Source organism: Peromyscus maniculatus, chromosome 14 (genome assembly GCF_049852395.1).
Source record: "Peromyscus maniculatus bairdii isolate BWxNUB_F1_BW_parent chromosome 14, HU_Pman_BW_mat_3.1, whole genome shotgun sequence".
Lineage (NCBI taxonomy): Eukaryota > Metazoa > Chordata > Mammalia > Rodentia > Cricetidae > Peromyscus > Peromyscus maniculatus.
In genome coordinates, this window is record NC_134865.1 from 47,599,532 (window position 1) to 47,839,067 (window position 239,536).

A 239,536-nucleotide genomic window follows, 5' to 3' on the forward strand; every position below is an offset into this window, starting at 1 on the left:
GTGAAATGGTCTGTGAAGATTTATATTTCCATATGAACCCAGTATGATACACATGCCTGAAATCCCAGTACTCGGGAAGTGGAGATGGGAGGATCAGGAGTTCAAGATTATCGTTCACTACACAGGGAGGCCATCCTGGGCTACTTGAGAGTCTATCTCAAGGAGAGAGATAAGGGAAGGGAAAGGAGGGGATTTACATTCCCCAATCAACACTGCTCTGTAGAAAAGAACTCTCCTACTCCTTACCTTTCGCTAACTACAAAATAAATGTATTTCTGAATAAGGAATTGCTGAGCAACCATTTATTGGGAGCTTATCTGGGAGGCCCCGGACCACCATGCCCAGCATCCAATTTCAAATCACCTAGGAAACCACTGCAAAGCCATAACCCTCACCGCTTGTTTCTTTTAATCTTCTGCTGTAGCATGGTTTCTTTCTCCCTCAGACACTCTCTTGTAAGATATGTTCTGTACTACAGAAACCATCCCTTTCCTGAGGTGACACCGGAAACCAGGTGAACATCCCAATCTCCACAGGGTGACCCAGCCTCCAGGAACGACAGAAAATGCTAATGAGCAGTCCAGCATCCATCAGCTCAGACTGTGCCAAACAGGAATGACTCAGAAGAAACTTTCCCAAAAAGTAGCATGCCTCAGTAGAACATGGTTGATCTGAGTCAGAGAAGCCAAGTGTCTTAGTTAGGATTTCTATTGCTATGAAGCGATACCATGACCATGGCAGTTCTTACAAAGGAAAACATTTCATTGGGGCATGCTTACAGTTTCAGAGGTTTAGTCCATTATCATCATGGCGAGTAGTATGGCAGCATGCAGGCTGACGTGGTGCTGGAGAAGGAGTTAAGGGTTCTACCTTTTGATCCCCAGGCAGCAGAAGGAAACTGTGTGTCACACTGAGCAAAGCTTGAGCGGAGGAGACCTCAAAGCCCACCCCCACAGTAACAAACTTCCTCCAACAAGACCACACCTTATCCAATAAGGCCATGCCTCCTAATAGTGCCGCTCCCTATGGTCAAACGTTCAAACACATGAAACTATGGAGACCATAACTATTCAAACCGCCACACCAGGCACGTGTGGCTTATTAGCCAGGGCAAGTGACTGGGTATGTCAGCTTTTGGCTTCCTCATCCATAAGCCAGCAATGGTAAAATGATACTAATAATACTTAGTAGTGTGGTTGACACAGACTAAAGATGTAAGACCAGGGAGATGGTTCAGTCAGTAAGGTGCTTGCCGTGCCAGCATGAAGACCTGGACCTCCAGAACCCACAAACAACAGCGCACAAACTGAGCTTGGTAGCACATGTTTGTAACCCCAGCCCTGAAGAGATATGGACAAGAGAATCCCTGGATCTCACTGGCCAGCCAGCCTAGCCTAATGAGCAAGCTGCAGGTTCAGAGAGAGACCTCTCACAAACCAAGGTAGATAGCTCCTGAGAAATGATGTCAGGGGCTGACCTCTGACCTCCATGTGCATATAGGGGTGTGTGTGTGTGTGTGCACGTGCAGGCGTGTATACACAGACCTGAGAATTCATAAATGTGAGAGTTCTATAAATGGTAACAACATTTACATCTTTATTTCCAAAACAGTGCTTTGTACAAAATTAGAGTTAATAAATATTTATGGGAAAGAAGGCCGTGCAATGGACGGAGGGGAAAGAGGAAAAGTTAAAAAGAGAAAAAAGATTAGGTTTCTAACTGTAATAAATCCTGACAGATGTTTTCCTCTTCTTCCTCAGTAAATTTCCTGATCATCATATATAGTTATTGCAATTTTTTAATTCCATGGACTAGCATCTCCACTGTCTGTTAGGCAGTACCACACACCCTGCAGGTCATAGGCCCTCTGGTCACTATTATAGCTCTGTTGTCTGCCACGGTGGTAATGTCCTCCCTGCCTCTTGAGCTCTGCGGACACCTAGAAGCCCAGGTCCATGGCCGCATCCCCTGGCCTACAGAGGACGGTCAAGATGGAACTTTTCTGTGGTAGGTGTGCCCTTCACTGAGGCAGCCCTTGTTTCTTGGCTAAAGAGAGTGTCTTCTGAACCTCTCAGGTGAACACAGACAGCTGGTGGGTCCTCAGGTCCTGTGAAATACCCCCACCCCATGCTTGTCTTTGGCTCCTTGGTACTATGCCAGCATAGTTAAAGTCTCTCCTCTTCACTGATAGAAGCCCCAATTTCCCCCAAGCTGGCAGGAGCCATCCCAACAGCACACTGGGACAAACTCCTAACGTTCTTACGCTTATACATCCTGAATCTCCTCCGTATGGCTGTATGCTCATCAGTCTCTTCCCATCCCACGCCCATTGCCAAGTACCTTCGACCCATCCCTCTGGTTTGTATTATCCACTAGCTCCTTCAACAGAGACCTTCATTCCCCCTAATTATCATCTGGAATAGACCGGTTTGTAGGGACTGGGCTTGTAGATCATTGGACAATGTACTTGCCTAGTTGGCACAAGGCCCTGAGTTCAATATCCAGCACCATAAAAAAAAGGGTGTGATGGCACACACCTAAAACTCCAGTACTTAGGAGGCAGAAGCAGGAGTATTAAACCATAGGAATCGTGGACACTAGTTAGAAGACAGTTAGAATAAAACCACGCCCACCTTAGGTCCTCCATGTGGCTTTCCAGCTAGGGGAGTCTGTCTCCTCTGGCAAGGAGGAGCTAGTGCATCTGCCTGCTTGTTCCCATTCCAGGCCTCTGTGTCTCTTTCCTTCCTATCAGGACCAGGAGGAAGAAGAGAAGAACCATGGTGGCAGAGTCAGCCTTTTAAATGATTGGACTGCTCTCTCGGTTAGATCACAGGTCTGGTTTTCACCTCTGCCTCTTCAAATGCAGCTTCCACATCATGCCCAAAGGCCTTCGATTATACTTAATACTCAACTAATGTCAGAGCCCTTGTAACTACCCTTATCCTGCCTTCATATCTCTCACACATTATATATACGATATTAGTGGACACAAACCTGTATGTATGCCACAGCAGTTCCCATCAGAGAAATGTGAGCCATCGGGATACTACAGCCTACATATTGTCCTGACAACCACTACAATTACCACCTGCTACACTTTTTGGATGAAACGCCCCAAACAGAGTTGTGGTATTTTGAATGTAATTGATGCCCATAAGCTCACAGGGAGCAGCATTACTAGGAGGTGTGGCCTTGTTGGAGTGGGTACGGCCTTGTTGGAGGAAGCGTGTCACTGTGGGAGTGGGCTCTGAGGTTTCCTATGCTCAGGATACCGCTGAGTGTCTCAGTTGACTTCCTGTTGCCTGCAAGCCAAGATGTATCCAGCACCACATCTGCCTGCACACTACCATGATCCGCTGTCATGATGACAATAGATTGAACCTCTAAAATATAAGCCAGCCACCACAATTAAATGTTTTCTTTATAAGAGTTGCCATGGTCATGGTGTCTCTTCACAGCAATAAAAACCTTAACTAAGACAGAAGTCATGTGGCCTATCCCATTACCCTTAAATTCATTTCAACCTGCTTCCTAGAAGACCAGACTTGATGGAGGACCACATCAATGGGCCCCCTCAGTCTCTGTCTTCCAGTATGATTCCCATTTGATTCAAGGGTATGGAAAGCGAGTAGGTTGGGACATCCCCCACCTCTTCCCATGCCTCAGTTTGGCAAACAGCTGCAGCATCCGACTAAGGACCACAGCTCCTGCCAGGCACTGGCTCCTCTCCTGTGTTTGCCTTGGTATTTGATAATCACATCCCTTCCCAGCACAGCACCCTAAGGTTGCCCACTACCTCCAAATCACAAGTGTGTCGGCCCTCCACGCTGGTTTCTTTAACTCTGGTCAAATGTCATTTATTTCCTGCCAGACTTGTTACTAAGGCTGTGCCCATCTTTCCTGAATCTCCAGCAAGAGGACTGCCCCAGAAAACCCAGAGGAAGGCTCCTAAAAATGGAAGGAGGAAGAATGGAAGGAAGCCCTGAGCTGTCTATAAGTGGTACCCATTCCCCCACAGGGACCACAGCTGCTCAACAGGCTTTCTGTGTGATGATGACTCCTCCTACCAACACATCTGCAGCTACAGGTTGGGGTGGCTTTCGCTCAAGTCCTTTGTCTCCAGACAGTCACCCCAGCATCCCAGGCCTTGCCCACCAGTCTCAACCTTTGCTCTGTAGATTTTCATGGACTCAGTAATTCCTCCTTCAAGGAGCACTCGAGGATCCCAGCTTGGACCCAATGGGGGCTGCAGATACAGGACCCCTGGGACACAGGCTACCACACAAATCATCTGTGTCCCTTGGCAAACATGAAACCCCAAATGAATGCTTCAGTCAAAAGAACTTCAAAGTTCCAAGTGCCTTTATTGTTACACCAAGTAAAATAAAAACTAGAAAGACTTTTCTAAAAGTTGGCGTGAATTCAGGTGTCAGGGAGCATACTTTGTTGACATCTGTATTGACACTCCTGGCGTATTCTAAAAAAGAACAAAGTTAAACTCAACCCCCTCCAATGCCAAAGCTAAAAACATTTGCATAAAATTAGAGTTTAAAAAGAAGGTTGCAGAATCAGCTGCTGTAAGATTTTAGAAAAAGCATGAGCCCATGACCGCAGCCATGGCTCTCTCTGAGCCAGCATGGCAGCCTCACCTCCACAAACACTCAGGATTCTGTGTCTAAGAAATTGCCATTTAGGTTTAAAATATACTAAATAGGCAGGGACATTTGTGACTGGTCACTTCCCTGTGGCCGTGGGAGAACATTCAAGCCATGAATTTAGTCTCTGGTGTTTTTAAAACTAAACTTCTAGTTTTAAAATAGCTTCTAATTACATTTTGTGAGTTTTATTTTGTTTGTTTGTTTGTTTGTTTAATTGGCAAGTGGACACTTCTATAAGGATCTTAAGGGAGTGGAGGGACTTTTGCTTGGGAGAGAAATACCCACATCTAAACACCTTTTTTGTAGCAGTCAGGACTGTCTTTGTCTCTTATCTAGGTAGCTGCTCAGTTGAAAGGGAAATGGAGCATTCTCTCGGAGAACACTCAAAGTTGGGTTTCCTTTTGAGCAAGGAAGAAAGTGCATTGGTGTTGATCATACTTTGCCTTTTAATCATAAATCCAGTTGGAGTTCAATGGCAGAATGTAGGGATTTAAAGGCTTTCTGGAGCTTAATGATATCCAATTCCTTTAAATAAATGCTACAATGTCAATCAAAACTGAGGGCGGGTTGTAATAGACAAATCACGTTCCCAGAGTCAAGCAAATAAAATCAAATTGAGGGACATATGAACCGGAGACATTATCCTGGGGAAGGGTCAATAGTGTTTGACATTTTTAGCGTGAGTGTGCTGCACCTGTACCTGGTGCCTAACTGAGCAGAGGAAAGCCTGAGCCAGGCTGGCCCAAATTCAACCGTACTTGACTGCAGGGGATAGAGCAGATACATTCCTGGGGGAAGCGGATCTGTGAGGCTCGGGCCACTAGCTGCGTTCTGCAGACCACGCCGGCTTCAGGTGGTCTCACACTCGGTGGTTTCCGTGGAACAAGCCCCGCAATCACACCGGACAGCCACCGGGTAGGTGTAGAAGGGATCGACTCCTGGAGCACAGTTAGGCAGCTTGACAGTCACCTGCTTGGTCTCGTTGTAGGTACAGACTCGGTGGTGGGCTTCGATGTAGGGAGGCTCCAGGATGGGTTTCTGTGCCCACAGGTAGAAAACAGGAAACAGGAAACCCATTAGAATGCAGCATCCTGAGGATAAGTAAACAACTAGTGCTGTCTGTCACTAGTTATTTACTTATCCTCTGACTCCTCCCACCACGAATAAACTCCTGAGAGCAGGAAGACAGTTTGCTCACTACCATATCCTGAGCTTCCTGCGAAAGTCCAGGAAACACAGGAAGCACTTAGTAAATATTTAGCCAGCAAATAACTGGTCTCCCCTCTCCCACCATTTTTCCCTACAGTCTGTTTACAACAGTGAGTGAGCCTTTTAAAATGTTCAGTCAGCCATGGCCCACCTCTGCTCAAAGCCCCAGAAATTTCCCCATCTCGCTCAGGTTTAAAACGTCAAAGACATTAGGATTCTTCTCAAGTCCTTGCATTTTCTGCCTTTATTTTACTGTTGATGTGGGCTATAGTCCTGACCTTGCCCATCCCCTCTCCAGTCTCCAGTCACAGCCGTCTGAATCCTCCTTCAGATCAGCCAGGAACTGAGGACCTTTGCATCTGCTGTTCCCTCTGCCCAGACTTATGCCAATAAATAAATAAAGTGTTATTAAATCTGAAATTCAAGTTATCCGAGTTCCCTGATTATTTTTTAAATTTGACTTCTCTTCGGATTGTGGGGTTTGAGGTGGAAGGGGGTTGGTGGGGTTTTTGGTTGGTTGGTTGGTTTGCTGGGGGAGCAGTTGGTTTGGCTTTGATTTTTTTTTTTTTGGTTTTTCGAGACAGGGTTTCTCTGTGTAGCTTTGCGCCTTTCCTGGAACTCACTTGGTAGCCCAGGCTGGCCTCGAACTCACAGAGATCTGCCTGGCTCTGCCTCCCGAGTGCTGGGATTAAAGGCGTGCGCCACCACCGCCCAGCTTTTGGCTTTGGTTTTTGCTAACCCTGGCATCTTGAAGCCCAGGGTCATGATAAGTCATTATTTCAGCAAGAGGTCAGTGCAGCCCATCATTATAAACACACTCCTCAGTTCAGCCAGCTTTGAGATGTGTATACCCATTTTCAGTGAAGGGCCAGACGTAACTGAGTATAAATAGACTGGATGGATCTATCACTGAACTGAGGGGAAAGGGCTGGGACAGAACCTGGGACTAGACCTACAGCTTCTGGGTTCTTTTGGGTAACTGCCTGACTTCCTCACAGCTGAGAAAATACAGGAAGGAGATGCGGTCACAGGTTTGGACCAATAATTTATTTCCGACTTTGCACTGCCTCCCTTTTGACTCCTTCCTTGTGATCTTTACAGCGGGCAAACAGTAGCACCTACCTCCTAGAGATGACTCCCAAACATGCAGAAGCGTGGAAATTACACTACCAACCTCACTAGCGCTGTGGAGAGGAGCACCGTCATGGTTTTCGGATCATTTGGAAGAACCAACAATAGTGCAGTCGGGTTTTTTATGTCCAGAGGACAGGGCAGACGTGACAGCTCCCCCTCAGTCATGAAACAGTGAACACTTAAACTCAAGAAGCTGGCCCTGAGGCCACTGCCATCCAAGCCTGTTGGACTACTTACCTCCCAGGTCTCGCAGCGGCCCCAGCAGGCATCAGTGGTGATCCGAAGTCCGCTGCAGCCTGGCTTCTTGGCCAGGAAAGTGAACTCCCTCACAGCACAGCCCACGAAAGTGTGCAGGCTCCCCCTGGAGGTGCTGAGGGCAGAGTCACAGCCACCCAGAAGAAGGAGGGTCATGGCACCAAGGACAAGGTATGCCAGCTTCATGCTATTCCCAAGGAGGGAAAGGAAACAAAATTGAACATACCCATCTGCTCGCCATGGTGCAGTCCACAATGTGTTGGTCACTCCCAGAGAGACCTTGCTTTTAGCATTACAGGAAAACAAAATGAGCCAAGGGACTGTCCACTCCAACAGCATCTCTCTAACTAGCTCCAGTAGATAGTCAGCAGCTCTTTCTAGACATCCTACCCTCAAAACACAATCTCAGGCTTTTCCTTGATGAACTCCAACTTCTGGAACTGACTTGCATGTAAAAGAAATTTATCCCAATGAAAAGTAAGAGCAATACCCAAAGAAATGCGAGAGCCTAAAATAATACATGAATATGCTTTCTTTTTTATCCAGGTTTGGGGTATGTATGTGTCATGTCAGAAACTTTGCACACATTTGTATTTTTAGTGCCACGGATGGGGAATAAATGGGGGAGGTAGATAAGTATTAATAATGGCATACCCTGGCTTGTTATTACTAACCAAACCTACCATACAGAAAATATTATAAACTCTGGTGCCTGGCATGGCAGTAACTTATAAAATGTATTCTGCTCATCACAGATCATATCTGTTCCATGCTTCTGCTGTGCAAAGGCCCTAGTGGAACTCAGTTTAAAGGCAAATGATGGAAAGCCAGTCACAGTCTACCATGGAGGCTGTCCTCTCTGGTTCTTGGTCCTTTCTGGTGCTCTAGCAGCACAGAATGGGCCCTTCATGGCTGGCCTACCGAATAGAACCCACCTGGGCGTCACATTTGTGGAATGCTACCAGGTCAGTAACACTCAGGAGCAGTTACATTTCCAAAGCTGCTTTCATGGTTCTTGCTGGTTTGTGGTCATACGTCCTCTGGGGGCTTCCCCTGAGGAGGAAGGAAGAGATGGAGAGGTACTTACCTGAGCTTGCTGGGGTCAACTCTTCCTTCAAAAGTTGCAACGAGTGGGCAAAGTTTGCTCTGGGGAAGTGTCTGCTATCCTTCTGCTATCGGGCTACCTGATTACTCCAATATATAGGGAGGGTCTTGTCAATCAAAGCAAGAGAGAGGCAGATTCTTACAGGAATGGCTAAGCACATCAAAGCCAGGGAATATAAAGCAGTTTCTATTTTCCAAAACTGATTCACTTTAAGGGTGATGTTTTGTTTCTTGACATCACTGAATGAAACAGAAAGTTGCCTTGGTGGGTGACATAATCCTGAGGAGAGAGTCAGAGGTGGTTCACCTGGTTCTCAGAGAACATGCGTACTGGGACAAGATGGATCAAAGTTTCCTTCGTGGTAACAATGGCTCTCTTTGGAGACAGTAAGCTGCTAGCAACTTCTGGCAAGTCCTTTCTTTACACTTACAACGTTGAAAAACAGCAAGACAATAATTCTGACTTGGAAACAACATGGCATCACCTACTGACAGATGGAAAGAAAATTTGAAAGTCTTAAAGATCCTTTAACTAGTAATCTTTAAATGAATCACACAGGTAAAATACAGAGATACTGGAAATGACTGGCTTCATACACGGGGAATTAAAGACGACTTTTGCTTTTTTCTGCATGCTCTCTGGGATTTTATTTATTTTTTAACATGGGCCTGATTTTTGTTTTTAAAAACTCATCTAGTGTTATTATTTTAAAATTAAAATAAAAAGTTATCTATGTGTACTGCATAGAAGGACATTCAATGGTGTTCAGTGAAACGGTCTTAGATTTCTGATCTTACAGCAGCACAGTCCTTCTTATGAGTAGGGAATGTGGTTTATATTCCATTCCACAATAGTAGCATGTAGACAGATGAGGAAGCTACTTGTTCATGGCCCTTTCCTGGGTGTTCTAAAAAGTAAATGAAGCAGACATCTGTGCCCTCAGGAGTTTACATTTCACGACAAATCACGTCATACCCAGAGGCGCTTAAGATGCATATTAAATGGCCGGTGACACAAAATAAGGAAATTAAAGCGTCCCCATTTCCTGCACAGAAAGATTTTTTAAAACAAATACAGCCTTTGTTAAAGGTTTGCTCTTCCGGAGCAAACACGTAACAACAATCAGCGAACCCATCAATGAATCACCAATCCCTGGAATCGGGTTATTTTATAGATGGTGCAAGCTGGCTTGGACAGAGGACCTTCTTCAGCCCTCCAGCCTGCTCACAGAAGAGCCAGAACCAGGACACTGTGGGAACAGACTGCTTACCTGGCCTTGCTCTTCCTAAGCTGCTGGGCCAAGAGCTAGAGAGCAAGTAGGAACGGATGTCCTGAGCAGTGTTTCTGTGCGGGGTTGCTCATGCCCTTTAGAATTGGCATAGGCATACTGGCCTGTGATCTCACAAAAGAAAGGCAACAAAGTGAGGCCAAGAGTCCCCTTCTTCCACAGTCCCTGACTGCCTGGTAATGCAGTGTGCTCTGGCATGTCCCTACAGGGCAGCTGGGACCTGCTGGCAGAAGTGGGTGCCTGAGATGCCGTACTAAGGTAACTACAAGCAGTCCAGGTAGAGGGGGCAGGAAAGAGGGATGGTGGTTGGTTGTCACCTTTTGCCATCCTGACGCTCTACTGTGCCACATGTCTCTGCACAGACAGAGTCAAAGGTCGGGAATGTGATTGCAAAGGCAATATTGAGGGCTGGGTCTTCTGGAATACCTGTGCATCTGCCATCTTCCCTTCCGCCTACCCTGAGGTTCCCACCACCAACGTCCCTCTCATGAGGCTGCACCCAGAGATGGAGGCAATCTTGGAGCACAGGCCCCCAGCATCTGCCCTAACTTGGTTCCGTTTTCATCTTAACGTAGATTCACTGTCGCCTCAGAGAATGACTTACAATGTTCAGGTTCTTTGGAGGCTACCAAATAGGAGACGAGGGGGCTATGATTTGGATATTTTTTAACGTGTGTCCCCCAAGCATTCATATGTTGAAAGTTTATCCTCATGGTGGAAATTTAATCCAACTATGGTGGTCAGACCTGGGGCCTTTGGAAGCATCCAGAACAGTCCTAAACAAAGTGAGAAATATTGAAGATATTACAAAGGTGATTTCAAAATATCCTACAGAGTCGTAGTTTAAAACAAAATCAACCTAGTGGAGGCATAAAAGTAAACACACAGGCCAATGGAATAGAGGACATAGAAATAAACCCACCCATCTTCAGCCAGTTGTCAATCAAGATGCCAAAAACATAAGGTGGCGAAAAGACAGCCCACCAACAAACACTGGTGGGCAAGAGACTAGATCCCTATCTCACCCTGCATAAAAACCAATTCAAAATGGATTAAAGTGTTCATGAAAGGCCAGAAAATTTCAAACTACAAAAACCAGGAGACACACACTGAGACGTTGGCATGGATGATTGTCTAAGAGAACTCACATAGCTCAAGAAAGAAAAGCAAGAACAGTAAAAGGAACTGCAAAAATTCAAAAGCTTTTTTTTTTTTTTTCCACAGCAAAGAAAATGATTGGCAGAATGAATGGACAGCCTACAGAATGGGAAAAAAAGTTTAGTCAGCATCTACCTGACAGAGGACTAGCATCCAGAATATATAAAGAACTCAAAAAATAGCAAGAAAAAAAAAAAACAAAGCCAAATAATCTAATTAATAATTGGGTGAATGATCTGAACAGACACTTCACAGAAGAAGTACAGATGACCAATAAATACATGAAAACAGCCCTCAATATCTTTAGCCACTGGGCAAAAACAAATCAAAACTATGCTGAAATTCTCTTACCACAGTCAGCAGAGCCATCACCAGGAAAACAAAAACAATAAATGTTAATTAATATTTGAAGAAAAAAGTGTTGAAAATATAAATTAGTTCAGCCACTATAGAGATCAGTATGAAGATTCCTTAAAAAGGTAAGGAACAGAACTACCATATGACCCAACCACACCATTCTTGGGTATATACCCTCCAAAGGAATCAAAGTCATTATACAACAGAGATACCTGCATACTCATGCTTATTATGCCACTCTTTACAACAGTCAAGATATAAAAGCAGCCCACTTGCAGGTCAAATGATGAATGCATAAAGAAACTGTATCATATTTCGTAGTATCAGAAGATACAATTCAAACATCAGAGGAAGAAAAATCAGTAATCCTACCCACATGTAGAGCCTATGAACCAAAACAATGAACAGCCCAGCAAGATAACCCTAATGGTTCAAAAAAAAGGCGCTTTTATCTTTGGGGATAACCAAGTCTTATTAGACTTATGGCCTTCTTAGCTAGGGATTCTATTGCTGTGAAGAGACACCATGACCACAGCAATTCTTCTAAAGGAAAACATTTCACTGGGATGGCTTATAGTTTGGAGGTCTAGTCCATTATCATCATAGCAGGTAGCAATGGCAGCACGCAGGCAGACATGGTGCTGGAGAAGGAGCTGAGAGTTCTACGTCTGGCTCTGTGGATGGCAGAAACAACTGTGTGTCACCCCGAGTGTCTCTTGACCTCAACGCCCACCCCCATGGTGACACACTTCCTCCAACAAGGCCACACCTACTCTGAACAAAACCACGCCTCCTAACAGTGCCACTCCCCATGGGGGCCATTTTCTTTCAAACCAGCACAGGGGAGAAATTCATACCTGGGACTGTAAACCTAGCCAACTACCCATGGCTGGGGAGATCATGAACCCCCGAGGGGAACCTGCTAGGACCGTTTCTTAAACCAACATAATTTCTAACTGTATTCTAAATACGTATCCTTATACCCATAGGTAAGTGTAGCTCTCGTCAAAGAAGCTCCTACAGAGATTCACGACTAGTCAAAATGCAAGGAGTAAGTGACTGCAGGGTGCCCGACCCCAGCTGGTACAACTACAATATAACCCCTGAACCTAAGGCTCGGGAAAATTGTGGAGGAGGAGCAGAAAGATTGTAAGAGCCAGAGGACCAGAATGCCTGCTGCAAGATCTCTTCTAAACACGACAGGGAAACCGTATCTATGAAATCTCAACAACGTGGCTGACTAAACAAGATCAAGATCCGCATAATGACAACACCAGGTGACATGCCAGCACAAATGGGGGACATCTCACAAAGGCCCACCCCTAGATGAAGAGCTACCCAAAACCAATGGCTGCTGAGAGAGAGAGAGAGAGAGAGAGAGAGAGAGAGAGAGAGAGAGAGAGAGAGAGAGAGAGAGAAATCAGTTTTCTCCAGGGATAGGTTATCTAGTCCCAGGTGGTTAGCCCTAAACACATGAGCATCATGTGTGTTAAATAGACTCATAGGTTATGTACACATATGTGTGTGAGTGTAACAATAAATAATTAAAGAGGAAGAGACCCTAAGTCTGAGGGAGGGGAACATGGGAGGACTTGGAGGGGCAAAGGGAGGGGTGAAAATGTTGTAAATACAGTACTCAAGTATGAAATGCTCTCAAGTATTTTAATTAATTTTTTAAAAGAAGTGAGGGAGGTCATCCAGTATGCTGGAGTTCTCAGCACGCCTCCACATGTGTCACCCTGTTTTTTGAGCAGTGTTTTGGTGGAATTTTGTAGCATGGTGATCTCACATAGATCTCTAACGTGCCATGGCATCTTGGCTTCCTACAGAGTGCCCGTGGGTCTCCCCAGCTTTTACCGCAATGGTGGCTGCACCCGTGAGGTGCAGATCAATGCCTGGTTCTTCCTATGCAAAACAAAGAGGAAGTCACAGAAAAGAAAAAATGAAGGTTATGGGCAAGCACCTCAGGGAACCCAAACAGCCAGGAGTATAGCCAAGATGCCTCACCTCCTTAGTAATCAGGGAAATGCCAATCAACCGAACACTGGGAACCTCGTGGCTGTCTCCTCACATAGACTTTGACCTCTGGGATGATGGACGCTTTTGCCTTTATCTCTTTGTTGGCTATTTCCAGAACCAGATGATGGTGGCTTCAGATCCATCTCTCTCAAGACCCCAGAACTCCAGGTGCTCCATATGGTTTGGGAGAAAATACTTGAGAGTGGCTGGAGCATTAAGCCAACACCTTCAAAACATAAAGAGAAGGTCAGGGGCAAAGAACCTTCACTAGTGGTCCAACTTGTTCTCGAGGCAACCGTGTACTCAAGACAGGCACCCCGTCTCCGACACAACTGCCTTCTTTGTGTGTATGTTTGCTTATTTATTTTTTATTTACTTATAACATCTATGAAGGCAAGGGCCTCATGGGGGCATTCACTAAATTCATTGTATTGCGTAGTTCATAGAAGGAACCAGGTATTTTGGTGTTGAAAAAGCGCATGAGCAAGTGGGCTGGAGACTTGGCTCAGTAGTTAAGAGCACTTGCTACGCTTGCAGCAGACCTAGATTTGGTTTCCAGCACCCACATGGAGGCTCACCACCACCTGTAACTCCAGTTCCAGATGAGCCAGTGCCCTCTCCTCGACTCCTTGGGCACCAGGTATGAACATGGTACACAAGAATACATACAGGCAAAACATCTTTACACATAAGATAAAAATAAATACAGATTTTTTAAATGCTCCCAACCCCTCATGGGACCTGTGTCATGTCATCTGTGAGATGATGGATTTAGTCTATAATGACTTTGTCTTTATAAATAGTTTGATACTGAGAAAAGAAGAAGAGGAAGAGGAGGAGGGGGGCCTTAGGGAAGTGGTTAGATAAGGTCCCCAGGGTAGAGACCCCAAGCTTGAATCCTTCTGATTTTGTAGGAAGAGGGAAAAACCAGAAGGCATACATACACTGCATGGGCACCACCTGTCTCCAGCCCTGCGATGCTCTGTCATCTCAGGTCTCCTTCCTGAGAATGCCATCTCCTATCCATGGACCCAACACCCTCTTCTTACTTCTTCTGGCACCAGGCAAACACGTGGTGAATACAGACAGACAGACAAACAGCCATACACATAAAAAAATAGAATAAATAAATATTATTTTAAAGATTCAATCAAATCATGTTTCTACATTGCTTTTCACTGTGCTTGCTACTTGGTGTGTAGGCAGTGAACGTCACTTCTCTCTCCTTCCGGGGAAATGCATCATGTACCACCGAGAAATTAAAATGCTGGGCCATGCCAAGAAATAGTAGGCATATCCTGATTTCAAAGACATCAAACGTCACAGGGGTGGGTGCAAAGGAGTCTAAGGCTAGAAGAGGCAAATCTTTGGGGGGCTGTGAGGTCTCAGCGGCATTCAGAAACAGAATCCTGCAGGAGTAAGGGAGCTCAGCTCCCTTCTCCAAGTCAACCTGTGGTGCTTTGATCCAACATCATAATTATTACACTTTTTCAGCCCAACAAGGTAAGATTGAAGGGTCGGATTAACTCTTAAGGTCCAGGTGACCATACCTAAAAAAAACAGTCTATTGTAAGTCTATGTGAATAGTCAAGTTGGCTAGGACAGGCAGCATGTTCTGAGTGTTCATCCTGCTCCACAGGGACTAAGCTGCCTCCTCTGTTCCTTAAAAAGACATCCTAAGAGGTCAAAAGCATCCATGCTCCAATGTGGCTCCCTGCTGTCCTCTCAGAATACACATACTCTGCCCAGGGGTCAAATTAATTACTGCTGTGCCTCCTGTGGGTGATTTAAAAGCCACAAATAAAATTACATGTTTTAAGGAACTAATAGAATCAATCACTTTCTTACAAATAGATATAACCCAGGTCAGCCTTGGCCCTTACAAAGTTGTATATTGCTTTTCTATCTCTTATTTGTGAGGAAGGAAACTTCTGGGCTCACAAATGAAGAGGAATAGTGAAGACTTTTAGAAGAAATTAATTTTATTGGAAAGTCATTTCTTCTTCTGACAACACTAGATATTTGTGGGACAGCTCTTAGTGTTATTGACTCAAAGAGATAACATTTGTCCTAGATGATGATGTCGTTGCTATGGTAACTTCTTTTAACAAGACTAAAAATAATGAAGTCTGTGTCTGATTTTACTAGGACAAGTCAAGCCTTTCTCCAGACCCATCTGAAAGAAGTATCTGTCGACTGCTACAGATTTGTTTTGAATTAAGGGGCACGTCATTTAAGGGCTGAAGTGAATTGTTTTTATTTCCGCCTGACTCCACCACTTCTGGATGTCGTGGCCCTGCAGGGCACGGCAGGCACATGTCTAACCAAGAGGAACAGAGAGGAGTTTAATGAGTCACAAAGAGGCATTCTTTATTGCAAGTGCGTCCTGTATTCTCCTTGGCATGAGTCCACCAGGCTTCTGGGTCCCTGAGCCCTTCCTCTGTAATCCCACAAGAAGTCTCACAGACAATGGCAAGACTGTTGTTAGCTATGCTTTGAAGCAATAGAACTCTGTTTGGTAGATATTGGCTGTATTCAAAAAAGATTCCTGGTCTTGGCCCCATAGTCTTCGAGAGTGTGCCTATCTGTTGAGAAGGGAACAGGAGAGACAGGCACTTTCTCCATTCCTCAACTCACAGATATGAATCAAGAGCCTACTGTGTGCCAGGAAGGGAACAGGAGAGACAGGCACTTTCTCCATTCCTCAACTCACAGATATGAATCAAGAGCCTACTGTGTGCCAGGCACTTTCTCCATTCCTCAACTCACAGATATGAATCAAGAGCCTACTGTGTGCCAGGCACTTTCTCCATTCCTCAACTCACAGATATGAATCAAGAGCCTACTGTGTGCCAGGCACTTTCTCTTTCCTTCCATGTTTTACTGAGCATCTCCCCGAGTGTTACAGTTACAATAAGTACATGTGGTGTAGTTAAGAATAAACCTGGGAACCTGGTGTGTGTAGCTGTTCCTTGGGATTGAAACATCCCCTGCTGGAGGAAGCAGGGAAGCCATCAGGCTCATGAAACTCACCAGAAACATCACAGACTCAGGAAACCCATGAAGCATTCAAGATTCTCAAGGCCCCTTCTCGGGCTAGATAAGCATGGGAAATGCAAGAAATGCACAGTACTAGGTGGAATGGTTGAATTACAGTTATTAAGCAATCTTATAGACAAGAATTTTATTTAAATAAAGTCTTCAAATAAAACACATAGAGCATGAATCATTTACCCTTATAGATTCCCATACTTAAAAAAAAATCCAGGAACTGGAATTGCCATGTGGAATTAGAATGCAACTGGATAGACTGTCAAAGTATTATCTTAGTATTGCACCCATCAACACACTTACCCTCATGTGGAAGAGCATCTGTTACTCCAGATTCATCCCATTTATTTATCATTGGTATTTGAAGATTTTATGAATGAGTTCTAGTATCTTACTAAACTGAAGATCCAATTACATTGCTGTGGAATGTCATTCTGTATGCTGGGAATGTGTGTTGTTCTGATTGGTTGATAAATAAAATGCTGATTGGCCAGTAGCCAGGCAGGAAGTACAGGCAGGATAAGCAGACAAGGAGAATTCTGAAGAGGAAGGCTGAGTCAGGAGACGCCAGCTAGACATAGAGGAAGCAAGATATGAAGGCAGAACTGAGAAAAGGTACCAAGCCATGTGGCTAAACATAGATAAGAATTATGGGTTAATTTAAGTGTAAGAGCTAGTCAGTAATAAGCCTGAGGAGTTATAATTAATAAAAGCCTCTGTGTGCTTACTTGGGGGATGCAAGTGGAAGAGATGTGTCCCAACCACCAGCCAGCTGGGACACAGGAAAACTTCTGACTACATTATATTTCTCTTTTCTTTTTTATTTTTATTTATTTATTTATTTTTGCATGGCTCACAATCCTTTTCTCACTTTTCAGTTGCAGCTTTGACCTTTTTCATATTAATTTCTTAGGAGATTTTTATATTAAGAATCTAGTCATCTAGATGCCAATATATAATCTGACCTTCTCTGGCCTCTGTGGACATCTCTACCTGAGTTATATGTGTGCATACACATAGACACATGCAATACATGAGTTATATGTGTGCATACATACACACAGACATGATACACACAAATAAATAAAAATAAAAAAGACAAAAACAAGACACTGTGGGAGGTAGCAGGGGAGAGGGAGCTATTCACTCCAGGCCAAGGAAACTCCATGTAAATGAGGGTCTCTTTCCTTTCCGCTGGCATTTCCTCAGGGATTGCAACACTGCCTGGGTGACAATTATTTAAAATAATTACTGAAACCATCTGTTGAAGGGATCACTAAAGACACAGCAAAGAACATGGTGAGTTTCAGCTGTCTCCCATCTTAGAACAATGCGTACGAAGGAAGAATCCTGAGGATGAGAGCAACAGGCAGGGTGTGGTCTGGGTGCTCCTGGGGGGCACAGTGACTGAAGGACTGGAGCAAATTGATCATCGGGAGGAGGTGGCTTCACCTCTGGCTTCAGCTGATAGATGCCATCCAGGATACACCCCATTAAGCTGAGACACAGATAGAGACAGATTCAAGTGCATGGGCACAATAAGGTTTCTAGCAGCCACACTGTAGAGGTGAAGTGAAAAGGAGAAATTAATTTCAATAACTGACCCAGGTACTGAAGTGCCAGAAATAAAATTTAATTTACTTAACCCAACATGCATATGTTTCAAAAAAATTTTTTTGGGGGGGATTGGTTTTTGGTTTTTCAAGACAGGATTTCTCTGTGTAGCCTTGGCTGTCCTGGAACTCACTTTGTAGACCAGGCTGGCCTTGAACTCACAAAGATCTACCTGCCTCTGCCTCCTGAGTAAAGGGATTTAAGGTGTGAGCCACCACCACTCAGTTCAATATGTAATTTTGACAAGTATTTGTAGGTTGGTTTTTTTCATGCTATGTGTCTGCCACCCTACAGGTCATAGAACATCACATTCGAGCTCACCATAGCACAAGGGCTCAGGGCTACCTGAGGGGTAACCCTGGTGACAGTGTCTGCAGTGTTTAATTGTCTACACCCTCTTCCTGTGACTTATCTACTCATTTTCCAACAGCCTATGAAGTTTTAAATAGCAAATTTTACAAGAAAACCAAGGCCCAAAAAGCTGTTAAGGGAATTAGCCACAGCCTTCCCGCCACACAGGCAGAGAACTAGGGTTCAAATTCTGCCGATTTTGACCATCATGGGTAGATTTAGGCACTTGTCCAGCGAGAAACCACAGCCTGCAGTGAGGGTGAGACCGGCTCCACCTTAAAGAAATAACCAAAGCACGGGGCCCTGGACAGAGATACTTCTTATAGCTGGCTGAGACCAACGCACATGCTCCTAACTGACCTAAGACCAAGAATACGTGATGGTGGGTTGGTCAAACCTACACAGGACACTTGTGCCACCTCCTCCAAGGTGCAGGGAACATCAGAGAAGGGATGTAAGAGCCAGAGCATCAGGGGGTATGCAAACAAGAGATGTCCTTCGACCATGGCACTTACAAACTCACTGTGGCTGTGGTGACCTGCATCACACTAGACCTGCATCACACTAGACCTGCTGAGATTTCATCACGGATGGAGAGGGCATGAGGGAGTCCCTCTCATGGTTTCTATGGGAGAGGGTACCGTTTTCTTTAGAGCTATAACTGCTGCCAAGTTGTCCATGCTCCAGGAAATTACACCCCACTCATGTTTATGTGAGCGTCCTTAATTCAGCTCAATGGGTAACACACAAAAAGATGGTTTAAAAGCAGGAAGGAAGCCAGGCAGCGGTGGTGCATGCCTTTAATCCCAGCACTCGGGAGGCAGAGCCAGGCGGATCTCTGTGAGTTCGAGGCTAGCCTGGTCTATAGAGCAAGATCCAGGACAGGCACCAAAGCTACACAGAGAAACCCTGTCTTGAAAACCCAAAAAAAAAAAAAAAAAAAAAAAAAAAAAAAAGTAGGAAGGAGGCTTATTGAGAAAAGGGGTGTCAACAGGAGGGGGTAGGGGTAATGGGGGTGAAAACAACTGAAATTCACTGCATGCAGGAAACTGTCAAAGAACTTTATTTAATTAAAAAAAATTTTTAAGACAAATAGCCGAGTCCTTGTAGGTTGAGCCTAGACCACTGCACACACTAGATCTCTAAACATAAGGTAGCAAGGTACCATAAGCATATGGGAAAGATACCTTTTTAAAAAAGAATTTACCAAAAATGCTTATTTACCCAGAACCATGATTTCTGATCTGCTGAGACTAAATGATTTATCTGAGAGGCTCGGGCTCTGGAATGTGCCTTTGCGGCTGACTGAATCGCCGCCGAAGAGGTGCGTCAAACCGAATCAGAGAGAGAAATGCCTCCCAAGTCGAGATAGCCCTGACATTCCGTGAACGATGAAGCCAGAATAATAATCAACTCCAGAGAAGAGAAACTAATAAAAATCAAAAACACTGGGGGAGTCTCATCATGAAGCATCCAAGCGAAAAAACTCAGCACCCCAGGCCAGACAGGCAGAGGCTGATGGGTAGGAAAACACAGTGAAAGGTCATGAAGCCATGACAGCTAGGAGTGATTCACCAGCAGGATTTTTTTTTCTTTTCTTTTATTTTATTTTACAATACCATTCAGTTCTACATATCAGCCACGGGTTCCCCTATTCTCCCCCCTCCCACCCCCTACCCTTACCCCCTGCCCACCCCCCATTCCCACCTCCTCCAGGGCAAATCCTCCCCCGAGGACTGCGGTCAACCTGGTAGGCTCAGTCCAGGCAGTTCCAGTCCCTTCCTCCCAGACTGAGCCAAGTGTCCCTGCATAAGCTCCAGGTTTCAAACAGCCAACTCATGCAATGAGCCCAGGACATGGTCCCACTGCCTAGATGCCTCCCAAACTGATCAAGCCAATCAACTGCCTAACCTATTCAGAGGGCCTGATCCAGCTTGGGGCCCCTCAGCCTTTGGTTCATAGGTCATGTGTTTCCATTCATTTGGCTATTTTTTTCAATAATTAAGTAAAACCGAAATTTATAATAAGCCACAGTCGTCCTGGGGACCTCCATGCTATATATATAGCCTCCATGGTTCTATGGGTTGTGGTCTGATTGTTCTTTATTTAATATCTAGAATCCACTTATGAGTGAGTACATACCATGACTGTCTTTCTGGGTTTGGGTTACCTCACTCAGGATGATTTTTTCTAGTTCTATCCATTTGCCTACAAATTTCATGCTTTCATTGTTTTTCTCTGCTGAGTAGTACTCCATTGTGTATATGTACCATATTTTTTTCATCCATTCTTCCGTTGACGGGCATCTAGGTTGTTTCCAGGTTCTGGCTATTACAAATAGTCCAGCAGGATTTTTAAGACTAAGACCTTCTCTGTCTGTGCCTATGGCTTCCCGACTCTGGAATCGGTGATACCCATGCCCCTCCCACCCCCCACTGATCCAAGTCCCATAACACCGGCCAGAGACTAGAGGTGTGAACTCAAGAATGGAGGAGAGCAACGGTCTTTAATCCAAGATCATGAGGCAGAAGAGAGAAGAGCACACACCGCACACACAGAAACAGCCTGAAGAGTGAACACGTCCAGACAGTGTTGCTTCACTGCCTACTTCTCTGTACATGGGTGTCCAGCACCACTGTCTCCCAAAGAAAATTCATTATCTTTCCTTCCACACTCCATTCCACTTGCTTCATCTTGCATTACCCATCTCTGTAAATAATATCACTGAATATTCATTGTAGACACCTACCTGTGGTAGATCCCTATACACACACACACACATACACACACCCCAGACTAACTAGTTCAGAATCCTTGACCATGCCACACCCCTCAGACTAACTAGTTCAGAACCTTTGACCATGCCACACCCCTCAGACTAACTAGTTCAGAACCCTGTCCATACATACACACCCCAGACTAACTAGTTCAGAACCCATGACCATACATACACACACACCCCAGACTAACTAGTTCAGAACCCTTGTCCATACATACACACACACACCAGACTAACTAGTTCGGAACCCTTGTCCATGCACACACTCACACCCCAGACTAACTAGTTCGAAACCCTTGATGAGCTTCCTCCTGGTGCCTGACTCCTTTTTGGTTCACTGTCGCTAGAAAGATCTTCTCTCCGTCTCACTCTGCCCTGCATGTTCTAGTTTCACTGCTCCTCATAACTTAATATAAAACATACCCCATAACGGGATTCTTACCACAGCCCCCACCTCTCCACTCACCCCTTCCCATCCTCATCTCTCCCCGCTCTGGCCCCTTCCTCTCCTCAGCTACTGCTGCTCCACCCTCTACTCATCCTCTGTGTAGCGGCTTCATTGATGCTTTCTTTCCTCAGCCCTCCCTGACCCTCACATGTGTGAGATGGGTGCCCATGGCACCCATGCTTTTTGTTGTTGTTGTTGGGTTTTTTTTTGTTGTTGTTGTTTTGTTTTTTGTTTTTCGAGACAGGGTTTCTCCGTGTAGTTTTGATACCTGTCCTGGATCTTGCTCTGTTGACCAGGCTGACCTCGAAATCACAAAGATCTGCCTGGCTCTGTGTAGCTCGAGTTTTCCTGCCTTGCCCAGTCAGGACAAATCTTTGTCACCCGCCAGTCCCACAGCCGCTCAGACCCAACCAAGTAAACACAGAGACTTATATTGCTTACAAACTGTATGGCCGTGGCAGGCTTCTTGCTAACTGTTCTTATATCTTAAATTAATCCATTTCCATAAATCTATACCTTGCCACGTGGCTCGTGGCTTACCGGCGTCTTCACATGCTGCTTGTCATGGCAGGCGGCTGTCTCCTTCTGTGTCTCCTTCTGCCTTCCTGTTCTTTTATTTCTCCTCTCTGTTAGTCCTGCCTATACTTCCTGCCTAGCCACGGGCCAATCAGTTTTTTATTTATTGACCAATCAGAGCAACTTGACATACAGACCATCCCCCAGCCCAGCCAAGTGCAGACCATCTCAGACACCTGCACTCAGGCCCATGATCTAATCATCCTCCATGCAGACCTGCTGGGTAAAGCCACGAGGAACCCGAGAACAGGCTCCCACAGGACATACAGAACATCCCACAGCAGCCCTGCCTCCCAAGTGCTGGGATTAAAGGCGTGCGCCACCTCTGCCCGGCCTCCACCCGTGCTTCTTATGCCGAGTACCTCCCTGCAGGGCCTACATCCCACTTGCCTCTAGCTTCTACAGAACCATTAGCTCGAAGTAGCTATGCTAGATTCTTCTGTCCATGCTTTCATCTCCAGTGTCTGGGGAGAGTAAGCCATGCCAGTTAAATACACATAGAAATGTCTAACGCTAATGGAGAAGTTATGCCCATTAGCCCCCAACTTAAAAATGTGTCAGTCCTCATAGAGTTTGACAAAGATTTCCAGGAAAGTGAATGGTCAGGCAACCAAGATTTGGTTCCATATCTAAATGAGAATTTGGTGGGTCAGTAAGATGTCCTCATGAAATGCCAAGAGTTTGGAGTTGACCATATGTGAGTAGACACACCTAGGCGACCAGAACCCTGGAGGCACTGGCCTGGGCAGCAGGGCCAGCCTCATATCCCCTACCTCCCTTCCTATCCCAGGACATTGAACCTCGGATCTGAACAGGATTTTCCCATGTGAGTTGGTGGGACACACATCTGCCTCTTGCCTCTTAGTACCTGCCTCTGATGGGTTGGGTTCTATGACTAATCAGTTACCTAAGGAGGAGAAAATGAAGTATTTTCCTCTTCAGAAAGTATGAAGAGCATGGAAATGAGACTGGACCGACAGCCCACCATGTGTTGCTATCACTTTGCTCTCCTCCAGCTCCGTTGGGGAAAGGGAGTTGGGCTTCTCTGACAGCCTGATGGATGGTGACATAATTGCAATAATCCTCTCCCCTTGGGGGCAAAGGAAAGAAGGAAACTTCATAATGAAATGACTGTGCCTCAAGATCTAATCACTAGCGTCATCCTCTTGGCACTGCTCAGGTCCGGGACCCTGGAAATAAGAGGCATATTTCAAGCATGCCCAGCGCTGTTGTTAATGCTCTATTTTCTAAATTGTCTTGAAAATCGATGAGGCCTGCAGCAGACTGAGCCAAGTGTGAAGGCTTTAGACACACTATCAGAATACACACACACACACACACACACACACACACACACACACCACACCAACAGAGAGTTCAGCTCCATTTATCACACATAATTATGAATCTCATGCCTCCATTTTTTTTGTTTATTTTTGTTTTGTTTTTCGAGACAAGGTTTCTCTGTGTAACATTCCTGGCTGTCCTAGAACTCGCTTTGTAGACCAGGCTGGCTGAGATCCACCTGCCTCTGCCTCCCAAGTGCTGGGATTAAAGGCGTGCACCCCACTGCTCAGCTTCGTGTCTCTATTTTTAAAAATCTTAAGACGTGTGCTTTTAGGCTCCAAACCAATCTTTCCCTTTAATGCTATGGTGGGGTTCAGGGGGCAAAAAGACCTCCATTCACACTTTCCCATAGCCAGAACAAATAAAATGCTTGTGACACCCACCACCCCACTCCCCTTTGTATTCCGCCCCAACTCTCTCTTACTTTCTGGTAGGTTTCTCAGCTAAGGTGGTATCAGCGCTAAGTTCCAAGCACAAGCCGTAAAAGGGGGTAGAAGCCTCTTAATTTTCAGTAACAAGAAGATCCCACACGGGGAACGCCATTAACAGTGTCATCGGGAGCCAGATCCTTTCTTTCTCCATTTTCCGCTCCGCTGTCTCTTCACTCAGGCCACTGTGCTCAAAACAGAACCGAGGAGAGAGAAGAGAGGAAGGCACCTCATTGCAAGCATCTCTCTTCAGTGTTTTTTATTTTTTAAGTTTTATGTGTGTTTGCCTGTGTGTGCATGCAGTACCCACTGAGATCAGACATGGGTGTCAGATCCACTGAAACTAGAGTTACCGACGATTGTGAAACCTGTGGGGACTGGGGATTAAACCCTGGTCCTCTGGAAGAGCAGCCAGGGCTCTTAGTCACTGAGCCAGCTCTCCAGCCCTGCTCTCCCGTTTTAAAGAGGAAGAGATACAGTGGAAGTCTCCCCGACAGACGTCCTCTTTAATCCCATTGGCCAGTACCCGGCATTTGTCTGCTTGCAGAGATGTTGATCAGATCTGCTGGCCAGAGAGAAAGGCAAGAGGGGCTGTGGGGGAGACAGCCACTAGACTGTGGAGCGTAGGGGCTCAATTCGGGGCAAGTGCCATTTGTTGGATTGACTAGCTAGCCGTACAATCCAATTTAGCTTCTCTTAGTAAGAAAGCCAACATGTTATTTCATCCCGTCAGATTCTTGCGTCTTCTTTTCCTATTATTTCCATGCTCAGAGCAAGGGATGGAACATGATTACTTACTGTCCCTGAACATGAGCAACCCTGCCAGAGGGGCACTGCTGACCAGCAGGGAATCAGGCACCATCCATTTGGAGCAGTGTATAGTTTATTTGGAAATCAAGAGGACTGGATGGGAATTTCCTGAAGGTTCCTTCCAGCCCCAATAGCGCATGCTCCTGTGCCTGTGTTCAAATGCCTCCCAGGGGGATTGAAGCACGCACAGCAGCTAAGACAGGTTAGGAGAGGGAAATGGCTGACTCACACTGACTCCCTTTGGCCTTGGAGAATTAAAGGAGCAAATTACGATGATCTTTCAAATCACATCAACTTAATAAAAACAAGAACTGGTGGGTAGGTTCCAGCATGTTCTTCAAGGTAGTCCTGTAATGGGTGACAAGGAAATGACTGGTCCCTTGAAAAGGAGATGTTTAAGGGAAACTAAACAAGGCACTTAAATGGATTTTGCCTCGATCTGTGTATTAAAATTAATATTCTAGTGTCTGCAGAGCATAGTACAACACACATTTGCAGGGCTTAAAACAAATCTTTCCCAACCAAACATCAGCCTATGCTAACCCATGCTCAACAACAACAACAATAATAATAACAGCTCAAAATTTTAAAGTCTTGTTCTGTGTTCAATACAGGCCAATTATTAAGCAGCATTCTCTTTCATTGTTCATAATAATATTGCCATACTATTATTTCTGTTTTATATATGAAGAAACTAAAATTACATAACCTGCCTGTAGCTAGAGTTTTCCTGCCTTGCCCACAGTCAGGACAAATCTTTGTCACCCGCCAGTCCCACAGCCACTCAGACCCAACCAAGTAAGCACAGAGACTTATATTGCTTACAAACTGTATGGCCGTGGCAGGCTTCTTGCTAACTGTTCTTATAGCTAAAATTAATCCATTTCCATAAGTCTATACCTTGCCACGTGGCTGGTGGCTTACCGGCGTCTTCACATGCTGCTGGTCATGGCGGCGACTGCAGTGTCTCTCTGCCTCAGCCTTCTGCTTCCCAGAATTCTCCTCTCTCCTTGTCTCACCTACTTCCTGCCTGGCCACTGGCCAACCAGTGTTTTATTTATTGACCAATCAGAGCAATTTGACATATAGACCGTCCCACAGCACCTGCCCAAGGACTTACTGCCCAAAGTGGTGGGGCCAGAGTCTGAACTTGGTCAGGGTCTAGATCCTATCCCTGACCATTGTGCTCTACTGCTTTGATAATATTTTAATGTTACCTTTTATTGTTTACATTTCTACTTTGCACTATTACACAGATTATACAGTCTTTTCTCTCCATCTGTATATCTGTCAGCTAATATAAAGACAGACAGGCAGACATATGGGATAGAACAGGGGGCTGGAGAAATGACTCAGAGATTAAGAGCCCTGGCTAGTCTTGCTTCAGAGTTGGGTTCTCAGCACCCACATCAGTCAGTCACATCACAACTCTTGGCAACTCCAGTTCCAGGAGCTCTGTCACCCTCTTCTGGCCTCTACAGATAATCACACACATACTTGACATATGTACACAGAGACATATATACATACACACAAAATTAAAGTTAAAGCCAGGTGGTGCTGGCACACACTTTTAATCCCAGCGCTTGGGAGGCAGAGACCAGGCTGGTCTACAGAGCAAGTCCCAGGACAGCCAGGGCTCCACAGAGAAACCCTGTCTCAAAAGATAAAAACAATATTAAAAACAAACAAAATTAAAGTTAAAAATAGAAAGAAGGGGAGGATGAATAGGTGGAAGGGAGGGAGGGAGGGAGGGAGGGAGGGAGGGAGGGAGGGAGGGAGGGAGGAAGGGAGGAAGGGAAGGAGGGAGTTCCTGGCTAAATTTTCCTGTTCCTCAAGCATACCCTACATTTACACACCACTGTGCCCTAGCTTACAGTGCTCTCTCCATCTGGAGCCTCCTCTTCCTCTTCCAGGAACATGTGCAGCCATCATATCCATCTTCACACAGGAAACAAATAGTTTAGAAGGGAACGAGGGTCAGAATGGAACAGAACTTGCCAGCCATGGCCCATGCCTATGATTCAGGAGGCAAAGGCAAGAGGATTATTAGCTTTAGTTTGAGGCCAGCCTGGGCTACAGAGGGATATACTGACTTGAGACTGACTCATCAACCAGGATCAGCTAACAGCAGCCTTGAAATCTCTGTGATACAACACAATGGAATTACTCACAGTCAGCAGAAACTGTAAACAGGGCTTTGCAATTTGAAAGACAAGAAATCCATCCGCATGATGTGGTCTTGACCACCTTGCAAAGGAAAGAGGACATGCAGAGAGCTATGGAAGCCTGGTACATGACTCCCATCCACATCCTACTGGCTTTAGCTTATTCTAAGACTCTGTTTTCACCAGAAACAAGCTATATTGATTACCTTACATTGCTGTGACCAAAATGCCTGTTAGGAAAATCTTAAAGGAAGGCTGATTTTGGCTCACAGTTTTAAAGATTTGTTTTGTTTTGAATCCATGGTAAAGAAAGCTCATCAAAGTAGTTAGTTGCAGTAGGAACATATCAGACCAGAAAACAGATGAGTCAGACCAGAGAACAGTTATTAGACTTCAAAGACCCACTAACTTTGGCCAAATAGAACCCACCACTTAAAGCTTCCCTAGCATCCCAAAACAGTACCATCACCTGGGAAATAAGCAATCAAAACATGAGTCTGTGGGAGACTTTCCTAATTCAAACTATAGTACAAGAGCAAGGAGTGAAATTGGCCTCTATATACCCAAGAAGATGGGATAAATGTAAAGGGTACTTATCATTCCCACCATTCCTCCTCAAAGTAATATGGGCCAATCCTTTCACAATTCTAATGAAGATGGCTTTTATCCCAGTCAAAGCCTCAACTGACCATGAGTATATAATACAGAAATATTCAGACATGCAAGCTCTCAAAAAAGTGCATATTTCCTGTGTTTCTTCTCAGTCCTCTACCAAACTGGAGCCAGGGGGAATGGCATTTGATGGAGAGTGACAAGGAAATGGGGCGGATGGTGGCCTGTCAAACCTCCATGCCCTGGTTTATAATGCTCTCTTGTTTCCCACAACCCAAAGTCAATAAGCAACATCTAAGATGTATAAATCAAAAAGAAGCAGTAAAAATGTATCACTTGGAAATGGAGGAGTCAATTACAAGAAAAATTATTTAAAAGAGTTGAAAATATTTGGCCCAGAGTCACAGAACTTGGAGATGAGTGAAATAGAAAGAATACCATGCTTTAAATGGAAGTTTCTGTCCTGCCAGCAACTCCCAAATACCTGGCAGCTGCTTCCCAAATTACCACACGGAGGCTTATACTCATTATAAATGTCTGGCAATGGCTCGGGCTTATTATTTATTAGCTCTTACATTTAAAGTAACCCATTCCTATTCATCTATTTATTGCCATGTGGTCCATGGCTTACCGTCCTCCAGCATCCTGCTTCTTAAGCGGCTCATGGCATCTTCACCGACTCTGCCCCTCTTCCTCTGAGTTCTTAGTTTGATTCTTCTGCCCAACCTTATCCTACCTTGCCATGAGCCAAAACAGCTTTATTATCAACCAGTGAGAGCACCACACATTCACAGTGTACAGAAGGACCATCCCACAGCATCATACTTTGCTATAACTTATTCTCTTACAGAAGAGAATAATTGAACTCCAGTTGAGAGGTTACCTCAATATGAGCTACTTTAAGAGAGAAAGCATTTCAGAGGTTCAGTCTGGCTTTGCTAACTAGGTTGATGGCTATGGCAGTGGTCAGAAGAGCTGGGAGGATAGAATTGAGGGCAGGTGAGTTTAGCACACCTTGACTTATAAACAATGCAAATTTAGGAACCAGAGAGGTGGTCCAGTGGTTAAGAATACTGACTGTTCTTCCAGAGGACCAGGGTTCAATTCCCAGCACATACATAGCTCCAGTTCCAAGGGATCCAATGCCCTCTTCTGCCCACCAAGAGTACTCACTGTGTGCAGGTGATGAACAATGCCAGTCTTTAGGTAGAGATGTCTGCTCACATGTAGACACACAAGTAGCCTCCAGAGAGCTCAGAATAAGAGAGAAAACAACTGTGCTGTCTACACACAGGTTGACAGATCTTATCTCTGAGGGTGGCTAAGATCTTCCGGAAAGACAGGTGGTTTTAAGGGGGGGGGCAAGAAATTAAATCAAGAGTCCATAGCTTAGTGCTCAGCTGATGTGGGCCCAAGAGCATATCTCCTCAGGACTCCCACATCTCCTTGACCTAACGATCTCCATTTTAAAGTCTGTCTGTCTTTCTCTCCACATTAGATACAATAACCTTGAAGTTATAGACCAAATGGCTTAGCTTTTTGGTTCAAAAACACAACTAAGACTATTTACATGTTCAATAAACTATATTAAAGTGTTTGTAGTTGTGAGCTGCCATATGAGTTCTGAGAATGGAACCTGGGTCCTCTGCCAGAGCAGCAAGTGTTCTTAATTGCTGAGCTCTCTCTCTCTCTCTCCAGTACCCAACTTAAGCACTGTTACCTAAAAACCACATCTCATCTCTCTGCCTTCTCTATTTACTCACATCAGAGCAGAAACCTGGTTCCAGCAGCATAGTGTTTGCCTGAACTTGAGACAGGGTGGGAAAAAGAGAGAGAAGAGTTAATGGGTATAGAGGTGCATTTTGATAGGAGCAATCATTTCTAGTGTTCTATGGCATTGGAGGATGACTTTGGCAGAACACAAGTAAATGTATGTTTCAAAGCAGCTAATAGGAGATTTTTTTTTTTTAAGAACATTCCCAACATAAACAAATGATAAATGAGAAGAAAGAGATGTCAGTTTCCCTGACCTAACTGTCACATACTGTACAAGTACAGGGAAGCGTCATCGCATCATCACGCTCTATTGCACTGATATATAAAAGCTACTATGTAACCATCAAAAAGAAAAACAAATAAATAAAAATCTAGTTTCCGGACTCGGCTCACCAGGAAAAGAGACACATCTCATATCTCACCCTAGTTCGCTCTAAAACCAAACTTGAGTACCGCACAGCCTTGGCGGGTCTCTGCGCTCTTACTCCCCCTTCAAGGGGCCAGGGACAGGGACGGCACAGGTGAGATCTGCCCCCTCCCGGAGGCGCCACCAGTGTGAGCATCCCAGATGGGAAGAGAGAGCGGCTCAGATGAGAGCTCCTCCGGAGATCGTCACTAGCCCTGGAGATGTGTCGCGGCTCCAAAGAACTTCGATTTCACGAGAACAAGAGATCTGCTTGCGAAGACAGTGAGCGGGGTTTTGTGCTTGGGGAGAGGGCCCAGGCGAGAAGCCAAAGCTCAGCGTCAAAGCCAGGGGTTCTCTCCCTCCCTTAAACAGCTCCTTGGAAGATGGGATTTGTGTTCCCAGTCATGAAACGAGAGAGCTGGAGAGGAAGGAAGGGCGGGTGACATTTTATCTTGGAAAAGACAGTGGCAGGGTAGGCTCTTGCCCCAGGTGCCTGTAATCTGGTCCCGGACACTGTGTTTTGCTGGGGTCCTTAAGTAGACACAAATCCCAGTGGCGGTCTGTGATTAACCTGTTTCGGGAATCCAGGCGCCAATAAAGGACAAACACAAGCCTGAGTTCTGTGTTTCAGCTTCCAGAACACAACTCGGGACACCTGAGAAGGGGCCATGACTAAAGCCCACCCTGGAGTCGCAGTGGGACAAGTCAGCACGCTGAGGAAATTCTCTCACCCGGAAGCTAGAGACCAGATGCTCCTGAGTTATTTTCCACCTCACAACAGAAAACTAACCGATGCCATTACCCCCGATGATGTCACACAAATAATGTGCCCAGATGCTACAGGCCTTGAAAATTAGCACAGCTCTTTTAGAAAACAATTTTCCCCTAGGTCCCAACAGTCACAAAAAGCTCTCTACCTGCCCACCCTGCCAGTCTGTCCTGAAGGGTAGGAGAGGAGGAATCTAACATGAGAACCTGAACAAAAAGATTTATTATACACTGTTTTATAAAAATAACAACAGGGGGCTGGAGAGATGGCTCAGAGGTTAAGAGCACTGACTGTTCTTCCAAAGGTCCTGAGTTCAATTCCCAGCAACTACATGATGGCTCACAACCATCTGTGATGTAATATGGTGCCCTCTTCTGGCCTGCAGGGATGCAGGCAGAACACTGTATGCATAATAAATAAATAAATATTTGCCGGGCAGTGGTGACATCCCAGCATATGGGAGGCAGAGACAGGCGGATCTCTGTGAGTTCAAGGCCAGCCTGGGCTACAGAGTGAGTTCCAGGAAAGGCGCAAAGCTACACAGAGAAACCCTGTCTCGAAAAACCAAAAGTAAATAAATAAATAAAATAAAATAACAACAGGAAACATCTTACCCACATGAGAATAGGAAACAATTAAATTACTGTCCATTCACACAATGAAATAGTATTTATCAATTAAAACTACAGGAACTATACATATGAAAAAGAAAAAGCATTTGACATAGGTTGGAGGCAAGCAGAATGCAAAAAATACATGAAAAATTGTTTAACTCCATCTTTATGTTTTTTGTTTTGTTTGAGACAGGGTTTTTCTGGGTAACTTCCCTGGCTGTCCTGGAACTTGCTCTGTAGACCAGGCTGGCTTCGAACTCACAGAGATTCACCTGCCTCTGCCTCCCTAGTGCTGGGATTAAAGGTGTGCATCGCCACCGTCTGGCCATTCCATCTTCTTAACGAGTGTACCAGCCAGTGGACAAGGGCGAGACATTTTATGAAAATTGGAATTGGGGTGTATGTGTGTGTTTGTCTGTGTGTGTCTGTATGTGTGTCTATGTAAATGTGTGTCTATTTGTATGTGTGTGTGTATCTCTGTAAGTTTGAATCTGTGTGTGTCTGTGTCTGTGTCTGTATGCATGTGTGTTCCCACCCACCCACCCACCCCCTGGTCTGGATGTTAGGAGGACAGAGGTCAATGTTAAGTCTTTCTCAATTGTGTTCCAGCTTATTTTCTAAAACACAGTGTCCCACTGGAGCTCATTGCTTAGGCTATGCTACCTGGCCAGCCAGCCCCCAGGATCCTCCTGTCTCAGCCTCCCTGGCGCTGGGATTACAGGCACACAGTGCTGTGACCAGCATTTACACAGGTTCTGGGGATCAAACTCAGGTCTTCATACTTGTGCCTTACCAACTACTGCCCCAGCCCTGGAAATTGATATTTTTTTTAAGGTTAGTAAATTGTGCTAACAATAAAATAGGATTATTTCAAACCCCCAGTGTATGAAAGTTAAGACACTATATAATACCAGAGTGGGGGATAAAGCTTAGCCTGTCAAAGCCCCAGTGGTAGAAAAGGCTCCAAGAAAAGGCATGGCTTTGTCTCTTTCTCTGGGAATCTGCCTGTTCTCTCCTCTTTAGCTTACCAATTTTCCCAAACAGAAGCTGCCATCATGGTCTCCAGATGGCTGTAACAGTGACTGTTACATCACGGCTGTCCATTTCACATCTGTTAAGGGAATGACACTCTGGGCTAGAGAGGTGGCTCAGTGGCTAGGAGCACTTGCTGCCCTTGCAGAGAACCTGGGATTTGATTCCCAACATCCACATGGTGGTTCACAAAAGCCTGGAACTCCAGTTCCAGGGGATCTAGCACCCTCTTCTGGCCTCCACAGGCAATAGGCATGCAGAGAATGTACACACACACACAGTCAAGATGCTAATACACATAAATAAAAATAAAGACACACAAAAGTAAAATAAAATAATGCATCTTTAAAAGTATTTGAATGCTTAAGGGAAGTTTCTTGTCTGTGTATCCTGCATAATGGGTGTCAACAGCTTAGATGCAAGATTGTAAACATCAGTAGCAAACTTCTGCCCTCGGGGTTCTCCCATTGTGCTGTAAGCCTGTATTTAAGACCTCCTCCCTCTTTTAATAAACAGCACTCGGCATTAAAAAAAAAAAGTATCTTAGAGAACTAGGACAGCAAGGGAACCCAGATAAACCCTGTCTGGGGGGGGGGGTGCATCTTAGAGAGAGAAGCAGGGGCAGAATGAGTCATAGTCTCTGTTATCATAGAATAAATCATTCCCTTCCATCTGATCAGACTTCCTTAGTCCATATATCTCCTTTGATCCAATCACTGATAAGCAGTATGTGTGATGGGTTCAAACGAGAATGGTTCCCTCAGCTCACATGTTTGAATAATTCATCTCCAGTTAGTGGAACTGTCTGGAAAGGATCAGGAGGCATAGCCTTGTTGGAGGGGTGTCACTTGGGTGCAGGCTTGGAGATTTCAAAATCTCATCCGTTATCAGTGAGTCTCTCTGCCTTGTGCTTATGGACCAAGTTGTAAGCTCTCAGCTGCTGTTCTCCATGCCTGCCTGTCTACTGCCATGCTCCACACCATGATGGTCATGGGCTCTAACCCTGAAAGCCCCAAATAAATGTTTTCTTTCAGAAGTTGCCTTGGTCATGGTGTCTTACCACAGCAATTGAAAAATAACTAAAACTGGATGAAATTCCATGATTGACTCTCAGGCGTCAGGACCCCTCACCACAGGTTTTCAGGACTGTGTGTGGAAACAGGAGGGAGGAGAGATTGATTATCACAATAATCCCTGAATCTCAAAGAAGTCCTGCAGCCCAGGGAACTCTTTCTTGAGGACAAACTGACCTCTTAGAATCCAGAAACACAATCATTTTCTTAGGTTGCTTCTTGAATCAAATACCACACTAAGACAGGGTGGGGGTTGCTTCAACATTCTCCTCCTGTGGGATCCTGAGCACCAAGAGAAAGGATCCACCAGAAGGGAGGAGATGGTGAAAAGAAGAATTCAAGCAGACTGCACATAGATCCGACTTTGCCAGTGGCTTGGAGACACGAAACACCTCCAAAGACCATTGTTCCTGCGTTCATCAGAGATTTCATGGAAGACAGGCACTAAATGAAACGCAACAGTATACGACTTATATATGCCTGGTATTGTGTGGCCAGCCATGGAAGTGAATGAACACACAACCAGCCAATGGCAGAGCTGGGCTGGCTCTAGGTGGAGAGTCCAAGCTGGAGCAGGCAGCTCCTTTTGCTGCAAACCTGTCCCTGTGGATTTCTGAGGGGGGTGGTCAGGTTCCTTTCTGGCATGTGTTGCGGCACACAGTGGACACCTGCTCTTCTGGCTAGGCTTCCTTCATCTAGAGCGCTGGTTCTCAACCTTCCTTATGCTGCAACCCTTTAACACAGTTCCTCGCGTTGTGGTGACCCCCAACCATAAAACTGTGCTGTGGATATCCCTCTATATAAATAAAACACTTATGGCCAGTGACCAGACAGGAAGTATAGGTGGGACAAGGAGAATTGGGGAAACAGGAAGAAGGAGGGGGAGACACTGTAGCCACGGCCAGGACAAGCAGCATGTAAAGACGCCGGTAAGCCACCAGCCACGTGGCAAGGTATAGATTTATAGAAATGGGTTAATTTAAGATATAAGAACAGTTAGCAAGAAGCCTGCCACGGCCATACAGTTTATAGGTAATATAAGCGTCTGAGTGATTATTTTATATGTGGATTGTGGGACTGCGGGGCTTGGTGGAACCTGGAGAGAAGCCCTCCAGCAACAAAACTGTTTTGTTGCTACTTCATAACTGTAATGTTGTTATTGTTAGGAATCATAATATAAATATCTGTTTTCTGATGGTCTTAGATGACACCTGTTAAAGAGTCATTCAACCCCCCAAAGGGATGGAGACCTACAGGTTAAGAATGGCCAATCTAGCCGGGCGGTGGTGGCACACGCCTTTAATCCCAGCACTCGGGAGGCAGAGCCAGGCGGATCTATGTGAGTTCGAGGCCAGCCTGTGCTACCAAGTGAGTCCCAGGAAAGGCGCAAAGCTACACAGAGAAACCCTGTCTCGAAAAACTAAATAAATAAATAAATAAATAAATAAATAAATAAATAAATAAATAAATAAATAAATACAAAAACAAAAAAAACTTAAAAAAAAAAAAGAATGGCCAATCTAAAGCAAAGTTCTGAAGACTTAAATATCCATAAGAAGATGTTAAAATAGGTTGAGGTATAGATAATAGATACAAATAAATGTCATATAATAGCAACTGAGTCACTCAAGAGAATTACAGCTACTCCTGCTTCTGAGCCCTGAGAGACGGCGCTTTCCAGGTTATCTGTCATGAGAGGGGAGTAAGCCCCTAGGCTATGCCTCAGCTGCTTCCTACCGAAGGTCAATGGCATGGTACCAAAGTGTCCAATAAAGAGAAGTTGACTTTACCAATGGAGGGCCAACAAGAAGTTTAAGAGCATGCGTCTTGTGGTTAATGTTTTCCTTCAAGAATGGAAAGCAAGCTCAAGAGAGAACAGGCCTGGTGGGATGAGGGAGGGGGCATAGAGAATGAGTGAGCATCACTGAGCGGAATGGAGGCAGAGGGTTGGAGCCGAGTGAGTTGCTAGCCAGACTACAGTAGGTGAGGCTGAAGCCACTTTTTCAGGACACCACTCCCATCTGCCTGATCCCTGTCCACAGCAATCAGTGACCCAGGCCAGTAGCAGCAGAGAAGGCAGAGAGGTGAGCAGCTAGGATGAGAAAGCCTACAGGCCAAAGGGCTGGGGTTAGAGAACAGTATCAGCAACAGCATTAGAGTGGAAACAAGGTAGCCGTCTGAAGAGATAGGCCAGGGAGAAGAGAAGCGAAAGGGTGGTGGACCATAGTCCTGGCAGCAAGAGACATGCCCAATTTATCTTTGAATGCCCAGCAAGCAGCATAGTAGATGTTCAATATATGCTGATATTATGTATAAATGATACAAATGAATGAATCTGCCCTCGCACAGAGAAGTTAGCACACACAGAGAGAGCTTTATATTCCACACTAGAAGACCAGGGTCATCATTTTACAAAATTCCCCATTATTATTATTCTTTCTTGGTTCTTTGGATTATTCATTGATTCCTTTCTCCATCCTTTAAGATTTGAAACATTTATTCTTGATCTTCATTATAGGGAACTTGAGTGAAGACAGGAAACTACCGGGAAGGCTTCTAGAAAATAATTTCCTTGGTAATGTAGTGACCTACATAAAAGAAATTCTTCTTCTTTCTTGACTCAGCAATCTGAAAGTGTGAGGCCTGGAGCTATGGCAGCCATCTTGCACGCAGGAGGAGACAAGCTTGTAAATGAAAGCCAGTGTGGTAAGGACAGTTGTCCCGAAGCCACTGAAGCATGAAATGATCCAGTTGCCAGCTATCTTATTATAAATGTCTTCATCACACAGGCCACTGCTTCCTGTCTGAGGCAGCCATCTGACATGATAAGACCTGCAGAGCACAATCAGTTGATAGTGGGTTTTGATGACACAAGGCCACTGCTGTGAGTTCTCTAAGACAGAACTATCTACGGATTTGTTTGACAGTTCAGAAATGTTATTATTACCTAGAGTTGCTTCATGAGGCTGTCAAATTCAGAAGAGACTGATGGAAATGAAACCCAAGCTTCTATTCAACCAAGAACTCAATACTTTCCTGCACTCCATAGGGGGAAAAAAATCACATCAAATTGTTTGCAGTTCATGTTTGTAGGTCCTGCTCAGTACCAGGTTCTATGCTGAATGCTTTACACTATGTACTATGAGATGAGGATTATTATCATATCTATTTTATAAATGAAGAAAGTCACACTGAAAGTCACCATCAGATTGTCATCTTGCTGCAGGTAGTTTCCACATCACCGTCTGCATCCTTTGGTTTCAATGCTAGTGAAATATGCAAATTTCAGGAACTAAGAGAAAGAAAACAAAGGGAAGAGCCCCCTAACCCCAATGTTATATATAATGAGCTTAACTCGTATTTAGGCCAATAAAACTTACCCAGAACTTAGAATAACATAATACAAAGACATAACCCTAATAAAAGTTGCTTCCAAGTCCATTCCTAGTATCCTCTCTCACAGGCTGTAGACAGATTTCTAAACAGTCTTATTAAATAAGAAACATAGAATCAAATACAGGGATGCAAGCTGTAGAGATCAGAGCAATAGCCACCAACTAACCTTAGCTCACCGTACCGCCATCGCTTCCCAAGAGAACCGAACCAGCTTCTTCCTGTCTAGCCTGCACCTTTATTGCCTTGTTGTTCTGCCTTCTCATTGGCTCTTAGCCCAGCCACATCACTTCCTTGTCACTGCCTGTCTATATAGACCTCCAGGTCTTTATGGTTGGTACTGGGAATAAAGGCATGTGTCACCACGCTTGGCTGTGTTCTTGAACACACAGAGACTCTGCCTGCCATGTGATCAGATTAAGGGTGCGTGTTACCACCGCCTGACTTGTTTATGGCTGGCTATAACCTCTGATCTCCAGACAAACTTCATTTTATTTAATTTTTTTTAAAAAAAAAAAACTTATTTATTATGTATACAGCTTTCTGCCTGCATGTTGCCTGCAGGCCAGAAGAGGGCACCAGATCTCATAGGTAGTTGTGAACCACCATGTGGTTGCTGGGAATTGAACTCAGGACCTCTGGAAAAGCATCCAGTGCTCTTAACCTCTGAGCCATTTCGCCAGCCCCGGGGCAAACTTTATTTACTAACATACAAATAAAATATCACCACACAGGCTCTTATATAGGTCTCTAGCTCACATCTTCCATGACTGTATATGGGGATGGTTTCCCTAAGGATAGCACACGGCTTTGCTTTCATTTCATGTAGCCCAAGCTCATGACATAACTGGAAATGATCTTCAACTTCTGGTCCTTCTGCCTCTGCCTCCTGAGTGCTGGGATTAACAGCCCTTCCCTGACACAGAAGAGTAATCAGTACTTCGGATCAAAGCCATGGTGTCACCCACGCTGGGCAAATGCTCCATCAACTGAGCTATTATGTCCCCAGGCCCACAAACCCACAAGTTAAGGACACACCCTCCAGCCGCATCTGGAGTTCCCTTTAAACATTACTCTACCAGTTCACGTCCATAAGTTGTCCATTAGATATCATTAAAATACAAAGCCTTTTAAAGCTTGAGAGGTGGCTGGGTGGAGAAAGTGCTTGCCATTAAATGGTGAAGACCCGAGTTCAGAGCCCCAGAACCCACACAAAGATGGCCATGGAAGGACATGTCTCTAACCCCACTGCCGCAATAGAGATGGAAGGGAGATGGGGAAATCCCGGGAAGCTCCAAGGCCAGCTAGCCTTGTGGTCACAGTGGCAAACGCGAGACTGTCTCAACAAGGTAGATGGGAAAGCCCAGCCTGAGACTGTCCTCTGACCTCCCTATGCATACGAGGGTGGGGCAAGGGATTTAAATTTTCTAATACAAAGGTTTTAAAAGGCATCTGTGTGAAGAAATTTCATCAACAAAGAGACAGGTCTGTTTATTCAGTGGAGCATCATACTCTGCTATCTGGCCAACTCACCAACGACTCAGATTTCTATTATTCCTAACAACACACATGGGTTGTTTCTCCGGGCTCCTTTCCCTGGTAGCTAAGGCAAACACAAATGTTGTTAACTGGGTTTCCAGTCCCAACAGTGCACAGACTGTCCCCAAATCCCAGATATCAAAGTCAGGATGTGCTCAGAGGGGTTTTAGGAGGGTCTAAAAAGAATAGAAAAGAGAAGAGGTAGTGATGGGATTTAGGGGTTGATTGTCCAGTAGAGGAGAACTGAGGAGGTTGTGGGCACGGATTCTGAAGGCACTCAAGACTTCCGTAATCTCTGCCTAGAGGCACAGCACTTAATGTCACCGAGGTTCCAGGAAGGCTTTAGAACAGCCAGCGTCACTAAGAACTGTCAGTCTAGCTGCTAGAAATATTCCACAGCAGGCTTCATCATGTGTTCACATCAAAACAATAGTTGTTACTCATGTGTTATGTTACAGACTTAAGGAGCATTAAGAAAAATACCCCAAATGGATGGATCTGGAAAATATTATATTAACTGAGATGAGTCAGACTCAGAAATAGAAAAAAATCACATTTTTCTCTCATATGCAGACCCTAACTTGCTTGTATATATGTATGTACACATGTATGTAAATGAAGGGATATGGGGTGAACACAGGCTATGAAAACAGATAGGGGACCAAAAGGAACAAGGGATGTTAGAAAAAGTGGGGTAGGGAAAAGGTCCCAGGTGACCTGAAAGCAGGAAGAGACGAGGGGAAGGTGGACATGGGAGAAGAAGGGAAAAGAGAATCCCCAAAGACCAACCCAGCTACCACCCAGACCCAGAGCCAGGGGTGAGCCACCCTGGAGTCCTGGTTCTGGGCCTGGCTCCTGAGAACAACACCTGGGCTTGACCCCTGGTTTCTACATGTACACACATGCACTACATACCTGAACATGAACACCTCCCCACTCATACACACAAACGAGAAGAAGGAAATATGGTCCATAGATACAATGGAATTCTACTCAGCCTCAAAGAAAAGGAAACTGGGACATTTTCAGGAAAATGGGTGGAACAGGAAATCATGATTGTAAGCGAAGTAACCCAGACTCAGAAACATAAATACTGAGTGTTTTCTCTCTTATACAGAGCCCACATTTAATTTTTATGTATAAATGTGGATGTGGGCGGGTGGGCAGTGGTCATAAAACTAGAAAGATGACCATGAGGTGGGGGAAGAGGTCTCAAGGGGAAAGAGGGCAGTAGATGGGGGCTGCAATGGGAAGGAGGGAGACTAGCAGGGGGGAGGGGAGGGAGGAGCATCAGCACTATGATGAACCCCCTACTTTGTATGCTGATTTTAAAAATTCATACAGCAGGGCTGGAAAGATGGCTCGGAGGTTTAGAGCACTGGCTCAGAGGTCCTGAGTTCAATTCCCAGCACCCACATGGTAGCTCACAACCATCTGTAATGAGATCTGGCTCCCTCTTCTGGCCTGCAGGGATACATGCAAACAGAACACTGTAAACATAATAAATAAATAAATCTTTAAAAAAAAATTCATACAGCACATAGGTAGGAGCTATCAAAGCTATGAGAGAGGGCTCCACTGAATCAGCACATCCAAGATATCTATACACCAGCAAGAAGATAAAGAACCAAACATTTCAAGAGTTGAGTGAAGTCATGCTGTGTGCGAAGTTTCCCACACACAGTGGGAATTCTAATATTGTTAGAAGCCCAGGAGCTTCACAATATCATCCATTCAACGAAAAGATAAGACACTACCAAGAGTGGAGTCTTAGTTAGGGTTTTCATTGCTGTGAAGAGGTAACATGAACACAGCAACCTTTTTCTTCTCGGTGTTTTGAGGCAGGGTTTCTCTGTGCAGCCCTGGCTGTCCTGAAACAAACTCTGTAGACCAGGCTGGCCTCGAACTCACAGATATCCGCCTGCCTCTACCTCTCCAGTGCTAGGATTAAAGGTGGGCAGTGGGGCCCAGCTCACAGTAACTCTTATAAAGAAAACATTCCATTGTGGTGGCTCACTTATAGTTTCAAAGGTTCAGTCCATTATCGTCCTAACAGGGGGCATGGCAGCGTGCAGGCAGATAGGGTGCTGGAGCTCGGAGTGCTACATCTTGCAGGTAACAGGAAGTCGACTGACACACTGGGCAGTATCCTAGCATGGGAAACTTCAAAGCCTGACCCACAATGACACACTTCCTCTAACAAGGTCACACCTACTCCAACAAAGCCACACCGCCTAATAGTGCCACTCCCTATGAGATTATGGGGGGCCATTACATTCAAACTACTACAAGTGGTATTTGACCCCTCACCCATGCTCCTGTAAGCAAGCCTAATGAAACAACTTGGGTGTCAAAAAAAAAAAAGACACAAAGGCAGAAGGTGACTGGCTGGAAAGAGGAAGGGGATCAGCATAAGTGGAAGGGGACAAGAGAGAATAAGAATGATCGGTTACATACTCACATGAAAATGTCACCATGAAACCCATTCACAATTAATATATGCTAATAAAACCACCATAAAGCATGACATTTAAACTCTGTCTCCATCATTCTCTGTCCTATAAACATAGCATCAAGTGAGTGTGAAATGATCACATGAAGTCACTCAGCACAAGATTAATCACACTCATGAACGTAAGCTTTGTTCTCTGGCTCCTTTATCCTGTTAACAATCATTGAGGACCCCAGGAGACTTCTATCTATCAGTGTTTACTACAGCACAAATTAACATCTGGACGTTGTTTTTTCAACACTAACCTATTAGTGCATTTTCAAATAATAATAAACCTGTTGCATGTGAACTTCAAACTATGTCAAGTTGATCTCCTCCTGTGGCTTCAGTCTCCAGCCTTCTGCTCCCAGGAGTCATCATAACCACAGTGAGTATGTGACCATGCTGCCTTACACCCAAGTCTCCCACCTCTGACCGGGAAGTGTGAGTATATCCCCATTCCATCCCCCAGTCAGCCCCCTTTTCCCCTCTAGCTTCTAATCTTTCATCCTAGAACTCCATGAAATTTTGTTTTCAAGTTTAACTTCTACAGAATGACATAGTTGTACAAACAAGAGAAGCTACTTTGTCATGCTTAAGAAAAACAAGGAGGGGGAGGGAACTGAACTGGCCGCCATTAGCCAAGCAAGACTGACCTAGCCAGGGCGACACCAGTAGAGGCCCCAACAGTCCACTGCACCCGCCCCTGACACTCACACTCCTGGAAAAAGCCCCACTGCTGTGGGATGGTCTGTATGTCAAATTGCTCTGATTGGCCAATAAATAAAACACTGATTGGCCAGTGGCCAGGCAGGAAGTAGGTGGGACAAGGAGAGAGGAGAATTCTGGGAAGCGGAAGGCTGAGGCAGGGAGACACTGCCAGCTGCCGCCATGACCAGCAGCATGCGAAGACGCCGGTAAGCCACCAGCCACGTGGCAAGGTATAGACTTATGGAAATGGATTAATTTTAGCTATAAGAACAGTTAGCAAGAAGCCTGCCACGGCCATACAGTTTGTAACCAATATAAGTCTCTGTGTTTACTTGGTTGGGTCTGAGCGGCTGTGGGACTGGAAGGTGAGAGAGGTTTGTCCTGACTGTGGGCCAGGCAGGAAAACTCTAGCTACACCCCACTGTGGCATGATGAAGTGATTCCTACCTCCCAGAATGGAGGTGATCCCTCTTCCCAAGGGCCAGAAGGTGCTTCAGGTGTGAGGCTTTTGTGACCCTAGTAGGCATGCGCCAGACAAATTAGAAGCACAGACGAAGTTGGAGCCATGAGCCTGGCTTTCTCTGTGTTAATAGTTGCTGTCTCGGCAGAACCAACAGCTGCCAGCTTGGGGCTGGGTAGAACACAGGTCAGCTGGGCCTTCTGGAGGGCCTGGTGATATCTGTAGGAAAACCAGACTCCCTGAGAGTTCCCAGTCTCCATCTAATAGAATTATGGCAACTCCAGGTTAAAAGGGACTCCGCCACAGCATCAGATCAGCATTTCTGGCACTCTAGCCACCTTTCCTGGGCAAGTGTAGTGACCACGCCTTGTCTAAGAAGCCGCTCTTCACAGCAGGTGGAGACAATCATAGAAAGCCACTGGACACAAAGCAGACGTGAATGGATCCTGGGGAGCCCAGCCCCAGGGGACATCTGTGTCACAGCTCCTGCATCTATGGCTCAGGGAACACGGTGGAAGAAGGGGCAGAAAGAGTGTAAGCGCCAGAGGACCAGGAAGTCTGCTGGGAAAGTCTCTCCTAGAAACGGCTTCGTAAGCACGACCAGAACAATGGCAATACCAGTGCACATGCTAACGTGGGAGAGGAAGATTTTCAGAGTCCCAGCCCTAGACAAAGAACTTCAAACAGCTAATGACTTCTGGGAGAGGGAGTATTAACCTCTCCTAAGGACGAGCCTCCTTATTGTTTGTCCTGGGCAGAGTGGTGAGCCCTGAAACCATAAACACACCATCAACAAAAGTAGACTCACTGAGTTTTGTATATGTGCGCGTGCGCGCGCACACACACACACACACACACACACACACACACACACACACACCAGTAATACTCAAAGAAATAGAGGCTATCAACTTGAGACTGGGGAAAGGATCCCGAGGAGGGGATGGAGGAAGAAAGGGAAGGGGGGAGAGAGGTGTCATTCTATTTAAATTCAAAACATATTTAAAAATAAATCAATAAAAATGTTTACAGTGTATATAGATCAGCAGTGCTTCCCCAGTGGCCAAAGCTGCCGTGGCCAGGGCACCTGTTCTGAGAAGCAGGCTTGGCTTAAGAGCAAGTCTTAACCACAGCCATCTTCCGGTGGCGGACCAGGAAGTGGGCAGTCCCATCTGCATGACCCCTACCTCCCATTTCGTGAAACACGAGACTCAAGCTGCCAGCCCTCTTTCTGGCTGGGGAAGTGGGGCTTCTTTACACAGCAGATGCTAATGGCACTTCCAAGTCACAGAGCTCGGATGACTCCACACAGGAGGTAAATGCCCCAGCCCTGGTTGTCTCCCCACTGGCAATGACTGTGGTCACATTCTCTCAAAATCATCTAAGCCCAAATTAATCTTGTCCCAGCAGGTGTCAGCTTTTCATAGAGACAGCTTGGACTGGCCCATCAGGAGGGACATGTGCACTGACATCTTCTTCCGGCCAAATAAACACTCAGCTTCCTGTGGTGTCAAGGACCTTGAAATAGCCATCCTCGACCTATGACACCAGCTCTACTTGGTTTCCTCTAATCCCAGTTTTTCTCTTGAAGGGACCTCCAAGGATACCAAATACTGCAGTGGTAGCCCGCGTCTCTGCCACACGCTTCTTCCTGGGCTTCCTGGAGCTGCTGGACAATTACCAAACTACAAATACAAACTCAGAGTGCCAGCAGGCAAGGTTCCCTCTGAAGCCTGTGTGGGGATCCAATCCAGGCTCTGCTTTCAGTGTCTGATAGTTTCTGGCAAGCCTCATTTGACTTAGGGACTGGATCACTCCCCTCCACACCACCTCCTGCTCTGCATGTTTATCTCTTCTCTTATAGAGACACCTATTGCATTTAAGTCAATCTGAAAATGGGATGATCTCATCTCAAGATGCTTGACACTGTAAGGGTCATATTCACTGAGTCTTTGTGGACCTTTGAAGGGAGAGAATTTGTTCAAATCAACCTCACTCTGAGAAAATGAAGAGGCCAGCTCTCACAGGAGAGGACAGCAGAGACAAAGAAACAGTTTGCTTCTGACAACCAGTCTGTCTTGATCTCTCAACAGTCTACACACCAGGCTTGACGATCAGAGACAAATTGGCATAACATTAACAAAAACCAAATTTACCCCTAAAGAGAAAATAAAGAATTGGCATCTCCTACTTAGCCAGATGCTTCAAGATGGCCTGTTTCTTACCACAGCTGAGAATATGGTTACCCTAAGACATTGTCTCTGAGGCCTGTTTCCTATTAACCCTCAAAAGGAAACAGAGGAGTTGATTAGAAAGTTGGACACACTCTCAGCAATAACTACAATATTGTAGTCACCGACGGAAAGAGCCTTTCTAATAGATGAGAAGAGAGAGAGACTGGGGAGACAGCTCATCAGTGAAGCATCAGCCTTGCCAGGGCAAGGGCCTGAGCTCAATCCTCAGAACCTATATGTTAAAAAGGCCGGCATGGTGACACATACTTGTAACCCCAATGCTGCAGATTCCTGGTCTTCCTGGCCAGTCAGATTAGTGTACTTGGTGAGTTCCAAACCAGCAAGAGACCTCATCTTTAAAAAAAAAAAAAAAATGGTACCACCCAACATTGTGTGGCCTGCCTTCCTATGCATGCGCACACAAATGCATGGGCACCTCCACAATACACATGCACGGACACACAAAGAGAGAATATTCACCTCAGCGCCTGGAACTCAAAAACATATTGATACAAGCTAAACTGAAACTTCTCTGAGGATGAATGGTTTCTGTGGTCATTAGCAATGTTTATCAACTTGACAGGATCGAGGAGACATACCTCTGGATCTGTCCATGGGGGATTATCTTCATTAGTTGAGACCCACTCTTAAAGTGGGTGGCACATCCCATTGGCTGGGGTGCTAGACTGGATAAAAAAGAGAGAGTGAGGTGAGCACAAGCATCTCTCTCCCTCTGCTTCTCAACTGTAGGTGCAATGTGACCAGTTGCCTTTAGACCCTTCCATCATGAGGAACTGCATCCTGGAATGGTGAGCCAAAGTAAGTAAGCTCCTCCCTCCCTCCCTCCCTCCCTCCCTCCCTCCCTCCCTCCCTCCCTCCCTCCCTCCTTCCTTCCTCCCATTGCTCTTCCTGAGTATCCTGTCACACCAATGAGTAATTATTACATCACTGATACAGTGGCAGTGTCCTGTGCAGAGAATGAGTCCATCAGTCAACTGAGATGGAAGGACAGCAAGATATAAGGTCATGCTGCTGGTGTTCACGACGTCATGTTAAATTAAGCTCCCAAGATGTGTATTCGGTTAGATAGGCATGCTCCTTAGGGAGCATAAATGTCTACAGATTTGCCATTTTGATATTTGCTCTGGAGAAACATCCCAGGCTCAGGGAGCAAGGATAAAGGGTGTGCAGCACTGAGCCGGCATCTCCAGGCTCATCCTCGAGATGTGTTCCCGGGAATGGACTAAGGCCATGGTGTTCCAATGACAACTCAGCTTGTTGGAAGCAGGATTACTAGAAGGGCTTTCTAGCCCCAAGGGTCTTTATCATGCGTCTGGATGGTTAGGTGCCCTAGATGCCACTACAGGGGACAGTCATTATGGGACAACTCCTTCTACTAAAGGTCAGACTGCTGCAAGAAGCATGGGGGCAGTGGGCCAAGAGCCCGCTGGGTAGTCAGTTTCCAGATGTGTTAGCATCATGAAGCACAAAACCACCTCCAGATGTCCCAACCCTATCACCCCCCCATAAGCCATTCGTATCCAACTGTATCCTCACATCAGCTAAAAGTCATCCCAGGATCCCTGGGTCCTATTCACCCCGAAAAGGAAACTAGACAATTAAGACAATTAGATGCTAATATTTTCCAGAAGCCCCATAATCTATATCCATGGCTTCCAGAGGACTTATCATTATCCGGCAGACACTGAGCCCCAAAGGCATATAAACATTCAGGGCCATGTATCCACGGCAACAGGATAACAAGGTCAGGACAACAGTATCATCCATCATCCTTCATCCCAAGGACAGCTGCCATGAAACAGCTCTTCATACACCTAACTCCTTTTTGGAGACATTGCTGTGCCTCACAGTGCCTTGTAATCAAGTGAGGGAACCAACAGGGGATTTGGGACTTGGCCACATCAACAGGAGACAAAATTGAGAAGAATTTATTCCTAAGACACCTTAAGGTGTGGCTTTTATTAAATGATATGAAGTCCATGAAAGACTTGTACAGGTTTTGAGAAAGTTATCAAGAAAAGTACTGCCACTGTGGATTGAAGGGCATAGGGACCTTTAGACACTCCAAATCCTGAAAGAAGAGAAAAAAAAAAAAAAACTACTAAGTTGCAGGACTGGGAAGATGACTCAGCCAGTCAAATGCCCTCCAAACAAGCATGAAAACCTGTGTTCAATCCCCAGAAGCCACATAAAAGTGCTTGGCATGATGACATGCACTGGCAATCCTAACACTAGGGAGGCAGAGATAGGTGGATTCTTGGGGCTTGATGGTCACCCAGCCTAACTGGTGAGCCCACGATTAGTAAGAGGCCCTGTGTCTTCACACACACACACACACACACACACACACACACACACACACACACACACAATCCCTCTGCTCTTTTGACTACTTTTCAATTAATTTTAACTTAAGTGCACAGCAATTACTCCCACATCTCCAGTCTGGCTTACATTTATACTTCCTGATGTAGCCTCTCAACAGACATTATCTCCTCAGGATGCAGCTCTCTTGTTCCCCTGATCTAATAGCTCTCACCACTTTTACTAAACAGTGGTCAGAGCTTGTGGCGTGACTGTGTAGGCATCCCCTGCCTGTCTGGGGCTGGACGATGACTGCACTTCCTTCTGACAAAGCTCTCATCAGCTCTCTGTCTCTCTTATCTCGTCTGTCAGCTTCATTGCGTCAACCCCTTTCAAATGTCACACCGGTCTTTTTCTCCAGTTCCTCTCCTTGTTGCTTTCTTGGCTTCCAGAGTTTTCCTCTCTGCTCCAGGCTACACTGGTTCCACTCTAGGCCGACCACCTACTACACTACCTCATTCTCCTCCCGAGGGGACATCATTGTTTCTTGGATCCCGTATTTTCTGTTTCCTTGCTTTACCTTGTTTGGCTGGAGCGTGGCCTCAAGCAGCTCTAAGGCTAAGGAAAATGCGTGAGAAGTGAACTTCAAGTACATAGAATTCTAAGTTGAAAATTCCCTGCCTAAATCTTTAAATTGTTTAAAATTGTGGGTGCGCAGGCACACACATGCCATGGTGTACACATGGAGGCCAGAGGACAACTCTGTGGAGCCGGTTCTCCCCTCCCACCATTGTGTAGGTTCTGGGTATTGAACTTAGGGTGCCAAGCTTGAGCGGCAAGCACCTTTCCCCATGAGCCATCTCAGCAGCCCACTAATTTAAGAGCACGGTCCCACCATCTTTTTACTGTTACTTTTGAGGAAATCAATGTCACTCTGAAGGTTAGTCATCCAACTAGGATGTTTTGAGCCCACAGGAAGCTCAGAATGTCTGCTCTGTACTCTTCCTGCTGTGAACACTACTCAAATGTATTTTGACGAGACTCTTTTTCATCTTGATGAGTGCCGAGCAGATAATCTCCATCTCAAATTTGTTTTATGGTTGGAGATGTAGCTCAGTTCATGGAGTGTTTGCCTAGCATGCCTAAAGTCCCAGGTCCAATCCTCAGCACTATATAAACTATAAGGGTGAAGCGCAGCCCTTAGTAAGTAGAGGCAGGAGGACCGTTAGTTCAAAGTGATCCTTAGCTACAAAGTGAGTTCAAGGCCAGGTGGGATACATGAGACTGTCTCAGAAAGAAAGAAATAACTAACTTGTAAAATATATTGTGCTGTTGAAGCCTGTCTCTTCTAAAACCCCGTCCTGGGTCAGGCTGGTGCCCTGGCTTACAGCTGGAGGTGTTAAAAACACGACATCCTTGCAAATAATTAGAAGGTAAATCATTTCCAACAGACTCCAACCGTCGTGCAATGTTTATCCCATCTTATACCTGCAGAAGGAATCTGAAGCCAGAAGTTCACTCATCGAAAGAAAGCTCAAACAGGAACTCCTCTGGCTCCTCCACTTCCCTAGGACCCCGGTTTAAGGACTTGACTTGTTCTCTCCATCAGGCCACTCCAGCTGTCTCTGCTGGACGCTGTGAGCACCTGCTCTGATGGGGCCTTGCTGTCTGTCTTTTCCTTCTTCTCTGCTTCTTGGGACTTATTCTTTTCCTTTTGCTGGCTATATACTCACTCACTCAACACTGCAAGTACAGCTGCCACAGATCATATGGAATGATCCAGAAACTGGAAACACCCTTCAACTGAAGGTATAGCTGTAAGCTAATCAGGGGAGAACACTTACTTTGAGGGATTTTCTAAACAGACAACAACTAGCCACAAATGTCAGCTGTAAACAGTAAGACTCTCAGAGTGGAAGAAACCTAGGAATCCTAACAAGTGAATAAATAGTACATGAAGTGTGGAGATGCAAGGGGCCTGTATGGAAAGACGGATGAGCTCTGCTCCAAGACTGACTCACACCACAGTCCACCTGCATGCTTCTTGTTGAGTCAGGAAGCCCACTTGTTTGTCTACAGATCACGTGGTCCTGTTCCCATGACACCTGAGACTGGGAAACCTAGAGGCAGGAAAGCAGCCTGGCAGTTGCTATGGCTGGAGCTGGCAGGGGGGTCAGTTCTAAGGAGCAGCCTGCCTACCGCACTGCTTTACAGAAAAATTTCAGTTAATAGATGTATTAGGAATCAGAAAAACACAAAATCATCCTTACAACTCCCAACTAAAAACCTATGAACAAAAATTAAAGGAGAAATGGGTAGTTATGAGCTGGGGATGCAGCCTAGTGGTAGAATGCTGACCCAGCACGCTTGAAGATCTAGGATTCAACCTCTAAGAATAAAGAGAAGGAGGAGATTAACATAATCTGAGAAGTATTTTCCCTCGGATTGGGACTATAGCTCAGTGGCAGAGTGCTTACTTAGCATACATAAGGCCTTAAATTCAATTCTCAGTGTGTGTGTGTGTGTTGTGCACACACACACCATCTGAAGTATTTGGTAACTATAAAAGGAAACATGGTAATTTTAGTGCAAGTCTTGTGGCCAGAACTTTAACTAAATGATGGCTAATATCTCTAGTACCCCATGGTGGCAGGAGTTACTCCCTGATATGATGCAGGTCACCTCTGAAAACATTCTCCAAATATCATACAAATTCAGTCTAGTCAGGGAAAAATATCAAAAACACCCAATGCAAGATACTTGCTAAAAAGCAACTGACTAGAAATGTTCAAAAGTGGAAATCTCCTAGGTTTGAAGAAACTAAGCAAACAAGTGAAGTCCAGGTTGGCTTCCGGAAGAAAAAGGGGCATCAAAGGCAAAGAGTACTGAAACAGGAACAGACTCCACAGTGCTGGGTCTAAGAATAATGTCGGACAGTGGGAGATGACGGTAACATAGAAGAAGGCTGGGTGAAAAGGATCTGGGGAGGCAAATGGGAAGCACTAGAGGGAAGTGAACTCTTAGGGGGGAAGAGTGCTATTGGGTAGAGTTCTAAATTCTGTTTCTAGGCTGAAGCTCTAACTACCCTGTGGAGGGGCACACCAACAGAAAACCTGTGCTTCTGGCAGGAACCCAGAAGCGAGGTCAGGATACTCACAGCCACTGGAAGCCAAGCAGAAATAAGGGGTATAAACCTTGGGCGTTAGCCAGCTAGAAGCTAAGGCTAAGCCATGACGCCTCCATGCATTGAACTCCAGAACAGGTTAAAGATGTGAACTGAGATTGGTGTCACTGCCTCAAGACTAGTGGTCTCAATTCTTCCAAGTTAATTATCTGCTTGGACAATGAATGAATGAATGAATGAATGAATGAATGAATGAAATTTTAAAAATCGCTATTCTTCAGAGGAACATACACAAATCCAGAGTTCTCATCATGTTTATTCAAGATAACAAGGCAAAACCCAAAATTGTATGATATGAAAAACCAGGAATAAGTGACTAATTCTCAAGGAAAAAAAAATTAGAGTCTGAGACCAACCAGATGTTGACATTTTAAAATGAGAATTCTATGACAGTTATAATTATGCAGTGATGTTTAGAAAAACATGCAATGAATGGATAGGCAATCTCAACCAAGAGATACTCCAAAACAAACAGAAATTCTAAAAGTAAAATCAGCTTATAAAAGAAGGAAGTTACCACATGGCCTTAAGAATGAGGAGAGCTGCTAGGAGCCAGTAAACTAAAAAATTGATCAGTTGAAGCTATCTACTTGGAAAAAAACTTTTTAAAAAGGCAAATGTCCCATGAGCAGCCTGCCCATTAAGGTTATAATAAAGATATACAGAAGTAACATGTTTCACAGACGGAGAGAAGGTGGAACCTTGCTATTACCGGTAGGAACAGAAATTACTGAAGCTTTTGTGGAAAAGCTCAACAGTTCCTCAAAAAATTAAACAGCAGGGCTGGCAAGATGGCTCAGAGAATGAAGGCACTTGCTGCCAAGCCAGATGATCTGAGTTCGATCCCAAGGACCTACAGGGAGAGAGAACCTACTTACCTAAATTGTCCTTTGACTTCTACATGTATGCCCCTATTCCCCCAACACAATAAATAATGTTAAACAACAATCTGACCTTACCAATAAGATCCAAAAACAGATACTCAAACAAATGTCCACAGTAGTGTTATTCACCACAGCACCAACGTAGACACAATCTAAATGTTCATAACTGATAAAAAACAAGCATGCTATCACCACATGAAAGATTATTCAATCATGAAACTAATGAATTACTGAATGATCTGCAAAATATTATGCAAGTATCACGAAAGCTGCCCAGTGGTTATGAGCACTAATTGTTCTTCTAGTGGATCTGGGTTCGATTCCCAGTACCTGTATTACACAGTGCCACCTCACACTTTGCAACGCCAGCTCTAGGAGGTTCAACACCTTCTGGCCTCTGCAGACAGCAGGCACCCATGTGGTACATGGACATACTTGCAGGCAAAACACTCATACACATCAGAAAATTTAAATATTATGCCAAGTGAAAAAGCCAGACCCTAAACTACACCTTGCATGATTCTGCTCTGCTTATGTGAACTGCGCGGAGCAGAGCATGGAGATGGTGAGCAGCCCAGCCATCAGGGAGGAGGACACAGAAGTACTGCAGTGTCTTCTATATCCCTGGACTGTATCTTTTTGTGCTGTCACAGGATACCAGACACTAACTGATAAAGAGAATTTCTCGTAGTTCTGGAGCCTGGAAGGTACTAGCATTCAGGGAGGACGTTCTTGCTGCATCAGCTCATGGTAGAAGACCAGAGTCGAAGACAGAACCAGAGAGAAAAAAACCTGGACTTGCCCTTTCATAATCAGTCCATTCCTGCCGTGACAGCTTCATTCCATTCATGCCTATCAGACCCTCAGGCCTGTTCACCTACTGGGCACCCCACCAAATGCTACTGGAGATTACATTTCCAACACATCCTGGGGGACACACATTCAAACTGTAACACAATATAAGACCTGGGAATATCCAAGTAATGATTCTTCCTAAGTTAGGGACTCCATATTCTCTCCATCAAAACCCACCAACATTCACTTGCTTTTAAGAACCTCACAATGTCTGTTTCGTGTGGTAGTACAAAGGGTCTATCATATGGAAACCCTTTAAAATAAATGCAAAATTGAAAGATGTTGGTGAGACCATCATAAAGCTATGGGAGTCATGACTATTTGGCTCCAGGATAAAGACCAATGTCCCAAACACTGGAGTAGAGAGAATCAAGATTTAAAGCCACATTTTCATGGCACCTTCGTGAGGCAGACTCTGTCATAACACTGTTACACTAACTAGAAGCTTGCAACGGAAAACAATGCCTCTGGATTCACATTAACAACCTACATACATACAAGGAAATAATCCAAAGTGAGCTGTGGACCTAAATGGAGGCGCCAAGATTATAAAGCTCTGAAGAGAATATATTTTGGGGGGAAGGGAGCTTGAGGTAGGAAGTGAGAAACAAAGATGATCCTTTAGATTACAAAGACAATTTCTTTTGTCTTGCTATGTTGGTGAGGCACATCTTTGTTCCCAGCATTCAGGAAGCAGAGGCAGACAGATCTCTGAGTTCAGGGCCAGCCTGATCTGCATAACTTTCAGGCTAGGCAGGGCCACGTAGTAAGACCTAATGTAAAAAAACAAAACAAAACCCCTTCCTTTTCAAGGGGTTGTATGTGTATTCTGTAATGTATCATAGTCATAAAATAATAAAAACGTAACTTCCCTTTGCTGCCCTCACTGGAGACCCTCAGGACACACTGCTTATACAAAGCTGTATATTGCTTTGCCTTCATTCTGACAAGTATATACAGGGAGGAGGCAGTCATATACAAAGAACTAGACATTACATGGAAACTGTCTCTTAAACCTCTTTGAACTCCAACATTTTTCAGGTTTTGCTTACTAAGAAATTCATCTTCAGATGCTACAAATGTTGTGCCTCTAAACACGAACCTACTGAAACCATTAGACTTCTGGCTTCTTCAGCTCAGATTAACTAAATAGGAAACACCCTGGTTCCAGATGATTCCAGATGTGGCAGGATCTAATGAGCTATAAGAGTAAATCCCACAGAATGCAGATGCTTTGCAAAGAAAGGACCCCATGGCAGCTTTAAAAGGCATACAAGTTATTTCCCACTCTACTGAGCAGGCTCTGCGACTGCATGGCCAGCAGGGCATGATGAAAGGGATGCTCTGAGTTTCTGGATGGGCAGCTTCCTCTTCCAGCTGCTGTGTGGAGGGCAATGAGGAAGTCCTGTGAGGAGGAAAGGGGACATCAGGTTGAACTCCAGGGCAAGGCCAGCATCAACTTGGCCAGTTCTGCTCAAGTGGGTTTGTTTCCCTCCTTAAGAGATTCCCAAGTGACACTGGAGGATCCAACGGGATATTCCCACCAGTCTTGTCCCACACTGCAGACTGGAGGACAGAGTAAATGAAATACTGTTACAGTGACAGCCACTGGGCCAGCCCCCAGTGTCATACACCCCTAGACATAAACTTCCTCAAGACTGCAGCCTGACAGCACCCCCCACACACCCCACACACACCTCAGGTAAACATGTAACTCCAAAGGCCACAGGGTCAACAAAAAAGAAACCCAGCCAGGCTCCCGCAGCCTTCACTGCATATTTATTAGGGACACCCACAGTACACACTCTCCCACACAACCATCAAGGGCAAGATCACACACTGCTCTGGGGAGTACCTTTGCTGAGTCTGTTACCACTTTGAGAGAGCAAATCATCTGCAAAGATGAATATTTAATTCCAATGCCTCCACTTGAATCCTGCTGTTGGAGAAGGAAGAGGTATGGTTGGTTCAGCAGGGCCTGGAAGTGGTTTTGGAGTGTTTTTAACTTCGAAGAGCATCAGAAGTTTCCATTGTCTGGTTGGACCAGTTTATGATTTTCATATGCAACTTTTCATATTCATGTTTCATTTATTTTTTACATCTATGCACAAATAGATGCCATTTAAAAAAAATAAGAACAACACACTCGCTCACAGCGAAGTTCAAAACCAATCAAGAACCGCAGCTTCCTGGCAGGGAAAATGAACGTGTGCTGCCCTCTCCTGCTACAACAGTGAAACGAGAAATAACCAGGAGAGGCTGAAGTGAAATCTTCAAAGGGGATGGCCACGTCATTCTCATCAGACTCCAATCAAAAACCAGACAACCACCAGAACATGTATTGGTAATATTTATATTTGAAAGTTCCCCATAGATACATGAGGTTTAGATTACAACTTATTTACAGTAAGTGATTTTTAAAAAAAAAGAGAGAGAAAGGAATGGGCTGAGAAAGAAAGAAACTAGTGAGAGGGGAGGATGGGGAAGCAAGGGACGGGGAGAGAGGAGGGGAGAAAAGGAAACCTATGTTCACAGACGTCGTCATGTGGGGTGCTCGTGTCCAGGAGACACTACGGCCACTCTCGTGCACAAGCAGCAGCGCAGATTAACATTCCGCTGAGCTCAAGGTCTGCTCCTCTTCCTCGAGATGCACAATCCTCCTTCCGGGTTCTCAAAATTAAAGGTGGAGGACTAGAAAATGCCTTGCTGACATCCTTAGTAGAAAAGTCCTTTATGGCTCATTCCCTAACTCCACTCAAGAGAAGCAGCTGAGCCAGAATACAAAAATAAAGATATTCATGTGCAAATAAAATGTCACTCATCACATCTGCTGCCACCTTCCTGCGACAGGTGACCGTCACTTTGTGGTACTGTTTGTAATAACATGAAAGGAGAGACGCTCTTCATTTCCTGGGCCAGGGTCAGTGCATCCAGTTAAAAGGGAAAACAAAGTAGGAAAAAGAAAACCTTTGGAATACTTCATAATGCCGATACCAGCCTCCCAGCCTCCCAGCTCCCTACCCCTCACGCCCACAAAGACATAAAACTGCTTTGAAAGCTCTAAGTATCCTTTATTTCCCTTTCCATAATGTGACTGAGCCTAGGGCTGTGTGTTCAGCACAGCAGGTGGGATTCCAAGCACACCCTAGGTCTGTCTCCACCCTGGACTGTCTCGGGCACAGATAGGAGGTACAGAATCACATGACCCTGCCACCTAGGCAAAGAGCCCAAGGAGGAGGAGCTTGCTCTGCTCCTGCACATCCAGTCACATTCAGGGGATTATTTATTTATTTTTTATTTTATTTTAAAAAAAAAACAGTCAAGGTCAGGAAGAACAAAAATATAATCAAACTTGCAAAGGACAGTAAGTAAACAATGAAGGAGGGCCACCGGGGACATGGGCACAATGAGGAGTGTATGTCTGATCCAGAGGAGACGGTCACTTCACCCCCACAGCTGTGGCAGGCCTACAGCCCGCGCATCCTTCTAAATCACAAAATTTAAAATTCCATTCAATTTTTTTTTTCTTCCAAGGACACTCTTCGTCCCATCCCTGAAACCAATATGGTAGGGATAAGGCTGGAGTGGTCACCACTCACTAACTACAATATTTGCTATTGAAAAAATATATTTATATATAGTTCTGGAAACTATGAAGCAAACAAAATAGAACAGAGAGCTGAGTGTGTCACGGTTAACTCACAATGAGCAACAGCAGGATTGCCCGGGGAGGGTCAGACAGACAGGAGGCTGCTGCAAACGCAGCAAGTATGTCCTCAAATATGTCACACTGGGTAACAATCGGGTTACCTGGGCTAGCTTCTTGTCACCACACACAACATGACGGGTGCCACATTGTCGTTTTCAGTGAAGAAGGAAAAGGAGTGTTTTTTCTCAGAAGTTGCCCTGTGAGTTTAGACAGACAGACAGCTCTAATCACATCTTCCAATAGTCTAAAGCTTAGCTTTATTCTTCTCAGTTGGGAATGATCAACAGACGGAAGGGGGGTGCCGTTCGCCCTTGGCTCAGAGGACAAGGACGTGGTGCAGACAGAGAGGTCCTTACCTCTCTCATCTCAAATGAGCATATTTCATCCCAAGGGGCACAGGTCACGGCAAGCAAAGTTTATACTATCAAAGATATGTGTGATGAAAATCGAAAGGTAAAGGCTAAAATAGAGAGAGCTAAAGAGATGTGCTACGGGTTTCTTTCTTAGTATCAATGTGTGAACTTGCACCTCTGCCCAGCACTTTTCCACATGGAATCCTCCCTAATAAAAGCCCTATTCATTCCACTGAACCATCTTGTACTCGGAGGTCACACACCTTAAAAAAAAAAAAAAACAAGCTGGGCGGTGGTGGCGCATGCCTTTAATCCCAGCACTCGGGAGGCAGAGCCAGGCAGATCTCTGTGAGTTCGAGGCCAGTCTGGACTACCAAGTGAGTTCCAGGAAAGGCGCAAAGCTACACAGAGAAACCCTGTCTTGAAAAACCAAAAAACAAACAAACAAACAAACAAAAAAACCCACTATGTTCCTTTTTGGGGATCAACAAAGGCATTTAAAAAACAAAAAACAAAGGTACCTAGATGAAAATACCCATAATTAGCTTACTTTTATATACACACTGTGACTGACAATCTGGAAACACTTCATAAGTGAGTAAGGTCAATGGCTTTTCCTCTCCTTTTTCTTGCAAACAATAAAGCTGTATATTCTACTTTACATTTAAAAGGAAGGAAGAAAATATACAAGCCCATATTTATACAGTATTTCTACTAAGAGCAACAACAGTTCATGTGTTCATATTAGCTATGATCACAACTCAACACATGAACACAGAATGGGCTCTACTCCATGAACACTGCTGGACGCGATGGTCCGGGGTTATCGGCTCACTGCTGCCCTGTCTTTAACAAGCAAAGGCTTCCCAGGAAACAAACCCCACAACATGAATTTGTCAGTACACAGCAATGCAACCACATCAGGCCAATACGTACTGCACACCAGTACATCAGCAATTTGCCTACCCAAGTAAGATTCTTCCTTTAATACAGAGCAGGGAGCCAGTAAGATACATCTACAGTATAGCCCTAGTTTTGTGTTTTGTTTTTTCTTAAACAATTTGGTCACAATGCACCTTTGATATAAAAGCATTTTTTAAACTTTATTATTAATACTCAGGACATTAGGAATTTCCAGATTTTTTTCAGTAGCATTTGTAGAACCACTTTTGGTAACAAATACAGTAGTTAGGAATATGCATCCATATCAGAATGCATAATGTTGATCCTGAATCCTTTCTGGCTAAAAACAGGGCTGGCGCTGTGATGAGCTATGGAACCTGTTTTGTTTCTCCCAGAGGCTGCATCCTCTTTTGCTGAAATACTTTGTAAGTACGTATTAGAAAGTAAGGCAACAACTCCAAACAGTCCGTGCTGTTTGCTCAACTGGTTCCCAACTGGATGCGCAGTCCTGGTGCTCAGCTTCATGGTTCTATCACTTAGTGTTCTGTCTTTCTTACTTCACAGGGTCGGAAAGGATGTTTCTGTGACATTTCTAAATTGTCTCTGGTCTGGATGCACAATGATGTCTGCAGCAAATGCTGCAGGGCTGAAGCCTGCGCGTCCCGCTGCCTGTTTTCAAAGGATTCAAGACACTGATCTGGACTCCCCATATCTGATACGAAGCCCAACATTCCCTTCGCTACTATGCTTATCACCTCTTCTTTTTTATGCTTATCACCTCTTCTTTTTTCACTCCTAACCTGAAAACTAAAGGAGTACCAGGAACACCTGGGCACTGGGCAGATGTTCACCCAGCAGATAAATTTCACCAGGGACCTCTGTAATTCACTGCCCCATTCCACGTGAACATTCGACTCATGAAGATGTGCAAAAGGAAAGGATGTCAAATTACAGTCAAGTTGTCCAGAGGAGGGTGTTGTACAAACTTATAAAGAAATGACAATCTTTTCTTCCTTTACTATAAATACATTTAACAGCTTAGCAGAAAGACAAGCTAAATTTAAGATTGTTCACATTTGAAAATTGTATCATACTCTCTGCTAGTGATAAATAAGGAACTCCTGATAATGGAATTTTAACATAGCAATTTCACCAACAGATCTCTGAAGACCTTTTGTTTTGTTTTGTTTTGTTTTAAAGAGGGTTAGAACAATGATTATGTTTGCAAAGTTCTGAGAAGTCCATCTACTGTCCAAACTTTGGATTGAAGTCCTTATGTTTTCCTTTACTTAGAGACAGGTATATACAGTGCTGTTGTAATAATGAGACAAATGTGAAATCTACTGTAAAGTTGCACAATACAGAAAACTGTTGCTCCATCCTTCTACTACATAAGCGTGTGACCCCATGGGTTAGTGATGTCGTGGTCAGATTGTTGTTAAGTTGGAATTATCCCGTCACGCCTAAGACCTCTCTTTAACTCCAGATCCTCCAATTTTTTCCACAATTCTTCACGCTCCTTTTCTTTCTTTTTCTCACTGGAGGAAGAAACAGAAAACAACGTAAACAATCGAGAGTGGTTGGTGAGACTGCCCAACAGAATCAGCCTTTCCCTCACAGAGGCCAAGCGGCTCTGAAGCAACTGGCAGCAAGCTTCTCGGGGTTTCCTTTGAGGGTCTTCCTCATGTGGGTGCTACTTTGACACGCTCACGGACACACAAGTAGTACTAATGAAAGCAGGACTGTCTTAAGATTTCCATTAACAACACCCCTTTATCTGTAGATACAGTATAAATTATAACACAGTGCAATGACTGAGAAAACTGGAGGTGGCTTCTAGTATCATCTATCTTAACACAAAAGTGCCCGGGAGCTCTGAAATGCTCAGGGCCTTGTTAGAATACAACCTCCTGTTTGTTCCCAATAAACACTCAAAAGAGAGGCTGGAAATGACACGGGAAGAAACAGACAAGATAAGAACACACACTCTCTCCTTGATCTGTATCTGTTTTTCCCATACAGTGTATACTGAAACTAGGTCATTTCTGAAAACACATGATCAACATTTATATCTTATAGTATATATTTATATATTATAACATGAGAATATATCAATGATCTACATGAAACTTTGTGGATACGAGTATTATGATGTATTAAAATTTTAAGTGAGCCTTCAAACTTGGTTAAATACCAATTTACCAGTGATTTCCAGAACTCCAGACTGCATTGTTTGGCAAAGTTTACCACAATTGGATAAGTCAAAATTGGTTCAACAATTTAATTTTGCCAAAGACATTTGGAAATTTCAGTATTGTTTTCAAACAAATGCTTTAATATCAATCAAGTAGGAATTACATAATCAAAGAATATAAAACTATATTACAAATTAAACACATTCACACTTATTAAAAATATTCATCACATGAATTCACATCTACTAATATAATTCATTTCATTACCTCTGGCTTACTGAAATGAACTGGTGAAAAGTAGAGCCAGATAACACTGTGAATTCACAATTTCATAAATTCGAACAGTTCCTAAGCACAGGAGCTCTGCTGCTCCAGACTCAGGAATTTGTCCTTGCATATCCCACTTTAGCAACACTATATTCTTTATTCAGAGAAATTAATAAGGATAATGTAAGCTCTGCACTATTTTAGTAATCACCAATACTTTGCAAAGTTATATTAAATTCTCTAACAATAGGAAATAGGAGCTGGAGAGATGACTCAGTGGTTAAGAGCACTGGCTGTTCTTCCAGAGGACCTGAGTTCAGTTCCCAGCACCCACATGGCAGCTCACAACTGTCTGTAACTCCAGTTCCAGGAGATCAGACATCCTCTTTTGTCCATTCCTTGTAGGTACATGGCACACATACATAAAGGCACACAAACACATAATACATAAACTCATACACATAAAAGAAGAATAAACTTTTAAAAAGAAAATCCCAAACCAATCAAGTTTCATTTTCCTTGAACTAAAGAACAAAACAAAAACCTTAAAACAAACAAACAAACAAAAACAAGTAATTTGACATTTCCATTTCAATCACACAGTCATCTCTATCTGCACTTTATAGTTAAGATTCTGGCAATTCAGACCTTGTTTACTATGACTGCTATCTCTGGTGCAATCTGCACAGTGTGGATCTCAGCAGCATAATGAATGGTCTTCCAACATAAACTCTTCAAACTTACGTAATAATTTTGAACTATAACAACTGCATTTAAGGGCGTAAGGGGCAAGATTAGAAAAGTCTCCATTCATTATGCATTATTTTTTATTTTTAAAAATTAAGTTGGAATTTATTCAGAAAAACATTTGAGGTGCTGGGGAGATGGCTCTACAACTGCGAGCCAAGGGCTGCTCTTCCAGAGGACCAGGCTCAGTTCCCAGCACCCACGTGGTGGCTCGCAAATGTCTGTAACTCCAATTCCAAGGGCTTCAAACTCCCCTTCTGGCCAGGCACCAGACACATGTGTATAGCACATACATATACACAGGCAAAGCATTCACACACATAACAGATAAAAATAAATGCTTCAAAGGAGAGTTTAGCATGTGGTTCCATACTCATACAGTTGAGGCAGGAGGATCACCTGAGTTCAAGGCTAGCCTAAGCTACAGTGAGACCCTATACCTCCTCCAAAAAGGCAAAAAGCTGAACAAATATTTTAATAAAGAATAAAACAGAGGGAGATAGAGGCTGAAGAGGGCCACACCCTAGAGTGGGTATGATTCTAGAAAGAGAGTTGCTGGCTTCCAGACTCCAGACTCTTGGTTGTAAGCAAGCTGCTGGGCAATATCCCTTGTTTGTTTGACAGTACAGTCTGCAGGTAATATCAGTCTAAACAAATATTCTCGGGGAATGCTGATTTAAGTACATGGACGTACGTTCTACAGCTCATATGGAGTTCTAATGCCTCTGACTTCTTTGTTTGAAGAAGCAGAGAGGAGAGAAAAGGTTTGGGAACTTCTATCAACTGAAAATCAGCTCATCGTGTGGCAGTTCACACCGCCCTGAACTGCAGCTGCCATCATGACATCATCATCATCATCCTGCTGAAGCTCCTCACTCGTTCATCCCTCCACAGTATGCAACGTGCTTTGTCCTGTGTGTCCTTTCTTTCTCCAGATGAACGTATACGGAGACGCCACACTGCTTTCATACTGACAGCTTTATTTTTAAAACTTACAGTCTCAGCTTAGGACATCCTCATCATCCCAAAGAAGAAATCATGCTGCCCACTTCTTCCTCCAGCCCCCGGCACCCACTGGTCTGCTGCTTCTATGGATTTTCCTTCACTGGCCTTTCATAGAAGTGCAATTATATACTGAGAAACAATAGACAGTTCTCTTCTTTTGTTACTGCATGTAGCCCAAGCTGTACTCCCGCTCCTCATATTTCCACCTCCCAAGTGCTGGGATTACAGATGTGCACCACCACATCTAGCTCCTAAAAGTCTAAAGTACTCTGATGCATTTAGTGCTACCCTTATTTTTCTAGTTTTTCTCTCTGTCGGTGGGAATTTTAAGACTTCAGCACACTGTAATGCTGGGAATCTTGTCAAATTCTCCTCCCATTTCATTTTACATAGCACTAGTGTTGGCACCCATATGTAATAGTGTTAAAAGCTTACTCCACCCACAATTCTGATTTGTAATGCTTCAAAAATCTGCTGTGAACTGAAACCATCAACTTCCTGTCATCAACAAGGAAAACCTCATATCTGGCTCTTCCATCACAGCCCCAAACATCCATGTCCAATTACTAATTAACAGTTACTATCACTTCTGTGGCAAAGCCAATACTTGGATCTGCTCAGTACGACTTTCTAATTTTGCACATTTGCCAAAGTATCATCCTTGTTTTTTTAAAAAAACAAAGAAATAAATAAAAACAACTTTCATTAAGGAAGTCCATTCACTATTAACCACCTTAACATTCTAACATAACAGTTTAACCTCACAGTTCTGTCTATTTTCCTAGTCCCCTTAGTTAATTCCATCTATTTTCAAGTGATTCATCTATTTAGCTTAGATAATAAAAGATCACAAAACAACTTCATTGAGGAAATTCATTAAAGATGAGTCAATTAATTTGAAATAAGGTCGTGTGTGTGTGTGTGTGTGTGTGTGTGTGTGTGTGTGTGTGTGTGTACAGTGGTCCTGAGAATTGAGCACAGGGCTTTATATATATGCTAGCCAAGCATACTCTGTAACTTAATTATACTGAAGCTTCTTCGATATTCTTAATAAGATTTTACCCAGATTTAATCCCTGTTTAACTAGAATACTAATAAAGATTATAGGGATCTCTGCTGCCCTAACAGGTAAGTGCTGTGTGTACACTGTTTAATGATTCATTATGATATTCTAATGTGCCTTTAGCTCCCCCTCCCCTTTTGAAATGGGTGTTCTTTGCCTGCCCGTATGTCTGTGCACTATGTGCATGCCTGATCCTAAAGGAGGCCTAAAGAGCATGTCAAATCCTTTGAAACTAGAGTTACAACTTTTGGGAGCTGTTGTGGGTGCTGGATTTGAACCTGGGTCCTATGGAAGAGCAGCAAATTCTCTTAACAGCTGATTCATCTTTCCAGTGTCCCTTAGCCCTTTTAAAAAATAACTTTTCAAAGATTTTAACTTAACTGTAGGGCAAGGAGGGTCATTATAAATTGAGTAATTTTTAACAATTGATAATATTGTGAATTAACAGTTATTTAGGTTTCAAATGTAATAGAATTAACATTTATCTCAATGTTGTAACTAAAAACAATGTTGTAGTTAAAACCATATTCTGTGATTAAACTGTTTCCCATAAACCACATCCCTGTAACTTAAGAGCAATCTCTGCCATGGTCCTTGGTCCTCTGTTCCCAAACCTTCCTACTCAATGCCCTTTTCCTCAGTAAAACACAACTAATACATTCTAAATACGGCAAAGCAAAGAAGCCAAAAAAAAAAAAAAAAAAAAAAAAAAAAAAAAAAAAAAAAAAAAACAGAAAGCACCCTTCTGTGAGGTTCAGCAAAGTCCCAGGTATGAACACTCCCAGTCCTACTCGGGCTCCTTAGGGTCCACCCTTTAGGACCTACAGAGCCAACATTTGCATCCTCGTGATCAGTCAGGCCAGAGAACCAACCACTAAGAACCCTGTGCTTTTCTCAATCTCTCCATTACATCTGTGGGGTTTGAACAGCAATGGCCCCCACAGGCTCATAGATTTGAATGCTTGGTCATCAGGGAGCGGCACTATTAAGAGGTGTGGCCTTGTTGGAGGAAGGGTGTCACTGGAGGTGGACTCTGAGGTTTCAAATGTTCACACCAGGCCCTGTGTCTCTCTCTGACTGCTGCCTGGGGACCCAGATGTAGAACTCTCAGCTACCTCTCCAGCACCATGTCTGCCTGTGTGCTGCCATGCTTCCTGCCGTGATGATAATGGGCTAAACCTCTGAAACATAAGCAAGGTGCTTTCCTTTATCGAGTTGCCATGGATGCAACAGAAATCCTAAGTAAGGAAACATTTTTTAGAAAGTTTAAAATACTGGATTAAAAATAAAACTTGAACCGGGCATGGAGGTGCACACCTTTATTCCTAGCACTTGGGAGGCAGAGGTTGGTGGATCTCTGAGTTTGGGGCCACCCTAATCTGTAAAGTGAACTCTGAGATAGCCAGGGCTACCCAGAGAAACCCTGCCTTGAAATAATACTAACTATTATCATTATTATTATTATATAATATAATGAAAATAAAATGGGACTTTTTGCTCCATTCTAATCTTAAGCACTTCAATGTTTTCTAATACTAGACAAATACAGTTTATATTCTTTTCACTACTCTTATAAGTTGTAATGAATTTGTTGGTTTCTAGACTAGAAAGCAAGTTCTGGGTAAATAGTGCCTGGTCTTGGTGCTGGAGTAAAGTATGTCAACCCAATTTTAGTTTGGGTGGCTTGCAGTAGGAGTCAGCCTAGAAGACTACCTAATGATTCCCTGAAGCAGGCCTGAAAGACCAGGGATGTGCCAGGCTCTGCGCCCTGTGGTAGAACAGAAACAAGGGAGGAAAAGCAGCGGGCTTCATCAAAATCAGACCATCAGAGAACCATCTACTTGGTAGCACATTAATGAGAACATAGCTATTGAGCATGCAGAAATAGAATATGTAAATAAATAAACTGCTGTTTATAATCTGATGTGCAACTAGACAACTTTAGCAAAGAGTTCAGAAAGGACTCAATAGCTTTATGCACAGCAGACAAAAGAGCTTTAAGAAGTTACCGCTGACGATCTGACTTGTATGTGGCTGTCAGCTCGTCAAACATAGTGCTGTTCATTTCCATAAAGGCCTTCAACACGTTGTACACCAGTGCCACAATAGCCCTGCGAGGCAGAGAAAGAGAAAGGACCGGTTAGTCTTTCACAATGGGGTGCTGAATCAAAAAGCAAAAGGACATTTCTGGTACGAGTTAGCTCCTCCTCTATTATATATACATAAAAAACTTCCCCTGAATTTTTCTCTTTGACAAGTTCATATTCTTACAAAGTGCATTCTGATCATCATAACCCTCCTACACTCTCTGCCAACCTTATTACCCTCATTGCTCCCTACAAATCCCTTCCCCACATTCACGTAGCACAAGCTAGCCTAAACCTCATTATGTACCTGATGATGACTTTGAACTCCTGATACTCCTGTCTCCACCTACCTCTTGCTGAGACTATGAGCATGTGTCACCACACCTGGTTTCCTATCCCCTTTCAGTTGGACCTACAGTTCATTTGAATTCTTTACTGTTTACAATCTTCCTGAGGGATGACAAAATTAAAACCCAAATCTGCCCTTCCAAATTATTGGTACCCAGAGTAGACATGCTTTTTATGGCCAATGCATAACAAAAGGCAAGTATAAAAATAAAGCTGCTTCAGATGTTGGGGAGATAGCTCAGGCTGGCTGGTGCACACACACACAAGAGTTAACAGAGGTTGATGATATATACCCAAAATCATAGCACTTGGGGGTAAGAGGTAAGAGCATTGAGAGTTCAAGGCCACTGTGGGCTACATACGGAGACTATCTTAAAACAAAGAAACAACAAGACACAGCATTACATCCTATAAACAAGTACAAGTGGTTAAAAAAATTACTTTCAAAGTAATAACATACATAATTTAAAGTCAGAAACTGTTCTAGAAGAAATGAGTATCTGAACCATGTATGTTCAAAGACAGGTGACCAAGCCCCTACAAGATGCTGTCCCAATGTGGTTACATTAGTCTGTCCTTCCTGCTCAGCCCTTCTGTTGACCCAATACTCATGCTGAAAACCGTCAAACTGGTGCTGGATGCCCTTGGCTATGGAACACTACACAGCTAAGAAGCCAAGAGGCGGGACTAACTCTTATCAAGCAGAATACACTCTTTGTACAGTCATTGTGAAGATTGTTCTGTGACAAGCTTGAAAGAGTCAGACTAGGCAAAAAAAATGGTGTCTCCCATTTCAAAACTATACAAGGTTGCTTCCATTTTGCAACAAACTCTCCAATCTTACTAAGGAGGTCACGTGTTAGTGGGAGGTCTGGTGTCCACTGCAGTTTCTGCTCAGTGGGAAGGGAAACTTAGCTAAGGCTCAAGAATGGTCTTTTCCCAGGGTGGCCCTGGAGAAGACTGGAACTGGGCAGTAACTGACATTGCCCACAGCTGCTCTCAAGACCCTCGGGAGAATGTGTACAATAGGGCTTAACCACTCTTTTTCAAAGTTCTATTAATATAGAACAAGTTAAAAATTGAAAGAAAATGTTATTTTATAACTCCATGCAAAAATTTAAAAGACAGATATGATAGACTGAATTGCACTTACTAATTCTTCAATGCTGCATAACTTTATTGCATAGACATGCAAAGGCATCTCATTATAGAATACTTTAGCTTTCCTAGGGCTAAATTCAACTTGTCCTCAACTGTAAAATTCTGTCCCTCTCCAACATCTAACAACCGAGCTACTGTTAGGAAATGGATATTCCTATAAAATGTAGATCTCTTCAGACCATCTCCTTACAGCCACTCAGTATTTCCTGATGGTGCCCTTGGAGAAGGCTCATGCGGGCCTTGCTCCCTTTTCTAGCCTCATCTCTAGTACTGCTCACCCAGAGGCCTCATGACTTTGCCCTCCGGAGCCCACGGGCCTTGGAACTTGATGGACACTTGAAGACCCGGGTGCCTTTTTACACGGCACAGGGATCCCTGTCTGAAAGGGCTTGCCCTATCACCCACATCAACCAAATTCCATTAGCATTCTAGCTGAAGCCAAACACAGTCTTACCCCAGCACTCAGAAGGCTGAGGCAGGAGGATCATGAATTTGAGGTTAGCATGGTCTGTACAGTAAGATACTGCCTTGAAAAAATTAACAATTTAATTTGAGTCCTGTCAGCCAATGCACATCCTTTGGCGCACCAGTACATTCCCCAAATATACCTGACGACCTTCAGACAGGCCAGAAAGAAAGCCTCAAGTAAATAGGTATTTGAACTAAATAGCACTACTTTGTGAAAATATCTGTTTGCTTTTCAGTCCCCAATCAGCAAATTTTCAGGAGGGATTTTTATCTTGTCCTGTGTGCACCTTTAGCAATGGGCACAGCACCTGGTGCATGGTGATCTGTGAGACATTTTCCTAAAGAAGAGAGGAGGAGGAGGAGGAGGAGGAGGAGGAGGAGGAAGGGAGACAAGACCAAAAGGAAGGGAAGGGGTAGAAGAAGAGGAGGGGAGGCTGAAGGAAACTGAACACGTACGGATTCCAGTGCTCTTTGGAAATCCTATAAAGACTGGAGAACATGATGGGAAGGATGACGTTCGAGTTTTCTTCTATCAAACTCATGATGTATTCATTATTCCAATAATAGAGTGCCCTTTCTGCCACCTTCGAGAAAAGAAGAGGACAAGTTATAATCTCCAAATAAAAGTATCTTAGAAGGCTATTTTTAAATCACTCAATCAAAAGTATAATTAAACATTAATAACTCTTTACATTTTGTGAAGATGTATGATCTCTGAGGAAGCTGCCAGGTGGTGCATCAGTTTGGGGAGGAAAAGGTTTTTCCCTACCTGTTGATCTTCCTTCTCTTTTAAGTCTACACCTCTCATCCATTTCCTCGCTCTTCCCTGTATAGTCCCCACACATCCTTACTCTCCACACACCCTCTCTTCCAGCTCAGCTTTCAGGACTCCTGATCTGGCTTAGGTCTTGTTACACTTTGAGTCTTAAATGTCCCCATAGGCTTATGTTTTGTTTTAAATAATTTATTTATTTTTATTTTATGTGCATTAGTGTTTTGCCTATACGTATGTCTGTATGAGGGTGCCAGATCCCCTAAGACTGGAGTTATAGACAGATGTGAGCTGCCATGTAATTGCTGGGAATTGAACCTGGGTCCTGTGGAAGAACAGCCAGTGCTCTTAACCTCTGAGCCACCTCTCCAGCCCCCAGGCTTATGTTTTCATGCTTTGTCTGCAGCTTGTGGTGCTACTTGGAAAGCTGTGGGGCCTTCTGAGGTGGTGTCTGGCTAGAGGAGTATGTTGTCTGTTTATTGTCATGGATTCCTGTTCTCTCTCCACCATGCTGCCATGCTTTTTAATTTGATCTGTGAGCCTGAGTTACTCATCTTGGAGCTGAACTCAAATGGCTTCTTGGATTTATGTAAATTAAGAAATCATGTTTTGGACAGACGGAGAAATTAGAACCTTTCCAGCTACACCACTCAGCAGGTTCAAAACAGTGCTGAGTTACCTGCTACTGGTCGCTGAGCACTGAGAAACAGTCTTTGAGGACCACTACCACACATCGCCACTGTGCTGGGTCCACTCACGACATTGCTCTCGAACCTTGTAACTAATGGAGTCGGTGCCGTTATTCCGATTTTATAAATGAGGACTTTGAGAGTCAGGTGATAGATAAGCTCAAGGTCGCATGGCTAGCAAGTGGCGGACCCAGAGCCAGCTCTTAATTCTCCCCTGCTGTCCCTAAAGAGCTGATAAGCTGCCGGGAAAAGGAGCACCTGTGGTTCTAGTCGATGTAAACTGTGACTGGGGCTGCCGAGCAGAATGGACAATCTGCACACACATGCACAGGGGCTACATCAGATCATGGCAGAGGCCGTGTGCATGCCAGAAACCAAGCAGGACACCAGACTCTTGTCTCCAGGACGGTGAGGAACTCAATCTCTGCTGTTAAACTGCTTGGTCTGGAGCACTGTGTTACAAAACAGTGTTTCCCCACTCCTTCCCTGCTCTTCTTCTTACAAGGACGAGGCAATGCTCGACTATCCATCTAACAAACTACCTTTCTTCCTAAGCTTTGAGTGTCATGGAAGCCTCTCTTGCCATGTTCTTTGTAAAAGAACCTTGGCCTCCACTACGGCAAAGAGCCTAGTGAAAGTAGGAAACTAAACACTCCATGTCTGAGTACTACACATTTCCTATGCTATGCTATGCTATGCTATGCTATGCTATGCTATGCTATGCTATGCTATGCTATGCTATACTATACTGTGCTATACCATACCATACCATACCATACCATACCATACCATACTATACTGTGCTATACTATACTATACTATAATGTACTATACTATACTATACTGTGCTATACTATACTATACTATACTATAATGTACTATACTATACTATACTGTGCTATACTATACTATAATGTACTATACTATACTATACTGTGCTATACTATACTATAATGTACTATACTATACTATACTGTGCTATACTATACTATACTATACTATAATGTACTATACTATACTATACTATACTGTGCTATACTGTGCTATGCTATGCTATACTATACTATACTATGCTGTACTATACTATACTATACTGTGCTATACTATATTATACTATACCGTGCTATACTGTGCTATACTGTGCTGTGCACTGTTCTGAACTTCTCTACTTGCATCCAGACTGGACACTCCACAGAAGGTGTTCCAGCTACTTTTCCCTTTTGTTCTGTGTGGTATAAGCACTAGCTTACTATACTAACATGTCTTTAGTGAAAACAGTAACAGCCAAGGCCTCTCCTGGACAGCTTCCAGGGCCGTCCACCATCAAGTTAGAAGTGTGCTTCTACGCTGTTCAACACTATCTTGAAACGACGGGAAGTACTTGAGTCTGCTAGGTTGTATGGTGGACTTTCGGTGACACACTTTCGGGGACACAGCCACCAGGAAAAATAAAGCACCGTGTTCAACTCTGGCCCCCTCTCTCCTGTGTGCTTTCCACAGCACTGCCCCCGCCCCCGCCGCCGGGACCTCCTTGAAAGCACACATCCAGGCGCACCTTCCCTGTGCTCGCCTCCAACAGCCACAAGGAGGCAGAGTAGGCCATGGGAAGGTCATGAGCAAGGCATGCAGAGCCTTGTTATCAAAACAGTGGGAAAGACCGTCCTAGGATGACATTCAGCTGCTCTTCTCCTCCTAAGGATCACCAAATACTCCTTCTCAGACACTGGAGAAACTAGCAGCTCACTTCCTTTAATTTACTCACGTTACGTCATTTTACTGCCCTCAGCTCTGCGTTCCCATCATTACTTTTTGCAAAGCATTATGGGAACTGAAGTTAAGAGACAGAGCCTGTTGGGGCAGGTGCTCACCGTCCGGTAACTGTGTTAACGGTACTGTTCTCCTGTGAGAAAATCCCACACGAAAACAAAGTAGCTGGAGAGATGGCTGAGACGCTTAGAGAGTGGACTGACTGCCTCTTGCAGAGGACCCAAGTTCAGTTCCCACCCCCACACTAGGCACCTCACAGCCACCTATAACCCCAGCTACAGGGGGATCTGAGACACCTCTGGCCCCTGTGGGCAGTGCACTCATGTATACATACTTATATACACATACTTTAAAAAAAGAGAGAAAAAGGAGCTAGATGGTTTTATTTTTTCAACATAAACCAAGTTTAGCCAAATGGGTTCACATGGTACACACCGCTCTGGCTCATGTTCTGTTTACTACTAACCTGAAAATGGGGGCTAGAAACACACTTGGCAATTTGTTTAAACAAAGGTTCTTGGATTTTAACAAATTGTGACGGTTCAATCACATCCAAGATTTCTTCCAGCTCCCCAAGGAACATGACCTATAAATAGAAGCAAAACACAAAATGAGGTCCATCACTAAAAATTCCACATGATCAATTTTATGAAAAATGTACACATAAAGCAAAAAAAAAAAAAAAAAAGGGTAAGAAAGAAGAACCAGACATTATTCTCTTCATTTTGGCCTGGGAGGATGGCTCAGTGGGTAAGAGTACTTGCTATGAAAGCATGAGAACCTGAGTTCAAATCTCCAGTCCCCACATAAAAAGGCAGGCAGGCCATAAGCATGCCTATAACCCCCCGTGCCATGGGGTGCAGAGACAGGAGGATCTGCAGGGTTTGCTGACTGCCAGCCTAGCTCCAAGATCTACAGCAAGTCCTTCTCTGGCCTCCATGTGCAAAGCCACCCTCCCCCATACACACAAAGAACGTATCATTTGGCACAGGGTATTCTGTTAAAGTAAACTACTGACAGCCAGCACTGAGAATTTAACTACATGGAGGCCCCAGGGCCCCAGGGCCCCAGGGAAACTGGCCTCTCCCTCTTCAGGCCTTTGGGACTCTGCCTGCTGCTAGCAACCCAGATATATAACACCCCACCTGATCCCACTTTTTAAAATAATGGCTGACGTTCCTGAACAAATGTGTATTAGTCCACACCACCACAGAAGGACACACCACCACAGACGGACACACCACCACAGAAGGACACACAGTCACTCAGCAAGCAGCTGTCACTCTGCTGCGCTCTCAAGTCTGGGACAAACAGCAAACTCACTCATGTTAAAGTACCACATTAACCACATCAGCACACACTGACCAGTTTTCTATGTTATATGCCCACACGTGTACACACTCTCCCTCTCCCGCTCCCCTCTCTCTAGAGCACAGTGAATCTCATGGCCTCGGGGCTGTATGCAAAAGAAAGCTTGAAGATCACACAATGGAGCAAGATAAATAGATTTAGACAGTTGTATAAATAGAATGGAAAAACAACAAATAAAAACCAGTTACCTATTTATTCATGAAAAATAACATTGGGAAAAGCTAAGTAGGCAATTAAAATATGAAGAATGATGCTTCTTTCCTATCTCAAGGTGCTGATACAGTGACACAGGGATTCCCTTTACCCATGCTGTCAAGATATGGGGTATCTTCCTGAGACTGTAGAGTGGGTAACCTGAGACTGTAGAGTGGGGTAACCTGAGGCTGTAGAGTGGGGTAACCTGAGGCTGTAGAGTGGGTAACCTGAGACTGTAGAGTGGGGTAACCTGAGACTGTAGAGTGGGGTAACCTGAGGCTGTAGAGTGGGGTAACCTGAGGCTGTAGAGTGGGGTAACCTGAGGCTGTAGAGTGGGGTAACCTCCTGAGGCTGTAGAGTGGGGTAACCTGAGGCTGTAGAGTGGGGTAACCTGAGACTGTAGAGTGGGGTAACCTGAGGCTGTAGAGTGGGGTAACCTGAGGCTGTAGAGTGGGGTAACCTGAGACTGTAGAGTGGGGTAACCTGAGGCTGTAGAGTGGGGTAACCTGAGACTGTAGAGTGGGGTAACCTCCTGAGGCTGTAGAGTGGGGTAACCTGAGACTGTAGAGTGGGGTAACCTCCTGAGGCTGTAGAGTGGGGTAACCTGAGACTGTAGAGTGGGGTAACCTCCTGAGGCTGTAGAGTGCTGTTAGGACCACAGCTGATGTGAGGGAGAGGCTCTTTCCATACGCCTTGTCCTTTACCAAGACATGTCCGTTCTCTTGGGACATAAAGCTAACAGGTGGCCTCTGCTTCCAGGCCAGAAGGAGAGGGCTTCAGATCTGGGGTGGAGACAGTTAGGCTACCTTCAAGCTACTACCTGTGGATTGACTCCTCCCTACACACACGCAGAGCAGGACATCCTGTTGAGGTGACTGCATGGCACCTCACTCCAGGCATGACAATTTAAGGGCTGCTGTGTATTATGAGACTGCACACAGTAAGCCCTGGGGACTGGAACAGGCTTCCATGCTATGCAGAGTCACTATGAAGTGGCATCAATGGAGCCAATAACTGGACACACAGTGGGGCGTGGCCAGGGGTCACAGTGGCAGGAGCCCAGGGCTCAGAGTTCAGGAGGCAGGCTCTAGCCTACTGGCAAGCTCTTACTCGGGGTGCTCAGGTGTGCTACTTAACGGCCAGAAGCCTCGCTGTTACCGCCAGTCAAAAGGAGAACACTGACTGCCGCAGAACTACAAAGCTAGCTTTAGATGAGGCATGTGCCCGTGCATGCTTAGCCACTGAGCACTCGGCAAAGCACTTCCTTCATTACTGGCATTTTCTGATGTTAAGTATTTACCTCTTTTTGACTGCATGTTTTAGGCCAAAATTTCATTAACCCCCTAATAACCTAAAAAGGAAAAGGAGAAAAAAACAAGAGACATTTAATATTTCACATGATTTTAATAAAAAAAAATTTCTTAAGTATTTTCACGTTATGGAAAGAAAGAAATGGCTTACTGGTTCTGTGAGTGAAGGATCTTTCTCCAGAAACTGTACTATACAATACGCCAGCTGAACAAGAAGGAAGGAGGACAGAGTTAAATCCACACTGCAAAGGCTGAAAGCACACAGCACCAACACGCCTCAACAGCATCCAGACGCTGGTCTTAACATTACAATCACTTCATTTAAACCCTCATGAAAAACAAGGCTTTTAAATTTTGTTTCTTTAGAATTGGGATCCAGCTATGTTACCCAGGCTGGTCTTGAACTCCTGAGTCAAAATGATTCTCCTGCCCTAGTTTCCTGCATGGCAGGGACTAGAGCTAGAAGCCGTATCTTCAAGTTAGTGACAGGGTAACAAGGCCCAGGAGGGATTTTTTTCTTAAAAGAGTGCTAAGATTTCTGAGGCTAATGGAAAGCCACTGAAACACCTCATTCCGTGCAGTCTGAGAGGATCTCCTTTACATTCACAGTCCATTTACATCTCAAGGTCTGGGTTTTACTTTCTGTGGGGAAGACAACACTTTCTAAAAATCCCAGGCAACTGCCTACAAGGAAACCTGAAAAAAATGGTTTCCCAAATAGACCAAAGGTTCGACCTGCCAAGGCCAGGATCTGGGGAGTGCTCCCAGTCTCAACAGGAATGCTTTCATATAACCATGAAATGTTATATCCCATGGCAGAGACTAAAAAGAAGGGCTCAGAAAGATTCCTGAACAGGAAACCTACCCTCTTAAAACACCAGCAGTTTGATGATGTGCTAAATCTGGAACATATGGACTAATTTTTTCTTCAAAATACAGAGTTCCACATTTAAGAAGGAACACTACTTAGAAAAATGTGTTACATTTTAGTGCAAACTCCAAAGAGAAGGGAGCCAGAGGCTCACAAAACTAACATTAAAAATATCACTAGATCAATTCTGTCCTCCAGTGGCATGCTTCCATGCAGTGCCGGTGTTCAGGACAGAGTCAGTGAGGACGACACAGGCTCTGAGTATCATCACTGCTCCTTTTATGGACGTATCTGTTTGGTTCTGAGACAACTCACTATTGCCAATGCCAGCCCCAATCTGAAGGCAATCATCCTGACTCAGTCTCATAAGTGTTAAGATCACAAGGTACGAGGCACCACACCCTCAAGATCTGATTCTCAAAGTAATGAAGGATTTATAAAAAGGAAGATGTGAAAACACTGGTAGACGTGCTTATTTGTGAAAGTGTCTACTGTGTGTGTGCAAAATTCAAAGTTGGTAAAGCAGAGGAGGGGCAAAGGGCAACTGACAGCCCAGGGCAGAGTGAGTCAGGACCCAGTGTTCAAGAACAGTCAGTTCCCTGGGGAAGGCCCCGGGTTACCGCATCCTATTACGTTCTCATACTCTTTACATTTACACATATTCTACTCCGGGCAATCTTTGCAGCAGGCAGCCCTGTGTACATAGAAGTCTGCTACGAAATAAGACGGTACACAGAGAAACCCTGTCTTGGAAAAAAAGAAAAGAAAAAGAAAAAAAAGAAATAAGATGGAACAAAGTTCATTCCTACCTTTAAAATAGTTCCGTGATTCTACTGTGTGTAAAAAAAAATGCATACTTTACTATTTTCCTCGGGGAGAATTTTTAATCCTTAACACACTTTTCTTTTTTCTTTTTTAAAGGAAAAACAATATCCTGCGAAACATGAAGTCTACAAACTTCATTTTGTTTCAAAAGCTGTACTCGCCAGGCAGTGGTGGCGCACGCTTTTAATCCCAGCACTCGGGAGGCAGAGGCAGGCGGATTTCTTGAGATTCAGGCCAGCCTGGGCTACAGAGTGAGATCCAGGAAAGGCTCCAAAGCTACAGAGAAACCCGCCTTGACAAACCAAAAACAACAAGCTGTATGTACTGTAAGCCAGGTGTGGTGGCTCACCCTTGGGATCCCAGCACCCAGGAGGAAGAGGCTGGCAGACTGCAGGTTCACAGCCAGCCTTGGCTACAAAGGAAGACTTTGTCTCCGCAAAAGCTTTTATTTCAAGTCCTACCTGGGCATGGAAGAGTGACAGGCTCCTGACGGTGTGCAGAGGGATCAACACTTTGACCAGGAACTGTTTGTGCTCTGCCTTCAGTGGTAAAGCGAAGCCATTGATAATACTAGGAAAAGAGGAGACAGGTTAGCAATGCCGTCCCACACACTGAACCCAGACAAGCTGCTGTTATGAGCTGGCAAACTCTTCGTTTATATTTGTCCATAAAAACATAGTCAACCCTCCCACCACTGACAGTCAAGACTTTTTCGTTACTTCAACAGAGATCATTTCTTAAGTAGGAGTTTTAAACAGAAGAGAATTTGATGGTGAACACCCAGCAGAGGACACTGTGTTTTCACAAACAGGCAGACAGTGGCCCGAACCTCTGCCCCCCCTGCTCCTCCGTCTAGCCGCGCACCCTGCTAACTTGCTCTTCCAACACAGGCCTTCTGCCTCCAGACAGCACCAGCTCCCTGGCCTGCTCTTCAAACACCCCTGCCGTCTCCAGACACCATTCTCTTCATTCTTGAAGCCTCTGCCCAGCCTTGGGAGGTCACTGAGAGGAAGCAGGGAGACCACACTTCCTTTTCTCCTCTAAGGAGGAGACTAAGCCATCACCGTCCAGCTCCGTGAGCTCAGAACCCCTCACAACAGCTGTCTGGCTCCTCCTCTGAGAGCAGCAGCTGCCTAGAACTCCACATCTGGGCACACAATCTTTCCAACTGATTATAAATCTGCTTTCAACAGATACGAGAAAGGACAGGTAACAAATGAGACGCTTTGCTGTCACTGGCCTGACACCCAATTAGACACACAGTCCCTGAGTAAGCTGTGAGCTCTTTCTGGTCATTGTGGGGTAGTTAACAATATGTAATTGTGGACAACGGAACAGAGGTGGGGAAATGGGCTAAGCACAAAGGAGAGAGACCCAAGGTACTTGGAGCAAGAAATCCAAGTCGTCACTGCCCTCTGCCACCTGGACATGACCTGCAGAATGAGCCTCACCGAAATCCACAATTCATTGCAAACGCTTACCTTCCTAATATTTCCAGCAGTTCAGCTACACCATTGAAGTGTTCTGTTTCATAAACAAACCTGAGGAGAGAAGAGGGAGAGGAGGGGAGTGGGGAAAATGTCAGCACGTCTCCTTCAACTCCTGGAGGTTTACTCCACAGTGCAAACCATCACTGTGTGTGTTCTCTTGCTTGCCCACCATCCACTCACCTTAGAAAAATATTGTTAATTTGTTTTCGGATAAATGCTCTAAGCCCGAGAAACTTGCCGTAAATCCTGTGCAAAACTGTTTTTAAATAGTCCCGTTCTCGGGGGTCTTCACTGTCAAATAGCTCCAGAAGCTGTTGTAAATGAAGGTAAAAAGCTGTCAGGACAGTTTAGTAAAGGATTTAGAAATTCTATCGTCCATCATTTATAATCTCGCTGTTCCCTTCCCTCTTCAGAAAGCTACTAAATAACCATTACGCCCAGTTCAACAGCAGTCTTTGGGAAGCCAGCGACACTGAGTCAAAGGCTGTACACCCAGGGAAGAGATGCATGCTACAGGAGCCGTAACAGGAATGGCCAAAGTAGTGCTCACATGATCAACAGACCATTTTCTAAGCAATCTACACAGGTCAATCCTTCTGTGAGGTGGTTTTATCCTCACCTTCCAGAGGAGCAAACTGGGGCACAGAAAGCTTAATCAACTTGCTGGTGATGTCAGAATGAGAAGCGGTAGGACTGGGATTTGAACCCAGAAAGTCAATGCTGTAAGTCTGTGACCTTGAACACTGTATGTCACTAACTCCTGGGCTTATGTTCCAATTAAGCCACTCAGCTCTACCAAAATGCCCAGGAAGACAAAGTAATCCAACTCAAAGCAAACACTGAAATTCCCAATGACCCCAGGCAATGTTCTTGCTAGTCTGAGTGGTTACACAAGTGTGCTCAGGGTGGACATGCTCGAAGTAAACATGTGCTACGCCTGCATGTGTGAGTAGCATGCTTTCGGTTCTGGATCATTTATCATTTCAGCCACAGAGTCCTGATATCCAACCCAACCCTGTAAGGACTACGGGGCCTTGTTTCTGCAGCGCTGCATTAGTTGAAGAGACAGGAATAGAGCTCAATGGGGGAGCATCGTGCACAAAGCCTGTGCTCAAACACCAATGGGGGGAGGTGTTACCGGAACAGCGAGCATGCCTACAATCCCAGCACTTAGGAAGCTGAGGCTAGAGGATCTTGAAGTTGAGTTTAAAGATAGCTACATGAAATCTGGTGTCAAACAGCCAACAACAACAAAAATCAGTTGATTTGAAAATATATATGGAAATACAAGTCACCTCAAAGAGCCAAAGCAATCTTGGTAGTAAGAGGACTCGGAGGACTCACATTTCTCCGTGCAAAAGTTCAACAAAAAAGCTACAGTAATCAAGGGCATGCTGCTGATATGTGATAGATACACGAACAGAATAGAGATAAAAGTCCAAAAGCAAACTTTCAAATTCATGCTCAATTGGTTCCGTGGGATGCCAAGACATCCCAGTATGAAAAGAAATAGTCTTCAACTGAAAGTGCTGGGACAACCAGACAGACACATACGAAACAGTAAGTCAGACTTCTAGCTCAGACTACCAATTCAAATGGACTCAAAACGGGTAATCCACCTAAAGACAAGAGTACATGACAAACAATACATCTTCACAATTCCAAATCAAGTGGTTTTTTTAACCTCTGAAAGAAATGTATAAACAAAAAAAAGAGAAAAAGAAAAAAACTAAATTAAAACATCTGTGCTTTAAAGACAGTAAAAAGATAAGTTACAGAAATAAAAGAAAATATGTGTAGAAAAGGCTAGTAGTATCTACAATACATAATGAACTATTAAATCTCAATAACAGCACAATTCCATTGGGAAGATAATAGTAGGTAAAGGAGGAGAGGCTCACGGGGCCTTCTTGAGGATGGACAGGCAGTTTAGGGTTGCTGGGGGAAGGAAAGATATTTTCTTTAATGGGATAGCTACTGATAAGGTAATCAAATCCTGTAAGCAATCCTAATTAAGCTCACTGAGCTAGCCCCAAAAGAAGAAAGGGAGAAGGGGAGCTAGCTGAGAAGAACAAGACACCCAGAAGTGGAAAAGAGACAGAAGAAGGCGATGGGGGGGGGGACGCGCAGGGGGTGTCAAAATAATAATGTATGAGCCGGGCAGTGGTGGCACACGCCTTTAATTCCAGCACTCAGGAGGCAGAGGCAGGCAGATCTCTGTGAGTTCAGGGACCGCCTGGTCTATAGAGTGAGTTCCAGGACAGCCAGGGCTACATAGAGAAACCCTGTCTAGAAATATATATATAATTATATATGCATATGAACATGTAATAATGAAGCCCACTCTTGTGTTTAAATAATATATGCTAATAAAAACAAAAAAAAATTCTGAGAAAATGAAAACAACTCAACTTAAAAATGACAAAGGATGTTGGAAAAGATATATCCCAAAGACGACATAGACATGGCAAATGAATACATGGGAAAGGGCTCGATTTCATTAACCATGCAAACACAAACCAAAGGAAGACAGAACTCATCTGATGTTGCCTCAAAAGGAGAGAAGGACAAGAAAAATGTTGGTGAAGATACTGGGGAACCTTCATCTACTGTTAACAAGGATGTGAAATGATGCAGTCGGAGGAAGGCAGTCTGGTAGTTCACAGGTCCATCCTTCTAAACAACTTCACTCCCAAGTAAATGATGAATAGTATAGAAAGCATACATGCAGACCAGCGACTGACAGTATGAAAAGCTGCACACACTTGTTCACAGAAGCAATACTGAAAACAGAAAGTTAGAAACACAATGCCCATCAACAGAGGGGAGGAGGAACACTGCCCCTAACGAGAATGGAGTGCTGAGAATCCTCCTATTATCACCATACAGATGAGACGGCCAAGCACTGTGATAAAGAAATCAAACACAAGGGCACAAGATGCACGGCTCTGTTTATATGAAATACTCAGAACAGATCTAAGAATGAGTTTCGATTTCCTCGGGAGATGATACAATATCCTGTAACTATAGCAGGGATGGTTGCACAGTCCTGAAAGTCTGTTTAAAATTGCTGAATTGGAAGGCTGGGGAGATAAGGGACCTGAGGTCAACTTCTAGAAGCCACATAAATAACCAGGTGGCACATGCTTCTAATCCAGCACTGGGAGGAGAGACAGAAGGACACATGGAGCTCGCTGGCCAGCCAGTAGTGAGCTTCAGGCCAGTGACAGGCACTGTCTCAAAGCAAACAGGTGAATGGCACCCAAGAAATGACTGATCCCTGGCCTCCATATGCATGAACATACATGTGTACACACACTTGAATATGCATCCACCCCCATACATACATTTAAACATACAGATGTAGACTACTAAATTGTAAACTTCAAATGGGTAACTTTATGTTACATAAATTATAATTATAATCTGCTATTTTGTAAAAATGATAATGAAACTTGGAAGCGCTCCTGAATGTTATTTATTTCTAATACGTTCATCACCATTGCAATAAACCAACTCAGCATGTAAATAAATCCTCACAAAAGGCTGTATGTGTATGTGTTTATGCATACATGACTATAGATACTTATTCATACATGAGTCCAAGTGATGGAGATGTGAGGCTGAGGGGACAATAATCAAATGGACATGTCTTTTGTTTTACAAAAGACAGTTCTGGGCAAAATTAATTAAAACTAAAGTCCCTTCAAATATGGCAGGAAGCAAAAATTGAAGGACAGTCTTCTAAAATGGACAGTGAGACAGTCCACAAGTTTGGCTTTACAGTGCTTACCATCTATCTATCATCTGTCCTGTTTGTTCTCCTTGGAGGATTTTGAGTAAATATTTATTAGTGTATAGTAAGAGCCAACAAATGGGCAAGGAGGTGCCAGGGATATAGTGATGTGCAAGTCAGACGTAATCTCCTTTCAGAGTCTAGTCTATCGGTGGATAAAAATAAACAAAGAGCATAAGTAGTTCAAGATGTTGTACAAATGCATAATGGATCTATCTACTCTATTTGGAAGAAATACAGTGACAGAGAAGGCTTCTAAGGAAAGTGATATCCACACCCCTGCCAAATACACACACCAAAGAACTGGGACAAGTGTCCGTATCAATCAGCTTTTTGTCACTATAACAAAGCACTTAACACGAACTACTTATGAAAAAGAATGTTCTGTTTTTGGGTGGTTTTTCCATCTCAATTTTGAAGGCTAAATGTTCAAATGGCATACATAGCTTCACAGCCAGGACTGCCCTTGACGACACCGATAAGGGGTCATCAATTACACGATGACAAGGAAGTGATTATATTACAACTCCAACCAGGAACAGAGGGAAAAAGACAGACTTGTATCTTATAATCCCTTCCAAGAGTATGCCCCAAATGACCTAAGGTCCTCCTACAAGTCTCTATATCTTAAAGGCTCCATATCATTTGTCCAAACTGCCAGGATCACTTATAGCACACCCAAACCAGTGTGATTTTCCCAAGGGACTGTGGGGTGTGGAAGGCAGCAGCCTAACCGGCAGATAACACTGTTAGCAATAACTGTCATATCGCTGCCCATTTAGCAATAAAATAAACAAGTATGTGCTGAGACCTTTCCTCACGCCATGGATGTCCTTGCTTCTGGGCACACAGAGTGCTGAACAACTTCCAGCTAACTCTGGGAGGCAACCAGTGAGTTAACAATTGACTTGCACAGGAGAACATTCTACTTCCAAAAGAAAAACATGCGGCCTTAACAGGCCAGAAAGAAGAGAGAAGGTATGCACTCATTATCTATCTCTTTATGTAAGAGATATTCAGAATTACACAAGATATCTAACCATCTATTGCATTCCAGTCCTTGTTTATGGAAATTATTAACCTTTTTAAGTTCTATTTTTTAATCTAGTTTCTACTTTAAGTGGTGCAAAAGGGCTTAATGAGTAATATGCAACCAATATAAGAAGAGGTTTGCGGGGGTGGGATGTTAGCAAAACTTGAATCAACTGAGCTTCTGTAGTGCTAATCTGAAGAGTTTAACACTGTATAATTAAACAAAGATTATTTAACTAAATATTTCATTAGGTTCTCGGAAAAAAAAAATACCTAAGTAAGGACCCTGACTTAAATGTATCGTCCTCTGCAACAAAGAAGGATGAGCCTGGAAGTGCAGCTGCTTCCTGTTAGCCCGAACACGCTCCTACAGCCTTATGATGGGGAGCATGAAGGCCATTACCTTTAAAGGGGGAGGGAGGAAGACGAGTTCTCACTTCCAAAACCCAACACGTATACCAAACATATTCATAGATCATGACACCTCCAATATCACAGGCCACTTGTCAGAGAAAATCAGGAGTTTCCAAATTGCTTAGAAAGCAAAGACAGACAGACATGTCAACATGCTGAGTCCAAGCTTTAAGAAAAGGCTTCCCTGAGACGAACAGAGATAAACTGTGAAGACTTAGCTGAAAGCTCTTCTTCGAACCTTCAAACGAATAAATCCACAGTTAAATCTACAATGAACAAGGAGAGGACAGTGATGGCCTTCCTGTCGGGCATGGAGGGCTCGACCCTCTTCTTACAACCTCACTGCAGTGACAGTCAAAGACTGAGACTATAAATACCCCACCCCCACCCACCCCATCCTCCACCCACAGCAGAGGGGCCTGGAGGACAGATCAGACTTGGCAGGCTTGTGTGGGTCTCCCAGCTTGGGAAAAGGACAAAAAGTACCGAGCCCCATTGAGTTTCCTCCTGCTCACTCACTCAGCATTCTCCATCCCTCCGGCAGGGAGGAACGCTAACAAGGTGCCAGTTCCCAGCAGAGACACTTCAGGGCTTAAGAATGGAAGGCATGCGCTAGATTTGATGACTCGGATATGAGAAGCACCGACCAGAGCAGCTTCAAAGTCTGAAGGAGTCATACCCTCTGCACCTCTGTGCAGAGTACTAAAGACTTCCGGTCTAAGGCCAGAGAACACCAGCAAGTGTCTAGTCTCAGATATCAAATAGCGCTAAACAAAGCATTACTGAAGTAACAGGGTTCAATAAAATCCCGCCTATTTAATGAGTCCTTAGCCAGTGCTGTCTCTAAGCTCCCAATTTGGAATAAAACAGATCTAGGTCTCTTCTGGGGGACACTGGGATCCTGAAGAAAGACCTAGAGGCATAGTAATGCCCAGGGGTTCTCGGTGAGCTGACAAGGCCCTGCTCCATTACCCTTCTGTGAGCACCACCTGCCGAGGATCACAGCTGCAAATCCAACCTGTACATGCGCACACAACCTACAAGTACAGACAGTAAGTGGGTCTGGATAGATGAGCAGGTAATGATGATTATTATGAAGAATCAGCAGACATTCTACCAAAAGGAACAACTCAGAAGAAAAATGCAAGGAATAGGAAAAACTTGCAAAAAAAAGAAGAGTTGAACATTCTCAGAGATACTAGGTTCCTGAAACAAACAAACAATGCTATACCAGATGAAAAAAATCACAAAAAGAGCTTTTGGGAACTCAAAATGTGATGAAAATAGAAATGTTGGCAGAAGGACGATAACACTGAGTAAGTGAGCAGGGTCAAAGGGCGGGCAGAGAGCACTGGACAACAACGGGTCGGGAGCAGAGACGGGGGCAACCAATCCATCCAGAAAGACGGACGACAGAAAGGAGGAATATCCAGAAGAACTCAGTGCAATTGTCCCAAGGGACTGTGGGGCAGGGAAGGCATGGATGTGTTCCTCCAGAAATACATCTCATCAAGTGCTGTGCACAGGGCACATAGAAACTTCTGAAGTTAAAGACAAAGATCGCAAAAGCTTCCGGGTCTCTGAACAGGACAACATAGGCTCATTTTCTCACTACCAGCGCTAGAAGCCAGAAGTCAGGGAAGCAATTCCTTAAACATCTCAGGACAGATTACCAAAACCACACAGGTTTATACCTAGCCAAAATGTGAGTGGTTAAATGTATGCCTGTATATATATATTTTTTTCAGACATATAATCTCCAAAAATTTACAACTCATTCATGCTTTCTTAGGAAACATCAAGAGGGTAAGTTCTAGCAAATGAGAGAAAGTTAAGTGAACAAACACATGTCCCCAATACTGACAAAGGGGGGTCTCGGAATGATCACTGTGGGTACAGTTAGGGAAGCAACAGTACAGAGCAGAAGAGGATGAGCATGACTTCAAGGAAGCAGGCCTCCAAAGAAGAAGAAAGAGAAAACTGTGTGTGAGTGTGTGAGTGTGTGTGTGTGTCACAGAGGTCACTGTGTGACCAACACAGAGGGAAAAACTAGGTGAACCCCTCGACAAGTGCTAAGCTTAGGGTTCAAAAAGCTCCATGCTGGCCGAGGAAGTTAGCTTTCTCTGAAGGTGGTGAGTGACCACGTGTCAGTGGGAGACACACATCCAAGGATGTGTGGGCAGCACCAGTTGGTCTTTATGTTAAAAAGTGGGACAGGGAGCTTTTCCGAGATGGCTTAGTGGTTAGAGCTTGTACTCTTCTAGAGGACGCAGGTTTGGTCAGGGAGCTCAGGGCCTCTACTGGCCTGTGCAGGAGCTCACAAACATATTCACATACAAGGACACATATACATAAAGAAATAGAAAAATAAATCCTTATTATCAAATTGTTTTAATTTCTTTTTTTTTAGATGAACACAAAGTTGGGTGGATGGGGAAGGGATCTGGGAGGAACTGAGGTGTGAATATGATCAAAGCACAAGCAAATTCTCAATAAACTAAAATATTTTAAAAAGAAACATGAGTTGGGAGTGGTGGAACATGCCTTTAGTCTCACCCAGCATTCGGGAGGCAGAGGAAGATGGATCTAGGTGAATGAGGCCAGCCTGGTCTACCAAAAAAAAAAAAAAAAGAGCTAACCTCACCCTAAAACAAGCACAACAAATCAAACTCCACAATAAAAAGAAAAGCAGTTACTGTGCCTAGGGTATAAACATGGCCGCGCACACACACACTCCTGCACACACAGAGTCCATTCAAATACAAACAGTATGCTTTGATTTAGTTATATATGCTACAACTACAATGGACTGGCAGAGGAAAAAATCATGTGCACTCACCCTGACACACACACACACACCACACACACACACACACACACACACACACACACACACACATCTATGCTGAGAATAGGAAGTCATTAAATAGATAACATCTAAAATAAAAAAATCAGGAGATAGTAATGTAAACCTACTAATTAGAAATTTGGGGGTAAATACATGCAAACAGCTAGACGATGAATACAATACCACTATATCTAGGGTATGGGACTATGGATTTGAAGAAGGAAGAAATAGAAGTTTGCTACTTTTCTTTATAAACTATATAAAAATATTTCAATTATTAAAATAGGCAATACTTTGTTACTTAAAACTGTCAATACATTTTATGATCATTAAGACTTCAAGCAAGTTCCAGGACAACCAATGCTACACAGAGAAACCCTGTCTTTAAAAACCATTTTTAGCCGGGCAGTGGTGGCGCACGCCTTTAATCCCAGCACTCGGGAGGCAGAGCCAGGCGGATCTCTGTGAGTTCGAGGCCAGCCTGGACTACCAAGTGAGTCCCAGGAGAGGCGCAAATCTACACAGAGAAACCCTGTCTCGAAAAACAAAAAAAAAAAAAAAAAAACCATTTTAAAAAAAAAAAAAAAAAAAAAGAGGGGCTGGAAAGATGGCTCAGCGGTTAAGAGCACTGACTGCTTCCCCAGAGTTCAATTTCCAGCACCCACATGACAGCTCACAACTGTCTATAACTCTAATTCCAGGGGATCCGACACCCTCACATAGACATACATGCAGGCAAAAACACTAACACACATTATAAGAAGGGAGGGAGGGAGGAGAGGGGGGAGGGGGAGGGAGGGAAGGAGAGGGAGAGAGAGAGAGAGAGAAACTTCAAGTAAAAAGTACAGTTGTAACTACCTATTAGTGCAGTAAAGAAGTGCTTGCCCTGCCCTTCTCCATATAAAGTAGCAGTTTTGAGAACACCAGAAAGAGTCAAGAAATTCATGTGTAATGGTGCAGGCATTCTAATTCCGGCACCTGGGAGGTAAAGGCTCTCAAGAGGATTCACAGACAGGGAAAAGACAGGGCGGGGAGGCGGGAGTTAGGTACTCGCAAGACACTGCCGATTCTGAAGGCCTGAATCTGATCCCCAGAGTCCCTGTGGTAGAAGGAGGGAACTGATTCCTGCAAGCTGTCCTCTGACCACTGTGCACCACACATGCGCACACAAACCAAACAAATGTTTTCTACACGTTACAGAAAGAAGGGAGGGAGGGAGGGAGGGAGGGAGGGAGGGAGGGAGGGAGGGAGGGAGGGAGGCCGGGTGGTGGTGGTGCACGTCTTTAATCCCAGCACTCGGGAGGCAGAGGCAGGCAGATCTCTGTGAGTTTGAGACCAGCATGGTCTACAGAGGGAGATCCAGGAAAGGTGCAAAGCTACACAGAGAAAGCCTGTCTCTGGGGAAAAAAGGGAGGGAGGGAGGGAGGGAGGGAGGGAGGGAGGGAGGGAGGGAGGGAGGGAGGGAGGGAGGGAGGGAGGGAGGGAGGGAGGAAGGAAGGAAGGAAGGAAGGAAGGAAGGAAGGAAGGAAGGAAGGAAGGAAGGAAGGAAGGAAGGAAGGAAGGAAGGAAGGAAGGAAGGAAGGAAATGTTCAAGTAGATAATGACTAAACTGAGTGCCCTTACATCTTTATCCAAACTGACAAGTGCTCCAATGGGAGCTCCACGTTTCTGGCTCAGCTGGCAACAGCTATCCTACACTGAAAGGCTGGATCCCTGTGAAACTTCACCTGGACCTTGTGATGTCCACAGAGAAAACAAGACACCAGCACGAGCCACCAGGGGCCAGGGCAGGGGAGCAGCTCAGGGATACTTGCCCAGCGTGGCTGCAATCCCCTCCCCTCCCCTCCCCTCCCCTCCCCTGTCCTCTCCTCCCCTCCCCTCCCCTCTCCTCATGAACCTAGCTGCTGTGTGACGTGGGGTGACCACCAGCAACCACTAGAAAGCACAATATGGACAAGTGGTCACAAGGATTCATGCCGCAGCATAGAGCGCCTCTGACTTCAAGGCTCAATGGGTTTCAGTCACACGAGTATGAAGTTCCCCAAATTGAACTTCCTACTACTGCCAGTCATTCTATCCACAAAAGAGAAGCCCATTTCCCCCTTGACTGAAGAAAATCTTGTGATGAGATTTTAAGACAACCAATTTGATCAGAATTTGAACACAGAGCCTGCTGTACTGAATAATGAGGCACTAGGAGGAGATACACAGGAATGGCTACATAGCTCACCGGACCTGGGGTCAACCTGGATGGATGGGGAGTGCTCCTTTTTGGGAAAGCATCAAGAATTCCAAAAGAGCCAGGCGGTGGTGTCGCACGCCTTTAATCCCAGCACTCTGGAGGCAGAGGCAGGCGGATCTCTGTGAGTTCGAAGCCAGCCTGGGCTACCAAGTGAGCTCCAGGAAAGGCGCAAAGCTACACAGAGAAACCCTGTCTCGAAAAACAAAAATAAAAACAAACAAACAAAAAAAAAAAGAATTCCAAAAGAAACCAATCTCTGAACTCTCAGAGACAACACATGCAGTCTGCCCAGGAAGCTGTTCTGTATGCAGCAGCTAGAGCAGCAAAGCCTAAAGCCCTTTAAAATATGGGCTAAAAAAATATTGTGCTAGGGCTGGAGGGGTGGCTTAGCAATTAAGAGCCTATACTGCTCGTCCAGAGGACCAGAGTTCAAATCCAGCACCCATAACTGAGCAGCTTACCTGCCTATAATTCCACTTCCCAGAAGGAATCAGAGGGTCGGGCCTACTCAGGCACCTGCACACACATGTACATCCCCACACACAGATACACAATTGAAAATAAAATATACTCAGGCCATCAGGCCTAAGGACAAGCCTCACCGGCCCCTTTTATAGGTTCTGAGCTAAATGTTGGACTGAAGATAAGGAGGAATGGGGGGCGTTTCACTGTCAGCTGGTGATGGACAACACCCCAGGGCAGAAATAAATTTTCTAAAGTTTTATTTGCTGTAGGCTCTGGGAGACATATGTAAACACTGTGACATATTCAGAGAATTGGTTTGGAAAATATCTCTGTATTGGAGTGGAGATTCAAGGCCTCGTGGAACTTCCTTCTGAGGAGAAGTTAAAAGCCGTTCATAGCTTGCTTTGGGCTATGTCCAGTTTTATCTTGAGGTTTTAAATATGCAATATCAAAAGGTCACTTTTGAGGCCAAACAATGATTTGCATAATTTGCATGCTAATTATGTCTAAATATAACTGCAAATGTGAAGTACAAATGACTGAACAGCATCTCCGGCAGTAGGTACGGTAGAGGGATCTTTGACTTGTGTGTCTCTTAGCAACCACTGACTGTTTCGGATTTAGAGAGTAGTTGAAGGCAATCTTTAGAAACATGCTACTAAAGAGCCACAGTGATTCATCCGATGAAACAATCCAAGGTTGGCAATCAGTCTGCTTCTAAAAGGGGGGCAAGGGAAGCAGCAGTTGGAAGAAACCATTTCCCAAGACCCCTTAAGCAGATGAAAATGATCTTTATTGAGAACAAATGTTGTTCCATGAGCTGAGGCAGGCCTGCAGCTTACATAAACCTAAAAGCAGCCCTGCCATACACATGGTACACTACGCAGTAGCCATCTTTGACAAAGATGTAGACGGGTACATTAAAAAAAAAATGATAAAGGTTCTGTAAACCTCATTTCATAAAAATCACAATGCTGCTCAAATAGGGCAGTCAGACTTTTCCTGGATGAATAATAAGGCCCTTCACATGAAAACAGCCAAAACCCTGGAACAAAACGCAACAAGACATGCTGTTCTGTCTGGAAATCCATTCAGAATCCAGACCTCCAGCTTCTCTTAAAAGCCCAAGGAGCCAGGACATGTGCCTAGCTCACTGTCTAGCCTAGATGACACAAGCTAGTGGTTGTGGGCTGCCACAGGGGAGTCAGCACACCCCGCCATCACGTCCACACTGCAGCAGGGGTCAGCACACCCCGCCATCACGTCCACACTGCAGCAGGGGTCAGCACACCCCACCATCACGTCCACACTGCAACAGGGGTCAGCACACTCCGCCATCATGTCCACACTGCAGCAGGGGTCAGCACACCCCGCCATCACGTCCACACTGCAGCAGGGGTCAGCACACCCCACCATCACGTCCACACTGCAACAGGGGTCAGCACACTCCGCCATCATGTCCACACTGCAGCAGGGGTCAGCACACCCCGCCATCATGTCCACACTGCAGCAGGGGTCAGCACACCCCGCCATCACGTCCACACTGCAGCAGGGGTCAGCACACCCCGCCATCACGTCCACACTGCAGCAGGGGTCAGCACACTCCGCCATCATGTCCACATTGCCTCTCTGAGTTGCTTGTCTGTTCTCCGTAAACATCTAAGCATGCTAACCAACTCTTCCATTCCTGGTCCTAACACATATTCAAATACAACACTGGTCAGAAGAAATCAGTTGGCAATGTTGAACTGATAAAGAATGTAAAGAAACAGGAAACCACAGGTGATGTCTAAAAGAAGACAGACTAAGAAGAACCATCTAAGCCATAGGGTACTCAAGAATTTTATAGTAAAAGTGTCAAATAATTATAACATGCCAGGCAAATGTAGGCTACTAATGGATAACTTCACAACCTGAAGCCATTAAAGAAAATACAATGTAAAAGGGCTCTCAAAACCAAAGCTGATCCTAACTGAAAATATCAGTAGCAGATAAGCACAGTGTTTACCACTTTCTTGGGAGCTGTCCTAAGCAATCATACAGCATTCACTCATTACGTCCGGGCAACATTACTGTGGCTATTTGACATCTACTTTCCAGATGAGGAAACGGACGGACAGAGCAGTTGTGTAACTTGTCCAAGGTCATACAATGAAAACTGGTAGAACTAGGCTTGGTGACGTGTGCATGTATTCCCAGGACTCGGGAGGCAGAGGCAGGAGGGTGGTCACACGTTTGAGGCCGCCATGGTCTACATAGCATATTCCAGGTCAGCCAGGGAGACATAGTACGACTCTATTCTAAAACAAATAAACAACAAGTAAGCCTCAACTCAAATCAGCACCCACACTTAACCTCCAATCCACTCTGCATCTTCCTCGGGGGGAATCAAGGCACGGGAAAGGCCCTGGAGACATCACAGAAAGCAAGCTCAGACTTTAAAAGGGCATACCTAGATGCTGAAAGGAAGGAAATACAATGAAGACTGGTCATAAAAGGACAGAATCCAACAAAAATATAGTCTCAGGAAGGCTAATGCACAAATAAGCAGAGTGTTTATGGAAAATGCAAAGTGAGAATGTACTTGTAGCAGAAACCTCTTTATGACGTTTGTTATGGCATACACAATTCTTCTTAATGCAAAACAGTTTAGGTAAATCAGAAAGTAGGAAGACAACCATGCCCTCTCCACACTTACCAACAATTTGGCATATTTCCTTCCAAAACTGGTAATGCATAATGCTATAGTCAATTGTGCTCGCCAAGCTCAAGTTTTGGAAACTTGCTCCCCAACACCACAGAGGTGGAACCATTTGGGAGGTGTTCAAATCACAATAGTACCCATGAATGGAGTCACACAATGATAAAAATATGGCTATGGGAGTGTCCAGCTCTCGCTCACTCTTTACCTTCCACATGAGAACACATAGACAGATCCTCACCAGATGTCAGTACATGGATTTTTAACTGTCTGGTCTCTAGATTTGTGAGAAAGGAGTTTCTGCTCTTTAAAAATTGTCCAGTCTCAGGTAAAGCAATTTCTGCCTCAACCACATATCTGCTCTCAATTTCATACCATGATCCAAAAATAGTAAACAGAAAATTCCATAAATAATGTCTAAGTTTTAAATAGTCATTCTAAGCAGCATAAGAAAGCCTCAGTGTCCTACTGCATCCTGCTGTAAAAGTGAACCATCCTTTACCCATGATGTGTCACTAGGTGGCATCTGGTGGCCATCACTCTATTGCAGTACTTGGACACAGGGGTCAGTGCTGGCCATGGCTTTGAACATTCACTGGGGAGCCGGAAGCACAATTCTCACATAAAGGAGAGAAGGCCTGTAGAGTCGCACCAATGTACTAAGACAAAGACACAGACATGCCTTTCCCCTAAAATAACAGACCCAGACTCAAAACCTAGAGTTCTGTAACATGCATGCACCATTTCAAAACAGATCATGTGTCACTGCTCACAGTCTTTTTACTAACTAATGAATATTCTACTATGTGAATGCCTATAGTCTTTCTAACCAAGTCCTGATGAGGACCCATTAAGTTTTTTCTAATGGTATAATTGTCAACAATGAAGCACTCCGTGTCTCTGTAGACACAGCTGGTTCTGTCTTACAGAACCACTGGGTCGACACTTGCCAGAATACAATGAATACTATTCCCTCTTCAGAACTGGACCATCCTAATGAACAGCTGCCGTGTGTATTTGTCTACCACTCACTGGCACATGTCTTCTGATGGGCTTTGGCTTACTCAGAGGAGTCCCCTCCACCCAAGCCTCTGTTACATCTCCTTCTCCTGTCCCAACACTAAAGTTTAAATTAATGTACCTGAATAGAGTATCCTTTCTTCTTGCAGTTCTGAGAACTATTTAATTATCTAAAATATTCTATTAGTAGACATCTTTCTCAAAAATGTATACCAAGAACTATGAAGTTTTTAAGTTAAAAAAAGGAACTAGAATTTTAATTAGAACTATATACTAGCCAGCAGCCAAGGTGGCGCACGCCTTTAATCCCAGCACTTGGGAGGCAGAGGCGGGCAGATTTCTGAGTTCAAGACCAGCCTGGTCTATAAAATGAGTTCCAGGACAGCCAGGGCAACATGAAGAGACTCTGTCACAAAAAAAGCCAAAAAAAAAAAAAAAAAAAAAAAAAAAAAAAAAAAAAACACCCCACAAACTATCTTAGAGACTATATAAATATCTTTATGATAGCCAATTTACTCCCCTCTAGGAACACACTGCAATCCAAAATTCATTCAAGCCTGCTCTGTAAAACTGGACTGTAAGTTTCACATAGATGCAAATTTTTGTTTCAAATTGGTAATGCTGCTTAGCAGTGCAACACATGCTTAGCCAATGTGAGGCCTTGGATTAACTTCACAGCACTAAAAGAATATTCAGAAGGTGAAGATTTTTAAATTACTATTAGAATCAAACAGATACTGTGAGATGAAAAGGGTCCGAAAGGATGAGCATTTCATAATGATGAGACTTCCCAGACGGAACCAGCGAGTGGTCCATACAAGTCATTCCGCAGCACGCCCATTTGTGACTTAACACAGACCACACTGAGTCTCAGAAGCACCAACAATGTGTCTGAGACTGAAGGTAAGAACTCACTGTAGCCACACTGATAAATGAACAAAGCAGTCAAGCAACAGCATTCGGGTTGTGTCTCGTGGTCCGCCTGCTACTATCCTGCTCGTCCTGCAATCCACACTGTGAATGAGTAGACTAAAGCTCGGGATCAGATAGGAAGGCTTGCTGGCAGTCAGCTGGGAGCGAGCACACAGAGGAGCCAGCCCATTCTCAGCTCGTATACTCTGTTACAGTGCAGCTTCCTTATGGCCCACTACAGCACAGTAAAGTAGCTCTTATTTTGCTTTTTTGTATTCACTTATGGGAAGAGAGCTAGGAAAAGAAAAAGAATTACATTTAGTTCCAACAGAAAGCACATTTAAATCTTGTGGCTAGAGTAAGTTTTAACTTAGTAAATTTCCCGCTGCACTCACCAAAACATTTTGAGATCATAAAGCATCTACAGAAAAGAAATGATTGGCTCCAAGAAAACGTACAAGAAAATGTTATTTTGTTTTATGAAAAGTAAGAGTACAAGGATTTTTCATGTCCTGGGACACAAACACAGAAGGGCTAGGTGTGGTCTGGTGTGGGCGACATAAACAGGGACAGAAGGAGGGACAGAAGGAGGGTGTAGACAACACCCTAATATTAATCATAAGGGGGAAGCAGTGCCAGCTGAGGGTCAGTCGGTCACAACAGGGCAAGAGGGGCGTGGTTGGGGGGGTGCAATTATCAGAAGGAGCTCCTCCAGCCCCAAAGGCTTGTGGACCCCAGCAGGGCCCAAGCTGGGAACAGACTACCCAGCGAGCGAGCAAGCTCAGAAGCAGGCACGGAGAGCGAAGCATCGGGGAGCCAGCTGTGCCGTCAGCAGACTGGAGAAGAAGCAAAGGCCAGGAAAATGAAGCGGCTGAACACACACCAGACACAGACCCGATATTTGTACTTCATCTTCTTGTCCAGGGAATAACCTAGAAGAGCTGACCACACCCAGGGTTGACAGGCACTCAGGCCAGGATCAGGTAAGTCCAACCAGTTTACTAACATGCCCGTGGCTGAGGAACAGTACTTCACTGCCTCAACTCCCCGCTTTTTTTCTTGAGAGTCTCTCTCCTTGTGTAGCTGGTATTAGTTACTTTTCTGTCGCTGTGATAAAACACCATGACCAAAAGCAACTTAGGGAAGAAAAGAGTTGTTCTGGCTCATAGCTCAGGGGCTAAGAGTCCACCATGACAAGAAGAGGTGTGGCCGGAAGTGGCAGGCTTGCAAGCAGAGGCAAGAAGCTGGGAGACCACATCTTAAACTGCAAGCAAGAACAAACTTTGAAACTGGTGAGGTTATAGAATCTCAAAGCCTGCTCCTAGTGACCTACTTCCTCCAGCAGAGCCACACCTCCCAACCCCCCAACCCCCCAACCACCAACCCCTCCACCCACTGGGAGCCAAGTGTTCAAATACCAGAGGCTGTGAGGGAATTTGAGCCTGTGAAGGGCCTCCCAAGAGCTGAGGCTGCAGGGGGGGGGGGGGGGTGCCACGATACCTGGCCTGCCACACCTTCAGATGATAAAGTTACACCACTCCAGGGTGAGGAGAGTGCTGTATGCACAAAGCATCTAAGCAGGTCTCTCTGCTACCGTTATAAACAAAACCAATTTTCAATTACTGACTCACGAATCTGCTAAAACAGGAAAACTTCTAAAAACCCATAACAGGCCTCTACCGGCCTTGTCAAATATCACAATTCTAACAATTCTAAGCAATGACTTAAATGAGGTCAAAAATCAATGCGTTTAGGAAGCTCACAAATGTCATAAAGATACAAGACGGTGAATAAGGTGATAGATAAGAAACATCGAGAAAGATCTCCTAAGACTGGAGATTGATGATACTCCACAGAATACATGGTAGGTTTCACAATTAGATTTTAAAAGCAACACACACACACACACACACACACACACACACACACACACACACAAGAACAAAAGAAAACATGGCTTTACAGCAAGCAACATGCAGAGCCTATTAAAGTCAGTGAAGACCAGAAGTCAACAGAAGTTAATAAAATCATCCAACCTCAAGGAATGTTGTTGCGAGTTCCCCTTTAAGAAATCAGACAAGAGAATGGAGCACCAAGCTGAACTGGCCTGATCAAGCTCCGGACACAGTGTTCAGAAATGTATTTCACACTTGAAGACAAAAGTACTTCTACAGTCTACTGAAGGATTCAAACTCTCACAAGTGAGAAAAGGTTGATAGAATTAAGAACTCAGTCCATGACAGAGAATGCTCATGGATAGTTGATGGACCAGTCCACATGACACACCAATGCAGTACCAGTGGACTCTCTGTGTACAGCAAAACTCAACACCTTGCCTGTATAGCCAGGGAAAGAGGATGCAGGTGCTAAAGAACCCCTCCCCCAAGGCCAACACTCCTTCCCAGCTCTGGGCTGGCAGCCAGGGCAGCTAGGAGCACCACCAAGTCTCTGCTCTCGACAGACTGCCTGCTCCTACAACTCTGTTGGGTTGGAGTCTATGATCCTGCTATACCTTGAGCAAAATAATGTCTGGGGCTCAATGTGGATTGAGTCCTGAATTCTGAATTTAACCTAATTAGGGCAGGGCACAAACTCACTATGAAAGTTAGTGGCTTTTTTCCTGTGAAGGCATAGCAGACCAGATGTCTGCCATAATTATGCTTTCACTTAAGTTCTACATAGATGAGTGTCTCGGTGGGAGACAGGTATTTTCTTTCCTGTCAGAGGAGCGGCAGTCCGTACAGCCCTTTGCTCCAGTATCCACTTTAATAGATGAGTAAATGCTATCGGAGCAAGGAGGGGTTTCTTAAAAACTCAGTTTCAGCACTGTGTCCCAAATCTCAAGCACAAAGGAAGATATACTGACAACTTCAAGATGTAGAATGAAAAACCAGGAAAAACGGGTTCCTTAAGACACCCCAAATGGACAGGGTGGAATTCATCCCTGCAGGCGATTTTCCAGTGTTAAATTGGGTGATTGCCCAGTGACAGCTACATCCTCACAGTTTGATGACCTGTGCTCTGTACCCACTCATTACTCACTGTTAATGGGTATATCCTCAAGTGCTTCAAAAAAAGCTTTCCTAAAGAACAAGTTTTAAAGCAACATAAAGATGCACACACTGGCCCTGGAAGACGACTTAGCAGTAAAGGTACTTGTCGCCAAGCCTGATGAGCTGAGTTCAATCCACAAACCCCACAAGGCAAAGAGAGGAATGACTCGAGGGGCTGTCCTTTGATCTCTACACCAAAGTTGTGACGTGCATAGAACCATATAAACACACAATACACACGAAATACATAAATGCGTTTTTGTTTTTTCAGATAGACAAAGGGTTTCTCTGTCTAACAGTCCCAGCTGTCCTGGAACTCACTCTGTAGACCAGGCTGGCCTCGAACTCACAGAGATCTGCCTGCCTTTGCCTCCTGAGTGCTGGGATTAAAAGCGTGCGCCACCACCACTCGGCATAAATGTAATTTTATAAAGATTTGTACAAGCCAATCATATAAATGAAATTATTCTATAATTAAACTATAAGAAAGCTTAGAAAGATTTAGAAATGGACATTCCTTGTGTTTAGTATGGAATTAAATTCCACCACAAATAATTTTTAAAAGGCATTGTTACTTTTAATGGGCAAAAAGAGAAACTACCTCATATAAACATATTTAATTAAGAGACAACGTAACAGTCACCAACAAGATTGTTGTTATTTCTAACAATATCCAAGAAAAGGAGATAACATGTTAGTAAATTAACTCTATGCACACAACTACAAGAACAAACGCTTACCTGTAATACAAATTTCTGATCTATGTATTTTTTGGCAATGCTGGGTTGGAATTCTTGACTTTCCAAAAATCGTATGAAAAATTCATATACAAGCTGCAACAAAAAGATTGTAGTTAACTTCAAATTAGAATTCATTAAATTTAAAATAAAATCCATGGCAAACACAGACCACTAAAGCTGACGGGGCTTAGGACATTAGGTTTAACTATCAATCCATGAGTCATGCTGCCTTTCTTTCGACTCACAGTGTGATAATTTGTTTGTTTGTTTGCTTTGGTTTTTCGAGACAGGGTTTCTCTGTATAACAGCCCTAGCAGTCCTGGAACTCACTTTGTAGCCCAAGCTGTCCTTGAACTCACAGAGATCCACCTGCCTTTGCCTCCTGAGTGCTGGGATTAAAGACATGAACCATCATGCCTGGCTTAGTGTTATAATTTTTACCTTTTAAAATTAAAGCAAGAAATATGGCCAAAGCAAATAAAACTCCATATTCTCACCATTGATAGAGAAGCCCACTGTTAAAAGTCTATCCTCCCACTCCACCTGCTCTCTATGTAGAGAGCTCAGAGGTAGTTCTCTTCTTCCCCCTGCGGCCCTGGGGCTAAGAATACCTTGACCTTGGCCCACTGTTAACATTTTATGTACACCCCTCCCTCTGAAACATACATCTGTACTATATATAAATCTTTGCATATCTTGATAAGTTACTTTTATCATTTAAACAGTACATTTTGAATAATTTGTGTCAAGAGTATCCAAACCATCATTTTAGTAAATGGGTCATTACTAATAATTTATAGGGCTGGAGGGATAGCTCAGCCGTTAAAGGCTAGGCTCACAACCAAAATATAGTAATTTATAATGAATTTCACTGTTCATAATTAAGCAATCACATATGGTCAGATATTTAAGTAGTTTCTATAGTGTTTCTCTAGTGAAGTACTCTGCAATCGTATCATACAAAACATACACTTCTTCAATTACTTCATGAGTAAATGTTTTTAAAAGGGGACTTGTCAGATCAAAAGACACCCAAACATTCTGGATTGTGCATAATCACTGCCAGATTTTCTTTAAGAAAGTATATGTCATTTTATACTCTTCTAAGCAATGTTTGTGTAACTCAATATCCTCGTTTGGAAACAGTACAGTCACATGGGCAGGGGCAACCTCAAATAACTGTTCGGATAAACAGTGCAGGATCGATGTTTACTCTGTTGGTATAATAGATCTATGCTAAAGGCCACATCAGACTAGACGGCAGCATCACTGAACGAAAACTCTTTTAAGAACCCAGCTGTAACCCTTACTAGTTGGATAAGCCTAAGCATGCTCACTTTCTGAAATTCTGTTTCTTTCATTTGCAATGGAGATGACAGTAAGATTAAACGTAATGTTACAGGTAAAGCCTTCTGTGCAGTGACAAACATAATCACCATCATTTGCCTAAAACAACACTTGTGTTTTTTTCTTCCACACTTAAAATTAAGACAGACCCAAGAACTTTGAGATAAATATGCATATATGTGTGAATATTTAATTTAGATGTATTTATAAGGAAAAGCTGAGAAACTTTAAAATGTTTCACTTCATTTTACAATAAAATATATTACATGTTAACATAAGTGTGTGTGTATATGTTTAAACCAACTGTTACTTTAAAACATTATTATAAAAAAAAGAACTTAGCTAGGGCTGCTGAGACATGCCTGAAATCCCAGCACTCAGATTGGGGCAAGAGTGATCTGAGTTTAAGGCCAGGTTGTCTACTTAGGAAAACCCTGACTTGAGAAAATAAGATTAATAAATAAGGCGTTGCACTGTTTGTGTTTTTGGTAAAACTCTTTAATACCTGGTATATCAGAAGATAGATTCACATCTGTTTGATTATTCAAGCTGTGAATTATTGCTTTAGTTGAAGTATACTTTAAAAAAAAATCAAGGTTGGGGAAAGAGTATTTTAGAGTCTTCTCACAGAATCATATCCATTCTTCTTTAATGCAAGCATCAAAACTCAACAGCCTGTCATTTCTGAAACATGAGTTGTAGTGCAGCTTAGAAGTTAAGAGCACATGCCACCCACAGAAGAACTGGAGTTCAGCTCCCAGGACTCATCAGGTGAATGGGTGTATCGGCCACCTACAGCTCCAGAGGCAAAGACGAGGTATCATCGTAGCAACTGGCTAGTCCAAGTGTACCACTGAGTTCTGGGTGTGCCTGAGAAACACTGCCTCAAAGGGTAAGGTTGAAGAACAATGGAGAGTAATTCCTGACATTAGCCTCTCAACTCCACATGCATGGTACATATGCGCATACACACACCATAAAAAAGTAAAAAGTAGAAAAAATGGTTTGCGATGCAGAATCTGAAATGATTAAATGAACTAGCCAACTATCCCACAATCTGGATGGACTTTGATTGTGTGTGTTCCTAACATGGGTCATTTTCCCATTGGGGATTATTGGCTCACTGACTCATGTAGACTTTTCAAATACTGACAAATCCTATTTTGCAGTATGTTTTTCTAAAAATCACATTTTTTTTTCTCCCAAGAACAGTCTTTAAATTTTGAGAGGCTAGAAAGCTTGGTATATAACAGATATCTATTATAAAGCTATATGCTATATAACAGATCCTGGCTTTCTAAAGTTCAAATTCTAAGTTACACTTCTAGTGTTCAGATTCTATCAGTATAAAGAATTATTATCAATTGGGCTTCCTTGTTTTAAAGGAATACCTGCCAAATGTCTAAATCTTAATAACCATTGTGTTGTTTTGTCAAGTACAACTGGTGTCTCCTGAAAAAACAGTTAGGATAGCCTGTGGTCAAAGTGATCACACAGCATGCTTCCGCAGCTAGGATAGCCTGTGGTCGAATCGATCACACAGCATGCTTCCGCAGGACCACCACTGTACTGCAGCATGCAGTAATATGATCTATGCATACTTCTCATGTCACCATGCAGAATAATTTTAAGTGTATGCTTAAGGGTCACAATTGGATAGAATTAGTCACTTCTGATGCTCTTCAAACACTCTCAAGTGCAATGGGCATCTTTCAATCTCAAGTGCAGACGGGGAATAAAACTCCGTCCTTGACAGCCCGACACTGTCTTTATTTGTGCTAAGTCAACAGCACTTTTAAACATCACTGTTGGCCCAGTATGGTGGCACACACCTTTAATCCTGGCACTCAAGAAGTAGAAGCAGAGAGAGCTCTGAGAATTCTGGGCCAGCCTAGTCTACACAAGCTCAGGATAGCCAGAGCTACACAGTGTGACCCTGACCACCACTGTTTTCATAATTAATAGTTCAAACTGTACGATGACTAATAAACACAGGCACAAGGGCAAATACCACCCAACTGTGATAAAGACGTAATAGAGGCCAGGGAAATGGCTTAGTGAGAACAGGGGCTTGGTGCCAAGCCTAAGGAGCTGAGTTCAATTCCCAGAACCAGATGGTAAAAGGAGAGAAAGAAGCAACTCGCAGAAATTGTCCTGATCCCCCTACATGCATGCATACACACACACACACACACACACACACACACACACACACACACACACACACACACTCACTCACTCACTCACACACTCAGGTATGTACACTCTTACAAACAAATAAATAAATGTAGTTAAAAACTTTTATTAAAAAGTGTTGGCCTTACAGGCCACTGAAAACTAACTGAAGGACTTGTAAGGGTCCAGAGATATCGCTAACTTAAATATTCTTACAGAAGTCTGATGGCTTCCAACACTTAAATGTGGTATTCCTGTTAGCATGTTTTACTGTGTATTTAGTGTGTGTACATGAGTGGAAGGTAACTTCCAGGATTAGCGCCCTCCTTCCACCATACGGGTTCTGGGGATGGAACTAGGGTTGGCGCTGCCCCTGCCTCCCTGCCTCCCTGCCCACTTCCCCATGAGCATCTAATGTTTTCATAGAGCTCTGTGCTGTGGTGCTATGTGCCTGCAATCTCAGCTGTGCGGGAAGATGAGGCAGGTCTAGGGTTTCCAGATGTGGCCTGGGTGACATAGAGATATCTCATGTCAAATGAGGGAGGGGCTGACAACTCACGAAACTGTGTGTGAGTTTGGTCTGGTTTTCTCTTAAAAGCTTTCTAAATTCAGGGGGTGGGGGGTGTCTTTCCCAGTGATGTGGTAGTGTTGTAGTCACAATATGGCTTGAATTTTCCCTCCTCACACAACTGTTCTCTTTTCAACACACTCATTTCTCAACTCCTGACTTTCCATACAGATCTGCAGACTTACTCAACCCACCCTTGTCCCGACTCCACACAAGGAAAGCTCCTTCTCCCAGGCCGCACTTGGCCAGCAGCCTTTCCACCGGGGGCTGACGACTGGCTTTTTCTACTCTGGTCCCTTGAAAGCAGTTGCAGCTTAGAGTAACTTGTGGAAACACTTCAGACACATTTAGAAATAAGCACAAACCGCACCTCAGAATCCAAAGTCTCCCTTGAGTTTCTAAAGGGAGAAACGGGGAGTGGGAGGATCAATGTCTATTTGAGGTCTCGTAAGGAAGGTCCATGAGCAAAAAGTTAACATTCCTGGCGTCAAGTCTCACTCTAAGGCACGGAAAGCCATCCTTAATTATAAACAGGTCCTGCAAAGTTATACTCTACTGGGAAGGCAGATCTAATCTCAGAAAACACACAAACAATAACCATGGGAACTGTGTCATACTAGCTTAAAATACACTAACAGAAGTACTAGGAAAAAATTAAACAGCAAGCATACAAGTAACCCCTGACATACGTGATCAAACACGGTGTGAAATTGATATTCTGTTGTCTATTTCGTAATTCTATGTGGGTCACAAATGAAAAACCGAGTTCTGCAGGAACAGTGAGTTAGCTGGACAGTAAGAACAGCCAACTACAAACTAACCAATCATGTAATTTCCTTACTCTCTATTATTCTCCAACAGTCACTTTGCTCTCTTCTAAAATGTGGTCCAGAAGAGGAAGCATGTTGTGAATTATGGAATTCACAAAAGTGAAAACAACCAGTTGTTGTAACAATTTAAAGGCCATTAGACAGGTATAGTGGTATACAACTCCAGCACTCAGGAGGGAGAGGCAGAAGGATGGCCAGCCAGAGACAGCCTGTGAGAGACAGACAGTGAAAGAATGCCAGTACAAACTTCATGGGGAGACCATATTAAAAAAAAAAAAAAAAAAAAATCAAGGGCAGAGGATGTAGACAGGCAGTGCCAGCCAGCATGGGCCAAAACCCTGGGTTCATCCCTAGCACTTTGAGGACAAGTCAGATAAGACATTGAATTTAGTGATATATGATCGTGGCATCAATAATCAATATGAAAAGAAAGAGATTTCTTTAAATTATTTATTGTGTGTTATGTGTGTGTGTATATATATATGTGTGTGTGTAGGAGTTGTACATAGGAAGTCAAGAGTCATTTCTCTTCTTCCATCGTGAGTTCCAGGGACCAAACTTGGCTTTCCAGACAGGTGTGGCAAGCACCTTCACACTCAGCCATCTTGCCAGGCTGAAGAGATTTCTGAAACACTCCCTGAAAGATCTCACCAGTTAAAGCCACCCACCTGAGAAGTGGAAAGAATGGAAGGGTGACTGATCTGTGCAGGAAGGCTACCCAAAAAAAAAAACCCTAGGGCTCTTGACACAAGTCTGGAGCCTGCGCCAGGATGTCCACAAAGCAGCAGAGTGAAGCCAAGCAGGCGCTCTCGCTCTGGCCTCACCTCTGTATCTTCTGAGACGGGATCTCACAGAGCCTTCCGTGGCCCTGAACATATTCTACAGCTGAGGATGATCGTGAGGCCTTGACGGCCCAGCCTCTGTCTCCTGGGCCACCATGTCTGCTGTTTCAAAGTCAGCTCTTTGCACCTGCTTCAGCCTTAGTCACACTAGTTCCCTGGGAGCTAAGGATACAGGCTTGAACAAGAAGTCAGCACACGTATAGCCAGCCCCTTCTGTACACATTCCTGACCATATCTCAAAGGGCAAAAGTCTCATGACCAGGCCTCACTGTTACTGTAGCGTCATATGAACCAGCAGTTAACATTCCCACAGTCAGTCAGTGAAGCTGGGATGTGGTACACACGTTAATAATGCAATAGCTAAGAAATTAACTTAGCCTTCTACTTTATATCACTAAGTACAATTTTATCTATAAGTTCTTTATAATGACATTTTAATAATTTTTTTTAAGTTCAGGAAGATGAAGTGAAATATTGAGTAAGTCCTTGTTCAATTTTAGGGGAAGCTTATGTCTAAGAAAGTGCTGAAAAAGCTTTGCAAATGGCAAGAACGGCCTGGCTCTTCACTGGGATGTGCACCACAAGATGGAGGACATTCCTCGGAAAATTAACTTTTCTTTTTTAATTATATTTTCTCTCAGACTAAATTTCAATCAAATTGGCAGGTACCAAGCATTAAGAATAAGACAGGACACCTAGTTGCAGTGGCATACACCTTTAATCCTAGTACTCCAGAAGCAGAGGCAGGTGGATCTGAGTTCGAGGCCAGCCTGGTCTACAGAGTAAGTTCCAGGACAGCCAGGGATGTGACACAGAGAAACCCTGTCTCAAAAAAAAAAGAATAAGACACGACATTTCCTCCAGTGGTGTAGCCACCAATAAGCTGCCCTTGCCCCAGTAAATAAGCCCTGACCCATGCTCATGCAGGCAACCCTAACTCAACTCAGTGGGTTTAAAAGAAAAAAAAAAAAAAATCAATCCAGGCATGGGGGCACATGCCTCAATTCCAGCACTCAGGAGGCAGAGCCAGGCAGATCTCTGGGCTACATAGTAAGACCCTGTTTCAAAAACTGAAAAGAAAAAAGAAAGAAAATCAAAGCAAGTTGCAGATCTGCCAAAAAGCAGTTTCAGTGGCAGAGGAGGTGGAGAGGATGAGGAGGGAACTGACCGAAGCTCGCTAAGCTCATGCAAGAAGTCATTAAAGACTTCTTAAAGAATGAAACACACAAGAATGCTACCATTCAAAGGGGTTTTGTTCTGTTCTTTTTCGAATTTTCAAATATCACCTAGGATATACATATGAAAAGCACACAAGGCTTACATTCTTACAGTACAGATAATTCACCAGGCAGTTAAAGAAAAGAAACATCTAAGCTAAGAAATCAAACAGTGTCTAAACTAATGTAATTTGCCCAGCCTTGGCACCTCTACCAGGGCCACACAGTGTCAAGCCTGAGGACATGTTGAAAAAAACGGGCCTGCCCTGGAACCAGGAAAAACATCCCTATAGGTTCCAGAAAGGGCCAGGCCAAGCGGCAAATCTGTATCTAAGCCTCTGAAGTGGGGGAACGCATACACTGTTAGATTCCACTCACCCCTTGGGCTGCAGACGGACAAGGCTACGTTGTTTCTCTCCACCCCTCCATTGTTTCTCTCCACCCCTCTGTCTCTCCACCCCTCCCCTTCCTCCTTGCTATTTATCACTGGCCTCTGAAGACATTCCAACTCAATGGAAAAATGGCTTTAGGGGTCAACAGAGTCAAGCTTCTCTGTTTTCTTCTTTTGAGGGATGTTGGCCTCAAGAAAGGACACAGGAATAAGGAGCTGAAAAGTGTCAGCAAACAAAGTAGGACCTGCCACTAGCCTACGCAAGGCACTGGTGGTCCTGACTACCCGGCATGGGAAGTGATCTCAGCTCAGAAGAAAACAGACCTTCACCCCAGCTTTCTCTGTTATTTCTGTCTCACACCACTAGAAAGGAAACTGCAGTTTGGCTTTGCCCTTTGAGGAATGGGAGGAAACCCACTCACTGTTATCGCAAAGACAAGGCATACAAGGTCCCTGGGCACCTACTGCTAAAAAGGAGGTATGTACTCCACGACCTAATCACATCCAGCGAACACTAACATGAAAACAGTTTTGCTCTTGGTTGAAATTCCACTGGGCGGGACCACAGAAAGGTTCTGATAAAGGAGTAAGACTTGCAACACGGGAACCCAGTGGGTCATGCAGAAGTCCCGCACTGAACCCACTGTTCCCTCCTTCTGCCATGCAAATTATCAAGCACAAGCAACACAAAAGCCCCAGCACTCAGGAGGCAGAGGCAGGGGGATCTCTGAGTTCAAGGCCAGCCTCGTCTACAGAGCGAGTGCCAGGACAGCCAGGGATACAACAAAGAAACCCTGTCTGAAACCACTGAAGAAGAAAAGGCAGACAAAAAGCCCTCTTCAGCTCGCCATCGTGTCTTCTAATTTGGTCACTTCCTTCAAGGAGTGCCCATGCTCGTCAGAAGAGTTAATGGAGTTTTCTTTCATAACAGAAATGAAAAGTCGAAGTACCTGTAAGTGGGGCCACGATGCCTCGAGGGTAGGTTCATCTTCTTCTGGGTCGAATTCATTGCTGTCACTAGGAGGGAGAGTTCTGAATATATTGCAAGATACCTAAAAATAAACAAGCAGCAATCAGCTCCAAGTACCTTTGGCAGGTGCTCTGGGGACACAGTGCTCATGGGAATGCCACAGGACTGAAAATAGGGACCTCTTTCCACGGGCTCCAGGCTGGGACCACCTCGAGGCAAAGCTGGAAAGCCTCAGGGTGACATGTGGCACTCTCACTGGCATCCCCAGCCCCGTGAATGGACATGCCCCATCAGAGCTGGTGCTGGTTTACTTACCAGTCAAGTGTGTTTCTATCGAGTCCATTTACACTAATACACAAATAACTACTAATGGCTGCAAGCACTTCCTTTTCCTGCCTCACTCACGATTTACAATTCAAAATTTATACGTTTATCATTGAACTCATAATGAAATTTCTGGTATTTGCACAGACCCAAAAAAAAAAAAGGAATCAGGAAAGAATTTTAAGAATCTTCCTAAGAGCCTTTAAAATCACTCCTAATCTTGCCCTAATTGGTTTACAAATTAGTATGGAAGTCCAGGATACACTGTATCTATATCTAAACCTCTAGGAACACAGCATTCCTTTGCCATAGGCAATATCCAAATTAAATGCTGTCTGTTCAAACAGCTGTAAGCTGGAAACTGTTGAATAAGGATGAAGAAGGCCCGATGTATCTTCCACTACATCTATTACAGGATTCCCGCCACAGAACGCTCATTCCTGAAATGCTCGTCATGCTATTCTGATGGTTCCTTTTTCATTCCCATGCTGTCTCTCCTCCTCCAGGCTCAGCTAACCTTGTAATCCAACACATCCTCTCACCAGAAGACTAAAAGCAAGGAACGGGAGGAAGGGTGACATGACAGCCCGCCCCAAGCCTTGCAGGACCTTCTACTCGGGGTGGAAACAGCTGTAATAAGGGGCTTTTAGTTTTGTGGTTTTGTTTCACAATACAACCCTGGCTGGCCTTGAACTCAGAGATCCACCTGCCTGCCTCTGCCTCCAGGGTACTGGGATCACAGTACTTACTATGCCTGGCTGATGTGCTGATTTGAAAACGAGGGGAGAAAGGCTTCTAGAAGTCCCATAAGGTGGGTGGGTGTGTTTCTTCATTTGAGCACTCATTAGTACCTATTATGTGTATACACTGTTCTAAGCACTATGAAAACAATAGTGAACAAAGAAAGACCACTCCTCCATGAAAATTCTATTCCAATTAAAGATGTAAGATCCCCAACTGCCCAGCTATGAACACTCAGCACAGTAAGCTATGAAAAAGTGAATGAATTTTATTGGAAGTGCCACAGAAGTCATTAATAGATTGTATACAGGGAAACCACATGACTTGATTTTTTTTATTTTTTTAAATCAGTCCAGTAGCTTCAGAGAGTTTAAGTTGTATGACAAGGACAGAGATAGCCCAGACTAGAGGGTGGCAGAGAAAACAAGATGTGTAGAGTGACAGAAAGGAAAGAATGAAGGATGGGGGTTGAAACGATAGCTCAATGGTTAAGAGAACTGATTGCTCTCCTAGAGGATCCAGGTTCAATTCCTAGCACCCAAGTGAGGGCTCACAACCCTCTCTAGCTCCAGCTCCTAGGGATCTGACATCCTCTTCTGAAATTCACAGGCACCAGGCATGTACACATAAATACATTCAGGCAACACCCCTACACATAAAATGAAATAAATGAATCTTTAAACAAACAAAGGATGAGTTTCCCAAAATGAAGACTGGGGAAAGCAAAGGTGTTTTGTCTCACTTGCTTGTTCTGATAGGAAGACTCGGAGGTCCAGCTAAAGATGCACTAAAGGCAACAAGGCATATGAACCTGGGCTTGTGAACGAGATGATCGGAACTGGAGACGTGAGAACTCGTGTGTATGGATACTTAATGCCGTGGTACTACTGGATCACTGTGGGAAGGGTTGTTGTGCACCCCAACATTTAGAAATGAAGTAGACCAAAAAGTGCAAAGTGAAAGCAGGGGGGAGAAGAGTCAACTAGAGGTGGGGGGAGGGGGTCCTCTGAGCTAAAAGGGGAAACTAATGAGAAAGAAGAGGGCAGTAGGAGCGAATGCTCTTCAGGGGTTGGAAAAGTTGTGCCCAGAGCAGACATGGCAGCCAAGAAGTGTATACTATCCAGCTCCAATAACCCCTGGGGACAGAGGCCCAAGAACTCAGCTCCTAGGTGACAGTCAGGACCCAGCACAGGTACATGTGAAGCTAGGATGCCAAGATCTCCCATGATCTAGAAGGTAGGCTGGCAACATTCTGTACTTTAGCTCAAATGACGGGAGAAATATTAGAATATATATTTTTGCTATAGGTAATTTTCTCTTCTAGCAATTATGTGATAATGTATTTAAAAAGAATCTAGTGACTTAAAAACTGGTGACTTTTAAGATACCCAGCCACCTAGATATCTCTTCAAGAGTCAGCCAACCATATTCCAATTCACAAGGTCCTTAATCCAATTTGAATCACTGCAAGAGTATTGTTTTCAAAATTATATTTTCATCTGAACTAAGTCATTTATACTGAACATGCCTTTTTGGGGAACATTTTATAATTTTACCATTCATCAGTTAGTTCTCATTGGTGTTGACTATCTTTTTCCCTCCCTCAACACATGTAAGTCATGAAAGAGAGGAAATGGCTATTCAACAGAATACTTGAGCAGACACTGGAACTTGTATGTAGCCTGGGAGATGCCAACTCTCTTTAGGGCCTACCACTTGCTACAGCAGCCATCTGTTTTCTGAGCTGTCTCGGCCCAGTCATAAGAACTAAAAAACTTGTAATACACTTGTGTTCCTAATACCTACAAGGGATTCAATAAGTATGGGGGGGGGGGGTAGATGTATTTATAAAGTTATGGATTGGGGTTTTACTTTAACCAAATCTCAGCTGAAGTCTTCCAGGTGACTTAAATAAATGCAGGTTATTCAGGAGAATATTTCTGACTGTCCAGTGTTGAAAGCCTCTGGTTTGGTCAAAGTTTCATTTTCTGCTACTTCATCAGAAGAACACCAAGACGGGGAGTCATTTCTCCAGTGCTTTACTAGTCTACTTCTACACCTTCTCCAGAGGAATCCCAGGGTCTGAGCAAGGAGCTTTCCAGCAAAGAGAAAGAGTGGCAACGAATGGCCAAGGTTTGGGCCCAACCTGGAACACAGTATGCATAAACAAGACGCCATGGCCTCTAAGAAACTAAGCCAAGACTAGGCTGAAAGGACTACATAAAGCTTCCACTTGCAACGTTCCCCAAAACATAAAACTGGAGAGAAACTCTCTGTCCAGTTAGTTAATTAGAACAGACATCAATTCCAGGAGTCATGTGAAGCCATAGATACTGTGGCTATAGGGAAACACTAAAAAAGAAGGGGCGCAGGGGGGGGTCCCCTAGTAAGAATCTAGGTGCGTGACTATAATTACAAAGAACAGTATGGAGTACCTCATGCTGACTGTACAACACTGTAGCTCCAAGAATGGAAATGAGTAACAAGAACATTGTCATCGAGAATCACAAAGCAAAGCCTCAGGTCATGAGTGAATGACTTAAGAACTGGACGAGTTTAAGGGTAATGCTGAGTTCCGCACTACTGAATGTGAAGTCAAGTCATTACTGGATGGGGAGGAGACGTCACCTTTAAATCACTTGATTTATCTGCAACAGTTTATATGCAGGGCCCAATATGGGGCAAGGGTACTTGATAGCCCCACCCCATAAAGGTGACAGTTCCCTACCCAGATTGTAAACTTGCTTCCATGAAAGCATTCATGATCACTGGCAGTGACTTATGGCTTACAGTCCAGCGGACAGTCGCTGCATGTGTACACAGTAGATCACGACCACAAGCAATCACCAGGACCATGCTCAACCACATAACAGTTCTATCATGAGCTTATGTGGCTAGATGAAAATGCACTTAGGTACTTCCAAAGCTTAAAAAAACAAACCCTCTATATTAAAATATATGAGACACTAGAGGCATTAGTAAGCCTATTTTATTAATTCAGGAATGAATTATCAAAAATGAACAACAGAAACTTTCAAAGTAGATTAGGAAGCTAAAAAGATGTTAAGTGGTTCAGAGCACTTGTTGCTCTTTGCAGAGGACCTGGGTTTGATTCCCGGCATCCACATGGTGGCTCACAACCATCTATAACTCTGATTTTGTGGGTTCTGACACCTTCTTCTGGCCTCTTCAAGCATCAGGTATGCAGCATGCCATGCACATGCATAAATGCAGATAAGACACACATAAAATAAGCAAATCAAAGTATACTAGGCTTTCTCAGCTATTTTAATTTTACTGGCATTAGTCTGAAGGAAAAGTATAAAACATAAATCTGAGAAACTCTAACTCCTTTTCATCCCAAAGACATAACCAACACTGAATACTGTTAATCCAACTAAAGGCCTGAAAGCACTGGCCTGACCTCCAAAGAGTGGCCATAAAGACAGAGGAGCAAGGCTAAGGAATGGAAGGAAGCAGTGTAAAACCTGGACAGCCCTCTGCACGGGAGAAAACCCGAGGTTAGGGACTGAACTCAGGGCTTGTAAAGTCAGACCATTAACAGTTCTTATCCAGACTCTTCCCTTTATTTGGGGTAAAGGGAAGGTCTTCAAAGTGGTAGTGTGCGAGCACATCACAATTCTTCGGGTTCCTCCCGATGCCCTCCCTACCCTGCTCCCAAGGCCACCCCTGGAGACCAAGGATGGGCCTGGCTATTCCTTTCCCTTCCCTCTGACCTCCCTGCCTCTACTGCATTCTCCCCTTTGGTTACTGCCTCATGTCCCCATCTCATCTGTCCATCATCTGGCTGCTCCTCGGGTTCTTGGCCGACCAGTGCCACATCAAGCACCCACAGACACTAGCATCCCTCCTAAAGTCCCCATTCCTGGCTCAGATCCTTGGCCTCTCCAAGCCTCTCCACTCTAATGCTGCCTTCCTTACTATTGCTTGCTCTTCTGCTCACAGCTGAGCCCTCAAGGACTCCTCCTTACCACTTTCTCAATGCCTGGCACCCAATAAATGAAATAACTAGGCTTCACAAACAGAAACAGGACATTTAGCTAAATCTAAATCTCATATAAACAAGACATTTTAAAGTCGACTCCATGTAATATTTGGGACAGTCCTGTTTTTAAAAAAAAAAAAGTTATCTGAAGTTCTAATTTAAGCAGATACTCTGTATTTGTAGTTGCTAAATCTGACAAATCTAAAGTTACACTATTGCTAGGAAGAGCCTCTGCAGAAGAGGCGGACTCTGCAGGCGAGGCCTCAGACCTAAGGACTGTGCTGTGAGGGCCTGCCTCTCTGCTGGTTCCTCCAAAACAGGCTACTGCTGAACACTGGGAACAAAGCAAATTTCAAAGTCTTGGCCAAATGTGAAAGAGAAGACTACAACATTCCCATTTATGGCCTGATGAGCAAAAGAATTAGTGTCTTAGCATATTTTTAATCAATTTTTGATTAAATCATTCATTACTTTGGCACCTATAATAGCAAAATACAACTGTTACTGTTAAAGTTATTCAAATTACTGCCCCTGCCCAAATAGCCTCACTGTCCCTACCCTTTTATCACCATAGAAACCTTTAATTTGACAACATGTTTTTGGTTGATATTTTGTTACTGTGTCTTGCACATTAAAATAAATATTGCGGGTGGTGGCGCACGCCTTTAATCCCAGCACTTGGGAGGCAGAGCCAGGCGGATCTCTATGAGTTCGAGGCCAGCCTGGACTACCAAGTGAGTTCCAGGAAAAGCGCAAAGCTACACAGAGAAACCCTGTCTCGAAAAACCAAAAAAAAAAAATAAATAAAAAAATAAATAAATAAATAAATATTGCGGCTGGCAAGAAGTCACTACTCCCTCAGCATTCACCAAGGTGAAGACAGAACAGAACAGTAGGGAAGGACAATGCACAGTAACAGTTAATCTTTTAAAAAGAATGACTACTTTGACTTCTTTTAGTGGCATCTCTTAGCACCATTAGTATTTATGGTTCTGGTACATTAGGAGGTGCTGTGATCTGGAGACCTCCCTGTATCACAGTATAACTAACTGACCTACATCATCACCTCTGTGCTCTATAATGTATTTTCTGGATAGCTGAGTACCACGGTTACAGAATAACAGCAGATGAACCGGCTGATCTCAAGAACATTCTTTCCCCTTTTATCTGCAAGGCTATCATTTCAAACACCTATGCCAAACTCAAGCAGATCAACTGTAAAAGCAAAAATAATGTCATGAGAGGCATAAAGTGAATTCCTGAGATTACATCTAAATAAGTAAAATTTCAAACAGAAAAGCCATGCAAATGGTGCTATCTGGAGAGTATCCACACAATTAAGAGGTGTTATTATTTACCAGGCATTAGTCACAGTAAGACTCCATACAACTAACAATATCAATATCCCCGAGTTTTTCCCTAGCTTACTCACTTACTTGTTCATCCAATAAGCTATCATATGCTGAAAAATCACTAAATGGTTTAATCAAACATCCATAATCCAAGTGAGAACCCAATAAATACAATGTTGAAGCTAAACCTTAACACATTATTTTCATAAGCTTTAGTCAACAATAATGAACCCAAATAAATGAAGTAATCATGTACCTAGAAAGAAAATGAGAAAATTTTATAATAGTTCAACAGCATTTCCCATAGATGTCATTTTAAAAAGCAATTATATCAGAAACAAAAAAATATGGATATAGACATGACTTAAATCTCTAAATCAGATTTATCTGAACCCATACAACTATTTTCAAACGTACTAAAACTTGTGGTAATATTGAACTAAGAACTAAAATTTTAGTAAATCTTCTAACATTAAAATAATAAACATGCATATATAAATATATATGCATGTTAAGAATAAAAAGTGTCAAGTTACTTACAGCAACACCAACTTTAAGAATCATTAATGGCCAAATAATAATGACAAAATCTCTTTTAAATTCTGCCCCTTTAATTGGTTATAGATAAATCTTAGAAATAAAGACAAAAATCCCAAAGCATATTATCATACTATTCAAAGAATTATCAGAAACAGTTAAATATTATAATATTAATGTTAAATAATATTACTAATATACTTTTAATTTTCAAGACAAGAATTTCAAGAAGTTACTATTCCAACCACATTAACCTGCATGGAATAGGACTTCCTAAGTCAAATGATGTCTATCAATGCCTTGTTTCCCAAGCACACGTCTCAGCAGCACAGAAGACAATCAGAAACACTGTGAACGTGAATGTGTTCACATCCCAATTTTTAGCATAAAACTACATTTGTGGACAGAGTCCTATGCCTTTGAGGAAACCTTCACCGGCTAAAAAAATGGCATGGCTTACATGACAAAGAGACTTGCATCCATAAAAACTGCGAGACCTTTTACAACATCTATGTAAGTGGACTAACAAGACTTCTGAAGATCCCAATCTTGTGGCACAGTCAACATCATATCAAATCTGGATTACAGGTTTTCTAGAACACAGCACAACTCTGCTATACCTTCTGAAGAGGCAGAAAGAACATCTTAAAATGATTTTTTTAACTCAATAGACAATTGATGAATAAAATAACAATTTTAAAAACTTTAAAAATTACCTGATCAGAAAATTTTAATATTATAGACATTTCAAAAGATGGTATTATATATGTGTGTGTGTGTGTGTATGTATGTATGTCCTATTGCCCTAGCTCACAAGGAAGAAATCAATTTTTCTTATATTTCTGTTGTCAACTGCTTCGTTTACTAGGTGTGATAGAATACAGCATGGACTATCTTCAAAATAATAATTTTTGAAGTTATTTCTGACTACATTGGGTATATATGTTATATATATTTATACAAAATGTAAGAAGAAACAAAAATGTGTTTTCATTGTTACTGTCCCTCCTGGAAATGTTTAGTTGGTAATTCTTATGATGTATTAGTGCAATTAGATTAAGCATATAATTGATTATTTCTGCAAATAATTTAGTCCCTTTATATTCTGGGTTTCAGAAGAATAAGAGGCCTGTCAACTACAAGGAAAACAGAACCTGCCCTGGGAGATCAAGAACAGGAAGACAGAAACTCAGAATGCATATCCGATTGAAGTACAAAGGTAGTTTCTGGGGAACATGTCACCATTCCATTACAAAAGATCGAAGAGAGAAACTGAGTGAAGGCAACAGCTATTTCTGTTCCACTGGCCTTGACCTGTTACATGCTCATTACTAACAGAAGCCCCCAAGACAGGACTAGAGATGCTAGAAGAGAAAGGAGGAGGCAGGGCAGTAGCGGAGCACGCCTTTAATGCCAGAGGCAGCCGATTCCAAGCCAGCCTCATCTTCAGAGTTCCAGGAGAGAAACCCTGTCTCGGAAAACCAAAACCTAAATAACAAACAAACAAACAAATGGGAAAGGAAGAAATGGTGACAGATAGGCATGACCTAGTCTATGAGCAGTGATTATTGTCACCTAGTGTATCAAAGTTCATAGAGGCAATATTTATATAGCAGAAATGAAAATAACCTAAATGTTCATTCAACAGTGGGAAATCTGATCTCTAGCATGGGGCGGGGAGACATGTACACAAATTTGGACAAGAACATAAACAGTGAAAAAAAAATTTTTAACATATATACTTAAATGAAAAACACTCACGAAACTGAAAAATGTACAGCTATTCTTAGAACTTAGATGCATGCTATTTGTATATTGAAAGAAAGAAGACCCACCAATGTGTATATATGTATATGTGTGTATATGTGTACAAGTGTATGTGTGAGCATATACATATATATAGATATAGAGAAAGGTATAAAAGTATATACGTATGCATGTACTATTTGAGACTGTTTACATAAAGCTGGAACTATGTAAACTACAGCAGTGTTACTGTCAGCTCGTGGCTGTGCTCTAACCCTCTGTATGTACCACTATAACCTTACTTTAAATGGGACCGCTGAGGAGATAGTGGGTTTGTCTGGACTGAGACTGACTGGGCTGATTCCTTTCCACCATTACCCCCAATACCTCTGGGGATTCCCCTGTGGATCTTTTCTCTTGCGTTGACTGATGCTCCAGAGAAGGACAATCTAAGCTGATTTGAGAGCAGGGTGATCTGGAAGCTGGGACAGATGCTTACGGATCTTCTCAGTCAGAGTAGTCCCTACTTCCCGAAAGACACCCACTTCTCTCAGTCCCCCGGTACTAATTCTGTACAGTTTTAGCATCTCTGGAGGGGGAGCCCCGTTTTGGGAGAAAATCAATTCACTGCCTGGTTTAGAGAGAGTGGAGAACCATTAGCTGTGGCGTCTTATATAAATAAACTTTGCTCCAGCGCGCCTGGTTTAGTCCCCAGGCGTCCTTTCTCTGAGATGCTTTTGTGCAGCCTCCTTGTTGGTCAGGGGTGTGACTTGGAGCATTTCCGGGCACCTTTGCCACTGCCTTAGATCACCTTTCTCTGATCAGTCAAGGTAGCGAAAGCAACTTCGCCTGCTATCCTGCCTCCAAACCGCCCATTCTCTATGTTCGCACGTGCCTTATTTTCACCAAGTCAGTGAGATTTTAAGTGGTAAAGCAAGTAACACATGCACATGGTCAATCTATTTTCCAAAGATTCAGCAACCAATTTCCTATTAAAATATTTCTTCCATCCTCCAATAACTTCTGCTAATTCAATAATTTAATTTCTCTATACAAATACACCAATCCCTTTTTACTGGGAAAGAATCCAAATGGCAGCTGCTCTAACTTTAGCCAAGCAAAATCAGAGAGCCGCACAGCCCCTGCCTCCCGGGTGGACTGGTGGTGGGTCTTAGCATGAACCAAAAAAGGAGAACACGTAAGCACATTCAGGGTCTGGACATGAACACAGGACTCGAATGAATGAATGAATGAATGAATGAATGAATGAATGAATGAATGAATGAATGAATGAATGAATGAATGAATGGAGTCACCCTTACATTAAAGTGAAAAAGCACACAAATCTTTCGGGGAAATGCCAGCACCGGAATTCAAGGTAGAGAAGGCTTCCCCTGGTCAACTGTTCTCAGCTTTCTGCCACCATTTCCCCCGCGGCCCGTGGCTATCCTTGGTTACTCCATTTCCAGCCCAGGGCAGCAGCCATCCTCTCACCTGGGCCAGCTCGGAACCAACTGCCTCCCGGCCCCCACTCACACGGGGAGGGTGCTCTCCCACCTTCCCACTCTTTCAGCGGGCTGCGACTCTTTTGGCCCTGTGGAGTTGTCCCTGGCTGTACACGATTCTTAAATTCATCAAACTTCCACTGTCGAAAACGTTAAGTATGTTTAAATTTGAGATTTTAAAGGGGAAAGTGCAGACCAAGATGAAATTGGTTAAAAAAGAATGTGACGAGTACCCAAATTTAAATAATGATTGTCTGTGACGAGCATGAAGAAACAAACACAGGAAGAAGATGTTCATACATATTCTTCTCCCTTCACTCTGCACCCATCGACAAGATCAGGACACAGTACTCAACTAGCCTCCATCATGAGCTAACTGCTTGTCTCGTCCTCCTTACAAGAGCAAAGGCCTTCTTCACAGAGACTGGAAAAGGAAAAACAGACTTCTATTTCCCGTGCTATTCAAGAGCACCTGTGTCCTCCTGCCCACGGCTCCTGCCCACATCTGTCTTCCTAGCTTGCTAAGCTCTTTGAGATACAAACTAGCCCGGACCCCCCTACTGCCATGAGTCCAACCACAAACCCTCTACTACAATGGGCTTCGAGCTCAACATTCAACTTTGTTTTTACCTGATGAAATGGTTACAGGGATGTTGAGTTAATTATCTAGCCTGTCACTGCTACACAAAACCATCACAGGGAAATTCAGCTTCACACAGAGATGACTATATTGCATTCTCTCCAAAACTGGAAATGTAGCAGTGAATCCCAAAGTGAAGACTGTTGATATTAAATCTTAGAATCCAAATTTAGAGTTTACACCACAGCAGTCAGTGCTCATGCTGTATAAACACAGCATAGACCCTTGTACAACTGGCGTCTGCAGACAAGTCTTATCCCCAGTTCCCCCCACTCCAGCCCCCTCCGGCAAGCTAGGAGATAGGCTTGCTCAACCTGGAGAACTGGTGGTTTCTAAGAGCCAAAACCTACAAACTGATAAAACAATACTTTGGCTTTAACATGAGACTTTTTTAAGATCATAAATGCTGAACAACTCCTTTGAACACTGAGATTCAAAATCAGCTAATACTATGCAAAAAATGCAATTTTAAAAGAAAGCACATATAAAGTGCATCCTATTTCTGATGTACATTTCTAGCCAAGGGTACTTGTTCCCTCTTGAAAACACTATGCTGGGATGGAGAGATGGCTCAGTGGTTAAGAACCATTGGCTGCTCTTCCAGAGGACCTGGGTTTAACTCCCAGCACCCACGTGGTAACTCCAGTTCTGGAGGATTTATGGCCTCTGTGGGCACTGCATGCATGTGGTACACAGACATATATGCAGGCAAGACACTCATATACAGAATAAAAACAAATCAATCAAAGGGAGGCGGGGAAAACCACTACCAAACTGTCACCTCCTCTTCCTCTATGCCTGTGCACCTGTTTCTTGTTCTGGACCTTTCATTAGTCAAACAATGCCCTGAACTAGCTTATGGACCATCAATGCACACCCGACTTCCCTCTGACCACACGGACTCCGCCTGTAGATAACAGCCCTCCTTACTGCCCAGAACAGACTGGATAGAGCTGATGCTGGCTTCATCAGTAGGAGGGGGCAGACAGGATGTGGATATTAGCTCTTCTGAAGGAAGCCCAGAGAAGGTTATAGGGCACTAAGAAGCAGCTCGCTGGCTCACATATCATTTCAACATCACTACCTTATGAATTTCCTTATTCCCAACACTGTTATTAAGAGCATCACAAATAAAAAAGCTCCATTTTTCAGCACCCTCTATATTACCAGAACTTTTTAACTTTTTTTTTCTTTTTTGGAGAAAGCATCAAGGCCCTCAAAAGGAAGAACCTGCATTAGTTCTACCTTGCCCACCTAAAGGGCTCAACTTCTGCACAGAGGGCAATGCACAATACTTCAAAACTAGTCTTTGTTGTTTTTCAAGACAGGTTTCTCTGTGTAGCCCTGGCTGTCCTGGAACCAGCTCTGTAGACCAGGCTGGCCTTGAACTCAGAGATCCACGTGCCTCCACCATGTCTGTTCTTTAATAAAATCTTTTGCTACCTATAGTTCCAAGGGCCCAGAAATATCTTCTCCACTACGGCTTGTTCAGCCATTTTATTAAAAAGTCTACTTGCTCTCCAGCTTATCAAATAATCACAGGCAGTCCTATTTTTACTCATAAGCATCTTTCTTGGATGTGTTAACCCTGTGCTCCTAGCTGTTCTCGGTGGCAGGACGCATCCTGCTTTCTCATCCCGTCGCTTCTGGAACTCTGGTGAACACTGAAATCGTACTCTCACTCTCAAAAACCCCGATCTTCTCTCCACACTGCAGGGGAATCTCTCTAGTCACTGGATACACATTTCATCTTGTCATCCTTACAGATCAGGGTTATCTTCTCTCCACACTGCAGGGGAATCTCTCTAGTCACTGGATACACATTTCATCTTGTCATCCTTACAGATCAGGGTTATCTTCTCTCCACACTGCAGGGGAATCTCTCTAGTCACTGGATACACATTTCATCTTGTCATCCTTACAGATCAGGGTTATCTTCTCTCCACACTGCAGGGGAATCTCTCTAGTCACTGGATACACATTTCATCTTGTCATCCTTACAGATCAGGGTTATCTTCTCTCCACACTGCAGGGGAATCTCTCTAGTCACTGGATACACATTTCATCTTGTTTTCCTTACAAATCAGGTTTGGCTTTAAACATTGGTCAGTAGCCAGATACCTCCTGGAAATGACCTGCTCATTGTTTTCCTGCCAAATTCTTGTCTCGAGCATTACGGTCTTGGAGAACTCCATGCTGAGGATACTTGTTTTCTCTGCTTTTCCCTGATAATCACCCACCAGTGTGATGCAAGCAGCTTTCTTCTTGGAGAATCAATCCTTCCCTCCCTTCTTCCATCTCTCTCCTGTCTCTCAGCAAAGAAATAACTACACTGTAAAATGCCAAGAGTCAGGGCTGTTACAGATCTCTTCATTTAAGATCCTCATTACATGCTACCATTTCCCATCTTCCTGGTGGATTCTCAAGAAGCATTTGCTCTACCTGGGAACTCTGTGTCCATTTTCAGGTTAAATTAAAGAGGGGGCACTGACACTGTAAATGCAGTACTCTAATGACTCCACACCCCTCTACTGCTGGTTCTGCAAGAGAGGGCAGGGACACAAGAGAACTCTCAGCACAGCAGGATGATATTATTGGGTATCAGTGATTGGCAGGCCACACCTCTCAAAGAACATTACATATACTGAAAACCCTGAACAACCTTCATTTAAATTAAACAGTTAGGCCAGAAGAACTACAGCTTTTTTTTTTTTAAACTTATTTTAAAGAAAATTAATCACAGTTAAAATCCCTCTCAAACTCCTTAAGAATTTTTGAGGGGCCAAGCAGTGGTGGCACATGCCTTTAATCCCAGCACTCGGGAAGCAGAGGCAGGCAGATCTCTGTGAGTTCGAGGCCAGCTTGGTCTACAGAGTGAGTTCCAGGACAGGCTCCAACGCTACACAGAGAAACCCTATCTCAAAAAACCAAAAAAAAAAAATTTTTTGAGGGGTAATAAATTGTTAAGACAGGAAGGACTTGAATACACACTTGTATCAGGAAAACTTCTTTAGGTGACTTAGGGAGAAGCTGGAAGAGGGAGTGAAAAGTGAATATGATCAAGACATTCTAACTATCCATGAGATTTTCAAAATCTCATGAATCCCTGCAATCGACGTATCAGTTGGCCTTGCCAGAAGCAACCAAAAATATAAGGAAGGGTTTAAGATTCTTTAGACTCAAAGTTAGAGAGACAGCTCAGTTAAGAGCCCTGGCTGCTTGCTCTTCCAGAAGTCCTGAGTTCAACACTAACATGGTGGCTCACAAGGACCCATGATTGTGGTCCCTGGGATCCAATGTCCTCTTTCTGGTGTGCAGACAAAACACCCATATATATAAAATAAAGAATTCTTTAGGAGGGAGGGAGGGAGGGAGGGAGGGAGGGAGGGAGGGAGGGAGGGAGGGAGGGAGGGAGGGAGGGAGGGAAACAAAGAAACAAACAAACAAAGAATCTTTAGATTTAGAAAAATTCAAGGGGACCAAGCATGGCGGCGCACACATTTAATCCCAGTACTCAGGAGGCAGAGGCAGGTGGATCTCTGAGTTCAAGTCCAAGCCTGGTCTACAAAGTGAGTTCCAGGACAGCCAGGGATACAAAGAGAAACCCTGTCTCGAAAAGAAAAAAAGAAAGGAAGGAAGGAAGGAAGGAAAGAGAGGGAGGGAGGGAGGGAGGGAGGGAGGGAGGGAGGGAGGGAGGGAGGGAGGGAGGGAGGGAAAGAAAGAAAAGGTCAAGGGGGAAAGCATAGTATAGAGGCAACGTACACACAAATAAACATAAAAATTAATAAATGACTAAAATTCTAAATTGAGTAACTGTTATTAACAACCTACCCAAACTGACATTAAGATAAAGTCGCTCCCAGAAGCAAAAGGATATGAAATGAAAATCCGAGTGTCAGGGATGGGCTACCACCCTAAAAGCTGTTGCTCAGGCAGGGAGCCTCCGGGAGCCCCCAAATAACCCAGACAATTGCCACTGCTATCGGATGCCCACTCTGCTGGAACACAAACAAGCAAACTAGGTTTGGCCTGGAAGCTTCCTCCCTGCTGCGTAGCCTTCATAAGGTCAGAGGGTGCTGAGCAGGCTCCTAGGGGCGACCAGGCAGCAAGGTCGCGCAGCCGGGAAGCCCGTGTGCGGCGACGCTGTCCAGCCCACTGAGGAGCCGCTGGTGCGACCGTGGGTGTCGGCTATGGCGGTAACCCAGCACTTTCTGACTGGACTTGTGGCCTGCTCTACAGCACAGCATCCACATCTGGTGCCATGAACCCCAGTCAAAGGCCATGGCTTGGGAGGTCACAGCACTAGGGAAGCCACTACTACTGTTGTGAAAAATGGGCGTGATGCACCTGTCCAACTGTCCTCAAAACAACGGTTTACTCCCTGAGAGCAGTGCTTCCAGCAGCTCCGGTCACGGAATCTTCCCTCTGCGGGGGTCGGCAGTGACTACAGAGACAAATAACTGGTCAAGCATTAAGAATGACTAGGGGCTAGAGAAATGACTCAGTGGTTAAGAGTACTTGCTGGGCTCAGTTCCCAGTATCTGTATCGTGGCTCAGAACCACCTATAACTCTAGTGCCAGGGGATCCAATACCCTTTTCTGACCTCTCCAGGCACCAGGCACAAACTTGGTACACAAACACAGATACGCAGTAAAACACTAATACATAAAACATCTAAAAAAGAAAGGGGGGGGGGGGAGAAAAAATAACTAGGGCTAGAAAGATGGCTCAGCAGGTAAGATTTCAAACTACTCTTACCGAAGATCCAAGTTTGATTCTCGGACAACTCACACTCGCCTATAACTTCAGCTCCAGAGGATCCAACGCCCTCTTCCAGCCTCCTCGGGCACATCCACTTATATATACACTAACGTCCGCACAGATGCAGACACAGACAGAGACACGGACACACACCAATCTTTATTCTGTAAGTGTGGGTGCTCTCCTTGCATACACGGCTGTGCACCATGTATGTGCGGTGCCCTCAGAGGTCAGAAGAGGGCATCAGATCCCCCGGGACTGGAGGTACAGAAGGCTGTGCTCTTACACCACGTGTAAGCAGTCAGTGCTTTTAACCATTGAGCCATCTTTCCAGCCCTAGTTATTTCTTTTTTCCCCCTTCTTCTTTTTTAGATGTTTTTAAAGGATAAATGACTATTGAATGAATCCAGCTATAAACAGGACATCTGAATCACCTCCTCTGAGGTTCAAGGAACATCAAAGAAGGGTTAGGGACCAGTAGAGCTAGACAAAGTGGGCAGGAACTAGTGTGGAATGCTAGCTTCGGAACATGGCATGACTGTTGCACTCTTGAAGATCTGCACAAGACTCTGTGTGCTGGCGTGGGAGCAGAGGGGCTCACTGGACCCCAGCCTTCCATGAGGATTTCTATGTAGTTAACAGATGACGGGGAAGAAGACATTTCCTTCAGTGACACAGTCAATGGTGGAGATGCTCAGGAACCTGTAAACAAACCCCTACATCCTGGCCCATTCTCCCATAACAACTACTCAAATTCACCGGATCCCATGTTCCCAAAAAGGAAAAGGCTGTGAAAGTAGAAGCAGGCTAGCTGGGAAGAGGAAGAGGATTAGCAAAAAGGGAAAACAAGGAAGGGTAACAGAAGGAAGGAGTGCATTATGGCTGAGATAGGTAGAAGTGTGAAAATGCTATAATGAAACCCATTATAATTAATACATGATAAAAAATAAAACGGAAAGTCTGAACAGTTATACATACATTTACGATACTGAATACATGAACAAAGACCTTCCTATGGGGGCTGGAGGTGTAGTTTCAGTGGGAAAAGTGCATGTTTAAAATGCACACGGTTCTGAGTTCTGTCCCCCAGCACTGGGGGACAAAAGAAAGACCTCTTCTAGAGCAAACACCAGGCCCAGGCAGTTTCATGCTCTCACCTAGGCATCTAGTGTAGACGGTTAATGCACATATGGCAAAATCAAATGTAAACCATTTGAGAATCTTTCCTCCACATAAAAATGCACAGAACACGCACATAAGTGCAGACAATATCAAGAGAGCTCAGTGACAACACCAGGAAATAAACCTGTGTGTACCTCAAGACACTCAGGACTGCTGAAGAAACATTAACCAGAGTAGCACAGGGCGACAGTTTAAGGAAAAGACAGAACACCTGCCAGTTTCTGTTCCTCCAACGAATGGCAATTTCTAACATCTGCCTCTGGCCTTGCCTAGACAGTTCTACTCTTTCTAAAAATGGCCTGTATTATTATAATCTTAAGCTCTCTCTTATGTACCAAGAATCTGTAAATGTCTATATCTTGAACTTTTCCAGTAACTCCAGTTAGCAAACACCTTTCTCAGACAGCTCCTTTTAGTTACTTCCAAGGCAAACTCCAGCTGGGGTATAACTGTATGCTCTATCTAACGCAAGACATGACAAGCGTTATTTGTTACCATCCCCAACGCCACATTTAATAAGCTAATGCTACATTAATAACAAGAAATCCTCTATCTTTCAGTCAACAGGACATATAGTAAAGTTAACAAAGCATCCTAAATTGTGTGTAGGCAGATTCTGAGACACTTAATTGAGAATTAATAATTCTCCACAAAACCATATTAGTATAGTAAGAGGCTAATCAGAGCCATGATTTCCAGTTAAATCAAAGAAAATATTTAAAAAAAATAAGCACTTAAATAATCGAGTGACATGATATAATTTGAAGGGGGGGGGGATTAGCAGTGGCCGAAAAACAATATGAAGGACTCAAGGAAAGATCTCAATAGAAGAAAAGACTGTTCAATATACTTTATACCAAAGCTACATTAACTCTGAAACTCGAAGAGCCTCAATCTGCAGTATATTGAGATTTAATCACACACTGGGAACATCACAGGCTTGAGGCCAAGACTAGCTAAGTCATAAAGACAAAATATGAAAATGATAACAGCAGTGACCATGTGATAAGGTTGTGTGGGTTTCTGTAGAGAAACAAATGACAAGATTTGACTCAAATGAAGCCAGCAGACCCTAGGTCCCACTGCTGTAGAAGGAATCACTGTCTGTCACCACGGTCTCGACTTTCTTGTTCTGCCCACTCCTCAACCAACTTGCTCCACCTGGACCAAGGCACAAAGAGCGTGGCGTCTCATCCCTGTACCCGCCTCCTGCCCAGCTCCATGCTGACAACGACCACTTCTACAGCCACCTTTTCACATGAGGCTTCCCACAGGAGCTGCACTAGGACTAACAGCAAAAACTCAACTCCTCAGCTTCCAACCCAAATCTGCTCTCCCCACTGCCGGACCGCAACAGAAGCGCCACAGTGACCACAGCCATCTGAACCACCACAGCGGCTTATGCCACGGCCATCTCACCTCCTTCCTCTCCCCAAACGTGCACAGAGACTGTATGTGGCTTCGTGACTTCGCTTGCAGTTCTGGGTGACTCTCAAGAGTTAACCTTTCCTTCCTTCCTTCCTTCCTTCCTTCCTTCCTTCCTTCCTTCCTTCCTTCCTTCCTTCCTTCCTTCCTTCCTTCCTTCCTTCCTTCCTTCCTTCCTTCCTTCCTTCCTTCTCTACCCTATCACGTGCTGTTGGCTTAGGGCTGCACGTCTTCGCTGACGCAGCACTCCCCAGGTAAGTGGTCCTGCCTTACCACACTCTACCTGTTCTACCTCTATTAAAATATAAATGCCACCATACCATCCTCTACTTCGAGCCTTCTGATGGGTCTCCACAAAGTGACACTCATTAACATCTTCAGCTGCCAAACTGACACCTTTCCATTCTCGGTGCTCACTCATGTGTACTGTTAATACTGCAACACAGCACTGTATCCCCCGTATATCAAGTGGTTTGGGGATTCCTTGGTAGTTCAGTCACCTGGAAAATCTTTTAATACCCTACTAAAGCTTTACTCATTCTGCAGAGTCTGCCATGACCACCCTATCTATCTCTAGTCAATCTTCTCCCTTCCCTAATATATAATTCTATTAATATAACATCTTTTAATTTGTTCACGTTACATTTTCTACTGTTGGCATGAAATAATCATCTTTTTTAGTCATCAAAACATAAGAGGATGAGCCAGATATGGTGGCACATGCACGTAATCTCAGCACTTGGGAAGAAGCTCAAGCAGAGGAATCATAAATTGAGACTGACTTAGGTTACACAGTAAGTTCTTGACCAGTTTACACTACACACCAAGGTCCTGTCTCAAACAAACCAAAGCTGGGAATACAGCTCAGTGCCGTAATGTTTGCCTAGGATATATAATGTCCTGGACTTGACACAACACCACTAACTTTTTTTTAAGTAAAGCATGGCTTTAAGTCATTCCAATAAATAAATACCTAGAATTAACAAAGCCAATGCTTTTACAAACACGACTACACCTCACATTTGAAGTCCCCTCAAATGAAGTATTTTTAGAAAAGATATGCAAATACAAAGAATATAAAATATACAGAGTTCAGTGGGGTGGTGGTGGTGGTGGTGGTGATGCACACCTTTAATCCCAGCACTTAAAAGGCAGAAGCAGGCGGATCTCTGTGAGTTCGAAGCCAGCCTGGTCTACAGAGTGAGTTCCAGGACAACTAGGGCTCTTACACAGAGAAACCCTCTCTCAAAAAATAAAAAAATAAATAAGACAGAGAGGGAGAAGAAGAGAGGGAGAGAGAGAGAAGGAGAGAGATCAAATTTAGGTAAACAAAAATGAATAGGTTATTTGAAGGCCAAAAAAATTCTAAGAAATATTTCAAATGGATACGTGTGACAGAACCAAAGACATTATAAGTAGAATGTGGTTTAAAAATTACATGCCATAAAAACAAAAGCTTGACCTTAGAGACAATGTAGAAGAGAATACAGCAAGGCCTAAAGCAACTAAAGGTCCAATATCTTTTTCCATAAGAGACGACACCACAAAATACAAAACAAACCACTTACCTAAGTAAGCAACTGCTTTGGGAAGTGATTAATTAGTAAGCCTTGAGAAAGCCGTTCTAAATGACTTGGACAGTGTTGATCAAAAGTCATCCGTTTCAGAACTGGAAGGATCTGAGGTATCATCAGCTCCCCTCATTATCAATGGGAGAAACCGAAGCTTGGAAGAAAAATGAGTTATGGAAGACTCATCACAAGCTCAGATGAGAAATAAGGACAGTAGCTTCCAGATGCTTTCCCCAGGGCTCTTCCCACCATAGCCACTCTCTTCTGAACTGTATGCTATGTTGTTGACTGTATTTACACATAAAGTGTTTTTCTTTCATTCTAACAGCCTGTGGGTTGTGCCCAGACTTCATTTGGATGGTAAAAGTGGGCTCCCAAATTCATACCTTCCTTTCTACTTCATTTGTCCCTCATAAGAAAACCAGCTCTCCAAGTACAGGTCCCAACAGACTGGATCAGCTTTTGATATTAAGCCTGACACCATACCATGGCATCCTGACTCATTACTCATCCTGGATTTCAAAAGCCAGCTAGCATTCCATTAAAAATACTACCACTTCCTCATCCGGGTGAAGTGGTTTCATTTCACAGTAACAAGACTGAGGAGCAGGCAGGGACAGTGAATACACACCAGGCAGGATTATCTCTGAGCTACAGAATTTGAAAGAAACTGAGGCAATTGAAGAGAATACATCCAGCTGGTAGAGAATGTAAAATCTACAAACAGGGACCATGCAAAGTCAAGTACCTAATAGCAAAACATAACAATGCTATTTACTAGCTGGGCAGTGGAGGTACACGCTTTTAATCTCAGAACTGGGGAGGTAGACACAGGTGGATCTCTGTGAGATCGAGGACAGCCCAGTCTACAGAGCTAGTTCCAGGACAGCCAGGGCTGTTGCACAGAGAAACCTTGTCTCAAAAAACAAAACAAATGCTATTTACTAAACCTTCTGTCATGTGTTAGGAACTAGTCTAAGAGATTTACATACATTATTGCTAATCTTCACAACCTGTCCCATCTCTCCCCCACCCCACCCCCACCCCCGCCCAGAGATGTATGACACAGGGAGATAAGCAGTACCAGAATCTCTGCACACAGGACCTTAGAGGTGGCAAAATGGAGTGGGGAGGTGGGGCCACATCAAAATGACCTTTGGTTCCAAGCCTTCTTACAGAGCAGTAAGCACACTGTTAGCCTGTACACACACACTGAAGTTCTGAGAATGCCAATGTGCACACAGCATACTCGTCTACTCAGGTAAACCTCTCAGCACCATATGAAAACTGAGAACCCCAAAGATAAGTAATTCTCGGTGATAAAGCATGTGAAGATGGCCAAGGATGGCCCTTGAACTTAGGAGGGTTCACTTTCTATTCTATCATAAGACTTTATCTATAAATACCCTAGATTGCAAAGTACCATAGCAAATTAGTTGCTAACAAAGTTTACAAATTATATACAAAAAGACAATATACGTCTGAGAAGCCTATACAAAGTATTCTAGAACAGTATGCATACACATACTCAAAGCTGCCTACTGCAGGGCTCAAGAATGTCTTAAAGAATAAAAATGGCTTAAAGGGGAAGGGAATGAAGGGCACGAAATGATGGACTCTCTTAGGAGACTAAAGCTTGTTTAGGATAAGCTAGTGCACAAAGGTGCAAGAATTGTTGCATTATGCTAAGTACTAGGTTTAATGACTCAATGTAATTGAATCATAGAGTATCTTCATCATAATTTCAGAGCCTGAAATCAGTTAGGCTCAGCTAAGAGGCATTCCAGAACCTACTAAGATATGCAGGACAGTTCTTCTCTAGGATACTTACCTCTTAATTGGAAAAATTAGATGCATGTGTGGAAGAATAAAGGGCAGTGTATTCCATAAGAGTGGACTGTCAAGGAGCAGAGGACCTGAAGGATTGAGAAGGCACTGGACTTATCAAAAACAGTGGCACACTGTAAGCCAGCCCTTCGGGGGAAACAAGAGTTAGAGTTAGGGGCCAGACCCCAAAGTATATGGAGGGGCGATCTGGGAGGGAGGAAAATCAAATGCTGATAAAGCTATGGAGCCCCAGAGCTCTGGTTTCTGGTAAGCAACTAAATAGTACAGCCACTCTGCAAGTTAGTTTAACAGTGACTTACAAAATACTGATCCTAAGACCCAGGAATTCCAGTCTCACTATCTACCACGGGATTTGAAAATGTGTGCCCCACACAAATATGCAGACTTCCAGAGGCACGTCAGTTGTAACTGCCAAAATGTGGATGAAACCAAAATACTTAGTAGGTGAATGAAAAGACTGTGTGGCACTGTCAGGGCTGTTACTGAGCACCGACAAGAATGAACTGGCTGGGTGTGATGGTTCACACCTGTAATCCCAGCACTAGGGAGACTGATGCAGGACCGCTGAGAGTTCAAGACCAGCCCGGGCTACACAGCAATTTCTAGGCCAGTCTGTGCTACATTTAACCCCATCTCAAAAATTCAAAACAAGAATGAAAATACATGAAGGAAACCCAAACACGCTTCCTAGTGAAAGAAGGCAATCGGAAAAGGGCACCTTTCAGGTTCAAAGAGCAGAACTATGAAGACAGTGACAAGGTCACTGGCTCTTAAGAGAGCAATGGCAGCATGAAGCGACTCTGTGTGGGACTGGAATGGTCCATCCATGTCACTAGACTTTTATCCAAACCCAAAGAAGGCACAGGCACCAAGCATGAACCCTAAAGTAAACCACAGATTCTGGTTGACTGGAGTGTGCCAATGTAGTTTCATTTATTGTAACAAATGTGTCATTGGGGATGGTGAGAGCAGAGGCCACAGATGAGGGCAAATGGGACATCTCTGCACCCCCCTCTCAATTTTGCTGTGTACATAAAAGTAAAAGCCCACAATCTTAAAAAATAATAATAATAACTCAGTATACGGATATTCTTATAAAAGAGTAAACTAGACTGGTTTGCAAGGACATCTACAGAATACAATGAAATGCTGGGTAGCTACAACCAATGTGGCTTTATATGTACTGACAAACTTAAGTAAAGAGGGAATGTACAGAAAGTGTGTGCAGCACACCATCAGTGCATTTACAAAAGTATTTGTGCAAATACATCAGTATATGCTTCCATCCTCATGAGCTATCTACAGAAAGTCATAGAACAAAGTTATAAGTGGGTATCTCTGAACACACAGGTGAGCTAACACCAAGAGAGCATGCTCTGCAAAAGATGCTAAGTGTTTGGCTGGGAGATTTAGAAAGGACGTACACTCAAAAGCAGGGTTGCCCAACAGTGTAACTGGTGATATCTGAGACTAGATCAACCTTTCTCATGTGGGCTTTCTTGCCTCCTTTTAAAATGTTTACCATCAAATATGTGGCCTCTACCCAGCAGATGATGGAATTACTCTCTTCTCATACAGTGTGACTACCAAAAATGACTTTGGACATTACCAAATGTCCCCTGTGAGGCATAAGTGCTCTTTGTTGGAAAGCAATACTCAGAAGTAACAATAATAATAGTTAACTTACAAAACACTATTGATAACATATTCCTGTAAATTAATAACAAATCCAGTACATATATATTTAATGTCTCATAGTTAGATAGATAGATAGATAGATAGATAGATAGATAGATAGATAGATAGATAGATAGATAGATATATGTAGATGTAGATGTAGATGTAGATGTAGATATAGATACACTTTCCATTCCCCTCAGATCTACAAGTGGCTGCCACATACCGATCACTTTCCCAAGCTGATCTCTGGAAGCCCCTCCCAATGCCGAGCAGGCAGGCATCCTATGTGCCTGGTCCTCCAGCGGCCTTCTTCCAATGATGCCCAAGCCCTTTTCAACCTCTGCAACTGCCTAGCATGAACTGAGTTACCAGCCTTCTCCATTCCTCCCACCCAGCCCCCCAAAACAACAGCTTCTCCATCCATAATCTTCTAGGATGCTAAGGAAGGCAGCCACACCAGAGAAACCTAACAGTCATATTTTGGCTCAGTTTTTAAAAAGCTAATGTAATTAATGACACAGTAAGAACATAATTGCTTGCATTATACAAATAATGTTTCTTCCTGTAATTCCTAAGGACCACACATAGTGCCATTGTTCTAACATCATGAAAGGCATTACTCCTGACTTCAAGGAAATTACAAAGACAGGGATTCATTATAAAGCCAAGAGAGGCCTTAACTAGATTCTCTAAATCATAATTCTATTAAGTATAATGCCATTTCTAATATGCCACAATGAAGAGGTGGCAGGAGTTAAGATACTCAACAGGCTTGAATGTTTTCAAACAGATCTAACACTGGCTGATTCTCCTGTGTCTCTGCAGATCCATGGCGCCCTGGCCCTCAGCTCCACGCTCTGAGGTCTCCAACGCTGCAGCCGGTGGGACGGTCTGGGTTTGTTCCATCATCATGAAATCATGCTCTTCAAATCCTAGCGCTGTGCTGACTGCTTGCATTTAGCTCTCGGGAGGTTGGCTTTTGTTTGTGGAGGAGACCTCGATGACCTGACTGCAATCAATACACCCATGAGTGGCTATGGAAGATGCTTAAAAGTGTCAGCGGCGACAAAGAAACTCACCATTCTAACTACTTCAGGGTAAGTCTGCTCTGTCAGACAGCCTCTGCTTATTGTAATGTAGTCCACCAGTTCATTAAGAGTGGAGCGCTTGTACTCTTTCATTTTAAGATCAGATAGCGTGTCCATGAAGTCAAAAATGACACAGCACTGCTGAAGTTTCTTTAGGAACAGTTCAGGCTGCTCTGAGGTTGGAACGTCTAAGAAAAAAAGAGGAAATGGTGTAAGTCTGTCATCAATTCCAGGCAACAGGAATTCTCTTCAAAGTTACTTCAAAAGCAAACCCAAAATAACAAGACAACAGTGCTCTTGTTAACACACACACACAGGCAGGAGCCCCCGTAAGTACCACACCAGAGACCCCCGAGTCTGAGAGCCCCACACCAGTCACTGTGTTTACTATCCTGCAACTGACTAAATCCCGAGAGCCACTTGGAGGTTAAAGTTTAGCCCCAAACACCCCAATGCCAATATCCTTAATATCTCAAATCAATGAGAAAGGCCAAACTTGCCCTTATAAAGTGAAGCCACGAGTTTTCTTTCAGTTTAAATTCATTCACCAAAAGACTGCAAAGCAGAAATATCAGTCTATTCATTTCATGCTGACATCCTTGGGGTTTAAAGCAATGGCTACAAGTGGGATTTGTTTTCAGCTTTGTCCTGGTTTTGTTTTGTTTAGGTTTGGGCTCCATGAAGTTGCTTTGTCAAAGAAACTTGGAAAACCAACCAAATGAAGCAATGCCAACAAGTACACCAAGGCAGGGAAGTGGCTCAGTCGGCAAAGCCTGAGGACCCGGGTTCAATGCCCACAGCCACAGGAGAACCAGGCATGCTGCTGCACATCTGTAACCCCAGCTGAGGAGGAAGGAGCACGCGTCTCCCCACGGCTTGCTAGCCCGGCAGCCTGGCCTAGCTGGTGAGCCCCGATCCCTGTGAGAGACTCTGCTCAAAAAACAAAGGGAACAGCTTCTGAGGAACAGACCCAAAGCTGACCCCTGGCCTCCACATCAAACACGCATGCACACACCCAAGCAGATACACACACAAAAAAAGAGCACATCAGAAGTGGTAATATAAGAACAAATTTCACTTGAATCTCTATCTTTTGACCCATGTTCTTCTTGAGCAATGAGAAAAACCTACTAGCATCTTTTATTAAAATGTCCCCAGAGGGTCAGCAAAATGGCTAGTCACGGAAAGGTGTTTTTCCACAACCTGACAATCTTAGTTTAATCATTGGAACCCACATGACGAAATAAGAACGCCCACTCTACAAGTTGTCTTCATACCTCTACACACACACACACACACACACACACACACACACACACACACACAGCTCAGACATTTGGCTCAGTGTTATTTCTAAAACTGAAACAGAAGTTTAGGGTTAAAATTCTCCAGCTAGGAAGGACAGTGATCCACAGCTGGCTAGTCCAGTTCCTCTCCTATTTCCTTCTACTACTTTACCCACCCCTACCCCTCTACTGTAGCTTCCCTTGAACGGCAATGAGAATTATGATCAGTGTGATGGTTTGAAGAGAATGGCCCAGAGATACTCTTATTTGAATGCTTAGTCCCCAGTTGGTGGAACTGTTTGGAAAAAATTAGGAGGTGTGGCCTTGTTGGAGGAGGTGTGTCACTAGGGGTGAGCCTTGAGGTTTCAAAAGCCAAAACTATTCCCACTTGGCTCTCTCCTTCTCTCTGCCTCCTACTTGCAGATAAGGAGGTAAACTCACCACTCCAGTACCCACCCTGCCTACCTGCCTGCTTCCATGCTCCCTGCCACGATGGTTCCTGACTCACCCTGGGAAACTGTGAGCCCCTAGAAATGCCTTCTTCTCTAAGTTGCCTTGGTCATGGTGTTTGTCGCACAACAGATAAGTGACACAATCAGGGTAGGCTCTGCTGCCATCATCCAAGTGCATAATTCATTAATACTGAGAATACATTCAGAGGTAAGCAGGTGGTGTTCTATTTTTAAAAAATAGAGATGATTATTGAGATTTCATGATAAGTTATGGAGTTGGGAACAGTACTTGGATTTAGCCACACATGGCCTTTGTGCTACTAAAAAAGGACTCCACAGATGAGCCAGTTTACCTGACACCTCCGAGGTGAATGGGAACAGAGAAAAAGCTTACTAATGGGACATCAGTTAAAGGTTAGAATCTTCAGGGAATTTTTAAGTACTCCGAATTTTGATAGCACAGGTTTAACAAAGCCCCCAAATTAGACTGTCCACATGGAGAATGCTTTCAAGTACATAGGAAGTCTGAAGCATCAGTAGATGACAGCTTTTTAAAGAGCAAACCATCATTCAAGCAAAAACAATGTCTGTGGTCACTCAACAGATTTACATATTTAACAATTCAAAACATTCAGGCAGTTGGCATTTAGAAGTTTTTTAATGGTAAGCAGTTAGAATCCATTTATTCATGAGAACTGACACATCGCAGACAAATCTGAAGCAGACTATATACTCACTAGATGGGACAATAACAACTTACTTATATTTATTAGATGTGTTAGGTACACTCTTTGTTCAAGTCTAAGCACTTAGACACACTAATTCTCATTTAATCTCTACAACAATATACATGAATGGGTGTTATTTTCAATTTACTACATGAGTAAATCAAGACAGAGAAATTCAGTATCTTGCCCAGAATCACACAGCTAATAAACAGTGGAGACATGATTCAAACCCAGGCTGTGTGGTTCCAGAGCCTGGACTCCTCTATACCATGCAGCATTCAGACACACGGAAAGGCTAAAGACTACAGTCCAGAAACAGGGTGCGCGCAAAGGCAGCGGCCGGCCGAAGCACGAAGAGAGAAGCACAAACGTGCTCCCAGCACGCCCCCAGTCATGAAGTAGCTCACTGGGCTCCTCCTCCAGCTGCCTCCAGAGCTTCCCAGGCAGAGCAAAGGCTTTGCTTTCAGTTCTTTATCCTTTATCACAGATTAAATTCTTCTAAAAGGGCCTCCCTTCATTAAAAAACTTAAGCAGTCAGGACAAACCACAAGATGCGGGGGTGTCCTTAAACAATTTTTGTAGTAACAGCTGAAACATTTTTCCCATCACAACCCAAGAATGAGCTACAAAATCGGTTGAAGAGCCAGGAATGCTTCTAACTACAAGGCTGAGCCAGGCTAACAGGAGCCCAAGCATTCGCAGGAGCCTGGGACTGTGGACAACGTCTGTCTGTCTCCCTTCCTCTTTCCCCGTGTCATCCCTCTCCTCTTGGTGGTGGTGGAGAGTGGAAGGAATGGTCCAAGCGAGGGGTCTTCCTGTATGGACTAGCTCTGGGACTGCACACAGCCCCAATCGATCACCATGTCCTCATCTCCCTAGTCCTGACGGATTGTGAAAGACAGGACTGAACAAGGACCAGAGGAGTGCTGTGTAGTCCACAAGATTTCAACGAAGCAGAAGTTTAATATCTATGGACCACTTCAAAAGCAAATATGCTCTTTCAAGAAACATTTATCTGAAAGGGAGGAGAGGGGCTGGAGGAATGGCTCAGCAGTTAGGAGCACTGGCTGCTCTTCCAGAGGACCCAGGTTCAATTCTCAGCACCCACACGGCAGCTCACAACCATCTGTATCTCCAGTTCCAAGGGATCCAACACCCTCACATAGACATACATGCAGGCAAAACACCAATACACATAAAATAAAAATAAATAAATTTAAGAGGAAGGGAGGAAGGGGGAGGAGGGAAAGAAGGAGGGAGGAAGGAAGGGAGGGAGGGAGAACTAGGTACCCTGCTCCCCTGCACTTGAAAAGAGGAAAATCTTCTAAATCACAAAAGGAAGATAGCATGCACACAGCCGGGACATTCTGACCATGATGTATAAGCAACAGTTGCCACCCACTTCCCAAATCCAAATCACCTGAACATCTAAACACTTCTGAAGTAGCTTAAAATTGGAGGAAAATACAAGACCTTTAGAAATAAATGTAAATTATTAAAATGTAAGGTCATCTTAGAATCCCAAGCAGGCAATCAATAGATCTGTCACTATTTTCCAATGGTATCCTTTGGCCTACAAAAGCTATCCTGCCCCACAGAGAGTTCCGTGGAATCATAACCATAAATAACAAGAAATTGATAAGTAGTTGTATAACAGCATGAAGGTCATTAGCACAATGACTCTCCTGACCAATGCCAGAGCTTAAAGGGGAGAATAAACTGGTCCAGTCACTACAGTGTGGTGAGGTGCCACCAGACCAGGTCCCAGCAATCCAGAAGGCCATTAGCGTTAAGCCCACCTCCTGAAGAGTTCTTGTGAAGAAGACACTGCAGTGAGTAGCAAAGTTACAACACACTGCCTTCCTCTTCCCTTTTGAGCAGTTGATGCTTCTCCATATTTCTATCACCATCTCACAGCATCCATCTCCCCATCAGCTGCCATCCCATCAACAAGCTAGAGAAAATGTCCAGTCTCCTACGGTGTGCACACACAGGTAATTTAGAAACCTACGGGCATGACATGTAATGGAAAAGTGACCACAACGTTCAAGAAGAGAGCAAATTCAGATTAAGAGATAATGTCTCTCTTTACACGCACGCAGAGCGCTCCATAGGATATCCATGGTTATTAACAGCCAGAGCCACTGTCCCTATCCTAGCCTAGAGAAGCAAAGAATGAGGAGTTCAACGTCATCCTCAGTTACATATCCAGTTCAAGGCTAGCCTTGGATACATGAGACTCTGTCTTGGATCAACGGATGGATGGAAGGACAGACAGGTGATAAAATAAAAAGTAAGGTCCAGCACAGAACAGGCTTGACACCACAGTCTGCAGTATCTGACCCCTCCATCCTACTTTGGAACTTTGCTTTAGGATGAGCAATCTCCTGACCAGGTATGTATACTAACAGTTTTCCTGACAACCCTTGACGACTCTCAACAAAATCAGTGAGACTTTTCCTTGTGGAAGGCATATGAGCCTATACTTAGAGAAACCTAGAAATAATGTCTCGGTTCTAAGAAGACGCTTCCTACAAAGCATTAAGGCTATTTAGCCCTAAAAGTCTAATACAAAAAATGCATTAGAGCATGTGGTAAAATGCCTAGCTGATTGCCCTTTGGGTCTGTCCAAATCATTTTCACCAATGTTACCTCTGAACACAGACCCAGGCAGCACCTTCTCTGTATAGCAACTATTTCAGGAAACCTAGAAAGAATTATGAACGCTTTCATTAAGAATTACTTTTGAGCCGGGCGGTGGTGGCGCACGCCTTTAATCCCAGCACTCGGGAGGCAAAGCCAGGTGGATCTCTGTGAGTTCGAGGCCAGCCTGGGCTACCAAGTGAGTTCCAGGAAAGGCGCAAAGCTACACAGAGAAACCCTGTCTCAAAAAACCAAAAAAAAAAAAAAAAAACAAAGAATTACTTTTGATCTAATAAGTCACAAACAGCCAACAATATTTCATCAAAAGAAGACAACTATCCATTTTTATAATGAATTAAATAATAAAATTAGGCTTCAGCCTTAGGAACTAGCGCCAAATATAACATGATCATTCAAGCTACTTCACTGTGCAGGGCGGTGGTGGTGCACGCCTTTAATCCCAGCATGGGGAGGTAGAGGCAGGCAGATCTCTGTGAGTTCCAGACCTGCCTGGGCCACAGAGTGAGTTCCAAGAAAGGCGCCAAAGCTACATAGAGAAACCCTATCTCAAAAAATCAAAAAAACGGAAAAAAAAAAAAAGATACTTCACTGTACAAAATAACAAAGACTGTAATCTAAAGCCAGATTGGTAACTAAAGTACTGCATTCTTCACCTCCAATTTACTGTGCATTCAAACTTGCTGTTGATGGAAATGGTAGTGGGTGCCATATCATTTCTACTGCTAGTCATTTTTATTTCATAAGAAGCATTTCAGATGATTTCACTGTGTGTAGCCGAGGCTGAAAACCACTGTGGTTAAAGCAAGAGCTTTAAAATCCTTTTATCCCCTCCACCTCCAAAATCCCTTCTCTTTCTGTTTGTTTAAAGCCAGCAGTGAAAACTTTGTCTCTTAAGCTAAGGAAGGACCCTGAAAAACATCTACAACAGTGAAAGCATTTCTTCTTGGCCTCGGTCGTAAAAGCTGAATGTAGAGTTGGCTGCTTTCAGAACTCTTGCCAATCTAGTAGGAAGCTTCTCACAACACTTGGTTGATTACTAGTGCCTACTTTCTATATAGCCTCAAAACTTAGTTCATAGAATGGCTTACACAAATATAACACTACCAAAACCCTGAGCACAAGGCTACCAATCAGCCACAGGAAAACTAAAAGGGCCAATACTGAACTGTCCAGACACAAGGGAGAGACCAGCACAGTAATAAAGAACACTTACTGGTACAAAGCAGGCATTAAGCTTCTAACATGCATCACCCCTCTTAACCCCTAGAATGTCCTGTGAGCAGCCACTACCACTATTTCAGCTGAAGAAACTGATGTCCAGAACAGTCAAGTCAGATGCTAATAAGAGCTCAGTTCCTACCTGCCCCCACCCCCACAAACAAACAGTCTTATCCCAGGGCCCACAGCAGTGATGATGGTGGTGGTGGTGGTGGTGGTGGTGGTGGTGGTGGTGGTGGTGGTGGTGGTGGTGGTGGTGGTGGTGGTGGTGGTGGTGGTGGTGGTGGTAGTGGTACCAGCAACAGCAGTGGTGATGGTTATGACTGTGATAAATAATAGGAACTAACAACAGTCATCATCACTGGGACTAAAAAGATTTGTTCACTACCATGATTAGTGAATTCTTTAAGAAGAGTTGTAATCTAAAAGTAAACAATAATATATTGACCTGCCTTCAAATACCAGTATGTTTTAAAACTGAAAAGCATACAACTAGTCATAAACAAATGAATAATACAGATGACTAAACTTAATTTTTCCATAATAACATATTATTTACCCCCTTCCCTGCCCCCAGTTTAGATAATCAGGGTGTGCTTATTATTATTCTTTCCTGGAGCTCTTCAGTTTCCTTCCTAAAGCCAATACATGTGGTCTAACTTAGAAACAAAAAGCAAAAGTCACTGCCGTGACCACACACGAGGGTAGCCTGGGCAGCAAAATCCTGATTTGATCCTTCGTGTTGCTCTGACACTAGGTTTGCAACAGAATCAACAGAAAAGAAGTAGATGCAGACACAAGTCTACGGAGGGAGACACACATACACACACACACACACACACACACACACACACACACACTCACACACACACACACACACACACACACACTACTGATGAATATTTCTGTTTCCAACACTTTATAAGCTTTACCTTTTAATGCCAAGGTAATTACTGAAGCTTGACGGCCCAAGAAATGAAATACTGTTAAGTTCTTCAACCCCTAATTATAAGTATAAATTACTTTCCTGCTACCAACTCACCACAGGACAGAAGCCGCCAAAGCCCCTGACTTACAAGGTTAGTATCTCTATTATTAATTCATTTCCTGAGGGCGGATTTCCAAGGACGGGGACACCAATAGCATTTCGCATAGGTGGAATTCCTGGAGCTGGCTGAGCTGAAGGCAGGGCTCAGCGGAGAAAGCACTTGTGCAAGCATGAAAACTGGAGCTGGGATCCCCAGAACCCACACAAAAGCTTGGCAGGCACAACCCTTGCTGGGAATGCCAGCACACAGGAGGAGGCGGAGACGGGGATCCCTGGGGTGAGTTGGCTAGCCAGGTTTAAGTATACATACTGAATTGTATTTCCCTGTGTAAATCAATTTCAACTTAAAATTTTATCCCTCTAGAAGAAAACTGTACAGACGAACAGAGGAAAAATATAAATAACATATTTAATAGAAAAAAAACTATTTTAATGTGTAGTCCTGAAGCACAAATTTTAAACCTATGTTAATTTTTAATGACATAACATTTATGAATGGAAAAGTAGAGAAGGCCAGCTTACATGGGAAAAAAATGTCTTCGAACTGTCTCTTCCTATTAACCTCCGGTAAGATACTGCCTCGTTTTCTAAAACTGCATTCAAAAGACTAAAACCTAGATGACTTTTAAGACTAAACAGTGGAGGTGGGGTTGGAGAGATGGCTCAGCAGTTATGAGCACTTGCTACTTGCAAGGGACCCAGGTTTGATTCCCAGCATCCACGTGGTGGCTCATTGTACCTCCAGTTCTATGGGACCTGATACCTCCTGGCCTCATCAGGTAGCAAGCATGCATAAGGTACACGTTCATACACAAATGCAAAACATACACCAAAATAAAAAGAATAATTTTTAAAATCAAAAACAGACTCAACAATGGGCTAAGGAAATGGCTTGCAATGCAAGTGTGAAGACTCAAGCTCCATCTCCGAATCCAGGGAGAAGGCCTGGCGGCACAACACCTCCATAAGGGATATGACCTTTGCACCCATTTATTCACCCGCTCATCAAACAGTCACGGACACCTGCTGAGGGATATCGCAGACACAGAATTCCTAACCTGAGCCCTGCATGGGGGCACATGCCTTTAATCCCAGTACCTGGGAGGCAGAACCAGGCAGATCTCAAGATCCGGGCTAGAGATCTTGTAAAAATTCCTAACTAGTACATTCCAGAGGAGTCAGGGAAGTGGGACAACTAAAAATAATAAATACATCTATTATATTATATGGAACATGCTCTGGGGGTAATAGTGCACAAGGCAAGGCAGACTACATATGCTAGAACTGGGAGGTACAGTTTTGAGCACAGCATTCACCTGAAAAGAGAAACTTGAAGCCAGGCTTGGTGGTGCATGCCTTGGGCAGGCGTCTGTGAGTTCGAGGCCAGCATGGTCTACAAAGCAAGTTCCAAGACAGCCAGGAATGTTACACAGAGAAACCCTGTCTTGAAAAAATGAGAGAGAGAGAGAGAGAGAGAGAGAGAGAGAGAGAGAGAGAGAGAGAGAGAGAGAGAGACAGAGAGAGAGAGACAGAGAGAGAGAGACAGAGAGAGAGAGACAGAGAGAGAGAGACAGAGAGAGAGAGACAGAGAGAGAGAGACAGAGAGAGAGAGACAGAGAGAGAGACAGAGATAAAGCATGCCCCTCAAAGGAACAGCAAATGCAGGCAGGGCCCTCTGGAGGAAGGAGCTGACCGAGGAACCAGAGGGAAGCCAAGCACACGACTGCAGTGGGAAGTGGGTGAGAAGGAACAACAAGGAAGGAAGAACAAGGAGTGGATGGCTGCGGATCACCTTGGGCCTCAGAGACAATGTGAGGGTTCTGTCCTAGACCTCAGTTCGGAATTAGAGTCACACCTTGACTGTTTACTAAGTAATACTGGGCTTGGTTTCCTTCTCTGTAAAATAGAGAAAATAAACTTTACAAGGTTGAGTGGGGATGAAATGAAGGCCGTCTATAAAACTAGAAGTGTTTTTGGGGGAAAAAAAAACGTTCCTTTGACAAAAAGTTATCAAGTACCCACGAGACACAAAAGAGAGCAAACTTTCTACTTTATAGCTTTTATGATTATTCCTATAGGAAATTCCTTATATTTTAACATAACTTCAAAATTATTTTTAAAACATTTTAAAAATAAATCTCAAATATTTCTAAAAATATTAAAACTTTGTTAGCATTGTATTCTAGTACTATCAGACACCAAATGTTGTCTCTTTATACACATACACAGTCATAACCTGTCTTCAAGATGACAGATCACAAGCACACAACATTTCTTGGATGTGTGTGACTGAAACCCAATCTTTCACACAAAAGTATAAGCAACAACAACTTCAAAGATTACTTTTACATATGTCACAACTGTAAGGTAAAGAAAAAAAGAAAAGACCAGATATAAAGTCTGCAGGAAGCACTTACTCTATTACACATTATTTTCAGCCATTTCCATTGATTGAGGATCTTTTCTCAGAAGATTACTTCTACAAGGGATAAAAATGGCCTAAGCGCTTCATTGTTTTGAGGATTAACATCATTGTGAATCATTTCAGAACGAGATGAACCTGTGGCTGTTTTTACAATATGAGGTTAGAAATAATGGGGAGGGGGAGGATGTAAAGGCAGACAGACAGACAGACAGACAGACAGACAGACAGAAGGGTGGCCAGATGGATGACTGAGCTGTTAATTTACAACATATAGTCCAAACTACTCAGAGACACCATCAACTTTTAAAATCTGATTTAGAATACCAAAAGAAAACACACAGCATCAATCTAATGTTAAACGCCAGCTCAGAATGCTCATCAGCTGGGAGTTTTAAATATTAGACCTTAAGCTCTTAAAAGTGACACAGCACTAAGAGTGGAATGAATGACCTCTAATCCCAAAAGTACCAAAGCTTACATTTATAATTAAAGTCATAATCTGAGCAATAAAACCTAGTGACCGCATGTAATACAGGCCCTGATTATGGAGCAACCCTGTGCCTCATAGGATGGCTATTACTTAACATGCATTAAATACAAATGTAAAGCCATACATTAGTTGAGCAAGTCCAAAACTCCAATTTGAAATAATCTGCTAAGAGAAATAATATCCACTTAAAATCCCAGTACCTGTAGTACAAAAACACTATTATTCAAACAGAGAAATTAAATATATGTATTTCAATATGTATGTAAACAGTACGTGACTGTACAACTCTAAAATCAAACTGTGAAGAGCAGGAACACAGAGATTCTTAAAAGGGCAGGAAAGTGCCTGGAAAGCACTTTCAGAACAGAAAGACATTTTAATATATTCAACAGTTCAGATGTGATATTAGCTTTGGCTTGGATATATACACCCAAGGAAGTCCCTTCTTTGCTACTGGCTTCCTGAGGACAGACAGAGGCACTGGAGTCTTGAGCTAGGCATGCTGATGATGCATTTCTAAGACCCAGGTTTCCCTAAATTCAGCATTTCTATGTTCAATGTCAGACCCTAGGGCTTAGCTAAACATGTCACTGAGTAGTTCAAACATTTCCTCTTCTGTTACCCTGGAAACAACTTTCCCTTTCGGGTAACACATTACTGTTTATGAGCCAAATGAAGTGCGGGAAATTTGAGCCCGTATGGTTAAACACAGTCAACATAAAGCTAAAATGGGAAACTAAGTTCACTATCTCAAAAGTCTGCCCACTGTAATTCTGAAAAAAAAGTCACAGAAATGTTTAAGATTTCAGATAAATTAGAATGGGCTGGGGAGGGGGGGGGGGCGGGGATAAACTCATTCTGGATTCTTCCAGGTGGTTGTGTGGCTCATGTCCAACCAGTCTGAAATTAGAAAAGCTGGATTCCAATCAGCTTCACATGTACCTGCTGAGCAACTGTAGGTAATACAGTGTGACAATTAAAACTGCCTGGATCCCAAAGCCGGCTCTGCTTAGCTGAGGCTCTGTGCCTCTGTCCCCTCGTGTATGAATGTGGGCATAGGAACTGCACCTATCCTGTAGGTCCTATTTATAAATATGGCAGTGAATAAAAGGACACATGGAAGCTGTTCAGAACACATCTAATGCTCAATAAACTTTAGCTCCTAAATTACTATTGATAAACAAAATGAATCTAAAAGAGAGAAAGTCTCAATGACAGCTCAAGAATTTCACAAAAGACAATACAACACATAAACTATTTCATGCAGTACTCAAATATAGAAAATTTGAAATGTGTTTCTGAGGGTATGGCTTAGCAGCAGCGTGCCCGTACACATAAATCCTCAGCACCACACAAAGAAAATAAAGAAGCAAGAATTTCTAACTTGTTAGTACATATAAGTTTTCCCTCCCTTTTTTGGTGCGTCTAGTTTTTTCAAGCCACATTCAAATAAAATAACGTAGAGCTTAATCAATACGAGTCACTGAGATTACTTCCAAATAAACTTCTCACTTGGATGGAGACCGGGCAGCAGTGCTGAGGAGGTATGTGAAATCACCCAGCTGTCGGGGCATGCAAAGCCACCGTCACCCAGGGCCACTTCTTGCCCCACCATGCAGTTACAGCACTCCAGCATAAAACCCTGCACACAGATGACAATGCCTTTTGACAGTGGTCACAAGTGCAACAAGCTCAGAGGAGACTGCTCTTTTTTTTTGGGGGGGGGGGGGTTCAAACTGGGTTTCTCTGTGTAGCCCTGACTCTCCTGGAACTTATTCTGTAGACCAGGTTGGCCTCAAACTCAGAGATCCGCCTGCCTCTGCCTCCTGAGTGCTGGGATTAAAAGTGTGCGCCGCCACCACCCGGCTAGGGGAGGCTGTTTCAAGTGACCCTCTTCAACATTTTAAAAAGTCCTGTATCTTAAATCTGTACACCAGGCACCAGGCTCACTAGGATACAAAAAGCACACAAAAATGTATGCTTCAAACTTCTGATGAAACCAGATGCCTGATGCATAGAGGACTCGTAGATCCAGAGGGGTCAGACAAACAGGCTGTTTCAGAAACTGGTCCTTATTGGAAACGGCATAGTCTTTTAATCTTGAACATTACAAACAGTGTCAAAGGCATTTGCTACTGAATGAGAAAGCAAAATAAACAAGGGTCACTGAGGACAGGTCAGGTACAAAGGGGAAAAAAAGATTCCTATTCTGAAGAGCTATTTCCTGGTTCAGAACAGCGTCTGAAAATCCTGAATGAGTCATTCTTTCCCAGTCATTTCATGAGTCTATAATAATAGTAAAAACTTACTAAGCATTTACTGTGCTGCAGTCTCCATTCTAAGCAGCTCAGACTATTAACTCTACCTCTGCTCCACACTGTTGTGAGTCATATTATTTTGCATATAGGAAACAGAGTCACAGAAATGTTCTTCCCCTGCCAACACACAGCTGGAAAGGTACCCACACACACTCTTCCACCTCTGTTACGAGTCATGTGAACAACCAACAGTTTTCAGGGTTTTTTAATCTACAATCCACAGCATATACTGGGATGGGGGCACATTCGTAAGAGTTAATGTTTTTAGTAGACTTCAATTCAGAATGAGGCAAGCATGCAGTCACTATTTCCTCTTTGAACCAAACAAAATGACAAAATGCAAGGGTGACCAGAATCTCCAGCTAGCTTGTGACTTCTGGATGTTTAAAGGATCCCACTATGCAGTGTTAAGTCTGTCTTCTCTGCCTTCCAGCATTCCCTTCGCATCTACGCTGGCTTGCTTCAAAGACATCCACATTCTTTTTCAGAAGGGTACTAAGTGTCTCCTTGTTTCATTTTGTCCTGGAACACCTGAGACATTAGTCAGTTCCACCTAAGTTTTAGGGAGGTGAACCTGAGTGTTCAAATCTCTGTCATCACCAGCAGAGCCCAAGGTCAAGAAGACCCACATGAGTAACCCGCCCAGCTGGTAGTGGAGTTAAGGGGGGCATGAATGGGACAGGCACAGAAGACACCTGGTGTGAATGAGGAGGTAAGAGCATGACAAGGAGCACGAGAGAAGACCCAGCAGTCTGAGCATTCTCAAAATGTACTGTGCCCTTCACACTCCTAATAACCATGTAAACTACGCTGGCTGGGTCTGATCTCTCTGCAGTGGAGAAATGTAAAGTTCACCAAGGATGAATGATTTATTCAAAATTGTAACTGGGATTAGTTTAAGACATATTTTATGGGTTACACAAAGATCACCGCCTTCTATGCAAATGCAGTTATTATATTCATTAATAAACGGGTTTCCCTGCTAGAGCTGGTTCAAATGCTAAGACTTCTCAAATCAGATTCAACTATTTAGCCAAGTGATACCTCTAGTCATCACTAGCTGGCTGACAGTTCAGAAGCAGCCTATGACCTACTACACCCGTCTGACTGTGAAGCCAACTTTGCAGCTTATTTCTTATGTTACTACACTGTTTACCTTAATGAAAACTCAGATCATTACGGTGGCTGGCAGTCATGGTACTTAAAGTTTCCTTACAACTTCAAGTGCTTTCCGACCTACTAACAACTGATACCTATCAAGTAACTCATAACACTCTGATAAGTCATGTGGAAGATCATATTAAAAGTAGACATAACTGAATAAGAAGTTACATTATGATATCTGACCAGTGTCCACAAATACTTTGAAATTAAGAACAGGATGAATCATTTATACCAAAAGTACTGGTCTTGTTTTTTTAAATACACACATATCCAATACATCTCCATTTTAAAATGGTTATTTACAAGGACTAAGTCTTCTATCAACTCTCATTTAATCTAACGGGCTCTTCCCAGGAATAGCGTTTTTGAAGGCCACATTAACTACTAAATACGTAGATCACAGACATGAAGTGACCACCATCTGCAGCATTTCATAAGGAAATCATTGCTGGGGGCATGGGCGATAGCTCAGCAGGAGAGCGCTTGCCTCTTATACATGAGGCCTACGTTAAAGCTCTAGTACTACAAAAGTAATTTTTTAAAAAATTTAAAAAACACACACACACACACACACACACACCCCTTATCTATATACTCTAAATGCCAAATAAATGCACAGACTCAATTTAAGGAAGGTTCTTTTGCAAGTGCGTGGCCGTAAGATTATGGGTTTCTTGTCTATATAATATATAATATCTTACTGGAAAAGCTCTTGGTAAGATGCATTGAGCCTGTCAATCTCAGCACTCAGGAAGCAAGAGGCAGAAAGGTATCTGTGAGTTCAAGGTCAGCCTGGTCTACATAAGGAGTTTCAGGTCAACCAGGGCTACACATTGAGACCCTGTTTCTAAATCAATCAATAAATCGGGAATTAGAAAACCCACAAATCCATGTAGGACCAACAGCAGTAAATCCCAGCTGCTCTCAGCATAAACATGAACAAACCACTCCACACTGTTCTCTCACCTTAAATGGAAAAATAATCATCCTGGAAAAAAAAAAAACTATACATTATTTCACTTAGTAGTTGGTCATCTGCTGAAACCACTGATCAGGGACAAACGGGGGAAACCAAATAATAGTTTTAATGATGTATATATACCTGCCCTGTAGATTAGACCCAAGACTATTTTCAATTAAGGTAATATACATCAAACGACAACTTCAGCTCCTTGGCAAATGAGGCCCACAGTGTTAAATTCAGCAACGAATTAACAGTTCAGGAGAAAGCAAGCGCGTATAGCAATCTGAGTCTGAACTGTAGAGTCTGGTTCCCTCCTCTGACTAAAGCAGCAGTTCTCAGCTGGGGGATAGGGACAGGGGTGGGGTGTGAATGTCCCTTTCATAGGGGCCACCTGAGACCATCACAAAACACGGATATTTACATTACCATTCATATCAGCAGCAAAGTTACAGTTACGAAATAACAATGAAAATAATTTTGAGGTTGGGGGTCCCCACAACATGGGAACTAAAGGCAGCTTCACTGTATTCAGCCACGGGGAAAAGAACACCAATTTCAGAGCAAACTGTGGCAAGGAACAAGGAGACGATAGAGCACTTACTGGGAAGCGCGCATGCATTCCGCATGTGGCAGTCATTGATATCAATACTCCTACGCTATCTTTGTAAGTGACTCAGCAGGCAGGCAGTTAACATTAACCCTCCCTTCAGTCACCAGCCTTCACCAGCTTTTGGGCATTTGCCTAGAGCTGAGCAGAGACACTGGCAAAGATTGCAAGCAAAGGAAAAAACAATGAAAGATGGCAACTGTAATCAATGGGAAAACTAATGCTCAACCCAGTTCCCCAAGTTTCTTTTACACAGCACTTTTTGCTCTGTGTACTGTAGCAGCATGTCCTATATCACTTTTAAAATGCAATTTAGTGAGTTGTCACACCATAGTTTTTAAAATGAAGCAGAAATAAGTACAACTGTTTCATTTCAGTTTCATACTGATTACATTTGCACTTCTGTACACATTGTGTGTGTGTGTATATGTGTGTGTACGTGCGCACGCATGTATGTGTGCATACCCACACATGTAGAAGGCAAAAATCAATTCTTTACTAAAAATTTTTAAAAACCAAAAAAGTGCCATCACAAATTTTCTGGGAGAGCTATTTCCATTTTTGTGTGATTTGGCTTTTCACAATAAAGATGAAATACATTAATTAAATGAGTTATACAGAAGTGTATTAAAAACCAAGACAAATGTCTACTAGACTATTTCTTATTGAAAATTATTAGGAAAAATAGAATCATGGTACCCACAAAGGATAGAGCTGGAAACACACATCTAGAAAGTAAACGAAAAATCGCTTGAGACAGGGCCAGGGCAATGTCACAGTGGATACAGGTGTCTGCTGCCGGCCAGATGGCTTTAGTTTTAGCTCTAAGACACGTATGGTAGAAAGAAGAATCAATCCCCATAAGGTGTCCTCTGACTTCCACAGTCACACTTACAGCATGCTTGCACCCATATACATATACACATATGCACATAAAATTATTTTAGAGGTTGGGATCTAGCTCAGTGGTAGAGTGATGACCAGCAAGTGTAAGGCCCTGGATTTGGTTCTCAGCTTTTTTTACAAAAAGGTTTTTGTTTTTTTCTCTTATTACCAGAGGTAATAGAAGAAGAAAGCTTGTCTGTGGCTACTTGGTCCGTGTGCTTCAGGCTGTGGCAGCAGTGTACACAGTGGCAGGGCATGGTGGAAGAGAGCTATTCATCTCAGAGCAGAGCAGAGAGCACACGATCCATCTCCTAGCCTCTCCCAGTGTCCACAGCCAGTGACCTCCCTCCCTTCCAGTAGACCCTTCTTCCTAATGCTCCACCATCTTCCAGCATTGCCACAGGATGGCAACCAAACCTTCAACACACAGACATTAAACAACTAACAAGAAAAACAAAACACACACAGAAAGCCTTTGGGAACTACTCCAGATCCAAACTATAACAGCTACCCATCTATACACTTAAAATCATCATGGTGCTGGCTAGGTATCATGGATCACACCTTTAATCCCAGCACTCAGGAGGCAGAGGCAGGTGGACCTGTTCGAGTTACAGGCCAGCTAGGGCTACACAGTTAAAACTGTCTCCCCAAAATTAAATTGATAAATAAGTAAATAAAGTGGTGCCGGGAAATGAAGCCAGGGCCTTGCACCCATGAGGCGAACACTACCACTGCACTATATCCACAGTTTATATTAGTTTTATAGGAACTGTATTTTCAAAACAAATTAGTAAGAGTAGTTATATCAATTCACACTTTTGTGATTTTAATGCTCATTTAGAAAGCTCAAGTATCTAGCTTAATTTTCTGCTGTATTGAATGGCTTCTGGAAAACCCCACAGTATACTCATGAGAAAATAAAAGACTACATTGTCTGTATTGTTATAAAAAGTGTGATTTCAGGCAGTGGTGGCGCACGCCTTTAATCCCAGGACTCAGGAGGCAGAGCTAGACAGATCTCTTTAAGTTCGAACCCAGCCTCGTCTACAGAACAAGATCCAGGACAGGGACCAAAACTACACAGAGAAACCTTGTCTCGAAAAACAAAACAAAAAGTGTGATTTCACAGACTTCTATATCATCTCAGGCACCTCCAGGAGCCCCCAAGCACAGTGGATGCCTTATGGCATTGGAGAGTGAATCCAGGGCCTTGGGCTTGCTATGCGAGGGCTGTGCCCTGTCCTTCCCGAGCACACTTTGACAATACCTGGTTTGAGATCTGGAATATACACTGAGGACACACAAGATCTGCCTCCACTTCTAACTCACCACTACAGCAGAGTAAAACCCTTCACTTCTCTGTGTGTCCTTACTGTCTCACTGAAGGGAGCAGAACAACACCCGTCTCCTGTCCATCATTCCCTGGCTTCGTAACAGACTTACACTCAGGGCTCTTTAAGTGAAGCTCCTGGGTGTTATAAGGGTGACAGCTCCACCTGTCTACCCCTGAACACACTCATTTGTTCACTCATCACTTTGCGAGACTGAGTACAGCACTGGCTTCCAAGGCTGGTGCAATAAAGCCAAGAAGTGGCTGCCTACTTAACTCAGTTCTAGGCAGCACCCAGCACGGTACCATCAGCACATTTACATTCTTTCTGACAAATCTTGCCTAGAAATGACAGCCCCAGAGAATAGAAAAGCCTGAGCAAGTGTCTCTGAGCCAGCAAATTACATCCACACTAGTGAAAAGAAACTGGCAGAGAATAAAACCAATACATATGGTCCAAGATTAAGTCGAACTGTATGGAATTTCCAACTTAATAGGTCAAAAATGGTCAGATTTTGATACAATGATTGTTATTTAACAAATTTAACAAAATAATTGTTAAGGTACTGGAAGATGAAGATGGCGTTAATACTGTCAAGGACAACAATCAAGGCTCAAAGTGGAAGGCTTGGGTGGAAGCACCTTCCACAGGCCAAGTGTCTTGTGTTACTTTGTTATGGAAATATTTATACTCAAGAGGCAGAGAAGGATCCCACAGCAAGCCCTGACATCCCCACAGCCAGCTCCAACAACTACCAAGCTTTGCCAATACTGTTCCACACTTAACTTGAAGGAGATTCATCTCCAAGGCACTCATTTCCTTCCTAAACTCCGTCTGCCTGAAATGCTGCTTGGCTCAGAGCTGCTGAGTCCTCCTTTTTTCTGATAACCTTTCAAAAATCTTCTTTACTCCACTCCAATGGAGACACACACCAAGGAAGACATATTGCTCACTGATCCCCAACCTCAGCAGAGCTCACATTCTCCCCTGTCTACCAAAGACTGGGCCAGCTGACACCCTGGCATAAATGCGAAGAAAACAAAGAGCTTACAACTAGAAAGCCAATTAGTTCCTAAGTCTCATAGTTTCTCTGCTTTCAACAATACCAAAAAGAATGTCTGGACTGGTTTAATCTGAAGTCTCGGTCTTTGTCTGTCTGTCTGTCTGCTTGCCCACCCCCTCTCTCTCACGCATGCGCACACTTCCCAGCTGGTGACACTACTCCAGAAAGTTCTGGAGCTATGGGAGTGCAGCATGTCCTCGCTGACAAACAAGCCGCTAAGGCCTTCGGCTCAGCCTGACTCCTGCCCCAGCTCTTGGTTCTGTCTGACACCAGGATATGACCAGCTGCTTACTGTAAGCGTCCTCTGCCATGCCTTCCCCAACCTCTAAACCACTGCTTCTCAACCCCTTTTGGATCCAAAGACCTTTTCATGGGGGTCACCTAAGACCATTGGAAAACAAAGATATTTACATTAAAATTCATAACTGTAGCAAAATTTCAGTTCTGAAATAGCAATGAAGTTACTTTATGGTTGGGGGTCCCCACAACATGAGGAACTGTATTCAAGGGTCGCAGCATTAGGAAGGTTGAGAACCACTGGTCTGGACCATGAGACAAAATAAACTTCCTTTCCCTCAGGCTACCTTTGTAGTATTTCTCCCCAGCATCAAGAAATGTTAACAACCACAAGGTCCAGCTGTCATCAAAAACAATTTTGGGCAATAGACTGTTCACCTAAGTTCAGGGCCTACTCGACACTGCAATAACGAACACTTCCCCTTCCTGTCTTTCACCTACATGAGTACGGTCTGCCAGTGCCTATCACAATAAAGAATTAAAGAGCAGACATTGATGCTGAACCCTCATCTGCCGATAATCAAAACCCATTCATATACAAAGAACTCTTTTTTTTTTAAGCCAAAGCCCTACTCATATCTCAATAGAAGCAATTTCCATAAACCTTAATATTTTATCACTCTTCATCAAAGTGTTTAGTTAGTACTGTTAGATCAGTTTGAGCTATGTGATAATGACGATGAATTTTGTTTGTTTCCGGGCGGGGTGAATGCTAGTGCTCTGACGGCTTTGGTGGCTGAAGGGGTGGAGACATGTGGGCCGGGGGTGGAGCCTCAACTTCCCCCATGTCCAGCAGAGCAAGGTCAGTGCATAAGGGGCACTTCTTGCCAAGCTTGAGGTCCTAAGCTTGATCCACAGAACCCACATGATAGGAGAAAACCAACTCCCACTACAACTGCCCTCTCACATACCCACATAGCCACCATGCAGGGAAAACATTCTCACATAAAATAATAAAAATCAGTCTAAAAGGATAAAATAAAAATAATTTAAAGTAAACTATTTGAAAGGATCACTGTATTTTTTATTACATTTATTTAGTGTATGTGTATCTCCATATGTGTCTGTATATATACACGAGTTCGAGGCCAGCTTGGTCTACAGGGCAAGTTCCAGGACAGCCAGAGCTACACAGAGAAACCCTGTCTCAAAAAGAAAAAAAGAAGAAAAAGGAAGAAAGGAAGGAAGGAAGGAAGGAAGGAAGGAAGGAAGGAAGGAAGGAAGGAAGGAAGGAAGGAAGGAAGGAAGGAAGGAAGGAAGGAAGGAAGGAAAAAAAGGGAATTGAGCTGGATGCATAAAAAGTATTTAACTATATTTACTAAATACTTAACAAGGGCACAGAAAGGGCCCTAACCTAGAGAGACTGAGAAAAAAAATTATGGATCACCACTTAAGTTTCCTCAATGTGAACTGAGCCCTGAACTTCCAAGTACATATTGTCATTCCTACACAGTGTTCCTAGCACCAACAATACAGCAATGAACAAAAGAGAGGGAGAGTTTAGACAGCTAAGCATCAAGAACAACACTGAGCAGAACGTCAAAAGGGTATGAGCAGTGGAGATAGAAAAGGTAGAGTAAAGGGGAAAATGGGAGCAGACTCACAACTTGAAACAGAGTTAATTTAACACATAATAATGACATCAGTGCAGTAAAGACTGGGTGAGGAGAAAGCTCAGTGGGAATAAGGAGACACTCAACTCGTTATCAGGGAGGTGATAATCCAAGGCAACTGTGCAAAGAGCCAAAGAAGCTGGTCTGAAGCACAAGAGGAAGGAGGGCTTTCCAAGAGGATCCCAAACCTCCAGTGGGAAGCACCTCACTGGGAAGGGGACCGGTAGGAGACCTGCAGAGAGGAAGTCAATGGCACATTCCACCAGCTTCCGTGACAGGTGACTACAGACAGAGCAGCATGGGGGCAAAGACTTCCTGGGGGCTTCTGCAATAGGAAGAAAAGAACAAAGAAGAGCCAGGATGGGGGTGGGGAGAGCCAGGCATGCAGGGAGGGCTCAGCTAGGGGCCAAACAGATGGCACTTAGGCCACAAAAGAGACGACAGTGCCTTTCCCTAAAATGAAAAGATCCTAGAGAAATTTAGGGCATGCTAAATTTGAAGTGCCTAGCAGTAGCTAGAAACGGAAAACTGGATTGAAGCAAAACTAAACCTGGAGATGCAGACTGAAGACTCTATGAAGGGAAGTCAAGCATACCAGAATGCATGGACAGTTTACCTCCCCCCCTCTCTCTGGATTACACAGATTGTAAAGAGCACAAGAACCTCTAGCCACTTCCTTTTCCATAAAGAACTTGTCGATATTAACACTACTATTTTTGCCCAGCGGTAGTGGCGCATGCCTTTAATCCTAGCGAAAAGCAGGTGGATCTCTGTGAGTTCGAGGCCAGCCTGGTCTACAAACCGAGTTCCAGGACAACGAGGGCTGCATAGAGAAACCCTGTCTCCAAAAAAAAAAAAAAAAAAAAAAAAATTAAGCACATATTGAGTCTATCACCCACAAATACTCAAAAGCATAAGAATGAGGCAGTTACAAGAATGGTGCATTTCCAGACCATTTCCAGAACCACACATGCGCAATAAACAAACAGTTATGAGTCAAAACAAAAGAAGTACTCAGAATTTATTCCAAACATCAGGAACATTAGATCCAGCAGGTAAATCCAGGCCCAGACTGTTACGTCTCAGTATGTCCAAATATCCAGAAATGAAATCAAGCTGGACTACAGGGTTTCTGGTGGCAAGATAAAAGCCAGCGTTCCTCAGGAACTGGATCTGATTCGCCAAAGGGAGTCATTTCCCTTACCTCTGGCAGAAGGGACATGGAGTTCCCCCCTGGCATATACCTGGAGCTGCATATCCAAACCCATGCGGCCTCCAGGCTTCCACAGTCCCTAGTCACAAGTATGTGTTATACATTTCCAAGCCCCCACACAAGTCCCCTGGCCCTTCCCTCCCCACAGCTACGGGCCTTCCTTCCAGCCCGCTCTTCTCCGGATGGCCACACTCGCTCTCGCTAGCCTCTTCCTCTTTCACTGTGTGCTCGTCTCCCTCCTCTCTCAGACAGCCCTGGGCAGGCCAGCCTGCTGCTGCTTCTCTCTGCTCGCTCTCACTCACAATAAAAACCTTAACCACACCATGACGTGGTCACACCGGCGGTTCCTTACTGTGCTCCCTTACACACAGACTATTGGGATTCTTTCACAATTTTCTCCAAATAGTAAAAGAAACGGAGGGAATAACCTTCATTTTTTATAGTCTAATATTTCAAAGAGCCACAATAAACATATATATATACACTAAATATTGATTTTGAATTTAAAAGAAATCCAAGCAGAAGAAAGAAAGAAAGAAAGAAAGAAAGAAAGAAAGAAAGAAAGAAAGAAAGAAAGAAAGAAAGAAAGAAAGAAAGAAAGAAAGAAAGAAAGAAAGAAAGAAAGAGGAAAAAAAGCTCCCCACAAAACACTCGGCAGGTGTGCTTACCTCACTCACCTCACTCGCCTCAGAGGTCACACTTCTGACAATACTTCTGGTTTGATCTGGTTTGAATTTTATGATAGAATCTCACGTAGTGTAGACTGGCCTACAACTCATTATGTCGCCCAAGGATAACCTGATCTTCTGATCCTCCTGCCTCCACTTCCTAAGTGCTGGGATTACACATGTCTGCCACCCATATCTTGCTTACGGTATCCATTTCTTTTGTGCAGGTTTAGCCTAGATGTCACTCGGATTCATAAAGGGCCTGGAGTACTAAGCTGATGCTGGGGTGAAGATGCCTGTTTCACAAGCCTGATGGTCTGAGAGGAAGAACCAACTCTACAAAGACTCCCATACATGTGTGCACTCTCTCTGTCCCCCCACCCCATCTCTCACATTTTAAAAAAGCATACTAGCAACTCTAAGATGTGAATGCCCTCCTCCCCTCCTTCCTTATTTATATACAAACAAAGAATCAGGTATTTCCATTCTGTACTAGGGAAGAAACCATCTGTCACTGCCTGTGGGACTGTGCACACACTGAGCACATCTCCGATTCAGGAACTGTCCTGGTGACATTCAGTTAGAGCACCTCTCCTCCTAAACCCACTCAACTTCCCTCCCCCTCTTCACAGATTCTGAAAGCATGTCTACTAGGAAACGATTTTTACAACTGTGCTCATGAGTAGAAACATTTGTACAAATAGTAGGTTATCTCACGCATCCTAAAACAAACATTCTCTATTCTTAGGTCTCACACACACAAACATGTGCATGCACAAATAAATATCTATTATGTAGATGTACCGCTATTCATATTTTGGGTTGCATGCCTGTAACCCACTCATACACACTGTAAAAGCCTATACAGTGTCTACCAACAGCACTGTTTCAGGGTATTTGAGCACACTGTGACATCCTGAGACTATTAATAAAGTTAACCCTGCTAATAAAGTTTACCTTGAGTCAGGGGGCGGAGCCAGCGACTAGCTGACCGGAATTAGCCATAGAGAAGCCAGCAATTTGGACAAAGAAGATGCACAGGAAGGAAAGGGTGGTGTCTTGGGTTTGGTGCTTCTTTTTGGTTTGGGGAGGAGTTAGGAGATGCGTCTCTTGCTGGGTATCTGGCCAAAAAGCAAGGTCAGACGGTTGCTTGTTCTTTCTTGGTCGTTCCTGCTTTCCTGCCTCCTCCTTCTCTACCACCCCATAGGCGAATGCACTAAGTCTGGCAGGGTAGGAGTGTTAGTATTTAGGCATTTGCACTGACCTACTATCAGGGACCTGACAGGATAGCTCATCAACTACTCCCTGTGAACATGCACTGCATCCCTTTATAAAAGGCAAGGCCCTCCCGCCTCTCCCCACCCTCTCACCCCCCACCCTCTCACCTGGAGGCCAGTCTCTGCACCCCATCCCCTCCCTCCAATAAACATCCCATGTGAGCTCTTATATGGTGTGACTTTCTGGTACCCCTTGGCTCTAACCCGCCAAGGTCGCCTTCCCTCACCTTTAAGCTACAACATTGGTGCCAAGACTCTGGCAGGCTCTCCTGGTGGCTCCTCCTGCCCATGGCAGTTTGAGATACACTGGAACCCTGGATGCAGTCTACCTGCAACAGGCTCACTTTCCAACTAACCAATCGCTGAGCCCTCCACCCAACACCGGCAAGCATTGGTAAATTCCCCTTCTCCAGGTTGGCTTATCCTTTCCTAGATCCATGGGAGTTACCATTGAGCGTCAGGCACCCCTCTGGTGTCCTTGGAAGAGAAGGAACACCCAACCACAGTATTTAAGGATATGGTTGACCCTTTTTGCCACCACGTACCCCTGGCCATTTCCCATGAGTGAGGCTTACTCTCTTGGGCGTGGTTTCTCGCCTTTTGGCCCCGCCCACAAGCCCTGGTACCAGGCAACCACGTATCTCTCGGACTTACTGAACAGCTTGTTCTCATTCAATCTGATCCTCCCTGAGTTCCTGGGACCCTAGGAACTTCAGGCCTTTGGATCTTATTTCTCTATCACACTCATGGGAACTGCACCTTCCACCATACAAACCTCTACACCTAGCACCTGACTTAAAGGTTTAACTTATCTGCCTTTGCCATCAAATCTGGTCCCAATACCCCTTAGATATCAATCCAAATTGCCAGACTGGCACCCTATATCCCAATATTTTACAGGACCTTTGCAACTTCCGCCAGCAATCGGCTAGATGGAAGGGGGTACCCTATGTCCAAGCTTTCTCATATCTTCGCTCCAAGCCCTCCCTCTGCTCTTTCTTCCTGTTCCTCTACTCAGCTCCTGCTAGCTATGAAGCCTGTTACAGTGTATATCCCTTTAAATTAAGTGAACTCTCTCAAATGGGGGGAAAAACTGGGGTCTTATAGATCTTGCTCTGCTTCTTTCATTAAAGAATTCTAACACTGATCTCTGCTGCCAAAGCACTTAGGTCACCTGTTGCCAGGTCCCTTCTCACTATCAGCTATGTGACATGTGCACCCTTTGAAAGTGCCCCAGGCAGAGCTCGCTCTCGCGGCCTTGCTCTCTTGCCCCTTACTCCCCGTCTGTCTCTTCCCTCTTCTTTTCTCCCTTGCTTCTCCTCCTCCTGTCTGCTGCCTCTCTCAAGTCTCCACCCTGCCACGGCCTTTCTCTCTTTCACTCACTCTCCTCCGCTCTTGCCCCAGAAACTGCTTCTGCACCCCCTCCTCTGCCCCCCAATAAATCTCCCAGGTGAGTTCTGCTGTATGGTGTCACTTTCCTTCCTGCTGCCTTTAAACTACAACAAGGAGGATCACTGGAACCCAAAAGTTTGAGGCCAGCCTCCTAGACAACACATGGAGTCTTTGTTTCAAAAAAAAAGAAAAGGAAAAATATCCCATGGAAGAGCTCACTACCCTAGCTCTGAACACATCAGATCTGTTTAGATGCCCATCTCAAATGCCGTTTTTTTTAAATAGAAAGACTCAAGGCTGTTGGAGATTTCCACCTTCCTTTGTGCTGTTTGTGCCCTGCTCACACCTTTCTTACAGCACTTAATTTGACTCAATAGGTTTTGAGTTCACTGGGGGTTAGGGGAGTAATTTCATTTTTTGAGACAAGGCAGGCCAGTTCCCAATTTACCATATAGAAAGAATAAGTCCTAATACTCCTGCCTCTACCTCCAAAGCTCTGGAATTATGGGCATAAAGGTTAAAGGCACTGGCTGATCCTACAGAGGACCCAGGTTCAATTCCCAGCACCCATACGGTAACTCACAACCACCTGTAAGTCTAAGGAATCCAACACTCTTCTGACTTCCACAGATATCATATATGTATGTGGTATATATACATGCATGCAGGCAAAGCACTCATACACATAACTCTTAAAAAGCAAAATATAACACAAAACCAGAACACATTGCCTGTTTCTATAAGGCAACCAATCCAACATAGTACTTGAAAGTGAAGGTAACAGTAGCTCTAGTCCTCGAGACCCTTTCCGAGAGAGACACTCGACTCCACTAGAAGAGCAGGTGGGATGGAAAGGACTGCCTCTGTACTGAGTCTTTCAGGGCCTAGTCTTCCCCTAATGACTGCACCAGCAGAAAGGAGTTCACAGTAAAGAAAGATGTGGCTAAATCACCGTCCTCAGTGCCAACAATATGGGTAATTAAAAACTGATTTAATGGTTTCTGAAAAGCAAATGAGCAACTAATGTTTAAAGCTGGGAGGTATATCTATGTTCTAAGGGGTTTATTGTTGTTTTGAGACACTATTTCACACTAAGGCTCAAGATGGTGTTGCTGAAATTCCTTCCCTAAGGGACATGTAAACAATGTTTTCCCTCTCCCTAAGGTTCCAACAACAAACCAAGTTATGATACCACCAAAGTTCATCCTGGGGTACCAATGGGTTTATTGGGCTTGTTCACTGAGCACAAGTGAAGGATTACTTCCAGGAGGATGGGTAACTCCCAACGGCCACACTGGAAAGTCTTTACCCAGCGATCTTTCCCATAGCCACACAAATGGAGCTCCACCTACCTACCCAAATCACCTCTGACTTATGTTCTAGTCCCTCCCCCCACCCCGGGTCATGTGAAATAAGAGCAGAAATGCATGCAACAGGTCATGTAGGATGCCTGGACACCAGAGTCACGTGACCCTTCCCACCTCTCAGTTTATGAGGCAATGTCAACAGTCAACAAGTCCAGTTTGGGTGATCTTTTTATGTTTATTTGTTTTGGGGGTCTTTTTGTTTGCTTGCTTGTTTTTGTTTTTGTTTTTGTTTTTGTTTTTGTTTTTGTTTTTTTTTGTTTTTTTTTTTTTTTGGTTTTTCGAGACAGGGTTTCTCTGTGTAGCTTTGCGCCTTTCCTGGAGCTCACTCGGTAGCCCAGGCTGGCCTCGAACTCACAGAGATCCGCCTGGCTCTGCCTCCCGAGTGCTGGGATTAAAGGCGTGCGCCACCAACGCCCTTGTTTTTGTTTTTGTAGCCCTGGCTGTCCTGGAACTCAATCTGTAGACCAGGCTGGTCTCAAGCTCAGAGATCCACCTGCTGCTGCCTACCATAAACTGGGTATGCCACCACAGCCAGCTTTGGGGTGGTCTTTTTGCAAGCAGACACAGCTGAACTCACAAAAATGACAGTTGTTTCGTTCAGAGTCCATCCTGAACAACAGATGAACTCACTACATAGCCCAGGCTGGCCTTAAACCAGCTACCATCCTCTTACCTCAGCCTCTCAAGTGCTGAAATTACAGGCATGAGCCACCATGGCCAGCCTATATTTTAGGTTTCAATTTTTAGATTTTTAGTGTTTTTAATTTTTTTTCCTTCATACTTCACAGACTAGTCTTTCAGCTGTCAAACATCTTTAAACACAACACTAAATTCAATCATAATATATACTATTTATTATGTCAAAGACTCTTTCCTATAACCACATACTTTTTATTTTGAGACAGGTCTACCTAAACTGTGAAAGCTATTATTTGATAAAGCTTGAACTCACATTCTCTTGCCTCTGCTTCCCAAGCACCTGAGATTAGGCCTGACTTAAAAATTCTTAAATTATGTATGTATCTTATGTCTGTGGCTTCCATCATATTCTTAAGGAAACAAAGTGCACAAAAGCAAGAGGGAAAACTTCAGTCTAGGCCTCAATTACCTAGAAACATGCTGCTCTGTGGATCACACGCTCAGCCATTCTCTGTTGCTCTATGGTATGACTGACAGTGCTCACTACATCACTATAGGAACTTCAGACATATCTAAATGAACAGTGCACTGAATGGTCACTTTCATGCAGGCTTTACATGATAACCAAAACCTACATTGTTTTGGAAAAAGAATACAATATCTTATTTTCTAGAAAAAAAAAAAAAAACTAATTTCATAAAAAGCTGCCCCAAGCAGCTGCTGCTTCCAATTGAGAATTCAAAACTTGCTGTTTCTTTTACATGGAGACTGAAGATATGTGACTGAATATATATGTGGTCCTTTGGAAGTCGCCACTAAACAAGCAGGATTCCATGTCATTATGGCTCTGAAGCCTCTTATGAAGGTTTTTAAAGAGTCCTAACAGGTTTAAATTAACCCCATGGAAGAATCTGGCATTTTAAAAGGATCTTCAATTCCCCAAGCCTCTTCACTGAGAATGCAACCAGGATAGGCCTGGCAGTTGGGCTTCTCTGAGCTAGCCCAGGCCAGCTGCAAACATAAAGAGTAGGATAGGAAGAGCTATGTACCTCCCTGCATCACTAAGTGCTTCATTTGGTTTGGAGAGTATTTTGTTTATATATGGGGTGGAGACTGGAGCTAAGTGTTTGCTTTACTTCTGCAATTGGGCAGAAAAGTACTTATTGGTTAAGTAATGACAGCCAGTTCTTACAGCTTAGAAACTCCAAAGAGTCTTTCTTACCAAACCCAGAAGTTAAGTCTTTAGAAACGCCAAAGCGCCTTACCAAAACCCAGAAGTTAGTCTTTAGGCTTTTCCTCTATAGCCTCAGAGAAAACACTGAGGTTCATTCTGTCAGACTCACCTAACCTTGCCTGTATGTATGAGAGCAAAAGACCAGGGAAGGTGGCTGCAAATAGCACCAGTCTCCAAGAGTAGCCAACTGCTGTGGATATCGTATCCTGACACAGAAGGTAAGTCTGGTAAATAGCCAAACAGAATGGGGTAGGCTGTGTTCAAGGAAAGGCAACAGAGAGCTCTACTGTGGAACATCACAACTCCTCCTTTCCATCACTATAACCCACATCGGAAACCATTTATAAAGACAAACAAGTAAACTTGCCTCAAAGATCTCCAAGTTTCATTTCATAACTCATTGGCCACATTGCTGTGGGGCACGTGGAGAGGCATCATGCCAAAGTGCACAGGGCAGCAAAAGCACTCACCTCACGGCCAGGAAGCAAAACCAGAAGGAAGGAAGGGGCTAGGCCCCCATAATCTGCTTGGAGGGCACACCCCCAATGACCCAGACTCCCTATTAGGCCCCACCATCTTAAAACTTCCACCCATCTCCCAGTTGTACTATTCTGAGGGCGGGAAAGCCTTTATCACACAGATCTTTGGGGATGTTTAAGATCCAAACTACAGTACCAGGCTTCTGAACTTCACCCCAGTGATAATCTCAACCTCGTCATTCTAAATGGTGGGGGCTGCTCTGGAGTGTCTACTAGATGCCAATACAACCCCTACTCTCCCACCCTCTCTACATGCTTGCCTACATGATAGTCTAGACTTTGACAATTGTCCTTTACAGGTCAAAACATCCCTACCAGTACTGCTGGCAAAATGGCTCGCCATCAAGTCTAATATCCTGAGTTTGATCCCTGGGACCATAACACAGAAATGACACCACAGAACCAAAGGCCCATTAAGAGACAATTATTTCCCTCTGGTCAAGAGAACGAGATCTCTGGTCTGGGTCGAGTCCTAACATTCCAGTTAGGCATAGGACCACCCCTTTAGATACTGGGTTTACCTTAAGCCATGATAAAGTCAGAAGATGTACTTGGATCCCCTGGAGCTGGAGTTACAGACAGTTGTGAGCTGCCATGTCGGTGCTGGGAAGGGAACCAAGAACCTCTGGAAGAGAATTTAGAGCTCTTGACCACTGAGCCATCTCTCCAGCCCCCAATTTTTTTAAATAAAAAAAAAAAATCAAAGGTTTGGAGGTAGGTGAGATGGCTCAGCAGGTCAAGGCATCTGACCCCAAGACTGACCGAATGAGTTCAGTCCCTGGGACCCACATGGAAGGAGAGGATCAACTCTGTAAACTGTCCTCAGACCCCTGCATGTGTCATATCTAAATGTAACTTTAAAAAAAATCCCCCAAGACATGGTGGTCCACATGTGAAAAAGGTAGAGACTGCTGGGGATCTCTATGCGTTCTAAGCCAACCTGATCTACATGACCAGGCTCAGCCAAGCCATATAAGATCATCTCAAAAAACAAAACAAACAAAACCCACTGGCAGAAAAAAAAATCACCTGCTAACAGACTGCTGCATCAGCAGCCCAATCGAGAGCAGCCTGCCCTGACAGGTGACAGACAAGCTGCACTCAAGTAGGTCATCATGTACTCAAGATAAAGATTTTCTCACGAAACGGGGTAATACGTGGCTGGAGAGATGGCTCAGAGGTTAAGAGCACTTGCTGCTCTTCCAGAGGTCCTGAGTTCAATTCCCAGCAACCACATGGTGGCTCACAACCATCAATAATGAAATCTGGTGCCCTCTTCTGGTGTGCAGGCGTACATGCAGACAGAACACTATATGCATAATAAATAAAATAAATCTTTTTAAAAGAAAAATGTGATAATACAGAACATGAGCAAAGCACTCTGGGTTACTTGCCAGACAAGCTCCAAATGGTGCGGGGTTCTTCACATGCAGTAGAAGTGGTGCTACCTGCCTTGGTCTCTCATTAACCAATGATGAGGTCAATTACTCAGAAGACATAAGATAAAGGTTATCTTTTCGAAAATGTGTTTTTGGGTTAGAGATGTATCTCAGTTGGAAAAGTACTTGACTGACATGCATAAAGCCCGGCGTTCCAGCCCCAGTATAAACACTGTATAAACCAGGTGTTAGCATATGCCTGCAATCCCAGCACTTAGGAGATAGTCATCCTCACTTACCTGCACAGCAAGTTCCAGGCTAGCCTACATTACAAAAGACTTTATCTCAAAAAAAGAAAGAAAGAAAAAGTATGTGTGTGTGTGTGTGTGTATGTGACATTTGTGAGGCATGCTAGTGCACACCTGTTACCTAGCACTGAGGAGTCAGAAGCAGAACTGCTGCAAGTCTGAGGCCAATTTTTCTACATAGAAAGTTACAGTCCAGATACATTTCGGGGGGGCGCGGGGGGGGAATCCCATCGAGATGCCTCAGGTAAAGGCACTTGTTACTCAGTCCTGGTGACCTAACTTTAATCCCCAGAACCCACTAGAAAGCAGAAAGTGAGAAATGATGGCACAGAGTTCTCATTTGACCCCCACCTGCACCTGTGGCACACATGCCTACATCCATACACTATACACTCTCACAACAGTAATAAAGAACTGCTGCTGTGGAATGTCGTTCTGGATGCTGTGAATGTGTTGCTCTGATTGGTTGATAAATAAAATGCTGACTGGCCAGCAGCCAGGCAGGAAGTATAGGCAGGGCGAGCAGAAGAGGGGAATTCTGGGAAGAGGAAAGCTGAGTCAGGAGTCACCAGCCAGACACAGAGGAAGCAAGATGACAAGGCAGAACTGAGAAAAGGTACCAATCCTCATAGCTAAACATAGATAAGAATTATGGGTTAATTTAAGTGTAAGAGCTAGTCAGTAATAAGCCTGAGCTAATGGTCAAGCAGTTATAACTAATATAAGCCTCTGTGTGTTTACTCGGGGGATACAAGCGGAAAAGTCTTGTCCGGACCGCTAGCCGAGCAGAACACAGGAAAACTTCCAACTACAAACTGCACACAATAGTAATAACTGCTTTTTAAAGATATTTCCACAACAAAAATTAGATGCTACTTCAATCTACAAACCTGCACAGGCTGGAGGGATCAGGCCCGATACATTCAGACACCTTGTCGAACAATGAAACTTCTCCCTGGTATTAGTCAGCATCTACCTCTACACATACACACACACACACACACACACACACACACACACACACACACACACACTCATTCGTGGGCTAGATTCCTCTTCTAGGACTTTATCCTCCAACTCTTTCACAACTCTGCACACACTGAAATATGCACTAAACAGTTCCTGTCAGTGTTCTTTACAACAGAAACAAACTAGAAATAACCCAATAATTTTCAGTAAGTTACTGTATGTTCACACACTGGAAAACTGTATAGCCTCCAATATAAAAAAACAAACAAACAAACAAACAAACTTTTAAGTGGAAAAGAATATCCCCCCAGAGGTACTTTTAGTGAGTATAAGACTACCATCTTATTTTTATAAAATATAAACATGTATATACATATATGCAGACAAAGAAAAAAATCTTAAAATTTTGTTGTTCTGACCAGCGTATGTATTTTCCAAGGTCCAAACTTTAAACTTCAAACTGTCTTCATTGTTCAAATTTGTCTGTTTTCATTTTGTTACATCAAGCATTTTTGAATTATTCTATGCTATATATAGGGATGTAATATCACTATCCACCATCAATATGACAGTGCTGAGCTCTCGAAAGTGAGCCACTTAAGATATAACTAAATACACCAAGTCAACCTCCAAGAACCAAGAACCCTTCCTAGCTGCCCTCTTGAACCTTAACCCATCATAAGTTAAGAATACGTAAAGGCCCTGGGCCTGGCTATACAGCAAGTGTGAGGCCAAGAATGCAGTTCAATGATGGAGAGCTGGCACAGCATGCCCTGGCTAGAGTCAATCCCCAGTGTATGTGGAGGGAGAGAAATTTAAATTAACAGAATGTTTGTTTTTAATAAATGCTTAATAAATAATTTATACTTCAATAGAATCTTTACATATGAATTTAGATTTAACTGATTCCTTTTTTTTTCCAATTTATTAACCAAAAGAACCAAAATTTATTGATATGGCTTTCCTTTTCCTACTTAAATCTTGAGAGGATAATCAAAGCCAAATGTTCAAAAGATTGACAAACCTGACAGTTAACAAAATTTAAATCTCAAGTCTAGATTTGAAATAACTGTTTTATCAAGACACCCAGTAAAGCCAGGCGGTGGTGGCGCACGCCTTTAATCCCAGCACTTGGGAGGCAGAGACAGGTGAATCTATGTGAGTTTGAGGCCAGCCTGGTCTACAAATCGAGTTCCAGGACAGGCTCCAAAGCTACACAGAGAAACCCTCTCTCAAAAAACCAAAGAAGATACACAGTAAAAACGCAATATTCCAAGGGGTTTTTCTGGTTCTAAAATACACAGGCTGACACACTTCAACACAAAATGTCAGGCACTCACCATAATAGCTGTGGCCTTTAAACTGCCCAGCACCCCTCCCCTGCCCCAACTCTAGCCAGTTTAACTGCTTCTAAATAGAACATTCTAAACTGCTAAAAATAAACATCACTATTCCCTCCTGCTTGTTTTGCCATTTTTCCATGACATTTTGACCTTTATTCAGGCTGCTATCATCACAAACCTACAATGCCCATCTGATACCATTTCAAGGCATTTTATAGAGATGCATAAATGTGAAAGTCTTTCCTTTTCCACTGATAAGGAAAAGGAACTTCGAACACCTCATCCGCTTAGAGCCCTGAGTCCAAGCTGGCTCCGAGAGACTTCACAAAACTGGGCTCCCCACCAAAACGCCACAGGGTTCTCTTCCTTGAGTCGAGCACTATCTCTGGAGTAGGCACATCACTGCCCCCAAAGGAACTAACAACTACACTTAGTGGCACACACCAATGACCCCAGCATTTGGGAGGTGGAGGCAGGAGATTAGAAATTCAAGTCTAAACCGGGCAGCAGTGGCACACGCCTTTAATCCCAGCACTCAGGAGGCAGAGCCAGGCGGATCTCTGTGAGTTCAAGGCCTGCCTGGGCTACAGAAGTGAGATCCAGGACAGGCACCAAAACTACACAGAGAAACCCTGTCTCAAAAAAGAAAAAAGTTCAAGACCAGCCTGAACTACAGAAAATTTTGTTTCAAAATCAAACAAATAATATTATCCTTCTGGGACTGGCTTAAACATTGAAATTATACATAAATTTATGTAGGTACATATGACATAAAAGCAGAAACTCTTCTAGAGAACAATGGAGGCTAATGGGATGGGGAAGGGGATATGGGGCCAGGGGAACATGTTCATATATATTTATAGGTCTCTATGAAAATGTCCTTATGAAACCCAGGACCCAGGCCAACTTTACAGTTTAAAAAAAAAGGAACTAAAGAATACTGAAGAAGCAATATAAATATAACAAATGTGCTCAGTTTACCAGGAGATCGGCGAAAGCTGTCACATGACACACTCCTAATCTGGCCAGAAGCACTCAGTGTTTTCATCTAGTACCTCATTTCTCTACTGCTCAGTACTTCCTTTGTCATAAACATCAACAAATGTCACTTTCACAGTTACCTTAAAGGTAACATAGTTGGTGTCTGGTAAAGTTTTGGTCAACTACTGACTCTGCCAACTGAATTAAGCAAAACTCATCACCCTCATCATCAGAAACCAAATTCCAATCTTTCCTTTGAAACAGCATTTTTAAGTAGGATGAAGGGACTTATGGTGGTTTAAATGTGATGCCCACCTCCCCATAAGTCTTTGGAATTTGATTATTTGGTTAGTGGCTGCTTAGAAAGGACTAGAAGGTGTGTCGTCACTGAGGGTCGGCTCAAGGCTTCAAAAGCCTCCTTCTATCCCCAGCACATTCTCTAGGGTTCCACGTGGTGGGTTAGGTCGGGCGCTCTCAGGTACCCGTGCTCCCCGGCGTGGTGGTGATGGATTCTTATCCCTCTGGAACTGTAAGGCCCTCTCTCTAGAGGTTGCCCTGGTCTTTGTGTTTTATCACAGCAACAAAAAAGTAACTAATACAGAACTCAGGGGCTTATTGTCAATGGCTGTTGTTCTGTCTTAACTCTTTAACAACTGGCTGCATTCTGTGAAAAAGCCAAAGTCGGTCAAGTTCTCTCAATGCTGCTTACAACAGAACTACCATATACATACATACTTGTGAACAAGGTATGAGGCCAGGTGCCCCTTGACCATTTCTCTGATTTCTTGCCATGGTTTTAGAAAAGGTATTTCTTAAACTTTCCAAATACGAACCTTGAAGAGATTTTAGAAGACCCCTAGATCTTTACACAATAATAACTGAATTATAAATTTTATGAATGCCAAGTGTTATAAACATATAAATGTTTTTAAATCATGAGTCCCTATATACATTTATAGAATGCTGATACATCACATCCAACACCTCACATTTATTTAATCTGTAATTTAAAGGTATGTGTTGGATGGATGACTGACCCTTATAAAAACTTCCTACAACACTACATATAGCTTTTGTGGCCCATAACTGAGTAGAAGGTCAGAATATGGGATAGAAAACCACCTAGCTACATGCATAATCCTTTTCTCCTATAAGACTACAATTCTATTATTTTGTCACTAAATAATTTATATATAGGCACTTATTTTATAGGTAATTGGGGGGGAGGAGTTGTGTCTCATGTAACCCTGATTGATATGTACATACAGAATGGCCTTGAACTCTGATCCTCCTACTTGTCTACACTCCCCAAGTGTTAGGATTACAGCTGTGTGCCACCACACCTGACTTTTATACATAATTTTTACAAAGCTGGAACCACTCGTTAAAAAAAAAAACCTCAGGACACAGAATTGCTAAAATTTTGAAGGTATCAAGAATAAAGTTAACTGAAAAAGAGAATATACAAGATGGCAAAAATGGAGAAATATACCAGTAGTTAACGTAACTTGAAGGACTGTGGAATCAACAATGGAAAAGCAAAAATATCCATTTAGACAGCTATTCCACAGACTCCCCTACTGGTGCAGAGAACTCATCAGCGGATGGTAGGTGTGTGTGTGTGTGTGTGTGTGTGTGTGTGTGTGTGTGTGTGTGTGCGCGCGCGCGCGCGCGCGCGCGCTCCTGTCTGTCTAGACCTGGGGACTGCATTCAGGGTCTTGCACATTGTGGGCATGTGCTCTATCTACCACTAGGCTGTGTCCCCCACCCTTCTGAAACAGGGTCTCATTAAGTTCCACAAGCTGGCCTAAACATACTCTAGCTCGCTCAAGCCTTCCAAAATAGCTGGGATTCCAGGCATATGCCACTCTGCTGTTTCTTGTCACCACGAGAAATGAACCAAACCGCTCTCTCCCCTCTGGATGAGCTCCACAGGTATTCTAGGCCAACTGCCTCCAGTCACAGATGCGGAAACGGTGACCCAGAAAGGGTAAATGCATTTACATTTGCTCTGGAGAGGAAGCTCAGCAGAGAGAGGTGACAAGTCCTGACTCCAGATTTCTGGTTCCAAGCCCATGGCTCCAGTTTTTTGTCTGGTGTTCTGCAATCCCTCTCACGTTTGGTTCTAGATGTGATTAGCGTTTATGTTGAACTTTAACTTGAAAATGCACTGCTATTTTCAACAGTTTCTTTGAAGTCCCCCCATCAATCACTCAAATGAAACTCTGGCCATTTTGTAAATGGTGATGATGGGAATGTTTTGGACACCATGAATTTTTCTTAAAGAACATAAGACATCCTTGATCTTGGAAAAAAAGTCTAAAAGGAAAAGTATGTTTTACCTTTTTTTTTTAATTACTCTCAAAAGCAACTTTTGAGGAAACAAACTCACTTTAATGAAAGAAAAACATGGCTTTCAAAACCAAATGTCCTAGATTTACTTTGACTTTAAATCAGATGAGAACATCGTCTCTCATACAAATAAATACACCAAGGTGCCAAATGAGGACACATAATTATACTGCCAAAATGCTGCAGCTTTTTCTCCCACTTAAGTCACTGTGACAGGATTGAGGACTACAGCAGAACTGGTCTGAGTAATTGTTATCCATGTACTTGAAGGTTAACTGGTAACAACCCAAACAGAATAAACACCAACATGGAAGATGGGGAAATGGATCAATTAGAAATGGCAGATCCTAGCCTAACAGGAGCCAAGAACCCGATTCCTTACGAGGGCCAGAGCAGGCCTGAATGTGTTCCATGTTAACTCATTTACGCACCACACAAGATAATGTCACCCCCACTTTGAAAATCAGAGGCAGAGACAAGTTAAATGACAAATGCATAGGTGACATTTGCAAGAGGAAAGCCACGACATAAAGCCAGTCCCTGAGCCCTACGGATTCAGGGAGAATGCTTACAAGTCATATGATGGTGATGCTTCTACAGGAAATGTCCAGAACACATAACCTAAGGGTGCAGAAAGCAGACTAGCAACTGCCTGAGGCTAAGAACCCGTAGTGCCTGGCAAACTCCGCTGCACACTTGCTCTCCCCTCCCCCTTTCTGTACAACACCAAGGCCTTATGCAACTATGCACATGTCTACCACTGAGTCAAGGCCATAATTTCATTTTCAGGTGACAAAAACATCCTAAATTTGGACCATGATGATGGTTATATGCTCTGAACATTCAAGAAAAACTAAAATAACTGTACACTAGGTGAAGAATATTCTAATTAAGTAGATGTAGCTTATTGGTAGAGTGCTTGTCTACCATGTGCAAGGCCCCAGAGTTGATCCCCAGCACTACAAAATATACTTTTTATATTTTTATAATAGATACAGAATCATGAAATAAATTATATTTAGAATCATTTTCAAGACCATCAATAGATACAACTATAGACACTACCAGCACGGGAGGCAGGGGGCCTTAATGAAAACACACCACAATGCTTGAAGTGGCAAAAATCATCTCTGCAGCTAAGAGGAGGGCTCACTTTTGCATCCACCTGTGGGGGGGGGGAGAAGCTTGAGAATGAGGCTGAGGAGATAGATCAGTAAATAAAATGCTTGCTGTGCAAGTCTGAGAGCCACGGTTTAACCCCCAAAACCCACTTAAAATGTCAGGTATGATGTACATCCTAGCAATCCCAGTCCTGGGAAGGCCTGAGGCCAGCAGAGTCCTGGAGTTCATTGGCAACCAAACCTAGCCTAACTACACAAGCTCCAGACCGATGACAGACCCTGTCTCAAAACTCAAGCTGAGCCAGGTGGTGGTGGCGCACGCCTTTAATCCCAGCACTCGGGAGGCAGAGCCAGGCGGATCTCTGTGAGTTCGAGGCCAGCCTGGGCTACCAAGTGAGTCCCAGGAAAGGCGCAAAGCTACACAGAGAAACCCTGTCTCGAAAAATCAAAAAAAAAAAAAAAAAAAAAAACCCTCAAGCTGATCCTGCAAAATGACAGCCATGGTTGACCTCTAACTTCCCACATATGCATATGCATGCATATGCATACATACATGCATACACACACACACACACACACACACACACACACACACACACACACACACACACACTAGAGGGTGAGGGGGCCCAAGATGCAAAAGAAATTGTTTCTGCTATTGTTTTGAAACAAAGTCTCACTATGTACCCCTGGCTGGCCTCAAATTTTTTATATGGCCTAGGCTACCCTTAAACTCATCATCCTTTTACATCATCCTCTCAAATATTAGGATTACAGATTAGTGCCACCACATCCAGCTCCCAGTAGCCTGTGTGATGGCACACGCCTACAAACCCAGCACCAGGGAAGCCAATACAGAATGATGACGACTATAAACCCAGCCTGGGCTACATAATAATAACCTGTTGGGGAGGCAGGGGCTGTTTGTTTAAAAAATAAAATAAAATGAAACAAAACACTGAGGCTGTGTAAGAATACAGGCCAGGCGTTGGTGGCGCACACCTTTAATCCCAGCACCCGGGAGGCAGAGGCAGGCGGATCTCTGTGAGTTCGAGGCCAGCCTGGGCTACCAAGTGAGCTCCAGGAAAGGCGCAAAGCTACACAGAGAAACCCTGTCTCAAAAAACCAAAAAAAAAAAAAAAAAGAATACAGAAAGGGGGCACCTCCCTGAGACCAGCAAAGGATGCTCCAAAGCTGTTATTGGAACTGTACTTTGACAGTTCCAATAACAGAATTCACCAGGATAACAGGAGGGTGCCCAACATATCCAGGACCAGAGCAAGCAATGACAAATTCAGGACACAGAAGTGGAGATGAATTTACTCAACAAGAAGTTGGCTCTCCACTAGAGTAATGGGAAATACAGTTGAAGATAATTCATAGAGATAAGTCCCTGCCAGGGAACAGAAGAGTAAGAAATGAAATGGGGTAGGACTGTAAATTTTACCCATCAAAGTGATGTTTTTGTGCTGGGATCCAGTCCCATTTTATCACTGGACTAACTTGACTCAAAGGGGCTGGGTCTTGTTGAAGGTCCCACTCAGGTACAAAGCAGCAAACTCCTGTTCTGTGTGCTGAAACAGCCAGCAGTTGTATGGATTCCTGTCTGCCTAGAAGCCAGGAAGGATGAGAAGGCACCTTGGCAACTTGAGAAATGTACACATGTAAACCATTCTCCAAAGTGCAGGGGTTCAACATGAATACTTTACTCAAACTACAGGGAAGAAACATTCTGGCTCAGTTCTTTTAATTTTCTCCAAAACAAACAAAACAAAAAGCCAAACACCAGGCTGGGAAGACGGCTCAGCGGTTAAGAGCACTGGCAGCTCTCTCAGAAGACCCAGGTTTGGTTCCCAGCATCCACATGGCAGGCAGTTCATGACTGTCTGTAACTCCAGTTCCTGAGGATCTGACACCTTCACACAGATGCACATAAAATAAAATTTAAAAAAAAAAAAAAGCCGAACACTTCAGTAATTCTCAAAATAGATACACGCTTTAGCAATACTGCTCCATACCCAGGAGTCCCGTCTATGGATGACAGCAGTACAGCTCCATACCCAGGAGTCCCGTCTATGGATGACAGCAGTACAGCTCCATACCCAGGAGTCCCTGTCTATGGATGACAGCAGTACTGCTCCATACCCAGGAATCCCCGTCTATGGATGACAGCAGTACAGCTCCATATCCAGGAACCCCCCCCGTCTCATGGATGACAGCAGTACTGCTCCATACCCAGGAGTCCCCGTCTATGGATGACAGCAGGACTGCTCCATACCCAGGAACCCCCGTCTCATGGATGACAGCAGTACTGCTCCATACCCAGGAGTCCCGTCTATGGATGACAGCAGGACTGCTCCATATCCAGGAACCCCCGTCTATGGATGACAGCAGTACTGCTCCATACCCAGGAATCCCCGTCTATGGATGACAGCAGTACTGCTCCATACCCAGGAGTCCCCGTCTATGGATGACAGCAGGACTGCTCCATACCCAGGAACCCCCGTCTCATGGATGACAGCAGGACTGCTCCATACCCAGGAACCCCCGTCTCATGGATGACAGCAGTACTGCTCCATACCCAGGAGTCCCGTCTCATGGATCATCAAGGCGCAGTGTGAGCAGGAGCTGTAAGACCGACTAGATGTACCACTGCTCAATGTGCCTTGACTATAAATTGCCCATGATAATGACCTGGTTTTACCAGGCTAATAATGACTAAGCTGGCTAGAGTTGTAGTGATTTGAGTAAAAAATGTTCCCCCCAGGCTCAGGTATTTGAACATTTTGTAAAAAATGTTCCCCCCAGGCTCAGGTATTTGAACATTTGGTCCCCAGGTGGTGGCACTGTTTCAGGAAGATTCAGTCTCTGGAACTGTGCTTTGAGAGTTTATTAGCAAGCCTTACTTCCAATTCCCTCCACTTCAAGCTTGCAGTTGAAGATGTAAGATCTTAGGTGCCTGCTCCTGCGGCCAAGCCTCTCTACCATGAGGGATTCTTATCCCTGTGGAGCTAAATCTAAACAAACCCTTCCTTCTCTAAATGTCTGTCCATGGTGCTTCATCACAGCAACAGAAAAGTAACTAATACAACAACTACATTCCCTCTACTTGGAACAAATTTGGAGGCTGAGGGTATTGTCCAGTGATAAAGCACTAGCCTAGCATACGTGAAGCCCTGGGTTTTACCCCAGCTCTAAAAGGAGAAAACTGTCCTCAGAATTACTTTTAAGATCATGAGATCACACAAACATGGACAACACTCCCCTCCCCCACAAAAAATTTAAACACACCACAGTGTTTTAATTTGTACTTTTTCTGTACTCTCTTTAGGAATGCAAGATTGAGAAAAACTTAACTCAAAGGTTCCAACTGGGAGGCCTGGGAAATGGTTCAAGAAGTAAAGACACCTGCTGCCAGAAAGCCCCAAGACCTGGGCTGGTTCCGCAGGACCCACATGGGATGGAAAGAAGAAACTGATACCCACAGTTGTCCTCTCACTTTCTCCTAAGCACCACAGCATGCACCGTGAACACACAAAATATAAATAAAATTTCATTTTAAAAAATGTAAGGTTCGCCGGGCGGTGGTGGCGCACGCCTTTAATCCCAGCACTCGGGAGGCAGAGCCAGGCGGATCGCTGTGAGTTCGAGGCCAGCCTGGGCTACCAAGTGAGCTCCAGGAAAGGCGCAAAACTACACAGAGAAACCCTGTCTCGAAAAACCAAAAAAAAAAAAAAAATGTAAGGTTCAGCCAGGTTGTGGTGGCACACGCCTTAATATTCAGTAAGCGTAAGCTGTAAGAAACTCTGCCTCAAAACATTTTTTGAAAAACAAAGGACAGCCAAGCACAGTGGCCTTTAATCCCAGCACTTGGGAACTCTGAGTTGGAGGTCAGCCTCGTCTACAAAGTAAGTTACAGGACAGCCAAAGCTACACAGAGAAACTCTGTCTCAAAAAGCCCCCACCCCAAAAAAAGGTTCTAACTGAAATTTTTATATTAAAATTTTAACAACTATACATTTCATAAGAGCATTCAATCGATGTCATTTTTAGGTTAATGGGTCTTAAAATACTACTCATAATTTTAAAGATTTATTTTTCAATTATGCTCCTGTTATGGCTATGTGCAGGGGAATGCAGGTGTCTGCAGAAGCTGGAGGTGTCAGATCCTTGAAGCTAGAGTTACAAACTGTTATGGCCACTTGAGAACTAAACATGGTCCTCAGGATAACAGCAGGCAATCTTAATCACTGAGTCATCTCTCTAGTCCCTTCCAACACTCCTCATAGGAGAGTCAGGTATGAGAGAAAACATCTGGAATCCCAGTTCTTAGGCACCAAGGCAGGAGAACAGCCTGGAAGACCAGCCTGATCTACATACTAAGTTCCAGGACAACCAGAACTACATAGATAAATAAAGAGACCCTATCTCCAAATAAAAAAAATAAAAAATAAAAAAAAAAAAAGCCTGGATTACACAGCAAGTTCCAGGACAGCTTGAGATACATAGTCAGATACTGAAGACAGAAAGACAAATGGAAGGAAGGAAGGAGGGAGGGAGGGAGGGAGGGAGGGAGGGAGGGAGGGAGGGAGGGAGGGAGGGAGGGAGGGAGGGAGGGAGGGAAGGAAGGAAGGAAGGAAGGAAGGAAGGAAGGAAGGAAGGAAGGAAGGAAGGAAGGAAGGAAGGAAGGAAGGAAGGAAGGAAGGAAGGAAGGAAGGAAGGAAGGAAGGAAAAGAGAAGAAAAAAATCAACAACAAATAATACAAATGAGCCAGGCACACACCTGTCATCCCTAAACTTGTAAGGTAGACAAGATGTCAGAAGTTCAAGGCTGTCCCTGGTTATGCTACTAATATTCAGTAAGCATAAACTACAAGAAACCCTGCCTCAAACATTTTTTTGAAAAACAGATAGCCCAGCAGCCTTTGATCCCAGCACTCAGGAGGCAGAGGCAGGAGAATCTCTGTGAGTTCGAGGCCAGCCTGGGCTACAGAGTGAGTTCCAGGACAGGCTCCAAAGCTACACAAAGAAACCCTGTCTGGAAAAAACAAAAACAAAAAACAAAAACAAACAGTAAAGCAGCAGTGCATACCTGTAGTCCCCCAGGTACTCAGTATGCTGAGGGAAGCAGATTATTTGAACTCACAAGTTCAAGACCAGCCAGAGCAACATTGTGAGACCTCACACTCAAAACACACACACAAAAGAGGCTCAGCATGTGCTTTCTACACTGTATAATCTGTCAGTGTTGAGTATTAGCAGGAAAGAAGGACAATACATGAGGAGAGCCCAATGCATGAAGAGACCATAAACCAAGAACTACACAGTAAACACCTACAAGAACCACCCAGGAAAGCTGGCAACAGTCACGGCAGCACGCCAACAGTGATGTTTGCAGGAAGGCTTTCAGGGAGCCCACCTCTCCGCTGAGCCCTACAGACAGAAGATGACGTTCCCTCTGGGGGAAATGAACAGAGCAAAGGCACTGAAACCATCAAAAACACAGGGGTGAGGCAGCAAGGGGTGGGGAGACACGGGACAGGCCACCCGGTCCATGAAGGACTCAAAAAGGCCCTGGGGCAAGTCCAAATCCAAGTCTGGTCTGTGGCTCCCAGCCAAGCCATCTGGCCTGCACATCCCCAGGTGAGAGCCACCAACTGGGAACCCCTGGGGCGTGGAGGTGAAGAGCAAGTGTGACAGCTTCTTCCCGGGGAATTTCTATTCACACAGCGCTTCACCAACAACTGTTCCAGGGCAAGGAAGTGGCTCAGGGAACATGGTAAGGGCAAAACCAGCAAACAGAAATCACATGTGAACACTGCAGGAAGACATTGCTAAGGCTTCCTACCCTGCCCCAAAAGCACTTCAGTGTACTGCATATTTTAATGAATTTCATATCTGAACATCATAAATAACTTGTCTCCTCTTATGTGTAATGAAATGATGAGAATTACATAAGGCCCTTGGAAAGCCCTTATTTGAAAAGGTCCAAGTGGCAGAATCTGAGGCAGCCATTTGGGAAAAACCCAACCAACTCAAGCAGCATCCTCCCAATACCCCAAATGTGCTTTGCTAAGAAAGGCCTGCTTTGACAAGCAAGGCCAAAACAAAACAAGCTCTTTGAAGTTCTGATTAAGCATGCAGTCCTGAAATCACATTTCGAGAGCCTCTGAGCCCTAGATCTGAATACCTCAGTTCATTACTCAGAAATGAGGTCTTTTGGAAGGGTTTTGAGAATAACTCTCCAAGCTACTTTCAAGTTTCTCTTCCAAATCAAGAATCTGCCACAGGTAGACTATTCCCAGCACACTACCTGAGCAACTCCTGTACACAAGACCCAAACATACTGTATGGAGTCTACTTCAAAGTTCTGATTCCCCTAAATACTCCTTAGCTTTTCTGGTCAAAAGCTTTCCATGACACCAACTTTAAAAATTCCCCATCCTCGGGGGCTGGAAAAATGGCTCAGCAGTTAAGAGCACTGGCTGCTTTTCCAGAAAACCCAGGTTCACTTCCCAGCACCCACAGGACAGCTCAAGACTGTAATTCCAGTTCCAGGGCTTCTGACACCCTCACACAGATAGGCAGGCAGGCAAAACACCAATGCACATAAATAGAAATAATTTTTAGAAATTCCCCATCCAAGAAGTCAATCAAGTAACTCTTGAGAACAATTTATTCATCATGTAAGGCGCTTGGGAGATACTATTGTTGATTCTAATATGTCATTGGTACTCAGGTGCTCTGGAGTGATTTATACATACTTCAGCATTCAGCAATCCCCAATACAAGGTGACCTGAATGAACAAGCTGATACCAGGCTCTTCACACAAATGTGTCTAATGGCAGAGGTCAGGAGCTGGAAATTAATAAGAGCTAGAGTAATCGGGGATGGAGAGCTGGCTCAGTGGTTGAGAGCACTGGCTGCTTTTCCAGAGGACCCAGGTTCAATTTCTAGCACCCACATGGCAGTTCACAACTGTCTGTAACTCCAGTTCGAAGGGAGCTGGCACCCTCATACAGATATACATTTATATATATTTATATACATATATTTATAAAAATAAATAAATTATTTTAAAAAAAAAGAACTAAAGTAATCAAGAAATACTTCAGAGGGAAGTCAAAGTCTCAGGCCATGAAATCTTGCGGCATTACTAAGATCATCTCATCAGATTTAACCCGAGGAAGTTTCTAACAATGCCAAAAACAGTTTTCCAGCTCTAGAAGGTGATTAAAATTAATGACTGCTTGAAAATAAGGAATTACACACAGAACTATCATCAAAACACACACACACACACACACACACACACACACACACTAATGAATAAATTGTAAGCACACATAAAGCTAGAGAACACTGCTTTGCCCCGACGCCAGCTCTCCCACCCTTTCCCCACACTCAACGGCTCACCCAAGGAAGAAGCTGTGTTCCTGGAGCCAGCCCATCTCCAACCCCGGTAGAGCTGAGGACTCTTCCCCGACCCTTTCACTCCTCACAGCCGCTGCACACGTTGCTCCGTGGAAACTGAGGCTGACGCTCTAGACCAAACACCTCCCCTGTAATTGGACAGCGGTCACAAAGCGATTCATGCACTGCCCTGGGCAGCATTTCTGACTCCTCTACGCTCAGTTACCACTGCCCCATACGAGGCAGAAACTCAGCCGTGAACTGTGGGTAAAGCAGGCAAGGGGGAAACCAGCACAAACTAATTACAAAACACCTGCAATTCCAACACTCCACAGACTGATGGGGAACTTTAAAAAAATGAGGAATACCGTGTAACAGGAAAAAACCACACACCTTTAGAATTTTAAACAGGAAACTTTGTAAGCTTTGTGTAAAAAGCTAGGGGAAAAAAAAAAAAGCTGGGCATGGTTAACACAGGGCTTTAGCCCTAGCACTTGGGAGGCCGAGGCAGGCAGGCAGGTTATGAGGCCAGCCTGGGCTACAGAGCAAATTCCAGGACAGCCAGAGCTACCCAGGGAAACCGTCTTGAAAAAGCAGAAAAGGGAAGGGAGGGAGGAACTGCTGGGCCAGCGAGATGGCTAAGCAAGTGAAGGACTTGTTGCTCTAAAGCCCTGAGTTCGTTCCCTGGAACTCACGACAGAAGAATCTCATCCAGAAACGTGTCCTCTGGCACACACCTCTCACTAAGCATGTCCTTCCTAGCAGGCACTGTACAGCACAATACACACTTCTCTGGACTCAGAAAGACCACGTGGAGAATTACTACCTCAAGAGGGCTGAGAGAGCGAATGAGTAAGGAAGGCATTCTTGGTGACAGAAATAATGCCATGCAGTCAGGAAGTTACAGGTCTGACTGTCTCAACCCTGGTGACATTGGGCCTGTCAAAGTCAGTCCGGGAGGACACGCAAAAGAAATGCAGCGGGTGTGGTGGTACACACAGAAGGTGGAGGCAGGAGGATCAGCAATTTACGGCCAGCAGGGCCACACAGCAGGACCCTGTCCCTAAAAGGAAAGGAGGAAGGGAGGGAGGGAGGGGGAGAGAAGGAAAGAGAAGACAGAGAAAGGAGGGGATCGAGAGGGCCTCCTCATGCTTGTGGTGAAGTTTTGAATGCCAAACAAAAGTGTTTCGAATTCATCCTTATGGACAGGAAATGGGTGGATGTTTGTAAAGAAGGAAGTGAGATAATGGGTTGGGTTTGGGGAGAAAAGTTTGTTTTGTTTAACAAAAGAGGGACTGGTGTGGCAGGGTACACAGTGACTTGACTCCTGTCAACAGGACCCTCCCTCCCGGAATAACTGAGACCAAACCCAGCTATCTTGGGTTTTTCTGTCAGATGTCACAACAGTCCACTGCAGAAGGAGCCATGGCAGCAAGAGCTTAAGGGTTGGTCACGCTGAGTCCCCAGTCAGAAGGAGAGAAATGAATGCTTTTCATGCAATCCAGGACTCCGGCCCAGAGAACGGTGCCACCAACCTGCCAGTGGGTCTTCCTACCTCAACTCATCTCGTCTACCAAGGCCTGCCACCTGGCTGAGCCAAGATCCTGTCAAGCTGACTCAACACTAACCATGGCTCCAGCTCAGATTCACCAGTGGAGATCGGGACCACACCTAGGTGAGTCCAGATCCTATCAAGCTGACTCAACACTAACCATCTCTCCAGCTCAAACTCACCAGTGGAGATCAGACCACACCCGGCCTTCATCAAAGAAGCTTCTTGGGCAGCAGGCAATGGATTACGGCAAAAACCCCAACTCACCAAAGGTGTCCAGAGTGAGCAGCTCAGAGTGTTCAGCCTGCTCTAAGGCTCTGGGAACACTGTGGAAGGTGGGATGGGAAGACACTAAAAGGCCAGAGGATAGGGAGATGGGCAGCACACTCGTGCCACACAGACATCTTCTGGCTGTGACACAGCCATTGCCCTCATGAATTCACTACAGCCGTGGCCATCTGCACTAGTACTGCACAAGACTGAGCCCACCAACATCCCATCATGGATGGCAGAGGAGCCCACGAGGCCCACGCCTCCCTCTGGGAATACTGACAGGTTACCAGGAGTTGGAGGAGGGGTGTCCTTTCGTCGTCAGTGGGGGAGCCACTGAGAAGACAGTCGCCCTTGCTCTACAGCCTCCCACCCATGCTCTGGCACAAAGCTCACTTAAGAAGACCTGAAGGGGCCGGGCAGGTGGTGGTGGCACACGCCTTTAATTCCAGCACTCGGGAGGCAGAGGCAGGCAGATCTCTGTGAGTTCGAGGCCAGCTTGGTTACAGAGCGAGTTCCAGGAAAGGTGCCAAAACTACACAGAAAAACAAAAAGGGAAGACATGAAAGTAGGAGGAGACCTGCTGAGCAGAGTTCCAGGACGGGGTAGAGGATGAAGAGGGGAAAAGGTGAGAGCCAAAGCTACATGTTAAGTTTTAATGACTGTGCCTTAGAGGCCCATGAAACAAAAATGCCTCTGATCTACAAGCCCCTTGCTCAAGGACAGACAGTTCCTGAAATGCTGGAGGCTGTTGTTCATGGGAGATAACAAGCCACATGTTTTCACTCCCCTAAACAAGTTTGTTTGACCCATCTGCACCGGATGTGCTTGATCACATGTGGGCGGGAGGTTCACAGGCTGGAGGTTCACCTCAGGATGCTTGTTCCTGATTGGACCTAATGGGAAATGCAATGGATTGTGGGTTTTCCTTCTTAAGCCCTTGCCATACTTGATTCTGAGCCATTTCCTAGGAACCTGGGTATGGAACTGGCCAGAGCCCATCCATCTGGCCAGTATTTAATCAAAGCTTGCTTCAAATTTGGCTTTAAACCATGATGGTGGTCTTATTCTTGATCAATGGGATTAACAAAAACAACTAAAATTCCTTATAAAAAATATATGAGCCAGGCGGTGGGGTGGTGGCGCACGCCTTTAATCCCAGCACTTGGGAGGCAGAGCCAGGTGGATCTCTGTGAGTTCGAGGCCAGCCTGGGCTACCAAGTGAGTTCCAGGAAAGGCGCAAAGCTACACAGAGAAACCCTGTCTCGAAAAACCAAAAAAAAAAAAAAATATATATATATATATATATATATATATATATATATATATATATATATATATATGAAACTGTCAAAAATTAATAAATGCCCACTAACCATAATATTAGATATTCATATTCTTAGCCAGCATTCTGCATTAGAAATGCAAAAATAGTGAGAAAAATATAGTCAGCAAAATAAAAAGTAAAAAAAAAATAAAAAGCCATTTAAAAAATGGCCTGCTAGCCGGGCGGTGGTGGCGCACGCCTTTAATCCCAGCACTCGGGAGGCAGAGGCAGGTGGATCTCTGTGAGTTCGAGGCCAGCCTGGGCTACCAAGTGAGTTCCAGGAAAGGCGCAAAGCTACACAGAGAAACCCTGTCTTGAAAAACCAAAAAAAAAAAAAAAAATGGCCTGCTAAATGGAAGAAAATATTTACAAAAATCTATTCTGATTAGGACCTGTAGCCAAACAAAAGGAATCCTGACCCCTCGATAATAAACTTACAAAATAAACCCACAAACACAGAAGATCTGAATAGACATTTTTTCAAGATACCCAGGTGACACGGGTAACCAAGAAACATATGAGAAGATGCTCCGCATCCTCAAGTGTCAGTTATCCCAATGCAATGGCTAGAAAGCTGTTAGCAAAGATGTAGAGATGGAATCTTCCGTTCCTAGTGGTAATGTCGCCTGGTACAGCCACTCTGGAAAACTGCCTAGCAGTTCCTCAAAAAGTTAAGCAGTTACCCAGGAATTCCATTCCTATTATTTATTCTCCAAAATTGAAACTATGTGCAAAAAAGCTTGAATATAAATGTTCCTAACAGAATTCCTCATAATAGCCAAAAAGTAGAAACAAACCAAACATGTCCATCAACTGTATAAAATAAAGAACAATCAAACCACAACCCATAGAACCATAGAGGCTATATATATAGCATGGAGGTCCCTAGGACGACTGTGGCTTATAATAAATTTCAGTTTTACTCAATTATTGAAAAAAAATAGCCAAATGAATGGAAACACATGAACTATGAACCAAAGGCTGAGGGGCCCCCAATTGGATCAGGCCCTCTGAATAGGTGAGACAGTTGATTGGCTTGATCAGTTTGGGAGGCAACTAGGCAGTGGGACCAAGTCCTGTGCTCATTGCATGAGTTGGCTGTTTGAAACCTGGAGCTTATGCAGGGACACTTGGCTCAGTCTGGGAGGAAGGGACTGGACCTGCCTGGACTGAGTCTACCAGGTTGATCGCAGTCCTCGGGGGAGGACTTGTCCTGGAAGAGGTGGGAATGGAGGGTAGGCTGGGGGGAAGGGGAAGGGGGTAGGAGGGGGGAGAATAGGGGAACCCATGGCTGATATGTAGAACTGAATGGTATTGTAAAATTTTATATATATGTGTATATATATATATATATATATATATATATATATATATAAAATGTCCATCAACTGTTACTAAAGAAAATGTGCTACAATGGAATATTACTCAACCATAAAAAGGAATGAAAACTGGAGAAACCTTGAATTTACGGTGCTAAGTGAAGTAGTCAATCATAAAGAATCACATTTTGCATTTTTAAACTTATTTCATATGCAAAACAGGCAAATTTACAGAGAGTAAATTAGTGGTGGCTAATGAGGCTATAGAAATTTAGGAGATGAAAATGCTTTCAACTGGGTAGTTGGGATGGTTGTACAGCCCTGAATACTCTCAACAGAGCACAACATACTTGAAATGGAAAAACTGTATGCTATTAAAGCTATAACTAAACGAGAGTGCCAAAATAAAACACAGTAAAAAAAAAAAAAAAAAAAAAAGAGGCTGGGGGCCTGCAGGATGGCTCAGCAGGTCAAGGTGCTTGCACCAAGCCTCGTGAAAGAAGAGAACCAACTCCCACAAGTTGTCCACTGGCACACATACACAGGCACACACACGCGCATGCACACCACTTCACACAAAAGCTTGAGTATTTTAGACAGTGAATGCTAGGGGATGGGAAAGGAGCAGAGGGAGTGGCCGGAAGGAAGCACACTGCTCACAGCAGAACAGGACTGGTCAACATTCAGGATCACTTCCTGTTTCCTGTCACTCACTGCAGACTGGGGAGGAAACATCTCAGCAGCTCAGACAAGCAAGCAAAGGGCACTGCAGGGCTACCACAGGCTTTGAGAACCCCCCAAATGCATTACAAAGAAGCGGGGCACCCCAGCTCCCCCTCCATACATTCTATCCTGGCATGACTCCCTCAATTAGCAGTTATCCTTTCAGAAGGAGAGGACAAACCAAAGCACCTCCTGCTGGGACAATCCGCTTTACTGAACACACCCAGGCATTAAAATGAAAAGAAGCTACAGGTTGAGAATCTATGCGAAACTCTAAGGGTTTTTGTGGACCAGGCTTCACTGTAGCACTATGTATTCAGCCTCCTGAATGGTAGTCTTGCCAGCATGTGCCACCACACTGGACAACACAAGTCAAAGTCTCTGCCTGCCAAGGTGACCCTGTTCATTAAGTACTAGATTCTGTTCAATCCTATGGCAGGTTTGTCCTAATCAAAAGCAAGGACCCAAAATATTCTATGAAATCACCTTTTGTACATGTTAGGTGTGTGTATAAGAGAAGTGAGTTTCCTGTGTAGACTCGAGCCCCACCCTCAAGCATCTCATTATGTATATGCAAATATACCAAAACTGGGAAGGGAGCATATCAGAACTCCAAAAGAATCAGAAACGTCAAAAGTCTCTGGATTTTCTAAATAAAGACACAGCAGGATTACTGTGGCGTGTACAATTCCCTTGTGCACAGGGGCACTGGAGTGGCTCGGTTGGAAAGCGTCCATCTGGGTGGGGACTTAGCGTGGACAACTCCATGTTTCCACTCTCTAGCACAGAGCAGAGGCCTAGCTTGAGTAGCTCCCGGTTGTCCTGGGGTCCACCATGACTGCCTGGCCCAAGCCTGCAAGCACTGTCTACTCCCCTTCTCACCTCCACCCCTCACACACACCAGGCTTCTCTTCCCCTTAACGTCCTCTGTTACCAAGTGTGGTGGTTAGAACAGAAAATGTCCCCCACGGCCTCGAGTGTCTGAACGCTTGGTCCCCCGTTGGTGGTGCTGCTTGGGGAGGTTATGGAACCTTTGAGAGGTGGAGACTTGCAGAAGTGGCATCCCTGGGCGTGAGCTTGAGTTTATAGCCCTGCCCCACTTCCACTTTGCTCTCGGCCTGCTGCCATGCCTCCCCACTATTACCGACTCACCCTCTGGAACCACAAGCCAAAACAAAGTCTCCCGTCAGCGGTTATGGTGTCTGACCACAGCAACAGAGGTAGGTGATACTGCAGGTCCATGCTTCTCCCTCTTTGCCCACTTCCCACACACAACATTTGGGGTCACTGGATACGCCAAAGCCCTGCTATGCCACTCCAGATACCCACCGACACGCCTATCACCTACAGTCTCGTGAATGCTGAGAAGCTTCTTGCCTCTGCCTGGCACCATTCACACCGGCACCCTCAAGCACTACAAGTATTCCATGTTTCTAGAGAAGTGTTTCTCAACCTGTGGGTCACAACCCCTGCGGGGCTGAACAACCTTTTCATGAGAATCACCTAAGACCATCAGAAAGCACAAGTATTTGCATTAAAAATCATAACAGTAGCAAAATGACAGTCATGACGTAGCAATGAAAATAACGGCTGGGGTCATCACAACCCGAGGAACTGTATTAAAGGGTCCCAGCATTAGGAAGGGTGAGAACCTCTGTTCTAGGGCTCAAAAGAGTTAATCCTAAGACTGAGCTCTATGCCCACTGAAGCCCACATGGGGTCATCACTTTCCTAAGTCTCAAGAAAACCTGCCCTCTAAACACTGGCTACCCTGCATCTACTATGTGCCTGTGGACAGTGGGGTCTTTACACCACCAATGGCCTGAACTTCAGAAACCCCAGAGCACTGACAGGACAAGGACACCTGGCCAGAGAGCTTTTCCGGACAGCACCTGGATGGCAGCCCTTCCTTCTCGCTCCACCTTTCTCCCACCTCACCACGCTCGAGAAGAACGATGACAAGTCCTTACGACTTCTCTGCTGGCTTCCACCATGTCACCAAGTGCACACAGGCCATCCATCTCCCCAGCCTGGGGTGCATGACTATGGCAAGGAGACTCAGTGAAGCTGCCACGTGAGGGTCAGCTCCTCCACAGCTGCCTTCACATGCACCCTGCGACCAAACAGCATGAGCTGTGAGAGAGGGTCAAGTGTAAGCAGCTGTGGACTATCCGGAGCCCATGGCACCTTCCAGACAGAAGCTGACCACATGGCAAGATGTTCACACGTCCAAGAGCTCTGATGGGCCTTCGGCCTTTCCTGTTTCACCAGGCCACCAGCCCTCGCCATATGGCCACTGACAAGGAGACCCACTGCAGACTCAGGAGCATCAGGGCTACAGCCAGTAAGTGCCAAAGACGCTAGGTCCCGGCCTAGAACTTCAACACATAGGTCCCAAGACCCCAGCCCAGGCTCATTAGCCACACTGGATGCGTCTGCCCACGAGCTTCAACCCCGAACTGCACATGAATTTCTGATGGTCAACCCTGTCCCTGTGATCCCTGTGCAGCAGCAGCAGCAGCAGCATCCTGCCTGCCTCGGTCCTGAAAGCTGCTTGCTTAACCTTGGACATCCGAGTCCAGAGGCTTGTCTCCCCAGCCCGCTGCTCTTCTATGTGGAAGCCACTAAACCCATCAGCAGACGTGGATCTCGGAGCTTTGGTCCAGCCTGTGGTCATGCCTGGGCCCTTCCTATAGTGTGCTGCCACCACTGTGGTGCTAGACACTGCCTGCCATGCGCCCATCTTGCGTCCAGACCTCTCCCCAACGCCCCTCACTCAATTCTCACCACTCTACAGCTGTTAGAAGCCTCCTCAACCTCCCCTTTCCACTCCCAGACACCAAGAAGGGCTAACTAACTTCTCCAAGAGCACTAAATCACAACAGCAAAACCAGATGACAACCTAGCTTGTCTGCCCTCCAAAGCGCACTGGGTCTTAGTGCTCTCCCAGGAATAAGGAGTCTCCAAGTCTGCTGGCCCCTGATGTCCTTATCAGCAAGTGTTTTCAACCCCCTCCTGCTTTTCTTTTCAGCTTTCAAACCCAGTCAGCCTCGGGGCGCACAACAGAGTGGGCATCCACGAACTCCCCTCTGGACAGGAGCCCTCCACAGAAAGGGCTAGCAGAATGGCAAGATGGAAGCAAGTCAGGGCAGCAAAACTCCATGTTTCAGCTCTTCTCTGAAAGTTACACTTTAGACTTAAACATGGCTCTAATCAAGAACAATTTAATACGCACCTTCACATTTGCACATACAAATTAGAGGAATGTAATATAAAAATCAGCAATGTTTCTGAATCAAAGGTTTGAAGAATAAATTCCTCTGGTTCTTCGCAGGTTAGCCTTCCAATTCTGAGGCAAACAACTCTTGTACTGACTTACACAGACACTGCCTACAATCTTTACATCATCCCATGTGAACTGTGGCTTACGTAGCTCATTATGTTCTAGTTTTATCAAATATTTAACTTTAAAATTCATATACATTTCCCCACGGCTAAAGAAGAGAGACATCCAAGGGGCCTACTAGCTAGCCAGACTAGTCAGGGAGTTCTAGTTTCGGTGGTGAATCCTGCTTCAAAAATTATGGAAAAGCAATTAAGGAAGACAGCCTGCATCAACCTCTGGCTACCGGTGAGTACACACACATACACTATACATACACCAAAAAAAAAAAGTGGCTAGACATAGTGATATGCCTATAATCTCAACATCTGGGAGAAGGAGGCAAGAGGACTGCTTTGATTTCAAGGCTAGCCTGACTACATAGTGAGTTCAAGGCCAGCCTGGGATACACAGCATGACCCTGTCTCGAAAAAAAAAAAAAAAAAAAAAAAAGCCTTTATTTTAATATTCTGTGATTCAGATATTTCACAAGACCAAGATGCCTTTCTTCCTGCTCATTCCCATCCTCTCTTGTTCCAAATGAGACTCTAGCAAACAAATGGTAATGACCTGAGAACTTGAATTCAGACTTGAAAGCTAACAGGCAGGACTCTATAGGAAAGCCAGTTGAGACACATTACACTTGGAAGCAGCGCTGTATGCCTATGTTAGCGAAAAGCCAGCAGAAGGCTTGCCCAGTGTGACCTAGGCAAGTTGGCACACAAACGAGTAAAAGTGACTTAGGAGCTTGTTAGAATTTCATAAGTGCAAGAAGGCTCACTGCAAGTCTGACTTAAGAGCATCTGCCCCACGAGCCACCCTCTCCAAAACACACAACAGATGCATAGCCACGCACTTACATCAGCTAGAGGCAGACAACAATTACATGCCCAAATCTAAAGATAAATATGAAGAAAAGTTATCAAATTAAAATACTGCTTCACACTGTCTTCTGGACATGATATGGCTGTTGAACTCGTGAACTCGAAGCAGCTGTGGTTATCTGCACGGACTGAGCCCAGCAGCATTCCTTCATGGATGCAGAAGGGGCCAGTTTCGTTCCCTGCTTGGATTCATGCCACTGCAGGACAGAGTTCCCCTACACAAAGGAGTCCTTTTCTACCCTTGACTTTCCACAGCCCTGGTAACTTGCTTTGGCCCAAAGACAATGCCAAGCATGATGCATACAAAAACCTACAAAAGTGTTTCACCATGTGTACAGCCACCTCACTGCATAGTCTACCAAGTGGAAAAGACCTGGCTCAGCAACCGGACAAGGTGACTCTCGGAGCCAGGAATGCCTGTAGTCACGGCTGACCAACCATCAGCCACCCACCAGATACGTGGGCGAGTCCCTCAACTGCCAGCTGACTGAGGCTGCATGAGGAAGTCCAGAGGAAACCAGAACACCACTCAGCTGGGCCCAGCCCCATCTGCCGAGCCCATGATGGTGAGATAAAGGAAGAGCTGTCATTTTAAGCCAAGTTTTGAGGGGTGTGTTAAGCAGCAAAGACCACCCAAAAGCTCGACATGCCCCAACCTAAATGCAAACAACTAGGCACCAGACAGACACCAAGTGGCAGGAGCCCAGAAGCTGGCATGGGATGGGAATGGTGTTGATGTGGCAATGAGAGGCGCGAGAGAGCAGAATACGGAAATGACAGCTCGGCTCCCTCAAGTGTAGTGGAGTTGAGGACTTTAGGAAGTCAAGTCATTAACCGAAGACTCGCAAGAAGCAATGGCAGTCAAGATTTTCACACCAGAAAAGTTGGTTTTTCAATGCACCACACACCTTTTCTGAAAAGAACTAAGTACTCTGCCTTCCTAGTAAAGACCAAAAATGCTTCTCTGACAGGCATGGTGGCACACGTCTGTAATCCCAGCAGTCGGAGTTCAAGGTCAGTTCTGGTCTACAGAGTGAGTTCCAGTGAGATCCTATCTCAAAATTAATAATAATAATAACAATAATAATAATACAGCTGTGTGGAGGACGGAAAAATAGGTGTAAATACACACACACACCTCAACAATAAAGAGTAAGCATTTAGCTGTACTGAAATGCTATATTATATCTCACAACGAAAGTGACTGTACAAAGACTTAGTATGACCACCAGTGTCCCATCAGTGCTCATGGATACCATTTTCATCCATCCCTACTGGAAAGAAAGCAGTCAGATCTAAGGTACATTACTACACTACGTTTTAATTACTATTGTAGTGTCAAGGTAGAAAGTGAAAACTCCTGCTCCCACTCCCCAAAGTGAACTGTTAACATTTTCCTTCAGTCTCCTTCTAGACCAGCTTTCTTTCCAAAGTTGTCAGATGCCACAACTCCCACCAGTGTTCATTCGTGTTCTCTCTCTCTCTCTCTCTCTCTCTCTCTCTCTCTGTGTGTGTGTGTGTGTGTGTGTGTGTGTGTGTGTGTATGTGTGTGTGTGTGTGTATTAATTTGTTGTCTGGGGGCTGGAAAGGTACTCAGCACTGAAGACTAGGCAAGGACTGGGTTTGCGCTCCAGCACACAGAACAAAGCCTATATTAACTCTTCCAAGGTGTCATTATGAACCAAGCAGAGTCCTCCTTCCACATAAAGCTGTCTGGCAATCATTTACATGGACTGCATCGCGTCACTTAGCAAGGCTCTTTCCAGGCCTGCTCTGCCCCAAGCACCACATCCCCTGCTAACCAGAACAGCCACAATCCCAATCCCATGAGCGCTGCCATCAATTTCCATCTTCCAACAATCTAATGGCATTATACTGAGTTTAAAACGGTCTTAGAATGGTTTAGTTTCAAAAACCGCTCATTCCCTATCACCAAAGAGAAGCCAACAGCTGTGAAAGACCCCACTCTCTCTCTAAAAACAAAGTACAGACAAAAAAGGAAAGCTAACTTTTTAATGACTGGGGGGGGGGGGGGGGACTGCCTTTTTAGGAACTGAAAGGGGAACTGTTTGGATGATTTTCCCCATTCGGAGACTGGTGCACATCTGACCTGTGAAAGTGAGTGTCCAGGAGGAAAGAAGGGACAGATTCTGACTATTGTTTCTAAAATGCACTCACCAAAGACAGGCCCTTGAGGGTCCATTCACTTACATACACCCATCACCTCCAGGTACAGAGGACGAGGAAAGACTGAGACTTATGAAACCATGTCGAGAAAAATGAATAACTTTGAAAATGAATTCTATAGTAAAAGATGATCTCCCAAAATGCTGTACAATCTTTAAAAAAAATATAACCAAATAAATGTGTCTCCGTTGCCCAGAAATATAGAAAACCAGCTGGCCGTGGCAGCTTACACCTATACTTGGTGGTTACACACAGAAGGTGAGGCAGTATTGGGCGAGTTCAAGACCAACCTGGCCTACAGAGTGGTGAATTCCAAGCTAGTCTGGAATGGAGCAAGAACCGCTCTCAAAAACGGGGAGTGAGTGGCTCAGTGGTTAAAAGTGGTTAAAAGCAATAACTGTTCTTCCAGCGGACTTGGGCTCAATTCCCAGCACCAACACCTCACAACTGTCTATAACACCAGTTCCAGGGAGATCTGACACTCTCTTATGACACTTCTCTTCAGGCACTGCATGCACATTTTGCACCAGACATACATGAAAACAAAATACCCATACACATAAAATGAAAAATAAACATATCTCAAAGAAAAAGGAATTTAAGCAAACCAAAAAAATTGAAAACCTATCAAATCCTTCTACTTCTTAAAATGAAGACATAGATAACTTAAAACAATTCTTGTATAGAATAAGTGTAACGACTAGAATAGCAGGAGGCAGGAGACAGAGGAAGGGGAGGATTCCTATAACTGCAAACTCAGACTTTCCCTTTTTAACTGCACCTGCTTAAATCTAAAAAGCAGCTTTTAAATTGTCCTGAGCTGGGATTAAAAGCACTTGCTGCTCTTGCAGAGGACGTGGGTTCAATTCCCAGGACCCACATGCTGCTGGCTCACAACCATCTGCAACTCTAATTCCAGGAAGTCCAACACCTTCTCCTGACCTCTGGGGACCCCAGATGCACATGTGTGCATATACAGGCGTTCAGACAAACACACATAAAAAAATTAAATCTAAAAAAATGAACAAATATCAAACAAAAAGTAAAGAGACTAGTTACCTATCTGAATAAAGAAAAAAAAAAAGTTGTAGGGGGGAGGGGGGCTCTAGACAAGACAGACCAGAATGGAAACTTTCAGCATCTCATCTTTCGTGGTGCAGGTGAGGAGCCAGAATAGAAGGGAAGCCAGGCTTCATGATGGCACTCACCTTTAATCCTAGCAAGAAACAGAAGCAGGGAGATCTCTGCAAGTTCTAGGCTAGCCTGATCTACACAGAGTTCCAGGACAGCCAGAGCTACAGGGAGACCCTGTCTCAAAAAAGGGAAAGAGAGAAGGGAACAGAACACCACTCTCTCTCTCTGGGACCTCTTCCACTCATTCATGCCCCCATGGCAACCCAAGAGACCACATGAAGCCCATGCTCTCCAGCTCTATGTCCCATCCTCAAACTCCTGTAGCACATTTCCAGGAAAGGAGACGAAAGGTTCCAGGTTAGTCCTAGCAGCAATTCTTGTGGAACAGCCAATCTCTGTCCAGCTTAAGCCACACATGTGACAGGAAATGGAGTTGGTTTTATTGCCAAGGCTGCAATGATATTACTTAAGGTCTGGATACTGTACCTGCTCTCAGGACAATCCAATAAATGTTAGCCAAAAAAGACCCCACAAATCTTGATATATGCACATTGCCACACTCATTCATTCAGTATGTGCTCATCCTGTAGCTCCCCCATCCCAGGCATTGTCAGCCTCAGACACAGCTGAAGAGATGGAAAACAAAATCAGAAAAGGAAACTTCCACCCAGGACCTTGCACAGTGCTTGGCAACCTTTGAGAACCAGGGGCCTTTCAGAATGCGCTCTGCCAAAACACCACCTCTCAGGCTAGCCAGAGCAAACTGCAACCCTAACTCCCTGTCTTTACAGGGACATTCGAGATAACGGCACACCTAGAGCAGGCCCTGGGAAAGCAGTACAAGAAAATGAAGGCATATCGAGAGGTAGTGGAGGAAGAATCAGCACTGACTCACACACATGAGGAACGAACTGCTTTCCTCCTCAACAAGAACTGAGCAGGGAACTTTCCCAGATGCCAGAACTACACTGGCAAGAGTGGCCTTGGACCCTGACCTTCAGGACAGAACTTCACAGCTGACTGTTGCCAAGCACCTGCCAGCTGTTAGTACTGCTGGTGGCACTCCACACACACACACACACACACACACACACACACACACACACACACACACACACACACACACACACACACCACTTCTTCCGTGAGCCCTGCAGGGCAGATGTTCTCACCCCTTCACAGATGGACAAACAGGCTCTGAGGTCATCTGTCCAAAGAGAAAGGACAAGACAAACAGGAACTGAAGGCAGGTCAAGGACAAGTATATTTTATAATTCTCATTACAAGTGGACACTGTAATAACCGTAACTTCTCAGAGGGAAGAAAGAAAAAACAGCTAAGTGTTTTTGACTAAATGCAGGTTTAACACTAATCAAAATTACCACGTGCTCAAATCCTAGTTTCTCATAAAAATAGCTCTAAGTAAAAAATCACGGATGATGAAAAAGTTAACACATAAAATACATATTCTAGGCCACCTGCTGCAAAGATACTTTTGCACAACTCTTAAAAACTTTGATTTTTTAAAAGATGCTTCAATGTTCCCACTTAACATAAAGTGTTAGGATTAATAGCTATTTCCTGTCTGTCCGGGTAGCACCCACTAGCTACTGAACTATAATTGGCAACCACCAACAGTGCCCCCTGCCATTTCACAAAGATGATAACCAGTGTCATGACACACATCCAATTCCCGAGTCTCCACCCACTCCAACTTGCCACAGCAGCTGGAGAAGACAGGTGAACACAATGCTTTAACATCTGTCATAACACAGCGAGCTCACGCTTGGCTAGACTAGTCTTTAGCTTCAGTAATGTACTAATTTTGACAGCCTCCAAATGTTACCCAAAAATTCTTTTTAACTGCTTTGTAAAGTTCACTAAGCAAATGTTATATAGTGATTTATCATTTTACTTGATGTAGTCAATAAGACTAAATAGACTGTAAAAAACAAACACCCACATTTCTAAACACAGCACACAAAAAGATATTATTCACAAAAATCCAACTGAGACCCAAGTCATAAGATCAGGTAATAAACAGCATCTATAAATAAATGGTAACCAAAAAACAGACAGCTAATATTATCTGTAGCAATTATTATATGTAAGTATAGTATCTATATATAACATTTACAAGTATTCTTTAGTGTGAGCTATACCAACGCACAACAACCCTCACAACTGACCATACTTTTGGGGGTGTTATTAATTACTCACGTTCTCCAAATGAGTCAGGCAAAACTTCACGACTAGCCTACCAAGAAAGAGACAGATCACATTTCCTCACATTTACAGACAGAAAGGAGTATCAAATACTTTCTCATGGAGAAATTACCTTCTGAAAAAAAGAGCATATAAACAACTTTGGAGAACGTGGGTGGGAGGGAGCGAGTGCATTACATTAATACAAATGAAAAAGAATAACCATTATCTAAAACTCTGAAAAAATACATCATCCAAATTCAGGAAGACCGCTCAGTAAGGTAAAACTTGCTCTGAAAACCTGACAGCCTAAATTCAATCCCTGGAAACAACATAAAAGGACAGATGTGGTCGAGTCCATCTGTCATCTCAGCACTCCTACAGGGAGATGGAAGGCAGAGGCAGAGGAGTGGCCTCAGAGGCCTGCTAGCTTGGGATACTCAGGAGCGAATCCCATCAGCAGCAACGTGAGAGAACCTGCTTCAAAGCTGTCCGTTCACGTCCATACACACACCATGGCATACATGCAACCATGTCACTCATGTCAGCTCTGTGTCTGACATATAAAGTAAATAAACTTTTGGAGATTAGTTTAATATCAATTCGCAATCATAGGTACACAATCTGACTACCCATAAAAACGACTAAAATCATTCTGAAACCTACAACCATTCAGGCATTGACTGTCAAAAGCTCCAATGCTATGGTCCTTTTATTTACCTGGTTAAGATCTTCCAAAGATCAGAGCCCAAAATGATTTCAGATGGTCTCTTGACCTCGAGTGAAATGTCAAAAATCCAGTTCCAATTCTAGCAGGACAGCACTCACACATAGACTACGTATACAGAAAAGTCTGGACAATTTTTGTTACAACAGAAAACAAAACAAAACAAAAACTTTGTGAGAGGGATGAGACAGGGTTTCACTATATATATCCGTAGCTGGCCTGCAACTCTATGTAGACCAGGTTAGCCCAGAATTCAGAGACATGTCTGCCTCCACTTCCCAAGCACTGGGATTAAAGGTCTGTGCCACAACACCCAGCTATGATAGGAAGAGTTTAAATTAGTGACAAGGAGATGAATTAAGTTCACTTTTTTCACTCTGTCATATCTGAAACCTCCTCAATTATTTCTAAACTGCACAATAATCTTAAGAGCACAAATGTCTGCTGCTGCTTGAGGTCTCACTGAGTGAACTTCTATGGACTCTGTGCTGGTCAGTTTTATGTCAACTTGACACAGCTAGAGACATCTGAGAAGAGGGAACCTCAACTGAGAAAATGCTTCCATAACACTGGGCTGTAAGCAGGCCTGTAAGGTGTTTTCTTTATTAGTGATTGATGTGGGAGGGCCCAGCCCATTGTGGGTGGTGCTATCCTTGGGCTGATGGTCCTGGGTTCTATGAGAAATCAGGCTGAGCAAGTCATGAGGAGCAAACCAGTAAGCAGCACCCCTCCATGGCCTCTGCATCAGCTCCTGCCTCCAGGTTCCTGCCCTATTTGAGTTCCTGTCCTCCTCCTCAACTTGCTTTTTAGTCATGGTGTTTTATTGCAGCAATAGAAACCCTAACTAAGACACATTCTAACAGTAATCTAGTTCTTTAAAAAAAAATAATAAGTCTAGTTCTAATCCTCTAAAACCTTTACTTTCAAAATGAATTAATTACTGTGTCTGTCCCTCATTATTGTAAGAAGTGGCTCATCAGACAGTGAACTAAGCACTGAGGCCAGTATGGTGGCTCTTGCCTACAGTTTCAGCACTTAGGAAGCTGAAAGCAGCCCAGCGAAAGACCCCTTCTCAGAAACAAAAACAACCGCATGGAATCTAAGAGCAGGCAGTATAATGACTTGGTAGCTAACATCTGGCAGCATTAACACAACATCAAATTAAAAACTATAGATTGTACTTAATTTTAGAAAGACATGATTTGTTCATATTTTCAGACTGAAAATTGCAATATTTAAAAAGCAAATAACCATTAACTGATTTGTTTTCAAAGAAATAGGCAGATCTCTGTGGGTGGCCAGCCTGGTCTACAGAGCGAGTTCCAGGACAGTCTCCAAAGCTACAAAGAGAAACCCTGTCTCGGAAAAAATGACGACAAATACATGTTATCATGACAACTTTTTAAATCCCAACTCTAGGCTAAGGATGTAGCTCAGAGGTAGAGCAATTGCCTAATCACGCACAAGTCAACAGGTTTGACCCCTTGTACCATTTTAAAAAAGAAAGAGAAAATAAACTTTACTAAATTTCAACCCTAACAATAAGGCTATCTCAAAGAAATATTTTATCATGCTACTGAACATTCCATAAACCAACCACATGCACACATGCACGTGTGCGCACACAACACACACACACACACACACACATCACACACACACACATACACACAAAAGTGAAGGAAAAACACTATTCTTCCTGTCTACCGAGGGGTTCTACAGGTGAGTTATGTATTTTGTGGGCATACAATTACCTTAAGGATAAGAACAAACTCCCAGTCTAGATGATTTGGCTCCTGACAACTTCAATAACCTCATCCAATGTGATTTCTGGTCCTAGGGGCCTTTTTTAGAAGACAAATCTCAGCCAGGGGTGGTAACATATGACTATATCCAGCAACTGGGAGTGGAGGCAAGAGGATCAGGAGTTCAAGGCCAGCTTCAGCGTCACAGTAAGTTATCAGACCGTGTCTCCAAGAAAGAAAAAGAATCTCATCAATCTACCTCCTCCATCTTTGGATCCCAGCGTAAACATTACTTCCTCCAAGAAGCTCCTGAATTTTCCAACAAAACTCATCACTGTCAGAATTCTATATGAAGATAATTGCTGACTACTTAGAAGAATAGAGACCCACACTATTTTGCTTACCACTACATTTCCAAGAGAATGCCTGGTCCATCACAGGACTCAAACGTTTTTGAACAAATGAGGTGAATTCCAGAGTCCACTAAAATATTTCAATGAGACAAAGTCCTTGGAAAAATCAAGTCAGTGGGGCCATACAGATGCCTTTCGTGGCAACATAACAAGCAATGTTATTATGAAAGACCTCTTAAGTTTGTGTCATGGAAGCTTCACTTAATTCAAGAGTTTAAGTATAGTCTAGCATTTCTGAGACAAAAGTCTGTAGAGCTAGCAAAATGGCTCAGCGGGGAAAGGCACGCGCTGCCCAGGCTGACCACCCAAACCCCAGGAAACACATGTGGGAAGAGACAGATAATCTGCTCCGACAAGTTGTCACCTGACTTCCACATGTAAGCCCTGGCATGCGTGTGCACACGCAACACAGAAAGCGCGGGGGAAGTCTCTCATCCCCAGAATCCTCCACTAAACCAGAAAACTTCAAATAAACTATCTCTAACAACACCCAATCATAATCTACCTACAATACAGCACAGCTCTATGCAAAATCTTAGAGAACTAACTCTGAGCCGTATTTCCTCAGCAAGTGAGTGCTACAGCGGGGGTCTACACAACAGGAAACTTACAGACAGCCCCCCCAAGTTGAGGAGGCTACTGTGGCTTTTTGTTTTATTTTTTTTTGTTTGTTTGTTTGTTTATTTGGTTGGTTGGGGTTTTTTTTTGTTTTGTTTTTTGTTTTTTCAAGACAAGGTTTCACTATGTAGCTTTGCGCCTTTCCTGGATCTCACTCTATAGACCAGGATGGCCTCGAACTCACAGAGATCTACCTGGCTCTGCCTCCCAAGTGCTGGGATTAAAGGAGTGTGCCACCACGGCCCGGCTGCCTATTGTGTTTTAAAATTTCATCTTATTTTGTTTTTAATTAAGGTGTCTTTAAGCTTTTTAAAAACAAACTACACATTATTTCTTTTCTAAGTTTAAAACAAACTACACATTTTTTTTCTTTTTTAAGTCTTTACAATTCAACTCATGTACGTAATAAACTGGTCATTTGCATCTCCATTACCCTGTCTTGCTGTCCCCCTCTCTCATTGAAACTTTTTTTCTGGGCTGGAAAGACGGATCAGTGGTTACAAAGCCTGCTGTGTGGGCCAGGTATGGGGTGCACACCTTTGATCTCAGTACTTGGGAGACAGATCTCTATGAGTAGAGACTAGAGTGGTCTACACCAGGATGGCCAGGGCTACAGAGATGCCCTGTCTCAAACAAAAAAACCCAGCTGTGAAAGGTTGAGGATCTGGGTTCAGATCCCAAGAACACACAGAACACCAGACACAGGCACTTGGATCTGTAATTCCAGTGCTCATATGTGAGATGGGAGGGGAGCCAAGATCTCCAGAAGCTCACAGGCCCCTAGTATACACAGCAGTGAACAAAAGATTCTGACTCGAGATGAAAAGCAAGGGCCAACACCCAAGGTTGTCTTCTGACCTCCACATCAATACACAGCAAGCACACACCTGCATGCAAACACACATATGTATGTAGGCACAAACAAAGACAAAAAAATGTAAAGACACCTTTTTTCTTCCTAACAAGTCCATTCCCACTTTGAGGTCTTTTGTGGAAGGGGTGAGAACCACTTGCTGAGTTTAATTTTGGTTACTTGAATGAACATGGGTGGGGCATTATTTACTGGAGCACAGGCAACTTTATCAGTGGCTTCACCACTAAAGAAAAATGCTACCTCTCTCTCAGCAACCATTAAATAACAGCCCATAATCCATCAGGGAGGGGTGGGGCCCCAAATGTGCCCCTCCCCCATGTTTAATGGAATGTTGACAGGCCCAATCTTGTGCAGGTCTTCTGCAGATAACACCTGCAGTGAGCCTGTAAGTACTACGGCTGTGTTGTGTCCAGAAGACTCTATTACACATTATTTCTAAATGATGTGTAGTCATCATTACAAACAGCGGTGCATTTGTATGGGTTTGTTAGTATGAGTTTTTAATGCCTCTGAGAACAGGATGATGCCAGAGACAGTTCAGTAATAAAGCTCCAGCGCAGGGTGCTTACCCAGCATGTGTAGGACACTGGTTCCATCACAGCCCCACACAAAAAGTGCAGTGATAGACAGTTATTGGCAACCTAAAGATTGGTCCCTATCCTGGTTTGTTTTCTATTGCTGTGATGGCACACCATGACCAAAGGCAACTTGTGGAGGAGAGGGTTTACTTGGCGTCCAGGTTCCAGTCCATCAGAGGGAAGTCAGGGCGGCAGCTCAGGGCTGGAAGTGGGAGGCAAGAACTGAAGCAGAGGCCGTGGCAGAACATGCTGGTTTGCCCTTCAAGGCTTGCTCAACCTGCTTTCTTATTCAGCCCAGGACCGCCTGCCCAGATGTGGCCCTGCCCACAGTGGGCTGGGCCCTCACACATCAATCATTAGTCAAGAAAACGTGTCACAGGCCTGCCTACAGGCCAACTGATGGAGGCCTTTTCTCAGTCAGGGCTCCCTCTTCCCAGATGACTCTAGCTTGTGTCAGGCTGACAGAAGTAGACAGCACAGTCCCAGAACTGGGAAGTGAACACTAAAAACCGTAGGACACAATGGTCTGCCATCCCAGCACTGAGACAGGTTAGGATGCATAGCAAAACCCTGTCTCAAGAAACAAACAGAAGGGCCAATGAGAGCGCAGCAGGAAAGGCGCTTGCCAGCCTAAGAAACCGAGTTCAAGCCAATGCCGAGGTGGAGGGTGAGGGCCAGCTCCACAAAACTGTCCTCTGACCTCCACATACACGGTGTGACACAAACCACACACACACAGTAAATAATAAAAAATGATGATTAATTGAAAGGACAGGAGCAGCTGTATTTAGTATTCTGATTTTCAAATTCAGGATATATCAAGGTGAATGTTTTTAAGATTTATTTTTTTTTCTTTTATTTACATGTATTGGGGTTTCCTGCAGAGGCCAGAAAAGGACATCAGATCCCTTAAAGCTGGTGTTACAAGTGGTTGTGAGCCATTCAACGTGGGTGCTGGGAACCAAATTTGGATCCTCTCCAAGAACAGCAAGTGAGCTTAACCCCTGGGCCATCTCTCCAGCCCCTTAGTTTTCATTTTTGAAGAGTCTTATGTAGTTTAGGATGAACTAGAGTTCACTGTGCAGCAAAAGCTGGCCTTGAACTCCTGATCCTTCTGCCTCAACCTCCCAGGTGCTAGGATTACTTATAAGAATGTGCCACTGTGCCCTGGAGTAAAAACAAAAACAAAAAATTGCTTTTTTTTTTAAAGCACTAACTAACCCAGGAGGCCCCAACCCTACACAAAGAACTGTAGGCAACTAAGGAAAGCTGGAAATAGGAGAGATGATCCTCCCCAGCGAAGAGCTGGGGTTATCCAGTGCCAAATGGTCAGCCCTGAACACACACATACAAGTAACATTACATGGACTGAGCAGGTTATATTTCGGAACATCTATGTCTACCCATATACACAGATGAATGCAAATAATAACTAGTGAAAAAAGGAGGCCATGAACTTGAAGGACAGCAGGGAGGGATGTATGGGAGGACTTGGAGGGAGGAAAGAGAAGGGAGAAATATAAGTATATTATAATCTCAAAAATTAAAAAAAAAATACCAAAAACAAACAAACCACTAGCTAGTTCTATCAGTTGTAGCTGAGAATGAAGGGGCAAAGCATGCAGATGGACAAAGACAGCATGAAAGGGAACCCCTGAAACTCCTCCAAAGTCCCCGTATCAATCTGTTTGCAACCCCTTTTGACTTTGTTCGCAAATCAGGGTAAGTATCAGTCTTTTTGATGCACACGTCATGAAACAACAGCATGAGGAAACTTTTAAACTAGTTAAAACTAGTTTTGTTGCCCTCACAATATTCTTCTTTTCTGTTCTTACTATTCTTGACTTCAAACTACTCACTCAAAAGTACTGTACATCTATTCTGTGTAAGACAGGCAACAGCTGTAATCTGTCCAGAGCTACCAGACAACCTCTCAGGAGCCTGAACCCACCACTGTCCTGCCTCCTAGGATCTAGAGAGAAGCTCAACAATATGCCAGGCATGCCTCCTAGGGCAATGGGCCTAGGACCAAAGATTGTATTTCCTTATTTAACAGACAGTGCTTTTCCTAAAAGGATACCCAATCCCAATCTTTCCCATGTTCTTTCTATGGGTTCATGTTTTCCTTTGAACAGTATTCCAGGTACAAGTAACCCTGGATCAGTTAAGTCTGATAGCACTGTGAAGTAGATCTTTCATGATGCGCACACAATGAATGAACTTTTGCCAGATCTCTTCCCTGACACTGCAGATTCTCCAACAAGATCCAGAACCATCAAGCCAACTCCAAGAAATACCAATGGCCAGCAGAAAGAGAGAAGGAATGTTCATTAAGCAACTGGTACACACTGGGGACTTACCACACTTACTTACTCCTCACATTTGCCCTGAAAAGAATGAGTCCTGTTTTACCAGAATTGAATTGTAAGTTCCAATTCTTAGTTCAGAAGACTAGGACTTACCACCTAGACTTAAACCCAACTCCTCCCCACAGGAAGAAAGGGAGTGGCGGGGCACACCCTCCTAGTGTGCCAAGCCTTCCTCTGTGACTGTCATGCCTTCTCTGAAACAGTAATTCACCCGGGCTTCCTACCTGGCCTCCTTCCAACCCCAGATTCTTGACCTGGGCCACTCCCCGTCACCCTAAGGTGTTACTGCTGACCAGTCCCTCACCTCGGCCTGCTCTGCTCTTCTTGCCCACTGTAATCTCCTCCGAACTTTCAGGATTCTCAAAGTCAGTAGTAGATGGCTCACTCGGTAAGCCATCCCGACCCAGCACAAGGGACATGTCAGGTCAGCCCAGGGCTCACCTGGCTTCATCTGTTAATGGCTATCATAGAGAAGACAGTGGAGCCAAGGAGCCTGGCCTCCAACCCTGTCTCTCTCCCGCTCTCTCAAAGCAGCAAGTTGCTGGCCCTGCTTACCAGCAAACACACTCTGCTCTGAAATAAGAGCCATGGTACGCTGCCAGGCACATAGCAGAAGCAGCACATTTTATTTGTCTTCTTCACTATTTCTTTACCAGGAAGGACAATCTGAGTTTACTTGCCCAACTTCTAGATTCACAGTTAGTCCGAGGAGCAAAATTACCCATTTATAGGCACATTCAATTGTATTGCTTTCATCCAGCTTAATTTTTTTTAATGATATTCATCAAAAAATCTCAAGTGGAAACCAGACATGGTGATGCACACCTTTAATCCCAGCACTTGGGAGGATTTCAGGAGGATCTCTGTGAGTTCGAGGTCAGCCTGGGCTATAAAGTGAGTTCCAGAATAGGCTCCAAAGCTACACAGAGAATCCCTGTCTCAAAAAAAAGAAAAAAAAAAAAAAACACCTCCAAATAACCACAGAATAGTCGCTCGGTGCTTTCTACCTTCAAACACCTTCTAGAAACAATTAATAATAATGATGATGATGATAATAATGATAGTAATAACACCTTCTATAATTCTGCTTGGTGTTATAAGAAATTAAAACTCAGGAACAACAGACAAAAGATGAAACCTCTAGTCATGAGACAGCCCTGTACAGAGATGGACTAAATGACAAACTTTCCTCATTGGGGAAATTATGTGTGCGTACACGCGCGCACACGCACGCGCACACACACACACACACAGAGCACATGAGCAGCTCCTAGCCTTTGGGGAACCCCTTTGAGAATCTGATAAAAGCTCTAAACTTTGCCCAGAAAAACATCCATAGAGAGCCAAAAACCATTGGAATTTTGAGAGGATCCAGGACCTTCTACAACATCAATAAGAAACCCTTCCCAACTAAGAGCCACTTGGGATACGTGACACTGCTTATATTGAGAAAAGTCTCATCAAACCTTGTTTTAACCACAAAAAGCTCAATAAAGCAAATTTTTAAGATATTTTCTCATTCGACTCCTCCTGCCTTCTTCCGACTCAAAGCAAAATGCTACAAAACTACCATGGCTTAAAATTCAAAGCAAAGGTTCCGTCTAAACAAAGCTGTGCCTCAGCCCAGTGTGCTGGAAGATGGGCCAGGGACAGGAGGCACGAGGCTGAAGTGCTATTAAATGTCCAGGTGTTCTATTCTCCAAGCATCCCTTCCTAAAGGCCGGTGCCTGTATACTTGCATGTCTATGGATCTGCCTGACAGCCCAAATACAAAGTTATATTCTCAAGTTATAGTTACTGATTAAAGTAAGCAATTACCAAGGTTAAGTTACACTCTGAGTCTGCCCTGGTAGACAACTACTAAAATTCATTCACCCAATGATAAGTTTGCCTTCTACCTGTTCACTAATGCAACTCCCCTTGAAGGTAACTCTATAACCCACTCTAGGTGCTTATCCAAAACAAGAAGTCTATCTGAAGCTGTGTTAATAACAATGTGGAGATTCTTTCATAAGAACCAGTTCTCCATTCTCTTCTCCTAATTCTCACAACTCAACATGCTCCACTTTCCCTTCCTTAAATGGAAAGAATTCATGTAACATATTAAAGGAATAAATATCAACTGAAAAACACTAATAAACATTTCCCATTGTGCAGTTTTTCTGATAATTATAACCATTAACATTCTGCAATTCCTACAGTGTGCCCAGCACTGAACCAAATACTTCCAGGCATTTAATCTGACTCTATCAAGTAGATCCTAACACTCTCCCAATTTCAAAGAGGAAAACAAGGTAGAAAAGTCAAATATCAGCAAGGAGTAGACCCAGAATTCAAGTGCATATGACACTCACACCTACATTCTTACCTGAGGGAGGCTCCTACTGACTGAAGGAAAGCTCACAAATTATTATTTTTTCAACGAAGATTCTTTTCCCACTACATATGCTTAGGTTACTACTGTAACATGAAAATAAGATTTCATAGTTCTGAAAGAAAAAAATTAACTATAAAATAGAAGTGATATCTTTGCAAACCAAAGAACCATCCTAGCCCTTTTCTGAAAATACAAGACTATTACTGATCTTTTACAAAATTTAATCACTAGTATTAACTGACATCAATAGAAAATGTAAATGTTATGGCAGGCCATCACAGCGCTCAGATATGCTGTTCTCAAGCCATGTAAAGGAAGTCTGTGGTCTGACGAGCCTGTGGCTGGTCCCGGAAACCAGCAGAGAGAGAAAGTCTTTCTCTCTCCTTACATTTGCTCTTCTGCAGCACAAAGGGATGAATCAGAAAAGGCGCTCTGCGTCTGCCACACATGAGATTTATGTCCCTCCTTTCTCCAGGAGACACTGCTGCTCTCTTCCCCCTGAATCCTTTAGATCACTACAGCACAGTCATGCTCAGAGTGTTAAGGGAGCACTCAAATTTGATCTTTTAAAAATAAAAAGGTTTGGCCAAAGTGGCACACAACTTTAACCCTGTCTCACAAAACAAACAGAAAATAATAATAATAATAATAATAATAATAATAATAATAATAATAATAATGTTGCAAGGCTGAAGAGATAGCTCAGCAGTTAAGAACTCTTTTAGAGGACTCAGGTGCCCAAATGGCAGCTTGCAATCGTCTCTAACTCCAGTTCTAGAGGATGGGACATCCTCTTCTGACCTCCACAGCCACCAAACACATGGTGCACATACATATATGGAGGCAAAACACTTATACACATAAAGTAAAATAAATATTTTTTAAATATTTAAAAGGTCTCAAATAGGTTCATAAATTGGTATCAAGAATAAAATTTGTATTAAATTTAGCTTTATTAAAACTAGCTTGGTTTTCTTATTTCACTATTTAGGAAGAAAAAACAAGCATCACTTTTACAATCGGGCAAATACCAATCTATACATCAATAAAAATGTTCACAATTACTAAGAAATATTTACTGAATGTCAACTATGTATAAGTCTCTAACAGCCACTGATAGACGAGAAACAGGGTTTCTCTACCAAAAATTATCTTATCCAGGAAAGCAGACAGACCACAAACAAATTAATGAAGATCAATTTTCAGATTGTAGAAATAACAGGAGGGTGGACACGGTGGCTCACAGCAGCCAGCCCACCACTCAGGATGAGGCTACAGGGTCAACAGAAATCCAAGGTCAGCCAGAACTACAGGAGACGTCAAAAACCATACAACCCCAGCATTTAAGAGTGTGGATAAGGAATTCAAGGTCATCTTCAACTACACAGGAAGCTTGAAGGCAACCTGAACTATGGGAGAACCTGTCTCTACAAAAAACAGCGGGGGTGGAGGGGAGGGTCTAGGGACAGATACTTCAAAGAGGTCTCATTTGAGCTAAAACTTGAAGAATGAGAAGCAGTCAAGGAAAAAAGTTCTACATCTAAAGGAACCAGCTCACATTCACTGGGTACTTCAGTATATGACCTGTCTTGGTTACATCCTAGAAAGAACCATGCAATAATTCTTTTTATAGCTTAAAACATTTTGCACATAAACATGCCCATCAACTAACACAACACTCAACCAATAACACTTACAGTCTAAACCAAGGCATGTGTCTAGCGAGAGGGGCAAGAACTGAAGGGCTGAGTCTGGGAGAAGTGGTAAAAGCAACAGATCCTTTCATTCAAAATAAAGGTCTCCCCAAGGGAACTCTGTGATTCCAGGGAGTTCTTAGAACTGTGCACAGTGCACAAGGTCCCAACTAGATGGAAACCCGTGAGCCTCCAGCGAAGAACTGAGACCGCGTCACCATAACCTACCACTCTAAATTCAAACCGCTACCCAATCTACAAAGTGGAGAGCACAAACACTATGTCACCAATGGGAAATTCCATCTGACCTTATTCAACATTCAGGTTGCAGTCAAAACACATGTGCTCGCTAAGTACTATCTGAGATTACTCATGTCCCATGTTTATAACTTATTAATGAAAGAACAGAAATTCATGTTTAGACTTAGGTCTCATCTCCAACCAAGATAGTTCACGTATAGCTAACAACCCTTGAAGAATCCAGATTTAAGCTACACATGTCCACTTTACATGTGAAATCTTTTTAAGGTATGTGGAGAAATTTTGAAGTTTTTTCAAAATAAAAAAAAAAAAAACCTCAGCCTAGGAATACCAAGACTTAAGGAAAAATGTTATGAGCACATAAAATACATAATACAGCATCATCTACTTTATCACCTACCACCATAAAATATATACATAAACCTTATAAAATGTCAACATTTATCAAAATTTAGAAAGCACAGATTGTACATCATGTCACTCACAACTAGATAAACGTAAGGGCACATAAAAATACAGTATTTAAGCCTTTAAATATTTTAAAGATTTAAGGATTTAAGTGGTGCTCAACTTTAATCCCATCACTCAGGAGATAGAGGCAGGCAGATCTCTGTGGGTTCCAGGCTAGCCTAGTCTACAGAGTGAGTTCCAGGACAGCCAAGGCTACACAAAGAAACCCTGTCACAACAAATTAAAAAAAAAAAAAAAATTTAAAGATACAGTATTTAAATCAGATGTAGTAGTGCATGCCCATAATCCCAACAGTGAAGAAGCTGAAGAGGATCCATCACAAGTTCAAGGCCAACAAGGATTTAAAAAAAAAAAAAAAAGAGTTGGAATGGTAAGAGCCAGTAATTGAGAGAGAGAGTGAGAGAGAGAGAGAGAGACCATTATTAAATCCTAACTACATAAAATTAGCCCCAGTCCATAGTACATTACTATAATTTCATACCCATCCCCTACTGCTCCTGCTGTGAACTCAAGAGCTAACAGTATCTGCTTAAAGCTGTGTGACATCTCCAGTAAGGAGTCCATCTTTCCACCTAATCACAACACGTAGTTAAACTACCGTCTCCTATGCTTCTCCTGTCTTTTCACTACAGTATAGGACCATACAACACATAAACATGCGTGCTAATCAGCTGGAGGACTCCAAAGTGTTCCCGCGGCAGCAAGAGCAGACCCAGAGCCCTGCACGGCCTTATCACAGGCACTTGTCAGGGCCGGCCCTGCACCAGCGCTCCAACGGTACGCAACAGGACCAAAACCCAGCAGCTCACAGCCCCAGCTCGCGGCAAAGCTCACAAGGAGCACGATACAGAGAACAGCACGATACAGAGAAGAGCACAGGGAGCTGTGACTTGGGGGCCTCATGCTGGTAGCACCTGCTAGCAGGGTCAAAAAGTTTTTTCTTTAAAGGATATGTAGCATTCATCAACAGAATGAAGGGTAAGGCTTCCTTTTTGACTTCTGATATGTGTATATCAGACTTCCAGTCTAGAAGACTAACTCTAGAAAATAGCAGAGGTGCACAAGAGTTTCATGTGGCTGAGGGAGAATAGGACATCCACGATGCCAATCTTACAGGCCCTGGTACACTTCGAGCTCAAGCCAGTAGGTCTCACTAAAGAATCTATGCATGCAGAGGGTTCCAGAAGAACTACTAGAAAGTGCAAACGAAGAATGAGGAAACTCTCCCAAAGGCCAAGCAAGCCCTTCCCAAGAGAGGAGAGTCCCACCTTACTATTGCAGAGACCCCCTCTCCATGGGCCTCTACCACAGGCTCCACCCCTCCTGTGCAGAGATTGATGGAGGATGCTGACAATCAGGCTGCAGGAGAACACGGCAGACCAGAGTGTCGCACTATGCACAGGAACTACAGTCTGCAATTCTGCAGGGGCTTCCTGACAAAGACAGCCTGGAGGAGGCGACAATGAAGAAGACAAGGAAACCAAGATGAGACCGAGTCAGCAGCACCTCAGCAACCATACATCACCATTTCCAATTACCAACGCAGACACTCGGACAACGTTAACTACCAATGGCAAACAGACAGCACACCAGCTGAGAATATGTCCACCTGGGAGGCTGAGAAGGGCAAGGCTGAATAAATGTTGGATCACCATCTCTACCATCTGGTCATCCAGCAAGAAAAAAATAAACATGAAATTCCAGTAACAAGAAATGAACAAAAGCGTAGAGCTTAACACATCCATGCTTGCCTTGTGGAGGATGATTAGACAAGAGCTATACTAAACTATAAGGTTTGATTATTTTTATCTAAACATGTTTCTTCTTGATAGTAACTTTTTTGAAGTCTGTTTTTCCTCAATGCACTTTCAAAGGTTTTAAATTGTTTCCTATCTAACCATGCTGATATCTTAAGTTTTTGGGTTTTTTTAGATTTATTTTATGTGTATGAGTGTTTCACTTGTGCGTGCGTGCGTGTGTACATGAGTGTTGAATATCCTAGAATGTCTCCAGTCCTTTAAGTTCTTTCAGTTTGGATTCTTTTTCATGTCAGGGTTTCTCTGTATAGACCAGGATGGCCTGAAACTCTCTCTCTGTAGACCAGGCTGGCCTCAAACTCATAGATCTGCCCACCTTTGCCTGCAAAGTACTAGGATTAGAGGTATGTGCCACCACGCCTGGCTAAGAAGTTCATTTTTAATTTACAGTAGAAAGTTTACAACTAGACTTTTCCAAAAACTAACCTTGGAATGTTTTACTCAGATTTTTCAGCTGCACAGGGAGGCAGGAGGCAATACCTCTAATCACTGTGTTCTTCAAGGGATAACTGTAGATACAAACATTCCAAAATCCAAAACCTGAAAGACGGAATATTCAACCTGTGCTTATCAGACACCATAGAGATGAGTACGAATACAAACTAATACTCTACTTTTAAGCCATAAGTTATTATGAACACTTATTTTTTACTTCTCTGTATGATAATTCTCTATGCCATAGAAGTAAATAATATATATATATATATATATTTTTCCCCCAAGTGCTCCCAGAGCCAGAGAGACAGTGGTTAAGAGTGCTTTTTGCTCTTATAGAGGACACACATACATTCAGGTCCCAGTACTCACACTGAGTAGCTCCTAACTGTCTCAAACTCCAGCTCCAGAGAGTCTAACACCCTCTTCTGGTCTCTGACACTTGTGCACACACACTCACAGAGACACACATGCATATAACTAAATATAAACCTAAAAAAATAAGACGAGAAAAATAGTCTTACCTAAAAGCAAATAAACTGATAGAATTTTTCAACTTGAAAATAATACAGTTTGGTACCTGATTTTAAGCAAAATCTTTATCATTCCTTCCCTGAAAAAAAAAAAAAAAATACTACCATGCTCCCTCCAGTGACACAGAGCAACTTTAGTGTGTCTAATGTATACATACTCTTTTAGCTCAAAGCAGAAGTCATAGCTATTTTTTAAACCCAAACACACACACACACACACACACACACACACACACACAAATGTAGCTACCTGAGGAACACATATCACAACCGATGGTACAAACATCAATGATTCTCTGTTTGTTTTATATCAGACATCTGTTTGAGAACCTGAAAGTATTATGAAATTCTTCCATTTAAAAACAGATAAGAGGGACAGGCAGGATAGCTCAGCAGGCAAAGGCATCTGACCAGAGTTCAATCTGTGGAACCCTGTGGTGGAAGGAGGACACCAACTGCCACAAACTGTCCTGACCTCCAGACACACTCCTTAGCACACACATGCTCATACACACACATACACTAGCAGGAGCACATCAAACAGAATCTTTTTTAAAAGGCTTGCTCTCAACAATATGGCAAGATGCCGGTAACAGGTGAAAAGTCCAAAGACGTCCACGATAGCTAGTCCAGTAAATTTCAAAACATTCACAAATGGAATTTGGGGGTTGAAAAAGGTTTAAAATTGCAAAACTATGCTCTTGTTTCATCATTATGAGAAACTCGATTTCAAGTTTTCGCAAAGAAAGCATTTTAGCACTGGCCTATGGCTTACACGCTGCTTTCTGAAACTCCCGCTCAGAGATAACAGGTGGCACTCACTGGCACGGCAATCCTCCCATTATAAACCAGGAGAGGGGGCTCGCAAGAAAGTCCCTTGTCCAGGACAACATGACCAGTGGACCAGCTCCAACCCCCACGGGCCAGCGTGGCCTTCGCCTGCACAGCACTGTGCCCACGGCGCAAGCGCACTGCCCACACTCCAACAGTGGCTGCCAGCCCTGTGAAAAACTGTCTTTGCACAAGCACACTGAAGGCAAACCTCAGCAAACCTGTAATTATACTGCACATCCTACTTTACACTCCACAAGGTAGAGCTAGAAGATAAAAGAATCCAGTCATTAGAAAGGCACAAAACCACATCTAAATGGAAATTTTGAAGTTCTTATAAACTGTCACTCTAAAAATAAAAAAAATCGAAGCTTCATCTTTGGGACTGAAGTTTCAGTGGTTTTAGAGGCTGGAGAGATGGCTCAGTGAATAAGCCACTGGCCAGAACTCCAGCACCCACAGAGAAGGCAGGCGAGCATGTGGCCCACCTGTAATCCCAGGCCTCAGGAAGAAGAGATGGGGATTCCTGAGGAAAGCTGGTTAGCCAGGCCAGCCAAAGCAGGGGGCGCTGGGCTCCAGTGAAAGACACTACCACAATATAGACAGTGGAGAGTGACCTAACCCACTCACGCATGCACGCTCACAGACATACACACACTTGTATGTACTCATGCACAGAAATAAAGTGTTTTTAGAGGGCTGGAGAGATGGCTCAGCACTTAAGAGAACTGCTCTTCCAGAGGACCCGGGTTTTATCCTCCACACCCACACAGTAGCTCACAACCAACTATAACTCCAGTCCAAGAGGATCCGATGCCCTCTTCCAGCTTCTATGGTCAATGCACACACGGTACATTGCACACATGGTACATAAATTCAGGCCAAACACCCATACACACAAAGAAAAGGGGAAAGGGTATTTTCAGAAGCTGGGAGACAGCTCAGTGACACAGCACTTGCCTGGTAAGGCCCTGGGTTCACTCCCAGTACCACAAAACTTACAAAGTGCCCTCATTAGGAAGAATTTTACCACAAAGAGACAAAGAATTCGTTTCAGCTGAATGGTGCCTCCAGTCACCACAATTTTTGAAATGTCTGAAGTATCTACCAAAGACCCTAAAAACAACTGTGGAGCCAGAAATAATGACTCCGGTCTTGTTATCATCCCATCTTCAGAGAGGTAGAGGTTTTCAAAACTATCTCACTCAGCTCTAAACTTGGAAATCGTCTAAGACTTGAGGAAGAAATAAGGAAATAAGGACGTGAACAGGACAGGGAGAGGAAACAGGCGCGAAGCAGGCACTACCTCTGTGTCTTACTTGACTAAGCTCTGAGCTCACCTAACCGGGTTAACTGGCGAGCCTGCTCCCTGGACTGCTGCAAGTCCAAAGAGCATCACAGCCACTGTGGGAGGAGGCTTCACTGTTTTCTACTTGGTTGGAAGGACGGTCCCACTGTGAAGGCCAGTGGCCCTTAAACTCACAGTTCTGCCTCGGCCTCCTAAGCGCTGCTGTTACAGGCATGTGCTGCTAGTGGTGTGGTTCAAATCAACACAAATCTTGACTTTATTAGAGATAGATAGATAAATACATACATACATACATACACACACATACATACATACACACATACATACATACACACACATATATACATACACACACATACATACATACACACACATACATACATACACACACACACATACATACATACACACACATACATACATACATACATACATACACACACACACACATACACACATATACACACACATACATACATACATACACACACACACACACACATACATAGGCACTAAACTTCCCCAGACGTTTCCTTACCAGTAAGATGGGTCCTTATGGTTCAAAAGTTTTAGGTAACTCCAAAAAACACTTTGACATAAGAATAGAGAAAATTCAAATATGTGTATGTGTAAAGGTCAGCGTATCATTTCATTAGACATAGCTGAGGAAAAGGTGGGCCACTGTATACATGTGCACAAGACCACATGTTATTTTCTACAAAGAAATAACACCAAGAACACAAGTTTCAGAAGATCAGCTACTACAGAAGAGGCAGAACAGAAACTTTCTCTTCATTTTCTGTTACAGTTTTCCAAGTAGTCAGCCTCCCAGGTGGTGCACACATTCATTCAGGCAAAACACCAAAACATACAATCAAACTACATCTTAAAAACAAAAAAGAAATTCACAAAATCTGATCACAGTGCATATTGTATTCACACAAGCCTTCTTAGTCAGGGAAATGCTATAGAAAATTAAGTCCATATCTATCCTTTAGCATTTATGGACAGTTCATCTGGGTTTATTCTGGGTTTTCTTAAAATAATGTTGTTGGTTTTTTTTAAATCCTAGAAAGGAAATTCTTCCTGTATGTTCTTTCTAGACTGTAAATTACTTCCAAAAAGCTGGTGAGAATAGAAGGCAAAAACAATCAGCCAACCCACTGGAAGGAGGACAAGTGTCACTGTCACTACGGAACCAAGAACACACATTGCTCCATTCTGGACCTGACTCTACGTCTCACTGCTATTCTCCAGAGACGCAGAAGCCAAGGATGGAACCCTTGCGAGCCCATGACCCCACGTCATGTTTAAGAATCACTGTCAGTCTGTCTGCAGCTGGCTTAGTGAGTAGTCTCTGATCTAGATGCCATCTGATTCTCCTCTACTGATACACTACGCAAATGTACAAAACCTACTCTTAGGAAACTTTTCATGCTACCAGGCATAACTTGAAAATTTTAGAAGAGGGAGCTGAGTAAAATGTGGCTCAATGTCAGAGCACCTGCCTAGGATGTACAGGACCCTGGGTTCAATCTCCAGCATGGGAAAAAAAATCATGTATTTATCCAATAATCTCATAAAGAGATGTTTGACATCCATAAGCAAAAGGTAAATGGACATCATAACTCCAATAAGCAACTTCAGAGCCTTGTAGGGGGAGATAAGCACTGGTGAGGTATGGAGAAATCAGGACTCCTGTACACTGCTAATGGACAGCTTCTACATAGCAAGGCCTCAAAACTTAAAACATATAAGCCAGCAATTCTATTTCTGGGTATGTGCCCAAAAAAAAGGAAAGCAGGGTCTCTCAGCAGATACCTTAACACTCATGCTTGCATCATTCACAACAGCCAAAATGACAGAATGAATAGTAAACAATATGTGCTATATCTACATATATACTGAAATATTGCTCAGAGTAAAATACTGAGACATGCTACAACCTGGATAAATCTTACAAACATCACACTAAGTGAAACAAACCAGTCACAAAAGGGCAAATATTACATGACTCAAAACAGTGACCCTCACAAAGGCATGAAGGGGAACAGAAGTTGCTGGGGGCTGACGGGAAAACAGGGCAAAGAGGACATGAAAAGATGGGAGGTGGATGGTTGTGATAGACACAAAACAATGGGAACACACTTCCTGCCACTGAATTGAAGCTTTAAAGATGGTTCAGAGCTGGGCTTTTAATCCCACTTGTAATCCCGAGCAGTTAATAAAGCATCTACATCTATTTTAACTGTGCATGCTCGAAAGGGGAGAGAGGAGAATGAGAAAAAATGTTGAAATTTTTCTCATGCGTGCCTCTTTACACCTCTTCCATGAATGCTCAGTTCATTTAAGTGACTGCATGAGTCTTAAGGAATAAATGTGGTGATTCAGCTATTGAATTTCTTCTGAACCTAATAAAACATGTAATCTGGGCTGCTGGAAATAAAGTTCTTCCCCTGATAGAGAAGTCAATAGCTTTCCCATGCATGTCTACGTCAGATTAAATGAGTGATGAATCCAGTATGTCTCCTGACCTTTCTATTTACTCCCTAGAATTTTCCTTCATGTTTTTCTTATAACATCATACAATCTAGGCACATTTTTACTAACAATATCTTAAGTCAAAAATCTTCTAGCCAGGCATGGAGGCAAATATTCGGGAGGCAGAGGTAGACAACCTCTCTGAGTTTCAGGTCAGCTACAGAGTCAGACCCTGTCTCCAAAAAAAAGTGTTCTCGCCCTCAAAACTTCCTGGAGCTCATCTTCACTACTTGGCAGGTAGAGCATCCTTTTTTCCTTTCTTCGGTGCTGTGGCTCAAACTCAAAGTCTCAGGAATGCTATGCAAGTGTCCCACCACTAACACCCTCCCTAGCCCCGTGTATCATCTTCCCAGAAATCAGCACTCAGATAGTTTCTACCGATTCAAGTACAAACACTGGGATCTTATTTATGAATTACCACCTCTTTAAGAAAAAGTGTTCCCAACAGGCATAGAGGTACATGCCTTTGATCCCAGCACTAGGGAGGCAGAGGTAGGGGGATCTCTGTGAGTTCAAGGCCAGCCTAGTCTACAGAGTACATTCCAGGACAGCCAGGGCTACAAAGAAACCCTGTCTCAAAAAAAAAAAAAAAAAAAAAAAAGAGAGAGAGAGAGAGAGAGAAAGTAAGCATTCCCATAGAAAAATCAGACACCTGAAATACCCTCAGCTAAACTTGAGAACCATACCTTCTGACTCTACCTACACACTGCTACAAAAATAAGTATGCATTTTGGCCAGGTGTGATGGCACACATCTGTAATCCCAGCACTCAAGGGAGAGGCAAAAAAATCATGACCAAGTTCCAGGCCAGCCAGGACTACATAACAAGACTCTGTCTCAAAAACCAGGGAAAAAAAGGACAGAAAAGAAGAGGAGGGAGGGAGGGAGGGAGGAAGGGAGGGAATATACATTAATAAACTAATAAATCAGGTTATCTGATTTCCTCTGAGCTATTAAAGTCATATCCCTTTCTTCCTCATCCTTAAATACTCAGACAAAATTTCAAATTCAAAGCTTCTAATGTTCCTACATATACCAGCTATTGATCTGATACATTTCAAATAACTCCTATTCACAAACATGAAGCAAACAGATGAAAATTAAAACGGACAGAATGATCACATATTAAAACAAAAAAAATGAAAGGTGTAATTCAGAAAGAAAAAACCTGAGAGCTCAGATCAAAACCTCCCTCTCATATATACTACTGTACATGCAACAGGCCTAGTAGTACACGCCTCTATCCCAGCACGTGGGGAGGACAGGCAGAAAGATCAGCAGCTCAAAGGCAGTTTCAAGAGTTCAAGGCCAGCCTTGGCTACATAAAATCCTGTCTCCAAGAACTGAAATTCCTTGCTCTTAATATACTGTGAAAATTAAAATATCATGCAAGTATGATCACCAAATATTTATATTTGTATTATGTGAAAATGCAAATGCATGTTATTAGTGATAAGCTCTACTTTCTTGATCTTTAAAATTCCATATTTTCAAACTCCACTTCTTTTAATGCAAATTAGTAGTACTATCTATTTTACTGGGGTCTACTTTCCAACAAAGACAGTGCAATTAATACATGCCAATAAGCAAATCAAGAATTTAAAAACACAGACAGGGCCAATGAGACAGTTCAGGAGATAAAGGTTGCTTGCTGCCAAATGGGACCACTTGAGTTCAATCCCTGAAACCCACATGGTTGGAGGAGAGAACCAACTCCCACAGACTGTCCTCTGATCTCCACATGTACATAATGTGCAAGTACACACACACATTCACACACACACACAAATGTTTAGGGAAAGAAAAAGAAACAGACATTTCTGCCATTTAGTTTTCCAGCTTATCAACTGGAGAAATTCACCAATAGGATGATAAGTCTCTTTGGATGAGCCCTTTAAAAAGGAAAACAGGTAGACTTGGTCACATACCGGGAACTTCTGGGTCTGAAACCTCTCAACCCTCCAAGCTACAACGCGTGAAGTTAACAGATATGAAATACTATGCAGACACTGGTCAATGGGAAAGGAAGGAGGTGCCACCTGTTCACGGGGCTTACCTTTCAGCAGCGGCAGAGGTGTGAGCTCAATGGGCTTGCCTTGAGATCTAAACTGTGAGGAGCTTTGCGACCTCTTCTGTCTGGCTTTTCTGACGGACTTCCGAGAAAATCCGTCTACTTTATCCACTGATGGAGGAGTAGTTGGTGCTGAGGACATATCCCTACTGAAGAGAAAGAGGTGACATGAACATGGTTCCAAGGTAAAAGTATTCATATTGTACACATTCTAAAATTCTCATATACAATATTCATGAAAATGGGAATACATACCAAAAAAATCAATTAAGAAAAGTCTTATCAGGGGTAAAAATATAAAAAGTAACATGACCACCAACCATTAAATAAAATCAGAGCTCTAGTGTACCAATCACTGTTCCATTAGAATCATTAAAAAGAAGCTTGCCTGGACTTCAAGTGTCTATACTGTCTACCCATTTTAATTGCATAGCTCTTCCCATCTTGGGAATCGCTAAAGCGATTTTGGAGCTATCCTGAAGCTGGAAAACGTCCATAGAAACATTTTCCCAACATATTTAATACTATGAATGGGCTAAAACCCTTTCTGCACTTCAAGAATCTACACAAATGAGGCCAGGTGTGGTAGCCAGTAATGCCAACAGTCAAAGAGGTTAAGGCAGGAAAGGTTATGAGTTCAAGGCCAGCCTAGGCTACACATTGCAAACTTGAGACCATCCTGGGACACACAGTGAGAGGCGATTCTGTCTCAAAACAACACAAACAAACAAATAAAACTACATCGGTATCTATCTGATGGCAAGGTAAAATGTACAATCACTGACACTTTCTAAACAGGACTTTTGGTGCAATGTGCTGCAGTTGCTATTATGAGCTACCACACTGCAAATGAGGACAGGCTAGATTACTTGAGCGAGAACACACAAAAGGCATAATGAGAATTATTTCAAAGCAGTCTTTTTAAATGAAGCTATCTTAAGTTATTCAAGTTAAATAAACAAAACTATGATAAAACCTAACACCAAGTTGAACTGCAAACAGAACTTCACAGCCTTCCAAGATGAAGCTGGGTCTGAGTTCAAATACTGTTCACTTCCATCAAACCGATGGAATCGACAGAACAGCTTTCTGCAATTTTTTTTTTAATCTCTTGAAATTATTCAAAAGGATAGATGCTAAAAGTCCCAAGCATTAAGCTCAGCCTCATTCGCCAAACTAAACAGATGTCATCATCCAGGTGGCACTGAGGCTCCATGCAAGATTAATGGCAGCCGGATAGCCAGAATGCATACAATGAAGTGCTCAAACGCAGTCACTCGACTGGTACACCAGCACCTTAGACAAGTGCTTTTTCTACTTCCACAGAGTAAGATAGTTGCCTCCCCCATTTCTAAGGCTAAGCAGTCATCTGGACTACCTGAAAAACGTAAGCTTGGGGGAGAGGAGTGAACAATGTTGAGGTTCAGTTTGGACTTTTGAAGACTTCTTGGTTCTTTCATTAAAAAGTTATGTCGTTTTGTTTTGTTTTTGGGGTTTTTTTAACTATAATTTAGCCTTAAATATGTGACAGATAAACACAGAATTGTAGATTATAAATATCGTCAAAAATGTCAGATGACTTTAAAACCTAGTCATCGCACCAGCAAGAAGTTCCACATCAAACTGGCAGGTTGTAAATGTAGGGACGTGTATTGCGATCCGTATGTGACTATTTAGATTTCATTCTAGCCCTGGGAACACAAGATTTCTGCAAACCTTCCTCCATCACTCAGTTGGTCTCTCTCTTCCCCTCTCTCTAACGATGATCTATAGGTAGCTTTCTTTTTATTCATTTGCCTTGTATGCGCTCAGCTCTGAATGTCAAGGATCTCCTCAACTCTAAAGCATTGCAGAACTGATAACAGCGGGGTCCCTGCGAAGCCCAGGGAAACAGGTTTCACCTGGACCACAGCGCCGGGAGCTTTAGCATTCTCCAAACAGCAGGCAAGCAACCGGGGCTTTTCCAACGGGAAGGAAGAGATCAGGGAAGTGGCCTGTTGGTCTGTAGGTATGTTCACATAAACCCAAAGCCCGGGAGAAGCTGCGAGGCCACAGAATCTTCCTCGCTGCTCCCCCGCCCCCGCCAGTGGATAAAAGGGGAGGGAGGGGGGAGAAACGCCTCAAAAGCCGGAGGGAAAGGGGCAGGGAAGGCAGAGTGGAAGAGAGGTGGTGGCCTCCAAAGCCTCTGCAGGTAGATCAGACAAGTGGGCCGGGCGCTTGCTCCCGCGCACCCCACCCCGCCGCACCCCTCGGCCGCCCGGGGCCTGGCCTTCCCGAACCCGCCGCTCGGCAGGTTCGCCGGGAGACAAGCCGCGGGACCGGGAGCTGAAGTTACCTTGAAGCTCCTGGGGAAGAATCGAAGATGATCTGTGGCTGCGCTGGGCGGGCGACAGGCTAGGGGCCGCGGCGGGGGCGGGCGGCGGCCCGGGACGCACAGGGGGAGGTCCGGGCAGCGGCGGAGAGCCCCGGGCTACAGCAGTCCGGGGCGACGTCCCTCCGGTTCCGCGGTGGCGGCGGTGCTTCTAGGCCTCTCGGCTGGCCCCAAACCTCAGCGCTCCGGCAGTGGCAGCGGCGGCCTCACGAGCCTCCCCCGCGGGCCCGTCCCATCAAATCGGTACCGACCCGGTTGCGGCTCGGCCGGTGGCTCTTCGTTCACATTCCCGGCGGGCAGCGCCTCTGCTCGTTGCACCGGACCCGGCGGCGGCGGCGGCGGCGGCGGCGGCGACGCGGGGAGGGGGGAGGAGGGAGGAAGCCTGGATCTGCAGCGGCAGCGAGCACGGGAGTCGGGAGGAGGAGCTGGAGCCGCCGGAGCCGCCGCTGCCAGAGCCGCCGTTCGCTACCCGCGCAGGGTCCCCGTCAATGCCCCTTTCTCTCTCCTATTGTCAATATCACCGGGCGGCTGAGTCCATGGCACACGCGCAACCGAACCTCCTGGCTGGCAGAGCCCGCCTCCGGCGCCCGCCCACTGGAGACTTCAAACGGGAAGCGAGACTTCATTGGTCCGCGGGCGCCTTCACTCCCCGGCCAGCACGTTCGGCTGAGATCTGATCGGGGATTGGCGGCGCGGGGAGGGGCGGAGAAACGGGAGGGGTGTGAAGAGACGAGGCCCTTGATTGGGCGAGGCGCCGGGGGGCCCCGGATGCAGCCGCGAGCTCGGGCGGCGCGGCCGCCGCTTCCGCCAGGGCGTCTGAAGTGGGGGAAACTGCGGCGTCGGCTGGGCCCGAGAGGAGCGCGGCGGGCGCGTCCGGAGCTGGAGCTTCCGCACGGCGCGACCCCTGCGGACGGCGAAGCGTCTTCACTGGGGATTCCGAGAGCCACAGTGCGGCAGCCCCGGTGCCCCACGGTTCAGCCCGGACCCCCGCGCTTCCCTGTACCACTCCGGGTCGTCGCGGCCGAAATACCCCTCAACCGGTGGGAGAGGCCTGGCCACGGGTTGGACTCTCACCTGGTCTCTTAACCCCCCCCAAAAAAAAGTCAGTTCTGCTGCTCAGCTCCTAATGCTCCTGCGGATCCCGGTGGAGGCCCGCGCTCCGGGAGCTCCTGCAGATGGGGAACGCTGTCACCAGCCTGCAGCCTCGCATTCAGATCAGCCGCAGTCGCTTGTTTCTGGGCTCCGAGATCCCCAGCCCCCGACTTGACATTTTAATTGACAGTTGGGAGTCTGGAGTTTAATAGAGATGACTTATTACCTCTATCTAGAACGAGTACTAAAATACTTTACATGTGTGGTTTTTGCATCGTTGGTGAGCCCTAGGCCAAATGGTACATTTCCAGAGAATATTCTTAGACTGTCAGTCAGTTTGAATGCAGGCTGCATACATTCGTTGTGGAAAAGAAATAAAAAAAAATCCTTAATAACTAACGACAAGCATCAGACTACCAGTGGCTCAAAATTTGGAAAACTGAGAGGGGGACATACAGAAGAAATAATAATACGCACAATCCATCAACCCGAGCTAACCACTACCATTTTTTGTTGTACTTTTAGTATTTTTATCATTTCATATATACATATTACTACAATTTATATATAAATATATATTTATATATTATAAATATATATATTATAAATATATATATTCTCTTTCAAACTAGAATGCTTCATTCCGTAGCCTACTTTCCCTCTCAGTATCTTGTCACGTGTTCTGTACAGTTAGGGAACACACACATACACACACACACACACACACACATGTGTGTATGTGTGTGTGTGTGTGTGTGTGTGTGTGTGTGTGTGTGTGTGTATATATATATATATATATACATATATATATATAGCTCTCTATCATATGCACAAGTGATAACAATCCATTCGTGTTTCTCGTTTGTGTCATTTGTTGCAAATTTCTATCCACTTGGATAGAATTCTGTGCTATGAAAGAGACTGTTACTGCCCTGAACTGAAATGGGAAACACGGAAAGATGGCTTAAATGAAGGCAGGCTCCCCCTATTGACTCCAGACAACCAGCTGCTGACTGGCTGAGTGTCCATTTTTGCTCTAATAAAAGTTCATTACCCTAGGCTGCATACTTATATAGAATGCCTGTCTAGTTCCTGCCTTCAAGTAACTTATACTCCCATACCTCAGTCTTTAGAAATGTTTAATATCCTAGCCAAGCAGAGCCTGTTTCCTCAATGTCTGATTGGTAAATGCAAAATTGAAACGAAGAAAAATTTTGAAGCCAGCTCAATTTCCCTTGGCAACAGTTGAACCGTTAAAAAGTAGTGCACGTTTGAAAGGCTCACAGCTGTTGCTTAGAACATTTCACATTTTGTAGAGTGAGGATTTTGCTTGCAAATTATGGATGTCTATAAAGACAATTCATTTCAAAGTCATTTCATTTTCTATAAAATAGCTGAGCAACTGAATTGAGCAGGTCTTTTTAATGTGGAAACATGCTTGCTTATATGAGGTTTTATTCTCTGGACCAACAATTTCATAAGGAGATCCCAGGGGAAGTGGGGTGTACTCCAAGGATAGTGCAAGGCAATCCACTAGCAATGCAGAAGAAAAAATAATGAATGCGTCTATGCTTAAATTTAAAAGCCATTAGGCTCAATATTTTATATACAGAATGAATGACCCATGGGCCTAGAACAGCATAGATATCCTCCGGGAAAGGCAGGAAGTGTGCATCCCCAGAGGATAGCAGAAAGGGTCTCTTCTACCTGTTGTGACATCCTGTGCTTGCTGGGTTCTATGATTATATTATCTAGGTCTAATTAAACTAAACCCACAAAGCAGACAAATGGCCTTGCAAGAGTCTCACAAAGCACAAAACAAGCAAATACTAGAACTGAGACTGCCATTATAAAATCTTTGACAGCCCTCCTTCAGAGCTGAAATGATAATCTAGTAAGTCCAACTGTATTTTAACTTAAATAGCAAAAGTGTCAAAACAATTTTAAATGTACATTTATATTCACCACCACCAACAGTGAACTATATCCCATGTACAAGTGGTATGACTGATTCATAAGATAATGAAGCTAATGTGTGCCTATTTTATGAACAAATATACATGTATTTAGAACACGTGCTCCCAAAAATATGCTGATGGGAGCGCGTGAACAAAGGAATTTTGATACTGCTATTCTAGATAGGGAAAAAAAAAACATTTGATAATGTTGTCCCTCCATTATCAAGTTGACAAAATTCAATTCAGTTTTACCACACAGAAGCATTCACTATCCAGATCTCAAAGCTGAGCTTATCAGGAAGCTGTCGGCAGCTTGACCATGTGATTAGAAGACACGGGGTATCAAGTTGTAGCTAACTAGTGAACTACAGAAGTGCTAAGATGAAGGACAGCATCATAGAACTGGTTATCTATTAGACATCTTCAGAGAGAAACTAATCCAGTTTGGGGGGGGATGAGGGGGAGAGGCAGGAGTACATGAAGCTGGTTACAGCCTGAGGCAAGAAGCCTGGGAAAGCTGTGGTACCGACTCCTTTCTTAGGACGACATCGCTACTGTGCCTAAGGAACTGATGTCATATTTCTTTGGGCTGCCTTTATCCACTGGGAAACACCCTCGGCAATGCCATTTCCTTGAGTCATCATTTTGATACTGCAGTTACATTTTCAGATGTACTTCAAAGGTTGTAGCTCTTTTACAGCTTTCTATGTGGCTAGGGTGGCTAATTATGGCTTAAGATTTAAATGGTTAGGTGTCCTAGTTCTCTACTTAGCAGCCTGAGCTGTAATCTAAACTGATAGAAGTGACTGTCGGAGGACCTTTGCACTTTCTTATTCTGAGTTCTGGGACGGATCCAGGAAGGGAGAGAGAGGCTTTATCTCTAATGGGGAAGAAGGGGAGGGGAAGAGCTGGGGACATGAGTCAGTGCCTGCCCTGAAAGCATAAGGCCTGAGTTCAGATCCTCTACACCCACATTAAAAAAAAAAAAAAAGAAGAGAAAAATCTGTATGTGGTCATGTGCATCCGCAACCCTAGCACAGGGAGGGCAGATGGGTGGATTCTCAGACCTCACTGGCCAGCTAGTCTAGCCAACTGGTGAGTGCAGGATCCAGTGTGACACCTTGTCTCTAATCGTTAAGTGGACATGCCAGAAAAGACCCGATGTTTACACACACACACACACACACACACACACACACACACACGAGAAAACAAAAGAAAGGCAGGCTTCAAGTATACTTTATTTGACAGAGAGTAAACCACAAAATACTGTATCCACTTGTGAAATTGTCAGTTTGCACAATTAAATGATTTCGGAGCTATACCTAATTATAAGCATAATGAGACTGTAGACTCTGGGGTCAGAGGTCATCCAGCTCCGCCCCAGCCTTGGTTTCCTCACAGATAAATAAGCAGACTCAGTCTTAACTCAGGGCTTAGTCTTAGACTTACATGAGGTTCTGTATTTACTACAGTGCCTGGCATGGTAACTGTTCAATAACTAATGATAACCACAATCATCCTTTCCCTTTTTAAGACTCTTTACCCATCTGGAAACTTTTAAGTTTCCCCCCACTGACCTTCCTAATTTTATTCCGGCATACCTCCAGTGACAGGAAGAAGATAAAGAGCTGGGAAAGGAAAGACATGCACTTCCATGCTAAGTGATAGAATGTGTGTGGGAGCATTCATTAGCAACAGCAGGGTTGTGTCTTACAATATCCATATATTTCTGAAAGTTTAAAAAAAGATCAATTGGTCTCTGTCTTCATTTCTAGGAGGTTCCAACTATTTTTGCTCTAAGCTCACCTGTTTCTCTTCCTTACTGTAACTTGTAGAACTGTACTAGGGGGCTGGGCATGGTGGCCCCTAATTCCAGCAGTTGCGAGGCTCTAGGTGGGGGAATGGTAAGTACAGACCAGCTCATGTTACAGAGTGTGAGTCTGAATCCAGCCTGAGATCCTGTGTGACTTTTTCCAGGGAGAGGTGAAACAAATTTACCCCCAAGTGGGGCACCAGGGCAGGCCAAAGAAATGACTCCATGAGGAGGGAGAGTCAATTCTCTTCAAGGATGTAGCCCCTGGTAGGTCAACCACACTTCATTGGTCAGCCTCACACCCATGAGTATAGGAGCTGCACAAGTCATACTTACGTCAGCGTTATAAACAAAATCAAGCCGGGTGGTGGTGGCGGCGGCGGCACACGCCATTAACCCCAGCACTCAGGAGGCAGAGGCGGGCAGATCTCTGTGAGTTCGAGGCCAACCTGGTCTACAGAGCAAGTTCCAGGACAGCTAGGGCTGTTACACAGAGAAACCCTGTCTTGAAAAACCAACCAAAAAAAAAAAAAAATAAGCAAAATTAAAAAGGAGACATGAAAATGGGGTAAGAGGGTGGATGGTGGAAAGCGGATCTAGAGGAGCCATGAGACAGTGAGAGTGAGTATGATCACAGTGCATTGTGTGCATGTACAAAATTCTCAAAGGAACAATCAAAAGATTATACTTATATATATATATACACATATATGTACATATATGTGTACACACACACACACACACACACACATATTGTTTTTTTTTGGAGACAGGGTTTCTCTGTGTAGCTTTTCACCTTTCCTGGAACTCACTCTGTAGCCCAGGCTGGCCTCAAACTCACAGAGATCTACCTGCCTCTGCCCACCAAGTGCTGGGATTAAAAGTGTGCGCTGCCACCACCATCCAGCAAGATTATATTTTAAAAAACCATCCTCTACTACATATCGGGGCCTATCTCAAATAATGTCATGCTAGCATCAGGACCCTTGTGTCTCCCATTTACCTCTTTCACTGAGTCATAAAGCCATGTCAAGTGGTTAACCATGTAATATCTGTATTTGTCTATTTACACTCTTTCAGATGTTTGCACCATCGTGGATTAGGAGGGGTGCCTAGGGCCCCAGCACTCCTGGTGATTTATATACACAGTTAATGATTGGTGGAGGAAGGGAGAGGCACTTTCTTTAGGAGTATAGTCTCTGGTAAGGTAATCATGCTCCTAAAAACAACGTTAATGAAACTCATTAGGTCACCAGAAGAAGGAGAAAAGCAAAACATGAAGTTAGAAGAGGGTCTAGTTGAGGAAAGAAAGGAGGTACAGCAGGAATGGGAGGAGAATAGAAGGGTGAGGGTGGTGATACATGTGAATAGGATTATGTACATATATTAAGTTGTCATAATAAAATCCATCATGTATAATTAATATCTGCTAATAAAAGCATTTTTAGAAAGAAATTAATCCGCTCTTTTTCTGGGACCTGACATCATGGGCCACATTCACACAAAGACTGTAAAGAAGGAGACCCAGGTCACCACTGCAAAGTACTACAGGCACCTGGGTAAGAACTTCCACACCATCAAGCGTGTGTGCAAGAGGATCACCATTATCTACAGAAAGAAACTCTGCCACAAGCTAACATGCTGTCACCCATCTAATGAAGCGGATCCAGAGAGGTCCTGCAGATAAAGGTCTCTTTATCCAGTTGCAGGAGGAGAGAAAGAAGGGAGAATTGTGTTCCTGAGGTCTCCCCTGAATCAGATCACTGAGGCAGTCCCTCCGGGATTCTGGCAGTCCCTCAGGTCACTCAGCCTACAGTTGAGATGAGTTTCAAAACATGAAGTAGAGATGTTTCCATCTCTCCTGTAGTATTTTCAACAAACCTGGGACATTTTTAAGATATTAAATTAAATGTAGATTTAAATTGTGTTCCACCCAAGTCTAGCCTAGCAAAACAGTGAGTTTATTGGGGTTACTTACAGTAACAGGTGAGGGGTTGTCATAAGAACTTGGTTGACTTAAAAGCAGCTGTATCACCAACACACCCCACCCCAGCTTGGGAGACAACACACAACAGCATCATTGGAGCTACCTGCAGTATCTTCAGACAGCACAGACAACCAGAAGCTCTGCTCTTTCCACCAATGGTCTATCAACTATAACCTTGGGGAGGGGCCTCGTGAGTCTCCTAACTTCCAGGAGTTTCCTGAGCCCAGTGAGTTTGGTTTCCTTTCTAGACTTTAACCATGTATTTTACTTTCTGAAGCTGAGAAACATTTCTCTTCCCTCCAGAAGGGAACCTTCAACCGAAAGGAAACAGCCACACAACACTGAGCTACACAGAGAGACTGTGTCTTGGAAAAAGAACCAAGGTCCTGGTTTCTAGGTGTAGCCTGACCTTTAGTGACAGTCTAGCCAACCTTACTATGACGGGTATCTGCTTCCCTCCCTGACCTTTGTATTCTTAGGAGGACCACACCCTCCCTCACTTCATGTGATCATGGAAGAATTGTTGACCATAATGCTTCCTTGTTCATTCTCTCTGGGGAAATGGGTACATGACTCAGAGGTCAATTACATCTTCTTCAACATTTGCTTTTTAACTGTTGGAATCATAAACCATAGAAGTGACTTAAGTTGGACCTACCTTACAGCGAGCTTGCAAGAAGCCAAGCATTTGGAAGAAGCTTACAAACATGCTCCAACCTTAGAACTGCTAGATCCAGTAATGCCTGAAGCCTGTCTCAGGGATGCAGGCCAGTAAATTCCCTCGTTTATTTAAGTCACTTTAGAGTTAAACTTCTCTTCATTACTCTCCAAAGACTAGGGCTGGAGAGATGACTCAGAGGTTAAGAGCACTGACTGCTCTTCCAAAGGTCCCGACTTCAATTCCCAGCAACCACGTGGTGGCTCACAACCATCTGTAATGAGGTCTGCCGCCCTCTTCTGGCCCATAGGCATACAGACAGACAGAGCACTGTATACATAATAAATAAATCTTTAAAAAAAAAATTCAGACTAGTGACACAAGAGAGGCTGTTAACCACCATAGTCTCTTTTTACTTTTAATCATTAATTGTAGGTTTTCTACACAGTGAAATATTTAGATGAAATCTGATCTTATACATGAAGGAATCAGTTAAAGTAACCCTGCCAGGAATTCTTTTCTAGTATAATTTATCAAGCCTAATTTACTCACATAATTAATTTTTTCAAGTTGAGGCTCAAAGCAGATATCTTAAAAATTATGGGCTTGGGGCTGTAGAATTGACTCAGCAATTAAGAGTACTTGCTGGTACCCACATGGTGACTCACAACCACCTCTCTCTAGTTTCCAGGGGATTCAGTGCCTTCTTTTGGCCTCTGTGGGTACCAAGCTCACAAGTAGTGGCAGACACGCATGCATACACGTAATTCGTACACATAAAATAAAAGTATTTTCATAAAATAAACCTATAAAAACAATGCATGTAATTTTGTTTTTGTTTTTCAAGACAGGATCTCACTATATATCAATATGTAGACTAGGCTGGCCTTAAACTCACAGAGATCTGCCTGTCTCTGCCTCCCAAGTGCTGGGATTAAATGTGTGTGCCACTATGCCTGGCTCACACATATAATCGTGTATGATACCAGTAATAATAACTTCGACCACACATAGCTATTTTACTGTACCTTCATAGGCGCCACTCAGTGAACTACATTGGTGCATTTTTTGACATTTTATCATTTAAAATTTAAATGTCATTTAAAATTCCCAATGCCAGACAGCTATTAACCAATAGAATCATAATTGGAACTCAGTTCTTCCAACGGCCAAACCTCCTCACACTGTATCAAGTAGCCTCTGGCTATTTGCAGAAGACACACGCAAGTAAATGAAGAGAAGGCTAACACTGTTTTCTTCATCTTATGGAGGAAGACTACTGAGACATAGAAGTTAAATCCCGTATGAGATTCGTAACAGAAAGAAAGCAGAAACGATGGGTCCCACCCCCTACCAACATCCACATGAACTCCCTCATATTCTTTGAGCACTATGAGCTAGTGACCTCAGCAGACAATTTACAGTGTGTATGTACTGTGTTGTCTAATCCTCAAAATAACCCATCTGTGGAAGCATCAGTGTCCTGCCCTACAGATGCAGAAACCAAGAGACAGAAAACAATCTTCATTTCCAAGGTCCCACATCCACTTAGTGCATGGGTAGGAGAGAAACACTAGAATTCCCGTGTTGTTGCCTCCCCGTCCCAAGGCTCTACACAGTCTGCTCTGTACATGGTGCTGTGTAGAACATATAGAAACCATGATGTACCGGGCAGTGGTGGTGCACACCTTTAATCTCAGCACTAAGGAGGCAGAGGCAGGCAGATCTCTGTGAGTTCGAGGCCAGCCTGGTCTACAGAGTGAGTTCCAGGACAGTAAATATTACATAGAAATACCCTGTCTCAAAAAAAAAAAAAAAAAAAAAACTGAAAAACAACAACAAACAAACAAAACCAGAAACCATGATGCTCTTGCAGCTACTTTCTCTTGCTATTCCTATTTCTAAAAACACAAAGCGTGCCCGTCTGTCTTTGGTGAGAAGGACTCTTGGCTGGTGGGGTAAGATCACAGCACGGATCCAGTCAATCTCCTTCTAATGAACAGAAGACTTTCTGGAGAAGTAGGGTTTAAAGAGCTTGGAAAAGAAAGACAGAAGCTGCAGTCACGGTATTTGAAAACGCTCTTTTTGATGGCATTTCTAAGCGAAGAAAGCATATGTTCTCAGATTTGAAAGGTTGCTGACCCAGTTAGCCAACCCGCTGTCAAAAAGAACAAAGTATTTATTTTAAAAAGTATTTCTAAAAACAAGCACTGGGAGCTGCAGAGGTGGCTCAGTGTTGAGGGGCTTGCAGTAAAAGGCCGGGGATCCGAGTTCAAGACCCAGGATCCATAGCGGAAGGGGAGAACTGACCTCTGCAGGTTCTGACCGCCACACATGCTCCACGCGCACGCACACACAAAATAATTTAAAAAAGAAAACCAAACATTGGAAGAGACTCATTGGAAACATAAAATGCCAGTTATCTTGACCCTGAAGAAAAAAAAGTAATAATTAGCTAAAAACCCACTGGCTTCACAGGCAAGCAATGGTCAATGGTCACGCTCAGGAGTCACCGCCATCCTGAGATGATCAGGACATTTTAGCAAGCCCCCCACATACTTAATCAAGAGAACTTTCTGCACTAAATTTTCATTATTTTATTCAGTCATCCATCGTGTATTCGTTCCAAATGCTTAGGCTCGTGCCCCTGCTCTTGGGCAATGCCTGCATTTCATCAGGCCATTTTCTTTTCTTTTTCTTTTGTATGCCTTGGTGTTTTGCCATGGGTGTTGGGTCCTCTGGAACTGGAGTCACAGACAGCTGTGAGCTGCTATATGGGTGCTGGGCACTGAACCCCGCTCCTCTGAAAGAGCAGCCAGTGCTCTTAACCGCTGAGCCATCTCTCCAACCCCTCATCATGTCATTTTCACATATCTATGTCATCATCATTTTTAAAATCCAGATTTCATTTGCAGGCAAATGGAACTAGAAAAAATCATCCTGAGTGAGGTAACCCAAACCCAGAAAGACAGTCATGGTATGCACTCACTCATAAGTGGATTCTAGATATTAAATAAAGAACAATCAGACCACAACCCATAGAACCATAGAGGCTATATATATAGCATGGAGGTCCCTAGGACGACTGTGGCTTATAATAAATTTCAGTTTTACTCAATTATTGAAAAAAAATAGCCAAATGAATGGAAACACATGAACTATGAACCAAAGGCTGAGGGGCCCCCAATTGGATCAGGCCCTCTGAATAGGTGAGACAGTTGATTGGCTTGATCAGTTTGGGAGGCAACTAGGCAGTGGGACCAAGTCCTGTGCTCATTGCATGAGTTGGCTGTTTGAAACCTGGAGCTTATGCAGGGACACTTGGCTCAGTCTGGGAGGAGGGGACTGGACCTGCCTGGACTGAGTCTACCAGGTTGATCGCAGTCCTCGGGGGAGGATTTGCCCTGGAGGAGGTGGGAATGAGGGGTAGGCTGGGGATAAGGGGAAGGGGTGGGAGGGGGAAGAATAGGGGAACCCGTGGCTGATATGTAGAACTGAATGGTATTGTAAAATAAAATAAAATTTTTAAAAATTATAAAAAAAAAATCCAGATTTCACATATGAGGAAAAAAAAAACATTCAGGATTTGCCTTTCTTAGAACTAAAGTGCTTCACAAATTAGTGTCAGCCTCCTTGCTTGAGGCCATGTTATTCTCTCTCAATTTCAGAGGATGTATGTGTTGCTGAAGTGAGCACGAAGAACTCTACTGTGTGCTAGGAACTATGTAAAATGGGCCACATGGAACATTCATTTCCAGTTTACTAATCGTTCCCCAGCATTAAATCCTCCCTTCTACTCCTCTTCCTCCAAATTGACTGTGAGTGCTAGCAATGAACTTTCTTTCCTCACGTCCCATGTTCAGGGAGATGAAGCTACATGGTGGGATTTGGTATTTCTCACCACAGCCAAGACTCGCTTGAGCCGGTGTAAGCAGAAGAGGACAGGTTATGAGAGATATGACCAAGCAAGGATTGGCAGCAGGCTGTGCAAGTCCTCCAGCCTTTTCCTGCATCCCTTGGTGTGACTGGACTTCATTCTTCTCTGGCGGGACTCTGTTACACAACGTGACACATCAAACTCTAGGTTCTGTAATGTCTCCAGTGAAAAGAGCAGCCAGAACCTAAGGCTGGAATCTTCAGGCACCCACACTTGATTCAGTCGGTACTGGAGTTGTATTGTACAAAGGGAATGTTGGGGGGCTTTCTGGTATCCCCAAGTGTGTTGTAGGGGGAAAAGAAAAGCCAACAGCCCTGACGTGTACCGGTACAGCATCTTTATTTCCTCAAATTAAATTTATAGTAGAATTTATGGCCTAAGTTATGGTTTGTTTGTTTGTTTGTTTGTTTGTTTGTTTGTTTGTTTTTCAAGACAGGGTTTCTCTCTGTAGCTTTGCGCCTTTCCTGGAACTCACTCTATAGCCCAGGCTGGCCTCGAACTCACAGAGATCCACCTGGCTCTGCCTCCCAAGTGCTGGGATTAAAGGCGTGCACCACCACTGCCCGGCTCCTAAGTTATGTTTTAAGTTATTGATAAGGTTCTGACATATTACCAGTCTCATAACCCACTCTCTCATCCTGTCTAAAGTTATGGATCAAAAATCTGAAATTATTTGTAACTTGTTTTAATTACACAGGTAGAATAGTCAAGATAACTTCTATATATTAATTAGTCTTTTATAGTTCTTTTTCTGCAAACTATTGGTGCTTTTTGCTTATTTTTCTGATTATATTTTTAGTGCAGTTGTGATTTATGTACATGAATTTTATATATTAATTTCACACAGAAGAATATACTATATTTCCTTTGGGACTTTTTTCATTTTGAAATATAAATTCTCAGAAAGTCTTTCTTTTAAAATTCATCCCCTTGGAAATCTTTCATACAAAAATACTTTTAAGGTTCACCAGGGACGTTCATTGTAGAGTTTTAATGACAAATGGAAACAATTTAAGTATGTACTAGTTGAAGGATAGTTAAATTATAGTTCAGCCATACTGTGGGAAGTAGTACAGCCATTAAGAATAAGGGCACTATCTGTCATATGGAGAAATGTCAATGATATAAAGTGGAAAAAGGCAACTCAGAATAATGGGTAACGTGGTCTCTTGTTTGTATTAGTGTGTGTGTTATAAAATAAATCTAGATGCTAGGAAGAGATGCAATCCCTGTAAATACATAGAAAGGGCTCTGGGTGGATTTACAAGGAACTACTACTGGAGAATAGCTTTGGGCACAGGTTGGAGATGTCAGTGGCAAAATTAGGTTATATATTTAAATACTGTTTTAATTTTTATAAGAGTTATTACTTTCATATTTTTTTTTTTACAAAACATCTTAGACTTACAGAGAGCCACAATAACAAAAGCCAGGTACCCACCACACAGCCCTCGAAATGAAGTGTGGCAAACGTAGATGACGCTCCCAGTGTAACTTTTGATCATATTCCCTTTGCCACAGATTCCAAAATCTGGATCTGGTTCTTTTTTTATTCCCATGGGGTCACAATTTTGCTAAATACACAATGTGGAGCTTTTACATGAACTTCTGAAGTTTTGTTTTCAGTCAATATTGTTTGCATTTGTCTGTTTTGTTTTAGGGCATCGGATCCTATGGAACTGGAGTTACATTGTGTGCTGCCGTGTGTGTGCTGGAAACTGTAAGGACAGCAAGTGCTCTCAACATCTACATGGTCTCTCAAGTCCTCAAGACTGTGTGCTTTTTTTTTTTTTCCATCACAGGCAATTTATTTTGTTCTATTCATTCACAGTTAATACAGAAAATACTTGGAAACATTTCCATATAATGTTTGACACAGAAATCATCAAATAGAAGTATACAATGTTGACAGGAGGCAGTACATTTATAATTTATAACCCCAAATGTATTTATAAATTAGAAATGGAAAGATCTACAAATGAAATTATGAAGGTTCACCAAAGTCATTTAATCTATCAGTTTCTCATTCATTTTTATGTCTTAATAATATTCTATTGTATGAATAAGCCACATTTTATTTCTCTCCAGTATTTGATAGCTATTTGAGTTGTTTTAACTTTTTTACTATTAGCAACACACTGCTGTAAACTTTCATGTACATGTTTCATAGGTGCACATTTTCAGTAGTTTGAGGATATATTCCTAAGGGTAGAATTGTTGAGTAACAGAGTAACAATGTTTTGCATTTTGACCAACCACCAAACTGTTTTGCCAAAGTGGCACACCATTTTACAATCTCACCCAATCCTTGTTTTTAAGGCTCTGATTTTTGTACAAAAGCATTCAATCATTCTGTCAGACCAAACCAGGAAAAGTAAGCTATAGTTCAGAGCTGTTCTATTCCATTTACTATGCAAAGCCATTCTTGGCGTTTGCAACACTCAGCCCTTTTGAGTATTCTTGCAGTGTTTACCTTTTCCTCCACCACTTTTTTTTTCTTCTTTTTTTCTGGTTTATTTCTATCTATTACAAATGTATAAAAAATCCTCCATCAATGCTGCTGATAGCAGCAGAACCTTGAGAAATATACCTTTGGTTTGCCTCAGAAAAGGAACACATATTGCACTGTGAAGTTTATAAAATTGGCGCAAAACATTGTGATAATGTTACACTACCAGTTTTAAGAGTTCAGTGACTAATGGGGAGCCAATGGGATACATGCAGAACTGTGAAAGCGATCTCACTTAGCCAGCTGTACACGTAGACTGTAAATCTACATTCAGATCATTTCTGAACTAAGACTATCATCTCAGTTTATCTGTTGAGGTCAACCAGGAAACCCTAGAATATACCTTGATTTTTGCAAAAAGCAAAATAGGGGGAGGGGTTTCTTCAGCATTTCAGTCCACGAGTAACTGTATCCTAACAGGCAAAGTGTTCTCTCACTGTCAACATAGAATGAACTGCTGCTGGAGGTCAACTTGGGTTTTAATTTGCATTAGCACTTACATGCATAGTAGTCCAAGTTGTTGACCTCATGACTTTAAAAAGTAACTCTAAGCCGGGCGGTGGTGGCGCACGCCTTTAATCCCAGCACTCGGGAGGCAGAGGCAGGCGGATCTCTGTGAGTTCGAGGCCAGCCTGGGCTACCAAGTGAGTTCCAGGAAAAAGGCGCAAAACTACACAGAGAAACCCTGTCTCGAAAAACCAAAAAAAAAAAAAAAAAAAAAAGTAACTCTAAAAAAGTAAAATGGCCCTTCTTGGAAGACTAAAGAAAGACATCCAGCCACAGTTGTAAAAAATCTCATCAAAACAATATACCCTTTTATGAATTACTCCTCAATTAAAAAAAAAAGTAGCCCCAAATAAGAAACAGCTCTGAAAAAGAAAATATAACTTAAGATATTTGAAAAAAACAAGGTGAATACAGGTTCAAAAATAATTAAGATACATTTTCTTAAGGCTACCTAGAATTAGGCTTTAAAGAATTCTACCATTTCAAGTTTACCACTAGTTACTAGATACCTATTTACAAACAAGATGTTCACCTTTTTTGTTCCTTTATCAAGAGAAAAATCTACCTTCAGACTATGAGGGTGGTGATGGGGAGGGACCAGAAAACAAGATTCAAACAATCCCATGCAAATATCACATTTTTCAAATGGAAGAACTCCAAACTGCACTGTAAGTTCCAATCACCAAGACACTTTCCATTGAAATGATTCAAGTACAACTACATGGCACCATGGCCTAGGCCTAACATAGGCCTGACAACCAAGTCCTTGCTTTCTGGAAGAAAGGCCTCAAAAGTCCCACTCAATTCCACATAACAATACTTCAAAGATCAATCAGGTTTTCCTTTCCTTAATATTTTTGTTTTTGACTTCTAATCTTAAAGACTAGATTAAAACTCAGCTCATTTCCCAGAAGGCATTGCTTCCCTTTGCTCCACAAAAGAGTCCACCAAGACCTCTTCCTCAAAACCATCCAGCCCCCAGCCTCCAGTCTGAGCCCGTGATGCATCTTTCTCAACATCCTGAAAAGGCAATGTAAGTAAAATATGCTCACAAACACCAAAACTAGCTGTCAGAAAGACGTAACAAGCTTTATAATTTAAGTTCCAAAACACAAATACTTGCAGCTTAATCTGCACTGACAATGATTGTCGAAGCCCAGAATTCAACATTCACAAATTCTCATTCACACACACAAAACACACCATTATCACACAACCTGTGTCTTGAGAGAATCTTCCGCTCCTTAAATCTTTGGCCTCCCAGTCAATCCCAAGTTCAACCAACTTTAACCAAAACTTCACTCAGAATTTCACCAAGCTTTTCACCCACACATTAATGCCTGTCGCATCCTTCATCAACTGTCAAAATCTGAAGCCTGCTCAGAGATCGCCAGGTAAAAGAAAACAAATGAAATACACAGAGGCTATTTCAAAATAGAACATGACCATCATCCAAAAAAAAAAAAAAAAAAAAATGTCACGATTCTCGATTGGGATCATTTTTTGTTTCCCACGTTGGACTATTTCACACTCCGGCATTGGCCAAAGGACACGAGAGCTGGTTCTGGAGCATACAGTCTCTCACACAGGTGTCCCCAGAGGAACACCAGAGACAAAGTCACACGAGGCCTCTCCCGCACAGAGACTGTCCCACAGGGGCAGTGAGGGAGGACACCCACTAGTCCGTGGAGATCCCTGAGAGAGCACGATTCTCAAAATCTGGACTGTACACAATTCACATCAGCCCTGCCCAGGCACCCACCGGAAGAAAGATGCAGCTGTTTGCCAGAACTCAGCACTCCACTCTAGATCTCTGCTGCCTTAGTCTCCGTCGCGGATTTCTGAGTTCTGGTAGTTTCCTGGACCACTGAGGCATTGCCACAAGACTTCTTCTCTTTTGAAACATCCTTTTTCTCTAGATATTAGGATAGCTACACCACCTTGTTTCTTAGGTCCATTTGCTTGGAAAGCCTTTTCCCAGCCCTTTACTCGGAGGTAGTGTCTATCTTTGAAGTTAAGGTGTGTTTCTTGTATGCAGCAGATGGATGGGTTCTGTTTTCTTATCCATTCTGTTAGCCTATGTCTTTTTATAGGTGAGTTGAGACTATTGATATTGATGGATATTAATGACCAGTGATCGTTAATTCCTGTTATTTTTTGTGGTTGTGTTGTGTTGTCTTTCTGTGGTGCATGTTGGTGTGGGATTATCTATTGCTTGATTTTTCATGGATGTGTTTAGCTTCTTTGGGTTGAATTTTCCCTTCTAGTGCTTTCTGTAGGGCTGGGTTTGTAGACAGGTATTGATTAAATCTGGTTTTATCCTGGAATATTTTGTTTACTCCGCTTATGGTGATTAAGAGTTTTGCTGGGTATAATAGTCTGGGTTGGCATCCGTGGTCTCTTAGTGTCTGCATGAGATTTGTCCATGATCTTCTAGCTTTCATAGTCTCTATTGAGTAGTCTGGTGTTATTCTGATGGGTTTACCTTTATGTTACTTGGTCTTTTTCCTTTGCAGCTCTTAATATTTTTTCTTTGTTCTGTGTGTTTAGTGTTTTGATTATTATGTGGCAAGGGGACTTTTTTTTTTTTGGATCCAGCCTATTCAGTGTTCTGTAAGCTTCTTGTATCTTCATAAGTATTTCTTTCTTTAGGTTAGGAAAGTTTTCTTCTATGATTTTGTTGAATATATTTTCTGTGCCTTTGAGTTGGTATTCTTCTCCTTCTTCTATCCCTATTATTCTTAGGTTTGGTCTTTTCATGGTGTCCCAAATTTCCTGGACGTTTTGTGTTACGACTTTTTTGTCTTTAGTGTTTTCTTTGACTGACGAATCTATTTTCTCTATCATGTCTTCAGTGTCAGAGATTCTCTGTTCCATCTCTTGCAATCGGTTTGTTATGCTTGTTTCTGTATTTCCTGTTCGTTTTGTCAGGATTTCTATTTCCAGCATTCCCTCAGCATGTGCTTTCTTTATTGTCTCAAATTCATTTTTCAGATCTTGGAATGTTTCTTTCATCTGTTTAATTGCTTTTTCTTGGCTTGATTAGATTTCTTCCCATTTTTTGTTCATTTTTTCTTCCATTTCTTTAAGGGAGTTTTTTATTTCCTCTTTAATGGAGTTTTTCATTTCCTCTTTAAGGGAAGTTTTTATTTCCTCTTTAAGAGAATTTTTCATTTCCTCTTTAAGGAAAGTTTTTATTTCCTCTTTAAGGTAGTTTTTCATTTCCTCTTTAAGGAAAGTTTTTATTTCCTCATTGAGGGAATGTTTTATTTCTTCTTTAAGGGCCTCTATCATCTTCTTAAAGTCATTTTTAGGGTTGATTTCTTCTATTCCTTCTGTCATAGTATGTTTAGGTCTTGCAGGTGTAGAATCATTAGGTTCTGATGTTGCCATATAGGTCTTTATGTTGTTGCCTGTATTTTTGCGCTGGCGTCTACTCATCTTTTCCTCTGTTCGGTGCAGGTGGTGTCTGTGTCTGAGAGTGCCTCTCTTGTTCTAATTTTTAGTCTTGGTTTAGTAGGGGTTCTTGGTTAAATTGGTACTATTGGGCTGTTTCTTCAGGGACAGCTGATTTCAGTTGGTGAATTATATACTTATGATTCTGGTGATCTGGTTTAGTGGCTGGGTAGTGCCTTCTTCTGTGTTCCCAGGTCACGTTTTGTTCATTTGTCAACTCCTCAGCTGATCTTGTTTCTTCAGACTTCAAACTGTAGGCATCTGAATCCTCTCTGAGATGGGTTTCAGCTGATCAGGGTAGTCTCACCAACACCTCCAAGTTGTTGAGTTTCACAGGATCAGCAGTTGGGCCCTGGGTTGTCCCCAGACAGAGTGCCCAGACTCGCCCTGGTTCTGAGATAGCCTCTTCCCCAGGTGTTGGGGCTAGGGTGTCCCCGTTCCAGGCTGCGTCCGCCCCTCTCCGTCCCCGGGCCTGTCCACCCCTGTGGCCCGCCGCCACAGGCCCACCCGCGTCCACTTGTCTCCGCCGCCGGGCCTGTATGTCCCTGCCAGCTGCCGCTGGGTCTGTCTGCCTCAGCGGGCCGCCAATGGGCCTGTATGTCTCTGCCGGCTGCCGCAGCGGGCCCACCCACCTCAGCTTGTCACTGCCTCCAGGCCCATCCACCTCCGCGGGCCGCCACTGGGCCTGAATGTCTCTGCTGGTTGCCGCTGGGCCTGTATGTCCCTGTTGGCTGCTGCCACCGGGCCTGTCCACCTCCGCAGGTCGCCGACCTGGGTCCGCCTGTCTCCGCCGCGTGGCCTGTCTACTTCTGTGGGCCTCCGCCAGGCCTGAATGTCTCGGTTGGCCACCACCGCCGCCGGGCCGGTCCACCTCCGTCTGCTTAACTCTGTTGCAGGGCCTGTCCACCTCTGTGGGCCGCCGCTGGGCCTGAATGCCTCTGCCAGCTGCCGCCGGGCCTGAATGTCCCTGTTGGCCGCTGCCGCCGGGCCCGCCCACCTCTTCGGGCCGCTGCCACAGGCCTACCTGCGTCTGCTTGTCTCCGCCATATTGATTCTGACTGTGTGCTTTTAATGTAACCATACTAACACCAACATTAGGCCCTCCCTGGTACAGCTACTTCCTATCCAGTTTGAGCAGGTTCTGCAGTTCACTTACCTCTTGCTGCATTGGCATGGGTATTTCCCCACAGACTAAGCTTCCAGCGGCTCTCTCAGCATGCCTGGACTCACGTCTTGTGTCCAGAACTTTCCCTAGAGTGTGTTTCTAAAGAAGAAGCAGGCAAGTTGCTTTCCTAAGTGATTACACCAATTCATAATCCCATCAATGATCCTTCCTTCCTTCCTTCCTTCCTTCCTTCCTTCCTTCCTTCTTCTTCCTTCCTTCCTTCCTTCCTTCCTTCCTTCCTTCCTTCCTTCCTTCCTTCTTCTTTCTTCCTTCCTTCCTTCCTTCCTTCCTCCTTCCTTCCTTCTTCCTTCCTTCCTTCCTTCCTTCTTCCTTCCTTCCTTCCTTCCTTCCTTCCTTCCTTCCTTCCTTCCTTCCTTCCTTCCTTCCTTCTTTCTTTCTTTCTTTCTTTCTTTCTTTCTTTCTTTCTTTCTTTCTTTCTTCTTTTATTTTTGTTGTTGTTTGTTTTTTCCAGACAGTATTTCTCTGACTGTCTCTGATTAGCCCTGACTGTCCAGGAACTCACTCTGTAGACCATGCTAGCCTGGAACTCACAGAGATCCACTTGCCTCTGCCTCCCGAGTGCTGGGATTATGAATTATGATGACATGTGCTGCCACTGACCGGCTACTGAGATTCTTTTTTAAGGATTTATTTATTTTTATTTATGTAACATGTATGTGCCTGCATGAGTTTCTGCGTATCACCTGCATGCAGGTGACCATGGAGGCCAGGAAAGGATGGCAGGTCCCGTGTAACTGTGGTTACATGTCATTGGGAGCCACCAGATGTGGGTGCTGGGGACAGAACACGGGTCCTCTGCAAGAGCAGTACTTGTTCTTTACCACTGAGCCTCCTCTCCAGCCCTGATACATGGAATTCTATTGCTCTAAAAAAAAAAAAAAAAAAAAAAAAAAAAAAAAAAAAAAAAAAAAAAAAGAAAAGAAAAGGAAAAAACAAGTTTCCTCACACGGAAAGTAGACATAATTTTCTAATTTTTTTTCATTAAATTCTAATGTGCATTACGCTAATTTTGGAACACATTGTGTGCTAAGAACCGAAAATATGTTATAAATAGCCAGTGTCACGCTGCCATTGGTTGGCAAAGTGAGTCCTTCATTGCACTTTTCAATCTTTCACTCTCACCTGATGATTCATCTAGCTGAATTTCAATGTCATTTTATGGTTCATCTCCGTCATCCACTGGGACTTTACTGTAATTGCCTTAGGCCCACAAATGATTTTGGGTTTAAATGTCCATTTAAACTAATGTAGTCATATTCTGAACTTCTTACTGTACGACATTCCATAGCCACAGCCTCCTGTTGATGTCCACCCTATGTCATACTTCAGGATCACCATGCAGAATGGGCCAGTATCCTCTTCCTTGTACCCTAAGCTTTCTTTATTGATTTTTTCCCCCATAGAAACGTTTGTTCATGATGTTCCATCCTGCCAAAACTCTGAAGCCTTCCTCTCCACCACTCCCTGCTTTTTATCATGATGGTGATGATGATTCAAACCATTTTCTTCTTCCAGAGGCTGACTAAGGTCATAGCTGCTCCAAGGTCCTCATCAGGAGTTATGGCTCTGCCCTAGTTAGGGTTTCTATTGCTATGATAAAATACCATAACCAAAAGCAACTTGAAGATAAAAGGGTTTATTTCATCTTACAGTGTATGGTCCGTCTAGAAGGGAAGGCAGAGCAGGAACTTGAAGCAGGAACCTGGAGACAGGAGCTGAAGCAAAGGCTGTGGAGGAGCGCTGCTCACTGGCTTGCTCTCCATGGCTTGCTCAGTCTGCTTCCCTACACAGCCTAGGGGATAGCTTTGCCCACAGTGGGCTGGCCCTTACCATATCCACCATTAATCAAGAGGATGCCCCACAGACAGGTCTACAGGCCGATCTGATGGAGGCTGCTTCTCAACAGAGGTTCCTCTTCCCTCAAGGTTTGTGTCGAGTTGAAACAACAAAACAAAAACCCAACCAGCACACTCCGTCTTGCATTGCTGTTCTCTTCTCTCACCCGGCTGTCTTCCATCTCGCAGATTCTCTGTCTGCTTGAGTTTAATTAAACAAGGAAAGAGGGGTGAGTAGTGGTGACGTAGAGAGAATCAGAAAGGCAAGAGTTAGGAGGAGGAGCAGTGCCATGCGAGGCTCGCCACTCACAATATCTGTACCCTCACGTGGAGGAAGCGGGGCGCCATATGAACAAGGAACCAGTGCTTCTGTCTCAACAGCTTAAGAGCCCAGTGCAGGGGCTAGAGAGACGGCGTAGGGGCTGGAGAGATGGCGCAGGGGTTAGAACATCCACTACTCTTACAGAGCACCTGGCTTCTATTCCCAGCACCCACATGGAGTCTCACAACCATTTGTAATTCCAGTTCCAGGGGGTCCAATGCCTACTTCTGGCCTCCACAGGCACCAGGCACGCACACAGTGCACAGACATATAGGTAGGCAAAATACTTATTCATGCACATTAATTAATGAGTAAATGAATAAAATTTAAAATAAAATAAAAAAAAGAGCACAGTACAGCCAGACACACAGCAGCAAAGTGTGGAAATGGGAGAACGCAATCTCGATTGTTTCCAGACTTACACACATCTCTTCATGTAACCTCTGGACAACTCCACAATAGATGGAATGATCTCTATGCTGCCAGTCAGGACAAAAGGCTTAGAGGTTAATCGCAGATCATGCTGCTAGAAATTGAGTGGCAGACTGGCAGCTTGACCCCGTTCACCACTCTTTCTAGAAGAAGCACATCTGCTTCCATGTTTATCTTTATTGTTTTGAGACAGGTTTAATGTATGCAAGGCTGATGTTATACTCTATACTATGTAGCCAAAGATGACCTTACCGATCTTCCCCTTTTGAGCCCTGTGACTACAGGTGTGCACCACCATGACCAGTTTATCCATCCGGGGGTCAAACCCAGGACTTTGCGAATGCTAGGCAAGTACTCTACCAGTTGAGCCATGTCCTCAGCCCTATAACATAATCTCACATTTTTTTTTTTATTTTTAGTCACAGTAGAAAAAAAAAATACACAGAGCTATGAACATGACTCAGTGATAGAACACTTGCCTAGCATGCACAAAGCTCTGGGTTCAGGCCCCAGAATTGTAAATAAAGATTTTAAAATGCATATAAAATTGACCACCTTAACCTTTTTCATTTCTCTCCTCCTCCTCCTCCTCCTCCTCCTCCTCCTCCTCCTCCTCCTCCTCCTCCTCCTCCTCCTTCTTCTTTTCTAGACAAGGGTTTCTCATCTGTCCTGGAACTAGCTCTGTAGACCAGGCTGGCCTCAAACTCCCAGAGATCCACCTGCCTCTGCCTCGAGTGCTGGGATTAAAGGCATGCTCCATCCTGCCCAGCTAACCTTTTCCTTTTAAACAGCTCCCAAACTGGCCTCCACTTTGCTGCATAGCTGAAACATCATCTTAAACTTCTGACCTTCCTGCTTCCACCTCCTAAGAATAGGACCCTTTACCACTTTTAAGTTAATATTGATTACCATGTCAATCAAGCACATTGTGAAACAGATCATCTTCATCTTACAAACCTGAACCTCCACACCATTAAGTATAACGTCATGTACCTGCCCCCAGCCCCACCCTGAAAACCAATGCTCTATTCTGTTCCCATGACGTTGACTCTGAGTGGAACCAGACAATATCGTCTTCGTGTAAGCGGCTGTTTTCATGCAGTATGCTTCATGTTTTGTCCATATTATACCAGAAGACAGGACTGCCTCTCTGTGTGTGTTTATTTTGTTTTGGATACAGGATCTCACTACAGTGCCGAGACTAGTCTCAACTCCAGGATCCAAGCAATTCCTCTGCTTCAACCTCTCAAGTAGCTAGACTACCTGTGTGCTTCAATTTCCTCTTTTTTTTTTTTTTTTTTTGAGGCTGAGTAATGTATGTTTATATGTATATATCCCATTTGGTTTCTCCATTTATCTGTCTTTGGACAACCAGGTCATGCCCTCCTCTTAGCACTTAGAAATAATCCTACCATAAACATGGGTGTGTGTAAGTATCTCCTTAAGATCTCGCTTTCAAATCTTTTGGATAAATGCTCAGAAGTGGGATTGTTAGAGTCATATGGTGATTCTATTTTTAGCTTCTGGAGAAATTATGTTCACTTTTAAACAAATAGCCCCATCCCTGTGGACTCTCTCGCAATACGTTTACAGGCTGCATGTTGCCTTCCCTCTAATTAAATTGAAAACAGCAGTCATGCTCATATCTAACCATTAAAATATGTTTAAACTTCTTACTTAAGATGCATCAATTACACTGTTGGCAGCTGCAGACGCTTCCATTTCCTCCCAGTCTCAGTTAACAAGCTGTTCTTCACATTTAACAACCCTTTTTCCTGATATCAGGGTCACGGGAGCACTAGCCATGGGATAGAAGGACCCGTGCCCCAGTGAATGATACGGTGGCCAGCATGTAACAGGCACCCGATAAATGGCTGTGTGCATGAGCATAAGACCGTGTTGCTGAGTGTAGTTTGGACGGCTGTAGTTCTTCTTGTTCCAGCAAGCAGGAAGTAACACAGATGGTATTCAATGGCCTGAGTGTTGCCAAAATGATGACACCATGCCTAAGACACATTCAGACTAAAGCTCTGGGGCTGTGATGTCATCATACCAACCAGGAGGAACATGAAAGCCTGGGAACACAGAATTTAAATGATAAAGTCCTGCCGGGTTGATAGGATTATGTCCTGGGAAAGAAAAGCCGAGAGAGATGGCTACAAAGGCTGGACAGCATTTCCCTTCTCTCCAGCTCTAGCAGTGTGGACCCTCGGGGATGGCAATGGAAGCAAAGCCATTATCACACCAAGTAGAAGAGTCCTTCCTAACCAGGCTGGTACATGCAGGCCGGCTGGAGCCTTCTGGAGGGATGGGGATATGGAGAGAGATAGGATTCCACACACCCAGTGTGGTTAGGGAAAGGCTAGGTCTTCTATTGTCCCTACAGCTCTGGACTTGATGAACAATTTTAAGACATAACGTGGAGGAAATAGGATTAAACTGCATCAATAAAAATTAAATTTGGGGGCTGGGAAGATGGCTCAGGCGTTAAAAGCACTGACTAATCTTGCCAAGGACCCAAGTTTAATTCCTAGCGCCCACATAACAGCTCACAACCATCTGTAACTCCAGTTCCAGGGGATCCAATACCCTCTTGATGGCCTCTTCAGGCACCAGGGACATGGTGTACAGATATACATGCAGTCAAAACATGCAAACACATAAAATAAAATAAATCAGAAAAATTAAATTTAGACTGAATAAAAAAAAAATCACATTTGGTTTATAAAGGGTGTAGGCCCTGGAACAACATCCTCTGGGAAATTATACTCTATGTGGTATGTCCACATATCCACATGTGTGCACACACATGCAGAGGGCAGTTCATGTTGGATGTCTCTCTCAGTTGCTCTGCACTCCAGTTTTTGAGGTGGACTCTCACTGAAGCAGGGGCTTACTATTTGGCTAGACTGTCTGGCCAAGTGAGCTCCGGGATCTGCCCAACTCCCATCCCCTGCCCCAGAGCTGAGATTACAGACACATGCCACAACTGGTTTTTTATATAGATGCTAGAAATTCAAACTCAGGACTACATACTTGTGAGCCAAGCACTTTACTGACAGAGCTATTTCCACAGTGAAAACTCTCGCTTATTTTAAGAATTAAATTGTACTCTGCCAGCTCAGCTACAAACTCAACCCCAAATTCGTCTTTTCATTCTAACTTCAGTAGTCTATAAAGCGATATATAAGAGGTCCCACTGTTTGTTGTCCTGATTTCATAGTGTAAATATCTTTGTCTGTCTATCTATCTATCTATCTATCTATCTATCTATCTATCTATCTATCTATCTATCTATCTACCTACCTACTTACCTATCTACCTATCTACCTACCTATCTACCTACCTACCTATCTATCTGTCTGTCTGTCTGTCTGTCTATCTGTCTGTCTATGAATGAGAGATTCTTACTGGAGAGCTCAGGGTGGCCTCAGTCTCACAGTGACCTGTATTGTAAATGAACTTCTATTCAAATGAAAAAACTAAATCCAAGAGAATCAAAGGGCTGGAGCGATGGCTCAGCAGTTAAGAGTACTTGCTGCTCTTCTAGAAGACCCCAGTTTATTCCCGAAACTCACACCAGGCACCTCACAACTGTCTGGAACTCTAAAACACCCAATGCTGCCTTCTAGCTTCCTCGGCCACCCCCACACTCATGTCATACACACTGTGAGACACATGTTCTTGTAAGTAAAAAAATCTATCTTTTTAAAAAGGGAAATTATTTTTAATAGGCTTGCCATGACCCCTCCCCCAAAAGAAAAAAAATGAAGTTAGTTTTCTTAGTAGTTTATGAGAAATTTTTTTCTCACTCAGTTCCCAGCAACTACCTGGTGGCTCACAACCACCTGTAACTTTAATTCCACAGGATCTGATGCCCTCTTCAGGCTTCCTTCGGCACCAGGCAAGCATTCGGTACACAGACAAACCACCCATACACATACACTAGGTTAATGTATCTCATGAGGCACAGGTGACACAGCGAAGCGGCCTGGGGGGTTTTGAAGATGGACTCATGCCAGATAATGAACTCAAAAGTTGTTGACACTGGAAAGCATCATGTGGGCACAGTGGTGGGACGCTATCCAACAGCCCTGGGCATGATTTTCTCTGGCAGTCACTACCTGTCAAACTGTGTCATAATGATGGTGGTAAGTGCTGGTGGCAGCTGACACTCACTGTCTCTGCCTCCAGAGTGCTGGGATTAGTGTGCACCACGACACCCAGCTGATACCTCCATTTAGACCATACGCAATAATGATAAATAAAAAAAAAAATGAAATCCCAAGCAATCTGGCATTCAAATCCACAGCTCTTCCTTTTTTCTTCCTCCCTTCCTCCCTCCCTCCCTTCCATTCATTTTTTCTTTTTCTCCTCTCTCTGTCTCTTACTTTCTCTTTCTTACTCTCGCTTTCTGTTCTGTTTAGTTTTAGTGCCAACCTGACACAAGCTGGGTCATTTGGGAAGAGGGGACTTGAGACAATGTCTCCATCAGATTAACGTTAATGTCTGATGTGAGGGAGCTCAGCCCGCTGTGGGTGATGCCATCCCCTGTATAGGCGCTCCTGGATTATATAAGAGATCAAGCTGAGGAAGTCATGGAAAGTGAGCCAGAAAACAGGGTTCCTCCACAGCCTCTGCTTTAGTTCCTGCCTGGAGTTCCCAGCCTGGCTTTCCCTCAATCGACTATGACTCAGGATATGCAAGCCCTTTCCTCCCCAAGTTGCCTTTTGTTATTGCTGTTTTTTGAGACAGGGTCTCTCTGTAGTCCTGGCTGTCCTGGAGCTTGCTATATAGAACAGGCTGGCCTTGTACGTACCTGGTTCTGCCTCCCAAGGGCTGGGATTAAAAAAACGTGCACCATCATTCCCAGCTCCAAGTTGCTCATGGTTATGGTGTTTTATCACAGCAATAGAAACCTAACTAAGGCTCTCACTCACTCTTTCACCATGGTCCTGGGGTCTAACCTAGAGCCTTGCACATGCTAAGCAAACCATTTACCACTGATGTGTATCTTCAGTCCCCTGCTGTGGATATCACTTTGTATAAATAAAATGCTGATTGGCCAGTAGCCAGGCAGGAAGTATAGGCAGGACAAGCAGAAAAGAGAATTCTGGGAAGTGGAAGGCTGAGGCAGAGAGATACTAGCAGCCGCCGCCATGACAAGTGAGATGTAAGGTACCAGTAAGCCACGAGCCACATGGCAAAGTATAGACTAATAGAAATGGGTTAATTTAAGATATAAGAACTAGATAACAAGAAGCCTGCCATGGCCATACAGTTTGTAAGCAATACAAGTCTCTGTGTGTTTACTTGGTTGGGTCTGAGCGGCTGCAGGACTGGCGGGTGAGAGAGATTTGTCCTGACTGTGGGCCAGGCAGGATTGGAGAAAACTCTAGCTATAGTCCCCAAGTCCATGCTCATAAGTACTTCATGGAGAGTTGGAAATTTAGCTCAGATGGAAAGCCTCTACAGCATGTTCAAGGCCCTTGGTTTGATCCCTGGGACCTCAAACAAAACAGAACAGGTTAATCACTTCAAACTACTACCTCCTACTTCTGAGCCTGAGGAAGAGTCCTGGTCACTACAGGAGCCATCGACTTCCCATTCCTAGGTTGCTTCTTCTAATCCCTCCAGAGAGAAATAGCCATCCTGGGAACTACTGTTGAGTCATTCACCAAGGACCATGTAAACCCGCTTCTCAGCCCTCAGGTTTGACTCTGCTGTTGTTACAGTTTTAAAACTGATTTAAGACATTTTTTCATATATATTTACCCTATTAGTTCTGTTCCTCTAGAGAACCCTAACACGGGTCTCAGGGAGAGTCTGGGGTTAAACACATAAGGATTTCATCCAGTTCCTGGACCAAGTTGCCAGGCTTCTCTTCTAGAGAAATGTAGGCACAGAATTCAGCCTCCTACTTATAGTCTGATTTAATCAATAAGGGAGACCCAGCCAACAGGCTCAGGTGGGATTTCGACAGCATTGGCCCTAGGCGAGGGGCTAAGACAGAGGGAAGGAGGGCTCCAGAGCAGACAGGACTGCAGAAGGAGTCAGTAGGGTCCTGGGAACAGATACCCAAGCGCACCGTGGAGGGAGGGGCAGCAAAGGCTTGTCATCAAGCCTGACAACCTGAGGTTCATCCCTAGGACCCTCTTGGTAGAAGGAGAGAAACAATTTCCACAAGTTGTCCTCTGACCTCGACACAGGCACTGTGGCACATGTTCACATGTGCATGGACATACGTAAATGAATGAATGTAATTTTGTTTGTTTTTCAAGACATGGTTTCTCTGGGAAGCTGTCCTGGAACCCACTCTGTAGACCAGGCTGGCCGTGAACTCACAGAGATCTGCCTGCCTCTGCCTCCTGTGCGCCACCGCCACCACCTGGCAAATTTTTTTTTTAAGAGTGATTTCCCAGGAGTAATCATATAAACAATTTGAGCAAATCACCCAACAGTATGGAATTGAGGAAACAGCTTAGAAAGGCATTGTCCTCAAAATTCAAACAGTTAAAAAATGAAGACACAAGAGATGAGATGAGCCATTCGCGGAGGTAACTCACCCTAAGACATGCTTTATGAATGTATTTGCAGAGAAACTTAGGAAGGCCTGAGTCCAAGGATCAGAACTAAAATTAACCACATACTTTATGCCTCTGGGCTTTGCACATGTTGTCCCTTCTGTCGATTTTATTTCCTGTCACTGTCTCCGTTAGGGTTTCTGGTGCTGTGAAGAGACACCATGACCACAGCCATTCTTAGAAAGGAAAACATTCCATCGGGGTGGCAGCTTACAGTTCAGAGGTTCAGCCCATTATCATCATCACGATGGGACAGGGCAGCGTGCAGGCAGACGTGGTGCTGAAGGAGCTGAGAGTGCTACATCCTGCAGGCAACAGGAAGTGGTCTGTCTCCCTGGGCGTGGCTTGAGCATAGGTGAGCCCTCAAAGCCCGCCTCGACAGAGACACACTTCCTCCAACAAGGCCACACACTCCCTTTGGTGGCCATTTTCCTTCAAACCACCACAGTTACCCTTCTCTTCTCTTTCTGTCGAGGAAACTAGTTTTTCTTTTAAAATGCAGTCCAAGTGTCCTAGTCTCCTTACCTGTGCCTGAAAAAGAATGATTCATTTCCTCATCCCTTTCCGTCTTCTGCACTGTGTGTTTCTCACTATTACCTGAAGGCTGGTCTCACCTCACACACTGAGGGTCGGACACCAAACCTTTCCCTAACACCATCTACCAAAGTGCCTACCCAAGAGGTATTTGCATTAGTTCATTTCCTGATGCCGTCACAAAATGACCCAGGCTGGGCACTTTAGAGTTCAGTTTAGGAGACGGAAAGGCCCACATCGGGTAGGACCTTCAGTGTGGCCTCTAGTTAGGATC

At 43.8% G+C, this 239,536-nt stretch overlaps 2 protein-coding genes across 7 annotated transcripts; both read right to left on the reverse strand.

The window, feature by feature from the left end:
- Nucleotides 1-4,626: 4,626 nt before the first annotated feature.
- Gphb5 (glycoprotein hormone subunit beta 5) lies at nucleotides 4,627-9,405 on the reverse strand. The gene is made up of 2 exons (XM_006973161.3): nucleotides 7,239-9,405; nucleotides 4,627-5,696 (listed from the first exon to the last, which is right to left on the reverse strand). Exons 1-2 carry the CDS (start codon nucleotides 7,593-7,595, stop codon nucleotides 5,508-5,510), a joined length of 546 nt encoding a protein of 181 aa, XP_006973223.2. The 5' UTR covers nucleotides 7,596-9,405; the 3' UTR covers nucleotides 4,627-5,507.
- Nucleotides 9,406-56,252: 46,847 nt separating this feature from the next.
- Nucleotides 56,253-211,107, reverse strand: Ppp2r5e (protein phosphatase 2 regulatory subunit B'epsilon). Of its 6 annotated transcripts, none has more exons than XM_006973159.4 (14): nucleotides 210,414-211,107; nucleotides 208,064-208,227; nucleotides 126,671-126,867; nucleotides 102,253-102,354; nucleotides 93,933-94,025; nucleotides 74,890-75,020; nucleotides 74,701-74,760; nucleotides 73,681-73,789; nucleotides 71,675-71,728; nucleotides 71,514-71,564; nucleotides 69,114-69,233; nucleotides 65,876-66,003; nucleotides 63,365-63,466; nucleotides 56,253-57,616 (listed from the first exon to the last, which is right to left on the reverse strand). In XM_006973159.4, the coding sequence occupies exons 2-14, from the start codon at nucleotides 208,218-208,220 to the stop codon at nucleotides 57,517-57,519; spliced, it is 1,404 nt and encodes a 467-aa protein (XP_006973221.1). In that variant the 5' UTR covers nucleotides 208,221-208,227; nucleotides 210,414-211,107; the 3' UTR covers nucleotides 56,253-57,516. The 6 variants fall into 6 exon arrangements, with proteins under 6 accessions (XP_006973221.1, XP_006973222.1, XP_042116723.1 ...); XM_006973160.4 differs by having other exon boundaries at nucleotides 208,064-208,224; nucleotides 210,414-210,998; XM_042260788.2 differs by having other exon boundaries at nucleotides 57,251-57,616; nucleotides 63,380-63,466; nucleotides 210,414-211,018.
- Between the last annotated feature and the right edge of the window lie 28,429 nt (nucleotides 211,108-239,536).

Excerpts from the sequence above, each read along its gene's own strand:
- Gphb5 (XM_006973161.3), bottom strand. The coding sequence starts at position 7,595 with ATGCTGTTGGAGTGGACAGTCCCTTGGCTCATTTTGTTTTCCTGTAAT. Across the intron at positions 5,697-7,238 it reads GCCGCTGCGAGACCTGGGAG|AAACCCATCCTGGAGCCTCC; the intron begins GTAAGTAGTCCA and ends CTGTGGGCACAG.
- Ppp2r5e (XM_006973159.4), bottom strand. The coding sequence starts at position 208,220 with ATGTCCTCAGCACCAACTACTCCTCCATCAGTGGATAAAGTAGACGGA. Across the intron at positions 126,868-208,063 it reads ACCTCTGCCGCTGCTGAAAG|ACGTTCCAACCTCAGAGCAG; the intron begins GTAAGCCCCGTG and ends TTTTTTTCTTAG. Across the intron at positions 63,467-65,875 it reads TCCAAAGAGCACTGGAATCC|GGCTATTGTGGCACTGGTGT; the intron begins GTACGTGTTCAG and ends TCTGCCTCGCAG.